The following is a 288,358-nucleotide window of genomic DNA, read 5'->3' on the forward strand; positions in this document are numbered from 1 at the left end:
CAGAGCGGTAAACTGAAGTTCTTACTGGGAAAGGATAGAGAAGTGGCCGCCAAGGGGCAAGTTTGGCATGCCCTAGGCCCTCTCCAGGCTCTGGCAGGTGCACTTGAAGCTTACTCCTTGCTTTTGTTTGTTGTGCACTGTTCCCTGTCAGGAATGGTGGGGAGGATATGCAAGAGGGGAAGCCACTGTCCACTCTATTTCAAACTCTTACATAATCCTACCTACTGCCCCTATTCTGGCTGCCAGCTCCTTTTTTCTGGGCACACTGTAATGGATGCCTCTGTGGAAAAAGAAGCCCACTACTGTGTTTGAATCTCCTAGCCCCTTTAATTTGGGGCCACTGGGCACCAAGGAACTAGAACACTTCAGAATATCAGCTCCTTAAATACAAAGAGCTGCTGTGGCCCTTCTCCAGCTTTGGGGAGTGGGACTTGGCCACTTGGAACATACACTAAATCTGGGTCATGTGAGCACAAACCTCTTTGCAGCACTCTTCCCCTAGCACTTGGGAGGTCTGACAGGTGCTGCAGGGAGTGTTCCCAGGCTAGCTCATCAGCCAAGGCAGGCAGCCAACAGGCAGCCCCATACTTGGGCTCTGGTTCCTCAGGGTCAGAGCCCAGCAGCACAGGGCCTCAGGCCCCACTTGGCCAAGACCTCACTTTAACTCAGGGGCTCCCTGCTGCTGCCAGCTGAATGAGCCTATAAGGAAGGCTTTTTTTAAAAAAAAATTACACACACACACACACACACACACACACACACACACACTTACTTCTTCTGTCAGGCTGGGTCCAGATGGGTTTTATCTTATACAAAACCAGATGGGAATCTTTGGGTTTTGTTCAGTTTACAGGTTTGTCCTCATCTTGACCCAGAACAAGGTGGGGATGGGAGTGGGTGAGGTGTTCAGAGATGGGACTGGGCTAGATCACACCAGAGGAGCTGCCAGCTGGGCTGGAGCAGGTGAGCTGGTTCTTGTCTGTGGTGCTTAGACTGAGAAGAGGTATTTCCTAAGAGAACAAATTGTAGCTGTGGTATTAGGTTCCTAGGGATGCCCTGATGAAGTGTTACAAACTGGCCCACTCAACCCCTGGTTCTGAGGCTTCCAGTGTGGGATGAAGGTGTCCACTGGGCTCCCTGCTAGAGGGAGAGCCCTCTGCCTCCTCTTAGCTTCCGCTGGTCACCCACATGGAGCTGCAGGTGCTGCAGGCTCCGCTCTGTCATTAAGGATCTCTCCTCCTGTGACTCCAGTCATGTTGGCCTCAGGACCCAACCTGCCCCACTAGGACCTCACCTTAACCACTGATGTCTGCAGTGACCCTATTTCCAAACAAGGTCACATCCCGAAATACTAGGGGTTAGGATTTTTGTTTGTTTAAATGGATGTAGGGCAGCCACTGGCCAGACAGATGCCCATCTTTGGCTGGTGTAAGCCATGAGCCTGCTGTATGCCATGAGCCTGATGTATAAAAGCATGGGTCCTGGTTCTGGAAAGTTCAGGTTCAGACCCCAGCCCTCCTTACCAGCCAGCCACTGTTTTCTCCTCTGCCAAATGGGGACAACAATATATACCCAACAAGCTGTTATAAAAATTAAAGTCAAACACAATGGCATATGCCTGTAGCCACTATTCCCCAGGAGACCAAGGCAGGAGGATGGATCACTTAGACCCTAGGAGCTCAGGGTCAGCCTGGGTAACACAGCAAGAGCCCATCTCAAAAAAAAAAAAATTATGATTAGATAATAAGTTTAAAAAGTACTCAACAGGGTACTTAATTGCTTAATAAACATAAATTGTTTAAATTGTACAAAGTAGCAGTTATAGATGAATGATTAGTCATCAGATGTATGTTCCGTTTAACGTGAGGACACATGGATGAATCCAGCATTCAGAGACTCTGGTCCCAAACCTCCTGCCACCTCAAATGGGCTGCCTTCTATCCCCCACCCCCCTTTCTCTTTCTTGGGTCACAAAGGCTTCAGGAAAGAAGTGACACCCAAGGCAAGGGGCTTGAGAAAGGCAGAGGGAGGGTGGGGCTTCCGGGAACAGCGTCTGCCCTCCAGACTGGAGTTACCTGCAGGGCTGGGGGCAGCGCAGCTGGAGAGGAGGAGGTGGGCACCAGGGTGCTGGGCGGCCCGGCTCTGTGGGAGCCTTACCTGCCTGGTGAGAGAGTCCAGACCTTGTTCCCAGAAAGCAGAGGCACTTTGGAAGGTTTTCAGCAGGGGAAAGGTCAGGACTGCACTGACCATTAGCCACCAGCCCTCCCAGTGAGGGGCAGTGGGCTCCCCCCTTAACAATTCTAGGGAGAGACGGAGTGAGCAAGTGACAAGGGCAGGACTCTCTGAAGGACTGGAGGTGGGAGATGAGAAATGACGCCCTGGGTGCCCAGCGGCTCCATCTGCATTCCGAAGGACTCACACCCTGTTCAGTGTATGACGCACAAGATGGTGGTGACACCCATCCAGTGTAGCCAGGGTGCCATAGACGGACAAAACGGGAGGAGCCCTCTGCGCCTGCCTGCCCTTGGGCCGTGGCCCCTACACCTCTGCTCATGATCAACCTTTGTCAGGAGAGGGACATGGTCCTGTCAGTGGCCAGTCAGACCTGAGGAATAACTGATAGGACTCCGAACAAAGAAGTTCTCCAGGCCTTTGGCACCTTGAGTAAATAATGACTTGTTGGAGCTATTTATTCACATTCCTTTCTCGGCCCTATTTTGGGATGAGAAGGCTTTCTCCCCCTGTTACATAAGGCAGAACATGTTCTTAGCAAACCACTGTCACTCTCGTGTTATCTTGCCTACGTGAAGAAAGGAAATATTTTTAGAGCATGAATTTCCCAAACGTTCCCAACTATTCTGGGACTGAAGCCCTAACTTCACAGAGAAGCCTGGTGGTGGGGGAGGCCCAGCCCTCTGGCTGTGCTGAGGCCTGACCCGTCCCTGCAGGCCCTGTCCATGGGAATAGGCTCCTCTCTGCTAGGCCTTTCACATTACCAGTGGCCGATTCCAGAGCCTAGAGATATTTCTGCCTTTCAAGAGATAGTCTTGAAAGATAGATGAAAACAAACAAGGAGATGGAGTCCAGCTATCTTGCCCCAGCTCCTGGCCTCAAGCAATCCTCCTGCCTCAGCCTCCCAAGAAGCTGAGGCTACAGGTATGAGCCCCTGGACCAGGCTTCACCGTCTCTCTTTACTCCTACAGTTTCTTTGGGGGTTGGGGGTGGTGACTACAAGTAATGACCTCTCAGATGCTCTCAACTCAGAGGCCAAACCCCCTGTAGGAAGCTCAAACCCCGAAGAGCAGGGCAGATGCAGGGACCATCACGCTTCTGTTCAAGTGCTCACCCAGGATGCAGCACATGGTAGCTGTGACATGGAGTCATTTGCCATCTGGCTGACTTGAGTTTAGATCATGCCTGGAGGTGGGAGTGAATCTAGCTGACCACCCATCATCTGCCTGTGGTGGGCGCTCTAGGTTCTTCATGAAAACTTGGTCTTGTAAAGAAAGCTAGAGAGGGAAAAGAAGAGATTTAATAAAGGGATGGTTTAAAATGAAAGAACGGTTTTTCCAATCTTTGGTTGGTTAGCAACATAGTTACGTACAGCAAATATCCCTAGTACTTAGTGGCAGAACTTTATGAATGACTTTAGGTATATATTTACAAAATCATTAAAGATCACACATAGCTTCCAGTTTTATAAGGAAATTATTGGTTTTAGGAAATCTTTTTTTTTTTTTTTTTTTTTTTAAACACACACACACACACCCCGGGGACTGAACCTAGGACTTTGTGCATACCAGGCAAACACTCTACCGCTGAGCTACATCCCCATTCCTTTCTGTTTTATTTTGAGAGAGTCTTGCCTTTTATGTTGCCTTAAACTTCCAATCCTCCTGCCTTATTCTCCCAAGAAGCTGGTACTGTAGGCATGAACAACCAGGCCTGGCTTAGTTGGTGACTTGATGGTGCAGAATGAAGACCCACTAGTTTGGTGAGGATTCATGGGGAGTATTGAGGGCCGTGAAAGAAAACTGTTATGGAGCCTGACTTCAAGACTTCTAGAGGCTGGAGGTGATTTGGGACTCAATCAGCTCAAGGGAACCCAAGCTCCAGGAATCCACGGGTCTCACCCCACATATGAATACAAATGTGGCTTGGCTCTAGGCCCCTAGTTTCTGTGCCAGTAGGCTTCCTCTGCTTGCTCTTGGTTTATGCCTCTACACCTGCACTGTGCTCAGGGCCCACATGGCCGCTCCTCCTGCCTCCCACATTACCACCTCCCAATACCAGCCTCTGCCGTTTGTCCAGCCCTGTTGGTTGTGAATGGTGGGCTGCTGGCGGCCAACGCGTTCACTTTCTCGGGTCACCCCACCAACTGTGGCTGGGAAATAGTCATGGATGTGACACGTTCCTGAGCAGGAAGGAATCCTTTAGAAGGTGAGGCAGCCATCTGCATGTGGTATCCATGACTTGAGTCATTCCTGAAGATTTAGCTTTTTCTTGGGAAGTTATTTCAGATTTAGAGTGAAGAAATTACAAGGAAGTTCTAAAAAGTTCTGTCCATTCCTTTCCCAGATTCAACCAGTATTGATATTTGGTTTTCTAGGCCTAGATTTTTAGTAAATCTACATCAAATAAAAACTGAATGACTCTACTTTTGCTTCCTCCCTTTTGTTTTGACAAGGAAGGGGAAGCTATTTTGGGCCAATTCTCAGGAAAAAAATTGTCAAAATGATCATAAAACTGATTTAGGAAATTTATTTTCAAATTTGAATTGACATGGTAGAGACCTACTGATACTTCATTGTCTATGTTTGTCATGCAAAGTTTTGCAGTAAAGAAAATGGCCTCCTAGATACCAAATAAAATAAAACCCATAGTAACTAAAATAGTGCATAAAATATTTAAAAGATTTATAAATGTATACTGCAGGGGCTGGGTTTGTGGCTCCGCAGTAGAGTGCTGGCCTAGCATGTGTAAAGCCCTAGGTTTGATCCTCAGCATCACATAAAAATAAAATAAAGGTATTGGGTCCAACTACAACTAAATTTTAAAAATTTAAAAAATATATATGGCATATATTTTAATTAAAAATAATTTTTAACAGCAAAACAAGTAAATTTGGCTAAAGATATGCAAGAGTCTTTAAAGGAGAAAAAAATCATAAAACTTTATTGAAAATTAAGACAAACTGAAATGTGCGCCAGTTTACCATTGTCCTTATGTAATCGAGGGATCATGAGAATGCCCATTCTCCCCACAACAATCTGCATAATCTAAACAAATCCAAAGGCTATGATGTGTTAGTTTTTCATGGGACTAGAGTAGTTGAATCTAAAATGTGTATGGAGAAGTGAAAGTTCATGAACGGTCAAGCTCTTCCTAAAGAAGAGTAAGGCAGAGGTGTTACTCTAAGTTATTAAGGCAGCACAATGCTATGCTAATTGGTAGAATGTTCTATTAGATCACTTTAAGTAGAAACAAACTCATACCAGTAAGAAAAGTTTTGAGACGGCAAGTAGAATATCCAATAGTGCTTGATAAGAGTTTATCCTTGTATCATAAGATGGAAAATAAGTGAAACTGGATCTTGATATCACTCCTACTCAAAAACCAATTTCTTAAAAGGCAAGTACGTTAACATTTAGAATACTGTGTGGGAAAGTCACTTTAAAATTTCAGAGTGGGAAAGTCTTAAATAAGACACAAAGCATGAATCATAAAGGAAATGCTGATAAGCCTGTTTGCGTCAGTGTTGAGGACTTCTGTTCACAAGCATCCTACAGAATGAAAAAAAAAAACAAGCTACAGACGGGAAAGCACATGCCTAGCCAACGCAGACCAGTGCTCAGGACAGATTTTAAAGATTCCTCCCTCGACTCAGTAAGACTAGATACCTAATAGCAAAAGGGCTGTGAATAGGTCTATCACAGAAGATGATATCGAAATGAACACTTAGATGTTCAACCTCATTCGTAACTTGATAAATGCAAATCAAAGTCACAACAAGATACCATTCCACACATACTAGGTGGGTGCCAGTGTTAAACAATATCCAGGTATTAGCAAGGATTTCAAGCAAAAGGAACACTTCACTGCTGGCAGGAGTATAAATTGGTACAACTTTGGAAAATAATTGTGCATTACCTGATAGAGTTTGAACAAACACATACACTACATCCCAGTAAATGTTCCCAGTGAGTCCTTAGGATAGTGGCATTCAAAGGGCAGTCCCTAGACCAGCAGCATTCATCACCTGGATACTTGTTAGAAACAAATTCTCCAGCCACCCAGACCCACCCTCTGAGCCACTGAGCCAGAATCTGGGGCAGGGTCCAGCAATCTGTTCAGTAAGCCTCTCAGGTGATGCATATTCAAGTTTGAGAGAAGCATTCATACCTGTGGCCACAGGAGACACCAGCATCCCTCATCACACAACACTGTACAAAAACCCACAGGCTGGAAACCTTGATGCCATTCAACAGTAGAAGAGATCATTTGGCAAATCCAGGGCACAATGAAAATAGGTGAAACAAACATGAGCGGAAGAACCTTGTCATGGGGACATATATGCCGTGTCAGTTCATTCACCTCACTGGGGACAGGCCACTCTCAACAATAGATTGTTTAGAGAGATTGAAAGTGAAAATGCCTTCAACCAATCAGGTTATCTGAGCAAAACAAAACCAAATAGCGAATCTGGCAACTTCCAGAACCAGAGCAGATTCTGGAAATCCCAACATGATGAGAAAGAATTAATAGAAGACAGGTGAGAGAATGATGTCACCGGCTATAGCCTAGTCACCCAGGCTGTCCATTGATGACAATAACAATCCCCATCCCCACCCCACCCCCTTCAGTCATGTTCTCATCTAGTGGGAGTTTGACCAAAACCCAGGGCATCAGCACCACCATCCGGGATGACGCATCATCCACGGTTACTGTGTCCTCATGACTCATTTGAGTTCTTCATTCTAGCTGGAGACACACCACTTAGCATTTAGCAGATGTCTGTGCCCTGGCTTTGAAGCCTCAGAGAATACAGCACACTTGGAAGATTGCTGTTATGGCTACTACCAAGGGTCTGGAGCATGTGCCTTAGCCAGGGTCCTCATGCACCAAGCCAACCAAAACCCAGTTGTCATAGAATGAGCTAGATGAGGAGTCTGCTTTAACTAAATAACCAGTTTTTAAAACCAACTCTCCATAGTACTTAATGTATTCACCCATGTGTAACAAAAATTACTGACAACTGCACAGAGCCCTACCTATTCAGCAAGTAAGTAATCTAGCATCCTATAACTGGGTTAAATTAAAGCCTGGAGTGAGAACGCATCTTGTTGCTAGTCTAGTCCCGTCAAGGAAAAAATAAAAACAGGTCTACAAGTCTCATTATGAGAGGCCTACTTTCAATGTCTGAGGAAAGCTGTCCACATCTTAAGATGTTATCTGCTTCTGAGGAAGTTTTTCCTGGGTGAACTTTACCTTAAATTCTCCAACAGGTGTACAGTTCCAGGAATCCAGAGAAGTTCCTTTATATTCTAAGATACTGAACCAACGTTCAAGATCACAAAGCTTGTGCAGTGTGAATAGGAAGAACTTGTTCCAGTCCCTTCCAATAGGGTAGAAGAGCCCATTCTGAGTACTGTCCATTAAACAGGCCACCATGGGCACTCTGATTTGAATCAAGCTTAAGGAATCTGATTGGCCCATTGCCCCTATTTTAGCCTTGGCTAACCCAGCACAAAACTCTGAGAATGCATTTTCCTGGTATTCAATCAATTCCTGTTCTGCCTGATGTTGGATTAGCAGTCTTATGAACAATCAATCTCCTTTAGAGTTCTAAGAATTCTTACCTACTCCAATGATATGATCTCCAAGTTATTAAAAAAACCCTCATACTTGTCAGAGTCCTTCCCATTAACCGTCTCCAAGATAACAACAACAAAAAAAATATCTTGGACTGTATCTCACTCCAAGTGCTTTTAGAAAAGAAGCTAAACTGACAAAGCTTCCTTTCCTTGCATAAGGAACTATTTCTAATCACTATATAATTATTTTAATTATTAATAACTTTATTTTGTAGGGAAAACAGTTCAAAATTGCTTGCTTTCTGACAGGACATTGTAGACAAACACCTTGTAACCTTTAGAAACATGTTTCCTCTTAATACAACTCCTTCATTTTTTGGAGACCCCGATACAACTAGCTTTCTATACTGCACGAACACAGACTTCTCTACTTGCAGAATTTATTCACTATTGAACATCAAACGGAGACCAGCACTATGTTTGGTACTAAATAAACAGTAACAACAACAACAAAAAAATGGCTGTCAGGAGTTCAAGCCAACCATCCATCTATGTGGAGACGGGGCCCAGTGTGTGGGTAAGCCTCTTGGTAGTGCTCAGAGTTAATTCCTTCTACTTTCTTATATTGTTGCTAAGTGTCTGTCTGTCCTATGACACTCCATGAGGGAGGGAACCACATCTGCATTTGATCATCATATCCTGGCTCTTTTAGAATATTCTATACAAAGATGGCCAAATATCTGCTAAGTGCCCGGCACTGTCATCAGCTTCAGTCAACCTTGTGTCATTACTCAAGGTTTTGTAACTAGTCAGGATACATTCCATATTTTCCTAAATAAAAATAATGGATAGTTTTCTTCAGAAGTTTCTAGATTTCCGTAATTTCCTAATTAACCGAATTGACAAAGGTAATCAGGAAATCCACTATTCGTCAGAATCACATAGATTCTACAAGTTTTAGCATTTTAATTCTCTTAAAAGTGATTCAGACATTTTATAAATATCTACCACTTAATTCAACATAACTTTAAAACCTCGAGTTACTGAAAAAGATGCCTGATCTACAAATATCCATCATTTACATTCACCTGACTTACTTGTTCTTAATTGTACTCTAATTGCACACGGGGCTGGGGGCATAGCTGAGGGGTAGAAGACACTCAGCACAAGCAAGGCCCTGGGTTTGATTATCAACACATGTGCACATACACGCACACTGAAGGACAAAGGGAAATATCACTTCAAAATATATTGGGTTAATTGTAATGATTACTCGAGATTAAAGGCACTTGAAAAAACACCAAAATACAAGGCTTCGAGTTCCCCTGCATTCTCTTGCAGAGGGTCTCAGGTACTGTCAATCCTCTGAAGATAAACTCCTCACAGGAATGGAGAGTCCACCACCAGACGGATCTTGTTACGAACCATCTGTTTTTTCCTTAGGGCCTGTTTTTCTTTCTCAAAAACCATTTGCTCTGAGAATATTTTCTTTACCATTGACCATTTACTCATTTCAAGAAAGGGGTTTGAGTCAAAAGTCCGTGCCTTTTCTTACCTAATTGTTACTCTAAATGAGATTTCAGGCCTGAACACCATTACCTGCCAAGACAAGAAAAGCCCAGGTAGGAAGCCTGGCTGGGACAGAAGGGTCAAAGGAGGGGCCCCTCGCACACCTGAGCCCCCGCCTCTCTCTCTCCTCCAGGTGCAGAGGGAGACCACCTGACAAAGGGAGACTTTCTCCACGGGTCAAGTTTACTTCACTAAAGACACATCTCACAATCACTAAACAGGCAGCTCCCAGCCCAGCCAATATTACCCAACATAGCGAGCTCAAGGTAGGGCTGCCAACGACAGGGCACTCGAAGCACTTCCAATGCCAGACAAAGATGCCTCTCCTTATCATTCCAAGCTTAAGATCTGAAGAGTAGAGCCAGAGGAATGAGAAGTTGTGCTTCATTTGTGTACAGTGTGTCAAGGGGCATTCCACTGTCATGTATACCCAATTAGAACAAGTTTTAAAATAAAAATTATTTTATTAAATAAATTTTAATAAAAGATCTTAACCAGGGCCTAAAGGCGGTTAAAGAAGCAAACCCAATGGCCTAAGAGCTCACCTTCTAAAAGTGATTCCTCCTCCACAGCGCTTCCCATTCTGGCTTCTAAAAGCCTGTGTGTGATCATTTGAAAATGCATCCCAGCTGTGCCCCATGCACACACCTGTAATCGCAGCTACTTGGTAGGCTGGGGCAGGAGTTTGGCAAGTTCAAGGCTAGCCTGGGCAATGTAGTGAGACCATGTTTCAAAAGAAATGAAAAGGACTAGGGGTATAGTTTAGTGGTAGAGCCTCCCTGGATTTCACCAGTACCACAAGAAAAAAAAAATGCATCCCATTATTTCTGTGAATAGCATAAAACTCAAGTGATCCTCTTGCCTCAGCCTCTCCAGTACCTGGGACTATAGGCAGAAGCCACAATGCCCAGCTTCTGTAGAATTTTTGGTCCTTCCTTTTCTAATGTACCCTTTAAAAAAATGCACTCATTGTGGCCACTGTATTTCTGAAATATTTCTAGATAGCGTGCCCAAGACCCCGAGTTTAATCCCCAGCACCAACAGAAAGAAAAGAAAATGCTCCAAATTATTTCTGGTAAGGTTTACCCATTTTTCTAAAATAGCACAACTTCTGGCAATTTTTTTTTTTTTTTTTTGTACTGGGGATTGAACCCAGGGGTGCTTAATCACCGAGTCACATTCCAGTCCTTTTTATGTTTTTATTTTGAGACAGGGCCTTGCTAAATTGCTATGGCTGGCTTTGAAATTGTGATCCTCCTGCCTCCGACTCCAGAGCTACTGGGATTACAGGCGTGTGCCATTGTGCCTGGCTCTGGGAATTCTTATGCATGTAACTGGGCAGAGTTTCAAATGGAAGCATTCGCAGGCCTAAATGAGTGCAGTTCCTGACTCTGCAACCATCATGAACCCTCAGAAGGTCACATGCCCTCTCCTCCACAAACCAATCCTTGGTGCTACCCAAGGATAGGCACTCTCACACCATAAGCTAACCCTGGGTAGAGCTCCAGAATTCAGAGTTCTAAACTCCCTGGATCCAGATGAGCCACGACTCCTGTTTTCCAGCAAACTTTCCTTCCTACTGAGCCCAGTCAGACACACAAAGCCTCTTCAAAAGACCCAGTATTGTTCCTAATGAACACAGTTCCTTTGCTATCTGACTTAGACACCTGAGACTTCCCTACAGGATTCGGCCCTGTCTCTGTCACAAATTTCCAACCCGTCCGGACCAAGAAGTTTGCTCAAACAAATCCAGACAGCTCAGGAAATGAATCCAGGAGAAAACTTACCCACCATTCCCAGATGCAGCAAGAAGACAGTACTCTGGGCCCAGAGGGATCGACTCCTGGTTCCTTGGTGCTACTGGGAGTCACTGCCACTCTGTTTTGGATCCTGCTGATTACCTACCTATTGAGGGACGATTCCTTAAACCAATCACATTTACAATTTATCCAAGCAAAACAAAAAATGACCCACGAAGCAAACCACTTCCTGAGCGATCCTGAGAACTCCAACCCACACAGTGATCAGATAGCATTTATAGAGAAAGAGAGGAGAGACTTTGATAACAACTTAATTGGCTGCAGGCTTGTCAATCAACCAGCAAGATGGTCATGGCTTAACTAGTCAGTGCTTTACAACTTAATGAGTTAATTAGCTACAGGACCTTCTACGACCAACTAAAATGCAGTTACTATGATTAAGCTACATTGGTTTTGTCTGTTGTGCCCAGTACAGGTGCTCAGTCCAAGTTCATGGCCTCCTACAAAACGTAATTTATAGGAATATGTACAAATGCAGTACTGCTCTGTGGAGAAGCAAGGGGAAACTTCGCATATAATTCAGGAGAGTGGCTGTGTTCCTGCAGAAGGAAAGAAGATGTAATTAGAATGTACAGGACTTAAAGATAGGGGGTATTCTATTTTTTAAACTAGGTAGTAGGTATATTTCTGTTGATTTTGATTTTTTTAAGTACATTTTCACACAACTAAGCCCAGCAGAAGTTTCTATCCTGGCTAAGGTAGGATGGCATCATCAAGTCATGGCCTTAACTTCAGCAAAGCTGCTCAGCAGGCCCAGCCCAGCCCAGGGCTCTGGCCATGAGATCCAACTGAGAAATGGATTGGGACAATTCTGGATCTTATGTCAGACTGGGGAAAGCAGAGGCCTACCTTCTGCCTCTCACCCTGAGAGACCACCCTGTCTACCATTTTGCCACTTGCCCTCCGTGTTTCCTCTTCTCCCACCCAGGATAAGAGCTTCCACCAGGTGTGGGTGGAGCCTAAAGTTATTGGAACTCCTGTCACAGTGCAATGCATTATAGTGAAGTCTTACTAAATACATCTTATATACACATACACATACATATGTATCCCAACAAAGACAGGATGTTTATTATTGTGAACAGTAGTTTTTAAAGACTTAGTTCACACGTGAGACATTTAGGAAAGTTATCTCTCTATATATGTTAAAAAAAAAAACTTTAAACATTTCCCTAAAATGATGAGAGAAGATGAATAGGTCATTCAGTCATAGGACAGAGGAGATTTAGCCTCTCGGCAATCAGACCCACTTAAAGGAACATCTCCCAGAAGCAAAAGGTATTACCACCCCCTCATAGTGAACATGGGGTTTCTCTCAGGAATTGATTTGAAATAGATCATCCAGCATGGAGAAAACCTGCTTTCTGAAACCACGTACTGGTTAAGTTTGGATCTTCCACACATCACGGCTTCAGGCAGAGAAGGAACACTGCCTGAATCTGTGTTTCCAGCCCCATGCACTGAAACTCAGAGCACCTGAGGGTGCTTCCCCAGAGCCAATGGATCAGGTGGTATTTCCCAAAAGTTACAAAGACTTTCATACTAAAACAAATATGGATGTAACCAGGAGCAGGGTGCAAAGTCTGAGCTGTTGAGTACTTTTTAAGAAAGGGTGGCCTTGATGAACCCCCTTTGGGATAGTCCTGTAGACATTCTGGGGGTAAACTGCCTTTATATTTCTCTGCCATGAGAGGTGCTGAACTTGGGTAGAAAATTTTGCAAAACACTTCCACTGCCCCCTGGCTACATGGCGTTATAGACCAATGGACTGCAAGTAAAAGTGACAAAGTGGTCAAAGGCCATTGTTTCCCTCCGTGACCGACCTGGAGGAACACCTTCCTTCCATGTGATATAGGTAATAGATGGAGAAGGGTTTTCCATGAATGAGAAATAAACTTATATTTTAAGGTGTGGAGAACTGGCATTTCCCCCAATGTGGCAACTGGTCTTGAGTATCCTAATGATATTAATAATGGAAGAACAGGGCCATGCTCACCTGATGTTTTATAATGACCACTCAGGTGGCTGTATGGAAGGCAGGTTAGAGGAAGGCAAGGCGGATTTGTGGCCCCTGAGAGCACATTACCTGGGGCTGCTACTGAGAGTCACTGGTAGATAAGTGCTGGGGGAAAATTCTGGCATTCATAGTTTGTTTCTCATTTGGCTGTTGAATTGCTTGTGCCTAGGTTACAACTGCACAGAGCAGGTAAGAGGGTTTCAAGGTTTCTGGAGCTAAGGAAGGTTTGCTCTGCTTTGGAGCTGTGTCTCTCCCTCAGGTACAACATTCAAGGGAGGTATTTATGCAAGGATTGGGGCGGACCACCCTGAGAAGGATTTAATGAGCCCTCCCAGCAAAAGACCTTTCCTAGCAGCCTTTTTCAATGTCAGGAGGTTGGTCAGAGACCCTGCCATCTGGGATGTTGGCAGATCTCTGTGTCTGTGACACAAGCCAGGCCTGGTGACTGGGCAGCAGGTTTCTCAGGGCAAAGCCACGCAGGCATTATTTCACAGAAGGCTCACATTTGACAGAATAGAATAGTAAGTTAGGTCCATGAACACAGATCTGAGTTCGGGGTCAGGATGAGAAGCAGGGGACCCAGAAGGGTCAAAGGGACTGAATGCTACCACCCAGGGTCCTTGCAGCCCTCAGAACATGGTCATGAAATCGACACCTGTGCCAATTGATTCATTTATCATAATGAATCAATTGGCACAGGTGTCGATTTCATGATCATGGAGTTGTTTCCAAGCCCAGCTACTTCAGAGACTAAGGCATGAAGATGGCAAGTTCAGGGCTGCATGGGCAAAATAGTGAGGCCCTATCTAAAAATAAATCTGTAATCCCAGAGACTCAGGAGACTGAGGCAGGAAGATCACAAGTTCGAAGCCAGCCACAGCAACATAGCAAGGCCCTAAGCAACCTAGTGAGATTCTGATTCAAAATTTAAAAAAAATGAGAAGGGCTGGGGATGTTGCTCAGTGGTCAAGCACCCCTGAGTTCAATCCCCAGAACCCAAAACAATAAGTAAGTCCTTTTTACTTATTATTTTTATTTATTTATTTTGGGTTCTGGGGCTTGATCCCAGGGGTAATTTTCTTTCTACTTTTTTGATTAAACTTGCTCATCTTCCTTTCCCCACCTCCAAATATGGGCATTTCTTAAAGGTGAACATTCCCTGTTTTCTCTCTCTCTTGTTAATTGTGGTAAAACATACCTTAACAAAACCTGCCATCTTAACCCCTCTTTTGCATACTGTTCAGTAAGTACTTTCATGTTGCTGTGCCATTTTCAGAACACCCTTCCTCATGCAAAACTGAAATTCTGTACCCATTACCTATCTCTCTACTTCCCCCTGCCCACCTGGCAACCACCCTTCCGTTTTCTGTCCCCATGAATTTGACAACTGTATGGACCTCACATAAGTGGATTCATACAGTGTCTCTCTGTGATTGGCTTATTTTACTCAACATAATGTGATTGTTAATTCTATGTCCATGTGCCTGGGTCACAGATATTTGGCCAAACATTATTCCAGATGTTTCTGTGAAGGTGGTTTTTTTTTTTTATGAGATTAACTGAGAATCCTGGCTAATACATATAAGGTACTCATCCTTAAGGTTCATTCACATTGTAGCATGTATCAGTCCTTCCTTTTTAAGACTAAATAAATCTTCAATTGTATGTATATGCTACAGCCATTGATGGATATCTTCTTTTTTTTTTTTTTTTTTTGGTCCTTGAGATTGAACCCTGTGGTGCTCTACCACTGAGCCACATCCCCAGTCCTTTTTGTTTTTCATTTTGAGTCACAGTCTAAAATAGGGGCTGGCTCAAGTCTGCTGCAAAACTCAGTAGCTGAACAGGTCACAGAATAGTTGAGGTACCCTGTGTTCCTTGGTCAAGACAAAGTGGGAGAAACCAGGGACCCTAAACCATTAACTGATAGAGTGAACAGGATTTGCACCAAAGTTTCAGAATGATTTTATTTTATTTTATTTTAATATTTTTAGTTATAGATGTCCATAAAACCTTTATTTTACTTCTTTTATGTGGTACTCAGGATTGAATCCAGTGTCTCACATATGCTAGGCAAGTGCTCTATCACTGAGCTACAACCCCAGCCCATCAGAATGATTTTTAAAAATATATTAGAGGGGCTGGGGATGTGGCTCAAGCAGTAGCACGCTCGCCTGGCATGCGTGCGGCCCGGGTTCGATTCTCAGCACCACATACAAACAAAGATGCTGTGTCTGCAGAAACTAAAATAAATAAATAAATAAATATTTTAAAAATTCTCTCTCTCTTTCTCTGTCTCTCTCTTTAAAATATATATATTAGAATGTGTAGACACACTTGCATAGGGGATTTCTGCCACCTTCTGTGCTGTGGGGCAAAGCTTGTTCCTCTTCTGCTCAGCTGCACAAGTTGAATTGACCAAAGCAATGGTTATAGGAAGCAGAGTCCCTTGTTGGTCAAGTGGGAATCTATGAGACAGTATTACACATGGCTGAATCCAGGCCCTAGACATGCTACATAGGTTTTATGGAAAGAACTCTTCCCATGTCCATGGGGAATTGGATTCAAATGGAAAGCCAGCAGATGCAGTCTCTGGACAGAAAGAAAGTCACAGGATGTCTCGACCCCTCGCCAGTAAGGGAAACACGAGACAGGATTCTTCTTTCAGCAGTTTACTCAGGACCTTTGAATCATGATGAGAAAACAGGAACAAGAGAGGAAAGAGAGCGAGCGGTCGGTCTGCCCTAGCTTAAGTACCCAGCCTCGCTAATGAACTAGAACCACGTGGAGGAGTCTAGTAGGTACAGCGCAGTGGAAGCAGGCCAGAGCCCAGCCCACAGCCTTACAAGGAGTTGTTTACTTCTAACAACTCTAACCGCTAAGTCATCAGAAGCAGGAAGCCAGCGCCATTTTCAGGGTGCGGTCGCCGGCTCCCAACAACAGGAAAGTGATGTCACAAAACTTTCACCAATGTCCACACCAACATTTGCCATGTTGATACCCATGCTACTCTAAATGATGGTGTGGTGGTCCAGGTGATGGGGAGGCTATCAAACAACAAGGAGGCTTTGTAGAGATTCATGCAGACGTTTGTCCTTGCTCCTAAGTGCTCTGTTGCAAATAAATTCTGTGCTCATAATACCTTAGAGACCATCATGAGTTCTTTGGTGGTATTGTCACCAAGACTTAGGAGGAATCAAGAAGAAGTAAAGGAACCTGCAGAAAGGCAGCAGACACCTGAGGTGGCATCTGATGGTTCTGGAACGTTCTACCATCAGACTGTCAGCAATGACTTGGAAGAACATTTAGAGGAGACTGTTTCTGAACCAGAGCGTCATCCTGAACCTGAACCAGAGTAATATCTGAAATCTGAAATCCAAGAGGAAAAGTCAGACGGTATTAGAAGAAGCCGCTCCTGAGGATCTCAGAGGAGTCCTTCTCCAGGACCTACAGACCAACTCAGACAGGACAGGAAGACTTGAAGACATGCTCTTGGTCATCTGTGACCAGTAAGAACCTTCTTCCTAATGGATCTATTCCTGTTACTGGGACACCACCTTCTGTTGTTAAAGGACCAGCTTCACAGCCCATCCAGAGCCTGAGCCTGAACCTCAGATTCTACCACAGAGGCCTCAGAGAGATCAAAGAGGATAAGAACAATGAATAGATGTTCCTCCTCAGAGGGAACCCAAACCAATCTGTGAGGCTGGTGAGTAAGGTGATCTTGAGCACCGAAAAACTACGAGACACCCTGATGGTCACCATCTCTTCAAATGGCAACCTGCCTCATGAGGTGAACAAATTAGAGCTTAAGGATCTCTTTCTAAATTATGGGAATGTCATGGAGCTACACATAAACTGTGGTGGAAAATTACCCAATTTTGGTTTTCTTGTGTTTGATGATCCTGAGCTTGTTCAGAGGTCCTTAGTGACAGGCCCACCACGTTCAGAGGTGAAGTCCTGCTGAATGTGGAAAAGAAGACTGGAGCTGCCAGGGAAGGGGACTGTCGAGATAATCTCCTGCCAGGTCCTGGAGGCCCTGGAGGTGGGCAGGGTGGTGGAATGAGAAGCCCTGCCCATGGAGACTTGATGAAGAAACCAGGATTTGGAGAGGGAAGGGGTTTGCTCCAAGGCAGTGAATTAATCTTCACTGATCTTCATAAAATCCCTGCCTTCTGCAGAATGGTAAATTTCTCAACCAGTCTTGTTATCTTAGAATAAGATGACCCTAGTCTTATAAACTGCTTATGTTTGTACAATTTTACTTCTTTTTGTGTTAATGGTGTGTGCTCCATCCCTTCTCCTTTCCTCTCCTGGCCTTCTAGTCCTTCACTTCCAGTTGTGTGCTATTTTAGGAATAACAAATTTTTAAAGAAGAAAAAAATGAACACTGTGTTTTTTTTTAAACAGCCATTTCCCCAAAGGAATATGTCTTGCTTATTACTGACGTTTGGTATGTTTCGTTCATTGGAATATTTCTTAAGTATTTTCTAAGTGTTTCAAAGCCTGTGAGAAATACAGTATTTGATAAACATTTTGGAGGCAGAAAAAAATCCAACTTGCTTATTCTTTGAGAGTTATGACAATCTTCTGATGTGGAAAAATTGCCATTTAGAAAATTTGACATTTGATTCTCCTTGATGTGGTTAAAAACTGAATAAAAGGTGTCAATAGAAAATAAAACAAAATACATTAGAATGGACTCAAGTTTTCTCAACAATAATGTCACTTAGTGGCAATCGAGTGACAGGGGGCTGGGTTATTGGCATTCCACTGTACATGCCCACAGCTGTCCTTTTTATGCTCCAACCTGTAATCGGAACATGCCTGTGGAATGGCATCAGGCATGGGGATTTCATCCAGTATGTGTGAAGTTACAAAAAAGATAAAATAAAAACAACCCCCCCATGTTCATTCTGTTGTCCTTGAACATTGAAGGACATGCTTCTAGAGCTGCCCGGATCACTCAGGCTTACTCCAATCTCTGAGAACTATGATGGAAGCCAGCTTGTTTTAGAATGAGAGTATACATTTTATTGACAAATGCTGATATCCAACATTCCTCTAGGGAGATAAAGGATAAGAAGCATAATGTGTCTTCCAAGACCAAAACTGGCTCCGTAAAGTTAATCCAGAGTACCCATCCTGCTGTAAGAAAGGTGGGAGGGACACCTGTGGAGAAAAGCTCAGAACTGCTGGACAAACATCTAGAAAGAGCTTTGATTTCATCTTTAAATATTCCCAGGGACTCCTAAGGCTGTATTTTAGACAGACTCAACTTCTCTAGTTGGACTTTTAGATTTGGTGTTTGTGTTTCCTCTGACCTTTTGTATAAGTTGGAGATTATAATCAGTGTTTCCCACACATTCATTGTGCCATCTGCATAAGAAACTTGGAAAACCTTGGAACCAAGTCCAGATTTTCTTTTTATGATTGTCACCATTATTGTCTTGCTGTTTGACAGTCTTAAAAATGCATTTTTTCCTCTCTGGGCTGTGATGTCAGAAGCTTTGAGGAGGTCGCTGCTCAGCCTGGAAGTACAGAAAAACCAGGGCTTCACACCTTCATCCGATTTTTCCAGTGTTAGGTCTTCAGATCTATCAGTCTACAGTATTTAGACTTGGGGTGTGGGGGAGCTGGGCTTAAGCTGTAACAGAAAAGATGGCAAAAATTTCTTTTTTTTAGTATTTATTTTTTTAGGTGTGGATGGACACAATACAATGCCTTTATTTTTATGTGGTGCTGTGGATCAAACCTGGGTCCCGCCTGTGCTAGGTGAGCGCTCTACCGCTGAGCCACAATCCCAGACCCCCAAAATTTCTTGATCATAAGAAGTTCTGGGCACTAGATATGGATGTAAGCATACCTAGGACCACGTCCTTGGGAACAGTGTCCAGCTGCCTAGGTGACATGGACAGTCATTGTAAATAGTCATAGTAAAGAGCAAACAACTGAAAATTCATTTCCAAGCTGGAGGCTTGGTGCAATAAGAAAGGCAAGGAGAAACTGAGGGATAGAGGATTTCAATCCTGAATATACTTTCCTGAGACTACTGACGGGTTGGGAAAATGAGGTTACTACACAGTGGAGACCTCATTTGAAAAAAAAAAAACAAAAAGGAGCATCAGTTGTGTGACCTGTTGGGGTCAGAACTGCAGCCAGGGTTAGAGCCAAAGGGGACAGACACTGCTTTTTAGTTATTAGAGTCCTTGACATAACACGGCTGCTCTCTGAGAGCAAACCATAAAAGAAACAAGAACTTGGCCATCCCTGGTTGTCTGCCAGGCGTTTCTTCTGAGCTATTATATCCTAAAACAGCACATCCAAAATGTCATCTCCCAGCAGGCCCCGGGGCGCTCTAGCCCCATTCAAACTAGAAAGCCAACACCCTGGGGATCAGTACTCAAACACTTAGAACAGCAAGGACAGCAAGCCTGTGACATCCACATCAGGATACTCAAATAGACACACACATTCTTAAACACAAAAGGATTTAGAAGCATTACTCATAAATGCAAACATTCTTTTAATTTTGTCTCTGAATCAAAGGAAGGAGTCTGCGACATGGAACATAGTAAAGAGCAAATCACTAAAAATTCATTTCCATTTGGTACTAGAATAGCTGGAACTGTTCCACCAACTGTCCCAAACACCCCAATGCCCACTCCTACCTCTTACGGGGCAAAGAACTGTACTCTGTTGAGCTCCCACATTCAGAGTAAAATCTGAAATCTTTACCATGGCTGGAAGACCCAGCTGATTCTGGCCCCACTGCTGTTCTCTACTCCTTGTGTCACTACATACCAAGGGTTCAAGTCAAAGGGGACAGATGCCATGGGAACAAACTATCAAATTGCAACAAAGCAAGGAAACACTAGTAATGATATCTCCAATGCACTGAGAGAAAGCCATTGTGGGTGCAGAACTGTGTCACCAGTAAAGCTATCTTTCAAGAATAGCAATCACTACTTGAAAACAAACAAAGCACAATACTTACCGATACTTAAGCACAAACAAAGCACACTATCTGTGGCGCACACCTGTAATCACAGCAACTGGAGAGGCTGAGGCAAGAGGATCCCAAGTTCAAGGCCAGCCTCAGCAATTTAGTGAGACCCTGTCTAAATATATTTATATATATTTGTACTGGAAAAAAAAGAGAAAATTTTGCCATCTTTTCTGTTACAGCTTAAGCCCAGCTCCCCCACACCCCAAGTCTAAATACTGTAGACTGATAGATCTGAAGACCTAACACTGGAAAAATCAGATGAAGGTGTGAAGCCCTGGTTTTTCTGTACTTCCAGGCTGAGCAGCAACCTCCTCAAATATATATATATAATATATATATATATATTATATTATATATATATATTTGAGGAGGTTACTAAATATATATAGTAAAACCCAGAGTGGATATACAAAGCTTAGATTCACTATCCTGTACCAGCTGCACGTCATCCTCAGGTATGTGATTCATGTTTATGTTCTTAGTTGTTAATCCTAAAAATCAGACAATTAAAATCCTTCCAGAATTCTTGAGCCTTGGGGCCATCCCTTTTCCCAGGCTCAGTAGTGAACAAGAACATTTGTAAGGCAAAGTTAGCAAGGAAAATATCTCATAGATATATATATATATGTGTGTGTGTGTGTGTGTGTGTGTGTGTGTGTGTGTATGTGTGTGTGTGTGAGAGAGAGAGAGAGAGAGAGAGAGAGAGAGAGAGAGAGAGAGACTGGGGATGTAACTCAGAGGTAGAGTTCATCTGAATTCAATTTCTAGTACAAAAACAACAACAACAACAAAAAAAAAAAAAACTAGACATTAGTATCAAAGAAACTTCAAAACTTCTAGAAGTTATGCTCCAAGTTAAAGAAAAATGGTGCTCAAAGGATGGGCAGAGAAAAAGGATTGGTAAGGAATGTGTGTAAATCTAAAGAGTTCATACACAACAACAACGACAATCATAGCATGTAGTTTCTGAGTTTAAAAAAGAGAACTAGAACAGAGGCCTATACGTTAGATGCTATAATTTAGGTCTCCACGGTCCCCAAAGGCCTATGTGTTAAAGGGTTGGTCTCCAGCCCGTGGTGCTACTGGGAGGTGGTGGAACTTAGGACAGGAGCCTAGAGGAAGAAGTCAGTTATTGGGGGCAAGCTCTTAAAGGGAACACTGGGACCCTAGCCCTTTGCCATTTCTCTCTTTGCTTCCTGACTACGGTGAGATAAGCAGGCCTTCTTCGCCATTCACTCCTGCCATAATGCAAGAGTGGGCCAGCACAGGCCCAAAGCAACAGGGCCATATGGCCATAGACTGAAACTATGAGCCAAAATGAACCCTTTCCCCCATTTTTGCAAAGACACTATATTCATGTATTTCTTTTATAAGTATAAATTATTATTGAATTATTATTATTATTTCAATGCAATGAAAAAGAACACAACGCTGAGAGTTGTGTAGGGGCAGGACTGTGTCTGCTTTGAACACTGCTACAGCACAAGCACCTGTAGCACCCAGTAAATGTTCAGTGACTGCAAAGATATGTCCCCAAAATGTTAGTGGTGTTTTTATCTTACTAGTAGGACAACAAATAATTTGTTTCTTCCTGCATTTCTGTTTTTCTTATATTAAACTTATATGGTAAAAAAAAAACTTTAAAATAATGAAACATGCCCTTAAGAAATGCCCCCATCCTCCATTTGCTCTTGCTGCAACCCCTTGTAAAACCCAGAGTGGATATACAAAGCCTAGATTCACTATCCTGTACCAGCTTCATGTCATCCTCAGGTATGTGATTCATGTTTATGTTCTTAGTTGTTAATCCTAAAAATCAGACAATTAAAATCCTTCCAGAATTCTTGAGCCTTGGGGCCATCCCTTTTCCCAGGCTCAGTAGTGAACAAGAACATTTGTAAGGCAAAGTTAGCAAGGAATATATCTAAGAGATGCCTTGCAACCTAGATGTCAGTGTCTTAATAAGAGAACAACCCTTAGAGCATCTGTGACCCAAAAAACATTGTCAGCAGGTGACAAGTCAAGCATGAACCCAGTGTATTAAACTTCATGGGGTTCCCATACCAACAGAAAGATGGACAAGGGAAACATGACAATTAAGTTTGCAAAAGTGAAATATTCATTCCCAATCAACATAGAAAAAAAATTTAACCAGGCTGGTGATTTTAAAAATATTATTAATCAAAATTATAAGAGAGAATTTTTCACATATCAAATTGGTAATGATTTTTAAAATGTTACCCAAGGTTGGCAAGTGTCTATAGAAATGATACTCACATACAGTCCTGGTGGGAGCAGAAAATGATTCAACCTTTTTAGAGAGCAATAAACATTAAAATCCTTAAAAATTTGCATACATTTTGGGTCTACTGATTCTACTTGAAATTTATCTTAATGAAATAATCATGATGGTTTAACCACTTCAAGCTTGCACAAAAGTCAACTCAAAGTGGATCAAAGACCTATGAATTAGGCCAGAAAATCTGCAATTGCTAGAAGAAAATTTAGGCCCAATACTCTAGCATATTAGCACAGGAACTGACTCCCTTAACAAGACTCCTAAATTGCAAGAAATGAAATTAAAAATCAATAAGTAGGATGGTATCAAACTCTAAAGCTCCTTCACAGCAAAGGAAACAATCAAGAACATGAAAGAGAGCCTCCAGAATGGAAGAAAATCGTCCTTACCTGCTCCTTAGACAGGGCATTAATTTCCAGGATATATAAAGAACTCAAAAAACTTAACACCAAACAAACAAACAAACAAACAAAAACAAACAACCCAATCAATAAATGGGCAAAAGAACTAAACAGACACTTCTCAAAAGAAGAAATACAACTGATCAACAAAAAATGAAAAAAATGTTCAATATTTCTAGCAATTAGGGAAATGCAAATCAAAGCTACATTGAGATTTCATCTCACTTCAGTCAGAATGGCAGTTATCAAGAATGCAAATAATAATAAGTGTTGGGGAGGATGTAGGGGGAAAGGTACACTCATATATTGTTAGTGGGACTGCAAATTAGTGCAACCACTTTGGAAAGCAGCATGGAGATTCCTCAAAAAACTAGGAATAGAACCACCATATGATCCAGCTATACCACTCCTTGGTATTTATTCAAAAGATCTAAAATCAGCATATTATCATGACACAGCCACATCGACATTTATAAGCAACACAATTCACAATAGCTAACCTATGGAACCAACCTAAGTGCCCTTCAACATGTGAATGGATAAAGAAAATGTGATACATATACACAATTGAGTATTAATCAGCCATAAAGAAGAATAACATTGTGGAATTTTCTGGTAAATGGATGAAACTGGAGATTTTCATGCTAAGTGTAATAAACCAGTCCCCAAAAGTCAAAGGTTGGATGTTTTCTCTGATATGCAGAAGCTAATCAAAATGGGTGTGGAGAGAAAGGAAAAAAAAAGAGAGGAAATTTCATCAAAATAAGATTCACAGAGTAGAGGAAGGGGATTGGGGGTGAGGGCTAAATAGGAAAAGGGAAGAACAGTGGAATGAATCTGACCAAACTTTCATATGTACATACATGAATATACAGAGTGAATCCCAATATCAAGCATATCCACAAAACACTAATTTTAAAAACCATAAATAAACTGCAGAAAGAATAGTAGAGTCAAGGAATGGGAAGCGGGGAGAGAAGGGGGGGAAGTGCTGGAATTGAATTAGAGCAAATTGTATTCCATGCTTTTATGGTTATGTCAAAATATATCCTAGTGTTATATATATAACTAAAAAGAATCAATAAAAATGACAGAGCCACAATATTGAAAAGTATGGAGTGATTAAAATAAATTATTTTGCCAGGAATAGTGGCACATGCCTGTAATCCTAGCATCTCAGGAGGTGAGGCAGGAAGAGCACAAGTTCAAAGCCAGCCTCAGCAACTGAGTGAGGTCCTAAGCAACTTAGTGAGATCCAATTTGCAGAGATGCTATCTCAAAATAAAAAATAAAAAGGGTTGAGGAGGAGGCTCAGTGGTTAAGTGTCCCTGGGTTCAATCCCTGGTATGAATGAATGAATACATGAATAAATAAATAAATGATTTCACAAATCCACCTATACAATGGAATTAATATTACACAGTCATTAAAAATAATATTAAGCTGGGTGCAGTGGCACATGGGTAATCCCAACAGTCTGGGAAGCTGAGGCAGGAGGATCGCAAGTTCAAATCCAGCCTCTGTAACTTAGAGAGGCCCTAAGCAACTTAGCAAGACCCTATCTCAAAACAAAAAATAAAAAGAACTGGGGATGTAGCTTAGTGGGAAAGCACCCTGGGTTGAATCCCCAGTACCATAATAATAATAATAATAATAATAATAAAGAATATATAATCATATGTATTTATACCACAAAAGTGAAAAACTATACAAAATTACAATTTTAGAAAGTGCTTATGTAATCATGTGTGCGTGTGTGTGCATATGTGCCTGTTTGGGTATGTAGAATATTCTTAAGAGAAAAACTCCAAATGGATGCCTGTAATTTAAAGCATGAATCTCTAATCCTAGTTGTTTGGGAGGAGGTGGGATCACAAGTTTGAGGCCAACCAGAGCAATTTAGCAAGACCCTGTCTCAAAATAAAAAATTTAAAAGGCTCAGTGGTATAGGGCCCCTGGATTCAATTCCCAGTCCCACAAAAGGGGAGAAAAACAACTCTCGAATCTTAGTAGTAGTTAAATCCAAATGGTGGAATTTGTTTTCCACCATAATGGCATTATTTGTTTTCTTCTTTTTGCTGATCTGAATTATTTAGGTTTTCTAATATTAATGAATATCACTATTGTAGTCTGAAACAAAACTAATTTGGAAAATCCATAGTTAGGTTCTAGTGGCAGCGATGTTTTCTTCTCCCTTCAAAAACGTCTATAGTCCTTCTCCCCACAAAGCAGAGCTCAGACAGCCAGGGGGACCCACTAGAGATGGGGTACAGGAACAGAGCCTCCTCTGCCTCCTCTGAGCCTTCCTCAAGCAACTAACTTCTTTAATCAGATGAAGGCCAGGAAAGGAGGCAACCAGCTCCGTCGCACCTTGGCTGTGGCTTTGCTCTTGAGCAGGTCAAGAGGGCTCCCCTGCTGAAGAGGGGAGAGGGGAATCTGCAGGGCAACTGCTTTACTTTATGAAATTGACTGACTGCTCTGAGGCAGGGCTGGGGCATCTTGGGAAGCCAAAGCTCTGGGACAGTAACTCTCCCACCAGCAGATGTCTGCCTACGCATACCTGCAGAGCCAAAGATGGGCGATGCTGACCATGAGAGGGTGGCCCTGGGACTCCTCTAGAGACCTCACAGCCATGCCTGCTCACATCATCCACAGCAGCAGCAGTGTGTCTTCAGCCAGCTTCAAGGGCTTGAACATGCAGATTCAGATGCCCCTACACTTCCCATCCCAGCAACATCACAGACTCAGTGGAGACCTCGTGTACAAGAATAGGATAAGGGAGACCCAGGTTGGGACGTTGGCGGTGACACTTGCTGGCTTCATTGTTCTTATCTGTAGGGCTGAAATACAAACCACAATCTGGGGGTGCAGCTCAGTGGTAAGCCAGTGATTAGCACAAGCAAAGCCCTGGGCTCCATTCCCAGCAGCCAGAAACAAAGCAGAAAAAATAAATGAAACCTCCCCACTCTCCCTCACAAAATTGAAGGCTTCAATGGCGTAATGGATGTCAGAGTGCTTTGTAAAATGCTGTTTTAGGATTACTTGTGGTAGCTCCTAACCAATTTGCGAAGCCCTCAATCGCTTACTTTTCAACAGGGATTCCTGATCTCTGGCCTGTGTTTGATTTTACAAGAGCCACAAGCCCTTAACATCATGATAACTGACCTAAAGTTCTGCCACCTCCTGCCCACAACTCTTCCTCCCACTCTAACCCGAAGACCTCAGTCCTGTCACCATCCAGTAACCTGGCAGGAGCTCCCAGCCTTTGAGGCAAAGACTACAAAGTTGGGAGAATCAACAACGGAGAACCAGAAACTGGCATTCCAGCCATGGCTTTTCAGAATATGCTAATGATTAACAATGAGAACCAAGGGGCTGAAGGAAGCTGTCTTCTGCCAGTTCTTTCTTCTTTGCCCACCCCCCCCCCCAAGCCTGTTGTTGAGTCCCCAATGTGAATGTCGTGACCAAGCTTCCTCAGGGACTCATTCACCAGGAAGTCTCTTCTACTTCCTGGGTGTGATCACTGAGTGTGGTATGTGGGAACACCTGTGTGACTGATGACCAGCCAATCATGACAGTCAGGGCCCCTCCATCGGCCTATGGAATGGAGAGAAGGGAATCCCAACCTCCAATCCTGTGACTCTCCAAGTAGGAAAACCATGAAGAGGGCTCCAAGTGCCTGGGCCAGCCCAGAGGGTAATGCCAAAGCGGTGGCTGCAGAATGGACAGACAAGGGTGGACTCATGAAGAGAGAGCCAAAGGAAAGGGGTCTGTGCTCTGGCAGAAAAGGGATGAATTAGGCCTGGAGGTGGCAGGACAGAGATGACCAGGACCTTCACCACCCTGATATTATCCTGAAAGCTAAGTAGCAGTGGGACTAGAAAAGTGGAAATCTCTTTTCAGATGGAGGCTCTAGCCTCACCTGGTTCCTCTCCTGCTGTGAGGCACAAAATGGAGATGAGATGGCAGTGGTTTCCTGGCCCTGCCTGGCCTACTTCCTCCCACACCTCATTCTTTATGTCCAAAGCAAGCTGATTGCATTGTGTTTATATCCTGTAAAGACAATATGAGCTGTGTGTCGCAATAATTCTCTTTAGACTCCCAGAGCTAGGAGGCCAGTTGATAAGACACAGTGCTAGGGAGACCAAGGTTATCCTTTCAGTTCTACTGTTGTGGTGTGAACTGATAAATAAAATCAAGAATGTAAGTTATAGGTTATGGATTAGTAAAAAATATAGATTATAGATATAAGATTTTGATAAGTGAGATAAGACAATTATAAAGCAAAAACTGTCATAGACAGGCCTAAGACTCCATTTTGCTGCCTTCTATTAAGAAAAAAAAAACCTGTTACATGAGCTGTTTTCTTATAATATATTGTTTTCTGAACTTTGTACCCCACAAAATGAACTCAACCAGGATATGGTGGTCTTGTTGACCCAAGACTTTGAAGTAGATTCTTGCACCCGCTAACCACCTGCTCAAACTCAGGATGCGGTTGTCTAACACCTGCTCGAACCCAAGATGCAATTGTGAGTTGCTGTGCTAATTGCTGTCTTAGCTTCTATGACTGGCTTGCTTGCATGACGTTAAGGAAAGCCTCCGAGTTGTGGTTTTCATCTTTAAGTCCCCAATCCTGGGGACAGGCCAGGAAATTGCTGTTCTCCCACAGAGCTTCAGTCTCTACAGATGGGTGACAGACCCTGGCCAGGTAAATAAAGCTCTCATTGATTTGAATTCGGACTTAAAGTGTTTTCTGAAGTGGCTCCCCATAACACTACTATGTAAGATCAACAGCTTCTAACTTTGTTTCCTTCTAAAGGTAGAGCTGAAGAAGGCCACATTTTTCAAAATACAGTTTTCCTACTTATCCTGGGAATAAAATTGTTTAGACATTCATTAGCTTGTATTAATTAATAATTATCACAAACAGCTAAGCTTTGTACACTTTTTGGAGGATATTGCATATTAGCTGAACAAATATATTTTGATCACCCACTAAGTGTTGACCACAGAGCTAAGTAATAAAGATGTGGTAGGACTGAACACAAGAGCAGACAGTTCAAAAAGTTGAATGTAGACATTATAGCTTAATAACTAATCAGAAAAATGATTCCATGTTAGTACTTTAACTTAAAAAACAGAAAAAGAATTACATGCAGAGGAACTCAAGATGGATGATTGAGCATTACTTCAGTTATCTTTTCTTGTCTGAAACACTAGAAGAAATAGTAGAGATCTACTTCTAAATTCATAATGGATTTGAAATATTAGATGGGGCTGCCCCTGAGGACTAGCATATCTTTGAAAGACAAATAGCCAGTAGAATGGGAATCAAAGTAGAAACCACAGCCCACAGTATGGGGCAGAAAGGACTACTCCAGGAGATGGCAATGGATTTGGGAACGCTCTGAGCTTGGGGCTGTGAATATAGGGAGCAGAGGGGACCCTCAGCAGCCACACAGGATTGAGCTTCTCCTTCCACCATGCTTTCCTAATATTCCCCTTTACCAAGTGACTACTTCAACAGAACAGGAAGTTTATAGACCAGACACCTTGGTGTCTGATCATATCCAGGAAGAGCAGAGGGCCCCCTGTTCAAAAGACGGAATATTGACACATTGGACTGTTCACATATTACTGTATGTTCTCCCACAATTACCGAAGTCCGGTTGTAGTAATAGATATCGTTTTCAGAGAAATCTCTAGTGTAAAAAATGCCAGAAAGCATCACCAAGAATCAACACATATCTAGGAAAGCTACCGCTAAAAATAAAGGAGCCACATTCCAGAAACAAAACAAAACAAAAAAACCTAGCATTCATGGAGACAGTTAATAATACAACCTGAACAAAACTTTAGAGAGAGTATAATTGAATCTCCAGAAAGGTTTATTAAAAAAGATATTGAGTTCATTTTTAAAGTGCTCAGAAATTCAAACTTTGATATAAAAGTAAATATAGACAAAGGAAAGGCAGGATCCCCATAAGATAAAGAAATAGCTAATGGGATCATACCATCAACCAGAAGAGAAAAATAGAGAGCACCTGTTTCATAACAAAAATAAATGAATAAGTAAAAATTCATTTGATGGATTGAATAGTAGAATAACCACAGCCAAAAAGGCACATTTGTAAGAGGAGAGTCAGCCCAGGAATTCTCCCGAAGTGGACAAAGAGATGGGAAATATAAAAGTTAAGAAACATGGAGAATAAGTTCAAAAACATTGCACGTACTGTAACAGAGAAAAGAGGACATACTAAATTTAAAAATAGAAGAAAATTTTATGGATGATAAAATTAGAGAGCTTTACTTCAGTGAGTGGCCTCAGTTCAAATGACTTGGCAAATGGTCAAGCAGTGCTGGGTGCCCAGATTTCAGAAGCTCTGCACTGCACTCTTCCCACATCACCAGGCTACCACTGTGCAGATCATGACCCTTTCATATTTTTTTAAAACCTTTATTTTACTTATTTATTTTTATGTCGTGCAGAGGATTGAACCCAGGGCCTTCCACGTGCTAGACGAGTGCTCTACCACTGAGCCACAACCGCAGCACCTCATATTTCTTGATAAGTCTTAGAATCCTGACTTCCAAGTCTAGCAATATAAAAGATAACAACCTTCCTACTATAGACGTCTTTATTTTATTTTATTTTTTTAAGGAACAAAGTTTTTTAATTAAATGCAGATTTTAGAAATACATTCATTATGTAGTACTACCATAATAAAAATGGATTTTCCTAGAATCACTTAAGTATCCAGTGAAATTAAGAGGTGAACTTTAATTTTTTCAATCATATTCAGAAAATCTAATGTGTTTACTTGCTTGTTGAGTCTTTGCCAGTCTGATCTTTTCAGCTTTGGTGATCAACTTCTCAGTGCCTCTTTTCTTTTCCCGAGGCTGGTTAAGTTTGGCCTGTCTGTCTACCAAAATCTTCTGCCAATACCTCTGTTCATGATCACCAGAAAGGACCTCGAGTTTCCAGCAGTGCTTTTTTTTAAATTTCAGTATATGCATTCATAACTGCTTGAGCATCCTCAGGAGTTTTAAATCTGACATGGCATTCTGTATCTCCTTCTAACAAATCAACATAAACAACTTCTGAGATTGCGGCCAAAGTATCCCGAACTTGTTTCCTGCCAGGTAGAGGTTCTGTGCTAATGATCTTCACAATCACTCCACTCACAAACTGTGGTCCTAGAGCATTAACCTTCTCCTAAGGGTGATTCTCTTGACTGTGAGCTTTTTCATTTCTCATTTCAGAGTTATTAGGAACTCCTCTGTCTCCATTCCTGATTCTGATTTTATTTGGGATATAGTTTTTTTTTTTTTTTAAAGAAGACATGCTGGCTTTTTGTAATGCCAAATACTCCTCTTTTAAATACATCCATTCGCTCCTGTAAGGCAAAAAAGTGAAGTAGGAAAAGGGACAACAGTTGACTTTTTTTACTTAAACATATAAATTAACGTAAACAAGTACATTCACAATGAGTCCTGAATACACTCCTCCCAGCTTTTCTCTTTGTCTACATGCCTTAGCAGCAAATTATTTCTTAGTTCCTAAATCTATCTAGCAAATCAAAGTGAGTTCTTCTTGCCCCAGCATTCAGAAGAGATGTTTTAAGTTTTCAAATTAGATTATTGTTTTTAACATTTTACGAATGTCAAATTTTATAGTTAATTCATTAATTAGTAACATTTACTAGATCAGTTATTTGGGGGGAAAAATGAGAGATTAAAATTTAAACGTTGTTAAACTTCTTCCAATTTGGAAGATAACATTCTTCTTGTACTTACTTCCTATAGATGTCTTTAAATACCACATATAGCATATCAAAAATATTTTTTTGAAATTTGTAGTTGATCTTTCAGGAAATTAAGAAGGAAAAAAAAAACCCAGAGGCCAGAAAGGAAGTGTTTGCCTCTCAGGGTGGTAGAATTACTGGTCTCAATAACCCAGAGACCTATGTGTAAGAGCCAGCAATGGTGGGCCATGGACAGAGATGCAAGAAAAGCCCTACATTTAATGCTCAAGGGGCCAAGAAGGGAATTCAAAATGTTTGAAAAAAGTGGAGAAATCCCAAATTGCTCTTTCTTTTCTCCAGACTCTAATGCAGCAGGTCTAAGCAGGCTCCCAATAGGATTGGAGGAGCCACAACTCTGAGGAAGAGAAAAATGACTGTCCATTCAGAGCAACTGTGGCACCCAAAGGACAGAGAGATTCCTTATTTCTTAGTTTTAGGTGGACACAATATTTTTATTTTACCTGTATGTGGTTCTGAGAATTGAACCCAGTGCCTAATGCATGCTAGTTGAGCACTCTACCACTGAGCCACAACCCCAGCCCTAGGATGTCTACTCTTAGCATTCCTATTCAACATTATACCAGAAGTCCTACCAATGCAGTAAGGCTTAAAGTGAAATAAAAGGTTTAAAATTAGAGAGGAAGGGCTGGGGTTGTGGCTCAGTGGTAGAATGCTTGTCTAGCATGTGTGAGGCGCTGGGTTTGATTCTCAGCACACATGAAAAATGAATAAATAAAATAATGATATTTTGTCCTTCAGCAACTGTGGTGGTGGGGATTGAACCCAGGGCCTTGTGCATGCAAGGCAAGCACTCTACCAACTGAGCTATATCCTCAGCCCACTAAATTTTTTAAAAAAATATTAGAATTAATAACAATTTTTAAAAATTATTCCTATGTGAGGGCTGGGGATGTGGCTCAAGTGGTAGCGCACTCGCCTGGCATGCATGCGGCCCGGGTTCAATCCTCAGCACCACATACCAACAAAGATGTTGTGTCCGCCGATAACTAAAAAATAAATATTGAAATTCTCTCTTCTCTCTCTTTCTCTCTCTCTCTCTCTCTCTCTCTCTCTCTCTCTCTCTGAAAAAAAATTATTCCTATGTGAAATCCCAATGAATATACACATATGTAAAAAATTCTAAAGTAACATAAGTTCAACTCACAAACTTCAATTGAATTTCTAGAGGTTAGCAATAACATCGTCCAGTAGATATCTACTACTACCTGGGAACCAGTATACTGGAGCAAAGCAGAACCTGAGAGGTGGGAAGGAACTAGTGAAGTGGCACCCCCTTTCTCCACAGAAAAGTCTTAATTGGGCTTCTCCAGAAATATTCACCATGGCTTATTTTAGGACTATCAGCAAAAGAGTCTCTGCAAAAGAGTTCAATGTAGATAAACTTCCTATTTTTGTGTCGCCCTATTTTACTTGGCCACTGGCTGGGAAGATACCAGCACTCCAGGTGCTGCACACACCCCCTTACTAGTTTTTCATAAACATGTATCCAGTATAGTAGTTTGTAGAAATGTGCAAGCAAGGTCTCCGGCCTTAAGTGGACTTCACAGAGATGTCTACATTTTTAAGATAAGTTACCAATTGGGCTCCATGGTAACAGCTGGCAGGGGGAGGAAAGAAAGGGGAGAAGAAGCTCTCCCCTTCTCAGGTGTTGTCCTTGAAGGGTTAACTTGCCCCAAACAGTGAAAGAAAAAGCTGCTTTTATATGAACTTCTGTAGACTGTGAACATCTGAGTCCCTGCCCTTACATGCTGGGTATAAAACTCTGAAACTACCTGAACTCAGGGTTCAGAGGATTGATTGATTACAGCAAAAGCTGTGCCCTCTGAACCTGGCTGCAGCCAAATAAAACTGTTTCCTGCTATCTTCGGTGCCTTGCCTCGTCTGTCCCTGCAACACTAGGAGATAAAGAAGTGAAAGCAAGACAAGATAAGGTCAAGGATCAAGAAAGGTAGAGGGATGGCACACTGTTACCTGAAGTCAGTTGAGAATGTTCCTGATTTTTGGCCTTGTAAAGCTAGAGAGACAGTTCATTGGCTTCTCTCTTATTAGATCCGATGACAATCTCCCATGTCCCCATGCACAGAGATCAAGAGGATGATAAGGCATCTTCTTTCCTTTCTCCCTCTCTTCCTTCACCCCAGTGGAACATAAAACCTTCAGGGACTTCCAGTGATTGGGCTCTGATTGACAGCATCTCTCTCACTCCCTATCATACTAGCCCCACAGTGCTTACCCCCACTTGGAGGAAAAGAAAGAGAGACTAAGGTAGGAAAAAGAAACTGAAGACCTGGATTTCTTTCCTTCAGGCCTAGCCTAGGAGCCCATAATGGTTTCCTAGGGAACCTTTCCTCTCCTCCTTCCCTTCTCCCTCCTGAGTGCTACTTGAAACAATGAAGCCTACAGTTTTTAGCTCTGGAGGGTGGTATTGCCACCAGGTTGAGGGTGTACGACCTGTCCTGGTTGGTGAGTATGGTAACATCAACTTGCAGATGGTCTGGAGCTATCTTCAGATATTGCAGGGGCATGATGCTGAGTGCCACAGCAATGCCCTACAGCAGGTACAGTGCCATAGCTTAGGGTGTGCTAAGCACCTACTGTGCTTCCCCAGGACCAGGGGATTAGAGAGAGGGAGGGAGAAGAAAGGGAAAGAAAAGAAATGGAGGAAAAACATGGTCCTCTAGGCTTGAAGTTTAAAATCCAGTTGGGGAACCAAACATCCTGGCAATACATATGTTTTTTATTTTTATTTTTGGTAGTTGTAAATGGACAGAATGCCTTTATTTGTTTATTTTTATGTGATGCTGAGGATTGATGGCTAATTAGAGGAGAGGAGATGGAGGTGGGGAAACTTACAGATGATGCCAAGAGTTCTAGTCTAGGAGAGACTGATCAAAAGATGGGAAAGGGGGCCCGTCTGGGACAGGGGAGTACAGAGTGAGCTCTGGAAGTGTGTGACTTAATGGTGAGAAAACTAAGAGAAAATGTTGGTGACTGAGGGGTCTGAGAGTTGGGACTGGGCACATGGATCCAAGAATTGACTACTCAGTGGGAGCCAGAAGTACAAAGAGCAGGGGGGGGTGTGCCTTGAGTCTTTAACTCAAGGCCCTCTGCCTCCTGCCAGGGTCTTTTGATTTGAGTGTTTATCACCCAAGCCTTTCCCTAGAGGTCACTCAACATGGATCAACGAACACAGAGCTACCAGAAGGCCCAACACAAAGTTGCAGGTGCCAGCTATCCATCAGCAAGCTAGGTTTTCTATTCTCCCTGTGGGTACAACTGCCATTAAGACTTGGAAGTAAGAGGAGGCAGAATGGAGGAGGCTGTTGGGGTTGCAGGGAATATTCACCCCAGAACTCAGATCCTCAAGAAGGGGTGAGGGGTTAGTGGGATTTGTAGACCACTGGCTTCTGTTTGGATACAGGGCAGTTCCTCTCTAGTTGGAGACCAGGAACTGGTTAGCACCTGAAGGGCTTCTCCTCAGACTCTCTTCTTAGGCCCTCCTTTAGCCACTGGCTTCCACTCATCCTGGTCATCATCAGGACACTTGCTCTGCCATACCAGCACTTGGTTTGTGCCTGCCATATGCACATTATATCGTTCTTACACTAAAGCCTTGAGGTAGATATTACCATCCTATCTTACATAGGAAAATATAAATGGCTCCCAATCCAGATGTCCAGCCCAGATGAGAGTTCTAGGTCTCCCTGGCTACTGGACATCCCCACCTGGCTGTACCAGGGGCAACGAATCCCTTCTGTTAAAAGTTGGATGTCACATCATCTTTTCCCTTTTCTCATGGATTCTATGCCTTGATGGAAAATGCTATGATCTTTCCAACTGGGCACACCATAAACCATCAGGGCATCTTTCTCCCTCTTATCTGTATTCCCTAAATCTAGTCTGTCCCTAAATGCTAGCAGAGGCTCCAGTTTGCTTCCCAGTCAAGGATCTCTGCATTCTAGTGCAACCAGACCACTGAGGGTTGTCCAGACCTGCCCCAAAGGTTTGTGCTCTTGAATCTCAGCTGGGACTATGACTGTCAAGCAGGGCTTGCTTCCCTCCTTCTACACTAGTCCCAATAGCCCAAGCACCTAGAGTCTCAGGGACCACCATGCAGCCTTTACGACATCTCCTCCGTGCAGTTGGCTGTTCTTCCTGTACAGGTCACATCTCCCCAATGATATTATCTGCAACTTGGCTCAGTAAATATCTGATAATAGCCCAGATTGTGGTGGAAGGTGTTCTGCGAACCTGGCAGGGAGGGTCACTGGAGAGGGGACCCCTGGGGGCATTAATGTTCATGCTGCCAGTAGCCAACACCTAGAGGGTGCCCAGTGGGCACTGTTCTCAGCTGTTGCACATCTTTAATCCTCAAAACCCTAGGACACACCTATCTTTAGTGCAATTCCACCCAAAATACAGAAGCTGAATCTAATTGTGAGGAAATAGGAGACAGAACAAAAAGGAAAGACATTCTACAAAATAAATGGTCTGTACTTTTTCAAAATGTTGGAACCATAAGAAATAAAGACTAAGGAACTGTTCTAGATTAAAGAAGATTAAAGAGAAATGCCAACTAAATGCCATTTTGATTCTGAATTAGATCCTGGACCAGAATAATGTTTTTTTTTTCTTTTGCTGAAAGAATATTGGTGGGACAGTTGGCAATTTTTGAAAAAGGTTTATAAGCTAGATGATGGTACTGAAACAATGCTAATTTCCTGATTTTGATCATTATACTATGGTTAGTTAAGAGAAAACCTTTAGTTTTAGGTAATATATACTGAAGTATTCAGAGGTAAATGAGCATCCTGGCTGCAATTTCCTGAAATGATTCATAAAAGAAAATAGTATTGGGGCTGGGGATGTGGCTCAAGCGGTAGCGCGCTCGCCTGGCATGCGTGCGGCCCGGGTTCGATCCTCAGCACCACATACCAACAAAGATGTTGTGTCCGCTGAAAACTAAAAAATAAATATTAAAAAATTCTCTCTCTCTCTCTCTCTCTCTCTCTCTCTCTCTCTCTCCCACTCTCTCTCTCTTATTAAAAAAAAAAGAAAATAGTATTATGTTTGTATGACTGAAGAGAGGAGTTGGGGTAAAGATAATGCAAACATGGGAAAATGTTAAGATTTGAGGAATTTGTTCTTTCTTTTAAATTTTATTTTGTGGTACTCATGTAGTGGTATTCTAACACTGACCTATGTTTTTGGTTGTTGTTGTTTTGTTTTGTTTTTGTTTTGTCTTATTGTTGCTGTTGTTTAATTTTGAGTCAGTGTCTCATTAAGTTTCCTAGCCTGCCCTCAAACTTGTCATCCTCCTGCCTCAGTATCCCAATTATTGGCATTACAGGGGTGAATCTGGGAATCTGGAAGAAGAGTATACAGAAATTCTTTGAATTGGTGTTTATTTTTCTTTTGTAATTTTTCTGTAAGTGGAAAAACATTTCAAAACAAGCCTTTCGAAAATTATCCCTTGAGGATGGGAATGGTGGCACATGCCTGTAATCTTAGTGACAGAGAAGGCTGAGGCAGGAGGAACACAAGCTCAAAGCCAGCCTCAGAAAATTAGTGAGAGCAAGACCCTCAGCAAGCAATGTAGTAAGACGCAGTCTCAAAAAAAAAAAAAAAGACTGGGAAAGTAGCTAGGTGGTAAAGCATCATGGGCTCAATCCTTAGTACTACATATATCCATATATCTATCTATCTATCTATATATCCTTTGAGGAAGGCACCATAGCCCCATTTTGCAGGAGGACAGAGAGATTCAGAAACTTACTGAAGGGCACAGAGCTTGTACATGACAGAGCTGGGATTCCAACTCAGGTGGTCTGGCTTGCCAAATATGAGCTTTTAGCTACCTGGTCATGCTGCCTCTAAAATGAAAAGTGCCCCCCACTTTTCCATCTCACCACTATCTCCTGCAATTCCCCATGGACAGTGTTCAAGACAGACAAGAGCACAATCTTCACAGGTTTGGGATTCCTTGAGGTCTTCAAGCTGAAGCCAAAGGATCCATACGGGAAAGGCCTGGGCTAGGTGGGAGGAAATCATCAGAGCTTGAAATGAGGTCAGGGTATCGGAGGGAATAGCCATGTATGGAGACTAGAACTAGAACTGCCAGCCACCACTCCCCTCCTCTGTCCTATCCTCCCCACCTGTCCTCTTGGTCCTAGGGTAAGGAGGGGGTCTGGGTAAGCCATCTGATAGGATAGGGGCTTGAGCAAGAGGAGAAGGAAAGCTGCACATCTCCTTGCTCAACCTCTTAGCATAGAGATTATTCTACCCTGAGAAACTGTCCTTGGTCCAAATATTTCCCACTTCTAGCTGCCAAACAAAAACAGTTCCTTAAATCTGTACACTGTTTAAATCAAAACTGCACAATGGAAAAGGCACATTTACATAATCTCTCCCTCCTCTGCATCTCACGATCTTTGTCCTTGCTTACTAGTGTGTGCTGGCCCCTTTGCACCTCAGGGTCTTTGCATCTCCTATTTTCTTCATTGGGTCCAATCTTCCCTGCGGCTTCAAAATGCTGTCTCACTCTCCTCTTTCAGATGATGGCTCTTGAGTTGCCCTGACCACCTAAGTTCCCCACTGGTGCCCCATCATGCCCCTTTCTTTCAGAACTTCAGAATGGTCACTAGGGATCCTGTTTATGTTTTTGTTCAGTTTACTCCTGACCAGATAAAGTTCAGGGGCACTTTCTGTCTTGCAGGTGCCCACACAGGGCCTCAACAGCTGGTATACAGACCTGCTTGCTGTTCAGTGAATGTCCTACCTGGTTTCAACTGACTGCCTGAGACCTGGCAGCATCTTCCCCTGTGACTGGCTGCAGGCTTATGTAAACAGTTTTCAACTGCAGCCTTCTCCCAGCATTCCCAGGTCAATCCAGGCCTCCCTGCTCCCCTCCCCACCATCCCTCATGCCAACTATGGAGTCTGGAGCTAAGGACAGACAGGTGAAGTGGGGGCCAAGGCAGAAAAGTCTCCTCACTGATCTACAGATAGGAAAGACTCTGCAGTGCAATTTAAATCTAGGGATCCCTCCATCCTCACTAGCTTCTGCCCTTCCCCATCCTGCTCCTTTGCTCTATTCCAAGTTCCTGAAGAGCACTCCCTCTAGAAATCACTCATAATACAATCCCCACCTCACGTGCTACATCACTTGCCCAGGACTCTCTACCCAGGCCCTGCTTCCACAGAGCCTGACCTCGGGCACCAGCTTCTTGGCTTAGCTACCAATTACTGTCATCTTCCCAGAGTCACTCACTCCTCTGTAGGGAAGCCCATCTTCCAGGTTCCCCCAAGACAGAGGCCCTTCCTGGAACTCTAAACTTTCATTTAATACAGGGACAGTCTTGAGTGAAGCAAGATGGTGAGTGGATATCCCCAGGAAAGCCTCTTTGTCCAGTCTAGCTCTGCTCTAGTTGCCATTCCCTTGCCTCCTTGCTCAAGCAGATAACAATTTCCTAGGGGGAGGGGGATGCTGTGTCTTTCCCATGAGGACTCTGAAACCAGCATGGCTCCTGTTGTCATTTGGGTACTAAGTACTGAATTTGTAAGGTAAGAATCCCTGCTTGCATCACATTGTATCTCGAAGCCACTGTCCACATCACTCTGCCCATCACTGGGGCTTTGTAAATATTTGCTAATAATTCGACTCTTAGAACCAAATTCTCTTGCCTGGGGATTCCTAAGTGCAAATAAAGTGTTGCTCAGAGACAGAAAAACAAGATTAGATATAAAAATAATAAAAAAAAAACCTGAATCCAAATGCCAATTATATCAGTAATATGCTTAAGACTCCAAATCCCCTGTATTTTGTTTCTTTATAGGGACAGTAACAGTTACTAGGTAGCTCAGCCTTTTGAGTTAACAAAAAGCACCTTCCCCAGCACCCTCTGATCCTCATCAACCCTCCTGGGAGGTAGAGGTTATTTTTTCCACTTCCCAAGTAAGGCAACCAAGATCTCACAGAGGTTAAGACAGCTGGTGTGGGGAACACTTGGAACAGCCAGGACAGGGACACCAGTCTTTGCCACCAGGAGGGAAGGTTATCCCCCTTCCTACCCACCTCTGGTTTCCCAATGTCAAGCACGGTCCTCAAGACATGCAATGTCCTTGAATATTGTTTGAATTAACTTATTTAATTCTGACTTTCAGGTCTATAATCTTTCTACTATACCCAGTTTCCAGCTTCACTCTGTTAAGGAGGAGCCAAGAGGTTCAATTAAGAACATAGAGAGCAAAACACATGATAAAACCTAAAATATTGAGCTAATATAAGATGCTATGACATTTTCGCTGCTCCTAGGTAACTGTTTTGGTTTGGATCTTAAAAGTCCCCCAAAGGTTTATATGTTGAAGGTTTAATTCCCAGCAATGATGTGCTGGGAGGTGGTAGAGCCTTTAGGTGGGGACTAGTATCCTTATACTAGGAACGAAGTTAGGTCGTGGGGGGTGTCCATCCTACATCTCAGGATTCCCTCCCCTCTGGACTCTGCCCCACCCTCCCAGCTCCATTCTTCTATTCTCCCAGCCAACCCCATACTATCCAGGATCTGGGGGCTCTCCTTCCACAGCTGGCCTACACTTGAGTTGATAACAGGATTCAGGGCATGTAAGAGCCTTAGCATGTAAGCCTTAGCTTACACCCAACTCCTGTACTCTTGGGGCTTCTGACCCATGGAAGGGAAGAGCTGAAGTTTAGACTTCCCCACTCTTTTTCTACTTGTTGAACATGTTCTCCAAAATGCCCTGTATCGTCACCTCCTCTGCTGTACCTTTCATAATTCGTGGGGGCCAAGTTAACCCACTGCTCTTCTAAGAATCCCACTGTACTTCATGTTGGTGCATTCACCATACTGAACTATGGCAGTTGGGTCACTGCCATGTGTTAGTCAGCATTATGTCACTGTGACCAAAAGACCTGATGAGAACAACTTAGAGGAGCAAAGTTTATTTTGGCTCATGGTTTCAGAGATTCGGTCCATGATTAACTAGCTCTGTAGCTCTGAGCCTAAGGTGAGGTGGAACACCATGGCTAAAGGGCATGGAAAAGGAAAGCTGCTCAGTTCATGACAGCCAGGAAGGAGGGAGGGAGGGAGGGAGAAAGAGAGGGGGGTGGAATGGGAGAGCACTAGTTGTGCTAGACAGGGACAAAATATAAACCCCAAAGACATGCCCCAGTGACCTACTTCTTCCAACCACATCCTACCTGCCTATAATCACCACCAACACAGTAGTCCTTTCAAATGAGTAATCCATCAAATGGATCAATCCACTGATCAGGTTACTGGTGTCATAATGTAATCTAATCATGTTACCTCTGAACATTTCTACATTGTCTTAAACATAAACTTTTGGGGGACATCTCTACCCAAACCATGACATTCTGACTCTGGCCCCCAAATTATCCATCTCACAATGCAAAATGCATTTAGTCCGCTTCCAAGAGTCCCCATATTCTTAACAATTCCAGTATTATCCAAAAGTCCAAGTTCAAAATCTCATCTGAGACTCAAGGCAAACTTTTAGCTGTAAGCCCCTTAAGAAACCAAAAGCAAAACATGTATTCAATATACAATGGCACGGAGTAAACATTTTCATTCCAAAGGGGAGAAATAGGGCACAGAAAGAAGGGATGGGACCAAAGAAAAACTAAAATCCATCTGGGCAAACAAATCCTATAGCTCACATCCAGCATCTGGCATAGTGATGTTCTCTCCAAAGGGCTCGGATAGGTCTGCCCCTCATCAGTAAAATGTAACAAGTCCTCATCAAAAATTACACTAAGAAGAACTTGATTACATAGAAAGCCTTCTTGACATTTGGACCTGTGTGATTTGTAATCGCTTTCACTGGAAAACATTTCAGAGGTAGAAAAAAATGCTAAAGATCAGGAGACAGAGCAGGTTGTGCAGAAGAGGGGCTGGCTGCAGCTCAGGAGGGAGTGTGAACCACAGCTGTGCTCCCTCTGACTGCCTCTGCTCAGTTGAGATCCATGTCAGCTCCTGTGAGCTTCCAGGAATCCTCAGAGGATGCTGTGGCATGCTGGGCAGATGAACTCCCCTTTTATTACAGGAGAATGCACAGCCCAGAGTGCAATTTACTCAAGATTTTACAGCTACAAGCCAGCAGGACTGAGGCTCAGACTCCAGACTCACCACCCAATGACCTTCTTTGTTCCACTGAGTTACTTTTTAGGGAGCCCCAGGCTCTAAGTAGGAACAGAAGGTGATGGAGAGGGATGAGAAAGACAGAACCAGGGGCTAGACTGAAGAAAAGGGGAAGATGAAGGGCAGACTGGGGTCAGAGTAGTGATCTGGGAACCAGTAGAGGAGGAAACAGGGGTCCCTTCTGTTCCATCAGTCCCCGATGTTTGTACCATCTGTGGTATTCTGGAGCACATTAGTCAGATGCCCTCTTTATTCTAAAGTAAGAAAAGGAAAAGTTAAAGTCTAAAACCAATGCTAGCCGAGACTTCTGGCACAAGACCTCTCCTTGTCCATTCACTGATGAGGGTGTTAGATGCCCAAGCCCCTCCCACAATGCCAGCTACTCTCTCCTCTTCTTGCCCTGCTGCTCCTAACCCTGCTTTCTCTTTCTGCCTCCCCAGAGTTTGCTCCCTGCTCTGTGCCTTCCTTCATCCCTAGCTCCTGCTCACTGAAGGGTCAGACTGGCTGAGTGAGAGGAGATGGTCAATAATGAGGTTTCTCTGGGACAAGATCAAGTAATCATGTTGGCCCAATGTCTCAAGAACTTCAGGGGGGCCATCTGCACCTGTGGGGGCAATGACCATCATATGCAAGAATGGAATGATCTCAGGGAGCCATCAAGGCCCCTCATGTTCCTGATGAGGACCCAGAGGACCACAGCATGTTAAGGGAACTCATGTCCCAACTCCAAGTCCATTGTGACTCTTCTGAACCCTGTGGCTATATAAGACCACCTGAACCTGACTACTTCTGTATTCTGACCTGAGATTCCAACCCACTTCAATTCCCATCCTCTCCTAGGAATGCTGAGCATTTTGTGTCTCCAAAGATATTAAAATTGGGGTTGGGGTTGTGGCTCAGTGGTAGAGCACTTACCTAGCATGTGTGAGGCACTGGGTTCGATTCTCAGCACCACATAAAAACAAATAAATAAATAAATATCCATCAATAACTAATAAAATATTTTTTTAAAAAATAAAACAATAAAATTGGCAGGAGTATCAAGGAAGGAAGGAATCCAGGTGAAGGGAAGGTCCTATGGTCTGGCTTTCAAAGGTAAAGCCCCGGGGTGAATCTTCCAAGTCCTGAGGGATCATTCCCATCATCCTTATGGGGATTTAGGCCATTTGTTTTTTTTTTTTTTGATGATGTCATTGTCCTCCATTTGCCACTCCAAACCACTACCCCCTTGCTCCAGTCACTGCTAGGAGTCTCTGCTGCCTCCAACCCTGGTAGCAGAGCTGGTTACAAATACATCATGTCAGATCCCATCCCACACATGATACTGGGATGGGATCTGACATGATGTATTTTTACTCTTTCCCTCAAATGTATGTTCTCAAGGGGCTGAATTAGTGTCATTCAGAGCTCTATGTCCTCTCTTGGGATACCACAGTGATGCCCACAGAAAAGATTCAGAAAAAGTCAGGCTGGAAGCACCTGCCTACTCTCAATCCCCTCTCAGGTTTTGAAGATCCTCCACTATACCCCACGGGCAGGGGTCTGAAGCCAGAACCGGTTTGCCGGTGGTCTCAACCTCTCTTTCTCATTCCCTATCATCCTTCCCCTCTCACCTCAAGGTCTCAAGAAAGCAGCTGCCCTCCCAGCACCAGTATGCAGTCTTTCCACTTACTGGTTTGTAATTCTTCTGGATCAAAACAGTGATTGAATTTATCGCCTCATTCTTCAGTTTCAACTGTCGAGAGCCCTAGGGAAAACATACATATGCAGCTGGAGGTGAAACTCCTCTTCCTCTTCCTCTGTTGCTTAGCAGACAGACAAGAGAGATGGGAAGAATGCTAGTGAAGACTAAATGGAGTATCCGGAGAGACCTCAGCATCCCTATGCCTCCCAAGCACCCTGAAATTAACCACCTAGACTTCAAAGTGGCCTACAACAATACTTGCACCCAGCTGGCAACTGAGTCCCACTCCTTCTGGGCTCCCATGACTGGCCACACAGATCCACCTCTCCAGTCAAGCAATTCTCTCCACCTTCCATCCATCTCATCCTTTAGAACTTCAACCTTCGCTCTTCTTCAATGTGAATTCCCTCTGCTGACCCGCTGTTGAAATCTTTCTCTCTGTTTCAGACCCATCTGACATGAAAGCCCATCCCAGCTACCCAAATCAGTCTCTTCTCTGCATCCCCATACGCTGCCATGCTCTGTGTTGGTAATGTGGTACGTACTGTCATGCAGTATTTCACTGTGAAAACAGCCTCATCCATAGCCAGCAGTGAGTACCTTGAGAGCAGGGACCATGGCTTAGGTACGTGTGTGTCCTCACTGCCTACCACTGTACTAAGCACACAGTGAGTTTCATGTAACACTTGGTTGGAGAGGAAACTCACTCCTGCAGGCAGCAATCAGATAAACCTCTCTAAAACTAACTGTTCTAAGCACCTCACATTTTCTCATTTAATACTCACTAAAAAGCCCTGAAGGAAGGTGGAAGGCCTGGCTAGAAGAAGCACCTGGCACTGTGCTTGGTACATGGCAAAGGCTGGACTACACTGGTTCTCTTCCTTCTGCCTTCCTCTCTCCATCATATTGAACCCTAATTTATCTACCTCCTGATGTGGTTTGCTGTGCACACAATTTGTTCCTACTTATGACCTACCCTTAAACATACCCCAGATTCCCTTGTATTCACATTCTTTTGATAGTAAGTTATATATGATCAGATGGCATTCTTTTTGGAAATTAGAATAAGAATTCTCCTCCTCCTCCTCCTGCTCCTCCTGCTCCTCCTCCTCCTCCTCCTCCTCCTCCTCCCTCTCCTTCTCTTTTCTGGTACTGGAGATAGAACTCAGGGGGCACTGTACTCCTGAGCTACATTCCCAACCTTTTTATTTTTTTATTTTGAGACAGGGTCATGCTAAGTTACCCAGGCTGACTTCCCAAGTTGCTGGGATGATAGGTGTGCTCCTCTGCACCCAGCTACTTGCAAGAACTTTGATTATTTGTCCATATAGAAAATAGGGCATCTTGTACGACAACTCCTTAGAAACTCCCTCACACAGAGAGTGGCTTTTTGAAAAGAAGGCAGGGCCGCTCTGGCCAGGCCTTTCCTGACCAGCACTGGGCCTCAAGCCAGCATGTCAAGTTCAAACCCAGGTATCCTGGCTCACCCTGCTTCATTTGATTGTGCTTTTTATTTCTTCAGAACCCTCCTCACCCAGAATCCCACTTCCCTGCAGGCATCTACTGCCCTCCTCACCATCCTGGCTTAACCTAGTTCTTAGATCCCTTTTTCATACTAAGGCATAAAGTACAACAAATTAAAGCAAAAATCTCTCTTCAACCTCATGCCTGCTAATCAAGAGCTCCACCACTGAGCTATACCCTCAATCCCAATTTTTATTATTATTATTTTAAATTTGAGATGGGATCTCATTATATTGCCCAGGCTGGCCTTAAACTCTTGGACTTAAGAGATCCTCTTGCCTTCAGCTTCCTGAGTAGCTAAGACGACAAACACTAGCCTCCATGCCTGATCCAAGCAAGAATTCTTAATCTGAGGACTAATCTGATGCTGGAGTAGAGCCTGCCCACCATCACCACATACCTGGGTGGAAGCACCCAAGTCAAAAGGCCAGCACCCCAGAAGCTTACTAACATGCTACTGAATCCTCCCTTTCCCAATTCCCAGTGTCCTGATGGGCACCCTCCATGCCATAATGCCCTGGTCTGCCTAATTTTGCCCATGTTCCACAGGGCCAAATTCAGAGTTGCTGCCATTTTACCCCCTAGTACATTTTAAGAAATTTTTTAGCAGCTAAGGAGTGGGGATAGCTCATACCTTCCCTGGTAAACATCCACACAAATACTACTCACCTGCACCAGCTGTGATGCTGGTGATGCTCCAGTACCAATCTCCCTAGTGCCAGGACTGGCCAGAGCCCCCAACCCAAGAGCTTTCTCCCTTGCCCTAGAGGGGCTGTGGGAAGGCTTCTGCCTGGCACCCACAATCTGAGCCAGCTCTCTTTTCTGGTAAGTGAATTCCAGCTGCTGGTTTGAGACTAGGGATACCTGGTAAGACCTAGGGAGAGGCTGAGAACTGGAAGCACTGTTTTGCAAGGCAGAGTCAAGGAAGGGTGTTTCCCCACCCAGGTCCCCAGATCAGAAGTGGCAATTTACAACATCCACTGCGGTCCTGACACAATACAAGTGAGCAATGCAGACCTTGGGTCACAGAGCATGAGAGCAGGGAAGTGAGCTGGTGAGCCAGACAGCAATGGGAGGGGCTCCCATCCAGTGGCCTCCTCAGTCCAGGGCCCAGTGTGTAGCTAAACCAAGACATCAGCAGCCAGTGTGTGGGTATGTGCTTGCCTACCAGACCAGATCCTTACCCCAGGAAAACACCACTCACACAGCCTCCACTCCTGCATGTGCCATCAACTGCTCCCAAAAGTCAGACACCTGCAGGCCACAACATCAAGGCTTTGTGACCTCTCAGAGATTCATGGGAGGGCCTAGCTAGGCAGGGGAGAGAGAAGTCTGGGCTGGAAGGCAGCAATCATCAAAAAAAAGCTAAAAGAAAAGGTTGAGGCAGGAGGATCATGAGTTCAAAGCTAGCCTCAGTAACAGTGAGGCACTAAGCAACTCAGTGAGAACCTGTCTCTAAATAAAATACAAAATAGGGCTGGGGATATGGCTCAGTGGTGGAGTGCCCTGAGTTCAATCCCTGGTACCAAAAAGAAAAAGAAAAAAAAGAGAAGGAAAGAAAGAAAGAAAGAAAGAAAGAAAGAAAGAAAGAAAGAAAGAAAGAAAGGAGGGAGGGAGGAGAAAGAAAGAAAAGGTTGAGGACAATTTGAAAAAGAAAGAAAGAAAGAAAGAAAGAAAGAAAGAAAGAAAGAAAGAAAGAAAGAAAGAAAGAAAGAAAGAAAGAAAGAATGAATCTCTGGGGTATTTATCTAACAAGTTGGCAAAACCCTAAAGTTTAAGCACTCTGTGAAGAAACAGAAATTCTTAGTGCTGGTAGTATACGAAATAATCACAACCCCAAGGGAAGGCCCTGAATTTGACAGTATTTAACAAGTTAGATGTAGTTTCATTTTTTTTAACCCAGAAATCCCATATCTAGGAGTCTACCATGAAGATACAGCCTGCAAATACCAATTAATAGGTGTGCAAGAATTTTCTTGGGGGCTGGGGATATGGCTCAAGCGGTAGCGCGCTCGCCTGGCATGCGTGAGGCCCGGGTTCGATCCTCAGCACCACATACCAACAAAGATGTTGTGTCCGCCGAGAACTAAAAAATAAATATTAAGAGAAAAAAAAACTGAAGGAAAGAATTTTCTTGGGAAATTATTTGTAATAGTGAGACTGTTATCAGAGAAGACTTGCTACATGAAATATACTACTCAGCAAAGTACTGGAGAGCCAGCTAGAGCACATGGGCTTTTTCTACATGCTAAGAGTGAGTGCTCTATAGGAACATACATAAGGAGAAACTAATCTCAACAATTTTGATGTCAATTTTAAAAGAAAGGGAATATATTTGCTTATATTTTTTGTAGGGGGAAATCACTGGAAAGACAGAACACAAACTATATAAAGATGATTAACTATGGGAGTGGGGCAGGCTGATAAGGGATAGGAGTGAGACTTTCCTGAATATATCTTTTTTGTATAATGATGACTTTTGAGTCACATAAATGTTTATATATTTAAAAACAGAAGAATTAAGTCAAAAAGGAAGAAAGCAAATCCTAAGGTTGAAAACAAACTGAGATCCAACATGGCGGCCGGCGAGGAAGCAGCGACTCCAACGTCTCCACTTTAACGGGATATGAAAGACTCATCGAAACAGCTGCAGCCTAGCTACGGAGGAACTTCTAGCATAACTTCCTTAAGAGGAGAGCTGCCGTGAACTGGTAGGTTTACTCGAAGTGACAGGTTGCCCCAGAGAAGTGGATCTTGGAAGGCCACGCGGGCACAGAGGTCTAGTCCCCCAACCATCAGCCGCTCCGGCAGGCGGCTCCCCCTGGAGGCCTAGCTCTCGCCCTGGGAGAAGCGGCCCCACCCGCCCGCTTCCTAACCAGGCGGCCACAGCTACTCGGCAATAAAGGTGCCCACGTGGCGGTGCAGAAGTTAAGTCCTGCAGACGCCAGCCACCTTTGCAACCCCCGGGAACCCTGAGTGGCTTGGCCCGCCCCGCCCGAACCGGCAGTCCTCCGCCATACGGGCTCCCCCGGGAGGCCTAGCTCTCGCCCTGGGAGAAGCGGCCCCACCCGCCCGGTTTCTAACCAGGTGGCCTCAGCTACCTGGAGATAAAGGTGCCCCCGTGGCGGGTGCAGAAGTTAAGTCCTGCAGACGCCAGCCACCTTTGCAACCCACGGGATCCCTGAGCGGGTTGGCCCGCCCCGCCCGAACCGGCAGTCCTCCGCCATACGGGCTCCCCCGGGAGGCCTAGCTCTCGCCCTGGGAAAAGCGGCCCCACCCGCCCGGTTCCTAACCAGGCAGCCACAGCTACTCGGCAATAAAGGTACCCACATGGCGGGTGCAGAAGTTAAGTCCTGCAGACACCAGCCGCCTTTGCAACCCGCGGGAACCCTGAGCGGCTTAGCCCGCCCCGCCCGAACCGGCGGCGGGTGCAGAAGTTAAGTCCTGCAGACGCCAACCACCTTTGCAACCCGTGGGATCCCTGGGCGGCTTGGCCCGCCCCGCCCAAACCGGCAGTCCTCCCCCATACGGGCTCCCCCGGGAGGCCTAGCTCTCGCCCAGGGAAAAGCGGCCCCACCCGCCCGGTTCCTAACCAGGCAGCCACAGCTACTCGACAATAAAGGTGCCCACGTGGCAGGTGCAGAAGTTAAGTCCTGCAGGCGCCAGCCACCTTTGCAACTCGCGGGAACCCTGAGCGGCTTGGCCCGCCCCGCCCGAACCGGCAGCGGGTGCAGAAGTTAAGTCCTGCAGACGCCAGCCACCTTTGCAACCCGCGGGATCCCGGAGCGGGTTGGCCCGCCCCGCCTGAACCGGCAGTCCTCCGCCATCCGGGCTCCCCCGGGAGGCCCAGCTCTCGCCCTGGGAGAAGCGGCCCCACCCGCCCGGTTCCCAACCACGCGACCGCAGCTACTCGGCGATAAAGGTGCCCCCGCAGCGGGTGCAGGAGTTAAGTCCTGCTGATACCAGCCGCGTTTGCAAGCCGCCGGCACCCAGTGCGGCTTGGCCCGCCCCGCCTGAACCGGCAGTCGGCCTCCACCATCCGGGCTCCCCCGGGAGGCCTAGCTCTCGCTCCGGGAGCAGCCCCCTGCAAGCTAGGCGAACCTTCGACCCATCGGGAGGTTAGGCCCAGCAACCTGCGGAGTGATAGAGGTGCCCCTCGTGCCTGCTGGGTAGGCGGACCTTTGACCGACCAGCAGAGCAGACCTAGGGCCTGCCAGCGTGGTAGACGGATCACACCAATTGGAGGAGGATCACAGCCACTACATGCCCTGCAAGGGTGATTATTCAACTATACAAGAGCAATATAAATAAATAGAGGGAAAATTTCAAAACACAACAGTTTCACCAAGCAGAAAAAAACGCCAGCAGTATGAAAAGACAAGGAAAGAAAGGACCACAGGCAATGCAGGTCAACTCAACTTTAGAAGAGGTAATAGGTGCAACAGATGGAATGTCAGATAGAGAGATCAGGATATACATGCTTCAGATGATCTGGAGTCTCAAGGAAGACATGAGACAGCAAAATCAGATAATGAAAGATCACATTGACAAACAAATCCAGGAAGTAAAAGATCAATTTCACAGGGAGATAGAGGAAATAAAAAACAAACAAATAGAAATACTAGAAATGCAGGAAAAAATAAACCAACTTAAAAACTCAATTGAGAATACTACCAGCAGAGTAGATCACTTAGAAGAGAGAACATCAGACAATGAAGACAAAGTATTTCAACTGGAAAAGAACATAGACAGCTCAGCAAGTCTGCTAAGAAACCATGAACAGAACATCCAAGAAATATGGGACAATATCAAAAGACCAAATTTAAGAGTCATGGGGATACAGGAAGGCACAGAGCTCCATACCAGAGGAATACACAGCCTATTCAATGAAATAATACGAGAAAACTTCCCAGACTTGAAGAATGAGACAGAATCCCAAATCCTAGAAGCCTACAGGACGCCGAATGTACAAAACCATAAGAGATCCACACCTAGACACATTATAGTGAAGATGTCCAACATACAGAATAAGGAAAGAATTTTAAAAGCTACAAGGGAAAGGAAGCAGATTACATTTAGGGGTAAACCAATCAGGATAACAGCTGATCTCTCAACACAGACTCTGAAAGCTAGAAGATCCTGGAATAACATATTTCAAACACTGAAAGAAAATGGGTTCCAACCAAGAATCGTGTATCCGGCAAAATTAAGCTTCAGGTTAGAAGATGAAATTAAAACCTTCCATGATAAACAAAAGTTAAAAGAATTTGCAGCTAGAAAACCATCTCTTCAAAAAATCCTTGGCAAAACATTGCAGGAAGAGGAAATGGAAAATAACATTGAAAACCAACAATGGGAGGTAGGACAGTAAAGGGGGGAAAGTAGTCAAAGAGGATAACAAATCAGGTTTAGTAACATCAACAAACAAATATGGATAGAAGTACAAACCATATCTCAATAATAACCCTAAATGTCAATGGCTTAAACTCACCAATTAAGAGACACAGGCTAGTAGAATGGATCACAAAACAAGACCCAACAATATGCTGTCTACAGGAGACGCATCTGATAGAAAAAGATATCCATAGACTGAAGGTGAAAGGTTGGGAAAAATCATACCACTCATATGGACAGCGGAAACAAGCAGGCGTGTCCATACTCATATCTAATAAAACAGATTTCAAGCCAAAGCTAATCAAAAGGGATAAAGAAGGACACTTCATACTGCTCAAGGGAACCATAAACCAACAAGACATAACAATCATAAATATATATGCCCCAAATAATGGTGCAGCGGTGTTCATCAAGCAAACTCTTCTCAAGTTCAAGAGTCTGATAGACCACCATACAATCATCATGGGAGACTTCAACACACCTCTCTCACCACTGGACAGATCTTCCAAACAAAAGTTAAACAAGGAAACTATAGAACTCAACAACACAATTAACAACCTAGACTTAATTGACATATATAGACTATACCACCCAACATCAAGTAGTTTCACTTTTTTTTCAGCAGCACATGGAACCTTCTCAAAAATAGACCATATATTATGTCACAGGGCAACTCTTAGACAATATAAAGGGGTAGAGATAATACCATGCATCTTATCTGATCATAATGGAATGAAACTGAAAATCAATGATAAAAGAAGAAAGGAAAAATCAAGCATCACTTGGAGAATGAACAACAGGTTACTGAGTGACATATGGGTTATTGAAGACATCAAGGAGGAAATTAAAAAATTCCTAGAGTTAAATGAAAACACGGACACAACATATCGGAATCTATGGGACACATTGAAAGCAGTCCTAAGAGGAAAATTCATTGCTTGGAGTTCATTCCTCAAAAAAAGAAAAAACCAACAAATAAATGATCTCATACTTCATCTCAAAATCCTAGAAAAAGAGGAGCAAAACAACAGCAAAAGAAGTAGAAGGCAAGAAATAATCAAAATCAGAGCTGAAATTAATGAAATTGAAACAAAAGAAACAATTGAAAAAATTGACAAAACTAAAAGCTGGTTCTTTGAAAAAATAAATAAAATTGACAGACCCTTAGCCATGCTAACGAAGAGAAGAAGAGAGAGAACCCAGATTACTAGCATACGGGATGAAAAAGGCAATATCACAACAGACACTTCAGAAATACAGAAGATAATCAGAGACTATTTTGAAGCCTTATACTCCAATAAAATAGAAGATAGTGAAGGCATAGATAAATTCCTTAAGTCTTACGATCTGCCCAGATTGAACCAGGAGGATATAGACAACCTAAACAGACCAATAACAATAGAAGAAATAGAAGAAACCATCAAAAGACTACCAACTAAGAAAAGCCCAGGACCGGATGGGTATACAGCAGAGTTTTACAAAACCTTTAAAGAGGAACTAACACCAATACTTTTCAAGCTATTTCAGGAAATAGAAAAAGAGGGAGAACTTCCAAATTCATTCTACGAGGCCAACATCACCCTGATTCCGAAACCAGACAAAGACACGTCAAAGAAAGAAAACTACAGACCAATATCTCTAATGAACCTTGACGCAAAAATCCTCAATAAAATTCTGGCGAACCGGATTCAAATACATATCAAAAAAATTATACACCATGATCAAGTAGGATTCATCCATGGGATGCAAGGCTGGTTCAATATACGGAAATCAATAAATGTTATCCACCACATCAATAGACTAAAAAATAAGAACCATATGATAGTCTCGATAGACGCAGAAAAAGCATTCGACAAAGTACAGCATCCCTTTATGTTCAAAACTCTAGAAAAATTAGGGATAACAGGATCATACCTCAACATTGTAAAAGCAATATATGATAAGCCACAGGCCAGCATCATTCTGAATGGAGAAAAATTGAAGGCATTCCCTCTAAGATCTGGTACAAGACAGGGATGCCCTCTCTCACCACTTCTGTTCAACATAGTCCTCGAAACACTGGCCAGAGCAATTAGACAGACGAAAGAAATTAAAGGGATAAAAATTGGAAAAGAAGAACTTAAATTATCACTATTTGCAGATGATATGATTCTATACCTAGCAGACCCAAAAGGGTCTACAGAGAAGCTATTAGAGCTAATAAATGAATTCAGCAAAGTGGCAGGATATAAGATCAACACGCATAAATCAAAGGCATTCCTGTATATCAGCGACAAATCCTCCGAAACGGAAATGAGGACAACTACTCCATTCACAATATCCCCCCAAAAAATAAAATACTTGGGAATCAACCTAACAAAAGAGGTGAAAGATTTATACAATGAAAATTACAGAACCCTAAAGAAAGACATAGAAGAAGACCTTAGAAGATGGAAAAATATACCCTGCTCATGGATAGGCAGAACTGACATCATCAAAATGGCGATATTACCAAAAGTCCTATATAAGTTCAATGCAATGCCAATCAAAATCCCAACAGCATATCTAGTAGAAATCGATAAAAGAATAATGAAATTCATATGGAATAATAAAAGACCCAGAATAGCAAAAACAATACTAAGCAGGAAGTGTGAATCAGGTGGTATAGCGATACCAGACTTCAAACTATACTACAGAGCAATAGTGACAAAAACAGCATGGTACTGGTACCAAAACAGGCGGGTGGACCAATGGTACAGAATTGAGGACACAGTAACCAATCCACAAAACTACAACTATCTTATTTTTGATAAAGGGGCTAAAAGCATGCAATGGAGGAAAGATAGCATCTTCAACAAATGGTGCTGGGAAAACTGGAAATCCATTTGCACCAAAATGAATCTGAATCCCTATCTCTCGCCGTGCACAAAAGTTAACTCAAAATGGATCAAGGAGCTTGATATTAAATCAGAGACATGGCATCTGATAGAAGAAAAAGTTGGCTACGACCTACATGCTGTGGGGTTGGGCTCCAAATTCCTCAATAGGACACCCATAGCGCTAGAGTTAACAAATAGAATCAACAAATGGGACTTACTCAAACTAAAAAGTTTTTTCTCAGCAAAAGAAACAATAAGAGAGATAAACAGGGAGCCTACATCCTGGGAACAAATCTTTACTCCACACACTTCAGATAGAGCCCTAATAACCAGAATATACAAAGAACTCAAAAAATTAGACAATAAGATAACAAATAACCCAATCAATAAATGGGCCAAGGACCTGAACAGACACTTCTCAGAGGAGGACATACAATCAATCAACAAGTACATGAAAAAATGCTCACCATCGCTAGCAGTCAGAGAAATGCAAATCAAAACTACCCTAAGATACCATCTCACTCCAGTAAGACTGGCAGCCATTAGGAAGTCAAACAACAATAAGTGCTGGAGAGGATGTGGGGAAAAGGGCACTCTTGTTCATTGCTGGTGGGACTGCAAATTGGTGCAGCCAATTTGGAAAGCAGTATGGAGATTTCTCGGAAAGCTGGGAATGGAACCACCATTCGACCCAGCTATTCCCCTTCTCGGTCTATTCCCTAAAGCCCTAACAAGAGCATGCTACAGGGACACTGCTACATCGATGTTCATAGCAGCTCAAGTCACGATAGCAAGACTGTGGAACCAGCCTAGATGCCCTTCAATAGATGAATGGATAAAAAAAATGTGGCATTTATATACTATGGAGTATTATTCTGCATTAAAAAATGACAAAATCATAGAATTTGGAGGAAAATGGATGGCATTAGAGCAGATTATGCTAAGTGAAGCTAGTCAATCTTTAAAAAACAAATACCAAATGACTCCTTTGATATAAGGGGAGTAAACAAGGACAGGGTAGGGACGAAGAGCTTGAGAAGAAGATTTACATTAAACAGGGATGAGAGGTGGGAGGGAAAGGGAGTGAGAAGGGAAATTGCATGGAAATGGAAGGCGATCCTCAGGGTTATACAAAATGTCATATAAGAGGAAAGGAGGGGCAAGACAAGATAATACAAATGGAAGAAATGATTTACAGTAGAAGGGGTAGAGAAAGAAAAGGGGAGGGGAGGGGAGGGGAGGGGGGATAGTAGAGAATAGGACAGACAGCAGAATACATCAGACACTAGAAAGGCAATATGTCAAGCAATGGAAGGGAAACTGATATGATACAGCAATTTGTATATGGGGTAAAAGGGGGAGTTCATAATCCACGTGAATCAAACTGTGTAATATGATGTATTAAGAACTATGTAATGTTATGAACGACCAATAAAAAAAAAAAAGAAAACAAACTGAAACCACAAGCAAAATCAAACAACAAAAACAAAACCCCAGCTACCTATGAACGATATAAGCACCCAGAGAAATCCCTGATTTCAGATGACTTTTATTCTTACAGGGCAAAAATAAATAAATAAATAAATAAAGGCAAAGAAATGCAATGTCAATCAGTAGACTTACTTTTAGAAATGACATTGTATTATAATTTCAAAATTATTTTAAAGTATATTGTAGGATAAAGCAAATAAATAGTTATACTAATGTTAATAAGTCAATGTTCACCCAACAGTGAAACATTATAAATGTTTTCCTTGTCAGTAAGTACACATTTGTTTATTCCACCATACTCCTACTGCACTGAGAAAAAGAGATACAATATAAGGTCAAATAAATTAATCCTTTCATTTTGATTCAGAATTAGCACTGTGGATCATGCTTTTGAAAACACATTTCCTGGATGGGACTATGAAATGCCCCATAAACAGTAACAATCTGGGAGTCCTCGGATCACTAACACCCAGATCTCAACATATTCCCCCACTGAAAGAAACCAGGGACTTGGAGAAAGGAATGTTCCAGCTCTGGAGCCAGGCAAGCACGTCAATCTGAGACATTCTGTTGTTTCAGAAAGTAATAAGGCATCAAGACTGTGGGGATCCTGTACAAAGGACCAGAGGCAGCAGTGGTGGGGATGGGAGGCAGCTCCTATGGGCCAAGTTTGGGATGATTTGAGCATCAAAAACAATAAAGACTACAAGCAACTTTAATACATTGAAAGGATAAGAATCCATGAATCTAGACACAAAATAGAAAAACAGAAATATAGGAAAGCTTCAGGGGTGATTCTAGCCAGCATCTGAAGTTGGAAACTACTGCTTTTAGGATTCCAACCTTATGTCAACCAGTGAAGACTTCAAGACATGAAGACTGAGAAAATGATCGATGGGCAGAGATTCCGTTAGATTTATCTTAGAACTCTCTAGAACAAAGAAAAACAGAGTATGGTAGAATAAATCTATACTTGTTGACAGGAGAAAAGATTTACGATATTTTGTAACTGAGCAAAAAAGCAAATTATTACTATAGCATGTAGAGATAATACCATTTTGTTTTGTTTTTTAAAATACATATGCTCATATGTAAGAATTATGTGTAGAAAGACTATTACAGTGATATATACCAACATGAATCCTCTGTTAGTGAAATTATAATCTATTTTCCCACTTTTGCTTGTCTGTACTTCCTACGATGAATATAATTCTTTTTTTTAAATACATATTACAATTTAAGATGATACAAGTGAGAGAAGGTTGATCCCTCTCTGGTTGGTGGAAGAAAGGAATGACAGGGAGTCAACTGAGAGTCTTTCTCTGGGAGAAATCGGATCCCCTAGCTGCAGAAAGACCCAAGCAGCCAGGGTGCCCATGCCCCCCACCAGCCTGAAGGTCACTGGCAGGGAGACGCACAGTGGACACTTGGTGGACACTTCTGGGCTGGCCCAAGCTGACCCTTTCCTGGTTTGGAGGCCCAAGAGACAGGAAAGAGGCCCGATAGCACTTCCTGCATCCTTCCCTTGTCCCACTGCAATAAATGGGGTATAAGAGCCTGGGACTCGTGTCCTTATTGGATGCACGGTGCCACCTGCAATGACCACTGCCTGACATTCCTTTACCACCTGGGCAAAATGCACAGCTAGATTCAGAAGCAAGAATTTGAAGCTGCTCTAATTGAAGCTGCCTGAATGAAGGGACAAACACATGGGGAAGGGGTGGGTCCAGCCTGAGCACAGGGGTCTCCAGTTGAGTCCAGGCAGAAGGAACATGAGTTTGCATTTTTTGTTTAAATCAACCCCCTTTCACCTCCAGAACAACCCTCTGAGGTAGATAGTCTTATAATTTCCCATTCCACATGAGGAAACTCAAGCACAGAGACCAAAACTGGTCCAAGTTACACAACACTTGGAACCAAACCCAAGACCACCTAACCTTGATGCTACTGTCCTCCAGTGACTGTACCTGAGATGTCCCTGCACCTATGTATCCTGTTCTCTAAGGGCCACTGCTTGCCCCAGACCCTGGAGGCCAGCCATTTCATGCTTCCTCATTTTAACCCAGGCAGGTGCAGGATGTGTAGAGAGCCCTTTCAGGCCTGGCCCCCTTGGTCCAGAAAGGGAAGTGAGCCAGGCTGGGTAAGTAGCTAATTACTTTGATGACTTAGGATGACCCTGCCATCCTGGGTGGCAGTGGTGAGAGTTAAAAGGAAGCATTCAATGTGCATAAGCAGGGGAACAGGTCACAGGGCCCTGACTTGACCCTCCTCCACGGGGGCTGCTAGAGCCATTCAGAACAGGATGGGGAGGATGCTCCCTGAGGCCAGATCCACATTCTTCCCCAGGTCCCATGGACGGGTTCTTCCTTCCCACCTTCCTGACTCACCCTTGGCCACCTGGGCTGCAGGTTCTGTAGGAAGTGCTGAAACCAAGCTCATTTGAATTGCTCCTTAGCATTCTATTAAACCAAAGAGCTAAGTCAGGAGGAGAAGGAGCAGTGGAGAGAAATAAGAAAAAACTGTGAGCAGGAGACCCCAGAGGGCCCGCAGCTACTCGCCCCAGCCCAGGGAAACAGTGAAGGCAGCAGGACAGGGTAAAGTTGGCTCCCTCCTGGGTACATTCACAGTACCACTGCACCTGCAAACCCAAGGGCAGTGACAGGCACATGTGAAAAAGAAGCAGCTATAATCTAAATTTTAGAAAAAGACAGCCACCTTCTATCACCCTGGGAGCATGGCTCACTGCTTCCTCTGGAGGAGCCCAAAGCCTCCTAGCAGGTAGCCTTGTCCACTCCTTGCCTCTGCCACCTTCCTCACAACACAGTGCTCCCCCATGGTGCAAGCCTCACAGATATGGCCTCCTTACAAATGCATCTCAAAGGCTCTGATCTCTCTAAGGTTGTGCAACAGAAGTTACATCCCCTTTGTTGTCCTTCCTCATGACAGCATCTAAACTGGGCCTTGAAGAATTAACTGCTAGATTAAAAAGAAAAAAAATCCTACAAGCAAAGGCAAAAAGGAGGTGACTGAGGTCTGGGGCTGTCTATGGGGGAGGCTGGAGTGCACTTAGTGGCTTGAACAATATGAGGAGCTCAGTGCCTGAGCTTAGCTCTGAACATTGAGACCGGAGCCTATAAAGGTTTCTACAAAGAGGACATCTTCAGTTAAGGTTCACTCACTTGTCCTTTGTAAAGGAAATTAAAAGAAAGGGAGAGAGGCAGCCAGGAAGAAGAAGGGGCGGGGGACAAAAGAAAAGATCTGCACAGAAGTTGTAGATGTGGGAGTGAAAAGCTGGGTTATTCAGGAGCTATTTTAGGCCACTGGGTCTGGCAATTGTTTGGATGTGGAGCACAAAAGGGACAAAGGTGTCAAGGATGACTCACATTTCCAGTCAGTCTAAGGGGATAATGCCAGTGACAATGACCAAAATGGGTAAGTTGGAAAAAGCTGGTTTGAGGAAATAAAGCAGGCAGGAAGGTGAGGAATCATTCGGGTTCAAACATGGGCTTTGCCATTCACCATTGGTGCACTGGTGGGTAGCTTGTTTCTGTAAGCACAAGTAATCTCCCTGAGTCTCAGTTTCCCTTGTTCTCAAATGGCACAGCACTCAGACCATAGTAAGTACTCCATCCACGTAGGCAGTTATAGTTATCAATTTAGAATTACTAGACTGTGATTCCAGTGACAGAGGCCATACCCCATCATGGGGAGTGTTGGTTACATACAACCAGGTATGCAAAGGTCTGAAGCTGCCATCCAAACCAAGGCACCAGTGGGAAGATGGCGGAGAGTTAAGCAGACCCAGCTAAGTGTTCACCCTGCTCAGCCCCAATATAGAACCTGGGTCTCAAACACAAAATCCTCTGTCCAAAAGCCCACAGGAAAGATTGTGCCAGAAGAGAGATGGAAAAGGCTGGGGAAGAACTGAGAGTATCCATTTGTGCCTGAGTTGTAAAGCTCTGTAACCCCTGTCCATAAACGGAAGATCATTTTGTTCTTGCTGATATATTGATTTAAGTAATCACATATGTATACATTTTAGATCCTCAGGCCTTGGACTGCTTGAGGGCAGAATGAATTTGCTTTTTATTCCTTCCTTAGTCTAAATGTGCTGTCTGCCCACAGGTGGTGATAAGAAGGAAACTTGATGTGTTAATATCAAAAGGTGATGGCTTCTACCTCAAACAGGTTGGTGTTATCAGCCTGGTCTAGATATTTAGAAGAATGACTATGTACCTCTGTCCTATGGCAGGCCCAGGTAGGGAGAGGCCCACCCAACTGGGACCTGCTGACCTCCATGCTTTGGATATCCCTGACAACACTGATCTGATTGTGTGCTTCCTCAGTGATGACCACCTAGCCCTGCAGTTGGATGCCTGTGCCCTGCCAGGTGGTCATGGACAACAGCATTGGGTAGGAGAGCACTACCAGCTGAAGGAGTAGTGCTGAGGCTTGTCCTGTAGCAAACTTACTCAATCCAGCTAAATCCTGATGTGAACTGATTTATTTCCTTTTGGACTGTGCATAGGACATTCAAGAGAAGAAGCTACAGCTTAATACTAGTACTTTTCTCAGGTGTTTTATGTAGGATGTTTAGTATGTGAAACACATAAAACTAGAACTGACCTAATTCCAGAAGGAACCAAGGTTGGGATAAGGGAGGAGAGTGGAATCCCTGCTGCTGAGTCTTATCTCAACACCCAAGGTAGTCTCTAAGGCCTCCATGATTCCTTTCAACAGTGAAAACCACTGATAGACTATAAGGCAGCCCTAGCTTCTGGTTGTAGAGCTGCTATTTCTCAGCTGTGTGGCTCTGAAAAAGCTGTCTGAGCTCTCTGTCCCTTGGTTTCCTTATCAGCCAAATGGATTTGATAAACTCTATCCCAAGTGAGGGTGGAGGAATGGTATTGGGGATAATAAAATAAAAAAGAACTTTGTGTGTTGTTAAAAAGATTTTCCAGTTAAAAGAATATTGATAAACATTTTCTGTAGTGCTGGCTTAGCAGTCATAAATTCTTTAAGTTTATGCTTCTCTTGGAAGATTTTTATTTTTTCTTCAATTCTGAAAGATAGCTTTGCTGGATATAGCAATCTTGGTTGAAAATTACTTTTCTGGCTTATAGAGTATCTGCTGAGAAATAAGAAGTAATTCTGATTGGCTTACTTTTAAGTGTTACCTGATGTTTTTCTCTTGAAAACATTTTCTTTTAAATTTCTATCCTTGACTAGGGGGAAGGAGGATGAGGGGGAAAGGGCAAGTACTGGGGTACAATATTGGCTAAATTACATTGTTATATCATGTGCATATATGAATATACAATAAATTCCACTGCTCTTCCTAGAAGGTGAGGCAGCTGAAAGGAGACTCAAACCAGGACTTTCCAGGTAGCTGCCACAGCCCCTCACCAGATCCTCCGCCTCCACTAAGATTTTGTCCCGGAGGATGTAGAAGAGGAAGGCAGCCTGGATCTCCTGCTCCTTCTCTTCAGCTTATCTTCCTTATCTGTGTTCTTCTCTGTTGGTAGTACAGGTGTACAGAGCAAAGACAAGAAGGGCCATGACAGTCTCTGGGCCAAAAGTGAATATGATAACATCTAGACCTGTTCCCAAGTGGCAGTGTCTATAAAACCTATTTTAGTCAGTTTTTTTTTTCAGCTGACCTGACCAGAGCAATTTTATAGGAGGGAAAGTTTATTTGGAGAATCCCTATTTCAGAGGTCCCAGGCTCCATTCCTCAGGGCTTGAGCTGAGGCAGAACCTCATCGCAGAAGAGTGTGGTAGAGGGAAACATGATGATCAGAAAGCAGAGAGAAGCTCCACTTGCCAAATACAAAATATATACCCTCAATGACCCTCCTCCTCCAGTTATACCCTACCGCTTCAGTCATCATCCAGTTAATCCCATCAGGGGATTAATTCACTGATTGGGTTAAGGCTTTCATAACCAAATTATTTCTCCTCTAAACCTTCTTGCCTTGTCTTAAACATGAGCTCTTGGGGAACACCTCATATCCAAGACTTGTCCAAGCACTGCTTACTGGGGTCTCATCAGAACATTCTGGTATTTAATATTCTCCACAAGGGGACTGTAAAACCATTTCCAAATCAGAGACTAGGACTTGACACTGGCCTAGAAAGCTGAAATACTCTTTTCCAAGGAAGGGGACTAAGGAGGGAACCAAAGCCTGCTGTCCCATTATTTCCACTGAAGATACTTATAGTATTTATCTCCGTGTCCCTGGCCTGACCTCACCATAGTGTTTCTGTCCCTTCCTCCCTGCCCCCTTTCCCTGAACTGCTCAGCCACACATGGTCCAGATGCCTACAGCGTTTGTTTCTTTGTATCTCCGTGAAGAAGTCATTGATAAGCTGCACAGAACCTGGGGTTTTCATGTGTTAGTTCACACAAAGACAGGAGAAAGAAAGATATCAACAAATTGTGCTGGTTAAATGATGGGCCTCCCCAGCCTGCCTCCTTTCCTTTGCAGAAGAAGGCCAGGGAAGGGATTGTGCTCCCATTATTCATCCTGCCTCAGAACCACTGTCCTTCTATGTCTGGATCAGAAAGACAAAGGCATGGGGACAGGAACAAGATGGCACTTGGGCCATCTTGCCTCTACGTACCTGCCAGGAGCTGAGGGAGCCAAGCAGGCTTCCCTGCCAAAGTTCCTCTTCTGTACTTTGTGCACAAATTGGGTCAGTTGGGAGTGTACCCAACTACAATAATAAATCTGGTCATAAGTAGGGAACTTCAAAGAGGGGACTTTAACATCCCAAAATATTCTCTGCACTTTGAATCTTACCATGGCCCAAGAGCCTGAGGGAACAGGGAGTGGCTGCAAATGCATACATCTGAAGCAAGGTAACATCATCCCACATGCCTCTCATCTACCAGGGGCCATGGGACTACCCAAGCCACCACAACTCTACAAGTTCAAAGGGATACCCACAGCTGCAACTCCTCCCATTAGTCAGGTTCAGCCTCTAATCCAACTCCTTTAGAGAGCTTGGTGGCCGTAAAAAAGCTATTGCCCCTGAATGCTGATCTTAGCATGGCAAAGATCACTTAGCTGGGGAGAGCATGTCAGAGGACACACATCCCCACAAAGGGAGAGACAGAGGCTAAGCCAGATATTCTCTATTGTGAGATTTAGAGAATGAGGAGAGAGAAAAAGAGAAAAATAGGAGGAAGGAAACCTACTTTCAATAGAAATCAGAAGGCTTGAATGAATTCAAGTATTTTTAAAAATATTTTTTAGTTGTCAATGGACCTTTATTTTATTTATTTATATGCAGTGCTGAGAATCAAACCCAGTGCCACACACATGCTAGGCAAGTGCTCTACCACTGAGCCACAACCCCAGCCCCAAATCCAGGTATTTTTAAATTTGAGAAGTGTCAGAGCCATATATACCTCACTGCACTCCATACAAATGAAAATATGAGCAGGAAGAAAAGAAACTGCCATAAGGGAGTCAAAGGACAGGGTGCTCTAGCTTGCCCCACCTCTATCTTCCTCCATCACAGCTTCTATGGGAATCTATGGCCCAGAACGGCTATGCCTTGGTGCTCTGGGGCAACAGGCCTCTCCAGGGGCCTGTCCCAGCCTGCAAAGATAGCAATGAGAGTTCAAGCTTTGGGCCTGGGGAGCCACAGAGTCTGTAGATTGGAAGCTCTTTATCAATAGAAAGTTGTGAAGCAGATGGAGCAACTTTTTTTTTCCATAAATGGAGCACAACTTTTCATTTCTCTGGTTGTACATGATGTAGAATGTGCAATCATACCCATACACAGGGGTAGTAATGTCCAATAATTTTACCATCTTCCCCTCCCCTCTCCCCTCCTTTCCCTCTTCTAAAGGAAGTAGCAAGGAAACAGTTAAGTTATATGTACCAAATAACAATACTTTTTTTTTCAGAGCTGGATATTGAACCCAGGGTCTCATGCTTGCTAGGCAAGTACTCTACCACTGAGCTACACCCCAATTCCCTAAGATACCAGACCCTCTGATGTCACGTACCGAAGCATATGCTTGGCTGCACACTTGGGCTGCAGAATGTGGCAGGTCTGCTGTGGGTGCTCTTCTCACTTCCTCCTCAGGCCTGCTCCTCCTAGAAGGCGAGGCAGCTGAACGAAGACTCAAACCAGGACTTTCCAAGGTTGTTGCCACAGCCCCTCGCCAGATCCTCTATCTCTTCAGGTCTGGCCTTGTTGATCAGCACAGGAAACTTGTATTCTCCCTCCCAACGATTCACTTTCCATCACAATCCCTTCCCTGGCCTTCTTACTTCTGGAAAGGAAAGGAGGCAAGCTGGGGAGGCCCATCATTTTTTTTCATTTCATTTTTCACTTTTCATTCCTTAATTGAGTTTGCAGCCCCTGAACCACATTGCCAATGGCAACAATTAGGTTCTTTTCTCAGATGAGTAAAGAATGGGAACCCAGGTGAGTAATGACTGAGGGAGCCCTGTTGACAATAGCTGTAAAAAGACAGCAAAGAGCACCATCATTCAAGAAAACTGCTGTAAGGGCTAAAGGCCATGCAAAGACAGAGAAGATGGAATACCTAAATCTTAGAATCAATCCAAAATAATCATGGAAACTGTTGCCTTGATCACTCCCATTTTTTGTCACCCCATCCCAGATCTCAACTTTTAAATTTAAATTTATTTTATTTTATACTAGGAATTGAATCCAGGAATCTTAACCACCCAGCCACATCCCCTTTTATTTTTTATTTTGAGACAGGGAATCAATAAGTTGCTGAGGCTAGCTTAGAATTTGTGATACTCCTGCCTCAGCCCCCCAAGTCACTGGGATTACAGATGTGGGCCATCACACCTATCCCAGGTCTCACCTTCTATTGCTCTACCAAGTCACTTTCTTTTTTCTTCTTCACAAATTGGGGAACCCAGTCCAGTCCTCCATCAGGCGTCAGGTATCAGGTTTAATTTTTCAGGGGCTCATTTTGGTAGGGAGAAGAGGGAAACCAGGACAGGTCTTTCCCATCACCGAAGGAGGCAGGTTCCAGGAAACAGTCTCTTCTCGATGTTTCTTCTGTTCAAGGTCATGAGCCCTACAAATGAGAGTTAAGAACTTTTCCCTCAGAAGGAAAAATGACCTTCAGAAATGGAGGCAAAAAGCAAAGCTTCCCTAATGACTCCCCCCATGTTAATAAGGGCTTCAAAAATTAGAGGATGCTCTAAGACTATGAAGAAGAGGAAAGAAAGGGAATTAGCAATATATTAGCTAATAAAAGGAGGGAAAGGAAGAAATAAAAATTGGGCTTAAGAAGCAGGAAAGAATTCCTTCTAATTATATAGCTGGCCATTCTAAAAAAAATTTAAAGTGGTTTATCAGGTTATATATAAATAGTGCAAATTAACATAATTAGACAGTGGTAAGAAATTACATAAATAGTGCCCCAAAGAATTAAGGCCTAATACTACATAGTATGAAATCCCATATACTTGCCAAGGGGGATATACTTGTCTCTAAGCTTCAATGAAACTGAAGTGCAGCTATATTTTGATCAGTCACATGACTCCTAGTGTTTAATTTTTTTTAAAGCAAACCAATTGCTCTTGAAACTGTATTATTAATTTAAAGATCAGAAATTTCCCCTGTGGATCCTTGGTATGTTTTGAATTATATCCCCTCAAAATCTCTATGCTGCAGTTCTAACCCCAGGATCTCACAATCTGACCTTATTTGGAAGTAGGATCATTATAGAAGTAATTAGTTTAATCTGTTAAGATGGACCTTAGTCCTTCTTAAAGACTAGCATCCTTGTCAAAAGGGGGAAATTTGGATGCAGACATGGACAGAAGGAAGAGAAATGATGAGACACAGGAGAAGAGGGCCATCTATACACCAAGAAGAGGGTCCTAGACAGATCCTTTTGTCAGGTCCTCAGAAGGAACCAACCCTGCTGACACCTCGATTTCAGACTTCCAGCCTCCATATTTTGCAAGGTAATAGATTCCTGTTTTTAAGCCCTCTAGTCTGTTGGACTTTGTTATGGAGCTTTGTAAACTGACACAATTTTTCTAGAGAAGAGACTGCAGTGGGTCCTATAGGCTGCTGCTCCTAAGGTCCTAGGTGGTTCAAGTAAGTATCTGGAGGACCAAGACCTTCTGCTCAGGTAGTCAGCTCTCTGAACCTGCTCAGCCCAGAGGCATCCCCAAGTATCCAGAGTAGGGTTTTGAACCTGTTCCAGGTTGGGTGCACTGTGGGTACAGCCTGTGAGCATAGTGTGGGAAAATGGACAAAATAAAGGGTAGGCATTAGATGCCATAGTCAAGCTACCTTGGTTACATCCTGGCTCCTCTGCTTGTCAGCTCTGATCCTCTGGCTATCTCTCAAGGCTCATTTCCACATATGCAAAAAAAGGAATGATAATAGTAGATCCCTTCCTCATAGAGTTGGTGCAAGCATTAACTTAGTTAATACACATAAAGGTTAATAGCTACAGCAGGATCAAAAGAATACATGAGGAGTTGGGGTTGTGGCTCAGTGGTAGAGTGCTTGCCTAGCATGTGTGAAGCACTGGGTTTGATTCTCAGCACCACATATAAATAAATAAAGGTCCATTGACAACTAAAAGAAATATTAAAAAAAAAGAATACCTGGTACATAATAAGTGAGCAATTGGAGTTAGATATTTTTTGCCATTATCAAGTAGTAGCAGTAGTAGTAATAATAATAATAATTATAATAAAATTATCATTATTTTGAGACATGGCATCTATCAGACCCCACCAAAATCTTAAAAGTTCTCATGCCAGAATGATACTTTCGATAAGTGGCTGGATCACACAGCTTTAGAAAAGGCCAAATGTACCATTTCTCTCAGCTTTGGATAGACACTTATGGCAAGCTCTGGGCAGCACTTCCCAGCAGAATCCAGGGACAACCATTCTGTGCTGCCTGTGAGATGAGGAGCCATAGGCTTTAGCTGCCACTGGACTGGGACAGGCATCAGTGACCTGGTTACAGAGCCTCTTCCCTCCTCTTGAAAGTGAACTGAGGAAGTTCCTGAGGGAATGGTTAAATTTATCTTCCAAAATCAATCCTGGATGCTCTCTTAACACAAAGACTAAAGGACAACTGAGGCCCCACAGTTCTATATCCTATAACAAGACAATAAAAATTGTAGGTGGAGGGGACTGGAAATGTATCTCAGTAGTAGAGAACTAGCCTAGTGTGTGTGAGACCGCTGGTTCAGTCCCCAGCATTGCAAAAGGATTTTTTTTTAAAAAATATAGGCTTTGAGCCTATTAAAAGACTATAAAGTGCATGCCTGTAGCACCAGTGATTTGGGAGGCTAAGGAAGGAGGATGGCAAGTTTGAGGCCAACCTCAGCAACTTAACAAGATCCTGTCTCAAAAATTTATAAAAGGGTAGGGGGTGTAACAGTAAACTGCTCCTGGGTTTAATTTCCCATACCAATTTTAAAAAATCTGTATAATGAAATGTTTACTTCAGTCATAAAATAAACTTAATATAATAGTCACAGAACATCTAGCTTTGGGCATTATTATTTCATGAAGTACCATACCATGTAGAACAGTTATGAAATTTATGCCAAGTAAATTCATTCATTCTAAATGCCTGGTTGTAGGAGTGCTGGGCTTGTGCCTGGGCACACAGAGGTGCAGAACCCCTTGATAACACCTGCAGACATAGGAATAACATACACAGTGAGGGAGGAGGAAGGCCAGACTAGAGCAGATAGAGGGGAACCAGCTCCTCAGGCCAGTTCCTGAGCACGCTCAGATACCCTGTCAGGCCTGAATTCCAAGGCAAGAGTTTTGAGGGGCCTTACCCACAGAAACCAAGTGGCTTCAGGGGAAGACCTACAGATTTATCCATATCAGGAGACTGCCACAGGCTAGCCTGTGGTGTAGACACTGTGATCAGCCTGATAGTTCCAGTCATTAAACACCAACAGGAGACCACCAAAGTTCACCCATCCCAGGAAAGTTATCACTGAGACTGAGGGAAAAAAAAAGAAAACACACAGGAATGTTATCACTGAGACTGAGGGAAAAACAGAAAACACACAAAAAGAGACAAAGCGGGGGGGGGGGAGCTTCAAAATGCCAATATAACAGAAAGATGTTTCCATGAAACATAAATAGGATACTATTTTAAGATCAGAGAATAAGGACAAGTTTTAAAAAACAAAGATATGATAGCAGATATAACCTGAATAGTAACATTGGACAATAAAATACAAAAAGAAAGGGAAAAAATATCCAGAGAATAGAATTTAAAGCAAAAACAAATCCAAACAAAAACAAATCAGGGCTGGGGTGGTGGCTCAGTGGTAGAGCATTTGCCTAGTATGTGTGAGACACTGGGTTTGATTCTCAGCACCTCATATAAATAAATAAATAACATAACATAAAGGTCCATCAACAACTAAAAGTAAAATAAAAACAAACAAACAAACAAAAATTAGGGTTCCCTAAGAAAAGGGCAATTATAAGAAATATAACTACAGGATTAACCAGGAGATCTAAAACACAATGAATGGGGGCACAATGCAAGAAGAATGTTGTCAAATATAAGAACATCTTTCAGAACTGAAAGGTAGCAACCCCCGGTTTAAAGAGACTATCAAGTTCTCAGGACCGGAACTCAAGCACACATATATCAGGTCCATCAAAATGAGATTTTAGAACACAGAGGATAAAGAAAAGATCCAGAAAACTTAGAGAAGAATAGGATCAAGTCACAAAGGACTGAGATGTTGACTGTCACTGGATTTCTCAACAGCAATCATGGAAATTATTTTCAAGCTAGAATTATATACCCAACCAAACTATCAATATCAATCAAATGAAGGGCTGGGATTGTGGCTTAGTAGTAAAGCACTTGTCTAGCATGTGTGAGGCCTGGGTTCAATCCCCAGCACCATCACAAAAAAATAAATAAATAGATAAAAATAAAAGTCAATCAATCAAATGAGAAGGCAGAATAAATATATTTTCAGACTAGCAAACCCTCAAATACTTACCTTTTATGTAACCCTTCTCAGGAATGTGCTCTACCAAAATAAGGAAATCAACCAGGAATATATGGAATCTAGGAAACACAGAATCCGACCCACACACAAATAAATAATAAGAAAAACATATGTAACAACATGGATGAATTCCCAAAATATCATGCTGGCTGAGTAAAAGGGTATCATACAAGTACACACAAAAGAATATAGACTGTATGATTCCTTTTTTATGAAGTTCTAGAAAGAAAACTAATCTATAGAGACAGAAAGTGGATTAATAACTCTCGGGGGCTGGAGGGAGGGTGCAGTATGTGCTAGGTGTTTGGAGTGGAGGAGCAGCAAGGACCAACAGCAAAGAAACTTCGGGGGGGGGCGGTGATGGAAATGTGTTGCATCTTGATTGTGGTAATGGCTGTATGAATGTTTACATCTGTCAAAACTCACAGAACCTGTGGACTTAAAAGTGGTATATTACAAGCATTTTGGGGGTTGGGGTGTAGTTCAGTGGTAGAGTGCTGAGGTTAATACCAGTACCAGTGTCACACCCCAAAAAAGTGTTACATTTTATTGTATGTCAATTATACTTAAAGTTGATTTTTTAAAAAGAGGATGGGAAATCCAGGATTTCCCCAGAAAAGCTGTGAAGTGGATCTCAGGAGCTACTAACTCAGATTAGACGAAAGGACAAAAGCTTCTAGAAGGAGTTTTCCAGGGTAAAACTGGAGCTGTGATTGCTGTGCCTGAACTATGTTCCCCCAAATTCATATCTGAAACCCAGCCCCTCATGTGACTGTATTGCAGTCTGAGTCTTCAGGGGGTGATTAAATTTAAATGAAGTTGTAAGTGTGGTGCCCTGACCCCACAAAACTGGCATCTTTGTAAAAAGAAAGAGACACCACAGATCTCCTTCTCTCACCTCTCCATGAGGACATAGGGAGAAAGCAAACATCTACAAGTCAAAAAGATAGCCCTTCTTGGAACCCAAACCCTGCCAGAACCTTGCTCTTTGACTTTCCAAACTCCAGAACTGTGAAAAATAAATCTCTGTTAAGTCATCCAGTCTATGGCATTTTGTCATGGCAGCCTAAGCAGACTAAAAGTCATTTTCTGAGAAGCCACTAAATGGTGTGGGAGAGACTGGCATAAGTATATTAAAAATGAAACACAATTTTAAAAGGCAATTATTAACTTTAGAAAATCAAAATATATTGTTTGCAGAAAAAAACACCATTATAACATACTACTTGTTATGGTTTAGATACAAGGTGTCCCCCCAAAGCTCATGTGTGAGACAATGCAAGGTTTAGAGGAGAAATGAGAGTCTTAACCCAATCAGTGAATTAATCCCCTGATAGGAATTAACTGAGTATGTAACTGAAGGTGGGTATGGTGTGGCTAGAAGAGGTGGATCATTGGGGATGTGACTTTGGGATATATATTTTGTCTAGTGGTGAAGGGAATCTCTCTCTCTGCTTCCTGGTAGCAGGTCTGAAGTCACTTCCCTCCACCATACTCTTCTTCCATGATGTACAGCCTCACCTCAAAACTCAAGGAATGAATCCTGCCTTCTATGGACTAAGACCTCTGAAACCACGAGCCTCTTCTACAATTGTTTTTTCCTCTACATAAATAAACTTTCCCTCTTCTACAGTTGTTCTAGTTGGGTCTTTCAGTCACAGCAGAGGAAAAGCTGATTAAAACACTACTTAACTTAGCAAAGACTATAAACCTGTAACTATATTGGAAGGATGGGGCCAGGGAGGGAAAAAAGAGAGTTGTCTTACCTATCATAATAGGAAGGCACCAGCAACAAAACACCATAAATCAAGATAAGGTAGCAAAAGCTCATAGCTTAGATATAGGCTATGCAAGTCTGTTTCTTAAGAAACCATTCAATGTGCACCAATAAAAAATATATATACGAAAAACAAACCATTCAATTAACTGAAAGTGCCTACCCAAGAAATTGTTTGATAAATCTGACTTCTTTAATGACATAAATTATTATTTGATTTAATTTTTTTTTAAAAAATTACTGTAAACAAAAAAGGAGGATATGTTCAACAATATCAAACATTATGAGTGGTTAAGTAATGACCTGAAATAGCCAAATCTATTAATTAGAAAGACACTACTCACTCCCCAAAATACTTCAGTGGGTTGGTAGGGGAAGAAGTCACATGGCACTGGGTTTTATTGGAAAATAAGAATGCCAGCTGGGCACAGTGGTACAAGGCCAGCAGTTTCAAGGCCAGCCTTAGCAACTTAGCAAGACCCTGTCTCAAATTTTTTTAAAAAATTAATAAACAGGCTGAGGATGTAGCTCAGTTGTGAAGCATCCCTATATTCAATCCCCCCACCAAAAAAAAAAAAAAAAGAAAAAAGCCCAAACCAAAAAAATACTATCCCCCAAAACCACACACACTATTGTCGTGATCCATTCTGCTCATTGGTAGCACTTATTCCCTCCCACTCACTGTATTTGAAGGCAAAACAGAGTTGACAATCCTATCTCAGGAGACCTGTGTGTCATCTCAAATAAAGGAGATGCATTTCCTCAGTGAGTGAGATAAAAGGGATGAATCACTGTCTTTTAATTGATTCAACATGTTAAGAGCCTGTTATGGAAGCCTGGGTGTGGTACCCACCCATACTACTTGGGAGACTGAGGTGGGAGAATCACTTGAGTCCAGGAGTTCCAGAGCCTAGGCAACTTAGGGAGACCTCATTTAGGAAAAACAAAGAAAAAGTGAAAAAGCAAGTGAAAAAGTGAAAAAGCCCCTCCTAGGGGCCAACCTTGCTATGCTCTGTTAGATGACAAGGACAGAGTAATGAGGACCACAGGTCCTTATGTTCCAGCAGGTGTGGGCCTAGTTAGGGGACCTTCATGTGTTTTTTTGTAATAGACATTATACCATCACATAGTACGAGATATAAAAGTATCATATAAAGTGCAGGAGAGAAGCTGGGAACCACTCACTGCAGCTCTATAATGTTCAACATTAGCAGCCCTCGATTGGATCCCTCTGGCACTTAGTAACCTAGTTCCTGGAGACTAAATATATTTAATCTGTGAAAAAGCCAAAGTCATTTCCGTGTTCCTCAACATCAAAGCAGTTGTGTGCCTGGAGAAATCTGGAAATTTTCAATGTTATCTGAAAGTTCAGCAATGGTTTCCACAACCATTTAAATTCTTGGTTGCCTTTACTTTAGTTTTTTTTTCCCCCCCAGACCCTGGATCTGTGTTTAATTATTTAATAGAGGAAGTGACTATTACTTACAAAGTTAAACTGAGGCACTACATGCTCAACTTCGAACCATGAAAATCTGCATAGGCAAGCAGCAAAAGCAAGTAGGGCTGCCTGCAAGTTGTCTTAATCATAGTCCCTCATTAGTCACATTTACCATGCCAGCTGGACTCTCAAATATCCCAATCTTGCCAGCCCTCCACATCTGGTATGGCTTTACTATGAAGTCTTTTTGGAAGTAATAGGGTAAAAAGGGAAATAGATGCCACCAATTTCCTGGGCTTTATAAGCCATGGTCCTAGGAGAAGAAAATAGGAAGAAGAATGGTGGATTTCTCATAAGCCAAGAAATGGCTTGGAATCTGCGGAGGAACCTAACAACCATTTCCATGCTTATCTGCTTGTCACAGAATTTCTCTTTGTGTTATACATTTTCTTTTTTGTAAGCAGAGACTATGGTCTATCATTTGTATATTCACATGATGCTGCACTAGAATCATGCAATATATCTAATGACATTTCTCAGAAATAGCAGAACACACCCAGGAAATTCCCGAACTGAATCTCCCTTGCTATTTCACTGCTGCTTGGATATCTTCCTAATGCCCATATGAAAGCCTGGGAGCTTTCCTCCTGAAGATGGTACCTCTGGGATTCAGGCTGTTGCCTGTGATCACTTTGGCAGCATTCTTTCCCTCAAGTCTCTGCAATGCAGCAGTTGCATGATGCCGAAACTGCTTCCTGTCATGAAGGCCTATAAAATCATGGCACACGGGCAGAGAATTAGAAGCACAGCTTGTTAAACAGGCACCAGTGAATATACATAGCGTTATTTTACAGATAGTTTTCATGTGCTTCTTACTTCATCCTACTCTCCATTTCTAGTACAGAGCTGCCCCCCTAATAATTTTTCTGGCCTCAAGAAATAAGGCTTCTCTAGGGGATGGGGTTGTGGCTCAGAGGTAGAGCGTTCGCCTAGTATGCATGAGGCACTGGGTTCGATCCTCAGCACTATAAAATGGAGATATTGTGTCCACCTATAACTAAAAAATAAATATTATAAAAAGAAATGAGGCCTTTCCAAAGGGAGATCAGTAGAATAGAGGAAAGGGACCAGGGAATGGGAGGTGGAGAGAGAGGGGAGAAAGTGGTAGGGAAGGATAATGTTATATTGTGTGCGTGGACTAATAAGTAACAACAAATCCCACCATTATGTACAACTATAATGCACCAATAAAAAATGTGGGGGAAAAAAGAAATAAGAACTTCCTTTAAAATTTTTTTTCTTATTATTTATACATGGAAGTAGTATGCTGATTTTAAGTCCTTTAGGAGTGGGATGACTGGGTTAAATGTTGGTTCCATTCCAAGTTTTCTGAGGAATCTCCATATTGCATTCCATAGTGGTTGCACCAATTTTCAGTCCCACCAGCAATGTATGAGTGTGCCTTTTCCCCTCACATCCTCACCAACAATATTGTTGTTTGTGTTCTTTATAACTGCCATTCTGACTGGCGTGCGATGAAATCTTAGTTTTGATTTGCATTTCTCTAATTACTAGAGATGTTGAACATATTTTTATATATTTGTTGGTCAATTGTATTTATTCTTCCATGAAGTGTCTGTACAGTTCCTTTGCCCATTATTAATTGGGTTATTTGTTTTTTTAGTGTTAAGTTTTTTGAGTTCTTTATATATCCTGGAGGTTAATGCTCTATCTGAGGTGCAGGTGGCAAAGATTTTTTTCCCATTCTGTAGACTCTCTCTTCACATTATTGATTGTTTCCTTTGCTGATAAAAATCTTTTTAGTTTGATTCCATCCCATTTATTGATTCTTAATTTTACTCCTTGTACTTTAGGAGTCTTGTTAAGGAAGTGAGTTCCTAAGCCAACATAATGGAGATTTGGGCCTATTTTTTTATCTACTAGGCACAGGGTTTCTGTTCTAGTGCCTAAGTCCTCCGTGTATTTTGAGTTAATTTTGTGCAGGAAGAGAGATAGGGGTTCAACTTTATTTTGCTACATACGGATTTCCAGTTTTCCCAGCACTGTTTGTTAAAGAGGCTATCTTTTCTCTATGCATGTTTTTGGTCTTTGTCTAGTATGAGATAAGTATATTTATGTGGGTTTGTCTCTGTCTCTTCTATTCTGTACCATTGGTCTAAGTCTCTGTTTTGGTGCTAATAGTATGCTAGTTTTGTTACTATTGCTCTGTAGTATAATTTATGATCTGGTATTGTGATGCCTCCTGACTCACTTTTCTTGCTAAGGATTGCTTTGGCTATTCTGGGTCTCTTATTTATCCAAATTAATCTTATGATTGCTTTTTCTAGTTCTATGAAGAATGTAATTGGGATTTTAATAGGAATTGCATTAAATCTATATGACAGTTTTGGGAGTATGGCCTTTTGACAATGTTAATGCTGCCTATCCAAGAACATGGGAGAGCTTTCCATCTTCATTTTAATTGTAGTGGTCTTTCACCTCTTTTTTTAGGTTGATTCCTCATTCTTTTGAAGCTATTGTGAATGGAGTAGTTTTCCTAATTTCTCTTTCAGTGGATTCATCACGATATTTAGGAACACATTTGATTCATGGTTGGTAATTTTCTATCCTGTTACATTGCTAAATTCATTTATTAGTTCTAGAAGTTTTCTGGTAGAATTTTTTGGATCGTCTATATATAAAATCATGTCATCAGCAAATATTGATAGTTTGAGTTCTTCTGTTTGTATCACTTTAATTTCTTTCTTTTGTATAATTGCTCAGCTAGTTTCTAGGACAGTGTTGAACAAAAGTGGTGAAAGAGGGCATCCTTGTCTTGTTCCAATTCTTACAGGGAATGCTTTCAATTTTTCTCCATTTAGAATGATTTGGACTTGGGTTTAGCATATATAGCTTTTACAATGTTGAGGAAGGTTCCTATTATCCCTAGTTTTTCTAGAGTTTTAAACATGAAGGGGTGTTGTATTTTGTCAAAAATTTTTCTGCATCTATTGAGATGATCGTATGATTCTTATCTTTAAGTCTATTGATGTGATGAATTATGTTTATTGATTTCCATATATTGGACCAACCTTGCATCCCTGGGATGAACCCACCTTGATCATGATGCACTATCCTTTTTTAAAAAATATTTACTTTTTTAATTATAGGTGGACACAATAATCTTTATTTTATTTTTTATGTGGGGCTGAGGATCAAACCCAGTGCCTCATGCATGTGAGACAAGCGCTCTCCCTCTGAGCTACTATCCCAGCCCCATGATGCACTTTTAAATATGTTTTTGTATGTTATTTGGCAGAATTTTATTGAGGATTTTTGCATCTATGTTTTTCAGGGATATTGGTCTAAAGTTAAGAAATGAGAGCTTTCTTGCCTAGCATGCAGGAGGCCCTGAGAGGGAAGAAGGAAACAAGTGAGGGAGGGAGGGAGGGAGGAAAAAGGAACTAAGGAAGAAGCATTTTGTTTGGTTCCAGACTGGAGAACTCTCTTCATAGTCATTGAGCTCTGGCTGTAGCAACTTCCCATTTCTCCCATTTCGCCAAGGTCTAAGAATTGTTCTCCGTGTTTATTTCACCTTTTTTTTCTCTTCAGAAACTAATTTTTACTGAGATAGTCTTTACATACCCTTTCTTCCTTTTATCACCATTTGGAGAGCTGACTCTTCTACCATTGTTCCCACACCTCTCTTTTTGGAAATTACTTCTTTAAGTTATTTGGCAGGCCCATCTCTACCAAATAAGTTCAAATAAAAATAAGTCTAAAACCCATTTTATTAATATTAATAAATCTAGAACCCATCTTTGCTACATTGGCCTCAATAAGACTAGACAGTGTCAATCCATTTATGAAGGAAAGGCCAGTTTCCAGGATGTTTACCTAGTTATATTTGAGGGGCAGATAAAATGACTACTCAGATGGAGTGATTTTTACAAGAAGGATGATGCAAAAAAAAAAAAAAATGAGGAGGGAGAGGGAGAGGAGAAGAAGAAAAAGAAGAGGAGGAAGAAGAGAAGGAACAGGAGGAGGAAGAAGAGGAGGGAAGAAAGAAAGAGAGAGAAGAGGAAAAAAACAGGACAAATTTAATACTGAGAGTGAGGCACATAATTGAAAAAATTTTAAAACACAAAGGAAAGAAAAAAAAAGGAGCCTAACAAATTTTGAGTACCTGCCACAAGTTAAATATTCGACAGGCCCTTTAATTATCTTATTTAATCTGTATAACACCATAAGGGTACAGCTATTGGATACTGATGCTTACAGAAATTGAATTATTGCTGGCAGATGTAGGTCAGTGGTAAAGTGCTTGCTTAGCATGCATGAGGCCCCATTTTCAATCTCTAACACTAGAAAAAAAGAAGATAAGAAATTAAATAATTGTTTAAAGTCACAGCTAACAAGAGAAAAATCAGGAATTCAAACCCAGGTCTCTTTGCCTCTGCTTTAGCCAAGTTTACCTGGTTGTGGGAGGTAACTAAGCATAAACAAAAGGGAGATTTAAGAAAATGATGCACATTGAGACGCTAAGAACTCAGTACATAGGGTGAAAGAGAATGACTGGGCCTGGGGTTGTGGCTCAGTGGTAGAGTGCTTGCCTAGCATGTCCAAGGCACTGGGTTCAATCCTCAGCATCACATATAAATAGATAAATTAATTAATTTTGTGAAGAACTGGGACCCAGGCTGTTGGGAGGATGGGACATGTTGCAGGCAGAACTGCAAGGTAGCTCAGACTTCAAGACAGCTCCAGGAAACTCACCAACAAGTAAACACCCTGGCTTATTATTCCCCTGCTTAGTGGGATGCCAGATGAAGCCTCAGTCCCCATGCCAGATGACCTTCCTTGGCTTACTCATTGTTCTGCTTTCCCGAAACTTTGGCCTGAACATGGCTCTTCTAGCTCCCTCTACCACTTAACATGAACTTCCACTACTAAGGAAAAATCCTTTGCATGTTTCTTAATTCTAAATTTAAAGGAAAAAAATTCTGATTAGGATCACCTTTTGTTTTAAAATAGATCACTGCTCAGCCTACAGCCTGTTTGGTCAGGCACCCAGCCTGACCTAATCAGTTTGGGCCTTGCAATTGCTGCTTTTCTTGCCTGGGAGATGACAAGTAAATATTTAGGATTCAGATCACTTCCCTTCCCTCTATATAGTCACCCTATCATGGTCAACCCCCATCTCCCATACACACTGCCTTGTTTTAAGTTACTCTTTCATCAGATGTGACTTGTAGGTGGCTGAACAGAGGATTTGAACTCTCTGCCACACTCCAAGTCCTTGTGCTTTATATTTCATGACTCTTCCTCCTACCAAAGTACATAGGGTGAAAGACTGGGCCTGGAGTTGTGGCTCAGTGGTAGAGCGCTTGCCTAGCATGTGTGAGGTACTGAGTTCAATAAATAGATTAATTAAAGGTATTGTGTCCGTTTACAACTTAAAAAAAAAGAGAGAGAAAGACTGGGTCACCAAACTTTAGAATGACAATAAGAAACAATACAGACAAATATTATTATTTCACCTTTTTGCCGGTGATAATTGTGAATCTCATTATTCCAAAAGAAGCACAAGTCAAGCAGTTAAAGGACGGTTTAGATAAATCTGAGAATGGCAGATTCACTAAGAAATACTGGGACATCTGGTATCACTTTTTTAGACTTCTTCAGGTGGGCTGTGTGAAGTACAATCATGACCTTCCCACCAAGTTCTCCTTAGAATTCCTCACCAGTGCCAAGGCAACTGCAGCACAGCAAATGTTACGCTAAGTGGGTAAGATCTGTGAAAGTATCTTCAGGTACATATTAATTCAGGTACATGTGTGTTTGCTTTCTTAGTCTTCAATTACTAATCATTATTTTCTTGTTGAGTATAAACTATTGCTATGGACTGAACTGTGTCTCCCTTCCAATTTCACGTATTGAGGTCTCCTAATCCCCAATGTGAACATACTTAGAAATAAGACTTTCAGGAGGTAATTGAGGTTAAATGAAGTCATAGGGTGGGATTCTGGTCTAGATTAATGAGAGAGGGAAGGAAAAGGTCATTCTTCACCATGCAAGGACACAGAAAGAAGGTGACCATCTGCAGGCCAGGAAGAACCCTCACCGGGAACCACCTGGCACACTGACCTTGAACATCCCAGGCTCCAGAGCTATGAGAAAATAAATGTATTGTTTAAGCCACACTGTCTATGGGATTTTATGGCAGTGGGAGACAACTGTGTATGTTCCAAGTACTGTATTATTGTTGTGCTTCTAAAATGTTTTAACGATTTATGAAAAACACTTAGCATAGCTGTGCCAAATTTGATCCTGATGTATGTTATGTATTATCATTATTCTCAGTAACTCTCAAGTTCAACTAAAGGTGCTGCTCTCAGTGGACTGCCCTTTCCTCTCACAGGTTTCCCACCTGTTAATTATACATTAGACACTGGCTCCTCTACCCTTCCACAGGCTTCTCCTGGCCCTCTACTTGCCTGATCCCATGCTTACTGAAATCCCACTCCCACCCACAACCTCCCCCGTGGGAATTTCTGCCAGAGTTCGCTCTTTCTCATCTTACTTCTGGATCTCAGCTCTATTACCACGCAGCACTGAGAACTGTGAACACCACTGGACCCCTTTGTAGAGCCCAGGCCAGTGAGGAATGAGGATAGTAGTTGCAATCAGCTCCAAAGAAGCATGCAGGGGTTACCACCTCCCCCGAACACTCTGAAGCATGTGCTTACTTACACAAGGCTGATGGGACTTGAAGGAGCATGGGTTTGTGCCCTCTGCCCCACTAAGCTTGAGCAGCGGCCCCATGGCCTGCCTTTTTTTGAGGCATTAGTAATGCTGGACATGACAGAATCGGTGGCTGTAATCAGTCCACAGCCTGTAGGCTTGGCACTTACTTTCTGAACAGTTCAGGGGTATTTGATCTTTTGCCAAATAGTGCCAAATGTATGCAGCTCTGGGCATTTGCACGAGTTGATCAAATTGTCCCTTATTTACCATATACATGAGGGATGAGGGCCTGTATCTGGTTATTTGTATTTTGATCCTGGCTCTTGTTAGGCCTTAGTATGGCTGACCTTCAGATAGTGTGCCTGCAAAATGAAGGCTACCTATCCTGCTCACTTCAACAAGGTTGTGCTGTAGCTTCGACATGGAGAGACTATGTGAAGGTGCTCTTTAGATGACAAAGTGATGGAATTATTCCCTCTCTGTGCCAGGCATGACCTGCAGGGGCTGAAGAAAACACCAGCCCTTGTCTTCAGGGACTCACCTTCCCTCCTTGGACTTGATTTATCCTTTATTTAATAGGGATTGGACTAGATGATCCTTGACAAGTTTTCTCAAAGTATGGTTCTATGAAATGATAACCGGGAGCATTTTATGCTAGCCATCACCCAGAATAACACCAATTAGTAACTGGTATGACTTCCCAGCAGGATCAGGAATGTTAGGAAGAACTGGTAGGGCCTGAAGAAAAGGCTGTTGGGGAAAGGAGCCCAAGTTATGGGCTGTGTAGAAGCTTGGAGGTGGGAATTTGAAAAAGGTGATTCTATGATCAGTTTTTGTCAGCTGCTTCCAACAACTGACTAGGAGAGTTTGGAGACAGCAAGGAACTGATACCCTTCAGGTTTTATAACTTGGCACACCAATAACTTGAAAAAGGTCTTTAGAGGTTTAATTTTATTTTTAAAAAATATTTTATTAGTTGTTGATGGGCCTTTATTTATTTTTATGTGGTGCTGAGAATCGAACCCGGTACCTCACACATGCTAGGCACGTGCTTTACCACTGAGCCACAATCCCAGCCCCAGAGGTTTAACTTTAAATTCATGTCTTTCATTTCATTTTTATGGCGTAATTGCTGTGGCTAGAACTTCAAATATAGTGTTGAATAGAAGTCTTGAAAGTGGGTGTACTTTTTTTTTTCTTTCTTTTTTTTCCCCCCAGATCCAAAAAGAAAGGCTTTCAGTCTTTAATTATTAAGTATAATATTAGCTGTGGGCTTTTCATATATGGCCTTTATTATGTTGAGGTTCTTTCTATTCATTCCCAGTTTGTTGAGTGTTGTTATCTTAAAAAGGTATTGATATGCTAAATAGATAAAATGAACAAATTCAAAGAGACACAAAATTTCAAGACCAAATCAAGAAAAATAGAAAACCTCACTTGAGCTATAACTAGGAAAGAGATTAAATCAGTAATAAAAACCTCCCAACAAAGAAAAACCTGGATCTGATGGTTTTACTTGTGAATCCTTACAAATATTTAAAGAAAAACTAGTACCAACCCTTCCCAAACTCTCTTGAAAAATCAAAAGAGAGAGATAATTTCTAACTCATTCTATGATGTCCATGTTGTCCTAATATCAAAGCTAGAAAAAGAAAATATTAATATCCCTTATGAACACTGATGTAAAAATGCACAAGAAAATACTAGTAAGCTGAGTTTAGCAGCATATTAAAGAGATTAGTTTATTCTTGGAATAAACTCAATATGTAATGATAGTTCAATATGTAAAAATTGACCAAATGAAGAACAAGAATTACATGATCATATCATTTGATGCAGAAAAGCATCTGACCAAATTCAATACCTTTTTAAGATTAACAACATTCAACAAACTGGGAATGAATAGAAAGAACCTCAATATAATAAAGGCCATATATGAAAAGCCCACAGCTAATATTATACTTAAAAATGAAAGACTGAAAGCTTTTCCTTTTGGATCAGGAAAAAAAAGAAAAGAAAAAGAAAGAAAAAAAAAGCACACCTACTTTTAAGACTTCAATTCAGCACTGTCTTAGAAGTTCTAGCCACAGCAATTAGGCAAGAAAAATGAAATAAAAGCTAAAAATTACAACACTGCTTAAAAAATTAAAGACATAAATAAATGGAAACACATCCCATGTTCATGGATTAGAAGACTTAATACTGTAAATATGTCAATATTATCAAAAATAATATACAGGTTCAATGCAATACCACTGAACTTCCAAAAAATGTTTTTTGAAGAAATAGAAAAATCCATCCTAAAATTCATATGGAATCTCAAGGGACCCTGAATAGCCAAAACAGTCATGAAAAGAAGTTGGGACTCTCATTATTTCCTGATTTTAAATTTATTACAAAGTGACAGCAACGAAAACAACATAGTACTGACTATAAAGACAGTTCATTATAATAAGACAGAGAGCCTAAAAATATATTTTTGTTAATATATTGAAGCAACTTTCAAAAATGGTGACAAGATCATTCAGTGGAGGTAAGGACCCTTTTGCCAACAAATGGTGATGGCACATGTAAAGATATGGAATAAGACCCTTAGCTAATACCATATACTTAAATTAAGATGAAATGGATCAAAAGTTGAAACATAAAAACTAAAACTATAAAACTCTTACAAGAAAACACAGACAGCTTCGTGACATTGGACTTAGCAGTGATTTCATAGGTCTGACACCAAAGGAATATGCAACAAAAGAAAAAAAACAGAATGAAGGGAAGGGAAATGGGATGAAAATAGGAAAGACAGCAGAATGAATTGGACATAAGTTTCCTATGTTCATATATGAATATAGGATCAGTGAAACTCCACCTCATATATAGTTACAAGAATGGAATCCTAATTAGAATAAGTTATACTCCACGTATGTACAATATGTCAAAAACCACTTTACTGTCACATGACAGTACTGTCACATCTAGAAAGAATGAATTTTTAAAAAAGTGAAAAAAGAAAAAAACAGAAAAATCAAACTCTATCAGTGTAATTGCTAGTTTACCTGGACCTCTGCCTCATCTTTCTTCTTTTGCACTTCAGCCTACACGTTTGCTTCTTCCTCCACTTCACTTTTGTGACACAGAGGTTTCCAAGAGATGGCACTAAGGCTCAGAGAACTCCACCTATTACTTTAAAACTGTTTTTTCCTTAAATTCTGACAATTTTTGCTTCACATTTTTATGTATATTAAATACATACATGTTTATAATTGTTATATTTTATTACTCTGTAGAATCTTTTATTAATATGTAATGTCCTTGTGTATTATAACCTTGTCTAATATAAAGTCTGTTTTGTCTGAAAATAATACAGTCACCCCACTCTCTGGATTACTGTTTGCCTTGACTTTTTCTATAAGACTTTTCTAAAAGACTGAAAACTTTTATGTGCTGTTAACAGAGTAAAAAGAATCCACAGAATGGGATTTACAAATCACCTATTTGATAAAGAATTGACATCCAGAAATACATAAACAACTCCTAAAACAACAATAGCAAATAACCCAATTCAAAATTGGACAAGGGCAGTATTCAATAGCCAAGAAGCAAATGAAATGATGCTCACCATCACTAATCATTATAGAAATGGAAATTAAAACCACCATGAGATACTACTTCAAATAGTAAGAACCCTGTCTCAGAAACAAACAAAAACGCAAACAAAACCACCATAAAACAAAAAGTATTGGTAAGGATGTGGAAAAATGAGAACTCTTTGGTGGTTTTGGTGGAAATATAAAATGCTGTAGCCACTATGGAAAACACTATGGTAGTTTCTCAAATTATTAAACATAGAATTATCATTTGTTCCAGCAATTCCATTGCTGTTCATATATCCTAAAGAATACTTGTACACTCATGTTCACATTAGACGTTAATCACAATAGTTAAAAGGTAGGAAACAATTCAAGTTAAGGAGAGAGAAATGGAAAAACAAAATGTGATACAAAAAATACAATATTAGTTAGTTTAAGAAAAGGAAGGAAGGAAATTCCTATGCATGTTATAACATGAACAGTGAAGACATGATGCTAAAGTGAAATTAGCCAGAAGCAAAAGGACAAATATTTAAATATTGCATGGTTCCACTTACAGGAGGTCCATGGAGTAGTCAAATATATAATGACAGAAAGTAGAATGGTAATTACCAAGGACTGAAAGATGGGGGTAATGAGAGGTTACTATTTAATGGGTACACCATTTCAATATAGGATGATCAAAAATTTCTGGAGCTGGATAGCGGTAGTAGTTACACAACAGTGTAAATATACTTCATGACACTGAACGGTACTCTTAGCTTATGTTTCTGTTGGATGGCACTGGTCTAGAAGCTCAACATGTTTTGTAGATAATTAATAGTCATAATTCACAAATCATCTTTAAAAACAAAACTTCAGCGGGATTTTAACAAATGCAGGTGCTTGACCTCTATTAACCTATTAATTTGAAACCACACTATAATATAGCACACCAAGTCAGAGAATCATTCTTACAAGCTGGTCCAGGCATGGGGAACCAAGTGGTCTCAGAGATGCACATTAGGCTAGATGAAGGACAAGCATGCACATTAGAGTAGACAATTGTCAGGGTAAAAGATGGCTTCTAATGTCCAGTGGGAATTTAAGAAACTACTGAATACTTCCAAGTGCTGGGGACAGAGTAACATTTGAGCTATGCTATTTAATTAGGAACTAGTTTTGTCATTGTGCTACATAGGAAAGAGGCATACAATGATGAAATATGAACTACCTTTTCCTCATATCTCAAGGGGAAACTTTTGGACTCTCTCTGTTCCCTGACTTCCTTGTCCACAGACGAGGCAGAGTGACTCATGCCATTGGTACATTTAGGAAAAGGCATGAAGAATGAAACACTTGCCATTTCTCTCTCATCAGCCTGTCTTGTCTACAGGACAGACCACCTTTATGTGCTAAGGATGCAGGCCCTAAAGTTAGGCCTGGGGAATCTTTCTCTCATTGTCCCTAAAAAGACAAGTAGCTGTGGGTCTGGGTTTTGGAGTAAGGGTACTTACTCCACGATAAAAATTTACTCCTGTTCTTTTGCAGTAGGGGGTTGCCCCAGCTAAACATAGGACACCCCAACATTAGAAAGCTTGACTGTGGCTGCTGAACCATGACATGATCTCTAATTCTACTTTATTAGCCTCAAAAAATGATATTTTAAATTTCAGATGACTCCTGTGTTTCATTTCTCAACTACTTTCCAGTTTGACATTTGCAATTATCTTCCCTAAAAATCCTAATGGCAGTTTCCAAAACAGCAGCACAGCAGTGTTTCATGTGTATCTTTTAAAGAACATCCAATTGATGAATACTAAGGCATGAAGTCACAGTTCTGAAAAGGAATATTATAGAGAAAGCAGAAGACATTTTATAGAGTGCAGAAGTGGTTCTAGAACTGAAGGGTAGCAATACGGAGTTACAACCAAGACTGAACTAAGAGTGTCACATTCACGTGTAAACTTGCTAGGTTCAGGTATCACACTGGAGCTTTCTTGAGCTCATTTTGTTCGTAGAGTCAAAACTATGTTGGTATTATTCTTATACAGACTTTAGCTATTGGGTAATGAATATCTCCCAAATGTCTGCGTTTTATAGGCTTAGTCTCCAGGGTGGTGCTATTGGGAGGCTGTGGAACTTTTGATAGGTGGGGTCTGTAGGATGTCTTAGGCACTGGAAGGATGTCCTCAAAGGGGACTGTGGGACCCCAGTCCTTTCCTCTTTGCTTTTTTGGTTGATGAGGTGAGTGCTTTTGCTCAGTTATATGCTTCTGCCATTATATGCTGCCTTGACACAGGCCCAAAAGCAATGGAGCTAACCAATCATGAACTGGAGCCTCCAAAAGCTTGTACCACAATAAACATTTTCTACTTATAAACTGATTATTTCATGCATTTTCCTATAGTGTCAGGAAGCTGACTAACATAGCTATCATGCATTTATAGATATTTAGAGATTCTGCAGTCTAATGAAGAAATTTGGTTGTAGGGAAGATAGATGTCTAAAACAGAGAGACTGTGAAATATGAACATTTTAACAAATGCAGAATAAGTAATAATATTTTAAGGTGTTTCAAAGGCCAGTTTCCAGAAAATAGTATTATCTACTATAGAAAAAATTCTATTCCATGACTTGATAAAGCTAGGCGAGAAACTGTTGAGGTAAGGCAGGTGGTTGGAACCTAGAATATTTTAGCAACAGTGACATTTCTTGATGGTAAGCAAAAACACAGCTGCAGTGGCAAAACACCCTTAACTATTGAAAACAACTAACAACAACCTTGGGGTGAGATGGAATGTTTTTCTGGTGTGGAAATTCAGATTGGTGGATGGACAAAGAGCTTGTAATTTTCCAGTTCAAAAGAATAAATGGGGAATGAGAGACAAGTGAATAATATGCAATAGAAAATGAGATATTATTCCTATAATCTATATTGGATGTTTGATTTCCATGATTCTGAACCCTGTAAGTAAAAAGAATCTTTCCATTTTAATCTCAAGAGTGTTGACTTGCATCATACTTTTATTTCTAAATAAATTATATTTTAAAAGTTTCATTTAAGGATCTGAAGAAGAGATTCAATTTATTAGCAATATAGATGTGCAGAAAATCCTTTTCACATACATAAATAAGAAAATGCAGAAGGACATTCATTTGTTACAGGAAGATCTCCACAAGAAATGTATGTTAGGCTGGGATTAACTCTGAAAGTGGGCTTCTTTGAAAATTTCTTATGAATTTCTTCTGGTCTCCGGAGGGCTATTCAAAGCAACTTTATTAGTCATCAGAGAGTATCTGGAATTTATGTGCCTCTGTGACAGGAACAGGTAGGCAGATGATACTGGGGTTCATGATTAGGGTGAATGTGCTCACTTTGCTCAAGAAGCCCCCCCAAAGCCCACAGCATCCCCACATTGGCTGTGCTTCTGAGCCAAGCAAAGGTGCAGCCTACGCATAGTCTCACATGCTTCTATATTGTAAACTGGTTCATTTCTCAGCTATGATGTCCCGGTTCTATTCCCAAGGTCCAGAGCCTTTGCTTTCTTTTCTCTGAGTGCTTTCGGAGCTGGGTCCATCCTTCTTTATACTCCCATAACCCGCCCTCAGAGTTTCATTTCATTTCCCTTTCATGTGTGGTCACAGTTGTCTTCTTCCCCAGGGGGCCCTTGTACTTCTTTCTGCAAGCAAGGTCTGCTGCTAGCCCTGACACTTTCTGCATCTATTGTCAGAACCTCCTATTTGGAATCCATAGAGCGCAGCTTCTCTTTCAGACTGTGAGGATGAAAGAACAGCCTCCCTAAGATGTGCCTTAGGTTTTGGCTATTAGATAAATTTCTGCCTTTATTTTCAGTCCCAAAGTCTTCATCTCAATGTGCCCCAAGAGTAAAGCAGATAAAATCAGGGAAGACAGGGCAGCTCTGAGATGTGTCAGGAAGAGATGGGGTGAGCCAGTCAATGTGCTGTGTAGCAAATGCTCATTGTTCCTTACAATGTTTTTAATTGATCTGAATTTTGAAATGTGGCACAGAAACCATCTTCATGGATCATTTCACCTCAAACCATCATACAGATCTTACATCTGAGAACTTTCTCCTTAGAATCACCACCTTGGTTTGATCTAAAGAGCATGCACCACGCAAATCTGACCTACTTAGACCAAACTCGCACTTGCAAACACCTCATGCTGGAGAAAAGGCAGCCTGCTGTGCTAGACTGTCAACTGAAACCTAGGTTACCTGGAAATGAGGCAGAAAACTGTAAAGAGCCTGACCAGCAAAGCAGAAAAGAGACCAAAGAAAGCCCAACCTAGTTTATAAAAGGAACAATACTATTTGATCTCATGCAATGAAACAGCCATAATCTTAAATGACAATTCAGGAAGGTAAATTCATGATTGTATATTTTTTCTAAAAACAAGTTTTAAAAGGACATCTACTAATTAAAATTGGTAAATGCTAAAATAATGATGTTTATATCCAAGTGGTATTTACAAACAGGTGCTTTTGGGGAATGTAATCCTTCCTTGAACCTGTAGTTTGTGTGGTTCTAACTTGTTCCTCTTACAATTATGATATATAGTGGGATTAGGCCCTGTGTTTGTTTCATTATCACTGTTTCTAATGTCAATTACATTTTAATATTATCATTATATTTTTAAATACATATAACCATCCAATTATGCTTTAATATAAAGTGTTTTATAATTATTCTTTTTAAAAGATGTACCAGAAATATACTTTTAATAATACAGATTTAAAAAACCAAAAATGAGAATCAAGAATCAAAGGGTATTTGACAATAAGTTTAGTTGTACATGCTAAAAATAAAAGCAACAACAACAAAAAACCTTAAAAAATTAGGCTTAAGGGGCATTTATGTTTTCAGTTGTTTATTAGTTTTAACAGTTACCCAGAATACCCAAATAATCCACAAACGTTATTAAATATGATTAGCTTATTTTTAAAAGTTATCTTTTTAATAAAGATGACTGTCTGAGAGATAAAGCAAAAATGGTAAAGCCAAAATATATTCCTTAGCCCTATTTTGGAGGCATTTAATGAATAAGTCTCTTTTGCATACTAAGTAGATTGGTCATGCTTGGCTCAGAATTCCTAAATTATGATGGTTTACCTCTGAAATTGTCTTATTGTTTTGCAGTATTCCATTTACACCTATGATAGTCCAGAACCAATAATAGTCAAGAAGAGCATTTTTCAGGTAATTAAAAGTATATTTTTAAAACACTTATCTATGTTAAATACAGTGATTAAGGCATATTGCAGGAGAAACAAAAGCTAGCAAAATCTTGGTGAAACATAATTGAGAAATAAAGTCATATAATACCATGGAAATATTTAGCATTATATTTAAGTTTCTGGTTAAGTACTTTCAAAAAGTATTTAACACTAAAAGTATTTTAGCATAAAACCGGAATTTAAATTCTTGATTTATGTTCTAAAATTTTCACTCTGAAAATATCAGACAGACATAAATTTTTTAAATTAAATTCTTCCACATGTGGAGTTGGGGATGTGGCTCAAGTGGTAGCATGCTTGCCTGGCATGAATGAGGCACTGGGTTTGATCCTCAGCACCACATAAAAATAAAGATAATTGCGTCCACCTAAAAAAACTAAAAAGTAAATATTTAAAAAAATTCTTCCACATGTAGACAATTTCTCATCCATTCATATATTTTTTCCTACTTTACTTCTTTACCAAAAATCGTGTTATATCTGATCCATGTTTTGATGCTAGAGATTGTCTTCTCATCTGGCTTCTTTCCTTGGCTTGTTTAGCAGTTTTCTAAAAGGTAACAAATGTAAGTGCACATATTAGCAAAAAAGCATTGGCTACAGAAGCTCAAAAACTGTATTTTTAGTCTAGATGAAATCTACATTGCCCCTATACCGAGTGCTTAGCCATTAGGGATTGTTCCAAACCACAAAGCAGAGTACCTCAGCAGCTCTGACTAATGCCTTAGCTTTACCAGGATCTGATAAGGAGTAGGCCTTCCCACTTCCTATTCTCAGGTCCCAGAAGCCATTCCCAACTCAACAGATAACCCAATGTAGAAAATAAAATAAGCCAGACCACAACTCAATTCTTCTACTAATCCCACAAATAAAATATTTATGAGACTCTGAAAAAATAATTACAGAACAGGTTACATTTTCTTTGGCTATTTCTTAATTCTCTTACAAGTTTTGAATTTGCTATTAATTTGTACAGCTGAGAAATCAGATGACATTTTTCCCAATTGAAGTTCATGTACCCAGATAGAAAGGATGAAAAGAAAAGAAGGTTAAAACTAAAAACAAAACCTGCCTGTGTGATATGATCCCATTTATATAAAAATTATACTTATGAAGAAATTGTGGAATCTAAAATATTAAAAGAAGGATTAAAAAGAGTTCATTTATGAACACTGGCAAAAGATCCAAATGGTTCTAAAAACCATAAATATAATTGGTTATTTTGTGGGACTGTGTGTTAAAAATTCATCCTGGTAGATAACAATATACCATCCCCTACACCGCCATTTTAAGCAACAGGTTGTACAAAGATGTACCTAGTATAATGGGTTTCATACTTAAACTAGCAGTATAATATCTTTCATGTTGAGCTGAGTTAGTCCTAGAGATAATTTATGAATTTTCTTCAATATTTTAGGACATTCTTAGTCATATGCAAACAAGCATCACTGCCCTAATTCACAAAACTTTCAGTTTTGGGGTCTGGTTCTCTTCAAGACTGTAAATAAATAAGTTGTATTCATGTTTTTCTAGATAGTGGTGACATGTCTTGGTCCTAAAATGAATTAAGAGGGAAGCTGCTTCTGTTGCATCTGTGACTGAAAACTTATATAGGCCTCAAGAAGAAGGGCAAGTGTCCAGTGATAAAAGGAAAAAAAATGCATCTTGGATCTTAGAGCAGGGGTACAGACTTATCCACATAATCACCTACACCTGTTTGCATATTTTCTTTTGGATTTCCTAGGATGGAGTCAAAGCTGCTTGTGAGCTCCACTGACCTCTTTGTGACAGACTGTGCAGAGAGTCTGCAGGTTGTTTAGGGTGCACTGTCCCCCTCCCTTGTACACTGGCTTGATGTGATCCACCTGCCAGAAATGTCCTTCCTTTGGGTTTCTTATCATTTCATTTAGCTGCAATAAAACACAAGATCAGCAATTTTGAACATACACTGCAGGAACTGTTGGTTTTTGCATTGTGTAATCATGTTTATATAGTGGAATCATGGGGAAAAATACATTAGTGTAGTTTTTTATAGCTTTTATTGTGAGTTGACAAAAACTCTCTTGGTTAACAATTTGAAAGCAATAAAATGTGTTTCTGAAAAAGTTTTTTCCTCTTATCTAATCCATTTTGAAAACTTATAAGCAAGCACAAAACACCAAGACTCCTGACAGATTTGTCTTTTCTGTACCTTTTAGTTTATATATTCACTACACCAAAAGTGAGAACAGACTGGAAATTAAAAACTCCTTAATATTACTGACTCAAATAATCTTTAATAGTTCACCTAAATGCATTAGTTACTATATCAATGGCAGTTTCATATTAATAGCTTTCACCCTTACTTTTATGTTATTCACCAGAAAACTTCCATGGACTGGAATTAAATTTTTAGAACCTCTAAACTTGCATATTTGAAATAAACAAAGATGTCCCCTTAAAACAGTCACTGTGTAGGCCAGTCCAAATATGAACACTTAATATTTAACCAGTGATGACCTACATTAAAAAATGGGATGTGTTTAACATTGTACTTGAGTTAGTAAAACCAGCTTACACTATGGCAGTGCAGTTTTTAAACATCACCATGACAAGTATGACAATTGTTTTAATTTTCTTGGTCTTGGACAAGGAAGAAAGTATAATTAACTTCATGACTGCTGGTGATGGGAACACAAGATTATTTCTAAAGCACTCTGAAGAAAGCAAGTCAGATCCTCCAATGGCACAGTGACCTGATCTATAGTGCTGACCTGTGAGGAGCCCCAAGAGGCAGCATTTGGAACAGTAAACTTTGTCCAGATGACCTTTGTTTTACTTACTTTACTTTCTCTTCTGTACAGAACTTCCCAACTTCTGTTAGAAGATACATAATGATGTTTGTTTTCACTGGTATTCTTAGAAGCAACCACAAATGGCAGTCTTGCACATGAAGCAAATGTCATATTCTTTGGGGAAAAAAAATCTCCTTTGGTTTTGCCTTTTGTAACCAATTCTTTCTGAGTAGCTTTTACTCATACAGACTTGATAATTCAAAAGGGGCCTCTTAATTTTTTTCCTAGCAACTGGGGTTACTCTTCAATATCCAAAATTCATCTTTTGAAAAAAAATCACTCCCTTTCTAACTGGTCTCCCCCAATCTGAGCACCTATGCTCCTCATCCTTACAGCACTTTTGTTAAGATGTCTACCATATTAGTTCTGCCTTTTTAGACAGGTTGCTTTCAAATGGCCTTAGCGATTTCACTGGATATCTTCTGGAAGCTTCACATTGACACAGTGGACAGTAACTAGAGCTGGCTGATATCCCTGGAATGGGTATAATATGTCCCTCATTGGTTAGACCAAAGGATCTTTCAAGAACTCTGGATGTCATTAGAGAAATACTATATTTCTCTAGCTCTCAAAGACACTAATTTATCTTTATAGAAATGATTATTAGTTCTATTATGATTTGGTAATATTAGGTAAATAAAATAAAAATAAATAATTTGTCTAGCTGTCAGGAATTCATCCAAAACTTTAGTAGGCAAACAGTGACTCAGGAGTATTCCTTTTAAATTAAGCACACTATAAAATTACACATTTTACTTCAGTCTGAAATTTAGAATTGTCAAGCAACAAGATCAGAAATCATACTGAGTTTTGAAAATCAAAATGAATATTGATGATAGTGTGCTACAAACAATATTTTGTCATAAACTGCTTTATTAAAAATACTTTATTTCTTTGGTACTAGGGATTTAACCCAGGGATGCTTTACAAATGAACCACATTCCCAGCCCTTTTTATTTTTTTTATTTTGAGACATTTTGAGACAGGCTTTCACTTAGTGGCTGATGGCTTTGCTGTTGCTGAGGCTGGCCTCAAAGTTGCAATAATTGTGTCTCAGTCTTTTGAGTAGCTGGGATTACAGGTGTGTGCCACTGCGCTTGGCTTAAAAGTACATTTCACAATGGAATGAATATACCTAAATGTATGTTACATATGTAAATGCATATATAATATGGCCTCCTCATTGTCGTTTTGTGTTATCCACTTGCCTCTTGTCATTCAATATTAACATTATGAACATGTGGAACTCCTAGACCTTAGGTGCCTCTGGATGCAATGAATCACCTGTTAAGATCTTTTCCCAAAAGTAACTGAATTAGAATCTAATCAAGTCTCTAGATCTTATAAACAACATTCAGAAAATTGGGGGGATATAAGAGCATATGAAACACCTCCATGAGAATAGAGGGAGGGAGACAAATCCAGAATGTAGGAAATCTTACAGGCAAATGATCCAGTTTCTTTTTTGTTTTTGTGTTGCAATACTGGGGGTTGAATCCAGGGGTACTCTACCACTGAGTTATATTCCAGGATCTTTTTATTTTTCATTTTGAGACAGGGCCTTGCTAAATTGCTGAGGCTGGCTTTCAATGTGGCAATCCTCCTGCCTTATTCTCTTGGGTCACTGAGATTATAGGCATGTGTCACCATGCTCAGCGAATGATCAAGTTTCTTCAATATAGGAAAAAGGATGGGATGCTCTCATAGATTAAATGGAGCATAAAAGACATAACAACAACAACAACAAAAACCAAAAACAAAACAATAGATGGGCCACATTTTGATCCTAATGTGAATAAAGCAACTATAGAAAAACATTTCTCAGGCAATCTAGGAAACCAAACATAAACTCTCTATAGTTAAGGAATTGTAATTGTGTCAGGTGTTGTAACTCATGTTGGGATTGTATTTAAAAAAAGAAGAGTGGGAGGGAGAGAGAAAAAGAGAGGGGAAAGAAAAAAGAGGGGAAGGAAAAAAGAGAAAGGGGGAAAGGAGAGAAAGGAAAGAAGGGAGGAAAGGAAAGAGGAAAGTCTGTACCTGTGAGATACACAATGAAAATAACAAACTGTTGTCTGGAATTTGCCTTAGAATATTTCAGAAAAAAAAAAAGTAGTAGTAGTAAGGTAAGAAAGGAATGGCAAATGTGGATCAAACCATTAAAGCTAGATGATGGGAACATAAGTTCATTATTCTTTCTACTTTTGTATATATACTTGAAAATGCCCATGTTAAAAAGTTAAAAAAAATAAAATTAACGAGCCAATAGTCATCACTCAGTACAAAGATACTTTCTGTTAATTGATTACAATTTACCTGTTCCAATGGGAGCTTTGAGGTCCAGGTAGCATCCAGAAGATTCTTCCTGTGGCTTAAAGGTGCATCTCTCAGACATAAAAAGAGTTCTTGTGCATTCACATTACATAGCTGACACACACCATGTTCAATTTCAAATACTTTGGCTCGCATATAACTGTTATCAGATCGAATCCAAAATTCTTCCTGACATTTCAGGGAGCAAAACCGTGAATCCCAAGCATTTGCTTTACACTCTTGCTTAGTTTGGAAAGTGGGATGCTGACAGTGAAGGCAAAGAGGATTTCCTTCATTATCCACAGCTTGCAAATAGCCTTTGGCTATACTGAGATCAGCTGGTGCTGTGGAGGGATTTGGAAGTGGGACACAGGATCCATCTTCAAGAAGGTTTCTATAATTGGACAAAACATTGAATAGGTAACCAACAAATGTATATACCAAAGTTATTGCTTCAAATAAAGGCTTTTAGTTTTTACATTGATAAGTAGTAATACAGGGTCCACACATTTTGTGATTCAGTGTGGAGATGAAATAGCTGTAGTCAGCTCTCTATATGCCATGCCAAGCAAAGAGGAGTGGTGTATTACAAAAATTGATTTGATATATGCTGCCTCTCTTGAGAATTTAGATGCTTCTATGTTAAACAACTGGACTTTGAAACATCTGGAGAAGTTGGAAAATGAGAAGTTAAGAAATGCTTCTTTAGGCTGGGAAAGAACAGGCTAATGAGAAACACCAACTAAAGTTTAGTGGTTACCCTGCTATCTAACTATGTTGGGTCACATACCTCATTAGGCCAAAGAGGTCATACTAACACTTGTCTAGTATCTGCTGGCTTACAAGATGTAGTGAATTTTTATAACCATAAAGTGATGGAGTGATGTAGCTGATAGTGCTGACAGGAATTAGAACAAAGGACTTGCTAAACATCATGTCTCCTATGGGAAAGCTTAGAGTTGATCAAATTAAAATTAGAAATGAAACATGATGGGACACATCTCAATTTATTAGAAACAAAGGAAAGGCACAGTACTCGATTGTGTTGCAGAGTCCTACACTGTGAAGTAACAATAATTGCTTTGCTTATTTTTCAGGGTTGGTTATTGGAAGGTTGTTAGGAGCCACAGCAAAAATATTGATACAGGCACCTTTGGATTTTATGACTGCCAGCCAGCAATTCACATTCATATGGTAATTGGACTCATGCTGTCTAGCTGGGCCCATTTTCAGGACTCAGGTTACTCATGTCACTCTTGTAATGGGAGAGTTCCCATTGGTTGGGAAAGGATGGTAGGAGGGTGTTCCGGGGGAAGGGGAAACCCCCCGGCTCAGGTAGAACACACACGTGGCGGACCCACCTGTTAGGGGACACACACGGCCTCTCTCTAAATAAAACTTTGTCTCAGTTTGACTGGCTTGTGTTCTTGTGCCCAACCGGGTTGCAAGATTGCAAGCCCGCGTGCACTGACAGCTCAGCAGGGAATCGCTCAGCAGGGGTGCCGCAGGCAGTGTTCGGCAGCAGGAGCGGGACTCAGCCGGCCCGGGACCGGGCAGTTTGCGGCATTTTGGTGGCCCTGTACTGGGAACGCCCAAAACTTAAAGGTGAGTAATATCGCTCGCCCCTAAGGAAAGGCGACAGAATGGGTATTTCTGTTTTGATTTATTCTGCTCTTATTTCAGGCTCTCTAGCCTTACAATTTTTTCAGACGAGTTGGGATAAATGGTTAACTCAAGGTTTGAAGTTATTCGGCCCTGAGAGAGAGAAAATTGACATAATCATTTTCCTCCTCTCCGTTTCTGTTTCATTCTGTTTTGGCTTTCTTCTATCCTATCTTATTGGGTTACGTTACCTTTATAGTAGATTAGAATCTAGTAAAAAACAAACTGAAAAACTGTTAAGTAAATTGTTAGAGGTCCAAGCCATGGCAGAAAACATATTAGGTCAAGCAAAACAAAAGGTCTCTCAAGCTAGTCAGATAGAAGAAAATTTGAACAAGGCAAGCTCAGGGAAAAAACGGTCGTCAGATAGGGAGGCTGCTACTAACTCCGTTCCACCACCAGAGGGCATAGTTCAACCAACAGCTTTACCTGCCTCCATAGATGATGAACGGAATCCTGAGGCGGGACCCCAAAAACTAGCATGCCCTGTAGTTGAGCAGGGAGAAGAAAAAGAACGAGTTTACCGTGCCTTAGATTTCAAAATAATAAAGCAATTAAAGGAAGCTGTAGCAGCCTACGGCCCGGCCGCTCCCTTCACAGTCAGTATGGTCGAATCTATTACCGGCTGGAACTTAACACCAGCAGATTGGGCTAACGTGTGTAATTCTGTGCTAAATAGAGGACAGTATTTATTATGGAAAATTGCCAATGAGGAATTTTGCAAGGAGACAGCTAGGCGAAATGCAGAAGCAGGTTACCCTGAACGAGACCTGAAGATGTTACTGGGAAAAGAGGAGTTTCAAGAACAAATGCAACAGCTCAGATATGATCCTGGCGTATACGCTCAGATCGCTATAAATGCAATTAAGGCATGGAAAACTTTGAAGGGACAAGGGGATTTTCAAGGTCAACTATCTAAGATAATACAAGGAGTTAATGAGCCCTATGCTGACTTTGTAGCTAGACTTATTGAAGCAGCCTCTGAGACATTTGAAAATACAGAACAGGCAATGCCATTTATAAAACAGCTGGCTTACGATCAAGCAAATCGTTGCTGCAAAGAGGTCATTAGACCGTGGAAACAGGAAGATTTAAACACATATATTAAATTATGTAGAGACATTAATGAACAAGGACAAGTCATGGCAGCTGAAGTAAAACAGGCTTTAAGTACCAAGCCAAAAACATGCTATAATTGCAATCAAGAAGGGCATTTTAAAAGAAATTGCCCCATAGGAGGAGGGTTTAACAAAGCTAGGTATCAAAAGAGTAGAATCCCGGGTATTTGCCCACGATGCCATAGAGGGAGACATTGGGCTAATGAATGCCATTCTCAAACCACCATAGAGGGTATTCCGTTATCAAAAAATGGACAAAGACCAAGTGTCTACCCACGATATCGTGGAGAAAGGCATCAGGCCCCGTTGTCAAAAAACGAATTGGAGGGCCCAATGCCCCGGGGCCCAAAACCACAAATATACGGGGCAATGGAGGAACCCAGCAGCACCATCAAGGTGGTGCCCAGGACGCATTATCCATCAGATCCCTCATCAGACAGACTAGAGGGAGCGCAGGGTTGGACATCTGTGCCTCTGCCAGAGCAGTATTAACTCCAGAGATGGGAGTTCAAATCATTCCCACAGGAGTAAAAGGACCTCTTCCCCAGGGAACAGTAGGCTTATTATTAGGACGCAGTTCTTCTACACTTAAAGGACTTATGATAAGTCCTGGGGTAATTGATCCCGATTATGAGGGTGAAATAAAAATCATAGCTAGTTCTCCAAGAGGTATATCAGTAATTTCATCAGGAGATAGAATAGCACAGTTATTAATAATACCAAGCCTACATGATAAATTTTCCAGTTGTAATGTAGAAAGAGGTTCCAAGGGATTAGGCTCCACAGGTGTAGATTGGGCTATGCTATCTTTAAATTTAGATTCTCGCCCTATGCTAAAATTAAATATTCAAGGGCATGATTTTAATGGACTGCTGGACATAGGCGCTGACCTCAGCATCATATCTCGCCAGGAATGGCCTAAACATTGGCCATTACAGCAAGCGACCCAAACGCTTAGAGGCCTAGGAGTGGCAACTAATCCCCATAGAAGTGCAATGGTATTAGATTGGAGGGATCCTGAAGGATGTGAAGGAACTATACAGCCCTATGTATTGGACCATCTCCCCATAAATTTATGGGGACGAGACGTCCTAGATCAATTAGGATTGACATTAACAAATAACGTCAATCCTAACGCGCCCACTACTAGGGCAAAACAAGGCTTTAGAAAAGAAAAGAGATTAAGAGATCAAGAACAAGATATAACAGCACCAATTCAAGTAGATCAAGAGATAGATAAACATGGATTGGGTTTTCAAAAAGGGCCACTGAGATAATCAAAATTACTTGGAAATCAGAAAGACCAGTGTGGGTTCCTCAGTGGCCCCTAACTAAAGAAAAGATACAAATAGCCCATGATCTGGTCAAACAGCAATTAGCGGAAGGACATATACAACCTTCCGTATCTCCCCATAATACTCCCATTTTTGTTATTAAAAAGAAATCTGGTAAATGGAGATTATTACAAGATTTAAGAGCCATCAATAATGAGATGGTTATTATGGGACCTGCTCAATCAGGGATTCCCCAATTGTCTGCTCTACCAAAAACCTGGCATGTTCTAGCTATAGATATTAAAGATTGTTTCTTCTCAATTCCAATTCATCCCGAGGATAGTCCGCATTTTGCATTTACTATCCCTGCACTGAATCATGAAGGTCCTGATCAGAGATATGAATGGAAAGTACTCCCTCAAGGGATGGCTAACAGCCCAACTTTGTGCCAAATTTATGTTGATAAAGCAATCCAGCCACTTAGAATTCAAAACCCTGAACTACAGATATTTCACTATATGGATGATGTGTTAATGGCACATAAAGATAAAAACACATTGCTAGAATGTTATGCCACGCTTACAAACTTATTAAAAAATTATAATCTAGAGATAGCAATAGATAAAGTACAATTAAATCTTCCAATTAATTATTTAGGAGTTCTATTATCCTCAACCATGGTCCGTCCACCAAAAATTCAAATACGAGTAGATCAACTCAAATCACTTAATGACTTTCAAAAGTTATTGGGAGATATAAATTGGATAAGGCCTTATCTAGGCATACCAACAGGAGAATTAGGACCTTTATTTGATATTTTAAAAGGTCCATCAGATCCAAATTCACCCCGCATGTTAACGCCTGAAGCTAGAAAGGCATTAAAAATCATTGAAACATATATGGAAAATATGCATTTGGATAGAATTGATATAAGTTTGCCTTTATTATTTATTGTACTACCGACAAAAAATATTCCTACAGGGGTATTTTGGCAAGAAGGTCCATTATTATGGATACATTTATCTTATTCTCCTAATACTATTCTTACTAGATATCCTGAGGCTGTAGGGCAATTAATACTCAAAGGAATAAAGGCAGCAAAAGGAGTGTTTGGGATTTCTCCCAATAAAATTATTACTCCATATACTATGGATCAAATTGATGAGTTAGCTAATGAGTTAAATACTTGGGCAATAATCATGTGTAAATCTAGTGTTGCATTTGATAATCACTTGCCATCTAATCCTTTGTTGTCTTTTTGGTCTAAGCATCCTATAGTTTTTCCAAAAATGACAAGAAAAACCCCTATCATAAATGCTCCAAATATATTCACTGATGGGTCAAACAATGGTACAGCAGCAGTAGTTACTCCTGATCAAACTTTTACATTTTTAGTACCCAAACAATCAGCTCAAAAGGTAGAGCTCAATGCAGTATTGCAAGCTTTTATGATGTTCAAAGATTCTACATTTAATTTATTTTCTGATAGTCAGTATGTAGTTAATGCTATCGTATCTCTTGAAGATGCTGGTAGGATTTCTCCTTCCTCTACTGTTTTCTCTTTGTTTTCTGCTATACAAAGTCTAATCTGGGATAGAAAGGATCCATTCTTTATAGGACATATCAGAGCACATACAGGATTGCCTGGAGCCCTTAGTTTGGGTAATGAACTAGCAGATAAATCTACACATGACATACATATTTTCTCCACAATAGAAGAAGCTATAAATTTTCATAAAAGGTTCCATGTCAATGCTAATACTTTACAAAAACGTTTTAAAATAACTAAAGAACAAGCCAGACATATAATAAAACAATGTCAAAATTGTGTGACATTTTTGCCACAAGTTAATCTTGGAGTCAATCCTAGAGGACTGATACCTAACCATATTTGGCAGATGGACGTCACACACTTGCCAGAATTTGGAAAATTAAAATATTTACATGTTACAGTTGATACTTCTTCTGGATTTTTGATGGGCTCCCTTCATCCCGGAGAAAAAACTAAAGATGTTATAGCTCATTGCTTACAAAATTTTGCCACTGTGGGTGTTCCTAAACAGTTAAAAACCGATAACGGTCCTGGTTACATCTCCAAGTCTTTTAAACAATTTTGCTCATCATTTGGCATTACTCATATAACAGGAATCCCATACAACCCACAGGGACAAGGCATAGTTGAAAGAGCTCATCAAACTATAAAAATGTACTTATTAAAGCAAAGGGAGGGAATTAGTAAGGGGTATATATCCCCCAAAGATAAACTTAAAATAACCCTTTTTACTCTAAACTTTCTAAATTTGGATTCATCAGGACTTAGTGCTGCGGAAAGACATATGTATCCGAAAAATGTACATAAGCCTAAGGTACTTTGGAAAGATATTCTAACAGGACAATGGAAAGGTCCGGACCCAGTAATAGTCTGGAGTCGGGGCTCCGTCTGTGTTTTTCCACAGGAGGAACAGCAACCAATTTGGATTCCAGAGAGATTAACTAAAACAATTTCTACAGAAAAAGAAGATGATTTGACTCAAATCCATAACAGCTGATATCCAGAGTTCCAGCCTGGCTATTCTTGCATCTGCGACAGTGATTTACCACGGTGCCTTTTTCAATATCTATTTTATTATTTGCATTTTTCCCACATCATAAAGTTCTATTTTATTTTATTTTATTTTACCTTATTTTTTAAGCTCATACAAACCTAGGTTAATGTTTTTCTGATCAGTTTTATTTTTTTGACTGTGTTTTATTTATTTATTTATTTTTTAACTGTAAAGTTTTTAAACATTGCAATGGAGATTTCACCTAGCTATAGCTACAAGGCCTTTATTTACTATTGTCTTATATGTTCTATGTTATGTATGCTGTTTTGTGTTGTATGTCTGTATGTGTGTATGTCCATATTTCATTTATAAGGAGCGCTCATGTATATATAGATACAAGTATTCAAAAAAAAAAAAATTTAGTCACGTGACTTATATGGTTTAATTTACTTTAGGTAAACAGCTGTTATTAAATTTTGTTTTTAAAGGTGGTTAACAGATATGTTTGTTTACTTTCACCTTTCCTTTTCATTATATTTCATAATTCTGTTCAGGATAATGTCTCTTTAGCAACATGGCCATAATTCCCATCTCCATCCCAGTGCCGGTGAAGACTAAGACCAAACTACAACTTTTATGATAGCTATCACTATAAACTGTATAAACTGATACATCAATCAAAATAACTCAATAAGACTGCTCAATCAAGGACTTAATTTACTTTGGGAGGAAATGGACATATTGATAGACTCCTCCAATTTGAACTGCTCAATCAAGGACTTAATTTACCTTGGGAGGAAATGGACATATTGATAGACTCCTCCACTTTGAACTGCTTACACAACTTGCCTGGACTATGTATCACCTGTATGCATTGTGCTCTATTTGTTGATACAGCGAACTGGTAGTGCTATATCTTAGCCGATGTGTCACCAATGTTTCCAAAGGAGCCGTCAATTGGCTTGGTGTCGTGGCAATTCTGCGTCTTTCTCCCTTCTGCTAGTGATGGTCTGATTTTGGGGGCCAACAGAGGTGAGGCAAGAACCTCACCCCCCCACTGGCACCAAGGTTAAATTTGGGGGCCAACAGAGGTGAGGCAAGAACCTCACCCCCCCACTGGTGCATAGGCCTATTACACAGGTATGGCTATATACTGGACCGGTAGTCAGTGACGGGTATGATTCGGTTACAGTGGTATCAACCTAAGCCAGGAGACTGACGCAATAAGGTCAGTTTTCCCATGACGGGTAAGAACCATATGTGAATTGGACATACCTAACAGGCACGGTCCCTAGCCACATTTGCCTGTTGTTTATTTAAACAGAAGGGGGCAGATGTTAGGAGCCACAGCAAAAATATTGATACAGGCACCTTTGGATTTTATGACTGCCAGCCAGCAATTCACATTCATATGGTAATTGGACTCATGCTGTCTAGCTGGGCCCATTTTCAGGACTCAGGTTACTCATGTCACTCTTGTAATGGGAGAGTTCCCATTGGTTGGGAAAGGATGGTAGGAGGGTGTTCCGGGGGAAGGGGAAACCCCCCGGCTCAGGTAGAACACACACGTGGCGGACCCACCTGTTAGGGGACGCACACGGCCTCTCTCTAAATAAAACTTTGTCTCAGTTTGACTGGCTTGTGTTCTTGTGCCCAACCGGGTTGCAAGATTGCAAGCCCGCGTGCACTGACAGCTCAGCAGGGAATCGCTCAGCAGGGGTGCCGCAGGCAGTGTTCGGCAGCAGGAGCGGGACTCAGCCGGCCCGGGACCGGGTAGTTTGCGGCAGAAGGTTAAAAAGATAAGCTTTTTAAGGTTGAAAGACATCAAGATTGAGGGGCAGAATCCAGTTTTGACCTCATGTCTCCTGGCATCTCCCATCCAGGTCTGAGACAGTCCACTTAGGCCAGTTGGTGTCAGAGTTCTTCCTTGTCTCTAATCCTAAGATAATGAATTCATTGCTTCACAGTGTTGTTAGAAGGACTAAAGAGCTACTAAAATGTGAAAGCTCTTTGTAACCTCTAAAGTGACCACACAAAGGTGAGGTATTATTACAAAAATTAATGTATAAATTTAAGTTACTATTCTTAGTACTTATGTCCTTACTTTGTGGAATAGACGCACGGCCCAGACTTCTTTGTGATCAGACGGACATGGCCCCCATCATTCTTCATCTTGTCCATCGAGGCTATAGCAACATCTTCTTTGGTTATATATCTAGAACAATTACATGTTAAGTAGATTTCCCATCCCTCACATAAACGTTTCTCTATTTCATGTTCATGATGCCCCTTACAAAAGCAGTAGGAGCAAAAGCAAGATACAATTCTATTTTTGTGTTAATACTAGAATTAGGAAATGTAGTGTTCACCCTTTACATTGACCATTATGTGGGAAAAACATCTCTCTTCCAGATTCATTTTCTCAAGAATCATTTTTCTAAGAAATTCAAGAGTCATTCACTACCTTTTGGATCAATTTTCAAAATTTATGGGCTGGGGATGTGGCTCAAGCGGTAGTTCGCTTGCCTGGCATGTGTGCGGCCCGGGTTTGGTCCTCAGCACCACATACAAACAAAGATGTTGTGTCCGCCGAAAACTAAAAAAAAAATAAATATTAAAATTTTCTCTCTCTCTCTCTTAAAAAAAAAAAAAAAGAAGTGGGTGTGAGGATAAGAAATGACCAAATACATGCATATCTGACAGCCTGAAGAAAACTGCTTGCCAGGCTGTGCAGAAACTTTCCAAGTGCATTTTTTTTACCTCCCTCTTGACCTTCTCTTCAAGGCTTCCCCAAATCTTACTTTATCAGTGTTTTGGGTAAAGTAATTTTTTTTTTGGTGTGTGTGTGTGTGTGTGTGTGTGTGTGTGGTGCTGGGGATTAAACCCAGTGCATTCGAGGCAAGCACTCTACCAATTGAGCTACATTCCTAGCCCCGTGTTTTTTTTTTTTTTTTTTAAAGTTAACCAAGTTTTATCACATTTCCTACAATCTCAAGGTTATTCCCATTAGTATTAGCTCATACAAGGTTTATGGAAACTTTACTGAAACAAAGCCAGTAATGTGGGATTCAGAACTTTATTATACAGCACTGTCAATACGACACAATGGTTTAGGGACTGAAAGTAAAGAGGAAAGTAATTCTAAATAAAGGTCATGGGGGAATTTAAGTAGGTGAAATACAATTACCCAATTAATTCCTCCTAATTAGCTCGGCCCAGTTTCTCTGTAGTTTGTACCTATTTTTTGTAGATTTCTAGAAAATTAAATTAAATATGAATTTCTTTATATTTGAGTAGATCTTCATTTGGCAGTTTAACAATAAAATTAAAGTTAAATCACAATGGAATTGTGCAGTTATAGGTAATATTTTAGAAATCTGTCTTTATTTTATTAAGGATGATTTAATGATAAACAGATTTCCCTTTTCCTATAAACTATTTTATTTATTTTTGATTAGGTGATACATGGGCATAGTTTCAAACTTAAAAGGCATACAGCAGTTTACATGGTAAACAGTGAATTTTCCTCTCATTTCTATCCCAGAATTCACCCTGTTGTCAGTTTTTGGTAAGTATTTTGGAAACAGTTAATTTTTTTCTATGTATATGTGTGTACCTTTTTATTTATTTTTGCATTTATATTGACCTATAATCATATACTATTAAATTTGCTCAATTTAAAGCTTACAATTTATTGCATTTTAATATATTCACAAGGTTGTGACACCATCATCACTGACTGTAGAACATTTTCATCCAGTTCCCCACTTCTGAAACTTATGTCTACGAGCACTCCCTCCCCATTACACTTTTTAGTTTTAGCAATCAATGATAGTATACTGTAGACACTAATCTTCACTTTGCTCTTTTTGCCGAAATCTACACCTCAGAGATCTTTATGTATCAGTACATACAGAGTTGCTCTATTCTTTTTTATTTTTTTTAGTTGTAGGTGGACACAATACCTTTATTTATTTTTATGTGGTGCTGAGGATGGAACCCAGTGTTTCATACATGTGAGGCAAGGGCTCCATCACTGAGCTGCAGCCCTAGCCCTGCTCTATTCTTTTTAATGGTTCCATGTTAGCCAATTATTTGGATAAACCATTATATCTAATGGGCTCTTAGTAATTTTCAGTTTTTGTTATCACAACAATGTGTGTATATGTAAGTGTGTGTATGTTTTATACACATAAAGTATATGTAAAATAAGTCTCCACAATAGAATTCCTGGGTTAAAAGTGTTGAGTATTTTTAAGGCTGTACCAGTGCACATCTCCATCAGTAACAAAAGGAAGTTTTCTCACACTTTCACTAGTGCAACCATGTCACTTAAAAAATCTCTGCTAGGGTTGGGGATGTGGCTCAAGCGGTAGCGTGCGCCTGGCATGCGTGCGGCCTGGGTTCGATCCTCAGCACCATGTACAAACAGAAATGTTGTGTCCACCGGAAAAAAACTAAAATAAATAAATAAATTCTCTCTCTCTCTCTCTCTCTCTCTCTCTCTCTCTCTCTCTCTCTCTCTCTTTCTCTCTCCACCTCTCCTCTCTCTTAAAAAAAAAATCTCTGCTAATAGTAATAGGTATCTCCTTATGACTTTAAATGTGTTTATCTTTTATAAGAGTACAGGTATCTTTTCTCAACCCTTTTATTCCCTTGACAAGAATTCTTTGCTAAAGTTTTTCTGTGGATTTTAAATGTACTCAAAACCTTCCTAGCTTTGAGGGGCAATAGGATATTAAGCCTTGCCTCAAGTATTATTCAATGTTTAAAAGATTAGAAACCTAATTCAGTAACTTTATAAGATGCTGAGAAATCTGGCCAGAGATTTAGGAACCAAAAATAACCTCTTTCTTTTGTATAAAACGTTTAAGCTTTAAGCGTAAGTTTTTGGAAACCATAAGAAACAGATCAATAGACCCAAAAGAAGGAAGCTGACAATGTTTCAAACCCAGTTGCAAGTTGCCAATATTTAATTTTCCATTAATGTTTGCTAGGAAGTCCATGTAAATATTCCAACTTGTCATTTTTTGCAAATAGGGAAGAAAGAATGTCATCAATTAAATTAATTCCTGAATAAGGATGGGAGTGGAATATGGCAATCTTTTACAAGAAAATTGTGCACTGGAAAGTGGTCCACACTAATGGATAGAGTCCTGGGTTCTGGGTTGCTGGCCTGTATTACAGATCACTTATAGGTAGAGGATAAATAGTTGGCATTCTAATAATAACTGCTCTCCTACTAAATCATACCTATCTCTGGAACAACAATGGCTGGTGGCTTTGGCTTCCATTCACATCTAAGAGTGAGTCATCCAGAAGCTACCTCAGCTTGGTTGAGGCCTGCAAATTAGTGGAATCATAGAAGAATAATCTTGGAGACCTAACCATAGCTTTTGGGGGAATTTCCAAACTCTGTACCTACCTCTTTTTTTTGTTGTTGTTTTTTTAAAGCCACTTAATATTTTAAAGAGATGAATCCTCCTCCTTGCTGCCTAGGAAGTAAAATGTGGTTGCTGGTATTCTTGAAGCTAAGTGAAGAAATGGGTCTAAGGGGTTTCATTTTTCTATTTATTTATTTATAAATGACAGCGGAATGCATTATAATTCTTATTACACATATAGAACATAATTTTTCATATTTCTGGTTATATACATAGTATGGTTTCATTTTTCAATATAATGCTTCTCTCCTTATCGCCAAGTCTGGAGGCTCTCTAGTTTGGTTTCTCTAGAAAGTAATGAGAGAGATAAGAGATCCAGGGTCTAATTGCTCCTCATACAGACTTTCTGTTGTTCAGCCCTATCTTTCATACCTGCTTTTTGAGATATATGATTATTCCAAAATACTGAGACTTACTGAGGTTCTGCTATAAGAATCAGAGTGCTCCTGATTATACCTCCCCTCTGCATGTGTATACATTCCATTGTGGGGGTAGCATTTTGTGGCTCTGCTAAGTTGATTTCCCTGGAGGCCTCCCTCTTTGCATTTCTTTATTCAGACACCAAGGGCTCTAGATACATATCCTTAATAGCTCTCTTCATTCTTTTTCCTCCATTCCCATTGTTAATGCCTTAATAGAGAGCCTCATCAGGAGTCTTTTAATTTGGGGTGGCAGATAAAATTTTGTTGTTGTCATTACTAGCTACATCCTCAGACCTTTGCATTATTAAATTTTGAGATAGGGTCTTATTAAGTTGTCCAGGCTGGCCTCAAATTTTCAATCCTCCTGTCTCAGCCTACCCAGTTGTTAGAATTACAAATATGTGTGCTGCCCATGCCTGGCTTGTAAGAGAATTTTTAAGATTTTATATTTAGGAAGTTTTTAAGATTTCTATTCTCAGGCTATTCAATAAATTCATCTAGGTAATGCTATAAAGGGATTTGGCAGATATAATTAAGGTTTCTAATCTGCTGATTTTTAAGACTGGGAGATTACTAGGTGGACTCAATATAATCACTGGAAGTCTTAAAAGCAGAAGATGAGGACAGATTCCAAGCAGAGAACAATGTGACACTCTGTTGATGGCCCTGATATGCAGAGGCTCATGTGCTAGGACCAGAGAGAGTCTTCTATGAGCTGATGGTGACAACCAGCTGACAGCCTGGATGGAACTGGAACTCAGTCCTACAAATACAGGGAACTGAGTTCTACCAACAATCTGAATAAGCTGGGAAATGGGTTCTTATCCAAGCCTAATAATTAGAGTCCATGTGGTCAATACCTTGATTTTAGCCTAAAATTCAGAGCAGAAAAATCAGCAAGAGTCAACTTGGACTGCTGACTTATTTTAGAACTGTGAGATAAAAAATATGTGTTTAAATTTTTTTTGTTTGTAGATGGACACAATACCTTTATTTTATTTATTTATTTTTATGTGGTGCTGAGGATTGAACCCAATGCCTTACACATGCTAGGTAAGCATTCTACCACTGAGCCATAACCATAGCCTCAAGTTTGTGTTGTTTTAAGATGCTGAATTTGTGGTAATTTGTTATGGTAGTAATAGAAAATAAATGTTTCTTGTCTTCTCACTTCAAGTCTTGCCCTTTTTAATCTACTCTCCTAACTGCTGCCAGAGTGAGCTCTTACAGATACAAATCTAATGATTTCAGCTGATGCTTGCTACTACAAGATACAGCTTAAACATATCATCTATATTTAATTTCATAAATGCCATTTATAAAATGTGGTGGGTCTGAGCTTGGTTTATATTGATTTTATGAGTTCATATTTCCTTTTACACATGATCAGTCATCTCTCTCAGCTAGTATTTTAAGTGGTCATCTGATAAAGAAACAATATAGCACATTTAAAAATGGTTGGAGTGGGCTGTAAATTCAGTTATGAAGGGAATTACAATCATGTAAGAAAGAGAAGATAAATAACAAAAATGAGAAAAGTGGAGAGGATTGGAAGAAATATTGAAAAAAATAAAATAGGAATGTTTTTTGACATTAAGTGTGTGTGTATATATACTTTTGTAGGTTGGCATGTATGTACATATATGTACAATGTATACACATACATTTCATTTGTATTTGTTATATAAAGTATGGGAAAATTCAACTAGTACAGAAGAGTTTAGATACAAAGCCAAAACTGACAACTTATGGATAAACCCAATCATTCAGAGGGTTTTATTTGGCTTAGAAAGTATTTTATTTTTAAATCTGAACTTAAGTGATTTTAGATGGGTTATGCACTTTCCAATTTGCCACCATCTCAGCCCCAACGTCATCCTTTTCTAGTTTTAAACCTGACCTTATTCATTCATTCAGGTTCTTGTTTTGTTTTTAGTCATGAATTTGTAATTCTGGCATAAAACATAAAGTGACTCTCACCTTCACAAACTACCTAACTTTATGTCCTAAAGAAAGATTTCTCAACAGTAGCACTATAGGCATTCTAAGACAGAAAATTCTTTAGGGATATAGACCTATTTACAGAAGGATTTTCATGAGCATCTTGGAATTGTACCCACAAGATAATCCCTAGTTGCACTCTGTAGTCATGACAATTGAAAGTGTCTCCACAAATTGCAACCCTGGTGGGGGGGGGGGCAAAATTGCCTCTAGTTGAGAACCACTGTTCTAGAGAAACCTCTAGTGAGTTTCTAAGGTGTCCTTCCAGAGAATTTCCAGGTCAAAACTGGCAAGTAGGTGTTTGTATTTCTATCATTATTTTAATACTTATTTTTATTCTTATCATAAATATCATTCCTTGTTATGACATATAGATGTACCTGATGCCATGCACTGAAACAGTTGAAGACATTTTCACTGAATGGAGCTATCTTTATTTAATCATCCACGCCCCATACCATTGATTTTTTTTTTTTTCATCTGTAAAGTGATGGAATGTAAGGATAGGAATATGTTACAGGTGTATAGAGACAGCAAGAAATGAAGGGCTTTCTCTGCTATTGCTACTGTTTGGTTTATTGTTCTGTAATCTCTTCCAAAGTGCAGAGAGCAGATAACTACTTTTCCTGATAATCCTTGCTTCATGCTAAGAAAAGAATATAAAGAATTTGGATTTCAGATCACACCAAAAGATATTTGAGTGAGACAAAAATTATTGTGATATCATGAAAGGAAAGTAGATGTACAAAGGATTAGAAAGGGTCCTGTAATGATAAAGGCAAATGATAACAAATGTGTGACAGCTAACCTTTTTATTTCAGTTCCAATCATGGTAGTTAACCTTCCGTTACTTTGAAAGTGATGGTATTTCAAATAAAACCAGCTACCCTAATGCATGGCACCTGCAATTCATGCCACATGAGTGCAAGGCAAAAGAGATGGGGCCAAGATCATGCTGATGTTCTAAGAGTGATTGTCTTCCTGTCGTTAATAGGCTTAGCAGGTCACAGGTTGCACTAACCTGTGACTCTGGCCTCTCGATTGATGAGTGGGACCCATGATGAGCTAGATCTGGACAATCTGATGTTGTTGTTTTTTTAAATATATTTTTTAGTTGTAAGTGAACACAATACCTTTATTTTATTTTTATGTAGTGCTGAGGGCTGAACCCAGTGCCTCACGCATACTAGGCAAGCACTCTACCACTGAGCTACAACCCCAGCCCCCAACCTGATCTTTTCCAGTGAATTTTAGCAAATTCATTAAATATCTAATTATGTTGCTGGATTTTATGTATAGACTTTTCTTAACTCATCAAGATTTCAATAGTGATTACATAAGATGTCACAGATCTCTTATAGAAATAACTATGAAAAATAATACAATACAAAAGAAAAAAGGAAAAGAACTCATACCGTTTGGTACTATTTAGTTTGTTTTGTTGCTTTGTGATCTCTTCCAAAGCAAGGATGGGGCTGCAAAATAACTGCCCACTTTTTCTTATTATCCTTTGCTTCATGGAAGTTAGACTACTCCATTCTCGAACAAACCGCAAAATCTGGCAGAAAAATGAAATAATTTTAAAAGAGTTAGCAGCTCACTGGTCATCTTCCTTTCAGAATAAGGCTGTTAACAACACGAGAAAATTGATGTCTTGTTATATCCCTGAAACAGGCTTTTGAGTTCCACAATTTAAGGCTTGGCTTAATACAGTTTTTATACCTTTATTGTAAATTATCTATGACTAGCACACCTGGTGTATATCATTAATATACACAGGAATCAACAATGATAATGTGCTCACTGAGAAAAATCTAGAAGCACATACCCTAGCAGCAGCCAAGGCAAAATTGGTCTTATGGACAGTAGGTCTTGCAGTGGTGGCAAGAAAATGATTCTATCTAAAAAATGCGATCATATAGCATCCGAGAATCATTTTGTATCTGATGATTGAGTTGCTATGGGGAAAAAGAAGTCATAAAATCTGGGACATTTTTATCAGCATTGCTCTTACTTATTAGTCAATCATACGTAACTAGTTATTTTTTTGTAGGGTGAATTTGAGAGTCAGGATTATATATTATCAAGAAAATAGCTTGTTGCTTCCTTTTCCTTTATAACAGGTATAGCTGACCACTGGGTAATGCTTCATTTCCATTCAAAAGGTTTAAAAAATCACTATTTTCCTGTTTAAAAAAATAGTAATAAAGGTAGATTGCATGCTGGATCAGTCTTACAACATGATGACCATTAGCAGTGAAGGCAAATCAGTCACAAACAAGCAGAAGACCTCCCTGGCAGTTACCTAGCTTGGAGCTTCATGCTGGTGCTTCTGACAATGAATCAAGAGTTGCCCCATGTGGGGGCTGGGGTTGTGGCTCAGTGGTAGAGCACTTGCCTAGCACATGTGAGGCACTGGGTTTGATTCTCAGCACCACATTAAAAAAAAAAAAATAAAACAAAAGTATCATGTTCATCTACAACTAAAAAATATTAAAAAAAGAGTTGCCCAATGTGTGATTATTCCTGCTCTCAAAATTTGTCATTGTTAGAACTTAACTTTAAAAGATAAAATGTGATTCTGACAGATACAAATAACACAGTTGCTAATCCTGTGAATGAGAAATTAAATGATGCGAGGATGATTCTATCTACAGAAACAGCAGCTCTAGGTGTGATCGCTCGCCAAGGAAACAGATTTCACATTTATTCTTAGCACAGGGCAATTAATAGACACTGCCTAGATTGATAAAAAATGCAACCAGCAATTTGATTCTGCAATAGGCCATGAAGCACTATTTTACTAAACTCAAAATGATTGCTAAAATTCCTAAAACTAATATAACTATTTTATTTAAAACTGTTCTTACCAGTGAGCGATTCTGTTTCAGTTGAAAACTTGCTGGTAAGTCTTCCCAAAGGTCTAATTTTATATCCAAAGGAATGAAATTACAGTTCATCTGTTTTCCATCCTAATTATAGATTAGGAAGACATTATTAATTCATTTTTATCATAGATGCTAGAAAATAATTAATTATGGTGTAGTATGTCTAAACTCCTAAAAGATTACTTGGTGGCACATTCAAGAGTCTACTCCACATGGCTCCTTAGAAGGATGGAAAGGTGAGAGTGTGTGTCCACGCTGCCCACACCTAGCCCAGGCCTGCTGCCTTCAGCTAGGGATGCTGTGCTTACTGCCCTGTCTTACTCTTCTCTTTTGCCTAATCTTGGAAATATATACCAAAACAATGAAATTTGTACATTGTCAATTGATTCAGAACAATATCACTTCCTTGAAGTCAACAGTAGTGCAACACTTTTTAATTCACAAATAAACTTATTTACAATCATTGGAAAATATGTCTCATATTAAAGAAGGGTACTAAGAAATAATCTAAAAAGCCTTCCCCAGATGGGTTGATATATATATATCTATTGTTACAGGAATGAGAAAGTAAATAGAGAAATTCTAGAGAAATTATTAAAACATTTGTTTCCCTAAAGCAATGTTGCAATGTTGGTTCATGAGGACTGAGTCAATGGCACTACCCAGAGAATAAGTGGACCTGAATTCAGAGTCCAATAATCAGTTGCACAATATGCTGAAATTTTAAGGGTAAAAAGTAACCATGTACAGGGCATAGTCAATTGAACATAAATAGAAGTTATTTCTTTTTTAAAGGGGAAGAAGAGTGTCTTATACAAAAATCTATTATATCAATAACATTGAGGTCATATTCTAAGTCTCTTAATCTTAGCCAAAAAGAAATGTTATAGCTCCCACAATCACTTTGGAAAAAAACAAAGTACTTACTTCTTAAAAATTTAGATACATAATTGCAATTTGTAAGGTAATTTTAATATATAAGTCTAAATTCAGATATGTAGTATACAATTCTAAATCCTAGATTTGGGATTATAAATGAAATGAACACAATGGCACAGAATGCTACATATCTGTTACCAATCTGTCTTTAAGGGGTATACTCTTAGGTAGGGAACTAGGGTTTTAAGTCAAATTTCTACTGGTAGATGTTACTTTATTTTTTTAAGGTAAAAAGGAAAGGTTTCATTTCAAACAACTGTAGCTGTGAAAAGACGTGTTAGCATTTTATTTGCACAGTGTCTCATGTTTAGAAAATTATAGCAATTTAATAACTTTAAAAATATCTTTATTTATTTTTATATGATGCGGAGGATCAAACCCAGTGCCTCACATATGCAAGGCAAGTGCCCTACCACTAAGCTACAGCCCCAGCCCTAATGATACATTTTAAGGACATGTAAGCACCTAAAAGAGTCACAAAAATATATTTGAGATTACTGACAGAAATGCCAAGAAGGTGAAGTAGGCCAAGCTACACAAGCTAGATGGCAGAGTGAAACCATCACTGCAGTTTGGTTGATAGCAGGCACAGTCTAGCCTCTACTAGGAATTTTAATTACTCTCCCTGTCTCCACTCCAAAGAGAAAAAACCAGTGATCAGATTGTCCAGGAAGCTGAGCTTTCACTGTAATAGAATAAAATGTTTAAAGAATTTAAGGGCTTCTAAATCATCATGTGTTCCTCTCACATGATGTTCTGAGAGGCACAGCTTAGAGCTCCTGATCACAAGGGATGAGGGTAGCTTAGAAACTTAAATATGTCTGAAAAGGAACAGAGGAGTCCTTGATACTCCCCTGCCAAGCTCACCACTTCTAGACGATCCACAGGGTAGGCCTGGGTCCATGCTTACATGAGGAACATTGACTACTACCTAGGTTGGTTCTTGGTGTCTCTGCCTGTCTATCTATCTGACTATCTATCTGTATTTGGTTTAGTAGAAAAACTGTAATTGAAAGTTTGGTTAAACACCAACATAAGTTATCATTTAAAAAGCTTTTTTTCAACAGAATGGACCATGGCTTAAAAAATTTATGAGTAGTATTACTTTTAAAAATATTTTTAAATTGTTGATAGACCTTTATTTAATTTATTTATTTATTGGAATAAAGATGTTTGTAATATTCATGCTATTGGAGGCTATGTATGACTCAATATAAAATACTATATTAGAGAAGTTTATAATTCATTCTGTCTTCTGCTTCATAGGCAATATGGTGTAGAAGTTATAAAAAATTTACTTTTTTTTTTAGTTGTCAACAGATCTTTATTTTATTTATTTATATGTAGTGCTGAGAATTGAACCCAGTGCCTCATACATGCCAGGCAAGTGTGCTACTGCTGAGCCCCAGCCCCAGCCCATGAATATTATTTTAATTTACAAGGATTAGAAATTTGAAATTGTAGAACTAATAAAAGTATTTAAAAACTCTGTGAATTTTTCCTCAAATATGGACAAAGATTCCTATGTGGTCTCCAAGACCCTCTCAGGGGTCCACAAAGACACAAGTGCAGTTGTAATAAAAGTAGGATATTATTTGCCTTTTAAACTCTCATTATATCTTTATCAGATGGTGAAGTTTCCCAGCAGCTACCAAGATATAGTACAACAAAACAAATGCAGAGGCAGATATAAGAATACCATTATTTTTTATTGAGACTTTAGAGAGAACTGCCAACAGTGAAAAAAGTACCTCTTTTCTCAATATTTTTCTGTTTTGGAAAATATAAATTATTTTTCATAAAACATGTTACTTATATAAATATATAAAAATATTTTAAAAAGTAATAATACTCATAACTTTTTAAAGCCATGGTCCATTCTGTTGAAAGAAAGCTTTTTAAATGATAACTTACGTTGGTGCTAACCAAACTTTCAGTTTAAGTTTTTCTGGGTTTACTGTCATTACTTTTAAATGGATTAATAAGTGAATATTTTTAAGCATCTTCATTTCAATTTTTTTTTGGAGGCAATTAGGAAGACCCTATCGCAAAATGAGAAATAAAAAGGACTGGGGATATAGTTCAGTAGTAAAGCACCATGGGTTCAATGCCAAGTACCAAAATAAATAAAAAAAAAGAATCTCCATTCAACTTCCAGAATGCAGTTACCTGCCAGCCTCCAGCTGCTTCACCTTTGGGATCCACTACAGTGTTAGAGCTAAGGCTGCCTCCCCTTTCTTTTCTAATTAGAGCATTATAATTACACCTAGTAGTTGGGTTCATTTTGACAAAATCATACATGCAAGGAATTTGATTTTCATTTTTATTTTGAATACAGTAAATATCAATGCAAACAAAAGCTCTTTGGAGTCCCTCAACAAACTTAAGGAGTACAAAGGAGTCAGAAACCAAAACGTTTGAGTGCCACTAATATAGGCTATGGCAGGAATCTGAACAATCATATACAAAAGTTTCCACCTTTATTTTGTATGGAGAAGTGAGTTAGGCTTCTGTAAAGAAGTAGTTGCTTTGGCTGCTTCAAATGATCTGTGCAGGAATAAACTTATTCAGAGTTCATGAGGATTGGACAATGGGCTAGGTTTTTGATAGGACTTAGCTCATTTTATCCTTGAAACAAATCCCCTCCAAAGTTTATAGATGAGGAAATTGAAGCACAGAGCAGTTAAGTGTCCAAGATGACAGTAAAAGATTTGAACTGAGACAGCCTTATCCTGAAGTAAATGCTCTTAGTGACTAATTTTGCCTTTGATTTGTCTTTAGATTTAACACAGGAATTTGATAACTATCTTTAAGGAGAAAAAAAAAACTAGCTGCCTACCTTATTGTAAATAAAATTAAATATCTCCATTGAAAAATTTAAAAAGGAAGCCATTTTTATGTTTCAAGCTACAGATTCTGCATGATGCTTACCTTAGTATAGAGGTGAATCCGGTCAGTATTCTTACTTGCACAAAACATTAAGGTATCATATACTGGCAGAATGTCTGAACTCTTCAACTGCTCTAATAAAGACAATGAAAGAAAATCTTAAGGCTTGTCTGCCCTCTACCTAAAATAGCTTAAAAAAAAAAAAACTTTTACAGGGTAGAATGATGAAATAGCCTATATTAAAAATATCAACATATTTTACAAAGAACATGTTTGCAGGCTTGAAGTAAAACTCCCAAGGTAAGTCATCCAAACATCAGCATCTGTGGTAACTGTTTGCTTTTCATTTTTGCTAATGACTCAACAAGAAGCAAACTCAGAATTAGCTGAAAAGATAAAAGTTAGGCATAAGGGACACTTTCTTGCCACCAGGAGTTGTTACCAGTCTTGAAGGAATTTTAAATCTATTCCTTTTGCTAGTGTATATTGAAGTTGAGACTGAATGGGCACCACTTTGATTACTGGTAGCAATACACTAGATTGAGGGCCAGCTAAATACCTGATTTCCTATGGCCTGGTGCCTCATATTCACAAGAAGAGATGAGTTATAAAAGTGTATTTTCTGATAATTATTTAATCTTTTCTCAGTCCCACTGTCCAATATTCTGCAGGAGAGAAGATTATCAGATCAGGTCTAAATAATAATTATAGTTAATACTTATCAAGAACATACAATGTACCAGGCACTGTTCTAAGTACTGTCCTCAGTACATCTCTCACAAATAAATAGTGCATTGTAGATTGTGTGTATGTGTGTATGTGTATGTTTGTGTGTTTTGGTGGTATTGGGGATTGAACCCAAGAATACTCTACCACTGAGCTACATTCCCAACCCTTCTTGCTTTTCATTTTGAGACAGGGTCTTGTTAAGTTGCCCAGGCTTGCCTTGAACTTGTGGTCCTCTTGACTCAACTTCCCGAGTTGCTGGGATTACAGGTGTGCACCACCACACCTGGCAATAGTGCATTTTAAATAGAAAGAAACCAAGGCATATTAACTTGCCCAAGGTTACATCACTAGTAAGAAGATGTAAACTCAGTAATCTCACTCTAGAGCTGGTACTCTTAACTCAGCCAGATTTCCTTAGTAACCTTTTAATTACTTTCCAGATCTGGAAGTGTATGATTTGTCTGCCATTCCACTTGGTAATGTCATGGCATTGGCCATTTCACAAATTTGGTTTATGGCTTATTCCTATACTTCATAAATTTAAAAATGTACTTTAATAACTCTGAAATTGATGTGTCTTATGAGTCTATAATAATAATATCTGCTTCTCACAATCATTGCTGGCCAGGTGGCAGTTGTGAAGTTGGTATCATTGCCTAAGCATGTATGAGCTTAGTTAGAACTATAATACTATTGTCACTTCAAAACTGCACATGAGGTACATGCATTGTTATTACTATGTATATTGATTTTAATTGACTTCAAGATGTCTTCAAAAAATTTCACTATGATTTGGTATCAAAATGAAAAGTCAGCATAGTTCAAAAAATTTGAATATAGAGCAGGAGAATGTAGGTTTGATATTTAAAAAGCAAATATGTATTGCTAGGGAAATAACCTCAATTTCTTACTTTCTTGCAAAAGAGTGACTGAATGCTTCATGGGATCTAAGAAAAAGAGATGCCTTCAAATAGAAGAAGCTGTCTTACATGTGGTTACTGAGATGTTCAAAAGGTTTGCCTCTTACAATGCCAAGCAAAGCAACTGGAGACATGAGATAATGCCACGTCCCCAAAGTAAACAAATGAACAAAAATGTCAAAATGAACAGATGATGGTATGGCCAGGTCTAGACTATCATAAACATATTTTGTCATAGTTTAATTGGCAGAGTTTTTCTTGTTCTTAATGGTCCATAAAATAAGTAATGTGTCTTAATAATTAATGTGTCTTCAACTTTGATAAACTATGCTCAAGGATCAGAAGTCATTCTTTGAGAAAAAGAATTATAAGAACCCCAAATCAGTTGATATTCATTCTTGGTAGCTGACAACTACATTACAGGAATATATTTCTCTTTTCAGTGTTCTTATGAAAGGTAATTTTATGATTCAAAAATACAGATGATGTATTCCAGACCTCAGGAATTCCAGTTAGAACAAAACTATTGTTCCAGAGTATTACTCTGGTTCTAAAACAGCAAATATCAGAAGAATAAGCATTTTAACTTAGTGTGCCTTTATTGTCTTCTTTTTATTTCTAATTCACATTAGTGGGAAGATGTGAAGCCTATGACTTATGTGGAATTATCATCCCAGTGATCTGAAAAGTCAAAAACAAAACCAAACAAAACAGGGCTAGGCAAAGGGGAAAATGCTGGCATTGTCTAGAATGGATAAGGCCGATGTAAATTTCACTGTCTGAAATGAATTTCTAAGCCTAGTGATTTTTTTTTTTTTAAGTAGGACGCTAGAGTTAACAAATAGAATCAACAAATGGGACTTACTCAAACTAAAAAGTTTTTTCTCAGCAAAAGAAACAATAAGAGAGATAAACAGGGAGCCTACATCCTGGGAACAAATCTTTACTCCACACACTTCAGATAGAGCCCTAATAACCAGAATATACAAAGAACTCAAAAAATTAGACAATAAGATAACAAATAACCCAATCAATAAATGGGCCAAGGACCTGAACAGACACTTCTCAGAGGAGGACATACAATCAATCAACAAGTACATGAAAAAATGCTCACCATCGCTAGCAGTCAGAGAAATGCAAATCAAAACTACCCTAAGATACCATCTCACTCCAGTAAGACTGGCAGCCATTAGGAAGTCAGACAACAATAAGTGCTGGCGAGGATGTGGGGAAAAGGGCACTCTTGTTCATTGCTGGTGGGACTGCAAATTGGTGCAGCCAATTTGGAAAGCAGTATGGAGATTTCTCGGAAAGCTGGGAATGGAACCACCATTTGACCCAGCTATTCCCCTTCTCGGTCTATTCCCTAAAGCCCTAACAAGAGCATGCTACAGGGACACTGCTACATCGATGTTCATAGCAGCTCAATTCACGATAGCAAGACTGTGGAACCAGCCTAGATGCCCTTCAATAGATGAATGGATAAAAAAAATGTGGCATTTATACACTATGGAGTATTACTCTGCATTAAAAAATGACAAAATCATAGAATTTGGAGGGAAATGGATGGCACTAGAGCAGATTATGCTAAGTGAAGCTAGTCAATCTTTAAAAAACAAATACCAAATGACTCCTTTGATATAAGGGGTGTAAACAAGGACAGGGTAGGGACGAAGAGCTTGAGAAGAATATTTACAGTAAACAGGGATGAGAGGTGGGAGGGAAAGGGAGTGAGAAGGGAAATTGCATGGAAATGGAAGGCGATCCTCAGGGTTATACAAAATGTCATATAAGAGGAAAGGAGGGGTAAGACAAGAGAATACAAATGGAAGAAATGATTTACAGTAGAAGGGGTAGAGAGAGAAAATGGGAGGGGAGGGGAGGGGAGGGGGGATAGTAGACAATAGGACAGACAGCAGAATACATCAGACACTAGAAAGGCAATATGTCAATCAATGGAAGGGTAACCGATGTGATACAGCAATTTGTATACGGGGTAAAAGCGGGAGTTCATAATCCACTTGAATCAAACCGTGTAATATGATGTATCAAGAACTATGTAATGTTATGAACGACCAATAAAAAAAAAAAAAGTACTGTCAGTATAAGCTAAAACATGTCTCCATCAAGAGACCAATTTATAGCTAACAAACCAATGTTTCCCTGTCAAAGATGAAGACTCTTGGCCCAGTTGATAACTGCCAGATGATGATGCTACTCTATAGTCCACTAAGCTATATGCTGTCCTACATCCAGAGCTTCATCAGCACTTAAGGTTTTATTTGCAGCAGGAACAAGGAACCTGGACATAAGAGTATATGCCACCTGAGTCTATACTGTCTATTTAAAGGCTGCTAAAATTAGACCTAAGCAGGATTCACTTCAATATATTCTTGGAAAGCCCTTGAGGAATTGAAGGAATTGAAGGAGCAAAGGAAGAAAAGAGGATGATTTGAGCTCAGAAATTCCTTAATGAACATTTCATTTTAAAGCTATGAATCTGATTCTAAATTATATCAGTGTTTAACAACCACAAAGAATAAAAATTTCAGCAGTCTCATCCCAACAATTTTGAGTTGGTTTTAATAGGAATATCAATCTGTAGGTTACTGTGGTCCCTAAATGAGTAACAAGAAAAACAACCAAAAAGTGCTCACGGATTTTTGCCAGCTGGTGCATAAAAGATAGTGATGTATGACTACAGGCTGGTATTTGCTAACTATCACAGTTATAAATAATGAATGGAATCAAGCAACAAATAAATACATCTGAAACACTAGATGGTTGGTTCCAAGTGTAGTTATGATTCATAGAGTTTTAAAAATTACATACCTTAAAAACAATTTCTCAAATAAAAAAATGCCAATTAAGTGTAGCCATTTAAAAGCCTCCATATATAAAGAATTAATGATTTATTAAGGAGTTCTTTATCTGTCAATCTTAACTATTTTTCCAAAAGCACCACCCCAAAATCAAAACAACACACTCCCAGTGTGAACAGGCTAGGTTTGGTTGAGGCAGAGCAACAGGCTTGGTGGCAGCACATGTAGCAATTTATTGGTTTTGCTCCATGTGTAGTATATGAATGCCAAAAGACACACTCTGATCTTCCAATCATCTGGTGTTTAAGAATATGGTTATGAATGGTTGGCATTTTTAATGTAAAAGGGAATAAAAGGCATTTGGAATAAGGCATCAATCACAAATCCAAAATGATACTATGTTAAAATATATGGTTATTATTTTGACACTGTAAATAGAAACAGGACTTACCATTACCTGATTGGGCCATGAGCTTGTCTTCCCTCTCAACTTCTGACATTTCTTCCTTGCTATTAGCCAACTGGTTAGGGTCAGACTGTGCAATGACTTGTTTGTCACAGTCTAAGCTAGCTTGTACTTTTTTGGAGATGTCTATTTGAGAATCATCTTCTTCATTTTTGTTTTTGTCCTGGATATGGTTGAGGCTGTCTATTTGAAGAATTATTAAGATAAAATAATTTATACTTAAAAGTGTAGTTAAAAACGTTATAGCTAGGTCTTAAACAAAGAAAAATTAGTTAGTGTTTGTTCATTCTTTCAAAATGTTTACCAGCAGTCTACTATTTCCCCAGAACTAGGCTGGAAAGACAATAAGGAATAAGAAAGATAAATCCAAAATCAAAACAACACACTCCCAGTGTGAACGGGCTAGGTTTGGTTGAGGCAGAGCAACAGGCTTGGTGGCAGCACATGTAGCAATTTATTGGTAGCTCAATCTACATAGGTTTTTAGCATATAGAGAAAACTGGGGAGAAAATTTGGGTATTTGATATGACAGTGGTGACTAGCCAGGAGTTCTATTCTGGACATGTTATGTTTGAGATTTCCATTAGACAAGTAGGTGAAGATGTTACATAGGCCATTGTGCTGGAGACGGACAATAATGTAAGCAAATAAATAGTGTATCTTCACATAAAGAGAACCAAACTGAGTCTTTGTGAGTACAGGCACTGGAGATTGGGGAAGGCAGTAAAAAAAATGTTGGAATTAAAAAGAAAAACATTAAAGAGAAATATTAAAAAATTACATAGAGCAAAAGTTGTCAGGGTCAAGTTCTCAGAGGAATTCCACTGGATCTGAGAGCTGGTTATGAACCTAGAAGCCTAGCTCAGGGCTTGCATTTTTGGATTAGATACTAAGTGTATCTAATACCATTAGATAGTTCTAGGCAAAGGAATAATAATGCATTATTTAAAGGACACTGTGGTTGCTTTATATAAAAGGATCCCAAGGGGGTGACTAGAAGGGAGATTCCTGAGGTTTGGGACAAAGATGATGGTGGGTTTTGGGTAGAATGGTGACAATAAAGAGAATGTAGCTGGAATCAAGATTTATTTTAGAGGTTACTTAATGGATCAATTATGGAAAGCTCAATCTACATAGGTTTTTAGCATATAGAGAAGACTGGGGAGAAAATTTGGGTATTTGATGTGACAGTGGTGATTAGCCAGGAGTTCTATTCTGGACATGTTAAGCTTGAGATTTCCATTAGACAAGTAGGTGAAGATGTTACATAAGCCACTGGATATATCAGTCTGAAATTCAAGTAGGAGATATAAATTTGGATGATGTGAACTGTAAATTATTAATTATAAACTACAGATGTTAAGAACAAAGCACAAGAAAAGAGCATATTGATAAATATTGGCAATCAATGTTTACTATACCACACATTCTTTAATATGGTAGAGACTGTATTAGCAACCACTACAGATTATAATATTCTAATATTACTCCTGTAATTTCTTGAATTCCACCATGTCCTTAAAGAGTTAGATGGAAGGCACTCTTTTAAAAATTAGATGAAAGATTTGAGCAATAGTTCAGAGGTGAAGAGCTGGCCTAGCATGCAGGAGGCCCAGGGATCAACCCTCAGTATTATACACACATTTTTTAAAAAGTTAGATGATTTGGAATTGATTCTCCTTTTTAATACTTTTGGGGCCCATCAAAATCAAGGTTAGAAATAATTATGCCAAATTATAGTAATTTGAATAATTTCAATTTTAAGTTATGATAATACCACTGTTACTTAGAATACTTATTTCTTTCTAAAAGACTTTCATATTCACAAAAGATAGTTCAGCCAGGCATGGTGGTGCACAACTGTATTCCCAGTGACTCAGGAGGCCAAGGTAGGAGAATTGCAAGTTTGAGACTAGTCTCAGCTATTTAGTGAGACCTTCAGCAATTTAGTGAAATTCTGTCTCAAAATAAAAAAATACAAAGGGGTAGGGATATGGCTTAGTGGTAAAGTGACCCCTGGGTTCAATCCCTAGTAAAAACCAAAACAAAACCAAACTAAACCAAAACAAAAATAACACAAAAGGTAGTTTATCTTCACAAAGGAAGTTTTCTTGAAGTTGCTTATTAAGTTTTAGGTCTAGGAATTTCATTGTTGTTCTTGGTATCACAAAGGAAAAAATCAGAACTATATTAAACTATGATTTTTCTTGCTAAATCAATTAACTTATATACTTAATGTGAACTGACATTATTTTATAGTCACAATATACTTTATTTTTATTGCCTATACCAGTTGCAAATTGCATGGAGTCATGCTAATTATGACAGGGATATTATATGGAATAAGCTTGTAGTTCCAATTTAGTTCACAGACGACAGGTGCCCACATAACAAATATAACCATCCAGATGGCAGACTTGTCAATTTTGGTAGGAACACCCATAAGTAAAAGAGGAAAGGCTTAGCCACTGATTACATCAAAACTAAGAGAGGAGAACAAGACAGGAAGGAAAAAAATGTTTTTCTTTTTTTTCTCTTGTGGTATGGGGGATTAAACTGAGTGGCGTTCTATCACGAAGCTACATCCCCAGCTCTTTTTAAATTTTTTTGAGATAGAGTCTCCCTAAGTGGTGGAGGCTGGTCTTAAACTTGCAATCCTCCTGCCTCTTCCTCCTGGGTCACTTGAGATTACAGGCATGTGTCACTGTGCCTGGCTAGGAAGAAAAGTACTGTAATATCAGAGTCTATATCTTAATTGAATCTTTGTTAATGATAATATTCCAAGAATTATCATATAATGAAAAATTAGATGTAAATAATTATTACCACTGATAAATAAAATGAGCATTTCTAGTTTCCAAAAAATGTTAACTTGGTTTTTTGGGGGGTGGGAACCCAGGGGTGCTTAACCACTGAGCCACATCCTCAGCCCTTTTATTTTTTATTTTGAGACAATGTCTTGCTAAACTGCTTAGGGCCTTGCTAAACTGCTGAGGCTGGTTTTGAACTTATGGTCCTTCCGACTCAACCTCCCAAGCCACTGTGTTTACAGGTGTGGACCACCAAGCCTAGCTCAACTTGGCATTTTTCACTGGATAAAAATGCTCTCTAAAATTGGAAAAAAAAAAAAGAATACTAATGATCTTTTTCTTATGATAATCAGGGGCATTGATAACCATATTAGAAACTAAACATCAGGAAATGACATAACATGCTATGAAAACATACTTGAGGTATGTTTATAATTTCTAACTTTAAAATAATATGTTTTACAATCCCTGCAACTTCAGAGGCTGAGGCAGGAGGATCCCAAGTCCAAGGCCAGCCTCAACAATGTTGTGAGGCCCTCGTTAACTTAATGAGACTCTATCTCAAAATAAAAAATAAAAAGAGCTGGGAAATAGCTTAGTGGTAAAGTACCCTGGGTTGAACCCTCTGTACTAAAAAGAGAGAGAAAAAAAAAACATGTTTTACCAAAGAATAAACTCATAAAACATATATCAAACACATTCTTTAAAGCTCTATGGAGGCACTGGGTTCGATCTTCAGCATCACATAAATAAATAAATATACTGTGTCCATCTACAACTAAAAATATATTAAAAAAAAAAAAAGCTGGGCTGGGATTGTGGCTCAGTGGTAGAGCGCTCGCCTAGCATGGGTGGGACCTGGGTTCTCAGCACTACATAAAAATAAAGGCATTGTGTTGCATTCATCTACAGCTAAAAAAAAAAAATATTAAAAAAAAGCTCTATGGAGGAGTTTTTAATTATCTGTCAAGCAACAAAATGGCCCAATGTATACCGAGTAGGTAAAGAACTGAATTATTTTGCTACTTAAACATAAAAATAATCTATAATTTCTTTAAAAACAAATGTATCTAAACAGGAAAGAAAGCAGAAGGTCTACAACTATAAGGCATATTTGCTACCATAGCAACAGAGCTTCTATTTCTGCCCACTGAATTCACATCCTGCTGACATTAATCAGAAATGTCCATTTGTGCCAAATTAATGTCATATCATAGATGCTTGGGAATTCTTGATAAAAATAGGAGTTTTTCACATTCTATGACAGATTCACAGTCTTCACTATGTGAAGTTCTTAATCCATTTTAAAAGCTAAAGTCAGTGCTGAGTCACACTAACCTTTGTTCACAGGAGTTTCTAAGAGCACAGGTTATCTCCAGTCCCCACCTATACAGTCACCTTCCAACATACTCACCAGCACTGCCTTGAGGATTCTCACACATTTCACAATAAGATAACAGTGAATTATTGATATAGGTGCAGAAACCACACTGCCAATCCTTTCCAGGAGGGGTTGGGGTGGTTGTCGGGGACTTGGCCTTATGGACATGTTCCATGAGTTTGGCTTTGGTTTGTCCAGGCCTAGATGGTTTCTCCTCTGGTAGGTTGTTGCAGTCATGGGTGGTGACTGATTTCAATCTTTTAGTTTCAGGTTCAAAATTATGTTCAGAATCAATGATATCCCTCGATGCCACTATGGTATTTTTCTCCTGAAATATCCTTGATTCATCACAGGAGGTCTCCAACTGTCTCTTTTTAGGTTTTGGTAAAAAGAATGATTGAATATCATGCTGTTTTTCTTTTTCAAACTAGGAAAATCAAACAGATATTAAATTAAGAAGCAATCATTAAAAAAAAACCACAATCATTTCTCCTAAATGAAAGAGCTTAACCATATTCTATTATCCTGTGAAAACCTTTTTGGAAATGAATTAAATTATACTATGATTTTTCATATATAACACCATTATGACATTCATGTACTTCTTATCTTTTTTTTAGCACTTACTATGTGTCACGCACTTTACATCTATTAACTCACTTAGTCCTCATGCCAGTTTTGTGAGGTAGCTACTATTATTATTCCCATATTTTAGATGAGGCAACTAAAATTTTAGAAAGGTTAGTTAGGTAATATGGTTAGATAAGCTATGCAATGAAAAATATACTTCATAAACTATCTTAGCCAGATGTATGTCAGAGAAAGAAAGCAATCATTTATTTAAACACTTCAAATAAATCAAGAACCTAAGGTGGGCAGTAACCCTAGCCTGTAATTCCCATGACCCAGGAAGCTGAGGCAAGAAGATCACAAATTCAAGGCCACTTGCAGCTACTTAGCAAGCAACTTATTAGTGAGACCCTGTCTGAAAACAAAAAACGAAAATGGCCGGGGATGTAGCTCAATGGCAAAGTGCTTGGGGTTCAATACCCAGTAACCTGCCCCATAAAAAAAGAACCTAGAAAAGTACTTTCATGCCCAAACTATAAACATAGTATTCATAAACAATGTTACTTAAAGTAAAATGTTACCCTGACCAGAAAACATTTGAAAATAGCAGTAAAACTATTAACTGCTTCTTTAATAGAAACATTTAAATAACTATCTTGTTTCTAAGAAATATATTTAATAATTAGCTTATTTCTAAGAAATATACTTATTTTGTCTAAGAACCCTTACAGCATTATCTATATTTTTCATCTTCTTTTTAATGCATAAATCTCAACTTCCTACTGAGAGAAAGTATAACTATCTCCATGATCAATTAGTTAGTAGTTGAGGTAAAGTGTTAATTTTAGAGAAGTCCTGCTATGGACTGAATTGGGAACTATGCTGGACACACATTGTGGCAGACTGTATTTCCAAAGATGACCACATAAATTCTTATCCCATCTCACATGCTCCACTAATGTGGCTCCACTTAGAGGCAAAGTCTATGGTCTTCTTCCCAAAACCTGTGTAGACCTCTGTAACTGTCATATCCCTTAGAATACAATTAAAGTGACACTGTATGACTTCTTAGGCCAGGTCACTGAGGGTAATATGACCTCCACCTCCATGCTGGCCCACTCTCTCACTTTCCCTTTCTCTCTTGGAATGCTTGCCTTTGGAACCTGTCACCATGTTATGGGGAAGCTCAGGCCACATGGGAAAACCATGTGCTGATATTCCAGTGGATAACCCAGAAAGGCCTACAGGTAGCAGCCAGCATCAATTGCCAAACATATGAGTGAACAAGCTTTCAGACATTCTAGTCCCTAGTTTCAAAATCTTCTAGTAAAGGCCACAGTTATCATGGAGTAGATCTATCATCCCTGTTGTACTCTAGTTGAATGTGCATTCACAGATAACCTGAGAAATAATATATGATTTTTTCAAAGACACTAAGTTGTGGAGAAATTGGTTAAAGAGGAATAGATAAAAAAGAAACTATGGGTAATAATAGCAAATAACCAAGTAACTATAAAGAGATATTTTACATAATGAATTATCTGTACTTCTTAATAGTAATGTATAACAGAGATTTGGCAAATTCATAGAGACAGAAAGATTAATGGTTACCAAGAGCTAGAGAGAAAGGAAATGGGAAGCTGTTGGTAAATGTTTATAAAGCTTCCATGAGGGGTAATGAAAAAGTTTTGGAAGTATCAGGAATGGCTGCACAACATTGTGAATATAATGCCACTAAATTGCATATCAAAAAATGGTTAAAATGGCAAATTTTGTGTTGCTACAATAAAAATATTAAACCCCACCACACACACACACCAAAAAAAAAAAAAAAAGTAAAACATGTATTATTATAGGGACAAGCATGCCGCATTCCTAATAATGTAGAACAACTACTTTTGTACATTATTAAATACTATAAAAAGTTATCTAATTAGCTATAGAAGTTATAGAATTTCGATGAAAAATATATAAAATGAAATCATTAACAAAGAAACAAGATTTTTCAAACAGTGCACTAAGGAAATTTTAAGAAAAGGGACAGAGTTTTAGGCAATAAAGACAAAATATATAATCTTGAAAATAAAATAGACCATGGAGAAAAGATGTTAAGAGACCATGAACAGAACTTCCAAGAAATATGGGATAACATTAAAAGACCAAATTTAAGATCTATCGGGATAGATGAAGGCATGAAGATACACACTAAAGGAATGTACTTTAGTGTTTTTTCAATGAAAGAAATAATATCAGAGAAGTTCTCAACCCTAAAGAATGAAATGGAAAATCCAATTCAGGAGGATTACAGGACCACAAATGTACAATATTACAACAGACCCACCCCAAGGCACATTATTATGAAAATGCCTATTCTAACAGGATAGAATTTTTAAAGGCTGCCAAAGAAAAAAAATGTCAGATACATTTAGAAGGAAACCAGTCTGAATCTCAGCTGATTTCTCAACATAGACCCTCAAAGCTGGGAGGTTCTAAAATAATACATACAAAGCTCTGAAAGAAAATGGATGCCAACCAAGCATACTATGCCCAGAAAAATTAAGTTTCAGATTTGACAATAAAATAAAAACCTTTCATGATAGGGCTGGGGTTGTGGCTCAGAGGCAGAGTGCTCGCCTTGCACATGAAAGACCCTGGGTTCGATCCTCAGCACTACATAAAAATAAATAAATTAAACAAAGGTATTGTGTCCAACTATAACTTACATATATATATATATATATATTTTTAAAAAAACCTTTCATGATAAACAAAAGTTAAAAGAATTCACAACTAGAAAACCTGCACTACAGAACAATCTTAGCAAAATATTTCATAAAAAATTAAAGTGAAAACCAGCAAAGGGAGGAACTACACAAAAGGAATAATCAATCAAAGGAGAAACTAATTCAAATTAAAAACGAGAAATAAATCAAAATGACAGGGAATAAAAATAATACATCAGTAATAACTTTGAAGAAAACTCATCAATCAAAAGACATAGACTGCCAGATTGGATTTAAAAAAAAAAGACCCAGGGCTGGGGATGTGGCTCAAGCGGTAGCGAGCTCGCCTGGCATGCGTGCGGCCCGGGTTCGATCCTCAGCACCACATACCAACAAAGATGTTGTGTCCGCCGAGAACTAAAAAATAAATATTAAAAATAAATTCTCTCTCTCTCTCTCTCTCTCTCTCTCTCTCTCTCCTCTCTCACTCTCTCTTAAAAAAAAAAAAAGACCCAACATTATACTGTCTCCAAAAGACAGAACTCATAGGCAAAGACATCCACAGACTGAAGGTAAAAGGATGGGAAAAAAACATATCATTCACATGGATCTCATAAACAAGCAGGGATTTCTATCTTCATATCAGATAAAATGGACTTCAAGCCAAAGTTCATCAGAAGGGACAAAGAAGGACATTTCATACTGCTTAAATGAATTATACATCAATAAGTATAATAATCATGAATATTTATGGCCCCACAAATGGAGCATACATACATCAAATAAACCCTTCTTAATTTCAAGAATCAAATAGACCATAACATAATAATACTGGGTGACTTTAACATACCTCTCTCACCATGGGATAGATCCTCCAAACAAAAATTAAATAAAGAAATGATAGAATTAAATAATACAATCAATAATTTAGACTTAACAGACATATTGAGTATTTCATCCATCAATGAATGAATTACTTTCTTCTTAGCAGAGAAGCAACACATGGATCCTTCTCTAAAATAGGCAATATCTTAGACCACAAAGCAACATTTAGCAAATAAAAAAATAGAGATAATACTTTGCATTCTATCAGATCATAATGGAATGAAATTGGAAATCAACAATGAAATAAAAAATAGAAGCTTTTCTAACACCTGGGGACTAAAAAACATGATACCGAGTGACCCATGGATAGCAGAAGAAATCAGTGATGAAATTAAAAAAAAATACTTAAGAGGTAAATGAGAATAGCAATACAACATATCAAACTATCTGCAACACTATGAAGACACTTCTATGAGGAAAGTTAATTGCATTGAACTCATTCATTAAAAGAATAGGAAATTGCCAAATATTTATTTAATATTATATTATAAATATATTATAAATATTTATCTAATATTACATGTTAAAGCCTTAGAAAAAAGAAGAACAAATCATCACCAAAAGCAGAAGACACAAATTAAAATCAGAGCTGAAATCAATGAAATTGAAACAAAAGAAATAATTTATAAAATTGAGAAAACAAAATGTTGGTTCTTTGAAAAAAAAAATAAATAAAATTGATAAACACATAGCCAAGCTAACAAAGAGTGAGAAAACTCAAATAAAATTTGTGATGAAAAAGGAAATATCATGACTGACACTACTGAAATGCAGATGATAATCAGAAATTATTTTGAAAAATTTTATACTCTAATAAAATAGAATATCTTGAAGACAACAAAGTTCTAGAGACATACGACCTACCCAAACTGAATGAAGAGGACATAGACAATTAAAACGGACCAATTTCAAGTAATGAAATTGAAGATGCTATCAAAACCTACCAACTAAGAAAAGCCCAGGACCAGATGGATTTTCAGCTGAGTTCTACCAGACCTTCAAAGAAGAATCAACACCAATGATCCTCAAATTATTCTATGAAATAGAAAAGGAAGGAATCCTTTCAAACTCATTCTATGAAGCTAGTTATCACCCTGGTACCAAAACCAGAAAAGACACATCAAGGAAAGAAAATTTCAGACCAATAGTCCTCATGAACATGAATGCAAAAATTCTCAATAAAATTCTGGCAAATCACATACAAAAACATTAAAAAAAGACAGTACATCATGATCAAGGTGGGTCTTCCCAGTGATGCAAGTTTGGTTCAACATACAGAAATCAATAAACATAATTCATCATCACATCAATAGACTTAAAGACAAGAATCACATGATTATCTCAACAGACACAGAAAAAGCAATTGACAAAATACAGCATGTTTAACACAACAGAAAAACTAGGGAAAATAGGAACATACCTCAACATTGTAAAAGCTACATATGCTAAACCCAAGGCCAACATCATTCTAAACGGAGAAAATTAAAAGCATTCCCTCTAAGAACTGGAACAAAACAAGGATACCCTCTTTCACCACTTCTATTCAACAACATCCTTGAAACTCTAGCCAGAGCAATTAGATGGAAGAAAGAAATTAAAGGGACACAAATAGGAAAAGAACTCAAAACATCCCTATTTGCCAATGACATGATTTTATACTTAGAAGACCAAAAACTCCACCAGAAAACTTCTAGAGCTCATAAATGAATTCAGCAATGTAGCAGGATATAGAATTAACACCCCAAAATCAATGTATCAGTGGTAAATCATCTGAAAGAGAAATTAGGAAAACTATAAAAAACTCAAAATAAAATAAAAATTTGGGAATCAATCTAGCAAAAGAGGCAAAAGACCTCTACAATGAAAACTACAGAATACTAAAGAAAGAAATTGAAGAAGACCCTAGAAGATGGAAAGATCTCCTATGTTCTTGGATAGGCAGAATTAATATTGTCAAAGTGGCCATACTACCAAAAGTGCTATACAGATTTAATAAAATTCCTATTAAAATTCCAACGTTCTTCACAGAAATAGAAAAAGAACTCATGAAATTCATTTGCTTTTGAATATTTGGAAAAGTCAAAGCAATCCTTAGCAAGAAAAGTGAAGCAGTAGGTATCACAACACCAGACCTTAAACTATACTACAGAGCCACAGTAACAAAAATGGAATTGTACTGGCACCAAAACAGACATATGTAGACCAATGATACAGAATAGAAGAGACAGAGAGAAATCCACATAAATACAGTTATGTCATACTAAACAAAGGCACCAAAAACATATATGGAGAAAAGACAGCCTCTTCAACAAAGTGCTAGGAAAACTGAAAATCCATATGTAGCAAAATTAAATTAAACACCATCTCTCACCCAGAACAAAAATTAACTCAAAGTGGATCAAGGAGCTAGGCATTAGAACAGATACCTTGTGCCTAAAAGAAGAAAAAGTAGGCCCAAATCTACATCATGTTGGCACAGGAATCAACTTTCTTAACAAGACTCTTAAAATGCAAGAAATAAAATTAGAAATCAAAAAATGGAATGGAATCAAACCAAAAATCTTTGTCACAGCAAAGGAAATAATCAAGAACATGAAGAGAGAACCTACAAAATTGGAGAAAATCTTTGCCACCTGCACTTCAGATAGAGCATTAATCTCCAGGATATATAAAGAACTCAAAAAACTTAACACCAAAAACCCCCAAATAACCCAATCAATACATGAGCAAAGGAACTGAACGGGCACTTCATAGAAGAAGAAATAAAATTCATCAACAAATGTATGAAAAAATGTTCAATATCTTTAGGGGTTAGAGAAATGCAAATTAAAAATACACTGAGTTTCATCTCACTTCAGTCAGAATGGACATTATCAAGAATACGAGTAACAATAAGTGTTGGCAGGACTGCAGATTGGTACAACCACTATGGAAAGCAGTAGGGAGATCCCTCAGAAAATTTGGAATGGAACCACCACTGACCCAGCTATCCCATTCCTTGGGATGTACTCAAAGAACTTAAAATCAGCATACTATAGTGATATAGCCACATCAATGTTTATAGCAGCTCAATTCACAAGAGCTAAACTATGGAACCAACTTAGATGCCCTTCAACAGATGAACGGAAAAGAAAATGTGATACACACACACACACACACACACACACACACACACACACACAATGAAATATTACTCAACCATAAAGAGAAATGAAATTTTGGCATTTGCCAGTAAATGGATGGAACTGGAGACTATTATGCTAAGTGAAATAAGCTAATCCCCCAAAGCAAAGGCCAAACGTTCTCTCTGATATGCATGTGCTACCTCATAATAGGGAAGAACAGAAGGAAAAATAAGTACTTTGGATTAGACAAAGGGGAATGAAGGGAAGGGAGATGGATTTGGAGGAGGAAAATTAGTAGAATGAATTGGACATTACTTCCCCTTGTTCATATATGAATACACGACTAATGAAATTCCACATCATGAACAACCAGATGAGAAATTGTATACTATATGTCAAAAGAAAAGGGTGAAGAAGACAGATTAGCAGATAGAGCTTGGCATTTCTTTTAAAAAGGTAAAAATAAAGACAGTTAAACATTTAAAGAAAATATTATATTCTATACAATAAAACTGCAAAGAGAGCTTATAGGATTTTGAAAATACTGACAAATGTTTGGCAGACATAAAGTTAAAGCATTTGACTTTATAAGGGAGGTAAACTTTCTGAGTCTATGCCTGTCTGGAAATGAATTAAGTTTGCCCTCATCATTAGTGGTCACGCTGGGCATACGAATCCCTTTTATTTTTTAGTTTTGGTCCTGGGGGTTGGATTCAGGGACATTTAACTACTGAGTCACATGCCCAGCCCTTTTTTTTTTCTACTTTGAGATGGGGTCTTATGCTTATGGTCTTACTAAGTTGCTGAGGTTGGCACTGAACTTATGATCCTCCTGCCTCAGCTGGGATTATAGGCATGCATCGTTGCTCAAAGCTGGGCATACAAATCTTTAACAATTTTTACTATTTCCTCCAGCACTGGATAATGTTGATGATATGATTCCTTTGTAAGTTATAAACTTTTTCTTCATTCTAGAGGCTTTCTGGAACTTCTATCACTAGTGTTCTAAAATTTGATAATGATCTATATGTATCTGTATCATCTATATTTACATGTGCCTATTCATTTTGAATAATATTAAGTTTAGCTATTGGAAATTTCTATGATTCTTTGATAATTTTTTTTCTTTTTCATTTACTCTTTTTTTCTGGGATTCCTGTTAGTATAGTATTGGATCTATACATTTATGTCTTATTTATTGACTCTCATATTTTCCTCTTTTGTCTTTTTACTCCATAAATACTTGGAGTTTTTCTCTCTCAACTCTTCTATAGAATTATTTTAATTTGGCCGTCATACTTTTAACATCCTTTTGTTCCTTGATTTTTTTTTTCATAGTATTCTGGTTTTATTTAAATTTGCAGTATCACCATAAATCTGAAGCTACTAATTAGAAGATTTTAGAAAGTTATCTTCAGGATCTGTTTTAGTATTTGTTTACCCTGTTCATGCTATAGATTTCCTCCTAAAATATCCAATGACCCTGGTTGCCTTTCATATTAAGAATGAGGAATAGCAGGCTGGCCTGGGCACTCAGGACTCATGAGGCTTATCACCAAGAGGATTTGATATAACACCACTGATTGAATGTGAGAGGTTGGGGATATGTTTGTGTCCTTAGTAATCCTCAGAGTCCTGAGGATTTCTGACTTGCAACATGGTAGGGATATTTTCAATTGCTGTAACAGGAAACACAGGAAGATAAGTGATTCATCAGAAAGCAAAAAAGAGAAAAAAGAGGAAATAAGAAAAAAAGTTTACTTTCAGACATGTAAGAACAGGTTGATACCATGGTGGAAAGTTTTAAGGCAGGTCTGGAGTCCAAGAGAAAGAAACAACTGGATTTTGAGATTCAGAAACCACTGCCCTATACAGTTGCATACAGTTATTGGACTGGATGTCATGACACAAATAGTTTGAGAAAAGTAAAAAAAAAAAAAAGTTAAAGAAAAGGACAGCAAACAGGGAGACAACATTCTGAGGAAGAGTAACCCAGAAGAAAACTAAAAAATAAAACTAAAAGATCAGGGGGGCTGAGGCTTTAGCACATATGGTTTTTCAGTCATCACAATAGGTGTTTGGTAGATATTTTCAATTAGAACTTGCATCCTGTGGTTTGGGGAAATTTTCTTATGTTACTTTTCCTTCCTCTGTCTTTTCTCATTTTCCATTTGTTATTTCTAGGTGATTTCCTCAGCATCTCTTTTCCTTCCTTAATGAATTATTAATTGCTGATAGTATAACTTTAATTTCTAAGAGCATGCACCTGTTTGTTGATAATTTCCTTTCTCTTACTCATTTCATGGGCAAAATATTTCCTTTTACTTCTCTGTGGTTATTAATTATAGTTTTTGTTTTACTGCCTTTCTTATCTTACACATTTGCTTTTCATGAGAGGTTTTCCTCCATGCCTGGTGATCTTTCATTGTGTACTTATTTAAGAGTAAGACCCTAAAATGCTATGCAACATTCCGTGTGGGAGACTTCCTATATAGTCATTACTGACTGTTTTCTTGGGGGATCACTTAACAGTCTCAATACATTTTTTTCTTAATCTAGTAAGGCTTTTCAAGGAGGATAAAGTGCTAGCCACCAGGGAGCTGATAAGAGAAATATGATAATGATATCACCATTAATTAAGTAGTCTTTGGCTTAATCTGCTTATTTTCCACTTAGTGCTTTACTCCCTCAACTGCCTCTCTTCCTAAACATTGTTTTAAAAACATTTTTGTAAGAAGAGCAAAATAAAACAGTATAGTTATACACATAAAATATATAATAGACTGCTGTTACATCTACTAAATAATGTTTAATTTCAGAACTTTGTTCCATTCTACATTTTAAATCATTTATTTCTTTAAAGGTTTACTTCTTCACCTTTCCACTAATAAAATAAAATTGTTTAAGACTTGCTAAAACAAAAGCAATCTTCTCAACAACATCAAACAATGAAAGAAATCTTCCCCTAAAAAGAGAATTCTCAGGGCCTTCAAATAGAGTTGAGCTCCTTAATTGAGTTATTTAATTAAGCTATTTTTTAAAAAGAACTTTTACAACTTAAGCAATGACTAATTTTGGAAAACAGCATTTGAGAAATTTTTATTATGTATTAGAAGCAGTTGGGAGGAAAGGTTAGGAATGACTTACAGAAATTACCTTTGCTACTATGAGAGTTTACTAACAGTGCATGGGAGTGATCAACATGGGTACTTTTCTAAAAATGCATGCCACTTGGATAACAATAAATTGAGCCTTCAGCATGTCAAATTCAGAAAAGAAAGGAGTGGGTAGAAATTATTCTAATAATTTCTTGACCAAAGGATACACTAAGAATATAATTTTAGCAAATGGGAAGATTTGCAATGATGTTGGCTAAGTTGGACAATAATGAATGTTGTTACAGGTAGTGAACCTATAAGTTAGTATCTTGGCCACAGAGCTACCAGAAGCTAAAAGACTTAATAGGAATAAAGATTTCCTCTGAGGAAAGCAGGGAGAAATCCAATCCATACCATTAGTTATGATTTCTGATTACAGCCTTTGGGCAATTCGGCAGGAAGTTCATTGATGAGGTTTCTTTTACATTTAGCAGCTATGATTGATAGGAAATCAAGTGAGAAAACCTCTTTGCTACATCCTAAAGATAATAATATGCGCTAGATGGAAATAAAGAAAGGGTTTTTAAAACATGGGTTTTTAACTTGTGACCCATGGGCTTCTCAAGACCTTAGAGGGCCTTCTGTGAGCCCCTGAAATTGACTATAAAATATTGTGTACATTGCACATGTGTTTTGAGAGAGCAGTTCTTTTTTTTCCATAGTCTCAAAGGGATTCAAGACCCATCTAAGATTATGAGAATAGAATAAAATATTTCAAAATGTACTTGTGGTTTTAAAGCTCCATTTCTTTCCTCATTTATTTAAGGTAAAGAGGAATTGAGAAATCACATGTCAAATATACACAAGGGTAGTAAATCTAACTTTTTTAAAGGAAAAACATGAAGTCTTTTAGATAATTCATGAAAGTCCCTCTGGCTTCTCTCATGATTATTTTTCAAAACTGATGAATACCTATAGAGAGTAACTCCTATGCAGGCATTAAACATGTTACTAAAGTGTTTGCACAGTCAAAAAGAGGAAAACTGTTGCTGAGGTGAAGAGAAGAAAGCACAGGGATTCTAATAGCTAGGAAATTACCATACTGGGGCTGGGGCTGTAGCTCATTGGTAGAGTGCTCGTCTTGCACATGTGAGGCATTGGGTTCAATCCTCAGCACCACATAAAAATAAATATACTGTGTCCATCTACAACTAAAAAATATTTTAAAAATTTATCATATTGGCAGGACTCAAAGACTTGAATATCACCTAGGTCAGCTTAAAACAAAACACACAACCCTAGATGTTTTGAGACAGAGACATATTACCACTAAATCCTCAAGCAGGTTTCAGTTGGTATTTGGGACATGGCTGATTAATAATAGAAGAAACTTTTTTTTTTTGCCTTAAAAAAATTGTTCTAATTAGTTATACATGACAGTAGAATGCATTTTGACATACTGTACACAAAAGGAGCACAACTTCTCCTTCCTCTTGCTGTAATGCACTCACACCAGTAGTATAATCATACATGTATATAGGGTAATAATTCTGTCTCATTTTATGGTCCTTCCCATTTCCATATCCTCTCCCTTCCCCTTACTCCCTTCTGCACAATCTGAAGTTCCTTCATTCTTCCCTACTTCCCCACTATGGATCAGTATCCGCTTATCAGAAAAAACACTTGGCCTTTGGTTCTTTGGGATTGGCTTATTTCACTTAGCATGATATTCTCTAGTTCCATCCATTTACCGTCAAATGCCATGATTCTATTCTTCTTTAAGGCTGAGTAATATTCCATTGTGTATATGTACTACAAATATTTATCCATTCATCTCTTGAAGGGCACCTAGGTTGCTTCCATAGTTTGGCTCTTGAATTGAGCTGCTATAAACATTGATGTTTCTGTGACACTACAGCATGCTGATATTAAGTCCTTTGGGTATAAACCAAAGAATGGGAAGACTGGGTCAAATGGTAGTTCCACTCCAAAGTTTTCTGAGGAATCTCCATACTGCTTTCCATAGTGGTTGTACCAATTTGCAGTCCCACCAACAATGTATGAGTGCATCTTTTTCTCCATATTCTCACCAACATTTATTATTGCTTATATTCTTGATAATTGCCATTCTGATTGGAGTGAGATGAAATCTTAGAATAGTTTTGATTTGCATTTCTCTAATTGTTAGAGATGATGAACATTTTTTCACATGTTTGTGGATCGACTGTATTTCTTCTTTTGTGAAGTGTTTGTTCAGTTCCTTAGCCCATTTATTGATTGGATTACTTTTGTTGTTGTGTTTTTAAGTTTTTTGAATTCTTTATGTATCCTGGAGATTAGTGCTCTATCTGATGGTCTGGTAAAGCTTGGTTACTGCATAGCAAGATTTAATTAAAAAGTCTTTTATCTTTTATAACAATATTCTTGTACTTAGAAAAGACATTACAGTAATAAGTTATAGACAAACATCCTAACTCACCATGACTATTTGTCCTTAGAAAGAAATGATTAGAGAAAATAACCCTTTAAATGTGTGATAAATAAGGAACTTAAAAATAAATATTTCTAAAATTGAGATGTGATCCGAGCCTACAGTGATTTTTATCACAAGACTCATGGAAAAATGTAGTCAAGGCAACATGCCCATGTCATGATGAATGGAGACAGAGGAACATATACTCCTCTCTTCAGTTAAATAGCTGACACTAGCCATTTTGTTCCTGTCTTTTGTTCAATATTATTTTTGAAAAACAAAAGAAAAATCTTGCCTTTGGTGAGAAGTGCTAGGAATAAAAATTGTTAAATGCTCAAGATGGCAACACACGTTTTTATCTGGAAAGCACAGGGACCTAATCTATTTGCTCTATTTTGTACCATGGTAAATTACTGGTCTTTTGAGACAAATTTCCTGGCCATATGATAGGATTAAAAGTCAGTTATTAGAATTGAAAGAGAGGAAAAGGAAATTTAGTAAAACTCATAAAAAACAATAAGGCATTTCAAAGCCTGGTGCTATTCCAGTGAAGCACAGGCCACCAATCAAAGCACTGATGTCAGGTTTAACAGACTTTGATCAAAGGGTAGCTCTGGTAGAAACCATTACTACCTCTTGTCATCTAGCTCTTGATCCTAAAAGAATTAATAAGCCTCTGTTTTACAAACAGATGATTGGGACTTCATGCTGGTCTCCTGAAGGATAGGGAACTAATGACTAGAATTGTAATTAAAGAGCTCTCATTAATATTTGTAAACAAGCCAAAAAGAATCTGTTTTCAAGGATATAGAGTGAAGAAATAGGGTTTTAATCACCTAACTTAAAAAAAAAAACAAACCTTTAAATTATCTTAAAAAAGAAATGACAGATTTTTTAAAAAAAGATATTCCAGGCCTGGGGTTGTGGTTCAGAGGTAGAGCACTCACCTAGCACATGTGAGGCCCTGAGTTTGATCCCCAGCACCACAAAAAAAAAAAAAAAAAAAAAAGAAAAGAAAAAGATCAATCAAGGTATTGTATTCAACTACAGCTAAAAATTAAATATTAAAAAAAAGATATTCTGGGGCTGGGGTTGTGGCTCAGTGGTGGAGTGCTTGCCTAGCATGCGCAAGGTGCTGGGTTCAATCCTCAGCACCCCATAAATGTCAAATAAACATACTGTGTCCACCCAAAACTTAAAATATAAATTTTAAAAAAAGATATTCCAAATTGTCCATTCCCAAGTAATTGAATAAAATTTTAACAGTGATCTGATCTACTTTAAAGTAGAACTGGTTTTTCTCTGCAGGCTAGAGAAAATAGAACAATAAACTTACTCTGGTTTAAAAAAGGCATAAAATAAAATGTTATTAATTATTTTTATCAATGACATCAAAACTAGTACATGCAAATGTCTCTGAAATGGCTGTCTATTCTAATAAGAACAATTAGAATTTACAGCAAAATATCATATAATGTACCTATCACTAGAATGTAATTCAGAAAGTGTAATTATTCAACCAATGTTTAGTGTATGTCTTTGTATCATAATTTGTATCATAATTTCTCTTTTAAACTCTAGGTCTGACCTAGGACCTCAGGTGAGGTACAGAAGCACCTCAAACTCAGGATGTTTGGAATGAATTCCTCATCTCTGTCTTTAAGCCATGCCTTTCCTACTGTCACAGTCTGCGCTCTTAACAGCTTGCTACACATTAACTATGAAATCCTCTGTGATGGACGAGTTTGACTAAACTGGATCTCTTCCCATTGCTTCAATCTGTCCTCTTCTTATCTACCTGCATGCATTTTACTGTGGCATTTCCCTTAAATGCCTGCTTCAATCCCTTCCTTCTACTCTCTCTACAAATGTTGGTATTAGAAAAGAGTCCAACTAGGCCTCATTTTGTTGATTCTAACTCTGAAACGTATGAACTGTTTCTTCTCCTCTCTTATCACTTCTATTATTAGGAGTTTAGGGTGGAACTGAGGGCTCCTGATAACCCTCTGAATCCCTGACAAAGGAACTGGCTTAACTAATAGACCTGTAAATGCCTAATAGCACCATAATTTTTTGGGGGGGTGGGTAAGAGGTACATTATAAAAACTGGTTACAATGCAAGGCCAAAATTAGATTTCCTATTTCTTACCTTAGCAGCAGAGGAGATGGGCCCTGGCATGCCCTTTAACTCTACTCAAGGCAGAAGCAGCAAGCATAAGAGGGGCATATCTCTGGGGAATCACAGCAAGCCACCCATTTTAACTGTGGTAGCCCAACCAAGAGTGCTACCACAGTTCAAAATCAAAGGTAAAAAGCCCGAAAGTGGAGGGAAAGAAAAATCTTTTCCCTATAGGCAGAAACTGGATGGGAATCTGGGCAGAAATAATCCATTTCCCAATAACACTGCCTTCAAGAACTTCTGTCTTTTTTCCCTCCAACTCTTTTCCCACATTGCTACTATGATTATTTTTTGAAAACAAAAATCCAATCATGTCATTCATCTGCTCAAGAACTTCCAATGAGGGCGGGGATATAGCTCAGTTGGTAGAGTGCTTGCTTTGCATGCACAAGCCCCGGGGTTCAATCCCCAGCACCACAAAAGAGAAAAACAAAAACAAACAAACAAAACTCTTCCAATGACAATACATTCTTCCAGGATAAAGTCAGACTTCTAGGCATGTCATGTATGGGCTCCTCTCCATCTGGTTAGTACCCAAGTTTTAGGCTTCTTCTCTCCTTTGACACTTCTTGTGTGCCTTACACTCACACATTCATATGATCTTCCCATTCCCAAAATAGTTGATATCTTTTCACATAGCTGTGCTTTGGGTATTCTTTCTGCCTGAAATGGGACCTACTCACTCCCTTTGAACTCATCCTTCTAAATCTAACTTAGATGTTTCCTTATGGAAACTTTCCCACATCCACCAAGTGGTTATTTATTCTGTCCTGTGTTCCCAGAGTCTGGTTTACGTACCTCAATTTTTCACATTTATCATCTTGCATTACATGATTTGTTTATAATTACCTCTCCCAACTAAAGAGTGGGCTCCAAAGGAGAATTAGCCATTTTCCTCATCCTTGCATCCTCAGAGACTAGCATGTCTTTTTAAAAACAATTTTATTGAGATGTAATTTTTAAAAAGTGTTTATATGCCATAAGTTCACCCTTTTAAAATGTCCAATTCAATGACTTTTAGTAAATTCATAGTTGTGCAACTATCACCATTGTTTAATTGTAGAACATTTTCATTACCCTCAGAAGAAACCCCATACTCATTAGGTAGAAATCACTTCCCATCCCTCCCTCCCACAAGCCCCCGGCAAGCCACTTTATGTTTCTGTGGATTTGCCTATTCTGGCCAATTCATATATATGGAGCCACACAACATGTAACCTTTTTGTTTGTTTTTCACTTAGTATGATATTCTCAGGACTTCATTCCTTTTTAAGGTCAAAAAGTATTTCATTGTATGGATAAACCACATTTTGTTCATCAACTCAATTTATGGACACTTGGATAGCTCTAGCTCATTGACTATAATGAATCATGCCGCTGTGATATTTATGTACAAGTGTTTGTGAGGACATATGTTTTCAATTCCCTTGAGAACAGAATTTCTGGGTCATACAGATTTTATGCTTAACATTTTAAGAAATTGTTAGGCTCTTTCTCAAAATGGCAGCAGGATTTTACAGTCTCACAAACACTGCATGAATGCGCTAATTTTTCTATATCATTACCAATACTTGTTTTCTTTTTAAATTTTAATCATCCTAGTGGGTGTGAAGTGGTATCTCATTGTGGTTTTGATTTTCATTCCATATAATCTTAATCAATGTTTATATGATGATCTTTGAATGCCTGTGCAGAGTACACATCTCATAAACACTGGCAAAACCAAACCAAAGTGTTTCAATGTTTGTATATTTCTCAAATATTTATGGAGGGCTCACAATGTGCTAACTCTAAAGCATCTACTAGAGTGTGGCAAAGGTATGAGAGATGACTTTGCAGCAAAAGGTCCAGGGTTCAAATCCCAGCTCTGCTATTTATTGTTTGTACAAACTTGGGCAGATTGCAATACCCTTCTGAACTCAGTGGGGCATGATAACTATCTGCCTCTTAGTGTTGCTGCGAAGGTTAAATAAGATCATGAATGTTAAGGGTTTAGCATAGTGGCTACATAGAATAAATTCTCCATACAGGTTAATTCTTATCACTTAAGTCACAAAGATAAACAAGACAAAAGTAACACAATATGAAAAGTTATGATTATCAGGTATTTATGTCTATATCCATAATAATGAGGCTACACTGTGATTCTTATTATTAGGCTACTGTGCAGACTAATCACATAGTATTTATAGGGTTATTTGATTTTTTAAAATGTATACTAAATAAATATTCTAATTTAAGATGTGTTGGCCCCAAGAAAACAATGTCCTAACATATTCATAAATGAGATTTTTGGACAAGACAGATTTAGACTTTATGAAAACTACTGCCCCTATGATCAACTTTTTTTCCACTATTACTATTTATTTAACTAGACAATTATACTATGGTAAAAAGGTTATTTTTTTATGTATGAGATAATTTTTTATTTGAACTTTTTAGCCTACAAGACAAACATTTCATACAATGTTTGCATTTGATAAAAAAAATGCAGTTTGTTTTTTAATTTTTGAGAGTATATTTTAAAATTTTAGTTATACTGAGGAGCTCTCCTTCCCAACTACAGTTATTTTTTTTGCAGCAGACCAGCCATCATCTTATATATTTTTAGTGTAAATATGGGTATTTGAAGTGTAATTTTGTTTTGGGTAAAAGTGTTTGAGAAGCTTATGAGGACAAAGACCAGGGAACTTGAGGACAACTGTGATGAGGCAGGCCAAAGCTCTCAGCAGACAGGGAAGGTAAAGAAGGGAGGCAACCAGGAAGAGATTCATGAAGAGAAAGGAAAACTGGGAATATTGAACTAAGAATGCATAAAATTAAAACAACTGATACGGAAAACTAGAGACTTCAGTACAGTCGAAGCAAGAAATGACTGGGAATAGCTGTTCTGGCTGATTGAGGAATTTCCTGAGATCTGTTTCACAATGGAAAGATTATTACTATATGAAGTAACAAAATGGAATCAGTTCTGGCTTACTGAACTTGGAAGAAAAGAAGCCAAGCAAGAAGGAGTCACAGCCTAAGTGGAAGTCAGATTCATTACCCACACTAAATTTGAATCCTTTTTTTTTGCTCAACCCACTTATCATTTATGCCCCATGTTTCCCTTAGGATACTTTTTAACTTATGTATAATGGATGAAAAGGAACTTAGAAACCATCTAGTAATCTAGGGCTTTAAATAGCTGGATATATTATGTTTCTGATTATCTAAAGGAGAAAAAGAATATGGAAAGGCCTTAAAGAGGTTTAAGAGAAGGAACCAAGTTCCCCACACTACAGCTAAAGAAGGAACAGCCCTTAGAAGATGATAGCCAAATGAAAACTAGAGAGAAGCAGCAGCTCCCTATCAGTCTACTTTATGTAGAAACAGCCTTTTATCACTCGGAAGTTGATAGTATACTCTAATGTTATCTATACCTTTCTTTCCATCTGGAGGTAACCAACCTTATAACTCAATGGAAACCACTGTAAGAAAATCAAAACCCCTCAGCCTGGGATGGTGCAATACAAGCAACTTGGGGGGCTAAGGCAGGAGAATCAAAGTTTGAAGCCAGCCTTGGCAACTTAGTGAGACCCTGAGCAACTTAGCAAGACCCTGTCTCAAAATAAAAAATAAAAAAGGACTGGAGATATAGCTCAGTAGAAGCACCCCTGGGTTCAATCCCTAATACCAGCACGACCCCCTCCCCCTGCCCCAATTTAAAATTTTAAATATGAAAAAAGGAAGAAGTGGAAAGAAAATTGACTCCATCTGAGACAGTACCCTGGGATGAAATGACTCCCACATAGGACTGCTTACTTAGGGACTGGCAACCACAATGTGCAGAGGCATCTTTCTTCATGGAGGTGAAATCTGTTTTCTCCATCTGAGTTGGATTTCAAGTTGGCTTTTATTTGAGCTAATAAATAATTTCTTTTAAAAACATAAACATATTGGGATGGGCAAAGAATTGTGACTCATGAATTTGTGTGGATTACTGAAATACCAATGCTTAACAATAGGTAGAGGAGAGGTATCTGCCAAGCTTGGGTTGAAATAGAGTCACAGAAGTCCAAGTGATGCTTGATTATGGCGAGAACCAGAAAGTCCTAGTGGTGAGTTGAAGGAGTAAAATGAAGGGATTGAAGAATGGCTAAAAAAATTACCAAAATATTTCAATATTTTAAAAACTTACACAAGTACATTTATACTAGTATACAGTACTGGAGTCCCAGTATTGGTTCTATGTATTTTTCTTTCAGTCTCAATAGTTAGGTGAGTTATGTGGCAGAAAGAGGACACTGATTAAAAGAGAGAGAGAGAGAAAAAAAAAAAAGATAATGTAATTTTGAAGGGCACAGTATCAAAAGAGAAAGAAGGCAGGAAACATCAAAACAAATACAAAATTTGTGTCTAGGAAAGTATTTCATTCTTCTCCTTTTCCTAATCACAGATCTCCCTGTTCCCAGGAATCATAATCAGCAATATTATGCTCTAGGTCAATTCTCAGAAAAATAATTTGCCAAAATCTCATATGCTATTTGCCCAGTAACCAACATGTTAAAAAGTAAATACACCTAAAATGTAATTCAATGAAGATCAATTTGCCAAATTCACTGGTTTTCTAGAAATTATTTACAGGGTTTGTAGCTTTTAGAATCTGATTAATTGGCAGAGGTAAGAAGACTATAGGGAACCAGGTAAGCAAGGTGCTAGACCTCTGGACTCTTTTTCTGCCCTCAGTTTACCATTTCTTTTCCTCAGGTTTACTCTCTGCTCTTGGTCTAATCTTCTTTGAGCTTCTCAGTCTTCCCATCTCTGGGTTGACAAGTTGAGCTGAGTCATGTACTAACTACATAGTCAATTTATCTTCCTATAGAAGAAGGTCACTCTTCTTTGCTCCAGCTCCCTCCAGTTGCAGCTGCAGGGAGCTGGGACAGAGATGAAATGAACATTTCTTAAAATGCTGACTGATATCACAGAACTATCCACAAGCTACTAAAAAACATCCAATTAGAACTGCTATAAATTTGTAGTTAAGGAAGTTTTTGATGACAACTGGCAAGTCTGGTTAATTTGGTGAAATTTAAACGACAAAACTGGAAGTAAGTTAAAAATGCTAATGCTGAAAAAAACTTTTAAAGGCTTTTTAGAAGGCTTAGAAAGAAATCAGCATAAATAGAAAAATTCCCATTGGAAATGCTGAAGTTCTGACAGTTATAAATATAAATATAAAGAAAGAAAATATGTTCATTGGTACACTAAATTCCTTAAGGCTTTTCAAAAACTGAACATTTCTTAAAATGCACAAGGCTGGAGCATAAAGATAGAGAGGTCATTGCCCACCTAAAGTCAACCAAAGCACATTTTGCATGTTGGCCAAACAACAAACAACTAAATACAATCAAAGCAGACCAACTCAAAACACAGGATACCTACATTTTAAGATACAATTTATATAAAACCATGTGTGTATAAACACATGCACTGGAAAATCTGTGTTAAGATAACACTAGACCAGGGAAGACATACATGTAACTCAAGAAAGTAAGATTTGGTAAATATGAATTTTTCTTTCACCTTGTATGTAGATAGTTTTTTTCAGACAAACTTTAAAAAACAATAAATATGTACACATGTGGGAAGATACATTTCAAATGCTTAGTTATCTTAGAAATAAACTTTAAAAAAAAAATGGAACGCTCCTCGAATTTGTGTGTCATCCTTGTGCAGGGGCCAAGCTAATCTTCTCTGTGTCTTTCCAATTTTAGTATATGTGCTGCCTGCTGAAGAGAGCACAGAAATGAACTCTTAAAAATAATTTGAAATTTAAGGAACTTTAGAGAAAAAAGCAGCCATGAGCATAGTTTTATTTATATATTTTGCAAAGACCTAAGATTTCTACTGATTTATTTATAAAATAAATAACATTGTTAAAAGAAAGTAGTTTCTGAAGCTAAAAAAAACTTAGAAATCATCCCTCTAATTTTTAGCAAGAATTAACAGAATGGCTTTCTAGTATTGAAGGAAAAAAACGTATTAGCTTTTCAAATAAGGTACATTTAAAAACTTGGTATGATTCCAAATAAAAATGTTTAATGGAACTAAATTTTACATTAAAATTTTAACTTTGTGTTATAAGAAAATATTTTAATTTTGTTCCTACAATTTCTGATTGATTCTTTGGAAAATTAAAAGTAAACTCTTCGGGGGCTGGGGTTGTAGCTCAGTGGCATAGTGCTTGTCTAGCATGTGTGAGGCCCTGGGTTTGATTCTCAGCACAACATATAAATAAATAAAATAAAGGCCTCTTGATAACTAAAAAAAAAAAAAAGAAAAAAGAAAAAAAGAAAAACAACAACAAAAAAATAAACTCTTCATAACTCTGCACCATATTGCCTAGGAGGCAGAAAACAGCATGAAATTATAAATTTCTCTAATACAGTATTTAGTATTGAGTCATACATGGCCTCCAATAGCATGAGTATCACAAACATCCTTACTCCTACTATACAAAATTTACAGATGCTAACATTTTCATATTTACTTCTACTCCTTTTCTTTTTTAAAAATATTTTTTTAGTAGTACATGGACCTTTATTTTATTTACTTATATGTGGTGCTAAGAATTGAACCCAATGCCTCACACATGCTAGGCAAGTACTCTGCCACTGAGCCACAACCCTGGCCCCTTATAATCCTTTTCTATAGTAAAAGAAATAAAACATTTCTTTGAAGTTGCTATCACATTTTTATTCTTTCTTAGACTTACTTTCCTCCTCTCCCAGAGGAAACCAATTTTGTAAATTTCATGTTTACATGTTTTATTATACATATACATAAATGTAAGTATTCTTGTGTGTGTGTGTGTGTGTGTGTGTGTGTGTGCTGTGCCTTTAAAAAATAACATTTTGATTTTCAGGTGTGGTAATGTTGATACATATAAATCTAATTTGATTCACATTAACTTCTAAATAGCACTTTATGACAATTTATGTATCTATTCACCTATTGAGTAAATATGTTGATGATGGTAAGAATCAGAATTTTCACTGTTGGCTAAGGAAAATATAAATATTTTTATTTGTATAGACAGATAGAAAAGATGAAGAAGAACTTGGTGATGCTGGATTCTAACTGAAGCTATTAGTAGGATTTTATGACTTAAAAATGCATGCATACATACATATCTATTTTTCCATGCAAATATGAATGTAACTCTGTATACTGAAAAGAGTCTAGAAGCAATGATACCTAGAAGGAATTTTAAAAAATCCTAATTTGTAAATATTATTTCATAGGAAAGACAACAAAGGCTCATTAAAGAAATGGTCAGCTCCAAGCCTGGGGCAAGGGAAAACTCAAGGTGAATCTGGAATATTTTGTGTGCCAGAAAAAGAGAAAGAACTTCTCAGGAATTATGGGAATGTTTACAGAAACAAAACAAAACAAAACAACAGTTTAAAGGAGCGTTCACAGGACAGATCTAAGCTTAAAGATAAAAAGGAAAAAAAAGTGAAGGATTATAATGCATTAAATATTAATAACAAAAATAAAAAAATCTTCAACTTTATAGTGATATTTTTTTAAAGGAGGAAAAATAAATTTTTTCTTTGTAGAAAAACAACAGCTAATAAATATGGAAGCAATGGTAGAATTAGAAAACTACTATTTTGAAACTGTTTCAGTCAAAAATCATCAGTGAATGCTAAAACCACTGGATGAAAGATTTTGGGGAAAGAATGGACACATGATTTGAAATTATCACACCAAATATTATTTGCTAATTGCAAAAGAAAAAAATTATTTTTAGAATTTGCCTTATTTTAGTAAGGTGGAAATTATTATATTTATTGGTTAGGAAGGTCTTCTCTTTAGTCTTTGCCTATTTTTGTGTTGATTTTCTTGTGTTGTATTGAGTTGTACAAATTTCTTATATACTTTGGATATTGTATTTTGAAAGTCTTTACTCAGACTGTAACTTATTTGTAGGACATTTTTTATAACGAAAGTTTTGATTTTGATATAGACAAATACATCTCTCATTTCCTTTATGATTTGTGCATTTTGAGGCAAATTTCATTTACTTTCCCCTATTTTCAGTCATAAAGTGTTTTAGTCAGTTTTTTTGCTGCTGTGACTAAAGGACCTGACCAGCACAATTACAGAGGAGAAGAGATTTATATGAGGGCTCAAGATTTCAGAGATCTTAGTCCAAAGAAGGCAAGTGCCATCCCTCAGGGCTCAAGGTGAAGCTGAACATCATGGTGGAGTATGTGGTAAAGAGAACTAGCTCACATCACGATGATCAGAAAGCAGAGAGAGAGTTCTTCGCTTGCTAGATACAAATATATATATCCCAAAGCCACACCCCAATTCCTATACCATACCACTTCAGTTACCATTCAGTTAACCCCCATCAGGGGATTAATTCACTGATTGGGTTAAGACTCTTACAATCCAATCATTTCTCCTCTGCACCTTCTTACATTGTCTCACATGTGAGCTTTTAGGGGATACCTCACATCCAAACCATATTTTCTTCTGAAAGTTGGATCCTATTCAGTTTATTTAATTAATGAGCTGAACTGTAAAGGCTGAAATGTTAGAAAATAAAAGCTACTGTAGCAGCCTCTGATCAATGTTAATTTTTGTTCTATGAGGTTTTCCAGCTTTAAGACCCCTTTTAAGAGCATTGAATAATTGAGTTACTACTTAAAACCATATAAGATAAAGTTATATTTTCAGGATATTAAAAAAAGTAGAAAAGAACAAGTCAAATCATCTTACATGAGTGAACAAAACTTCCTTCCTGAGCTCTTCAAAATTGTCATTTGGAGTCCATGCTTCAGCAAAATGCAGGAAATCCCATTTTTCCTTATCATCTTCTTCAGCCTGAAGCTGTTCCTTCCTACCATTTAATGTGCTCCCAGTGACCCGGACCTGTAAGATGAAAAAACATATGAATTTTACAACAGTTTATCTCGCAGATGACATTCATTAAGTAGTAACTTGATTTTGCATTTAAACCATAAGTTATCCACTAAGAGAATATTACTATTCCAACTTTAGTGATATATTCAAAATTACAACCAAATTACCATCTCAATGATTTCTATGCTTAATGAGGGAAAGATCTAACTAGAAACATTACAATATTTGCTTTTCTCATAAAAGCTTTTAATATTTATATGCTTTGAATTTTAACTTAGAGATAATAGGCCATTTTGAATATCTATACTCAATGATTGAAAAATACTACAACAGAATGAATATTTATGCTGCCTCCCAAAATCCATTAAGATGTAATTCTGGCTCCCGATGTGATGATATTAGGAGGCTGGAACTTTGGGAAGTGATAATGTGGTAAAGGTGGAGCCTTCATGAATGGGAATACTACACTTATAAAATGGACCCCAGAGAGTTCTCTTTCTATCATGTGAAGATACAAGAAGCTGGCAGACTACAACTTGGAAGAGGGCCCTCATCAGAATCCAACCATGCTGGCACCATGATCTCAAACTTCTAACCTCCCCAACTGTGAGGAATAAATTTCTATTGCCCTTGTGTCAACAGTATGTAGTATTTTGTTACAACAGCACTTATTAAGACAGAAATCCTCTAATACTTAGTCAAGCCCTTTCTATAAACATCCTTCAAGATTAGGGAGAAGAGATAGTTTAGAGAACAGAGCAAAGAATGCCATTCCTAACTTTTCTTTTTTATTTTGGGTACTGGGGATTGGATCCCAGTATACTTTTCCACTGAGCTATATCCCTCGTTCTTTTTATTTTTACTTGGATACAAGGTCTCACTAACTGGCCCAGACTAGCCTTGAATTGTGATACTCCTACCTCAATGTCCTGAGTCCCTGAGATTACAGGTGTGTGCCACCATATTCAGCTCATTCCTAACTTTTCTAGGGTCTGGGTAAGGATGTCCTTTGTCTAATATTAGATCAGAACTCAAGAATCTTTCTGGAAAGGATTTAGTCTTAGGCTACAAAAAGAACTTGGAGTTTCAAATATTAGGTTCCTTGCTAGCTGATCCTATTCTTCTAGTTCTGAAGCAGTAGAATCAGTGGTAAGCATTATGATCTCTATTATCATTACCTTGGTATACTTTGCCTGAAGACATTAAATGTCAGCTTTTTTTTTAAAGGTGGACACAATATCTTTATTTTATTTTTATGTGGTGCTGAGAATTGAACCCAGTGCCTCACACATGCTAGTTGAACGCAATACCACTTGAGCCACATCCCCAGCCCAAACCTCAGCTTCTTAACTGATTCAGGCTATAGACCATAATAAGCAAGTTAGTAACTTGGTTTAAATGCAAGTTCTACCTTTCGATTCAGCATTCCCCACATAAGGGTGTCCAGAGTCCCATTTGCAATAAGGTAGTGAATAGTCACAGAACTGCACTGCCCAATTCGGTGAGCACGGTCTTCTGCTTGTTTTATATGTCCAGGGTCCCAGTACAATTCAGCAAATACAACATGACTTGCAGCAGTAAATGTTAAACCCTAAGCAAAAGATAGTGAAGAAACTGAGATGCAAATAAATTAAAAATTGTAGCACAACAGTCATATACAATAAAGTCTTTCTGAATATGTTAAATGGAGATCATCAGAGGACTTAGAAACAAATCAGTTGTTCATTTTAAGCCAAATTAAGAAGATTCAAAAAAGTTAAAAGATTGCTTATTGTAAGGCAGCCAAGTGAACTACAAAAAATATGTTTAAAAGACATTTTGATGTTTCAAAATGTTTCAGGTTGATGGATATACATAAACAAAATCACTTCATTCTTTGATGAAGACTGGATTCACTTTATCACTGGAAAATCTAATAAAATATATAATAAAGGTGAATATAATTTTTAACACATGGTATCCATAGCAACTAGGCAGAGAGTATCGACATCCTCTTCATTTAATTCAAACTGCAGTACTATAAAGTAAGAAAATCATGTCTTCAGTGATACTTTTTTCTACCTGTGAAATTTCTCATGATACATCCTGAAGACACTGAAGTTTAGTGCTTTATGTCTCAATATATATAATGCAACAGCATTTTTTTGTAATTGCATTTTGCATGAATTTGAAATAGTGTGACATAAAAATATGAACTGTCTTATTGTATAAACAATATGAAATAATGCAAATTTCCTCAAATAAAAATTGTGTCAAAGATGCATGATGTTAAAGTTGGTAGACTGAATGAGATGTAAACAATGTTTATACTATGGCCATATAGTAGTAAACGATGTTAGGTAGTAGTCAGAAAATCTACCAACCTTTAGGAAGATGGTATAATCCATGGTGTTGTTCACATGCATTGAAAGTTCTATGAGTGAGTAGTTTTTGTGATGATATTATTTTAACTTAAAATGTTTTTGTGTCATATAACAAACTCATATTAGATTCATTTAATGGGGCACTAGGTCTCAAGCTGAAAATTTCATTGAAAACCAGTCACTTTATAAAATTGGATAGAGCCGAATAAACACAATGTTGAAATCCACTGCTATTTAGGACCAAATGTACTACCAAATATTAGAGATGATGCTGAAAAATAAGAAGCAGCATTTAGAGAGGAATACCTTTAAACTTGTAAAAAGGATCACATGACCATATAAGAATAAAGGAAAATATGCTGTCAAGATCACTGGCATCTTTTTTTTTTTTTTTTTTTTGGTGGTGCTGCGGATTGAACCCAGGGCCTTGTGCATTTGAGGCAAGCACTCCACCAACTGATCTATATCCCCAACCCCTGTATATCATCCTGAGAGCTGTTAACCTATAATGTAAGATTCTCAGTGCTAAGAACAAAGCTCTTCCTACTTTCCTTTATTCCTATGAAGATATCAGTCTTCAAAGTATAAGAGTCTTGAATTATAACAGGTCTTCAGGAGCACAGCTTTGAATAATTTGGGAGTGACTTGTACATTCTTAACTTCAAAAAGTCATTTATTTTTTATTTGTATTTTTAATTTGAAAAAGTCCCAGGCTGTCCTGCCTGGTTTTCTCCTACGTATTACCTACCTTGCTATAAATACTCCATTTCTAATTTTAAGCTTTTCTTAGTATTTCTATATCTGGAATACTATTAACAGATACTGAGCTCAGATTACTGGACATACAATGCAACATGACAGAAGTATTGAGATAACCTTCCCTTTAATTTGAATATCCTTGTGAGTTCCAGAAATGCTTCATCCTCAGAATTTATATATATACAATTTTATTTTTAAAAATATATTTATTTTTTAGTTTTAATCAACACAATATCTTTATTTTACATTTATGTGGTGCTGAGGATCGAACCCAGTGCCTCATGTATGCTACGCAAGCACTCTACCACTGAGCCACAACCCCAGCCCTATATATACAATTTTATTTAAATCATTTAGCTGAGTAGAAGCAGATCTTTGCTATATATTAGGTTGCAGGCACAGAAGTACTCTCAATCAGTTTTCCGTATGTTGAATGTACTGACTTAAAACACTTACGTAGGAATATTTTAGAATATAGGAGAAAAAAAGTACAGAAAGATCCCCTCAATATAGTGTGGCTAAGACTGTCATTGCTTTCCCTAATATTTATTCTTCTCTTATTCCTCCATAACATAACACCTGGATTTTATCAGGGGTACTGGGAATAAAGACTACTCTTTCCAGCTTCCCTTGTAAGTTTGAAGTGACCATGGGACTAACTACAAGCCAGTGAGAAGATGTAGTGGGTCTTCCTTCAGGCAATTGCCTGAATTACAGATATGATGGAGAAGTTCTAGCAGCCCTCTTAGACTACAGATACTTGTTTGGAGTGGTAAAGCAGAAAGCCAGAAGAGGCATGGGTCCTAAGGATTTTGTGGAACCACCATTCTAGGATTGGACTCTAAGAGAGAATGAAATTTTTAATGTTTAAGTCACTCTTAATCTGAGTTTTTATTTATTTACACATCAGAGCACTCTATAACAAGTTCTTGGACAAAAGAATTTCTCCCTCCCAGATCATGTTGTCTCACAGATCAATGAAACATAACCAAGTAAGATAAGTGGTATAACAAAGTTTTGAGAAAATTCAAAGGAAGGAAAAAAGGTCATAGTAAAGCACTACAATCAAATTAACTATACTCTGCTGGGTAATTCTTTACTTGAAAATTTAGGAAGATTTGAGTCAAAAATGTTGAGGCTTCTTTCTATTATACTTTTTAGCATTCTCTAAAATAGAATAAATATTAAAACTAGAATCCAGATATAAAGCTACTTATAGCAAAACCAGTGACAAACCAAAAATTACACTATAGTTTACAAACCAAAATTATGGTTAATGGCCTTTTTATTATCTCAGTGACATTTTCATATCAAATTGAGACTTGAAATTTCTTACCTGACCAGCAGCCTGAATGCTTAGAATAGCCACACGAGTATCAGGATCGTTTTGAAATTGATTAACCAGATGTATCCTTTCTGAAGATGGAACACTTCCATCTATCCTAATGTAGCGAGTCTGGCATCAACAAGATAAATGGCAAAATTAGGTCAAGCCCGTATGCATCCTTCTCATATTATAAACTGTACTGCTTATTTTATGGTCATACAAAATAATGGAAATTAGTTAAGATGACAGGTTGGCAAATGTTTTATAAAAAAACTATTACCAAGTTTCTTAATAGCTTCTTATATTATAGCTTCTTATATTATTATATTATTTTTAACTTTTTTTTTTTTAGTTGAAGATGGACACAGTACTTTTAGTTTATTTACTTATTTTTATGTGGTGCTGAGAATCAAACTCGGTGCCTTACACATGCTAGGCAAGAGTTCTACCACTGAGACACATCCCCAGGTCCAATTTCTTTTTTTTTCTTTTTCTTTTTTTATTATTTCTTTTTTTATTATTCAAAACATTACATAGCTCTTGACATATCATATTTCATACATTTGATTCAAGTGGGTTATGAACTCCCGTTTTTACCCCGTATACAGATTGCAGAATCACATCGGTTATACATCCACGTTTTTACATACTGCCATACTAGTGTATGTCTTATTTTTTAATTAAAAGCCTACTTAAAGATAGGGTCTACATCTAATTCATCTTTATATCATCACTATCAAGGAAAATGCCTTGTATACAACAGGAGCTCCACACATCTTTTTTGAATTAAGGTAATGGTTATTTTTAGTAAAATTCTATGTAAACTGGTTGGGCACGATGGCGCAAGCCTGTAATTCCAGCGGCTTGGGAGGCTGAGACAGGAGAATTGTGAGTTCAAAGCAACCCTCAGCAAAAAGGGAGGTGCTGGGCTGGGGTTATAGCTCAGGGGAAGAGTGCTTGCCTCCCACACATGAGGCACTGGGTTTGATCCTAGCACCACATAAAAAAATTAAATAAACAAAATAGAGATATTGTGTCCATGTAGAACTAAAAAAAAAAAAAAAAGCAAGGTGCTAATAAGCAACTCAGTGAGATCCTATCTCTAAATAAAATACAAAATAGGGCTGGGGTGCTCAGTGGTCGAGTGCCCCTGAGTTTAATCCCTGGTACCAAAAAAGAAAAAAAAATTCTATGTAAATTGATATGCAACCTTTAAACAATGGATCAGACTAACTTTAAAGTTATAGAATCACTGATTCCAATGTAAAAGCATAGTCAGACATGCTAGAACAAAGATGACTCTGCACACATAGCAAGGATTCAAGAAGAGTACTGAATGTAACACTGAAATACAGCTCAAATATTAACTGGGAAATATGGCCCTTGAGTTCTCTTTTTTCACAATGTTAAAATGCAAAGAAAAATATGATATGGTCATCTCCATTCAGGTGGTGAAATAAGATACCCACATATATTTTTTTAAAAGTTGAGAAATATTATTAAACTGAACAGTGCTGTCTTTAAGAATAATTTCAGTTGTGACAAAGAAGTGTTTGAAAAGCTAAAAATAACTAATAATCCACCTTCATAAAAACAACTATGAGCCTTAAATTTCAAATAGTCTCATTCAAATATGCACGTCTACAGAAAGTATGGCCTTACATAGTTGAGACATAGAAATATTCACTTTTAAAAGAGAATAATTCAAGTTAATATCAAATAGAATATCAACTATTAACTTTATCTCCAGAAAGCAAATAATAAAAAAACTAAAAATCCATTTATTATTCATTAAGAGAGATTATAAAATCTTCTAAGGGTCTTTCTAAAAAAAATACACAGTTTATAAGAAAGTTTGGGAGAAAATCACTTTCTAACCCATGAGTACCTACATTTTTAACTTTTAGTAAAATATAGTAAAGCTAAATGAGATTCTAAACATACTAGTAAAATGAATGTGGGAAAAAGAGGCAGACCGTTATACTTGGAATAGATTCTAATAATTTTCTAGAATAAGAAAATATTATGAACCTAATTTTAGTGCTCTATCACTTAAAAATTATTTCTAAGTTTAATTAACACCTCACAAGGTGTTGTATAGATACTATAGAATAATCAATGAGAAAGTACCTTTTAATGTATAACACTTTATTACATTGTTCTCTATGTGCTCTATGGAGGAAACACTAGGACTACTTCTTTGGCTAATGTTAATGAACATAATAGTTAATTCTTAAAAAACGATACAAAGGGGCTGGGGAGATAGCTCAGTTGGTAGATTGCTTGCCTCACATGCACAAGGTCTTGGGTTTAATCCCCAGCACCACAATAAATAAATAAATGACACAGGAGTAACATTTAAAAAAAATTGATATAAAGATTTTTTTTTAAAAACATGGCTTTATTCCTGATTTTAAAAAAATGACCTATAATGACAAGTGGCTTTGTTGTTGCATGTCTAGCAAGCTTACATATTTGTCAGAGAATTTCTTTAGGCCATTTCTGAACATCTCTAGAAGTTCTCATCATTTAAAGAGAATAGATGGCAGGTATAAATGTGGGAAAAAAAATGGATGATGCTGTCGCTGACAGAACCATTGGAAATTAAGGTTGACTGAAGAAAATGTGGTAGAGCCAGCTTATTTGGTGGCACTAATCTGGTAAGTCACATGGGCCATCTGTTTCAAATTCATCTATACTAAATCTTATCAATCATTTTCTATAGACTATACTGCCTGGAAGTTTAAAAGGTGTAAAAGTATTTAGTTGATAATACTGGCTGGATTCCTTTTTTCGTCTACATAACCCACATTCAAAGGACACCATGCAGATAAACAAAAATTTTAACTTTTAATTGTTAAAGAACATACTACTCTCAAATGGTATATCTAGGAAAAAAACAGAATTCACATTACTGTTTCCAAGCAACCTATGATTAATGAATTCAAATAAATTTATCAAAGGAAAATTTAAAAATTGGCATGAAAGATAAAATAGTACATCATAATAATATAGCATTTGTATAATTTGAAAAAAAATTTAATAATACATTATTTCTAAAATAATAAATTTTATAAAACATCTGAAGAAGGGGGGAATATCCTACCTAAATTATGAGACTACAAGTAATTTTTAGAATAGTACAAATTTGCTTTCTAAAAATTATTTTACATAACAAAGTCAACATACCTTGTTTTCAATGACTGCTTCTGTGCAAGCTTGGAGCATGCTTAAATGGTGAGCAAAAACCAGAAACTTAAGTGAATCATTCTGAAGTATCATCTTAATATAATCCTTTACTGCACCTGCCTAAATATTAAAAGTTAAACTATATTAATGTCATAAAAATTTTATTTAAGAATCATGTCATTTTTAAAGCAAAAAAAAAATGCCTCAAAAATCAGCAAGTCTCTGTATTAACATCAGTAGGTCTCACAACTTTTAGCTGCTTTCTTCTACTTTCTATAAGGAAGTAGAAGTCAATATGTAAGGGGCATGTGAAAAAAAGAGGGAGAAGAGGTGAGAAATGAGAGGTAAAACAAGAACAAGACAATAATTAGAAAGAAAAAGAAAATAAAGCACAACATGGAAAGGGGTTAGTCAAGCAGGGTGTGGTAGAAGGGGTAGATAGTTTTGCTTAGAAGTTGACTTTCAAAAAAGTCTTAAAGAAGACTGTGTAGAGTTAAAGAAAAAACAGAAAGTAAAATTTTTTTAAAAAAATGGTATTTTGGGGTTGTAGCTCAGTGGTAGAGCGCTTGCCTAGCACATGTGAGACACTGGGTTCAATCCTAGCAGCACATAAAAATAAATAAACAAAATAAAGGTATTGTGTTCATCTATAACTAAAAATTTTTTTTTTAAAATAATGTTTTTTTTTTTTTTAAAGGAAAGACTGCAGAAGAATAAGAAGTCTGAGACTGAAGTTAAGATTTAAGGAAAATTTGTTTGCCTGTTTATTTTTTGATAGGACTAGGGATTGAACCCAGAGGTACTCTTCTTCTGTGCTATATCTCCAACCATTTTTTACTTTTTTTTTTTTTGAGTTATTTGTTTTTATGTGATGCAGAGGATTGAACATAGAGCCTCAAACATGCTAGACAAGCGTTCTGCCACTGAGCTACAACTCCAGCCCCGCTTTTTAGAATTTTGAGATAGGATCTCATTAAGTTGTCCAGGCTGGCCTTGAACTTTTGATCTTCTTGCCTCAGCCTCTCATATAGTTGAGATTACAGGCATGTGCCACCTTGCTCAGATGGGTGGGTGGGTGGGTTTGTTTATTTATTTATTTATTTGACTCTGGGGATAGAACCCAGGGCTTTGTGCATGCAAGGCAAGCACTCTACCAACTGAGCTATATCCCCAGCCCGGGTTTATTTACTTTTTAACTTAAGGAACTTAGTAGGCTTACTAACAGGCAGTTAAAGAAGAGAACAGGCTAGGAGAAATAGAAAATAAGGGCATTTGGCTTTTTTTGAGGTAGAGAAGATTCCAGAAGAGCCTGGAGTGACAGGATCAAGAGTACAGGAGGAATGTCTGAAAGAACAGAGGGAAATATGAAGAAATTGTGTGGTAGAAGAATGAAAAATCATGAAAGCTCAGATTGAATATGCTTTTATCAGTTAACTTTAGGAAAAATTACATACTAAGAGTAAGAAGTCAACATGAAGTGACTTAAATAGGAATTGAATTTAAAGTGGATAGGATAAATTAATTTTAAACATGGATATAGTATATTCTAACTGTTAAAAGCTAGTTACTTAAATGTTTTGTATAGAGATGACAGGCGGAATGCCAGGTTGCTCATGACTAAAACTCTCAGGTGTCACTTCAGGGGAACTCGGCTAACTGGGCTGCGTGAAACAACCAAACAAGAGACAGAAATACTTTCTTTGGGGTGCTGTGACGGCTCCTTTGACCTTAAGAAGAGAGAGAGAGAGAGAGAGAGAGAGAGAGAGAGAGAGAGAGAGAGAGAGAGAGAGAAATTTGAAAAATATGTATTTAAAATTAATGCATATGACTGTAATGTGACAAGACTGATTTTGCAAGCTATATTTTGTATGCCTAAATTTTCTAAATAACAGAAGTTCTTCATACAATGAGATTAGAGGCTGGTAAGAACTTTAGCCTTGGATTTTGGTGCCTCACAAAGTGGAAATAGAGCCCTCTCAAAAACAAGAAGCTATAAATTCTGGATGTGTTGTCATGGCAACTGAATCACTTTAATAAAGTACATGTTTGCCTTAAGAGCTATATTTACTGTGATAAGGCTTTCAAAAAGTACATGTCAAGTTGAAGTGTTTTTAAGGTGCATTTACAACTATCCAGTTTGGATTCATAAACTAAGATCACTGTATCCCTAGTCTAAGATGCACTCCCTTTCTCTTCCTAAGCAAGCCATTTCTGCCATTGTTCCCTCCACTGATGTCACCCAACTTCCCATCACTACCAGAACCACTTATGCCAAAGCTCAAGTTCCTAGCTCCCCAATTCTTCGAAGTTAGTGCTTTGGAAAGGATTGTGGTTACTATTAATATTATAAAGGTAAATTACACAACTGGCTAAACAGGCTCTTGAGACTAAGATAAAAAACCATCATTATGATGTTGATTCCTAGGAGGAAAGGTGTTCAGAGTACCAAAATATCTATGTAACAGATGAACTTCTAGGATTCTTTTAGGTTCTTAAGTTAGGAATTGCATAGATTTGCATTTAAAAATGTGCTATACATGCATTTTAACTATCTTGACTTTTTTCTAATCAAAATTGTAACCACATTGTTAGATTTTAAATTATTTGAGCAGTATGTGAAATGCCAGGTCCTGGTAATAATCAGTGTCTTGGTTATGGTGGGTTCAGGTTTTCTAGAAGTTACAAAAAATGCATGTGTTCAAAATTATACTATTTACTGAAATTTATCATGTTCCTGTTAAATGAAGGTCTGATTTCCATAATTAACAAAGATTATACACTATATCTTATTTAAAGAAAACATAAATGAAGATAATATATTGTAATATTTGTTAATTTTTAAAAATAATTTTTGTAGTTATAAATGGACACAATACCTTTACTTTATTTATTTTTTTATGTGGTGCTGAGGATTGACCCAGTGCCTAACATGTGCTAGGCAAGTGCTCTACCACTAAGCTACAATCCCAGGCCAGATTTGTTTAAGTGAAGAGGTGCACATCATACTTTCTGAAGTAGAAGCAGTGGCGGGGGGGGGGGGGGGGGGGAGGACAACCTATACTGCATTGAAGAGCAGATAAAATTATTTGATTTAAACTTGTCAGCTTTTAATAAAATGCTAAAAAAAAAAGGAAAACGTTAAACCTGAGTAAAGACAGGTTTCTCTTTTGATCAAAGTTTAATCCAGGATTCTCTGAGCTCTCTTCTCAACTAAGCCTTAACCTTGTCCTTATGTGGTCTCCTGTCCATGCCAGACCTCTATTACTCAATCTTAGCAAGAATCTCCCTATCCTTGATAACTAAGCAAGTTCCTCATTCCCCACTTTTGATGTGTAAGTCTTTGACCTGTCTTTGGCAAGAATTCTGTTAGGTCAGTTTTGCAAGGATCCCTTATACTTGATATCTCTAGTTTTCCATCTATTAACCTCTTCATTGGCTATAAATCCTTACTTGTCCTTATTGTATTTGGAACCTAGCTCATCTGTCTCTATTACAACAGAGGCAACTCCTATCAGTCTCAAATAAAGTCTTCTTCCTTACTGTTCTAACAAATGTCAGAATAATTTTCCCATTAATAGCCATAACCTCCAAAGAAGCTTCCCATAAAGTGCTGAGGTCATTGGATCCCACACTACATGGCAGTTTGCTCTGATATCTGATAGCCATTGGCTTTGATTTCTTCCTGTCCTTCTTAATCAACCAGAGTTGAACTATGATTGGTCTAAGCTAGTCTTCTATTCCTCCTGACTAATAAGACATCTGGGAATTCTGCTGGAGGCTTCAACAAACATCCTCACTGACAAAGGGATTCTCAGATCACCATTTTGCTTTGAACATGATGGCCTGAACTGGAAATCTGACATCCTGTTTTATAGCAGTCATCCGGGGCCACAATGAGAGGAAGCAGCGAACTAGGATAGCTAGAGCAGAAAGACAAAAGAATTTGACTTCATTATCTTAGATTTTTAAAAAAATGGATTTACTGAGATATAATCCACATACTATAAAATCCACCCTTTTAGAACACTCCGATGGCTTTTAGTATATTCAAGAGTTTCTTTTAACTATTACCCAAAAAGGAATCCCTTTACCTTTCAGCTGTTACCATCAAGTTACCCTTCACTCCTAGCTCTGGGTAAACATTTAATCTACTTTGTGTCCCTCTGAATTTGACCATCTTGTATATTTCATATATGTTAAAGTCATCCAATGTGTTTTTGTGTGATTGGCTTTAACATAACAATGTTTTTAATCCACGTTGTAAATAAATTACTTAATTTATTTTTTTAATGCCAAATAATACTGCATTGCACAAATATGTGCATTTAATTTATCCATTCGATACCCTGTCTCTCTTGTTTTTACTCATTTATCCAGCTACCTTATACTGTTTCACATTAAATTTATATATTGATAGTGATTTGGCTTTTATCCTTTAAAATTATTTCAAATATCAAAAGAAATACCATAATAAAGGAGAATAGGTACTGTTAATACACAACCCTCCCCATGCCTGGCTTCTGCAGCCCACCACAAAAGGGAGGATAAAAATTTGTCTTCCACCATCTCTTCTCTTTGCTCATGATTCTTAAATTAGAAACTATTTCAGCAACTTCAAAAAGGATTTTTGAATCTGGTAGAACATGGGCTTCAGGGAATCTTCATAGTTCCATGCGACAATAAAAGGACTTGAGACATTTTCACAAAGCGCCATGTAAAAATTTTCTCACAGAAAAACAAAGTTTTAGTTCAAATGATGGTTCAGATAAACTATGTATTATTTTCTTATCTCCAAGCACATTTTAGTTCCTTATCAATATATCTGAAATAGTAATCTAACATCCCTAATACATTTAATCTTTTGACACTAAGTTCTACACGCAGCCCATTGACAAGTGGAGTAAGCAACTCCAATTTAATATCTTAATCAACACAATTTTATAAAAGAACCTGTAATGCGGGGTGCTGGGTTCAATCCTCAGCACCACATAGAAATAAAATAAAGGTATTGTGTCCAACTACAACTAAAACAAAATATTTTAAAAAATTACTCAAATTTTGACATCATTGGAAAGCAAAGCCAATATAGTATAATAACTTAAAAAATTAATTTCATGAAAGTTTAATTATAAAAGTCATTGATTAAAACATCTTGGGAACAAATTTTTACTCCTCACACTTCAGATAGAGCCCTAATATCCAGAGTATACAAAGAACTCAAAAAATTAAACAATAAGAAAACAAATAACCCAATCAACAAATGGGCCAAGGACCTGAACAGACACTTCTCAGAGGAGGACATACAATCAATCAACAAGTACATGAAAAAATGGTCACCATCTCTAGCAGTCAGAGAAATGCAAATCAAAACCACCCTAAGATACCATCTCACTCCAGTAAGATTGGCAGCCATTATGAAGTCAAACAACAATAAGTGCTGGCGAGGATGTGGGGAAAAGGGTAACTTGTACATTGCTGGTGGGACTGCAAATTGGAGCGGCCAATTTGGAAAGCAGTATGAAGATTCCTGGGAAAGCTGGGAATGGAACCACCATTTGACCCAGCTATTGCCCTTCTCGGACTATTCCCTGAAGACCTTAAAAGAGAATACTACAGGGATACTGCCACATCGATGTTCATAGCAACACAATTCACAATAGCTAGACTGTGGAACCAACCCAGATGCCCTTCAATAAATGAATGGATAAAAAAAATGTGGCATTTATATACAATGGAGTACTACGCAGCACTAAAAAATGACAAAATCATGGAATTTGCAGGGAAATGGATGGCACTAGAGCAGATTATGCTAAGTGAAGCTAGCCAATCCCTAAAAAACAAATGCCAAATGTCTTCTTTGATATAATGAGAGCAACTAAGAACAGAAAATGGGAGGAAGAACAGGAGGAAAAGATTAACATTAAACAGAGACATGAGGTGGGAGGGAAAGGGGGAGAAAAGGGAAACTGCATGGAAATGGAAGGAGACCCTCAATGTTATATAAAATTACATATAAGAGGTTGTGAGGGGAATGGGGAAAAAAAAAACAAGGAGAGAAATGAATTACAGTAGATGGGGTAGAGAGAGAAGATGGGAGGGGAGGGGAGGGGGGATAGTAGAGGATAGGAAAGGTAGCAGAATACAACAGTTACTAATAGGGCATCTTGTAAAAATCTGGATGTGTAACCAATGTGATTCTGCAATCTTTGTAATGTTTTGAACAACCAATAAAATAAAAAAATAAATAAAAAAACTAACATCAGTTAAAATTTTGATTTCTTTATAAACTCCATCAACTAGTCATACCAGTAAGGTAATTAACTTTTTTTAAAAAAATGTAGATGAGCATAACATCTTTATTTTCACTTCAATTAATTATGTGGTTCTGAGGATTGAATCCAGTGCCTACCACTGAGCCACAACCCCGGTCCAGGTAATCAACTTTTACTACTAAACCATAAGCATGAATAAAACTTATTTGGGTGTTAAAATTGTAATACACAGAATATATAGACTTTTAATTTTGTATCTTCTTTCTATCTATACAGAGATGCTGAAAAGTCTCTAATAAGAAAATAGGTACCACCCAAATCCACGATCATTAACAAATACTAAATTTATTCAGCTATCCTAGAGAAATTATGGCTTCTTGAGTTAGATTGTCTGGATTCAAATCCTGACTCCAACACTTAAAAGTATGAGAGAGAATAAGCAAGTCACTTAATCTCGGTGCTTCAGTTTTCACACTTATAAAAGTAGATAAAGTTCTTTAAACCTCATAGTGTTGTGGTAAGAATTTAATGAGGCCATGCATTAAATATGCTTGGAATAGTGCTTGGCACACAAGAAATATTATAAACATATTAGCTTTTAGTATTAACATATTTTTCTAGTGAACTGAAAGAACAATTTCAACCTTCTCAACTTGCTTCAAAATCAGAACTATGACTATTGGTTCTCAAATGCCCTCACTGCCTAGAGAAAATAGAATCATCATCTTAGAATTCTGTTTCTTTTCTTTATCTTCACTCATTCTAATTTCCTTTTCTTTTGGAACAAGAGAGGTATTTCTTTACTTCTCTAAGGCGAATCACTTTACCTTTGATTCTAAACTACCCACTCCTGCCATCTTAAAAACCTTAAAACCACTCTTCCATGTCAAGTGAGTATTTTCCCATTTTTAATAGTATTATTTTCTTATTTGCACTTAACTGATTATTGCTGACCATCTCTTACTAATGAACAGGAGGCAGGCTATCCCTGGTTCAGAGCGTAGAGACTCCTAAATCACAGAGAGAGCAAAAGAAGAGGGACTCTTCAGACTCACATCATTCCAGGCCCTGTACAGCAGGGATTATTGTAGTGTCCTCATTATAGTTTACTTCATTTTATAAATAGGATTCCACCCGTGTTAAGCGGCTGAGGCAATTAAAGAGGAAACACACTTTGTGCATAATGGGAACATGTTTAAAGCAATTTGCCTTCTGCAAAGTTTTTTTTCAGTACTAAGGAATGCTACCATCACCAAAGTGACAGGAAATTTTAAATTAGGGGTTGGTTTTAATCATTTTTATAAAAACTGGCATTTCTCTCAAAATGATTTTCTTTAAAAATGAGATGTAGTTGCAATATATTCCCAAATAACTGAGAATTGGCTAAAGCAAGCATACCACTTATATCTGTTTTCTCCTACCTGTATATTATGCTGAGCTTAAATCTGAAGAATCTGTCAATTTGCATCCATTGTATTCTGAACAAATATTACAAGTAATTTAAAGAAAGAAAAGAAAAAGTATAATTCTCTCAATTATCTGAAATTCTTCCACTAATTGACTTTGCACTTTTAACATTAAGTTCATTTTTTTGTTTGCTATTTATCACTAATATTTCCTGTTTATCATATTTTGTTTATTTTCATTAAGAAGTATTTGTTATGGTTTAGATATGATGTGTTCCGCAAAAGCTTAAATGTGAGACAATGCAAGAATTTTCAGACTTAAATGATTGCCTAAGAGCCTTAACCTAATTGGTGGACGATTATAAGAAACTTGACCTAATCACTGGATTAATTCATTGATATGGATTAACTGGGTGGTTACTATAGGTATGTAAGGTGTAGCTGGAGAAAGCAGGTCATTGGAGGTGTGCCTATAGGGTTTGTATTTTGACCCTGGAGAGTGGAGCGTATTCTTTCTCTCTCCGCTTCCTGGTGTCATGTCCTGAGCTGCTTTCCTTACGATTTTGTCTTGATGTTCTGCCTCATCTAGTGCTCTGAGAAATGGAGTTGACCATCTGTGAACTAATACCTCTGAAACTATAAGCCAAAATAAACTTTTCCTCCTCTACATTGTTTTTGTCAGGTCTTTTGGTCACAGTGGTAAAAAAAGCTAACAAAAATAGTTTGCAAAAGAAACAGATCTTGATAATATAATAGCAACATTAAGGAGATAATAACAAACATATTTAAAACATATTTCTGTCTTCCTAAGAAGAACAAGTAGAACAAGTAGAAAAGTACAAATATTTATAGGCATATGGATAAGATATGTCAACACCATAATATTATAATATATAGCCTTGTATACAGGAAAATTTATCATGTCCATATGACCTAATTTGAAGCACTTGGCACTGTATTCCTGTCTACCAAAAACACACTGTAGATTATGAAGAAAAGAAAGGTTATAGCAGAGAAAGAAATTTCTATTCTGCATATCTATAAAATGAGTATGAATGGAGATGAATTTTTCTGAAAGTTTTTAGGTATAACTTTGCAACAAAAGAAGAGGAAATGATCTCCTGAGATACTTTCTATTACAATTAGTGAACAGCGTTAAAATTGTCAATACATAAAAGGATAAAGTTTTTGCTTTTGCAGAATATCTAACAAGAATAAAACTTTAATATTTACATACTAATTTAATACATTTATTATGGAGTTTTAGTCTTTTTTCAATTGAATACCACAGACGAGTAATCTATTTTACTGCAAGCAATACTTACACACATGCCCTTAAAATGGTGATATCAAAAACTCATTATTTTAAGTCCTATCAACTTTTTCAAAATTTAGACAAACTATCATTAGATGGTTTTAAATATGTTTAAATTCCTCAACAGAATTGTTAGAATGAGTCAACAAAAAGAAAAGTATTTCTAAAATGATACTGTGGAGTAAAAAAAAAAAACAAAAAAACTTCTATTATCTAACAGCATGTGCCTTGCTAAGTTTGACACAGATCATACTTCATAATAACAAACATATTTCAACACAAAATGTATCTTGTATTTTTTACCCACAGTATCAGTAAATGGCACAAACATCAATCCAGCTGACCTGGCAAGAATCTAGTTTCTATCTTTTCCCTTCCTTCTACATTCTGTCAATCATTAATGTTTATTGATTGTATGTATTAATACATCTTGAAGTTTTTCTTTCTTTACAGTCAAGATGTGGCTCAGCCAAATCTTGAAAAAGCCTATTTAATCCATTATGTATGTAGGCTCAGACACATCTTGGTTTAGATTACCAACACTGTTAACCTAAATTATCAGTGATACAGCTCAAATGAATTATCTTTCTATAGATTTGTTCCTTCCAATCCATTTTCCTCATAGCTACAAATATGATCATGTTGGTCCACAACACTGTACCTGAAGGGCTAAAAATCCTTAGGATAAATTATAAACTATTATCTAGTTTATACTTTATAGAACCTTGAGAGATAAGACAGTGTACTTTCCTAGCACCTTCTCAGGCAACTAAATAATCTATTGAATTAATCAGGCAATTACTCAGATGAATACAAAATAATAACTAAATTATAATTTGTGATATTTTAAGCTCATTTACAAATTGGTTTCGGAGAACTCAGAAACACATTTTTTTAAATAGGAACAATATTAAATGTATATAACTATACAGTTGCCTCCTGAAAAGACTATTTAATCCATTATGTAGATAATTGTATTTATGGTTACTATAGACTCTAAATATTGGGTTTTGATAACATCTGGGGAAGATATATTAAGAATTCCAATTTGGTAATTCCAGTAACTAATTATTTCTGGCTGCAGCCCGGGGATAGAAAAACACAGTTACAATTTACATACATTGTTAAAGACAGATTCTAGTATGGAAAGAATGAAAAATGACTAAAATCTCTAGGGAACTAAGTGGCAGGACTTGGCCTTCTGCTGCCATTATTTTTGAGAACATTAATTTTTGAGGACAACTAACTTTTCATCTCTTTCCTTTTTCTTCAAGATTCCCAGTTCCTGTTGATTGTCAATACTTCTGATTTCAAATCAGGGTTTCTAACCACAGACAAGAAATAATGTATAAGTTTCTCTTTCTCTTTAAGGAAACATTCTGTACTCAGTATTAAGTACAAAGAAAGCTAAGCAAGCAAGCAAACAATCAAAAGGAGAAAAATGGAGGAAAAAGGTAGTTATTAACTCCAGGAAAAACAATACTTGTCAAAGAAAAGAAATGTAATTATAGCTCAAGTGTGAAATGTTTAACAGAGTCATTATATGGTGAACAATGAATGTTGATCAAACCAAAACTTAAGCTTAAACCATAAAATAATATGAGAAAACTGAGCAGGGGGAATGTATTTTCTCCCAATCTATGTGTTTTTTATATATGATTTTTTAAGATCATTATAAGTTCTAATGTTTGAATTCTGTTTTCTTTCTCTGAAGTTTTTACATTTCTATCCTAACAAATTGCTCTACCTAAAGGATAGAAATGTTTTTATGCATGTATACTACTAATAGTTTCCAAATTTTTGCTTTTGGATTTAAGTATATGAAGTATGACTGACTTCAAGTAAATTTTTATGTATAGTGGGAAATAGTAAAGACTCCCTTTTTCCCTAATAGGTATCCAGGCATCCAACACCATTTGTTGGAAAGATTATCATTTCCCCATTGAGTTTTCTTGTCCTCTTTCTTAACAAAGCAACTAGAAATCCATGTGAAGTTCTATTTATGAACTCATCTACACATCTACCTTCACAATTTGCTTAAAGGATATGTCATTTATTTCCAAATATATGACTATTATAAATAAATTTCTGTGACAGTATTTGTGTGAATCTATATTTTTCTTTCTGTAGCATAAACAACCAGGACATTGGCGTATTTGTTTTAAAAATTTTCCTTGTGGTGTTTTATTTTTTCTTTCTTTCATATTTGCTACTGGTGCATTATAATTATATTTAATAGTGGGATTTGTTGTTACATATTTGTACAAACATGATTTAATAATAACTTGTTCAATACATATTTATGTAATTTTTAAATTTATATATGACAGCAGAATGCATTACAATTCTTATTACATATATACAGCACAATTTTTCATATCTCTGGTTGTATATGTAGCATATTCACACCCATCCGTGTCTTTATACCTGTACTTTGGATAGTAATGATCATCACATTCAACCATCATTAATTAACCCCATGCCCCCTCCCTTTTCCTCCCACCACTCTGCCCTAACTAGAGTTTATCTATTCCTCCCATGCTCCCATTCCCTATTCCACTATGAATCAGCCTCCTTATGTAAGAGAAAACATTCAGCATTTGATTTTGGGGGATTGGCTAACTTCAATTAGCATTATCTTCTCTAATTCCAGCCATTTACCTGCAAATGCCACAATTTTATTCTCTTTTGTTGCTGAGTAATATACCATTGTGTATATATGCCACATTTTTAAAAATCCATTCATCTATTGAAGGTCATCTAGGTTAGTTCTACAGTTTAGGTATTGTGAATTGTGCTGCTATAATCATTGATGCATGTTTTTGGCAACTTTGTCTAATATAAGCTAATTGTAATTTTGTGAGTTAGTCTCTGTGTCCTATATTCTGTACTATTGGTCTACCAGTCTGTTTTGGTGCCAATACCATGCTGTTTTAGTTACTATTGCTCTGTAGTACAGTTTAAGGTCTGGTATAGTGATGCCACTTGCTTCACTCTTCCTGCTAAGGATTGCTTTAGCTATTCTGGGTCTCTTATTTTTTTCAGATGAATTTCATGATTGCCTTTTCTATTTCTATGAGGAACGCCATTGGGATTTTGATTGGAATTGCATTAAATCTGTATAGTGCTTTTGGTAGTATGGTCATTTTGGTAATATTAATTCTGCCTATCCAAGAGCAAGGTAGATCTATCCATCTTCTAAAGTATTCTTTCTTTAGGGTTCTGTAGTACAATGAATATAAATCTTTCACCTCTTTTGTTAAATTGATTCCCATGTATCGTATTTTTTTTTTGAGGTTATTGTAAATGGGGTAGTTTTCCTCATTTCTTTCTCAGAGGATTTGTCACTGATATACAAAAATGCCTTTGATTTATGGGTGTTGATTTTATATCCTGCTACTTTGCTGAATTCATTTACTAGTTCTAGAAGTGTTTTGGTGGAGCTTTTTGGGTCTTCTAGGTATAGCATCATGTCATAAACAAATAGTGCTAATTTAAATTCTTCTTTTCTTATACATATCCCTTCTTTTGCCTAATTGCCCTGGCCAGTGTTTCAAGAACTATGTTGAACAGAAGGGATGAAAGAGGGCATTCTGTCTTGTTCCAGTTTTTAGAGGGAATGCCTTTAATTTTTCTCCATTTAGAATGATGCTGTCCTAAGGCTTAGCATAGATAGCCTGTAAGACGTTGAAATATGTTCCTGTTATCCCTAGTTTTTTCTAGTGTTTTGTACATTAAGGGGTGCTGTATTTTGTCAAATGCTTTTTCTGCATCTATTGAGATGATCATATATATGATTCTTATCTTTGATTCTATTGATGTGAGGAATTACATTTATTGATTTCCATATGTTGAACCAACCTTGCGTCCATGGGATCAATCCCACTTGATCATGGTGCATAATCTTTTTGATATGTTTTTATATTCGATTTGCCAAAATTTTATTGAGAATTTTTGCATCTATGTTCATTAGAGATATTGGTCTGAAGTTTTCTTTCTTAGATTTGTCTTTGCCTGATTTTGGGATCAGGATGATATTGGCCTCACAGAGTGAGTTTGGAAGTGCTGCCTCTTTTTCTATTTCCTGAAATAAATTGTAGAGTATTGGTATTAGTTCTTCTTTAAAGGTCTTGTAGAACTTGGCTGTATATCCATCCAGTCCTGGGCTTTTCTTGGTTGGTAAGCTTCTGATGGTGTCTTCTATTTCATCACTTGATATTGGTCTGTTTAAATTCAATCTGGGCAAATTGTACAACTTAAGAAATTTATCAATGCCTTCATTGTCTTCTATTTTATTGGAGTATAAGTTTTCAAAATAATTTCTAGCTATTCTCTGTATTTATGTAGTGTTGGTTGTAATATTACCTTTTTCATCATCTATGGTGGTAATATGAGTTTTCTTTCTCCTTCTCTTCATTAGTGTAGCTAAGGGTCTGTCAATTTTATTTATTTTTTCAAAGAACCAACTTTTTGTTTTGTCAATTTTTTCAATTGTTTCTTTTGTTTTGATTTCATTGATTTCAGCTCTAATTTTGATTATTTCTTGCTTTTGCTGCTGATTTGTTCTTCTTTTTCTAGGGCTTTGAGATGTAGTATGAGGTCATTTATTTGTTGACTTCTTCTTTTAAGAAATGAACTTCATGCAATGAATTTTCCTCTTAGTAATGCTTTCATAGAGTCCCAGAGATTTCAATATGTTGTGTCTATGTTCTCATTTACCTCTAAGAATTTTTAAATCTCCTCTTCAATGTCTTCTGTAACCCATAGTTCATTTGGTAGTGTATTGTTTAGTCTCCAGGTGGAGAAATTTTTATTTTTTATTTTGTCGTTGATTTCCAATTTCATTCCATTATGATCTGATAAAATGCATGATAGTATCTCTACTTTTTTGTATTTGCTAAGAGTTGCTTTGTGGCATATTATATGGTCTATTTTAGAGAAAGATCTATGTGCTGCTAAGAAGAAAGTGTATCCATTTGATGCAGGTTAATATATTTTATATATGTCAGTGAAGTCTAAGTTAATGATTGTATTACTGAGTTCTATAGTTTCTTCATTCAACTTTTGTTAGAAGATATATCCAGTGGTGAGAGAGGTATGTTAAAATCACCCAAGATTATTATGTTGTGGTCAATTTGAATCTTGAACTTGAGAAAAATTTGTCTGATGAACATAGCTGCAACATTGTTTGGGGCATATATATTTATGATTGTTATGTCTTATTGTTATGTCTTATTGGTGTACCGTTCCTGTGAGCAGTATGTAATGTCCATCTTTATCCCTTTTGATCAATTTTGGCTTGAAGTCTACTTTATTTGATATGAGGATGGAAACCATGTTTGCTTTCACAGTCCATGTGAGTGGTATGATTTTCCCCAACCTTTCACCTTCAGTCTGTGTATGTCTTTTCCTATCAGATGAGTCTCCTGTAGGCAGCATAATCCAGTTTGCTAGCCTATGTATTTTGATTGGTGAGTTTAAGCCATTAACGTTCAGGGTTATTATTGAGACATAGTTTGTATTTCCAGCTATATTTGTTTATTTTTGTTATTTAACTTGATTTTCTTTAATTAGTTTTTCCTTTAGGGTGTTACCTCCCTCTGCTAATTTTCATTGTTGTTTTTCGTCTCCTCTTCACGGAATATTTTGCCAAGGATGTTTTGTAGTGCTGGTTTTCTAGCTATAAATTCTTTTAACTTTTGTTTATCATGGGAGGTTTTTATTTCATCTTCAAATCTAAAGCTTAATTTTGCTGGATACAAGATTCTTGGTTGGCACCCATTTTCTTTCAGAGCTTGATATATGTTGTTCTAGGATCTTCTAGCTTTCAGGGTCTATTTTGAAAACTTTTATCCTAATTGGTTTTCCCGTATATGTAATCTGATTCCTTTCTCTCGTGGCTTTTAAAATTCTCTCCTTATTCTGTATGTTGGGCATTTTTATTATAATGTGCCTTGGTGTGGATCTGTTGTGATTTTGTACACTTGGCGTCCTGTAGGCTTCTTGAATAGGGATTTCCAATTCATTCTTCATGTTTGGAAAGTTTTCTGATATTATTTCATTGAATAGATTGTTCATTCCTTTGGATTGGACCTCTATGCCTTCCTCTATCCAAATAACTCTTAAATTTGGTCTTTTTATGCTATCCCATATTTCTTGAATGTTCTGCTCATGGTTTCTTACCATTATTGCTGTGTGATCTATGTTCTTTTCAAGATTATATATTTTATCTTCATTGTCTGATGTCCTATCTTCCAAGTGGTCTACTCTGTTGGTGATGCTTTCATTTGAGCTTTTAATTTGGTCTATTGTTTCTTTCATTTTAAGGATTTCTGTTTGTTTGTTTTTTTAGAACCTCTAGCTCCCTGTTGAGGTGATCTTTTGCTTCTTGGATTTGTTTATGTAGCTCCTTGTTGAAGTGATCTTTCACTGTTTGTATTTGCTCTCTTATATCTTCCCCATGTATATCCTGAACTCTTTCTCTGTCATTTTTTTTTCTGCTGTGGCTGCCAATGATTCTAATGATGTGGTGTCTTGCTTGATTTGTTTGTGGTACTTTCTTCTCTTTTCATTTTGCTCATGAGTCTTCCTTTCCAGCTCTATGGGTCTTGGGTGTTATTGTTTTTACCCTATAGGTCTGTAGTGCTCTTGTAGGGTTCCGAGAGCCCTCCTTTGTGAGGAAGGACAATGTTAACAGATCCCAATATCAACAATATATCACCTATGAACAATTTGTTGTTATTAAGATGTTTACAGTTTGGTCTCAATGTACCGAAATGTTGGATTCAATTATAATCTAAAATATAATCAGTAGTTTTGTAAAAAGGTTTACAGTTTCTGACGGTGGACAATGAACTGAGGGTGGGGCATAGGACGATATGGTGAGGAGGAAGGATGTGAGGACATAGAGGTAATAAATCTTAGGAAATGTGAAAGAGAAATCTAATGAAGATAGTTAGTAGCAAGAGAATAGACAGGAAGTAATTTAGAGTAGACAAGTACATGGGAAGACCGTAGAGTACATTAAACAAACACATATATGTATTTAGAAAAATACAAGATGTTAAAATAGTAAAATTTGGAGGAGGAAAGAAAAACGAAAGAAAAAAAGAGGAAAAACAAAGGGCATATACAACACCTATATATTATATTATTCGGAGGACTCAGTCCTCAAAATCCTATTTCATGCAAAGTTCTTGGTTTCATATGTGTTGGGGATGTGAGGGCCAGAGGATAGAGGGGTAGAAAAGAGAAAAAAAAAAAAATACTCGAAAGAAGAAACCAGGGTTGTTGCTAGTTTTAGAGATCTGTATCTTTTCTGTTTCTCTTCTCATCTAATAGGTGGCTTGTCTGTTTGAAGCTAGTGTCTCTGCCCTCAGGATGGTGTAGGTAACCAGGGTGGGAAGACTGGTCCTGGTGTAGGGCATCTGGAAGTGTGGAGTGCCACCTGCCAGTCCCTGCAGAGAGATTGCACATCACGGGTCATTCTTGGGACCGCTTGTCTGACTTGAGCGCCCAGTACTGTCTCCCTCTCTTGCCTGGAGATTTCCCAGCTCCTGGTCTCTCTGTTAGACTCCAAAATTTAGTCCCATTCCCTCTCACTTATCAGTTCCCACCTGCGGGACCCTCACACCCAGGCTCATACAAGGTGGGCGGCGCCCTGGTGGCACTGCACACCTGCCAACTGGAAGCTGTTTTTGTGTTGAGTAATCACTGTGCCGAGTTTTCACCACTGGGGAGTGGGGGGTGAGAAGGGGTTGGATACCTGGCACCTGGCCAGATGGAGATCCGATCTGAGAGCTGTCCCCACCAAATATGGTGAGAAAGGTTATCCAAGATGGAGTCAGTCTACTTCCACCTCGAGGGTGTCTGGTGAGGTGGGGGGAGCTGGGTGATGGCATTGTGCTGTGGGTAGGTAGTAGCCGAGTGACCTGAGTGGGAGCAGAGCGTGGGCTTTGGGTTTTGGGAGCCAGGGGTCTGGAGTCCTGCTCAAACGCTGAGGCTCTGAGCCCTGCGTGGGAGTCACAGTGCTGGTGATTTCTGAGGAAATCAGCTGTATAGGGGTTCTCTTACACTCTCTGAGATGCAGTATTCCGACTAGGTGAGATCTGAGTCATGGAGCAATACAGGATGCTGCCTCCCTCCAGCCCTCCATCTTGGAATCCCAATATTGTTAACTAGTATTTCTCCTTTCCCTTTCCTCCTCCCTCACCCTCTACTGTTGGCTTATAAGCTGATTGAATACATTTTCTTTATCTCTGATACTGTTTTTTATTTCAAGCATTTCTCTTCTACTGAATTTATATTTTCATGCAACTTCTGTAATTCTCCATTCTTTTCCATTAGATTCTTTCTTTTTTTTTTTTCCCTTTAGGTACCGAGGATTGAATTCAGGGACACTCAATCACTGAGCCATATCCTCATCCCTGTTTAGTATTTTATTGAGAGACAGGGTCTCACTGAGTTGCTTAGCATCTTGACATTGCTGATGCTGGCTTTGAACTAGGGATCCTCCTGCCTCAGCCTTCCAAGCCACCGAGATTCACATGCGTGTGCCACTACACCTGGCTTCTATTAGATTCTTTAAAAAAAATACATATATATATTATATATATACACACATACGTGTGTGTGTGTGTGTATGTGTATGTGTGTAGACACAATACCTTCATTTATTTATTTTTAAGTGGTGCTGAGAATCACACCCAGTGCTTTGCGTGTGCTAGGCTATTGCTCTACCACTGAGCCACAACCTCAGCCTCTATTAGATTCTTTACATACCATTCATAGCTATTTTAATGTCCTTGTTTAATAGTTCTACCATTTGGATCATTTTAGCATGTGTCTTCATTGATTGTTTTATCTCTTGACAATAGATTAGGATTTTTTTAAGTGGCTTTTACATTTATTTCACATTTTCTATTGAATGCTCGAAATTATACATAGAAGAACAGTGCACACTGAGTAAACGATAGTTACATGTGGAACTGGTCATGCTTTTTGTTAGGGTGACAGTATAAGACTGTAGGGGGTTGAGTCAATGCAGTAAGTGTGGTGTCAACTGGGAGGTGTCATAAATACAGTTATTTCATACTAAATGAAAGTGGTATAAACATACATGGGAGAAAAGAAAGCCTCTTCAACAAATGGTGCTGGGAAAACTGGTAATCCATATGTAGCAGAATGAAATTAAACCCCTCTCATCTTACACAAAAGTCAACTCAAGGTGGATCAAAGACCAAGACATTAGACCAGAAATCCTACACCTAATAGAAGAAAATATAGGCCCAACATTCCATCATGTCGACTTCCTCAACAGGATTCCTAAACAGCAAGAATCAATAAATGGGATGTTATCAAACTAAAAAGCTTCTTCACAAAAAAGGAAATAAAATCATGAAGATAGAGCCCACGGAATGGGAGAAAATGTTTGCCACCTGCATCTCAGATATAGCATTAATCTCCAGAATATATAAAGAACTCAAAAAAACAAAACAATCAATAAATAAGCAAAGAAACTGAGCAGACACTTCACAGAAGAAATATGAATGGTCAACAAATACATAAAAAATGTTCAACATCTCTAGCAATTAGAGAAATGCAAATTAAAACTACACTGAGATTTCACCTCACTTCAGCCAGAATAGCAACAATCAAGAATACAATTAATGTATGAAATATGATATGTCAAGAGCTTTGTAATGTTTTGAACAACTAATAATAATAAAAAAGAATACAATTAACAATTAATGTTGGTGAGTATATAGGTAAAAGAATACATTCATACATTGCTGGTGACACTGCAAATTGGTGCAACCACTATGGGAAAGCAGTATGGAGATTCCTTAAAAACTTGGAATGGAATCACCATTTGACCCAGTTATCCCACTCCCTGGCATATATGCAAAGGACTTAAAATCAGCATACTACAGTGGTATAGCCACATCAATGTTTATAGCAGCTCAATTCACAACAGCTAAGCTATGGAACCAACCTAGGTGCCCTTCAACAGATTTAAGGAATAAAGAAAATGTGGTATGGAAACACAATGGAATAGAACTCAGCCAAAGAAAGAATGACTCTATGACATTTGCCAGAAAATGGATTGGATGGATCTGGAGACAATCATGCTAAGTGAAATAAGCCAATCCCCCCCCCCCCACAAAACCAAAAGATGAATATTCTCTTTGATATGTGGATACTAACACACAACAAGGGGTGTGGGATAGAAGTTGAGTAGATTAGACAAAATGGAATGAAGGGAAGGGAGGGAGGCAGGAATAAGAAAGACAGTTGAATCAATCTGACTTAACTTTCCTATGTACATATGTAATACCCCACAGTGACTCTCCACATCATATACAACCACAATTAGATCCTAATTAGAATAAGATATACTCCATGTTTGTATAAGTATGTTAAAATATACTCTTCTATCATGTATAACTAAAAAGAACAAATCAAAAGAAAAAAGAAAAAAAATTGGATGCTGCTTAGATTCTCTTGTTGTTACATTTACCATTAGTACATGAACTTCAAAGTCCCTAGCAATGGGATGTTTCTACTTTGTGATAGTGTGTTATAATTGCACTGTCAGTTTTTCAGCAGCCCTGCATAGAAGGCTTTCTTTCTCCTCCAGTGGTAGATTATGAAGATATTTCAGTGTTGAGTTCATGGTGGAGCACAGGAGATCTCGAACCTATTGGTACCAACTCAGCTAAGCCTTACAGGTGTTACTTTTTGGTTTTTCTGCCTCCCACCCCCACCCAAACTGTCTCGTCACTGTGGATGGTCCTGAAGAAGTTTTAGCTCCACCTCCAGCTGTAATAGATCTTTCCCACATATCATGTCAAGGTCCTGAGTTCCAATAGGGTTTGATGCCCATACCTTAGGGTAGACAGCTTTTGTTCTTGTCCCACTCCCAAAACAGTAGATCCTACTTAATAAAAACCTATCTAATAATAACATTAAAATATATTAAAAATTTATGTTTGATGGCACAACAATGAGGTACCTTGGCAATAGCAGTCTGTTTAAATATGCGAGTAATCAAGCCCAGAACAGTCTCTGTGCCACCTGGATTTGGAGATCTCATTAATTTTTTCCACTCTTCCAAACTGGTATTCAAATCCTATGTGGGATAAAATAAAAATATTTAGGAATATAGCATAAAAAAATAACAATTAATGTGATCATGAATCATGTCCTACTTCTTTCCTCTTCTGTGTAGAAAAACAAAAGGAAAATTCTTATAGATGTCAATGTGTTCATTTTAAAACATCAATGCAGGGTTAGGGCTGTGGCTCAGTGGTAGAGCGCTTGTTTTGCATGTGTGAGGCACTGGGTTCAATCCTTGGCACCACATAAAAGTAAATAAATAAATATACTGTGTCCGTCCAAAACTTTAAAAATATTTTAAAAAAAGAAAGATAAGATACAAGTGAAAACAAAGTCCTTTGCTAGCTTCATAAATCAACCAATCTTAAGGACAAATATTTTGTAAAGTGAAAATAAAAAGTTAAACACATAGGAAAGCAGGTGGTTAAAATGTATATGGTTGCAAAATATTCTTACAAAAAGATAAGATTTTATTTAAATAAGCATAAAGATTTAGAGAATAAAAATAAAATATAATCATAAGTTGATGTATCATTTTATTTTTTCTTTCTAATGCTAAAAGAGTAAAGAAAATTGGATCATTCTTACTTTAGAAATAACACATTGCTCCATATTTGCAAAATGCTTACTTTAAGTTTTCAAAAAAAGCTCCTTGCCCCAAAAGCCATGTCCAGATTTGCAAAATTTAAAGAATATATAAACATTGCACTCCTCAAAAGTAAATACACATAAGGTTTAGGTAAAACACACTTTTGGCTTTCTGCTATGTTGAATGCTACATCTTACAATACAATTACAGAGTTTGAGGATTTCAAGAGTAGGGTTACACTTACGGTATTCTCAAAGACATCTATTCACACTTTAAAAAAATTCTACAGCAAGAAAAACAGTTTTCTTTATTATTGGGTCTCACATTATAGACATTTTGAATTCTTACTGCTAAATCTTTGTTCCAGTTGAAGTACTTTTTTCTATATTCAGCATAAATATTTTTAATCACTAGGTTACTATATCTGTTCACATATTTGATAATTAAAATTAAATTCTTCCACATTCTTCCTGAAAAGATACAAAATCAATTCATATGCTCTATTAATTAAACCTATTTTAAGAAAGCAGGCTTTTCCTTCTGTGAAATATGTACAATCTTTAATAGTATAATTTAAAATGATTTTACAACGACTTTCAATCAAATGAAGGTTCTCACCTTGGCTGCTTTGTCGGGAAGATCAAATGGAATATGCTGTCTGATTTTAGGGGGCAGCTGGGTTAAAACTTCAGTCTTTAATCTTCTAATCATTATGTCATTTAATAGATGGTGAAGTTCCTTAAGATTTGATGCCCCTCTATAATCCCACTGAGGTCTTTTACCAAAATATCTGTAAATAGAAAGTAAAAACATTTTGCAAAGCTGAATGCTAGAGTAAGAAAACAATTATCTGATATGTTCTTTTTTAAAAAAACTGATATTGGGATTCAATCCAGGGGCACTTAACCACTGAGCCATATCCCCAACACTTTTTGAGTCAGGGTTGCACTAAGTTGCTTCGGCCCTTCTAAGTTGCTGAGTCTGGCTTTGAACTTGTGATTCTCCTGCCTCAGACTCCCAAGTCACTGAGATTACAGGTGTGTGCTACCCTACCTGTCTACGTTCTTCCTTTTTTAATGATAACGAGCCATGATGTTGCTTTCACTATTTCTGATGAAAATTAATTTCAAAAAGCTTAATGTAAGAAATGTTAATTAACAAGCTTACATACTACTCAAATATAGAAAAGTTACTGTCTAAACACTATTTACACTGAGTTAAAGCTGGGATGGACAGGTAATGCAGAATTGGACTAGGTCATTGTTTCTAAATGGGGGCATTATTGGCATTTGGTTGGGATTATACATGGCAGTATGTTTAGCAGATCTAGCCCTGAGTGGAAATAAACTGTCAGTACACTAGCCAGTCATTATTATTACTCAAAACATCTCAAACATTTCCCCTACTCTCTATTCATATCAACTATCTCCACTTGAACTGTTAAGCATAGCAGATTATCTGGTATTCTCTTTTTCCTTTGAAACCAATGAACTGACACCAGAGGAATTAAAAACAAACAAAAAAAAAGACACAAAACTATCATGAAAGAGAGAGTGAGAGAGAAGATATCAGAGGATATGTAACTTAAAGAAATATTTAGAAGGTACAATGTAGATGAACAAGTGGTAACTGATGCAGCAAAAGCAAGCAAGCAATAATTTAAAATGCTTGCAAAAGGCAAATTATTCTCTAGATCCCTGAGAAGATCAGGAATTGGAAGTACCAAGTAATGTGAGCAAGTGTTAAGACAAAGATTGTAATCTGGGGAAACTACTGAATTTACATCTGGACAGCTGGCCCCCTATCACTGTGACAACAATTACTACACATAAAATTCCCAATCATCTCTTAGGGGTTTATACTACCCACTATTAAAAATAGCTGTTAAAGAATAAGGAAAAATTCCTGTTAAGTTGTATTATGATTCCTAATACTGATAATTTAAGTAATTATCCATTTTCATGGGGTTTGGGCCTATTTTAGCACAAATAGATCTCAATTTGAGAAAGCTGGAGCTTACAAATATTAAAATATTTTTGTTTAATGTGTCAAACTAAACATACAGGAAAAGTACAATTTACATTAAAAATTATGCTTGCACCGTAGATTTGATTAGAAGACTGTAGTAAATGGATAGAATGTACTGTATGACAAAATGAAAATACCATTTAGTTGTCATCAACAAGAAATTCATTCGTTTAAAAAAAAATCTAAGTGCTGCCATTGCACAAAAAGTTTAATGGGTTTATGCATATTCACAATAAACTGAACTGCTGAAACTTTTCCATTAAAATATTTTTACTTCATTAATATTTTATTTCCTCATATTTATATTAAAAATTTTAATAAAAATGGAAAAATACTTGTCAATATCTAATTCCATTATCTATTTTTCCATTCATATACTTAGGAACCTTTTGAATTGCAGTTTAAAAAAATCTAACATTCCAAACTGCCAATAACAGAAAAAAGAGGTTGATAAGAGATTTGTTTGTTGGTTTTGTCTTCAGAATTAAAGATCTTCCATTAAAATGGATTCTTAAGCACACTCTTCACTTACACAACATACCCTGCAAGTATGCAATATGCTAGTTTGAGGGTTTTTTTTGGGCATAATTGCTACATGCTAGCACAGAGCACAAAGGTATCTTAAAACAGATCTACCACTAAGGCCACACCTGCTTTCTGAAGAGCACTTATGTCCTGTGCTTTATAAGTGCAGATCTCTTTTGTAGTCAGAATACAGTACACTGTTAGGTATGTAAAGATGAGGTTTCTTCACTTCTTAGTAAGCTTCACATTATGGTGAGAAGATTTAACTAGTTGCTCCCTGGGTATTTTACCCATATGTCATAAGCCATACTCTTGGTATTAAATATGGTTTAGAAAAAGTATTTCTTGCTACCTTCTACTTCCACCATTTCTCTTTCAGTGGAAACACAGAATGCTAGAGGTAGCATTTACTCTAAAGAATGCTGGCAACACCACATTTGTCGGAATCCCAGTCTCATTTTTGGAGTGTGAAGGGGAAATAAAAAGGGCAAGGGGGCTAGAGTGTCACCCCTAAATGGCTGGACTCTTCCCAACTTTTCTGTCTTGCCACCCAATCCCTAAGCAATCACTAATCTACTTTCTATCTATATTTTCCTTTTCTGAACTTTCATGAGTGAAATCATACATTATGTGGTGTTTTATGACTGCCTTCTTTCAGCTAGCATAGTGTTTTCAAAGTTCATCCATGTGATTGCATAAATCAGTATTTCATTCGTTTTGAAGATTGAATAAAATGCCACTGTATGAATATACCAAAATTTGTTTATTATTTGTCCAATGGTGGACATTTGGGTTGTTTCCCAATTTTGTATTTTATGAATAAAGCTACTACAGACATTCAGGTACAAGTTTGTATGATCATATATTTTCATTTCTCGTGGGTAATGTCTAGTAGTGGAATGACTGGGTCATATGTTAACTCTATGTCTGATCATTTGAGAAAATGCCAAGAATCATTGCAAAGCAGTTGGATTACTTTACATTCTCATTGGCAGTGTATGAGGATTCTAAAATGACTTTACCATATTATATTGCTGTCAGCAATATCTCCATACCCTTGCCATACTTACTCTGTGTCTAGCCAATTTAATGAGTGCAAAGTGGTATCTCATGCTTTTGACTTGCATTCCCTGATGACTAATGAAGTCAAGCATTTTTTGATGTGTTTGATGGTCATTTGTTTATCTTTTTTTTTTCTGAGAAATGTCTTCTCAAATCCTTTGCCCAATTTTTGAATTGTTTCTTTTTATTATTGAATTATAGGAGCAATTCACATATTCTACATATACATTCCTTATCAAATATATGATTTGCAAATATTTTTCCCAATCTGTGGGTGGTGTTTCCATTTTTTTTTATGGTATATCTTGAAGTACAAAACTTATTTTGAGCTGGGCGCAGTGGCATATGCCTGTAATCCCACCTGCTCAGGAGGCTGAGACAGGAAGATCATGAGTTCAGAGCCAGCTTCACTCACCATCTTAGCAAGGCCTTAAGCAACTCAGTGAGACTCAGTCTCTAAATAAAATATAAAAAGGCTGAGGATGTGGCTCAGTGGTTAGGTGCTCTATGGTTCAATCCTCAATACAAAAAAGTTATTAATTTGAATGAAGTGCAATTTGTCTAGTTTTTTTTTTGTTGCTAGTGCTTTTAGTGTCATATCTAAAAATGCCTTAACAAATCCAGAGTATAAAGATTCACTCCTATGTTTTCTCATGAAAACATTTAAAAATGTTTTAAAAACATTGTCTTTACATTTAGCTCTCTGTTCCATTTTGAGTTAACTTTTATATATGGTATGAGGTGAATGTTTAATTTCATTCTTTCTTTGTGGCTATCAAGTTGTCCCAGAACCATTTAAATGCTGTTGTTTTTGTTAAGAATCAGTTAACTGTAAATGAGTTTATTTCTGGACTATTAATTCTATTCCACTGATCTAGATATTTATCTTCATGTAAGGACCACACTCTCTTGATTAGCTCTGTAATCCATCCCTTTAGTCCTGTTTTTCTTTTTACGTTTAGGCTATTCTAGTTCCCTTGCAATTCAACTCAACATAAATTTTAGAATTACTTTATTGATTTGTAAAAAGGAAATTGGCCAAGATTCTGATAGGGATTGTGTTAAATCTATAAATAAGTTTGAGGAATATTATCTTCTTACCAGTCTTTCTATTCTATGGACATGGAATGTTTTCCCACTTACATCTATAATTTCTTTCAACAATATTTTATAATTTCAGAGTAAAAGTGTTACACATTTTTATTAAATGTATCTGTACATATTTTATTATTTTTGATGCTATTGTGAATAAAGTTGTTTTCTTAATTTCGTTTTTGGATTATTCATTGAAAGTTTTAGAAATCAAATTGCTTTTTGTATACTGATCTTGTATTCTGTAACTTTGCTGATATTGTTTTTCAGTTCTAAGAGTTTTTTAGTGGATTCCTTAGGATTTTTAATATATAAGACCATGTCACCTGAAAATACAAGTTACTTCTATTTTTCCAATGAACTCCTTTTATTTATTTAATTTATTTGCCTAATTGCTCTGGCTAAAACTTCTAGTACAATACTGAACAAATGATAGTGGCAATAAGACAGTCTTATCCTGATCTTAGGGGAAAATATTTGGGTTTTGACAATTAAGAATTACCATTATCTGTGGGATTTTTGTAAATGCCCTTCATCAGGTTGAGGGAGTTGGTGATTATATTGCTTGCCTAGGTGTGCACAAGGCATCAAGTTTGATCCACAGCAACACACACACAAACAAACACATGCACACACAATTAAAGTAATAGTCCACAGAACATGATAACTGCATATTGGTAGTAAGGTACAGCAGCAATTATACTTCTAAGTTTTAACTTATAGGACTGAATTTTGATCATCCCAGATTGAATCTACTGGGTTAAGAACAGCTTTCAAGGGGAAAAAGTAAGTATGATTTTCAAAATGTTGACTGTTACGTACTTATGCTATATAAGTACAATGAAGATTTCTAGCATGATAATATTGTTGTAATCGATTCGGGCTTTAGGGGAAGTGGTCTGTAGATATAGACACCATGAGTTTTAAGAGTTAAAGCCAGGAAAAAAGTTGAAACTCGTCAGTAATAAGGGAAGAATGAAAAGGAAAGAAAAGCATTTTGCTTTTGCCATCCTAGGAATAATTTCTATTATTTTCTCTACTAAAATTTCTCCCAAATCCTTGATCTCTTTAAATATAAGGAACTGATGTAAATCTACTGAAATTTCTGAGTTCCAAAGTATGATGATACAACACAGTATAAAAACAGGTATACAAAATAATTTGTATAAATTTTAATTAACATACCTATATAAAACTCCTATTTGCTTAAATTACCATTTATTTCAAATGTTAAGATATAATGTTATCTGCCAGGTATGCTGGTGCATGCGCCTGTGATCCCAGTGGCTCGGGAGTTCGAGACAGGAGGATCGTGAGTTCAAAGCCAGTTTCAGCAACTTAGTGAAGCCTAAGCAACTCAGTGAGACCCTGTCTCTAAATAAAAAATAAATACGGCTGGGGATGTGGTAGTGTGATTGAGTGCCCCTGGGTTCAATCCCCAGGACCAAAAATAAATAAAATAAAAGAAAGTATATAATGTTTAACTTGTACATTACTATAGTAGAAGTGGTTGCTTTCATATTTCATGTTAGGAAGAATGACACAAATTTTGGGAGAAAAAAGCTAAAAAATTTTTCCACTACTTTTTGTTGTAGTCACCAGAATTTACTTTTTTAAATATATATTTATTTTTAGTTGTAGTTGGATGCAATACCTTTATTTTATTTATTTATTTTGATGTGGTGCTGAGGATCGAACCCAGAGCCTTGAACATGCTAGGCAAGCACTCTACCGCTGGGTCATAACCCCAGCCCACCAGAATTTACTTTGCCCCCTTTATTTCTCTCCCACCAGAATTTACTTTTCCCTCTTTATTTCTCTCTCTCTTTTTTGGAGGGGGATGGGCTGTGGTACTGAGGACTGAACCAAGGGCCTTTTCCATGTCAGGTAAGTGCTACACCACTGAGCTACATCTCTAGCTTTTAGAACTTACTTTTTTTTTTTTTAAGTTGTTGATAGACCTTTATTTTTTATTTATTTATATGTGGTGCTGAGAAGTGAACCCAGTGCCTCACACATGCTGGGCAAGTGTACTACTGCTGAGCCATAGCCCCAGCCTCTCAGAACTTACTTTTGACTACATTGCTGCTTTTTAAATCTTAGAATTATATTTTTAAAGAATACTTTTATCAAGGATATACCTACACATAGTTTAAAAAACCAAATGAAAAGGCTTCCATACAATGTGGAGCAGTAAGTTCAGACTTTGATATATGCTCCCTGCTTAGGGATGGGTAAAATACAAAGAGAAAACAAAAATTCATGTTTGGGCACAAAGACAAGATAAACGTCTCTCTGGCCCAGAAATAGAACAAAAAATGTAAAGAGAGCAGTGGTGAAGTCATCAATCTGCTTGTTCTCTGTCTAAAAACAGACAGTGAGAGCCAAGAACTCAGGGTTGTTGCAACAAAGTAATTTTTATACAGTTTTTAATACAGAATGAATTTTCCAGGAACTACAAATGATGTTAACTCAAAGGGATATTGTGTGTTGTTGTGTTTGAAACTTAACCCTGAGTGGTTTGCCACTTTGGAAAATCTAAGCTACTGACACTTAATGGCTCTGGGGTAGCTGAACTGCAAACATACTCCTCTAATTAGTGTGCATCTGCAGAAGAGGTACTCATAATGATTCTATACATTTACCAATCTCTTCAGTTTTATGATCACATTTCTCCCATCTAATATATTTAAAATTCACAGATATTTATTAGTTTAACATAGGAGTCTTAACCTTGGTGGTTAAGTAACAGTACATTTTATAATCAATGGAGTCTTAGATTCCAAACAACCCAATATACAAACATTTATTTCATTCTTATTTTAAATTGTTGTAATGTAGTCACTCACCTATTTACATTAGTAAAGTACATATTTTATAGGTTCCTTAATTTTTATTTTTCTTCTCTGTTATGCTGGGGTCCTATTGATTTTTTTGAAATTATATGTGGTCATTGATTACTATGTCTATGAATTCTATTTCAGTATAATAAGGGGAGCATCATACATTTATTATGAAAAGTGGCCTTAGGTTCCTAGGATTGAACTCTACAATATGACTACTTTCCTTAATTGCTCATGTTTGTTTATAGCTATTATGCAGTGTATACATAAGAGTAAATTCTGAGGGTAAAGACATTTAATATGTTTGTAATTCATTCTTTTAAAACAAAGTCAATACATAAAAAGCCAAAAAGAACAATAAAGACCAATACCCTTCCCGCCACAACAAACATATTCCAGGAAGTTGAATATACAAGATATATATATATATATATATATATATATATATATATATATATATATATATTTTTTTTTTTTTTTTTACTTTAAGATAGTCTTTTTTCTTTTTAGTTGTTGATGGACCTTTATTTATGTTCTTATGTGTGGTACTGAGAATCGAACCCAGTGCCTCACACATGCTAGGCAAATGCTCTACCACTCAGCCATAACCCCAGCCCACACAAGATCTTAACTACAAGATCTTAATTTTTTTTTTTTTTGGCAAAGCTAGGGATCCAATCCAGGGCTTTGCACATGCTAGGCAAGTGTTCTACCAGAGAGCTACTTCCCTAGCCCTCTTAAAAGTGTTATATTAGGAAACAATAAACATTCTGAAGTGAATGTATAGCCACAAAGATGACATAGTTATTATTATCAATGTAAATAAAGTATAAAAAAATAAATTTCAAAAACTAACAATGATATTAAATTGAATTTCTCATAAAGTCAAATTCTCTTCAGTTGAAAGGGTATATCCTAGAGCATGGTGGTAGTTATGGACTACTCTATTTCTTACCTTCCTAATCTCTCTTGCACCATCAATCAACTAGATATAATTAACATCTAAAGACCACTTCATTTAACAACAGCAGCCTATACATTATTTTCAAGTTTACATGAACAGTAATCATGATAGATCATATTCTGGATCGTAAATACACTATAACAACTTTAAAAGAATAGAAATCATATAATGGCTCTCTCAAATCACAAAGGAATTAAACAAGAAGTCATTAATGAAAAGACAGCTGGGAAACCTCATCCACCTGAGAGATTAAATAACACACTTGTAAATAATATATGGGTCAAAAAAAGGAATCTTGAAGAGTTAAAAAATATTTTGAACTAAATTAAAGTGAAAATATACATTTTCAAATTTTTGGGGGATGCAGCAAAAGTAATGCTTAAGATGAAATTTTTAGTACTAAATCAATATATTAAAAAATGAAGTTTGAGGGTGTACCTCAGTGGTAGAGTGCATGCCTAGGATGTGCAAGGCCTAGGGTTTGATCACCAGCACCACTAAATAAATAAACACACATAAAAAAGAAAAATGATGTATAATCAATAAACTTTTCCATTTGAAACTGGAAGAAAAAGCAAATTAAGTCTTAAGTAAAAAAAAGGAGATAATAAAAATGAAAGCAGAAATCAAAGAAATTGAAAACAGGAAATAAGTATAGAAAATAAAATGAAAACCTAGTCTTTTAAAAGTTCAAAAAACTAAATAAGGTACTAGCCTAAAAAAAGAGGTGGGTTGGAGTGGAGAGAGAGAGAGGAAAAAGGAGAGATATGACAGGAATCACTAATATCAGAAATTAAAGAGGGTACCTACCACTACCCCTGGGTATTAAAAGGATAATAAGTGGATAGACTGAACAACTCTATGCTATGCCTACAAATTCAACAGTATAGGTGAAATAGATTAATTCTTTGAAAATCACAATCTCCTAAAACCCACAAGACAAAACAGATAATCCCAAGACACTGAACCATTAATTAAACAGAAAGAGCCAGTTCCAGGAACCAGAACCAGGCTTACTTTGAGTTCTGTCAACACTTAAGGAAAAAATTATACCAACTGATAATTGTTGAAGCTGGGTAATGAACGCATGGGGGAAGGAGGGTTCATTATACCATAGCATCTACTTTTGTATACATTGAATTTTTTCCCATACTAGAATCTTCGAAATGAACTAAGAAACAAAAAAACATGGAATCCAAAAATGTAGGGATCCAAAAGAACTTAACCGCAAAGGAAAATTCATGATAATAGTATTAGAGCTATAGGAGAGAAGCCACCAGGAAAAAGAAAAAAAAAAATCAATGTGTTTTTAAGACCTATTGGAAGTTGACAGGTCTGTTGAAATATTTCAGTAAAAAAAAAAAAAACCAGCAATGGCTATATAAAAGACCAAGCTGAAAGAGAAAAACAAATAGTTAATAATAAAATAAAAAGGTTTCCCAAGAAAGTAGTAATCAATTACTTGATTTATTAGAGAACAACATTAATTTATTTAGTCCATTTATTTAGTCAATAATATAAAGATATACATTGAATTTAAAAATAATCCAAATATTAGAAAAAAGAATAAAATGGTGGCAAAGGGTGACTAAATTCACTTTTTAGTTCTTTGACTTGGACATATTACTTAATTTTTCCAAAATCAGTTTCCTCATTTATCAAATACCACATATACCACTACCTTGTAGAACTGTTGGAAAAATTAAAAATAATATATATAAAACAAACAACATAGTATCTTCTATATAAAATGTAATATGTAGTAAATATAAATGATGTATTATAGTTATTGATATGGAAAGATGTCCTAAAAATATGAAATGAAACAAAGCACATTATGAAGTATGTATAATCTATATAAAATTGCTTGTCTGTCCATCTACCTACCTACCTTCCTATCATCCATCCATCTACCCACCCATAATTATATTTAAACAGAGAAGTTATCTACAGGAAAAGTCATCAAAATACATTAGTAATGGTAATATCTGGACAGAGAGATTTCAGTTGATTAAATTTTACTTATTTATAAAATCTTTTCCCTGATTTATTAAAATAGGTATGAATCATTTTCCCAAAAGCAAATCTTTTTTTTTTTTTTTTTTTAAAGAGAGAGGAGAGGGGGAGAGACAGAGACAGAGAGAGACAGAGAGAGAGAGAGAGAGAGAGAGAGAGAGAAGAGAGAATTTATTTATTTATTTTAGTTTTCCGCGGACACAACATCTTTGTTTGTATGTGGTGCTGAGGATCGAACCCGGGCCTCACGCATGCCAGGCGAGCGCGCTACCGCTTGAGCCACATCCCCAGCCCAAAAGCAATAATCTTTAAGTTAGTAAAAATAAAGAAAAAGACGACTTACAAAAGCAATGGTAAAGTTTTGGACAAGGTGATACTAAATGAAATTAGTAGCTGAGGGGATTACAGGCAGGCTAGATATAAACTGTTATACTTTTTATATATACGGACAAGGGTAGAAATTTTTAAAAAGTGAAATCAGGGCTGGGGATGTGGTTCAAGTGGTAGCGCGCTCATCTGGATGCGTGGGGCGCTGCACTCGATACTCAGCACCACATAAAAATAAAATAAAGATGTGTGTCCACCGAAAACTTTAAAAAAAAAAAAGTAAATATGGTACTTTTCCTTTTTTGATTTCATTGTTCTACTTCTTTTTCTACATCTTTTAAATGTATATTTTAAAAGTTCTTACATTAAGACAAAAATATACCTCCCTAGTAAGTTCCATTATTTGAAACTAGTTCTGCCCTTAGAGGCCACAAAGACAAAAGTCTAATTCCTTTAAAACATGACAGATCTTTAAATATTTAAGACTTATCCCCCTAAGGTCTTCTCTTTTTGAAATTTCTATAGACTTCATAAGATCAAGTGCTATGTCTTACTCATCCTTGTATCACGGGCAGCTCTGAAATAATGTCTTAAATATAGTAGGCAATCAATAATGTTAAGCATTTGTGGAGCTAAATATGAAATTCTCTCATTCTGGTCACTCTTTCTCATATATGTTTTCATTTGTTAAAATACTTCTTAAAATATGATTTTTAATTCCCTTCTAGTTCTTTGAACTTCTTGTCTTCAATGACCTTTTAAAATCTACTTCAAGCATTCACTTACACAGCTATAACTTGGTCCTGAAAAATAGCTCTATCTGGTAAACTCGGAAATACTAATCCCTATACATCCCATCCTTCTAGGGTATCTGCTCATTTATACTCATCTTTACTATCTCATAAGGACATGTCAGTCAACTGACTGCTCTAGTTTCTCTATATCATGATATCCTTCTTGTCCTCATCTGTCCTCTTCCCATACATTATTATGATATCTGAGCTCATATATTAGCTTTGTTCTTAATAAGATAGCCTAAATTTTCTTGTCACACAGTACCTATGCCAGGCTCCTGGGTGTTACTGGGGAAATCAGATATTGGAAAATACAGGATCCACTGCAAATCTAGTTACTGACCTCAAAAGTTACTTCATATTGCAAACAATCCTACTACACATGAATCTCACTATTTTGCCTCATTTGACAAAATTTCAAACCATATCAACTCTAAAAAATTTTAATGCTCCACTTTTTAATTTCTTGGTACTTATGACTGTCCTCTCCTTATTTTTTCAGGGTTGAGGGAGAGTCCTAGGGATTGAACCCAGAGGTGCTTGACCACTGAGCTACATCTCTAGTACATTTTTTTTTTTTAATTTTAAGATAGGGTCTCACTAAGTTATTTAAGACCTTACAACACTGCTGAGGCTGGCCATGAACTTTCAAACCTCCTGCCTCAGACTTGGTAACTGCTGGGATTACAAGAGTGCACCACTGCATCTCTCTTTCATAGAGAAAATAAGACTTGAGCTACAAACTGTCTCAACTCCCTACCACCCCATAAAATATGGCATATTCTAAATAATATAATACTGTGTACTCATAAAAAGGATGAAGCTATTTATGTATGTAAGAAAAAAGACAAAGGTAAAAAATACAAAACATTGATTATGTTTACAATACACTAACATCTTTGCAAAAATATGAATTTGCTTGAATATGCACACAGGTTGTATGAAGAAACATTAAACTACATATAATTGCCTATAGAGAGGAGAAGCTAAATGAACGAGATTATAGAATTTTAGAATTAGATTATAGAATTTTAGAATTTTGAACCATGTGAAATTATTGTCTTTAAACAACCCCAAAACTTATAAATCTAATCATGCACATCTCTTCCATGCTTTAAAACCTCACGTTGCAGAAACCTAATAGAAAGCACAGTATGACGAGCACAGAGTTTTAGTTTGGGATGATAAAAACGTTCTAGTAATGGAACTTTAGTAGTAGTGATGGTGGTACAATGATGTAAATGTACTTTAAGTTATTGAACTGTACATTTAAAAATGGTTAAAGAGCAAATTTTGTTCTCTTTTACTACAATAAAAACCCCAACAATAGTGACAACTAAAAACCAAAACACTGTACAATGCTTTCCTATTGTTGTTAGGATGAAGAACAAGATTCTGTATAACATGAGATCTACCTAACTCTGCCATTTTCTTGATTCTCTTTTTTTATAGCTCTAGAATATTCAGCTGAATAGGACTATTTTTAGTAGCTCAACGGTACAGCAATTTCTCTTGATCTGGGCCTGTGCCTGAGAAGCAAAAAATATTTCTAACAGGATACTTCTTCTGGCCTCTATGACTTGATTAGTTCACTCTGATATACTCTGCCATAGCATCTTTTACTTCTTTTTATGAGCCTTGTCACAACTGTAATTACCTGGATAGTATCTGACTTGAAAACTCAGTGAAGGCCGGGACCATGTGCGTCTTGTTTCCTAATGAATACTTGATGGCTATCACATGTCATAGCATATAACAGGTACCCTAAAATATTTTTTAAATGAATGATTAAATTATAAGCAAACCATAAGCAATGAGTGGAGCCATCCCTTACTCCAATTTAGTCTAGATTTATTCAAAACTGAAGTCTTTTTGAACTGAAGTACAGAAAGTTATCAAACACCTTTCACAAAAGCCAACTTTTCCAAGCATAAGTGCAGAATTTATCTTATTAACTTTTTTCTAATTATTCTTCAAACTATTTCTGCTATCCCATATATTAACTTTTCTCAGATCTGAGCCATTTGCAAGTGGAATATACATCAACTCTATTTAGACATGGGCGAGAACATTAAATGAGACAGTGTTGAGGAAAAAGTACAGCACAACTCCGTAAGAGATGGTTCCTGAAGGTGACCGTAACCCATTAATTAACACTCTTTGGGAATGGCTATAAATACCTTTAATGTATATTATCACCCAGCTTCCCTCTCATAAAAATTTAGACAACTAATTCTCCTAAGAAGAACTGGCAAAAATTTGATGTTATTATATTGGGAACAGAATGAAGGACCTTGTGCATGCTAGGTGGAGCACTTTATCACTGAGCTATATCTCCAGCTCTTCTTGGGATATGCTAATCTTTAAGCATAATATTAGAGAGGACAGGTATGTCTTCCACAGTGTACCTTTTAATGGTACCTCCTTATAACAGGGTATTTTTTCTATGTAAAGTAATATTTATTAAAGTTGCCATTTCTTAAGTCTTACTGCCAGGAAAAGTATATGTGGGTGAGGGATGGGAGTAAGAAAAAAATCAGATATAGGACAAGCAATTTAGCCTCACAAGTTGCCTATAAATTGACAGAGGGATACTGGATGAATTCTAAAGTCTTTTCTAGCTCGACCAATTGATCATTCAAAATCTTCAAGTCACATTTGTATTTATAGCTTACTCTAAATATAACTCAGTAAACTGAATGATGTAATGCATTTTGGATAGGGGATTTTCTGGTTAAGTAATCCTTTGCTCTGTGCCTCTCAAATCAAACTAGGTACACAGTTACTTAGACCCTGACTTCTCTCTAATCACATTTGCATTGGTATGCTTCTGTTTGCCATTACTTAGGTATTTAATAAACTTTATAAAGGCAATGTAACATTTTGCTTAAACCTAACTTTATTTTGAACACAGCCATGACATTTTGAATATAAAATGTGTGTAGAACAGAATAACTAACCATGATTTGCATTCTGCAAAATTATAGTGTGAAAATGACACCTTCACAGAATCAAAACATTACAGAAAAAATACAGCATGGCACAGACTAATTTAAAATGCCAGGAAATGCCTTGATCTGAGTATGAGTCTATGAAACTACAGAGCTTTCAAGGTAAAGAAGTAATGGAAAAGCAAAACTTTTGATGGAACCTGGAAGAAAATCACTTTTGAGAAGCATGATATTAATCTTAAAATGGCTTTCTCTAGAAAACAGAAAAATAGAACACAATCTATACAATCATTCAGCACTTCATAAAGATGAAACTTTCTTTGAAACAGTGTTTGCATTAATTAAAAAAAGGACAAGTATACATTTTCATTGTCAAGTCCTAAACAAAACAACAGAAAGATATGCTTGTTGAACACTTAGGTTTTTCTAGTTCTCTCAAAGCAAATCTAGTAGGTTTGTTTTACATAGGCAATTTTCTTTTTTCTTTTCTTTTTTTCTTTTTTTGGCTGGGGATTGAACCCTGGGGCTCTTTACCACTGAGCTACATCCCTAGACCTTTTCATTTTATTTATTTATTTTAAAAATATTTATTATTTAGTTATAGGTGGACACAATATCTTTATTTTATTTTTATGTGGTGCTGAGGATTGAACCCAGTGTCCCATGCTAGGCAAGTGCTCTACCTTTGAGCCACAACCTCATTTTATTTTGAGAAAAGGTCTCAGTAAGTTATCAAGGCTGGCCTTGAACTCATGCTCCTCCTGCCTCAGCTTCTTGAACTTTTCTTGTCTATAGTCAAGAATCATAACTAAGATAACCAGAATCCATCAGCAAAATTGTATACAGGGCAAATTTCCTCTGAGTAAATACCTAAGTTTATATGTATATATATATATCTAAACTAAATCAAGATTATGTTCGATAGGAAGACAGATAGTAGAACACTAACAATATTCAAAATAGATGTTACTGTTGATTTTTAAGTAGAAGAAACATTAATTTGTAGAATCAATCTACAAGTCAGCAAAACATCATTCATTTTCATTTATATGCACTGTTTAAAAAATATCTTGGGGCTGGAGTTGTGGCTCAGTGGTAGAGCACTTGTCTGGCATATTTGAGGCACTGGGTTCAATCTTTAGCACCACATAAAAATAAATAAATAAAAATAAAGGTATTGTGTTCATTTACAACTAAAAAAAAAATGGAAAAAAATAACTTATTAAGGTGGGCACGGTGGCACATGTCTGAAATCCCAGTGGTTCAGAAGGCTGAGGCAGGAGGATCAAGAGTTCAAAGTCAGTCTCAGCAAAAGTGAGACCCTGTCTCTAAATAAAATACAAAATAGGGCTGGGGATGTGGCTCAATGGTTGACCGCCCATGTTCAATACCCAGTATCCCCCCAACCCCCCCCCAAAAACTTGTTAAAGACTAAAGATTTATTTCTTTGTTCAAACTAGCATCCAAAAGGATGCATAGTTTAATCAAAACTCACTTTAGTATATGAATTAAGGCTGTAGTATAATAATTAAGCCCTTTGTGCCAATATATAACCATTCACTTCAAGTTATAAACAAAATCAATTTAGAATTCTTAACAAAAACTAGCCAAATGGTACTAGTTTTTCTATTTGTTTGCACAGAAATAATAAAGTGTTGGTGTAACCTATATAAGAACTCATTTTAGTAATTCACTGATTAAAGGAAGAATTGGTGTTTTACTCATTATTTAAAATCAATATGAAGAAAGTCAGATTTGGGACTGGGAAAGATTATCCAAATCACTTAGTCCACCCCTGTTTATTCAGGGACCTCCATATCTACATTGTGAGAAATACTTCTGTGGCTGTCTCTCCCTCTGAAGATGACCTACATTCTCCTTTGAATACGAATTTCTTGCTTTACCCCGAAAGTTGCTCCCTCTCCAGATGGCCTATATTCTCCCTTAAATGCATATTTATTGCTTTACTCCCAAAGATGTCTTTCACTTGAGATAGTCTTCATTCTCCCTTGAATGTGTATTTGTTTTCCAAAAAAAAAAAGAAAAAAAAATCTGTGGAGAAAGAAAGAAAAAGGAAGGAAGGAAGGAAGGAAGGAAGGAAGGAAGGAAGGAAGGAAGGAAGGAAGGAAGGAGGGAGGGAGGGAGGGAGGGAGGAAGGGAAGGGAAGGGAAGGAAGGGAAAGAAAGGAAGGAAGGAAGGAAGGAAGGAAGGAAGGAAGGAAGGAAGGAAGAAAGGAAGGAAGGAAGGAAGGAAGGAAAGAAATGCTTCTCCTAGAAAAATGTGTTTCTTATTTTTTTTTTAACACTTCATCAATTTTCTAAACAATTCCATCAGCTCAGATCATCTAGGAATTTAGCAGACAAATAACATTATACATGTCCAGAAGTTCCATGGGAACAAAATAACAACAAAAGATTTAGTATTCAAGGATTCAATAAAGACTAAATGTCATGCGCCAGATGCTATGTTATACAATGGGACTATAACACTGGAAAAGAAAAGTGTTCTGTCCTCATGGAGCTTCTAGTTGGTAACTCACTCCATGGAAGACCCAAGGTAGGATATATTCCCTACCACACTGATCACATACTGGCCCCTGTTATAAATCTCTAGGTAGCTCAGTACTCACACTAAGGTTGAATAGTTGAACTAACCACATGTAAAGGGACTCCATAGGGCACTGAAAAGCATCAGTGGCTGTCAGCTAGGGCAGAGGCCACGAGAGCGACATCCAGAAAAAAATCTCTGTGTGTGTGTGTGTGTGTGTGTGTGTGTGGGTGGGTGTGTGTGTGTGTGTTCACTCTTCAAAAATAAAACAGTTTTTCTGATATTTCATTTTCTTTTAATAATATGTCTTGTAAATTCTTTGTTATCAATATATATAGACTTGCATCACTATTTTCAAAAACTGCATTCTTTTCCATTTTATAGTATAAAATTGTAATTTTACGACATCCTCTACAACCTGATCATTTTCATTAATTTATTATTTAATAGTTATGCAATTTTAATTATGCATACATGTGCATATGTATGTATATATACCTATGTTTTTGTATGCCTATATATACATATATTGTGAATAACACAACACATAAAACCATAACCATGACAGTTATGTATAATAGCACTGAAGAAGTGCAGGATATGGGCTTTTAAATTTTGGGCAAATGAGGAGGTTGAGGCAGGGGAATGCTACTGCCCAGGAGTTCATGGCCCACATTAGGGAACACAGCAAGACCCTGACTGAAAAATAAATAAATAAAATGAATATAATATAAATAAATAAACTATGCTTATATTCCTGATATAAAAACTCTTCATTTATATATAATCAGCATAATAGGCCTTCTAATGAGATCCTAGATTCTCCAAGTCTATAATATTGAAGACTTCTGCATTTATAATCATAAGTAGAAATAATCCCTGTTTTTTTTTCTGTACCATCTTATCTGATGTTGGTATCAATATTAGACTGCCCTCATATAAACAATCTGGGAAGGAATCTTCACAATTTACAGATCTTTAAAAAGCATAAGAATACCATGACCATCTAGGAGTATGTGAAGGAACTATAGAAAGGAAAAAAGAAAAACAAATACATACTGAGAAAATACATGAAAGACTCATATCACATACAAGGGGATGTTTTTTATAATATGTAAAGAATTCCAACATAATAATAAGAAGAAAGCCAATACATTTAATAAGCAGAAAGGCAAAGAACATATATTAATAGAAAAAATATAAATGACTTATATATGTATAAAAAATGCTCAATTGCATTTAATAACATAATAAGACAAATGTACATTAAAATTATTATCAGATCAGGTTGGCAAGAATAAAATAAGTTATATTTCCCCTTGTTGACAAGGTATGGGAAAAGAGAGAACCTTATACACATAACTTCCATGATTAACTTCTGTGAAGAATGATTTGGGAAAATCTCAAATATTTATGCCCTTTGAACCAGCAATTTCATTTTCATAAACTTCTCTTAGATTTATTCACATGTATTTGAAGTGAAATATTAAAATAATAAGTATTGAGTGCTCACTACGTACAATCTAAATTCAAGCCCTTCATAAGTATAAGCAAATATAAGTCTAATAATTCTGAGGCAGGCCTAATCATTCTGTTTTTAGAGCTTAAGAAATTAGGTATGAGGAGATAAAGGTACTTTCCTTAAATAAAACAAGGTGTGAAAATAAAATATAGGTGGCCTAGGTCTGGATTTCCATATTCTTGAACAACTATAATATGCTACTTCTCAATGTGAACAGTGATATTTATAATTGCATTGGCTATGTATGACAAACAAATGCCTATTAAGAGTGACCTGTATAAGTAAATTCCAAACAGTAGAAAACACATAGCATTTTAAATGAATGTCAAAACATCAAAGCTCTTTCAGGAAGTGAAATGAAAGGACTGCCAATATATATAGTAAAGAAAGCAAACAGCAAAACAATAATATATATGTATATATAATGTACATACATGGAGCAATATTATATATATTATACATGCAAAATAAATGCTTGCTCAGGCATTGACTATCTCCAGAAGGTATACAAAAAACTATCAACATCAGTTATATGGAAAGGGAATTAGGGTTGGGGTCATGGCTTAGGGGTAGAGCACCTGTCTAGCATGTGTGAGGCACTGGGTTCAATTCTCAGCACCACATATAAACAAACAAACAAACAAATAAATAAAACAAAGGTCCACTGACAAAAATATTTAAATATTTAAAAAATATATATTTTTAAAAAAGGGGGAACTTATTATATGGCTGGGAGACCACGGAGGAAAAAGCACTCATTTTTTAATTTTATATATATGCATGTAGATCTAGTCAATAAAAATATTTAAAAAGATAAAAAAGTGAAATGTATAAAGCAAAAATTTTTAAAAAACTACTTTGCCATTATCTATTTATTTTAGATATAGTTCATCCACACAAGCTTTTACTTGAAGGAATTACTCCATAAGTACCACAAGTTTGGAAAACACTGGAACAAAGAATGATTAATGAAGCTTAAAGTTCACAGGAAATGTGAAGGATAAAAACTCATGAAAATAATGTCATACCTGATACGTGCATTACAGTATCTTTTGGCATAGTCAGTCCATGTTCCAAATTTTTGTGGAAAAAGAGCTTCAATCTGCATGAAAAGCTGTAACAATACAATATACTCAATAAGTTGAAATATTCTCAAGTATTATTATGGTGATAAAATAAGTTAATAAAATATTACAATGTATAAAATAAAATCTACTACTTCTTCTTCAGTACCTCTTCTCTCTTTCCACCCACCCATCCATTCTTCAGGAGCAACAGTTATGTGTTTCTTAAACATAAACATTTTTTCATACCTACATGGCATATATATATATATGTATATATATACTCTTTTATTACAAGAGGATCATATTATCCATATTGTTACTTAAATAAAATTTTGTCCCCCAAATATATCTTTATGTCCCCTAAACATGTAAAGTACATACACATTTTTATTTGGTTTGAAAAATTATATAACCAATGCAATATGATAATAAAGTACTATTTAGAGGTTAAATAGCCACCCATTATTAAGTATACATATTGTTAATATTTAAACAGATTCCTGACATTGAATATAAAAGCTATTTCTAGTTTTTATGTAATTACAAAAATTAATAACATCATAAAATTCTGTGGATGTATATGTATCAACTATCTATCTGTTATCCATCTACATTTATTTATTAATTTGTATATGTATTTTGGTCCCAGGGATTGAACCCAGGGGAACTTAACCATTGAGCCACAACCCCAAGCCATTTTTATATTTTACTTAGAGACAGAGTCTTGCTAAGTTGCTTAGGGCTTCACTAAAACTTGCTGAAGTGGGCTTTGAACTTGTAATCCTCCTGTCTCAGCCTCCCCAGTCTCTGGGATTACAGACATACGCCACCATACCTGGCCTACCTTTATTTTTATTGGATGAGTTTCGTGGAATATGTTTTTAGAAGTGGAAAAGTTGAAATTAAGCCATGTTTTTCACTTTCCAATTTTAATTTTTAATAAATTTATTTACTTACTTTGCTGCCTTATGATTTTACAAAATAGTAGAATTCATTAAGTATTTTATACACACACACACATAATATAATTTGGTCATATTCAGTGCCCATTACGTCTCCCTTTCTTCCCCTCTTCTCTCCCCCTGATTCTCATCCTCTATTCCACTGGTCCCCCTTCTTTGTTCATGAAAATCCTTTTCTTTTGTCCTTTTTTCCCCCTCTGTCTTCCACATAATATGAGAGAAAACAAATAATCTTTGACTTTCTGAGTCTTGTTTATTTTACTTAACATGAAGCTCTCCAGTTCCTTCCATTTTTCTGGAAATGACTTTAGTTTTTATTTATGGCTGTGTAAAACTCCATTGTGTATGTATACCACATTTTCTTTATCCCTTCATCTGTTTACAACACCTAGGTTTGTTCCATAACGTGGCTATTATGAATTGTGCTGCTATAAACATGGGTATGCATGTATTAGTATAGTATGCTGACTTTAGTTCTTTTGGAGAAATACTGAGGAGTGGAATAGCTGAGTAACATGGTGGTTCCATTCCTTGTCTTTTGAGAAATCTCCATACTGATTTCCATAACAAATATGCTAATTTACAATCCCACATAACTCTGTAAGTGTTCCTTTTCCCCTTGCATCCTCACCAGCTTTATTATTTGTATTCTTGATGATTATTAAAAAACAGTCTTAAAACTTGATGGATATTGGGCTGGATTGCAGCTCAGTGGTAGAGCGCTCGCCTAGCATGTGCGAGGCCATGGGTTCGAACCTCAGCACCACATAAAAATAAAGGTATTGTGTCCAACTACAACTAAAAAATAAATATTTTAAAAAAAACTTGATTGATGTTACCCTGTTGGCCCATGAAGACTATCCCAATTCATCCTCACATTAATAATGTCATTTTTTTTTCATTTTTCAACTCTGATAGGCTACACATAGTAGTTTATATTGTTATTTTAAAATAGTGTTATTGAGATATAACTCATAAATGTAAAGTTCATACTTGGTTAGTACACAATTCAATGGCTTTTAGTATATTCACAAAGTTGTGCATTAATCACCACTATCTTTTGAACTATTTTTCTCAACCTCCGAAGAAAGAAAAAGATAAAAATTGCATGATATATTAATAGATACAAAAAAGTACTAGATAAAATTTAATATCCCTTCAGAATTAAATACTCAGTAAAAAAGAATTAGAAAGGAACTCCCTCAACTTGAATCTTGGATAAACTCAAATACCATTATACTTATAGTAAAAGGCTGAATCATTGAGATTGGAAAGAAAGAAGTAAAACTATCACTCTCAATAGGTGACATGATCTTATATAGAAAACCTTAAATGATATTAAACTAATAAATAAGTTCAGCAAGTTTGCAAGGTATATGCTAAATCCACAAAATTAAATTGTTATCTCTATACCACAATAAACAATCAAAAACGAAATTGAGAAAAATTTCATTTATAGTGAAATAAAAAAAATAGGATTAAATTTAACAGAAGCATCATAAGATGTGAAAATTACAAAGTACTATTGGGGAAAAATAAATAAGACTTACAAATGAATAGAAATATATCTCATGCTCATAGATTTGAAGACTAAATATTGTTAAGATGGAAATACTCTCCAAAACAATCAATACATTCAACATGGTACTTGTAACAATTAAAGCTGAATTCTTTGCAAAAACTGACAAACCTGATAAAAAAACAAAATTTATAAGAAGATTCTAGGGACCCAGAATATCCAAAATAATCTTGAAAAAGAATAACAAGGGCTGGGGTTGTGGCTCAGTGGTGGAACACTTGCCTAGCATGTGTGAGCCACTGGGTTCAATCCTCAGCACCACATAAAGACTATTTGTCTTTATAAATAAATAAAGGTATTGTATCCATCTACAACTAAAACATTAAAAAAAAAAAAAAAAGAATAACAAAATTGGAGGATTCACACTTCCCCATATCAAAATCCCTAACTTATCATTTGAAATCTTATATTCCTTTTTTTCCCCCCTCCTTATGGCATCCACTCCTTGGAAAAAAGTGATTGTCTCTCTCAGAAGAACATAGTTCCTCCATTTTGCCACAGTCCCTTCTCACATGTATGTTACCTGTCATCTATATTCTTTTTCTTTTCCTTTTTTGGTACTGGGGATTGAACTCAGGAGCACTCAACCACTGAGCCACATCCCCAGCCTAATTTTTGTATTTTATTTAGAGACAGGGTTACATTGAGTTGTTTAGCACCTCACTTAATTGCTGAGGCGGCTTTGAACTAGCAATCCTCCTGTCTCCACCTCCCAAGCCACTGGGTTTACAGGCATGCACCACCATTCCTGGCCAATATTATTTTTCTTAGAGAGTCCTGAAAACAAACTTTACATTTATCACCCTTGCTTTAACAGTGGCTACATTGGGTAAAGGGTGAAACTATGGACACATGACCACAGTGGGACACAGGGGCACTGTTATACTGTCAATGTTCTATTTCTCATGCTAGATAATAAGTAGATGGTATTCATTATATTTTTGTTATTTTAAATAGATGTTTGTTACATATTCTCTTTCTTGTACTAATACATTTCATGATTTTTTTAAAGGTATAGTCACCATTATAATTACGATTATCATTATTATTATTTTGTGTTACTGGGGATTGAAACTAAGAGTGTTCTATCCCTGAATTGATTCTACTGTCCTCAACATCTCTTAATTTTTATTGTGAGACAGAGTCTCACTAAATTATCTGGGCTGGCTTCAAACTCATGATCCTCTTTCCTCAGCCTCCCAAGTTGTTGGGTTACAGGTATATGCCACTGTACCTTGTTTCATTCCTATTTATTCAATGGCATAATTTTGGAACATAACATAAGTAAGTTACTAGGAGTTTACTTTCCCACTGCCACTCTTGCCACTTCCAAGAGTAAATTAAATATTTTCTCCGCACTATGTATTTAGCATTATATGTATCCCAGAAGACTTCCAGGGAGAGAACTTAAAAGTAGAGCCTAGGTCATACTAGAGATACAATGATAATAGCTGTCACCCAGGTTTGGCATAATAATGAATAATAGCTACCATATGTTAAGTGCTTATAATCTACCCGGGTAAACGGCTACGGTATGTTCAAAACAATAACTCCTTTAATTATCCTAGCAACCCTATGAGACAACAAGCCATGTTTATTCTGGGGCTCAGTGTTCATTAGAAGACAGGGCTTCCTTAGGGAACATTGACCTTTAAAGAATGATGAAAATTGCATCCACTGTTTCTTCTTCCTAAACCTGTAACCCCTCCAAACCCCATCTGCCTCTTAGAGTGGTAAAATTAAATGGGGTATCAAACAGATGCCTTACTCCTCCATTTAAGTGGACAGCTTATTGGTCTACAGACAAGCTCTAGTTGCTACCTTCCCAAATGTGGATCTTAAAGTACAAAAGGAACAGAGACAAGTTCTGCAATGTAATCATAAAAGAAATGAATTAGATTCAAACCCAACCCTAAGGCACTTATGTACTTGTGTGAGGAATATTACAAATCTGTACTAAATATGGAAACCTTAAAATAAAGGTTAAAACTATTTTTTAAAGCAGTGTGCAGTGGTACACGCCTTATAATCCCAGCAGCTCGGCAGGAGGATCAGAAGTTCAAAGCCAGCCTCAGCAACTTAGTGAGGCCCTAAGCAATTTAGTAAGACCCTATCTCAAAAATAAAAAATTAAAAGGGATAGGGCTGGGGCTCAGTGGTTAAGTGCCCCTTGGCTCAATCCCAGTTTCAAAAACAAACACACATACACTATTTTTTTTAATACACAAGCATAGCTAAGGTTTACATGTAAACAGATAAAACAGCCATAATAAAAGATATATTTAATGATTAATAGCTGACTAGAAAATCCCAATGTAATCTTTGACATCTGATGCATCTAATTTTTAATGAAAAATGCAAAACAGATGACTGATTTAATTTCCCTTTTCTTTTTTTTTTAAAAAAGCCCAGCTAATAAATATTTTAATACCTCTTCAGGCCTTCCCAAAGCTGGAGTTCCTGTAAGAAGAATGGCACGTCTTGATTTCTGTACCACTGGCAATAAAATCTTGGTGCGGGTTGCTGTTCTGGACTTCATGTAGTGTGATTCATCCACTATAACTACTTTAAAGTTCTGATTATTCAGTGCATCTATCAAAGTCAATGCATCTGTGGTTAAAAGACCATAACCCAGAACTGTCACTTTGCTGGTTGATATTCTCCTAGAAAAGAAAATCCAGTGATTAATTTATCATAAACATATAACTTTTTGGAGAAAAAATCATAAGAAAAAGGAAGAAAAGAGGAGAAGCAGGAGGAGATGGTATTGTTACCAAAAGTCCTTGTCCCTGATGCCAATCCAATAAGGAGGAAAAGGTTTTGAGAAAAAGAAGTCTTAATGCTTTGCTAGCAAAGGAGAAGCACAGGGGATTCTTGTTCCAGAGGCTCTGGTTCTGACCAACAGGGAAAAGAAAGGGCTTTTAAAGAAGCTCTTCAAAGGCTACGTTCCAGGTGTGCCCTGATGGTATGTTGAAATTCACTTTTTAATTTGGGAGATAGTCACTTCCTAGATCTTCAGGTTACATCTCCTTCCTATGGAAAACAGATAACTCAAGGTAATCTTATTCCCTGATCCCAGGTTAGGGAAAGGGAGAGGGAGAAGAGGAAAAGAAAAACATGTCCATAAGCAGCAAGGGTAATATTCAAAAGGTGAAGTGGGCCACTGTTACTGCTGAAACTCAATTTCTCTTTAAGATTTTATAGTTATTAAATATGATTAAAAACCAAGATCCAATATTTAAAATTTTGGTAGGCAAAACCAAAATTCTGGTTGAGTTATCTTTGGAATACCTGAACATTCTGAAAGCCACATTTTACTAAGATAAGAAAATTATTTTCTGACAACATTTTCGTGCACCTAGGATCATACAAAAAGTGCATATTCAAATATTAATTGAATCTTCAATGAAACCTTCCTACAAATAGAACAGCACTTTTTTTTAACCTGGGCGATATTAGTATTGTGCTTATCATAATACTTAGGAAAACAGGGCTATACAATTGTACTACAGGCCATTTCATATTCCTGATGCTACCCAGTAAAGGCCAATGGAGGGGCTGGGGTTGTGGCTCAGCGATAGAGTGCTTGCCTTGCATGTGAAAGGCCCTGGGTTCGATCCTCAGCACCACATAATAAATAAAATGGAGATGTTGTGTTCAAATACAATTAAAAAAATATATTTATATATATATATATTTTTTTTAATTTATATATATATATATATATATATATATATATATATATATATATATATATATATAAATCGCCAATGGAGTCCCTCAGTCATCCTCTGGCTCAAGGGTATTTTTAGAAGAGGAGGAGCTTACTATCTTATATAGAGAATCAGTTAGCAAAAGAGAATCCTGATCTTTTGATCTCCATAATTCACATATCTATAATATTTTATTCATTTACATATTTTTACATATTTTATATTTATATATCTCCATTACTGTAGAATGAGATTGTTAAAGGTAGAACATGAGTTTTATTGATATTTGTATATACAGTGCTTTGCTACCAATAAACACTTTTGGAATGAGATAAATAAATTCGTGAACATTAAAAGATATCACTTTTGCATTTTCTATATCACCAATGAAAAAATACAGAGGGCCATTCTCTACCCTCTGATAGAACATCAGAGCTCTTAAATGGTAACTATATTTTAAGCCCTCTATAAATCTACTTTATACAGAGACCTATGCTTCTCTTACTGTATTCAAACATCAAAAGAGCTTGCAGAAAAAAGTATAAGGTTAATATTACTAACTTAGGTATACTATAATAATACTTAAGAAAAAAGCTTTGAAGACCAATGCAGGAGCCTCTGTGGCTTCTATCTTGCCATGTCTTAACCAGTGCACAGTCTAGGCATAACTGCCATAATATGCCAGGGAAAATATATGTATTTGTCATAAGCACATGTTGGCACAGTTTGGTATGTACCTAAAGGTAGTTCATTAAGAATCTGAAAGACTAGGTAGTTTTTCTGCCCTTAGTTAATATCCTCCAGAAAACATACACTGGGGTTGTAGTCCTATCTAACATATCCCAAATATTATTCAAATAAAAGTATTAGCCACTATTTAATTTCAAGAGAGTATATTTCTGAAATGATAATAAAACTAGGTGATCTAAAGTCAATAAAAGATGCAGAGGAACAGAACACAACAGACACTAGTATGGCAGTATGTAAAAAAGTGGATGTGTAACCGATGTGATTCTGCAATCTGTATACGGGGTAAAAATGGGAGTTCATAACCCACTTGAATCAAATGTATGAAATATGATATGTCAAGAACTATGTAATGTTTTGAACAACTAATAATAAAAATTATTTAAAAAAGATGCAGAGGAGACATTTTTAAGAATATTTAAATGCAGACATTTAAATAATGTATAACAAAAAGAAAATGATTTAGGAATCCTCTTAATACATTCAATATCATCTAGATTATTGTCTTTTCAATTTGATGCAGTTTTATTGGAGAACAGAAAAATTTATGCATAATGATTGCCTACATTTTAATTTATTCATGCAAACAGTGGCCAAATTTCTTTGGACCCATAAACACATATGCTAATGAATTAGGGTTCCAATGTTGAAACCTATTCTCTGTTAACTCTTTCCACATTCATGAAGGCAAAGCTTTTTACACTATATACCAAGAGTCTTATAGAAGATAGTACAATGCAATAATACCACACACACATTAAAAAGTCCAAGTATTAATAGATATTTATTTTAGGTAGATGTATTGCTTTTAAACTTTGTGTGCTGCTTTCAAAACCAATAATTTGAATCTTTGAAAATGATAATTTAAATCAGTAAATTTGATTTATGAAATTTAATTTATGAATTTTTAAATCAGTTGATTATCCCAATGGTTATAAAGAAAATGAGAAAATATCCTAGCAATTCTATGATAGATTTTTAGAATGTTGATTTCTAATATTCACTAAGCTAATGTTTTCATAATATAAATTATCAAAATTATAAAATAATATGAATAAAATTGAACTTGCTAATATTAATTTTGCATCACATAAAACTTGTGTATTAACTAACAACTTGGAAAGCAAAATTCACCATGGTTTCTGAACATAAAAGCTCATCCAGTTTCAAGTTAATCTTTGAAAAATTGTAAACTTTATTTTTGAAACCTAAAAGAGTTTTAAGCATATTTAAGGTATATGTAAAGTAAATACATATATCTTTAGAAGTATACGTATTTTATATTTACTTTTAAAATATAAGGGGTGGCTGGGCATGGTGGCGCACACCTATAGTCCCAGTGGCTCGGGAGGCTAAGACGGGGATTTGAAAGTTCAAAGCCAGACTCAGCAAAGGCAAGGCACTAAGCAACTCAGTGAGACCCCATCTCTCTAAATAAAATACAAAATAGGGCTGGGAAGGTGACTCAGTGATTCAGTGTTCCTGAGTTCAATCCCTGGTACCAAAAATAAATAAATAAATAAATAAAATAAAGTATAAGGGAACTTAGATTAAATATGTTAGTGTATTTTAGATAAATAATTCAAATTGTAAAATATAAAGTCAAATTCTTTACATTACTCTCTTACTGTTAAATGATGATCTAATTATAGGTTATATTCCATTCAAAACATAAGAATATACTAAATACACTCAAAAAGTTTTTATTTTCCTTAAAGATTAAAAAGTTGTTCTTACCCAACATCAGTTTTATTCTGAATAACATTGATTTCTTCAGGTTCTAACTCTGGAATCCACTTCTCTATTTCTTCTGTCCATGAGCACCTCAGGGATGAAGGCACCACAATTAAAAGAGGCCATTCCTCTTTATAGAAGTAAGCAATTGCAATGGCCTGGATTGTCTTTCCTAGACCCATCTAAATTAAAAAAAAAAAAAAAGTATCAAAAATAAAGTCTAAGATATTTTGAAAGAAACATTTACCAAAAACTTTTATCAAAATAACTTTTCAATGCAAAATCAGTTGGATCACACAGTTAATAAAAAGCCTAAGATTAACTATAGGGACCTTTAAAATTCATTAAACAAATTGTTATTTTTCAAACTACTTGTGATTGGACTTAGAGACAAAATGACTCCTAAATTTAAATATTGGTTATACATATTTTACAGAATTTAGTTTTATAAAATATGTGTGAAGGACTATGCAAAATAATATTCCTACAAGACAGCCCCTGAGGAAAAACACATAGTGTGGCTCAGGAGGAGAGAGGGAAATAAGCCAAACATTAAACCTCTCCCAGTATATCCTTTCTTAGTAACAATGGGCCCCAAGGGAAAAAGCAAACTTTCATTTCTTCCTAGGTTCATCCCCAGCACCTCCACCGAAAGCAAACACCCCTTCCCAACCATAGTGGGTCCTGAAGGTAGGAAGTAGATACTGAACCGCTGGGCCCTGAACTTGCCAATGAGTCCTAGAGAGAAAAGCAAATAGTGCAGCTCTAGGTAACAATGGGTTCCAGAGGAAGGAAGATATGGAGGGAACACAAGCTCTCAGCTTTTCCCAGTGACAATGAGTTTCAAACTTGTTACAACTGTCTTCCTAAGTTAAAATCTTAACCTGCACAACTAGGTCTCTGATTGTCCGAACAGCACATCTACAGTCTCCAATAATTAATTCACTCTTATTGTAAACTATAAAACTCAGACTTCTTCTGTAACCTGCAGGCCATTTCCATACCCAGAAAACGAGCCCTTCCATGCCTGATTAATTGACTACACTTGGGAATAAAGAAAAGCTGGGTGACCCATTTGAGGTTTGTTTCTGTCTCGGTTATTTGTATTTTCATTATGGTGCCAAAACCATGTTGGTTATTTTTGCTTACAGTATGATCATTTATAATTTCTCAGAAAAAACAACAATAAATGCCTTACCTATATAGCACAAAATCATGTTATTTTAAAACTAGAATAAGCCCTAAATCATACACATTTTCTTAAAAAAAAAAAAAAAGGCAAAGAGCAGTTCAACTCTCTGAATCATGGAGAACTGATATAAAATTGGTATGAGATTCCATGTTTTATGATGTCTTTCCACTCAGTCTTTTTCCATACTATCACACTGCCCAATTGATCACTCTTGGGCATCTCTAAGCAATTCCTATTTTAAAAAGTAGTTCCTAAATGAATGTTTATTGTGATTTGGTTCGTAAAAGCCAGAAACTGAAACAAACTGAAATGTTCTTCAACTGGCATATGGATATTCAAATTCTGGCATATTCATACAATGAAATACTATTTAGAAATAAAAAAGGTGCAAACTGGAATGGTGGCATAGCTCAGTGGTAGACTGCATGCTTAGAATGATGGTAGCTCTGGGTTCAATCCCAGCACTACCTTTCACCACCAAAAGGTGCAAGCTTTTGCTCTATATAATAGGATTCCATTTCAATATCATTCTGGAAAAGGCAAAACAACAGGGACAGATAGCAGATCAATGGTTGCCAAGGACTAGTGGTGGAGGAATGGAGCAACATAAGGAACTTTTGATATATAGCTGGTCTACACTTTTATTTTAGTGGCAGTGACATTATCACAGAAGAGCAGGGAGCTGAAGCTCCAAACCTCAGTCCCTCTGTTCAGAGGAAAGAAAATTTAAAGCCAGACACTGAAAGTCAAGCAAGAGAATTTTATTCAAGTTGAAGGATTCGGAAAACAAAAAACCCCAGCAAGAAAGTAGGTCAACAGGTTGGGAGAGAAGGAAAACAACAGGCTCTAAACTCTCACAATCAATGGTTCAACAACTGTTTTCCTGACTGCTCAACAACACTTTCTGCTTTAATTAAGTCTCTAATGATTAAGTCACACTAATATTCTTCTACGATTAACTCTCACTTAACCCCTATAAAAATCAGACCCCTTTTGTAACCAGTTTCCATTTTCTCTCCTGAAAATGTGCCATTCCATTACTTTAATAGAAAGCTTGCTGATCTGTTGAAGTCCTGTTCCCCATTTTGGTTATTTTTGCTTTCACAAGTGAAGGTTCAGTGGAAGCAAAATGAGAGTTGGGTGAAAAGTAGAGTCAGGCTCAAGCACAGAGCATTTTCAAGGGAGAGAGTTCGACTTCTCTGAGCAAGAATGAGAAGGAAACAATGCTGTCTCCAAGATTATTGCTGTTTGATGTTTGACCCGGGAGGTGGGGACCACCTTCTATACTCTTTGCCAATCAGGTATTCAATTCCTCTTTCCCACAAGGCATCTGAGTTTCTGACCCTGACTGATCCTTCCAGGAATTGTCTCTTGTGTCTTTTCCATTCAGTGGGGCTTCATTTACAAGTCAACACCATGTTAATGTGGGCACTGGGGTCAGTAACCTATCATAAGTTATCCTAGTGCTACTAAAGGAATTTCCCTTCCAAGACATGAAGATACCTGTAGCCCTAACTATTAGCTCACCTTAACATCAACCTCAATGAATCTTGTCAAGAGTTAGCTCCATTTTTGATGCATTTCCCCAAATTAGCTCCTTTTGTTTTCCTTTGCTTACTCTCAACATCTGTGTACCAATGTTTTTTTTTTTTGTTTTTTGTTTTTTGTTTTTTTTTTTTTAACAAGTTATCTGCTACAAGACTTAGTAGTAATTTAAGGAAAACTTTAAGAGTAACTTAGAGTAAACCTGTGATTTGCTATGTAACCAATTGCTCATCTCTACTAACTAACAACATGACTGCTTGCATTTGCAGAACTCATAGAATTGTATATTAAAAACAAGTTAACTGGGCAGGGGCTGTAGATCAGTGGTAGAGTGCTTGCCTTGCATGTGGGGCACTGGGTTTGATCCTCAGCATCACATAAAAATAAATAAAGATATTGTGTCCATCTACAACTAAAAAAATATTGTTTAAAAAAATACAAGTTAACTTACCTAGAAGGGTAAATTATATCTCAATAATCCTTAACATTTAAAAAAGTAATTGCCATAGTGAACAATTGGAAAAAAGACTAAAAGAGATTCTGCTTAATGTCTATTTAAAGTGAAAAAGAAAAAAGAAAACTAAAACAATGAGTTTTAAATGATGAGCAAGATTAAAGAAAAGAGAAAAGGGTGGTCTTGGCTTTTCAAAAAGTCCCTATTATGAAAACCTGTTTTATGTATTTTTTTTAAATTACTACTATTAAGAAAAACAAAAAAATCACAATCATTCAAGAAAAGTTACATTTTACAAATGAAACTTCAAAGATTAATAAGAAAACTGTATGGATTTGCTGTGTAAAATATTCTTTTGCTAGATAAAAGACCACCAAAAAGAAATATATTAAATGGAATTTTGGAAGTAAAAGTCTTTTGGTCCTTTCTAATACCCCTCATATTTTCTTATTTAATTCCAGATAGCACAAATGAAAAAAATTATAGAGACCTTGGATGGTATTACTTTCCTCCAAAAGAAATTAGGTTAAGCTTTCTTTTAGCAGGTAGACAGAGTACAAGTAGATATCTCACTCCCAATACTTGGTGTAAAGCTTTTTAAAGGCAGGTTTATTTCAGTTGTGCCCTTATTTCCAGGGCCTGGTATTCATTTCTAGAAAGTGGCTACTTGGGAGATCAGGAGAAGCCCAAACAGGGTACTTATCAAGAATTTGCAACCTCAGCAAGGTTCAGTTCTGATCTTGGTCTCCTTAGCACCACAATATTGCTGACATTTTATTTAGTGCTTTGTCCTTCCAATTCCAAATTCCTGAGATGTATGTATAGTTTAGGAGATGGCCAATGATTTCAGGGTAATGTGTATGAAGATTTGGGGGGATTCTTCTCCCAAGTTACCTATCCTCTGAGGTTTTATTTTCATGTGTAAATGGCACAGTAAACAGTTTGGGAATCTGAACAGTTTCTGATAGAAACAGATGAAAGCAGCCTGTTTTTAACCACAATGCTATGGTTTTAAGAAGAAAGAACTGAACATTCTCTGATAGATTCAGCAATGGAAGAAAAAAAACCAAAAGGATGCAATAAAAAGTAGGACTTTTAAGGCTGATGTCTTCAAGCCCCTTATCCAGTTTTGCCCCAATTCTGAGCAAGTTGATAACAAAGTGTGGGTGCTACTTCCTTTGGCACTGGTGGGAAATGAAAACTATGTAAATCCTGGCCCACATGGTGTGACTCTTCACTCTAACTTCTCCCTGTAAACCTAATAACAAACCAAATCAGTCTCCTTTCTTTGTTCTTTCAAGGCATTTTCATATGTGATTGGGAGCCTGATCTGCTCTCCCCAGGAAGTCTTATTACACCACTAATAAATATACTTTTTCATAACCTCCCAGCATCTGTGGCATCCTCATTCTTGACACTGGAACCAAATTTTGGGTGGAAGAGTCCTCTCTGTCTCTTCAGGGTGACCACAACGCAGGGAAAATCACTGTTCAATACTTATAACTGGCATTATGACTCTTATGAAAAGATTTCGTTGAATCTTGTTAGCTTTAGGGAAAAATCTCAGAATTTGGTTAACTTGGCATCATCAAAAAGAATTAATTTCTTAATCTGGCCATTTCTTAATCCACCTGAAGATGATATCCTTCATCATTAGAGAATTCACCTAAAATTACTTTTACATATGTTTTTATCAATCTATCTTTCTTGGTAACAACTTTAAACATTTAATTATTTCTTTAGTTAAAAGATCATATAGTTAAATGATAACAGATAATTCCTAGAAATTAGAAAGATTTTTTATCAACATAAAGTATTTAGTCACCAACTTTTATGGTATTTGTTGTTGGTAATTCATTTTTAGGATATCTTATAATAGTAGATAAAGTTTGATGGGACAAACTAAAAAGGGACATACAAGATAGAAGTATATAAGGTAAGCTCACATTCCCATTAAGGAAAGAAATTAAAAACAGTATAAACTACCATATTTTAGACAACATTTGCAAATAGGAAGATGATTGTCTAGGACTACTTTTTCCTCGGAAATAAACTTTTAACACATTTTCTTAGATTTCAATATGTTGAGAAGAATTTAAAATAGCATAACAGTCTATTATAAAAGCAATAATACACTACAAGTAATTTTAATGTACAGAAATAACTACACTCAATAGGTGGTTTAAAGCCCTTGGCTCTAACTGCAATGGAATTTGTTAAAGTGGAACCCTCCAGTGTTTCATCACAATTAAGACTAAATCACTATTAAGAGACAAAGCCTTGAATCAATAATAGCACGGATGTCTATATAAGAATTAAATAGAATATACTAACTTCAGGGGTACAATTTATCCATGTTTTGAAAATAGTAATTACCATTTTACTTAGAAGAATAATTTAATGTTTTCTGAATGTCTTATTCCATAAAATTATTAAGAGCAATAAAGTAACAATGATCTCAACACAGTTTGTTTTAATTTTATATATTGTGATTGTTTTTAAAGTAGCAATTTTTATACCTCTAGATTATAGAACATACTGCTGATTGAGAATTTTTTGAAATTGAAAATGTTTCCAGTTTTAAAGTTTAAAACTTTTCATTGTGGAAATATGAGGTGGGCTTCTCTTAAAGATAGGTGGCCCATTTGTTCTAGAAGATGCTCCTTTGGAAAACCCCTATAAATATGTGGATTTAAAATTTTAGGATTGAAATTAAGCTAGGAAATCCATATAGGGAAATGTCAAATTGAAATCCTATATTCTCTTATTTATTATTATTAAGGGGTGGTGGTGTATGTTTTAGCAGAAATATTTCCTTGTTCTTTAGGGAGCTTTAGATGGCATATGTGAACAGTATTTTTTGTTTTTAGAACATTGTGTGTCTAAGTATGTGTTTCAGTAATGTATTCCCATCTCAGGGGAAACTAAGAGAGGGAAAAGGCCACAAGTATATGCATCGAGGTCTGATCTTCTCTCTCTTTACTCGAGACTAAATTTGGAAATTTAGGAAATTTGCTGTAACACTTCCCTCATGGTTGCCTTGTTCTCATTGGCTGGAGCAGGCGTTCTCCTGTAGAAAATGCATTGGGAAAAAGTAAAGCTATAGAGGAAATGAGTTGCAGAATAGCAGGATGGGAGGAAAACATTTCTCTCTCTCTAAAGACAAGACATTGAGCTGTGCTTTGTAGTCCAAAGCTGGGCTTAGAGAGAAGCACATGTGGAGGATAGCAAATGCGAAGCAGGAAAGAGGTTCCAGATTGGACAGAAAGGCTGCATGAATCTGAATAAAGAGTATATGGATTTTTTAAATATTATTCATGTTCTTCCAACTGTCCTATAACGATAAAATAACTTCCAAATAAACAACTGAAAAGAAGAAAGTCACCATTCTACAAACTACTATCACTTGTGCTTAGAGAAAGGACAAGAAAGCTATACTAATCGTCAAAAGGAGTAGTCAAGAAGAAATGATAACCAATTTCAGACAATGCCAAAACAGAAATATTTCTAAATTTTTTTTTTTATTGGTCGTTCATACCATTACATAGTTCTTAATACATCATATTACACGGTTTGATTCAAGTGGATTATGAACTCCCGCTTTTACCCCGTATACAAATTGCTGTATCACATCAGTTACCCTTCCATTGATTGACATATTGCCTTTCTAGTGTCTGATGTATTCTGCTGTCTGTCCTATTCTCTACTATCCCCCCTCCCCTCCCCTCCCCTCCCCTTTTCTCTCTCTACCCCTTCTACTGTAAATCATTTCTTCCATTTGTATTATCTTGTCTTACCCCTCCTTTCCTCTTATATGACATTTTGTATAACCCTGAGGATCGCCTTCCATTTCCATGCAATTTCCCTTCTCACTCCCTTTCCCTCCCACCTCTCATCCCTGTTTAATGTAAATATTCTTCTCAAGCTCTTCGTCCCTACCCTGTCCTTGTTAACTCCCCTTATATCAAAGGAGTCATTTGGTATTTGTTTTTTAAAGATTGACTAGCTTCACTTAGCATAATCTGCTCTAATGCCATCCATTTCCCTCCAAATTCTATGATTTTGTCATTTTTTAATGCAGAATAATACTCCATTGTATATAAATGCCACATTTTTTTTATCCATTCATCTATTGAAGGGCATCTAGGCTGGTTCCACAGTCTTGCTATCGTGAATTGAGCTGCTATGAACATCGATGTAGCAGTGTCCCTGTAGCATGCTCTTGTTAGGGCTTTAGGGAATAGACCGAGAAGGGGAATAGCTGGGTCAAATGGTGGTTCCATTCCCAGCTTTCCGAGAAATCTCCATACTGCTTTCCAAATTGGCTGCACCATTTTGCAGTCCCACCAGCAATGAACAAGAGTGCCCTTTTCCCCGCATCCTCTCCAGCACTTATTGTTGTTTGACTTCCTAATGGCTGCCAGTCTTACTGGAGTGAGATGGTATCTTAGGGTAGTTTTGATTTGCATTTCTCTGACTGCTAGCGATGGTGAGCATTTTTTCATGTACTTGTTGATTGATTGTATGTCCTCCTCTGAGAAGTGTCTGTTCAGGTCCTTGGCCCATTTATTGATTGGGTTATTTGTTATCTTATTGTCTAATTTTTTGAGTTCTTTGTATATTCTGGTTATTAGGGCTCTATCTGAAGTGTGTGGAGTAAAGATTTGTTCCCAGGATGTAGGCTCCCTGTTTATCTCTCTTATTGTTTCTTTTGCTGAGAAAAAACTTTTTAGTTTGAGTAAGTCCCATTTGTTGATTCTATTTGTTAACTCTAGCGCTATGGGTGTCCTATTGAGGAATTTGGGGCCCGATCCCACAGCGTGTAGATCATAACCAACTTTTTCTTCTATCAGATGCCGTGTCTCTGATTTAATATCAAGCTCCTTGATCCATTTTGAGTTAACTTTTGTGCACGGCGAGAGATAGGGATTCAGATTCATTTTGGTGCAAATGGATTTCCAGTTTTCCCAGCACCATTTGTTGAAGATGCTATCCTTCCTCCATTGTATGCTTTTAGCCCCTTTATCAAATATAAGATAGTTGTAGTTTTGTGGATTGGTTACTGTGTCCTCTATTCTGTACCATTGGTCCACCCGCCTGTTTTGGTACCAGTACCATGCTGTTTTTGTTACTATTGCTCTGTAGTATAGTTTGAAGTCTGGTATCGCTATACCGCCTGATTCACACTTCCTGCTTAGTATTGTTTTTGCGATTCTGGGTCTTTTATTATTCCATATGAATTTCATGATTCTTTTATCTATTTCTACAAGATATGCTGTTGGGATTTTGATTGGCATTGGATTGAACTTATAGAGAACTTTTGGTAATATCGCCATTTTGATGATGTTAGTTCTGCCTATCCATGAGCAGGGTATATTTTTCCATCTTCTAAGGTCTTCTTCAATGTCTTTCTTTAGGGTTCTGTAATTTTCATTGTATAAATCTTTCACCTCTTTTGTTAGGTTGATTCCCAAGTATTTTATTTTTTGGGGGGATATTGTGAATGGAGTAGTTGTCCTCATTTCCGTTTCAGAGGATTTGTCGCTGATATACATGAATGCCTTTGATTTATGCGTGTTGATCTTATATCCTGCCACTTTGCTGAATTCATTTATTAGCTCTAATAGCTTCTTTGTAGACCCTTTTGGGTCTGCTAGGTATAGAATCATATCATCTGCAAATAGTGATAATTTAAGTTCTTCTTTTCCTATTTTTATGCCTTTAATTTCTTTTGTCTGTCTAATTGCTCTAGCCAGTGTTTCGAGGACTATGTTGAACAGAAGTGGTGAGAGAGGGCATCCCTGTCTTGTACCAGATCTTAGAGGGAATGCCTTCAATTTTTCTCCATTCAGAATGATGCTGGCCTGTGGCTTATCATAGATTGCTTTTACAATGTTGAGGTATGATCCTGTTATCCCTAATTTTTCTAGCGTTTTGAACATAAAGGGATGCTGTACTTTGTCGAATGCTTTTTCTGCATCTATTGAGATGATCATATGGTTCTTATTTTCAAGTCTATTGATGTGGTGAATAACATTTATTGATTTCCGTATATTAAACCAGCCTTGCATCCCAGGGATGAATCCTACTTGATCATGATGTATAATTTTTTTGATATGTATTTGAATCCGATTCGCCAGAATTTTATTGAGGATTTTTGCGTCAAGGTTCATTAGAGATATTGGTCTGTAGTTTTCCTTCTTTGAAGTGTCTTTGTCTGGTTTCGGAATCAGGGTGATGTTGGCCTCGTAGAATGAATTTGGAAGTTCTCCCTCTTTTTCTATTTCCTGAAATAGCTTGAAAAGTATTGGTGTTAGTTCCTCTTTAAAGGTTTTGTAAAACTCTGCTGTAAACCCATCCGGTCCTGGGCTTTTCTTAGTTGGTAGTCTTTTGATGGTTTCTTCTATTTCCTCTATTGTTATTGGTCTGTTTAGGTTGTCTATATCCTCCTGGCTCAATCTGGGCAGATCATAGGACTCAAGGAATTTATCTATGCCTTCACTATCTTCTATTTTATTGGAGTATAAGGATTCAAAGTAATTTCTGATTATCTTCTGTATTTCTGAAGTGTCTGTTGTGATATTGCCTTTTTCATCCCGTATGCTAGTAATTTGGGTTCTCTCTCTTCTTCTCTTCGTTAGCATGGCTAAGGGTCTGTCAATTTTATTTATTTTTTCAAAGAACCAGCTTTTAGTTTTGTCAATTTTTTCAATTGTTTCTTTTGTTTCAATTTCATTAATTTCAGCTCTGATTTTAATTATTTCTTGCCTTCTACTTCTTTTGCTGTTGTTTTGCTCTTCTTTTTCTAGGTTTTTGAAATGAAGTATGAGATCATTTATTTGTTGGTTTTTTCTTTTTTTGAGGAATGAACTCCAAGCAATGAATTTTCCTCTTAGAACTGCTTTCAATGTGTCCCATAGATTCCAATATGTTGTGTCTGTGTTTTCATTTAACTCTAGGAATTTTTTAATTTCCTCCTTGATGTCTTCTAAAACCCATTGATCACTCAGCAACCTATTGTTCATTCTCCAGGTGATGCTTGATTTTTCCTTTCTTCTTTTATCATTGATTTTCAGTTTCATTCCATTATGATCAGATAAGATGCATGGTATTATCTCTACCCCTTTGTATTGTCTAAGAGTTGCCCTGTGACATAGTATATGGTCTATTTTTGAGAAGGTTCCATGTGCTGCTGAGAAAAAAGTGTAGCTACTTGATGTTGGGTGGTATAGTCTATATATGTCAATTAAGTCTAGGTTGTTAATTGTGTTATTGAGTTCTATAGTTTCCTTATTTAACTTTTGTTTGGAAGATCTGTCCAGTGGTGAGAGAGGTGTGTTGAAGTCTCCCATGATTATTGTATGTTGGTCTATTAGACTCTTGAACTTGAGAAGAGTTTGCTTGATGAACACAGCTGCACCATTATTTGGGGCATATATATTTATGATTGTTATGTCTTGTTGGTGTATGGTTCCCTTGAGCAGTATGAAGTGTCCTTCTATATCCCTTTTGATTAGCTTTGGCTTGAAATCTATTTTATTAGATATGAGTATGGACACTCCTGCTTGTTTCTGCGATCCATATGAGTGATATGATTTTTCCCAACCTTTCACCTTCAGTCTATGTATATCTTTTCCTATCAAATGCGTCTCCTGTAGACAGCATATTGTTGGGTCTTGTTTTTTGATCCATTCTACTAGCCTGTGTCTCTTAATTGGTGAGTTTAAGCCATTAACATTTAGGGTTATTATTGAGATATGGTTTGTTCTTCTATCCATATTTGTTTATTGATGTTACTAAACCTGATTTGTTATCCTCTTTGACTACTTTCCCCCCTTTACTGTCCTACCTCCCATTGTTGGTTTTCAATATTATTTTCCATTTCCTCTTCCTGTAATGTTTTGCCAAGGATTTTTTGAAGAGATGGTTTTCTAGCTGCGAATTCTTTTAACTTTTGTTTATCGTGGAAGGTTTTAATTTCATCTTCTAATCTGAAGCTTAATTTCGCCGGATACACGATTCTTGGTTGGAACCCATTTTCTTTCAGTGTTTGAAATATGTTATTCCAGGATCTTCTAGCTTTCAGAGTCTGTGTTGAGAGATCAGCTGTTATCCTGATTGGTTTACCCCTAAATGTAATCTGCTTTCTTTCTCTTGCAGCTTTTAAAATTCTCTCCTTATTCTGTATGTTGGACATTTTCATTATAATGTGTCTAGGTGTGGATCTCTTAAGATTTTGCACATTCGGCGTCCTGTAGGCTTCTAGGATTTGGGATTCTGTCTCATTCTTCAAGTCTGGGAAGTTTTCTCGTATTATTTCACTGAAAAGACTTTTTATTCCTTTGGTTTGGAGCTCTGTGCCTTCCTGTATCCCAATGACTCTTAAATTTGGTCTTTTGATATTATCCCATAATTCTTGGATGTTCTGCTCATGGTTTCTTAGCAGACTTGCTGAGCTGTCTATGTTCTTTTCCAGTTGAAATACTTTGTCTTCATTGTCTGATGTTCTCTCTTCTAAGTGATCTACTCTGCTGGTAGTATTCTCAATTGAGTTTTTAAGTTGGTTTATAGCTTCCTGCATTTCTAGAATTTCTATTTGTTTGTTTTTTATTACCTCTATCTCCCTGTGAAATTGATCTTTTACTTCCTGGATTTGTTTGTCAATGTGATCTTTCATTGTCTGATTTTGCTGTCTCATGTCTTCCTTGAGACTCCAGATCATCTGAAGCATATAAATCCTGATGTCTTTATCTGACATTCCATCTGTTGCAGCTATTACCTCTTCTAAAGTTGAGTTGACCTGCATTGCTTGTGGTCCTTTCTTTCCTTGTCTTTTCATACTGCTGACGTTTCTTTCTGCTTGGTGCCACTGTTGTGTTTTTGAAATTTACCCCCTATTTATTTATGTTGCTCTTGTATAGTTGGGAAGTCTCCCTTGCAGGGCGGGTATTGGCTGTGCTCCTCCTCTAATTATGGTGGTCTGTCTACCCCGCTGATCGGTCGCAGGTCTGCCCCCGCTGCGGGCACGGGTGGTGGCTTTGCTCTGCCCCCACTCCAATTGTGGTAACGTAACTACCACGCCCTGGGATCGTTGGTCCTGATCTGGATGTGGGTGGCGGCTCAGCTGGGCCCCCGCTCCAATTGGTGTGACGAGTCTACCGCGCTGGCAGACCTCTAGGCCAGTGGGTCGCAGTTCTGCACAGCCCCCACTCCCAATGGGGGTACCTAACTACCTCTCCAACGGGTCGCTGAGCCCCCTCCGGACCCGGGCGGCGACCCTGCTCCACCCCCACTCCAACCAGTGTGACGCGACTGCCTCGGTGTTACGTGTCCACCCCGCTGGCAAGCTACCTGGCCTGTCTTGCCAGTTGGCGGCAGGTCTGCCTGCCCTGCTTGCTCGGATGGCAGCTCCGCACAGCCCCTACTCCAAATGAGGTTACTTGGCTACTGCGCCGCGGAATCGCTGGTCCTATTCTAGGCGTGGGCGGCTGCTCTCTTCAGCCCCAGCTGCGTTTGGGGTGTCATGGCACCACGCCGGCGGGTCACTTGGCCTGCTCTGGGCGCAGGAGGAAGATCCACTCTGTCCCTACAACACCCCGCCGGACCCTGATTGAGAAGCAGTCACCGCCGGTTCCCTAGCCTTGGGCCAAAGCAGCTTAGGTAGCCGGAACCCCGCCTCTCCGATCTGATACACTCTCCGCTGGGAGCTGGCTCCAAGGAGCGACCCCCACGGGTTCCCCAGCCCCAGGCCAAAACTGTTCCAGGAGTTAGAACCCAGTCGCCCCAAGCTCAGCGCACGCTCCACTTGGAGCTGGCCTCCGCCGGCAGTCTCCGCAGTTTCCTCAGACCTGGGCCAGGTTAGCCCCAGGAACCCGAATCCAGCTGCTCAGTGCCCGGCGCACGCCTTGCCGGGCACGAGCCTCTAGGAGTATTCTCCACAAGAACCCCCGCCCCGAGCCTGAGCAAGAAATCTGACTGCTAGACGCAGGCAAATACCAGCCTGATATCACCTGTTCGTAGTTGAATGGGCTGAGATCAGTAGAACACGGGGATGATTACATCATCTCTCCGAAATGGCGGCTGCTGTTCTCCACTGTGGTCCGACCAGTGTCTGGAGCCAAACTGGGCCTCTTCTCTCCTCTGTTTCAAAGCCGGAACTCAGCGCTAAGGGCTCCGATGTACCACTGGCGGGAGCCCCCCCGGATCCGTATCGCTGTTCCCCCGCTCCGGCACCCTGCCGCTCCCCGGTGGGCGCCACAGACTCCAGCCTCCGGGCGATCGCCTGTCAGGCTATGCGACCCTCCGTGCGGGGAAATGGAGCTCTCAGAGCCGAACTTCGCACGAAGGAAATCTGTCCACTAGATTCTGGAGCACTGGAAAAATTCTTCCTAAAAGATTCCTCTAAGGAAAATATAATTTCCTGCTTGGACTGGCAGGTGGATCCCTCACAAGCAGCCACCTCTGCAGCCAAACCGCTCTTGATAGCAGGCTCTGCCCCCACCTGTCTTCCAGCAGCTCCCAGAAGATCACACCAATCTTCAGTGCAGAGACCAAAGTCGGAGTCCACCCTCGGAAACCAGAAGTTAGAGTGCGCTCCCGATTTTCTAACGTCTACCGGTATCATTTCTAAATTCTTTACAAAATATTTTTAAAAGTCAACATAACATGGATGCCAGATATAAAGGGCAGCAAAAAGGATCAAGATCAATCTTCTGTGTGAGTACTGGTATAGACATTTTCAGTAAACTCTTAGAAAAGACAATTTAGTAGAATATTAAAAGAATACATAAATGGGGCTGAAGTTATAGCTCAGTGTGAGGCACTGGGTTCAATTCTCAGCACCACATGTAAATAAATAAATAAAATAAAGGTCCATCAACAACTAAAAAATGTTTTTTTAAAAAAATAATACATAATAACTAAGAGGAGTTTTAAGTCCAAGAACAGACAGTAACAGAAAATCTGTTACTATAATTCATGATACTAATAGATCAAAGGAAGAATGTCAAATAATAATCTTTAAATTTAACTTTCATTCCTGATTATTTTTAAAAGCTCTATATTATTAAAGGGAGATCAGGAAAGTAGAGCAAACAGAGAAGGGAAAGGGAGGGGGAAGGGAAAGGGGAAATACTGGACAATGACAATGGCCAAACTGGGTGCATACACCAATATGTAACAATTATTTCCACCATTTTGTGTAATTATAATGAATCAATAAATGTATGGAATAAAAAGACCTAGATTATGAACAATTACTAAAAAAGATAATAACTCCATATGAAAAAAGTCTATATCTTAACCCCAAAGGATATTCCATGCTTAATGGAGAAAAAAAAAAGCATTATCATTTATATTAAAAGCCAGAGAAAGAAATTAAAGATATATTTAGATACAATATTGTTTAGTTTTTTTGTTTCTTTCTTTTTTGGGGATTGAACCCAGGACTTGGCACACACTAGGCAAGTACTCTGCCACAGAGCTACATCTGCATCCCTGAAAGATAAAAATATTAAAAAAGAGTTGGCCAAAAAAAAAAAATCTATTGGTTACAAATAATGTGATCAAATACTAAGATACCTAAAGGAATCCAGAGAAAAAAATGGTATTAATATTAGTAATACCTAAGTATTAACTTAAGAATTTAAGCTGGGTGCAGTGGCACACCCCTGTAATTCCAATAACTCAGCAGACTAAGGCAGAAGGATCACGAATTCAAACCCAACCTGGGCAATTGATCCTGTCTCAAAATTAAAAATTAAAAAAAAAAAATGGCTGGGAAACTTCTCAAACTGTGAGTCAAATAAACTTTTCCTTCTCTAAGTTGTTCTTGTCATATATTTGGGTCATGATGATGAAAAACTGATAAACACAACCAGTAAATAACAATTTGAAAAATAGTATACTGAAAAGAAAAATAGTAAATCTGATCCAGTTAGTAATGACTGAAGGATATAAAAAAAGACTCAGAAAGGAAGAAAGGGTTGGAGAGAAAGTAGAGAGGGAGGGAAAAAGGGAGGGAGGGTTGGTTGGTTGGTTATTAGTCTTGCCATTACAGGCAGTAACTTCAAGGGGTTTTAGGGAAGGAAATTCAGACTTTTGAGTTTCATTAAGTCTTTCATGCTGTGTACATATCTATTTCTGAAACATTACTCTGAAACAGGGTACACTAAAGGATGGGTTGGTGAGGGAGGGGGAGCTTCTTTGAAAGAGTAGTAAATTTCTGGGGTTTTTTGTTTTGGTACTAGGGATTGAACCAAGGGGCACTAAACCAGTGAGCCATATCCTCGGTCTTTATTTATTTATTTATTTTTAAATTCTGAGATAGAATTTTGCTAAGTTGCTTAGGGCCTTATTAAGTAGCAAGGGCTGGCTTCAAACTTGCAATCCTCCTGCCTTAGCCTACCAAGCTGCTAGAATTACAGACATGCACCACCACACCAGGCTAAATTTCTGGGCCTTAAACTGGTGTTTTATGTCAACATCTAGACTGCAGCTTCTTATACAGTCTTCTAATGTTTTCCGATGCTGGAGATAAAAGAAGAGGGACATGGGAGAAGGAACGAAAAACAGAGGTGCATAAGTTAAACATACATATATTTTAGAATGAAAGAAGTAATTTAAAAATATCAGTCAAACCCACATGGGAAAATGAACAGGTAAAAACTGAAAAAGCCTAGCATTGCATGATTTTTGTCCCAACAATTTCTTTTTTATCCTGAATACTTCTACTCATTATTAGGTTAAGACTCAGAGTAAGTTACTTTTCCAACTGAGGATTTTCAATACTTGGATTTTTCATTTTACCAATGTGAAGACTATATATTACTCATTTCAAGGACGTAAGTAGGAAAATGTATAAAAATCATTTATGTGTTTCTTTTTTTTTTTTATTGATTGTTCCAAACATTACAGAGCTCTTGATAAATCATCTTTCATACAATTTATGTGTTTCTTGAGAAAAGTTTCACTCAATAAAAAATACCAATCTCAATATTGTAAATTTCAAAATTTAGAAATTACTGAACATAGCTTAATGTGTTTTCTAAAGATTAAGTTATATCTCTAACATAGGCAGCATTCTATTCTAACTCAAAATTTTTAGTGATATTCACATTTAATTTTAGTCATAAGACATGGCTAAAAAAAAAATGACATACTTAATTCAGTGGCAGAGTGCCCTCCCTGGCTTCGATCCCCAGTACCACACAGCAACAACAACAATAAATACACAGTGATTTCTATCTTGCCATACGGAATGTAGAAAAAGTTTACCAACAGCAGAATTTGGCTTCTAACTTCATAATCTATTTAGATGAACTTGCCATTTAACAGAAAATGACTAACTTTAGAAGTCTGATAAAATCTCTGAAAGAAAAACTAATTTAAAAATCCATTTGATTATTTATTATTTCAGGCAGTTAATCGATGTGCTATATTTAAGCATCAAAGATTAAACTTAACTGCTTAACAAATGCAAAATAATTTATATCAATGAAATTTTCAGATAAAGAAATGAAGTATAATGCATTTTTAAGAGAATGAAAAATACAAATTATGTTTATAATGAAACTGAATTAATTGATCACAAATATAAATAAAAGGTTCTTTCAAAAGTTTATCAATATGAGGTCTAGGAAACAAAGGCATACTGTGAGAATTTGCATTTGGCAAACCTGACTATTGTCATTGACAGATCAGTTCAGCTAGCTATTTTATAAAAGATCATGAGTAAATCTCTTGCTTAGCAAGGTACATAATTACAGTGCAATGCTTTATATCCTTTTTCTAATGTAGCAACAGTATAATTTGAAGTCACAATTAGTCTTATATTGAAATTCAGATAAGTATATTAAAATAATATTTTCAGTGGGTATATAATGACATATAACAATTACAGTTAAGTAAATAAACAAGCCACTACTTATTTGTAACAAAAGAAAAATATTTCTGCTTTCAAAACAAGCAATCAAATGCAAATCAATCCAAAGGAAATCAATCAACAGTTCCAGAGATATAATTTTTGCAAGGTTACTGGAATGCTTCAGTTGAACAATTACTTGGATTCATCTGTCAATTTATGCATTGACACATAGCAATCACTTTAGAACCATGAGAACGAACTCTACATCTCAATTCAGTATTTTTAAAAAATGTTAATTAAGCAATGTCAGAGATTCCCTACTTAGTTTCAGAAATGAGGCTATTTAAAAATGGTTATTATGTACATATCACCAAGGAAATAAAAAGGAAAGCTTGGTAAGAAACAAACAAGCAAACAAAACAAAAGTTTTTTAGAAAGATAACTAAGAATTAATTTGCTTAAATGGTTATATAAAATGAAAAAGGAAACAAGCAACAAGAAAAGAAACTGCTAGTAATTAACTACTAGTTGCCAAAATGGCACAGATAACAAAATGAAATCCTAGTGAGTTTAGTAGATACTTTTTAAAGAATAAAACAGAAAGAAAGGACCCAAAAGCCTGAGATTAGGCTGAAATGGAAACATTTCTGCAGAAATGGAAACAAGAATGTGAAGCAAATAAGGTTGTTACATCAATTTTGCTAGTCTAAGAAAAAGACTTGGAATGCTACTAAAAATAAAAGTTGCTATTTAGGTAATACAGAAAAAAAAGTAGGATTATTAAGCAATAAGAAACAGAAAATTATCGTTGCTTTTAAAGTACTTATAGTTAAGAATTAAATGTTATATGTATTTTTACAGACAATCTTTTTGTCTAAAAAGAAACTATTTCCTGGGTCCTAACTATACAATTCTCTTCTCTAGGATAGAGTTTATATAGGTTACTTCTGTATTAGACATAGTTAAGCCTAATTTTTCCTATAATGCAATGTCATCATGAACTCTAGGGTAGAATTAAAGCAAGGGAAATATATTTGTTTTCTGATATTTTTACTGGATAGGGATATCTCTTTGTTTTCCCACTATGACCAAAGATATTATTGAATAATTTCTGTGTTCTTTCTCTTCACTGTCTTCTAGTAGAATTAATAATGGTATAAAATTTCTTAATCTATGTACAGAATAGGCTCAAAATTGCAGAATCCATCAATTATTACTTAACGAGTTCAAATTTAATCTATAAAAAGAAATGAGATATGTCAAAATTATAAGTTCATTATATGCTAGTCACAGTTCTAATTTATTGAATATTAGCCATGTCAAATTAAAAAAAATTGATTCTAGTTTTATAAAACCAGATGACGAAAGAAAATGTAACACATCTGGACTTCAAGAAAATTTAATGAAAATATTATCTAATATTATTTAATGAAAATATTATTTTAAAAAGTTTCCTCAGAAATAAAATTTAAGTTGGGTTAGGAATAAAAATAAATGTTACTTGCAAATCAATAATGACTATAGTAATAAATAATAGAAATTAAATTAGGGTTTTTTTTTAACCTTTGTTTTATTTATTTACTTTTATGTGGTGCTGAGGATCGAATCCAGGGTCTTCACACGTGTGAGGTGAGTGCTCTACCACTGAGCCACAACCCTAGTCCCTTGATTTTATTTTAATGAGATAGTAGTGATATTAAAAATAGTACAAATAGTTCATTAAACTTATAGTTAACTAAGAAGTTAGAGTAAATATCATGAAAATGTTGGAATAAATTAAGTTATAAATGCTAGGATTTAATGTTGAAACAAAAAAGTAAGATAGCTAACTTAATCTCTGAGCTATTGATATATTATAAAATAACCTAAAATATAGATTTCAAACAAAAATGTATTGAAAAGTGATGAGCATATTCAGCAGATAGTATTTGTTTACTTATCTATTGTAAAACTGTTTATCATTAATAGCCTCAGGATCAATAATTGTAAAAGTAGAAAAAAAAAGAGCCATTTTATTTTGGCTGGCAACTCACTTAGGACTGGGAAGAAAAAGGCTCTGGAGTTGCAAAAATGAAGAGTAGACACATACCTTAAAACAGCTTAAAATATTAATAATATAAAGAGCCTCATTTATCTCAGTAGTTGACCTTCTCTGTTAAGGCAACAAAAAAGGTTAAATTATGCTCAGAGTATAATGTTGAAAGAAGCAGAAATATTGAAAAAATATTTCCTACAAAATCTTTATAGTTAAAAAATTTTCTTTTGAATGATTGGCTGTCCTAAAATCTTTGACTCTAGAAATATTTCATTTCTCATAGGCTTAAATACATAAAATTTCAAAATACAGTAAAATCTTATCATTATTAAAAAATAGATTCTAGTTTTAATTTTCTAAATCAGCTTTAAAGAGTTTGAAAGAAGATGAGAAGATTAGAATTTGCACAAAATGCCAAAGATTGAATCATTCTTCGGAACACTTTTAGGTCACTGATGAGTAAAATTAGATAAAGCTTAAGAAAAGTACGTGACTTACTTCACTGTAATATACAAAAAGAGAACACAAAAAAATCTAATAATCTAAAAAAGAGCAGTTCTTAAGCTTTCTCAAAGCAATATAAACATTTTTCAAATAAATTATTACGTCAGAAATAGCATTCAAGATAAAAATTTTCAGATTGAGCTGGGCACAGTGGTAAGCCTGTAAACTCAGTAACTCATGAAGCTGAGACAGGAGGATTACAAGTTTGAGTCTCTAGCTTGGGCAATTTAGCAAGACTCTGTCTCAAAATTAAAAGGGCTGGGGTTTAAAAGATTCTCAGATTAAACAAAAGAGAATAAATGGAACGGAGGGGGAATGGAAATAGGAAAGACAGTAGAATGAATCGGAAATAACTTTGCTATGTTCGTATATGAATACACCACCAGGGAAACTCCACATCATGTACAACCATAAGAATAGGATCCTAATTAGAATACATTATATTCCATATATGTATATGTCAAAATACACTCTACTGTCATATATATATATATATATATATATATATATATATATAGAGAGAGAGAGAGAGAGAGAGAGAGAGAGAGGGAGGGAGAGAGAGAGAGAGAGAGAGAGAGAGAGAGAGAGAGAGAGAGAGAACGAACATATAATAAAAAATAAATATTTAGATAATGCTTAGAAAGGGTGTGGGTTGGGGCTGGGGGATATAGCTTAGTGGTAGAGCATCCTTAGGTTCAATTCCCCGTACTGCAAAAGAAAAAAAATTATCAGATTGAAGCATAACTTGAATTTATTTAGGAAACCATGAAGATTCTATAGCAGACATTTAACATTTTTTTATATTTCTAAAGATCCCTGTCATGGATTGAATATTTTTTACCCTTAAAATTCATACATTAAAATCTTAACCCCCAGTGTGATAGTATTAAGAAGTGGAAACTCTGCAAAGTGATTGGGTCATAAAAGTGGAGACATCATAAATAAGACTAGTATCCTCTTTAAAAAGATCTCAGGCAGCTCTGTTGCTGCTTCTGACATGTAAGGACACATCAAGAATACACTGTCTATGAACCAGGTAGTGGCTCCCATCAATACTTTGTTATTAGACTTCCTAGCCTCCAGGATTATGAGAAATATTTGCTGTCCATGGTAGTTTTGTTATATCAGCCCAAAGGAACAAGAATCCCCAAACCCCCAAACCCACTTAAAGGATTCTTGTCTTCATCACCTATATGTCTGAAATAACTGGAGGTGGATGGTAGTAAGCATGGACTTGATTTAAAGTACTGGTGACCAATATACAAGACGGTTTTCTTATCCAGGTGAAAAGATCTTTCTTGATTAGTACACACGGTTTCAATTCAACAACAAAAACAACAAATCAATAAGACAAAAAGAGTCTTCTTTTTTTCTCTATCTCCCTTTCTTTTTCCTTCCTTCATTAATTTGTTCAGAAGGTATTAACTGAAAATACACTATTCCCCAGATATTTGTGCTAGTTAGACATGGCTTTACACCTAGGAATTCTGATCTGTGGAGAAAATAAGATAAAGGGTGCAGAACATGACTCAAACTGCAGCAGAAAAGAGAATAAAAGGGTACTAAGAGGCAAACAAGGATGGTGGTATAGAGGTAGTGCCAAGAGAAGGTTTTGAATGATGACTTTAAATGGGCTTGAGAAAAGGACAGAATATTCAATAAATGTGGTTCATCACATCAACAAATAATAGGAAAAAATCAAATGACTATATAAATTAACATAATAAAAGCATTTGATAAAATCCAAAAGCTATCCATGATCTATGAATAGAGAGGAACTTTCTCAATTTGATACAGAACATCTTTTAAAAATCTATAGCTATCATCACACTCAATAGTGAGATACAAGATGCTTTCCTCCTAAGACTAGGAATAAAGCAGGCACGTCTTTTCTCATCAATCCTATACAGCACTGAACTGGAAGACCTAGACAACTTTATTTTCTAGTCAAGAAATAAAAGATCTACATATTATAAAGGAAGAATTGTCCATTTGCAGATGATGATTACCTACAATAGATAATAGATGATGACTACCTACAATAGATAATCTTAAAGAATCTTTAAAATAAATCTTGGAACTACTATTATAAAGGCACAGTGAAAAAAATGTGAATCTTTCTTAATTAATACACACGGTTTCAACTCAACAACAAAAACAACAAATCAATAAGACACAAAGAGTCTTCTCTTTTTCTTTATCTCCCTTTCTTTTTCCTTCCTTCCTAGCTAAACTGCGTTACCAACCTAGGTATCCCAAAAACAAATAACCCAAATGGGCAAAGAAACGAACAGACACTTCTCAGAAGAAGAAATGCAATCGATCAACAAATATATGAAAAAAATGTTCAACATCTGTAGTAATTAGAGAAATGCAAATAAAAAATGGATGACAGGACAAATGTAAATGCCACTCAGAATGGCAGTTATCAAGAACACAAGCAACAGTAACTGTTGGCGAGGATGTGGGGGAAAAGGTACATTAATATGTTGCTGGTGGGACTGCAAATTGGTACAACCACTCTGGAAAGCAGTATGGCAATGCCTTAGAAAAATGGAACTACCATTTGATCCAGCTATCCCACTCCTTGGACTATACCCAAAGGACTTAAAATCAGCATATTATAGTTAAACAGTCATATCAATGTTTATAGCAGCTCACTTCACAATAGCTAAACTATGGAACCAACCTAGGTATCCTTCAATAGATGAATAGATAAAGAAAATGTGGTATATAAAGAAGAATGAAATTATGGCATTTGCAGGTAAATGGATAGAGTTAGAAAATATCATGCTAAGTGAAGTAAGCCAATCCCCGAAAACCAAAGGCCAAATGTTCTCTCTGATAAGTGGATGCTGATCCATAATGGGGGAAGAGGGTATGGGAAGAATGAAGGAACTTTGGATTGGGCAAAGAGGAGTGAGGGGGGGCGTACAGGGGTGGGAAAGATGGTGGAATGAGAAGGACATCATTACCCTAGGTACATGTATGATTGCACGAATGGTGTGACTCTACATCATGTACAGAGAAATGAAAAGTTTGCTCCATTTGTATACAATGAAATAAAATGCAATCTGCTGTCATAACTAATTAGAAAAAAAATTGTTTTAAATTTCAATTCTTCCCAACTTGATCTTTAGACTGAATGTAATACCCCAATGCAAATACCAATGACAAATAATTCTAAAGTTTGTAAGGAAAGTAAAAAAGGACCTAGGATACAGAATATGATATTGAAGAAGAAAGTTGGAGAATGAACACTACCCAATTTCAAGACTTACTATAAGGCTATAGTAATCAAGACAGTGTGGTATTGTCACAGAAATATGGCCACTGATCTTCAACAAAGGAAGACAACAGAGAAAAGATAATCTTTTTTACAATTGGTGCTTCAGCACTGGAAAACAGGGTATCTATCAGCAAAAAATATTAGATATAAATGTAACAATTTTCACAAATATTAACTTAAAATGGATGATAGGACTAATGTAAAATGTGAAACAAACTCTTAGAAGATAACAGGAGAAAAGCTAGAATTCTCAAAATTCAACAGCAAAAAAACCCCAAACAATCCAATAAAACATATACATACACACAAAAGGCAAAGAGCTAAAACAGAGACTTATCAAAGAAAATATACAGATGACACATAAGTATATGAAAAGATTTTAGGGAATTGTAAATTAAAACAACAATAAGATACTGCTACACATTTGTGAGAATAGCTGAAAGAAAAATGACAATATCAACTGTTTTAGTCAGCTTGTTTGCTGTTGTGACTAAAGAATCTGACCAGAACAACTATAGGGGAGAAAAGGTTTATTTGAGGGCTCATGGTTTCAGAGGTCTTAGTCCATAGAAGGCTGGCTCCATTCTTCAGGGCTCAAGGTGAGGCTGAACATCATGGTAGAAGAGTGTGGCAGAGGGAAGTGGCTCACATCACAGTGATCAGGAAGCAGAAAAAGAAACTCCACTCTCCAGGTATAAATTTATCCCAAAGCCACCCAATTCCCAACTCCTCTAGCCGCATCCTACCACTTCAGTCAGTGATTAACTCACGGACTACACTAAGGCTATACCCAATCATTTCTCCTCTGAACCTTCTTGCTTTGTTTACAGGTGAGTTTTTGGGTGGGACACCTCACATCCAAACTATAACACCAACTGCTTGTGAGGATGCAAAACAAGAGGAATTCACATTCAGTGCTAGTGGGAACACAAAATTGTATAGCCAATATGCAAGACAGTTTTGACAGTTAACTAACAAAAGTAAACAGCCATACCACAGATTTTGAGTTGAATTTGATGCTCTGTCTCAAAAGATATGTTGAAATCCTAGCCTCTAGTACCTCAGGATATGAACTTATTTGGAAATAAATTCAGTGCAGATATAAATTAATTAATCATGAGGTCATAGTAGAGGAGAGTAAGCCTTAAATTCATTTGGATTAGTTTCCTAATAAAAGACAGACACACACACACACACACAGACACACACACACACACACACACACACACACACACACACAATTACTTAGGTACTGACCTAAGTAATTCTGGAAATGAATAGTCTTTGTGGAGGTAGGGGGAATATGAATGAATATGAAGTGATGTATCTTCAAGCCAAAGACTGTCAAGGATTGTTAGCCCTCACTGAAAACTAGAAGAAAGGCGTCAGATTATTCCTCAGAATTCTTAGAAGAAACCAACCCTGCTGAACAGTTATTTCAAAATCTTAGCCTCCAGAATTGTAATAGAAACAACAACAACAAAAAAACCTTTTTAGGCCATCAATTTGTGGTTCTTAGGGTGGTTCTAGAAAACTAATATAACATATAGTACAGCAATGGTACTCCTAGATATTTACCTAACTGACTGGGAAATTTGTGTCCACACAAAAAGCTCAAGTTTTTATTCATAATGGTCAAAAACTGGGAGTCATCAAGATGTTGCTTCACCTTGGTGAACAGAAAAACAAATTGTGGTATATCCATGTAATGCAGTGTTATTCAATGATAAAAAGAATAAGTTATCAAGCTACAAAAAGACATGGAGGTCACTTTAATGAATATTACTAAATGAATAGAAACATCATGAAAAACTTTATTGTCATAAAATTAGAATCATTAATTATAATTAGGATTAATGATGCTCCAGTCACTAAATATATCAGTGGTTGCCAAGATTCAGGTCCAATGGGAATTAAGAGAAAAACATAGGATTGTGTAGGACAGTAAAACTATTCTGTATAATCATCTGGTAAAGCACTGTACTCTAGTTAATAAAATTATCTCACATAAGGACACAGGTCAACCATTTAACTACCATACATGTACACTGGAATTGAAATAATTAATGGTGGCAAATAGTGGGAGTCAAGATTCTCATTGTTTGAATGGGGAATTACAGACAAACAAGTGGAAGAGGCAAGAAAAATCAATGTGTTAATGGATTCGAGTTGGAATATCAGTATAAACTCATACTTAACTTTATTAGAGCTACAGATAGTTATGGATACAAATATTTACAAATATCTGAGTATAAATATATGAAAGTTCATATACATACATTTATCTCCTTTTCTGTCAGCTTAATAGAACCTAGAAGGAAAGATGCCTCAGTAAAAATAAGCACATGCAGTACCCAGATCCTCATTCTAGCATCATTCTTCAATAAAACAAATTAATTTTCTTGGAGAAATAACTGATTTTAGAACTGGGGTAGAATACATATGAGATGAGTCTGAAGCACAGTATAGTGCTAAAAGTAAAAAAATATGTTAAAACAAGCTGGGTGCCTGTAATCTCAGCAATCTGGGAGGCTGAAGCAGAAGGTTCCAAATTTATGGCCAGGCTTGGCAACTTAGTGGTGACTCCCTATCTGAAAACAAAAATAAAAAAGGGTTGGGGATATAGCTCAGTGGCAGAGCACCCCTGAGTTCAATCCCTACTATTGTAAAAAATAAAATTAAAATAAAAAAAGAAAAGAAAAGAAGTAAAGTCTGGTACCCTGAAATTTTATATATAACAGTAAACATGCTGGGCTGAGGCAGGAAGATGAAGTTCAAAGAGCCTCAGCAATTTATAGAGACCGTGTCTCTAAATAAAATATTAAAAAAAGGGCTGGGGATGGGGCTCAGTGGTTAAGCACTGCTGCATTCAATCCCCAATAGCAAAAAAATAAAATAAATAAGTAAAAAGTAACTGATAGACTTGGGTACTAGATTACTTCAGGTCAAATACCAAGTCCCAGGCTATTTTAGATGGATATTCTTGGGCAATCTACTTAATTTACTATCCCTCAGTTTTCGTATGTAAAAAGAGAACAAATAATAATAACACAAACCCACAGGTTGTGATGGGGATTAAATAATACATGTAAAGCACTAGGACAGATCATGCCATGTGAGATTTAAGTATAAACTATTTAATCAGTTATTTCACTTATTCATTCATTCAGAAAACGTGGGCTGAAATGAAGAGTTATGAACTGGAAATAGAAAGAGCAAAAAGAAGAGCATGTTAAATTCAACTAGGGCAGGATGAAAGAAAACTAGGAACTATAGAAGACAATAAAATAAAAATTGCAATCTTAGCTTGCTTTGTCAAACACGGGTAGGCTCATATAAAAGGAAAACTAAAACTTCATGTTAAATTTAATTTCTTAGTCCTCACAACTATAAAGTTAATATTGGGAGAGTCTAAATCACCATTTCAATTTTAAAGTTTTCTGGGCAGAAAGAACCTTCCAAAGGGGTTCTTTCAGCATTTCCAGATACCTGCAGATTTCTGTCTGCAAAGAAATCTGATAAAGTTTTTCAAACTCAACTGGATGGTGCTGGAGAAGATACTGCTAAATGAAGTTAGCCAATCCCCCCAAAACAAATGCCGAATGTTTTCTCTGATATAAGGTGACTGCCTCATAGTGGGGTAGGGATGGGGAGCATGGGAGAAATAGACAAACTCTAGCGGAGGTGTGGGAGGGAAAGAGAGGGACAGGGGGTTAGCAAGGATGGTGGAATGTGATGGACATCATTATCCAAAGTACACGTATGAAGACATGAATTGGTGTCAACATACTTTATATACAACCAGAGATGTGAAAAATTGTGCTCTATATGTGTAACAAGAATGGTAATGCATTCCGCTGTCATTTATTTTTTAAAAAATTAATTTTGAAAATATGTAGGTTTAGTACTTTTCCTCAGATACCAGCCAACTGAATTACCTGGTTTGTGTTAATGTGAAACTTTTTCATGTTTACATTATCTATTTGTGAATGAACATTTTTAATAATTCTCAAATGAAAAACAAGAACAGTGCTTAAAAATAATTATTAAAAAATAATATATAGGGCTGAGGATATAACTCAGTTGGTAGAATATTTGCCTCTCGTGTACAACGCCCTGGGTTCAATCCCCAACACCACACACACAAAAAAAAAACAACGTGAAGCTGGGCATGGGCGCACACCTATAATCCCAGCAGCTTAGGAGGCTGAGACAAGAGAGTTGCAAGTTCAAAACCACCCTCAGCAAAAGTGAAACACTAAGTGAGACCCTGTCTCTAAATAAAATATAAAATAGGGCTGGGGATGTGGCTCAGCAGTCGAGTACCCTTTAGTTCAATCCCTGGTACAAAAAAAAAAAAAATGTATAATATAATGCTGCAAAATCCTGACTATAGACTATTGTCTGAATCTATTATTTATGGAATGCAAATTCATAAGTGTTTCTGTATATTCACTATACAGTCCTTGAAACAACAATAGTGTTAAAATAAGAGAAAGGAAAAAAGAAATAATTAAGAGTTTAAGCTAAGTTTAAAAAGTTCATTTTATTAAATGTTGCAGCACTGTTGCTTATCAGAAGTAGTTTTACAACTGAAACACATGATCACACAATTAAATAAATTAAATCATTTCAATTTTAAACTAATGACATCAAGAAGGTGGATTATATAGTCCTCCAAAGACTAAACATTAAAAAAAAGATAATAGTGGAAAGATACTAAGCGGTGGGTAACACCAGTGAAGGAAGTCATGTGTTTCTAAATCTAGGGAAGAAACATCACAGCAGACAGTTAAATTACACAATACTCCAAGTGGGTATTCAAGCATCTAAAAAATAGTAGGTTCAATAACACAGATGTAAAATTGCTTTCCTAAGGCTCCCAGCTATTTGATGAGTCAAATACTCATCATTATCAAAATATATTTTTGAATTTAACGATCAAAAAGTGGTTGACCTTCAAATTACAGAATGCATTTCCTTCTTTAACTTCATACCATTTTATGATAAGAGCAAAAGGAGAACAGTATAGGAAATAAAATGAAGGTCAAACTGAAGTTCATATAATTTACATATATACACGTTCTTTCTACTTCAGCACTTTTGATTTACTTTCATCTACAGCAACTCAGTAATATTCCAAAAAAATTGCATTTCAAATCTATCACAAATAGAGAATATTAGTGGTTAAGAGTTGTGATCTTAGACTGTTAATTTCTATAGCCTGCTTTTCATACTAATGTGTAAAGGTGAGAAAGTTTTCTTAATTAATATTATTAATAGAATTTAACATCACAAACCCTGTTAAGTCCCTTAGGTGGCAAAGAATCAGTCTTTAAAATCCTAGTGAAAATCATTATGAAAAATGCAATTGTGGAACTATTAAAAGGCTGTTTTAAACTTATTAAAGTAAAAAATAAGGTTTTGAAAGATGACAAATAATTCAACATGTGAAAGATGCTATGATAAAAAGTGATGAAAAGCAATCAATATAATGAAGATATGCTGGCTAAGGATTCATCAAGAACTCTGCATGCTCAAGTATAATGTTCACTGAGGAGAAGAGGGGTTTGTTGGAGAATTATGTAAATGTTAACAGGGATTAAGGTGCTGACCAAATGTTTCTCTCAATTAATGAGAGATTCCATAGTAATCTATAAGCCTTTAATCTAAAGGCTTATTCAAATCTCTGAAAATCAAGTTAAGACCAAGGTACCAATGATGTATCAAGACCTCTAAAATTTCCTCATGACTTACTTGTGAAGATCATCAATAATGGTGTTAACTTTTATATTTTCTGTGGACATAAAAGTGGCATACACACACACATATACCACACAGCATTGGTGCATTAAAATTATAAATAATAGTGGACTTAGTTGTTATATATTCATATGTGACATAATTTGGTCAATTTCATTCCCCAGTACCTCCCCTAAAACTGGACTATTTTGAAATAATATTCACAGACACATACATATATATCACATACATATTTGACACATAGATACTATGTAAGAGAAAATGGTTAGAGTGACTAGCTTAGAGGTTTTGAAAAATGAATTTACATTCTTTCATGAAAACATATTCAAGTACTAAAAAACACAAGCCTTGTGAAGTCATTTTGGATTCTTAAAATTAATTAAGGAGAGCCTGTTGAAACTCTTGCTATTCTGAAAGAGAAATTTCTGTTAATTGCTTCTAAACGTCTGTGTCTTGTTTCTCCAATTATATTGCTCAAATCCTTCATAGGCTATGATTAACTTTCCAGTAATAACATCTAGTTTAAATAGAATGAAAAATCTAAACTAAAAAGTTAGGTAATTACAAGTCAGCATGAACAGAGAATCCCAACATCAACTTTTTTACATAGTATTCACAAATATTCTTGCTCATTTTCTTCCTGAAAAAGAGACTGTAGAGATGAAATATTGATGGGAGTTTATATTTAACTAAGATTAAAACACAATAATTAGAAGAGTTAAAAACTAGATTCCACTTCTATTTTTTATTGTTTCCTGTTCTTTCATTTCTAATGTATTTTGAAAAGTATGTTTTGCTATTTTTCTTAAAAACATCATGAAAACAGCAATACATTTCTCAAACTGGTATTAAAATTACTTTGATTTGTACTATAATATTCTCAGAAAGTACTTGAGTATCATAGTTCATGTAACAAGAGCTTCAATTTCACCAAGAAAACATTAAAATGGACATATATGAGATAAGTACATGCCATTTAATTGTATAAACGTGTTTAGTGAAAATAAAATGGATTTTAGCACTATTTAATATTCATAGGAAACCATTAACAATAACCTTTAAAACAAAATAATTAAAATTCAGGTTTTACTCAAGCAGTACTATGAAAGGAAGAGTTCAGTTTTCGAGTGGCTACATTTCAAAACACATTTGTGCATCCCAGGAAACAATATAAAATTGGGGGTGACTAATATTAACATATTTCCCAGATATATGCCTTGCAAACACACACATACACACCCAGGCACACCCCGGCACACAAACACACTAATACATACTCATTCTTTCTTCTTCTTCTACCACCCTGCATATCTTTCTCCCTCATCACTCTCTTTTTACATAAACACATATAATCATGGAAAACCAAAGGAGAATAGTGACTATGGAAAATAGAGTTCATTAAAAATTTGTTGTATAATTTTATAAAAGATGTGAAAATACTTACTTCATCAGCCACCATACACCTGAAAAAAAAATTAAAAAATTAATTTCTTGTTTTTTAAACATTTTTTAATTGTAGATGAACATAATATCTTTATTTTACTTATTTATTTTTATGTGGTGCTGAGGAGAGAACCCAGTGCCTCCAAGTGCTAGGCAAGTGCTCTACCACCGAGCTACAACCCCAGTCCCTAATTTCTTAATTATCAAATCAATCATCTTAAAACAAACATAAAATTTGCCATCTTAACCATTTTAACTGCACAGTAATGTTAATTATATGCATCTTGCAGATCTCTACAGCTCTTTTCATCTTGCAGAACAGAAATGCTCTACTCTTTGAGACACTACCATAAAATGTTGACAAATACTTAAGGACCAGGCTAGAAAGAGATGTTTATAAATGTAGAGGAAACCTGGGCCAGTTCTGATTTTATATGATTTTCCAGATGGCAAAGGCATGTGGCTATGTGGTAGTATTACAGCTTCAAATGTGCTATGCCCATGGCCTACCCATGGAGAGTGGCATATCTGCCTCTTTCCCAAGTACCTCTCATTTTCCCAACCTTTTTGGTCCTCAATCCTTTGTCATTTTCACTTCTTATCTTCCCCAAATTCCTGAGGTTATCACACATTCCCATATTTTTTAAGTACACTCATACACAAGTCTTAAATGTACATTAGGCTATTAGCATATGCTCCAGATATACCGAAAAAGCTGCTTTGGGGCATTTTCCCCCTGGATATTCATTCTGAAGTTATTATTACTGTCAATTTCATGTTGATACTTAAAATTAAAACTGAATAAACCCTAGGTTTAAAAAAAATCTAAAGAAATTATTTAAACAATGGATTTGAATCTGTAATTCTTACTCTTTGGTCATAAATTTTCATATTGAAAACTAAAAAAACAATAGAATTTACTTTGATTGCATACCAAATCAGTCTATAGCACTTCTGTAAGAGTTTAAAGCATTGCTCTTAAGTACAAGCAGATAATTATAAATGTCCTACATATTCATACAGTGTCTTAATGTCATCCATTTTATGAAAAAACCTAAACCAAGTAAATCAAGCTGTGATCATGGAAGAGTACCATAAAACCTTTATTGCCATTAGAATGGTGATAACAGTTCTATTCAATATGAACCAAATAAACTGTTCACTCTTGGAAGAAATAATCACAACAGATATGAGTGAGTAGCAGAGGATGGTAGCTTCAAATTTAGGTATTATAAATGAAGGAATAGTGGCTGACTTTTGAAACTGCTTTTACATAATGAATCTCGCTACTATATATAATTACAATGAACCAGAAACAAATGAACAAACAAACCAAAACCATGGTTTTCCATTAGGAGGCAGAGCAAGAACAAAATGACTCTTATCACAAAAGGGAATTACTATTATCACATAATTCGTAACAAGAGTGGGATGGTTCCAGGACTGAGTAATTCAGTAGCCTACTCATGTCACCTTTCTCCTTTGCCATTCTTAACAGCTTCAGACATTTATTCTTACCCACCAGTATCAGAAACACATAGAAGGTAAGTATACCCAAAGACTTCTAGAGTCCGTTAACAGGGGCAGGAGAAAGGCTTTAGCTGAAAAACCTAACATCTGTTTCAACGTTATAACCTAGAAAAACAAGTCAAAATGTGTTTTGTTTGTTTTAGCTCTTTTCACCCATTAGGAAACATCAGACATGTACAGGAAAGACATAAAAGGCTAATATAATTACAAGTTAAATAAGAGATGCAAGGTACTACAAATAAATTCTTTGTATATGCCAAAAATCTAATGAATTTTTAAAAAGAACTGCTTTTTCTGTTCATGAGTTTTAAAAAATTAAACCAGTCTCTAATGCTTGATAATATCTTGAAAATATTATGCTTCATTAGTCTGACTCCATTAGCACAAAATTGCCCTATAACTTTTTACTAATAAAGAACAAAACAGGAAATAATCTCTGCATTCTACTTGATGGTTCAGGTGGGGGAAGGTGTATTTCTGCTGTTTTGAGACAATTATTGCTTTCAGGATGCATAATGATTCCCACTGAGCCATTTTTTTCACATGTTAATTTTCACACAATTATCTATTCTTGTTTATAGAAATACAAGTTTTAAAAAAAGTTGATTATTCCTATAGCAATTAGTGGAGAGTATTTAGGGCTTAATTAGATAAAATATTAATTAGAATATTTTGGAGTTCAAAACAAAAATATAATTTATATAAAAAAGCAATAAAGAAGTAAGTTAGATCTGCTTTATCTAGTCTATAGTGATTTTATAAGCAGTAAAAATAATTTACCATATTAAATTCACTTTATTAATAAAGACATGGACATAACAATACTTAAATGTTGAAAGATAAATGAGGGAATAAGTTGAGTTGTTTTAGTACAAACTGACAGCCTCTCTCATAATATTATAGGATACTAATCTTTCTTTGGTTTACTAATTAGGCTTGTTAGTATAGTTTCATAATTTACTGAATATTAAGAAAAACTGAGCATTTCTCTTAGTCTCTATCTTGTGGAGATACGGAAATCAATTAGGGCAAGTACATATCAAAATGTGTTTTTCAATTTCAATAGCTACCAAGTACATATTATTTAATTATTCATTCACCAAACATACTTTTGAGCATCAATCATAGTACTAAGCCCTGAGCAAGAAATGAACATATAAACAAATAAGTATATGAACTGTTATTGATATTACTATTGAAGTTTGTTCTAAGGCAGAAGGGAGTAGTCACTTCTATTCAGACACATAATAAAAATTACACTGAGAAAGACATATTTGAAACATTAAAATATTGGTTGAATTCAAGATTAAACCACCATACTAGGGCAGGTCCTCATCTCTTGGTCATCATCAAACTCTTTTATTTCCTTTTTTAAAAATTTGTTTATTTACTCTAATTTGTTATACATGACAGCAGAATGCATTTCAATTCATTGTACACATATACAGCACAATTTTTCATGTCTCTTATTGTTTACTAAGTAGAGTCAAACCATTTGTGTCTTCATGTATATACTTACGGTAATGATGTTCATCTCATTTTACCATCTTTCCTAACAAATGCCCGCTTCCTTCCCCTCCTTCCCCTTTGCCCTATCTAATGTTCATCAAACTCTTTTCAAATGAAAAATATTCTCCAAAAATTCCATTTTTTAATTTATCATGTTAAATGTACAACTCAAGCTAGGTACAAATTCCTTGAACTTACAGCTTTTAAAAAATGAGAAGATATTTTAAAAATTGCATATGATGAACAAATCACAAAATACAGTTCAATTTTATACTATGAAGTTAATATGATGATGTTATTTTACAGAAAATAAATGGATGCTGAGTTTAACAACAAAAGAAATAACCTAATGTCAATTTAATATTTAAGTATTATTCATGCCTGCATTTACTTTTTAAACGATGGGAAACTGAGTTCAGCTGTACATAATAATGATTAAAAGAGACAGAACTATTTACACCCCTCCCCACAGTAGATATAGAGGTTAAGACAGTCCATGGCTAGAGCATCAAACAAGGATGTGAGGCACATACCTTTGTAACCTTGTCCTTTCCTGCCTGGTACATTATAAGATAGCTATTACTGTTAAAGATTTGGCCGCACTATTTGATGTGGGAAAAAGGAAAAGAACAAAAGAACATGTGCCAACAGAGTCAACCCTATCTTAACAAGCTTTCCCAGAGTCACTACTTTGGGACTTCTCCTAAGGCCTCCTGAGCCACACACATCATGCAATCACCCCCTCACTGAAAGGGAGACTAGAAAAGAAGAGTTTCAGCTGGTCAAATAGACTACCCCACAGGGTGTTTTAGTGAGTGAAAAGGGAACAAAGGAATATGGAAAAGTAATAGTAAATTCTGCCTCAACTTTCAAGGCCAATTTTAAGCACTATGGCCAACTCTATCACATAAAGATCAAGTCAGCTCTTGGGTATTATGGAAATTTAGATCAAATAGATATCAAACTATGTAATCAAGAAGAGAAAAATTCTGCTGGGCATGGTGGCACACACCTGTAATCCCAGGGGCTTGGGAGGCCGAGGCAGAAGGATCTCGAGTTCAAAGCCACCGTCAGAAAAAGTGAGGCACTAAGCAACTCAGTGAGACCCTGTCTCTAAAGAAAATACAGAAACAGAGCTGAGGATATGGCTCAGTGAATCCAGTGGCCCTGAGTTCAATCCTTGGTATCCACCCGCTGCGGGGGGGGGGGGGGGGAGAGAAAAATTCTTAATTTCATAGTTTATTATCACAGTTACTGATAATGAATTATGTTTAAAGTTTGGAAGCTGAAAAGGCAAATTGGTTCCCTCAGAAATATGATGTTATGAGTTCTCTAGTAATTGAAGAAATGCAAATCAAAACTACTCTAAGATTTCATCTCATGCTAGTCAGAATGGCAGTTATCAAGAACACAAACAACAATAAGTGTTGGTGAGGATATGGGTCAAAAGGCACACTCATACATGGCTGCTGGGACTGAAAATTGGTGCAACCAATCTGAAAAGCAGTATGCAGATTCCTTAGAAATCTTGGAATGGAACCAACCACCATTTGACCCAGCTATCCTACTTCTTGGTCTATACCCAAAAGAACAAGTATGACTGCACATATGGTATGACACTTCACTGTGTACAAAATCAGCATACTATAGTGATGCAGCCACATCAATGTTTATAACAGCTCAATTCACAATAGCTAAACTATGGAACCAACCTAGATGCCCTTCAATAGATGAGTAGACAAAGAAACTGTGTATAGGGCTGGGATAGCTCAGTGATATAGCTCAGTGGAGAGTGCTTGCCTCACATGCATGAGGCCCTGGGATCAATTCTCAGCACAACATAAAAATAAAATAAATACAAATAAAGACATTGTGTCTATCTACAACTAAAAAAAAATTAAGAAAAAAAGAAACTGTGGCAAATATACACAATGGAATATTACTCAGAATTAAAAGAGAAGAAAATTATGGCATTTGCAGGTAAATACATGGAGTTGGAGAATATCATGCTAAGTGAAGTAATCCAATCCCCCCAAACCAAAGGCTAAATGTTCTGTCTGATAAATGGATGCTGATCCATAATGGGGGGGGGATGGGGAACTTTGATGGGGCAAAGGGGAGTCAGAGGAGGGGAGGGGGTATGATGCAGCAAAGATGGAACATGTATGACTGCACATATGGTACGACACTTCATTGTGTACAACCAGAGAAATGAAAAGTTGTGCTGCAGTTGTGTACGATGAATCAAAATGCATTCTGCATTCATATATACCTAATTAGAATAAATAAATAAATTTTTTAAAAAATAGGAATATGGTATTATGAATTCCTGCACCCCAAAATGCCAGGTAAGTTTTCAAATTATTCTACTTTTCTCTATTCCAATTATTATAAAAATGTTTTATTCATTCAGCAACACTCAATAAGAAGTAAATAATGTGGGTGTGTGGGGAGGGATTTTTCATGCAAAAGAGACCACCTGTACCAAGATTTAAAGTAGTTGTCCAGATGAATATTTTCGTGTTAATATATTTTTAATGTTAGTTCTAAATGAACACTTAATAGAGCAAACAGAATTACAAGATCTTTAAAACAACAGTTCAAAAACTACTACCTATGGATCTAGGGATGTAACTCTTAGTGGCAGAGCACATGCTCAGCATGACCAATGCCCTGGATTTGATCCAAGCATCCCCTACAGGGGGCGTGGAACTGTGCTTAGGTCAAATCCAGCTAATTATTTCTGTAAGTAAAGGTTTAACTGAAATACAATTCTCTTCATCATTTACATATTGGCAATGACTGCTTTTGTGGTAGAATGACAGAACTGAGTAATTGTGATACAGACTATATGACCTATAAGACCTAACATATTTATTATCAGCAAATCTTTTTCAATTCTGCCCTTTAATATATCAAAACCATTTCTTAAAAATTAATGATATGAAGTTCTGTTAAAATACTTAAAGGTTATGATTGTGGTTGAATAAATAAAAACTTTCTATTTAAATTAGATGAAGAACTAAAATGAGGTTTTTATCAGAACAGTGAACATATTCAGCCCACACCAATAGGATGTAATTTATTAGGAGTAAGTTCAAATTACCATGCTTGAGTATAAAAACTGAACTAGTAGAAGGTTGGAATTGAAGAAAATAGAATATAACCATTGAAAAATAAATCAGATCCCATAAAAGAAAGTGATTCGAGATCACAGATATCACCAGTTAGAGAAAAAGTAGTCTCAAACTGATAGAATCTTGTATTACACTTTCCCTAGCCAAGTAGTGAAATAGTTTTTTATCTTTTAAAACATGTTATCACCATTCTTTAAATATAGCACTCAAATTATAACTCAATTGTAAATGAATAAGAAAAACAATAATAAATGTAATATTTCATTGTAATATCTGCAATTATCTTACAGTTTAGGTACCTAAAGAAAAATGTGCCATCCTCATTAAAAAGATCACATATCATGATTAAGTTGATTTCATTCCAGAGATACAAGGACAGTTCAACATACAAGTCAATAAATATAATACATCACATATACAGAATCAAGAAAAAAATCACATGATCATCTCAATAATTAAAAAAAAGACTTTGACAAAATTCAAGTTCCTTTCATGAAAAAAGTGATAAAGAAATATCATATCTCAATATAATAAAGGCTATATATGAAAACCCATAGCCATCATTATACTGAATGGGTGAAAATTGAAAGCATTTCCTATAAAATCAGGAAGAAGAGAAAAATGTAGACTCTTACCCTTCTTATTAACATCATCTTTGAAATTTTAGTGAGAAAAATTAGGCAAAAGATGGACATAAAGGGATACAAATAGGAAAAGAAGAAATCAAATTCTCCCTGTTTACATATGATCCCATACTTAGAAGACTCTAAAGACATTACCAGAAGACTTGTATATTAAATAAATTTAGCAAACTAGTGGAATACAAAATAAACATACAAGAATCAATATCTTTTCTATATACCAACAACAAACTCACTAAGAAAGAAATCAGGAAAACAATTATATTCATAATAGTTAAAAAATAAAATACCTAGGGATAAACCTATCTAACCAAGGCAGTGAAAGCCTCTTTAATGAAAATTATAAAACACTAAAGAAAATACTAAAATATGGAAAGGACTAAAATGACCATGTTACCAAAAATGACCTACAGATTCAACAAAATCACCATCAAAATACCAATACATTCTTTGCAGAGCTAAAAAAAATGATCCTAAAATTCATATGGAAGCACAAAAGACCTTGAACAGCCAAACAATCTTGAGCACAAAGAACAATGCTGGAGATATCCTGATAGTCAATTTCAAAATATACTATAAGGGCCTGGGGCTATGGCTCAGAAGTAGAGCGCTTGTCTCACACGCATGAAGCCCTGGGTTCAATCCTCAGCACCATATAAAAATAAATAAATAAAAATAAAGGTACTGTGTCCAACTACAACTAAAAAATATATTTAGAAAAAACAAAATATACTAGAGTTATAGTAATTTAAAAAACATGATACTAGCATGAAAACTGACATGGAGACTAATGAATTAGAATAGAGGACACAGAGACAATGCCACACAGCTACAGCCATCTGATTTTTGACAAAAGTGCCAAAAACACACCTTGGAGAAAAGACAGCCTCTTTAACAAATGGTGCTGGGAAAGGTGGATGTACATAAGGGTTGAAACTAGATCTCTATCTCTTGCCCTGTACAAAAATCAACATGAAATGGATCAAAGACCTATATATAAGATCTTCTAGATGAAACCTCTAGAAGAAAACAGGGGAAACAAAATAAAATACAAGCACAGGCAAGGACTTTCTAAACAACTCAGGAAATAATAGCAAGAATCAACAAATGGAAAAGCATAAAATTAAAAACAGCAAAGGAAACAACTGAATGACATGATAGGTTCTGGTGGGGTGGGGGGAATCTTCCAACAGAAGTTTAACAGCCAGAATATATAAAATATATAAAATTTTAAAAACTTAACACCAAAAACACAACCCAACCAATGGGCAAATGAACTGAACAGACACTTTTCAAAAGAAGAAGTACAAATGGTCAACAATTACATGAAAAAATGTTCAATGTCATTAGCTATGAAGAAATGCAAATCAAAACTATACTGAGATTTCATCTCACCCCAGTCAGAATGGTTATGATCAAGAATAAAAAAACAATAATGATTACATAGGGGGTGAAAAAAATACACACTGTTGATGGGAATGTAAATTAGTATAGCCACTAGAGAAATGAGTATGGAGATTCCTCAAAAAACTAAAAATAGAACAACCACATGATTCAACTATTCCATTATTCAGTATATATCCAAAGGAATTAAAGTTAGCATAACATAAAGATACATGCATAGCCATGTTTGTGGTGGTACAATTCATAATAGCTAAGATATGGAATCAACCGTAGGTAACAACAACACATGAACAGATAAAGAAAATACACACACACACACACACACACACACACACACACACACACACAAATACAGCATTATTTAGCCATAAAGAAAAATGAAATGATGTCAATTTAAGGAAAATGGAGGGATCTGGAGATCATCATGTTAACAAGGCTCAAAAAGACAAGTATCAAATGTTCTCTCATATGTGGAATAAAATAAAGAAAAAAGGACAACACAAAATTAGAAGGCAGACTATTAGAGATGAAGAAAAGATCAGGGGAAGGGGCTAAAGGAGGGAAAGAAGAGGTAATGGGGAAGTGGATATAATCAAAGTATGTTATATGGATGTATGAATATTCTATAATGAAACCCATTAGTCTGTACAGTTAAAATGCATTAACAAAGAGAAAGTCCACTAAACCTGTATATGTCCCTCTTTGAAGAATATAAATTGCATGCCTATAAAAAGTCAATGCAAGAATTGAGATGTGACAGTCAACCAACTCTAATTCATATGCACACACCTTCATTCCTTTCTAGGTATAGCATAGTAAATAAATATTACTCTAAACCTGGAGTTTATGATCTTATTTCCTACAAGAGTTCAGATATTTAAAACCTGTGAATTTTAATTGACAGCACACTTAATATGTCACTTGTTGAAATGTTTTAAAAACTAATTTTGTGGTTGTAACTTAAACTACTATATTTCTGATCTACATGCATATATGTTTATAAATTAATACACCTCTAGAAGGATACATAAGAATATGGCTTTTAGGTCAATACTACACTTTTTTTCATTATAAGAATGTTGGGTTAAACACTAATCAGTGCTGAGAAAATCTTGCAGAGAGATAAAACAAATGGAATAGAATAGAAGAGACAGAGACAAACCACATAAATAGTTACCTCACACTAGAAAAAGATGCCATAAACATACATTAGAGAAAAGGTAGCCTCTTCAACAAATGGTACTGGGAAAACTAGAAATCCATATGTAGTAAAATGAAATTTAACCCCTATCTCTCACCCTGCACAAAATTCAACTCAGAGTATATCAATGTAGGCATTAGATCAGAGACTCTGTGCTTACCAGAAGAACATGTAAGCCCAACTCTCCATGCAATTGACTTAGGAATCTACTTTCTCAACAAGACTCTTGAAGTCCAAGAAGTAAAATTAAGAATAAACAAATGGGATGAAATCAAACTAAAAAGCTTCTTCTCAGCAAAAGAAACAATCAATTACGTGAAGAGAGAGTCTACAGAATGGGAAAAAATCTTTGTCACCTGCATCTCTGATGCAGCATTAATCTCCAGGATATATTTAACCCCAAAAATAAAAATTAAAAAAAAAACCTCAACTAATAAATGGGCAAAAAAACTGAATGGCACTTAACAGAAGAAGAAATATGAGTGGTCAACAAATATATGAAAAAATGCTCAATTCACATTAGCTAAGCTATCAAGGCAACCTAAGTGCGCTTCAACAGATGAATGATAAAGAAAGTGTGGTATATATACACAATGGAAAATTACTCAGCCTTGAAGAAGAATGAAATTATGGCATCTGCTGGTAAATATTTGGAGCTGGAGACTATCACGATAAGTGAAATAAGCCAGGCCCCCCAAAACAAAGGCTGAATGAATGTTCTCTGATATGTGGTTGCTAACACACAATAACGATGTATGGGGCAAACAAGAATAGAAGTTCATTGGATTAGACAAACAGAAGGAAGGGAAAGGAGGTGGGATGGCAATAGGAAAGATGGATGTGCTATCCTATGTTCGTATATGAATATACTGTAGTGGCACCCCCTTTCTCCACAAAAGAGTCTTAACTGGGCTTCTCCAGAAATCTTCACCAAGGCCGATTTTAGGACTGTCAGCAAAAGAGTCTCTAAAGAGTTCAATGTAGATAAATTTCCAATTTTCGTGTTGCCCTGTTTTACTTGGCCACTGGCGGGGAAGAAATCAGCACTTCAGGTGCTGCACAGCCTCTTACTAGTTTTTCACAAATATGTATCTAGTATAGTAGTTTGTAGAAATGTGTAAACAGGCCTCTGGCCTTAAGCTAGGGCTTCACAGAGATGTCTACATTTCTAAGATACAAGAAGTTACCAATTGGGCTCCATCGTAACAGCTGGCAGGGGGAGGAAAGAAAGGAGAAAAGAAGCTTTCCCCTTCTCCCAAGTTCTTGAAGGATTAACTTGCCCAGAACAGTGAAAGAAAAAAATTGCTTTTATGTGGTCTTCTGCAGACTGTAAACTTTAGAGTCCCTCTCCTTACATGCTTACATTCTGAAACTACCTGAACTCAGGGTACAGAGGATTGATAGATTATAGCGAAAGCTGTGCCCTCTGAGCCTGGCTGCAGCCAAATAAAACTGTTTACTGCTATGTTTGGTGCCTTGTCTCGTCTGCCCCTGCAAAAATGTGATCAGTGAAACGCCACATCATATACAACAACAAAAATGGGATCCTAATTGGAATAAGTTATACGCTGCGTATGTATAATATGTAAAAATACACTCTCCTCATGTATGTCTAAGAACAACAACAACAAAAAAGCTTTCCAAAAGAATGTGGTAATGAGGGAAATACAGAGTGGGACCTGGACACTTCCCTTACCTCCAAATCTTAGAAGAATGGCCTTGGTTATAAAATAAAGGAAAGTACTCTTAAAACACCTGAAGAAATTTACCTGTGCAGCAGGCATGCAAACTATCATATATATATTTCTACAAAGTATAGGCATAGTGCTGTCCTGCACTGTATCCCAGCCCATAGCTGCCAAGTTAATAAGTAATAAATAGTCTAAAACTTCTCTGTTGAGTCCTCCAAGTTTTGTCCTTTGGGATCAGTAAACAGTTTAGATGGGGCATTTGCAATCCTGAGGTTGAACAAAGAATAATCTAAATATTAGTATTTTTTATAAAGCTATAATAATCTAAACAACACAATGTTTGCGTAAGAATAGGTAAGGAGCAATGGAGCATAATACACTTTTTTATTATTAGCTGTTCAAAACATTACAAAGCTCTTGACATATCATATTTCATACATTTGATTCAAGCAGATTATGAACTCCCATTTTTACCCCATATACATATTGCAGATTCACATCGGTTCCACATCCACTTTTTCACATACTGCCATACTAGTGTCTGTTGTATTCTGCTGCCCTTCCTATTCCCTACTATTCCCCTTCCCCTCCCCTTCCCTCTCCTCCCATCTTCTCTCTCTACCCCATCTACTGTAATTCATTTCTCTCTCTTATTTTCCCCCCTTTCCCCTCACCTCCTCTTATATGTAATTTTGTATAATAATGAGGGTCTCCTTCCTTTACCATGCAATTTCCCTTCTCTCTCTCTTTCCCTCCCCCCTCTTGACCCTGTTTAATGGTGATCTTCTTCTCATGCTCTTCCTCCCTATTCTGTTCTTAGTTGCTCTCCTTATATCAAAGATAACATTTGGCATTTGTTTTTTAGGGATTGGCTAGCTTCACTTAGCATAATCTGCTCTAGAGCCATCCATTTCCCTGCAAAGAGCATAATACACTTGAAAAATAAATCCAGTTATATAGGATCAAATGATTTTTGACAAAGGTGCCAAAGTAACTGGAGAGATGGACAGTTTTTTAAAACTTTTTAACAAATGGTAATAGAATAATTGGACTTCCGTATGGAAAAACAAAACAAAATCCTGAACCCATGCCTTATATCACATACAAAAGTTAAGTAGAAATGTATCACACAGCAAAACTATAAAACTTGTAGAAGAAAACAGGAAAAATATCTTATGACCTTTGGAAACAAAACCTATGAAAAACTGATAAATGTATCTTTTTTTTTTTAAGAGAGAGTGAGAGAGGAGAGAGAGAGAGAGAGAGAGAGAGAGAGAGAGAGAATTTTTTTTTAATATTTATTTTTTAGTTCTCGGCGGACACAACATCTTTGTTGGTATGTGGTGCTGAGGATCGAACCCGGACCGCACGCATGCCAGGCGAACGCGCTACCGCTGAGCCACATCCCCAGCCCTGATAAATGTATCTTTTAGAGACATTTTAAGGCAAGCCACAGACTTGGAGAAAATATAAAAGACTTGTACCCAGAATATATAAACAACTTTTATACTCAACAATAATAACGCAATTTTTTTAAATGAGCAAAATATTTGAGCAGATGTTTCATCAACAAAAATGTGCAAATAGCCAGTAAGCACAAAAAAATGTAGTCAATATTATTAGTCATCTGAAAATTCCATGTTAAAACTACAATGAGATACCATTACAAACCTAACAGAAGCTCTAAAATTAAAAGAACTTAAAATGCTAAATGGTGGCCGGAATACAGTGACTAGAATTCTTAAGCATTTGCTGTTGGAAATGAAAAACATATACCTAATTTAAAAATTTACACAGTAGTCTCTTATTTATGTCATAAATTTATCAGATGTCTTCATAATCCCATTCAATATTTACCTAAGAGAACTAAAAATATGTTCACAGACCTCCATGAGACTGTTTTCAATAGTTTTAATCATAATCATCAAAAACTTAAACAATCCAACTGTCCATCAACTAATAAATGTGGTATATCCATATAAACCTACTGAGTGTCAAAAGGTAATGACATATTGCAACAATACAGATCAATCATAACATTGGGAAAGCCAAACAAAAATGTTTTATACTTTATGATTTTATTTATAGGGCAGTCTGGAAAAGGAAAACTGAAGAGACAGAAATCATACCCATGACTGTATGGTGTACAAGGTAAGAAGAGTAGATGGAAGAGGAGGGGATAGTGATTGGAGGAGGCAATATTTATTTATTTCTGGATCTGGATGCTGGTTATACAGGAGTGTTCCCCTGTGAAAAATTCACAGAGCACTTTCTATACATGATATACTTTAATAAAAATTTACTTTAAAAAATCAGAAGAGACTTCCTAAAAGGAGGTTTAAGTTCATATTATTTTTTCACATAAAATAACCACATCCTAACAGTGGTTTCATATATTTTGATACTTATAAAGAATATCTTAATATTATAAAATATAAGAGAATGTCATTAATTTTGTGTCAAGTTGACTGGGCTAAGGGATATCCAGAAAACTGGTAAAACATTCTGGGTGTGTCTGTGAAGGGATGTCAGAAGAGATTAGCATTTGAATCAGAAAACTAAGTAAGGAAATATGTCTTCACCAATGTAGGCAGACATCATCCAATCCCTGCAGAGCATGAACAGAAGAATTAAAACAGTGGAGCAAGGGCTCATTTGATCTCTCCTTGAGCTGGGGTATGGGTCTTTTTGCTCTTGGACATTTGTGCTCCTGATTTTGTGGCCTTCAAACTTGGACTGGATTATAACACTGGGTTTCTTGGGCTTCCAGCTTGCTAGCAGCAGATCAGGGGAATTCTCAGCCTTCATAACTGCATGAGCCAACACTTGACAATAAATCTCTACCTACCTATCTTGCTACTTAGCTATCTATTAATGTATCTATCCTGTTGGTTCTGTTTCTCTAGAAAAACCCTGAGTAATGGAATAATACTTTCATGTCCATTAATTTTTTAAAATCAACATGGTTCATTGACTATAGTTCCCGCCACCCCCCCCCCCCGCCCACCTTTGGGTACCAGGGATTGAACTCAGGGTCGCTCAACTACTGAACCACATCCCCAGCCCTATTTTGTATTTTATTTAGAAACAGGGTCTCACTGAGTTGTTTAGCACCTCATTTTCGCTAAGGCTACCTTTGAACTCTTGATCCTCCTGCCTCAGCCTCCTGAGTAGCTGGGATTATAGGTGTATGCCACCACACCTGGCATGACCATAGTTTTAATTTTTAAAAGGCTACAGAGTAGGAGAGCTTAGAATGAAGAGTAATCACTCTACCTTTATCCTTCCTCACCTCCAGTTCCAATACTATTCCTGAAGGCAACCTTGATAATCTTCAATAATAGACTTATACTTCAACTTTGTTATTCATCAACTACAGATATTATTTATTGACTTCCATGGAAACAGAAAATCATACACACATGTTCTTTACTTTCAGCCTGAGTTAAAAAAAAAAATCTGAGGCCAGAGTACTGGGCTCCAAATGGCAGTTGTTATGAAGAACTTTTAAGAGGAGAAGATTGATTTTTCAAAGTTCCCCTGATGATTCCAATACACAATCAAAGCTGGTACAGACTGAATCAGAGAAGAAAAAGACTGAAATACATTTACTTTCCTATTATTATGAAATTTTTTTATAGTAATCCCTATAGGAATATTTTTTATTTTTTTCCTTTTTTTATTATTGGTTGTTCACAACATTACAAAGCTCTTGGCATATCATATTTCATACATTAGAATCAAGTGGGTTATGAACTCCCATTTTTACCCCAAATACAGATTGCAGAATCACCTCGATTACACATCCACATTTTTACATACTGCCATATTGGTGACTGTTGTATTCTGCTACCTTTCCTATCCTCTACTATCCTCCCTCCCCTCCCCTCCCATCTTCTCTCTCTACCCCATCTACTGTAATTCATTTCCCTCCATGTTTGTTAAAACAAATCCATAATTATTTTGCACTGTGCATTTAAAAAGTTGAGTTCTTGATTAAATTGTTTGCTAAGAAGACAAAATAATTTTACCAAAATGCTCCATGTTTTGTTTTGATAGTTCCAAAGTCTATTAACATATAAACTTGTATCTAAAATGCTTATCAAAGGAAACTACATTTACAAAAATATATTTTATAAAATACTGTATCTTTTCATAAATAAATTGTTTGCCATAGAAAGTTGATTTTAACTTTCAGATAATAATTTATTATGACCTCATAATGAACTCATTGATCTAGCTCTAATTACCTCAATAATATAGAAAAAGATGGTAGATTCTCACAAAATTAGGATCATGACTAAAGAGACATTTCCTTCTCTCAACTAAGATAAAATGACTAACAGACTAACTTTGAAACAAAATGAAAAATCTTGATTTATTACCACATCCAATTATGAAAGAAGATCTGGCTTCCTACTAAAGAACACTTGGTTCACTTCAAGTACCCTCCTACATTACCTCCTCCTTTTTCCAGTTATAATAATGATACTACCACTCATCACATTTATAATTTTAGAGGCTATATTTAAGCTTCTAATGTTAGTTCTGTGAACTTCAGATCACTGGTTCTCAAATATAACTACATACTGGAGTCACCTGGCAGTTAATATAATAAACTGATACCTTATACATACACAAACACCCCTGAGCAAGCATTACACACACACACATGCACACACACACACACACACACACACACACACTCTGATTAAAAAGGTGTGATGCAGTTTGATGAAGTCTGGGCATTAAGATTTTGAAATTTTCATATGCAACAAAGGTTGAGAACTCCTACGTAGAATGAAGATTTTCATAGTAGCAACCATTCCTGTGCCTCTCAATTTCCATCATTTCTATTTTTTAAAAAAACGTTTTTCAGGAACTGGAGCTGTAGCTTAGTAATAGAGTGCCTGCCTCGCAGGTGTGAGGCCCTGGGTTCGATCCTCAGCACCACATAAAAATAAAATAAATAAAGATACTATGTCCATCTACATCTAAAAAAAATTTTAAAAAAAACATGAGAAAAATTTTTTTTCAGGTTCACAAAATTTAGGTTATACTTCATAATAATAATACTGCCAGACTCTGAATATAAAGCAAATTCTAAAAAAAAATATTAGAATAAAACATATCATGTACAGTCTTGGGATTTACAAAAACGTTAGAACAGAACCAAGCAGCACTCTCGGGTTTTATTTCTTTCCTCCTCATTTCATGTCAAGATCAGAAGAAGTCTCTTTTACACTCAATTAACTTCTCAAAATCATATTTATTTTAGTCCACCTAATGTTTAGACCCTGATTTTCTTATCTTGTTTTTTGTTTTTCCTAAGCTTTCTAACCATCTTTTTTGAGATATGATGCATGTCTGTTTTACTAGGGCCCAATATTATCCTAACTTTAATTAATTCTAATTAAAATTTTTATCCCCGTGTTCTTGGATACAATTGAATTCATATTTTAATATGATCTAATTGCTTTTTTTTGCCTGCTGGAGAGATGTTATCTACAGATTTTACTCAATGGGCTTTTGGGTCAGTTTTGCTCTTTTCTGTATCCTAAGTCTTCCACTCTGTATTCATCTTTGTTTTTGCTTAATCCTCAACTATCCCCAAAATAAATTGCCTTTATCTCATCATTTATCTCCTCACATTTTTGTATGTGAAAAATGGCTATTTTGATATCAGTTTGTGGACAGTTTGTTTGGGTTTCAAATTCTCAGTTGAAATTTATTTTCCTTCAAAATTTTGATATAACTGCCCCCATTGGCCTGTAAGTCATATTTGCTATTTTATAGTTTTTAATTATTATTTTTCTTTAGAAGTTTTTTGGATCTTCTTTGTAATCTTAGTATTTTAACTTTTTTTTTAATGCTAGGGATTGAACCCCAGACATATTAAACCACTGAGCCACAAACCCAGGCCTTTTTATTTTTTGAGACAGGGTCTCACTAAGTTGCTTAGGTCCTCACTAAGTTGCTGAAGCTGGCTTTGAACCTGAAATCCTCCTGCCTGGACCTCCTGAACCACTGGGATTACAAATGTGCACCACTGCGCCACTGGTGATATTTTCAAATTTCATAAGAATGTGTTTCCTTCATTCTGTCTGGTATTCAGACTTTTTAACTTGGAAATTCCTGTCTTTCTGTATCTTCCACTAAAAATATTCTATATTTATTCCATGTGTATGTACTAGGCACTATTATAGATCTAAGATTATAGTAATATTCAAAATTAACAAAAATCTTGCTCTCATGGGACAAATATTTTAATGAGGGGCACAGTACACAAAATAATGTTAGTGGGAGGCGGAGGCAGGTGGATTGAAAGTTGTAAGACAGCCTGAGTTCAATTTTTTTTTTTTTTAAGTTTAAGGTATAGTACAGTAGATAATTTAAAATGGGTTAAAGTTTAAAAACAAAGCAAGAAAGCAAAATACTAAATATTGGGGAAGAAAGAGTAAAAATTTACACAGAGTGACCAAGGAAGCTCTCATAGGTGAAAGTTGGTTAAAGATCTGAAGTGAGCAAAGAAGTGAGGGGTGAGGATAAGGGTGAAGATGGGACATCATTCTAGACAAAGAAAAAAATAAGTAAAAAAAGGTTGGAGACAGATGCATGTCTGGAGGAGCAAAGGGAAATGAATAAGGGAGCACAGGAGATGAGGTCTAGTGAATCTTGGTTAGGACTCTGGCTTTCATTCTAAATGAGACAGAGAACTATCAATTGGGACATGAGATCACTAATGTTTAAAAGGATGATTCTGACTGTTCTGTTGAAAACACATTATAAGAGAAAAGAAGAGTTGGAAGAAAACATTTAGAAGCCTATTTAATAATCTAGGGTAGAGATAGTGATGGTTTTAAAATAGGTTGTAGCACTGAGGATAGTGCAAAAAGATCAAACTGTTTATATGCTGAAGGTATGATAGACAGGATATACTGTGCTGTAGACCCTCAGTATGAAAAAAAGGAATAAAAGTCAATCCAAGGTTACTAGCCTGAGGAAATGAAAGAATAAAGATCAATAACCAAAATTATAGGCAATGAGAGCAGCTAGTTTCTGGCAGAATTTGTTTTAGTTTTAAGTCTGAGCAATCTATTAGACATCTCAATGGAATATCAAATTGGCAATTGGATATACAGGTGATATAAGTCTGGCCTAGAGTTATAAATTTGGGATACATCAGTATACAGATAACATCTTCAACGTCAAGACTTGATGAAATCTCCTAGAGAAAGCATAAAAAGAAAAAAGACAGAAGGTCCAAGGACCATGCATGATCTGGGACACTGATCATTTAGGAGAAGGAATCAATAGTAAGCACTTGCAGAAGAGACTAAAGAGCAGCAAGGAAGTGATACCCCAATTGTGGTGGTATTAGTGATCTATGATTCCTCTCTACAAAAAGTAACTATTAAACTATACAGAATTTCCAAAACAACCATTTCAGAGCTATAGATTGATATAGAAAACAAACTCGGGAATGTTTATTCTTTCAGATTTTTTTCTTTTTCTTTCTTTCTTTCTTTTTTTTTTTTTTTTTTTTTTTTTTTTTTTTTTTTGTAGTGCTGAGACTTAAACCCAGGGCCTGTGCATGTAAGGCATGTACTCTACCACTGAGCTACCACCCTGCCCCCTCTCAAGAATGTTAACCCTTGAAAACCTGCTACAGCTTCAGTTACAAACAAAAGAAATCTGGCCTTTTTGCTTGAGGACTGGTCCAATCTGAACCTCACTCCCTCTCAACTTTCTGGTAAAGAAAAATAGTTTGTTTTCACTCTTTGTGGTAAAATATAAATCACAATATTTACCATCTTAACAATCTTTAAGTGTGCAGTTCAGCAGTGTTAAGTACAATCATACTGTTTAGCAAGCAATCTCCAGAACTGTTTTCTTCTTGTAAAACTCAAACTCTATATCTATTAAACAATAGTGTCCCACTTCCCAGAACCCTATCTCTAGGCAACCATCATTTAGTACTCTAAGAACAGTAGTTTTACAACCTTCAGGTTAGCAGTGAAAAGTAACAACTTGGCCACCAGAAGAATTGGCCTCATTTAGAGATGGAGGAAAAAAAGAAACACTCATGGTTTTAGTCCTTAAAAGTGGTGGACTTAAACTAGTTGCCATGGCCACCTGTAATCCCAGCAACTCAGGACTCTGAGGAAGGAAGATCACAAGTTTGAGGCTAGCCTGTGCAATTTATTGAGAGCCTGTCTCAAAATAAAAGAGGTGAGTATGTAACTTAGGTGTAGACTGCTTGCCTAACACATGTGAGGTCCTGGTTTTTTTAAGAAGTGGTAGATTTACATTAAAGTAGTTATTAAACTTTAAGCAAGTAACAGATTGGGATATAAAATTACATACCAAAAAAACAAATTTTAAAGTTTTCATTGTATAACAAATACATTGGAATAAACACTAGAGTATTAAACTAGGCAATAATTATGTGAGAATATGTTGGCATTCTACCTCGAAAGTAAATTACCCATGGGGCTGGGGATGTGGCTCAAGCGGTAGCGCGCTCGCCTAGCATGCGTGCGGCCCTGGTTCGATCCTCAGCACCACATACAAACAAAGTTGTTGTGTCCGCCGATAACTAAAAATTTTTAAAAAAAATTTAAAAAAAGAAAAAAAAGAAAGTAAATTACCCTATTATAAAATATAGGTGAAAAAATAGTAGACTTAAATAAACATAAACAGGGAACATCTACAGCTCTACTCATCCAAGGTTACAGTCTCACTAGGGGCAAGCAGCAGACCCAGAAATTTAATGGAAACTCTTGGAAATGAGAGAATCACAGAGGGCTGAAATAAGCTGTCCATACATCTCTGCCTGACTGGGAAACTAGACATGCCTCCAGGGGAAAACCTACTGAGAAGTTAATAAAAATAAAAAACAGCTTGAGAAACAACTGCAGTGTTGAATGTCTCCTCAACCCACATACATTGGTAGGCAGAAAGTGAAAGGTGTAAGGGCTCCAGGTGTTCAAACTTAATTTCTGCCCAAATCCTCAGCAGATAACTATGCTATAGAAAGGTAACACTGTAGAAACTAGGCTGAAAAGATTAAATTATGAAGAAAAACAATGAGCAGAGATATTGTTTGCTGTATACCGTGGGTTAAAAAAAAATTTTACAGATCTAATATCATAGATTATCTAAAATGTACCCTTTCCAGTCAAGTTACCAGACATGCAAATAAATAGGAAAAAGATAGTTAATAAAAACTGAATGGGACCAGATGTTGAATTCAACAAAGTAGTCAATGTAGTTATCATAAATAAGTTCAAAGAACTAAAGAAAAATATGAGTATAAGGAAATTTTAATAAAATATAAACTATTAAAAATAACTGAATAGAAATTCTAGAATTAAAAAGTACAATAAGTAAAAAATTCCTAGAGAGACTGGTAGCATGCAGAATTCCAAAATGGCCCACCAAGATACCCCCTCAACCTTCTGTACATAAGCCCCCATAATCTTTGAGGTTGTGAATATAATGGGTTTTATGCCTGTGATGTTACATGGTACAGTTGATCTTAACATGGGAGATTATCCAAGTAGGCCTGAATGTTGTTTGCTATTGTGGATTGAAGCTAGAGGGGGTCATATAGTAGAGAAATGTAGATGGCTTCTGGGATCAGACATTGACCCAGACTGACAGCCAGCAAACAAAGAGGGACTTCAATCTGATAATTGTAAGAAAATGAAATCAGCGAACAAGATGAACTTGGAAGGGCTGAAGGTATAGTTCAGTGCTATAGGGCTAGCCTAGCAAGCTCAGGGTGCTGGGTTTGATCCCAGCACTGAACACATACAAAAGAAAGAGCTTAGAAGCACATTTATCCTCAGAACCTTCAGAAGAAAATTCAAAATAACTGGTAACCTTAATTTTCAGCTTCATGATATTCTAAACAGAGAACCCAGCTACACCATGCCAGAGTACTGACCTATAGAACTGTGAATGATAAATGGTTATTGTGTTAAGCAACCAAATTTTTGGTAATTTATTAGAAAACCAAGTAGAGACCAAGAGCATATATAACAAAAAAGAACTAGTGAACTTGATGATTTATATTGGGGCTGTCTCTTCCTCAGGGGATAGCACATAGTTTCCCTTGAATTTATGTATTCCTTATTTACCCTTAAAACTTCTCACTCTTAAGAGAGTACACATTCTCCCTTGAATGTGTCTCTGCTTTAGTAAATAAACGTTTGTCTGTGTCTCTGAGAGGGAAAAAAAAGACTTATTGGTATGCAAAAAACATTAAACACAAAAGAATGAAGAAAAATAAATATCACCTCTGTGATATTCTTCCCAAAGTCCATAACTTCTGTCTAAAATGAGAAAATGAGAGGGAGACTGCATTTCCAGTGGTCTGGAGGCTCGGGATTCAAGCAGCCACCAAGATACCTTCTCAGGTAGGTAGGTAAGAGAAGAAATTCAATATTAGACAGTCAGTGTCTTAGAGACTCAGAAATTTGGGTACATTGAGCAAAGCACAAGAAAGAGTACATTAGAATTAAACCGGTTGTAGAAGCAGCAAAAACACTGGCTTACTACAAGGTGGAGGGATAACACAGAGAGAAACACAATGCATAAGTATAGCACAGAAAAACTTGGCTGATCCAGAGGCTGTACAGAAAACTGGTATTTGAAAAGTACTCTGTGTTTCTCAACTGGCAAATGGAGAGCTGAGGCCAGGAGCCATCTTGAGGATACCATGCAGCAGCTTGCTGCAGCAGGAGCCTAGGAGACCACAGCAAATATTGCCAGACTGTCCTGGCAAGCATCTACCTTGTGACCTATGGTGTACCTAGTAGAACACAGGTGAAAGAGGCACACAAAAGATTGTACCTAGAGGTATTCAAGCCAGAAATATGGAGGGAAGTACAAATCACTTTCCCTTTGAGTCTGGTGGCTCATGTGACCAGCTAAAGAGGATCCAGCAACAGAACAGGCAGATGTAAACATACTTAGGAACTAAGCCTGGGGAGGCCATATTTGTTGGCAGTACAGTGTGTGAGATCTGTGGAAGGTTGGCTCCCTTACCCCACAAGTAAATTCTTGTGAGGTTCCTGGGAACCAGACTCCCAGCAAAGATGGACATCTGCCCAACCCTAGGGGTGTATTAATCTAATCTCTCCAAAGCAGATACCACCAAACAAAGTCCCTAAGGCCTGATTAAACCTAAGTTTCAGCTGCCAGAACTCCCCTCTTAGAACTCTGTAGCAGTCCCACCTTGGGAATGGATGGATCTGGTCTGTCCAGACAAAACTCCAATTGACATTACTTTCCATTCCATCCTACTTTATATTGGTGAGAAGGAATGTTAAAAGCATTTTGATCAGCTTCAGTTTTAAGCCACTCAGGCTGACAGCTCAGTGAGTAACCCAATAAGAAAAAGGGGTTAACAATTTCCAGCCCTTGCTCACAAGCACCACCCACCCCCAGAATATAGCCCAAGAAAAAATGGAAAGGACAGTCTACTGGCATAAGCAGTGACCATCTGTCCCTGCCAATAATTTTGACTACATCAGTGGAAATAATCCTTTCCATTGTTCATTTAAAAGCATTTTTCCTTCTCCTCCTTCTCCTTCTTCGTGTGTGTGTGTGGGGGGGGGGAGAGTCTAATTGTGCTGATTGATTCATGGAGATACACACACATATATACATACACACATATTTGTTTCTATTTTTCTCATTTTTAGCATTTTTTAATAATAGTTACTTTTCCTTGTCTTTGAGGGTTACAATTTTTGGTTTGTTTAATTTGGTTTTGTTCTGTTTCTGTTTGTTTTACTTTGTTTGTTTCTCTTTCTTGCCGTTCTTCTCCCATGAATAGCCAAATTCTCTTGTTCTTGCTTTCTGTCTCTATTTACTTTGTTTTTTTCTATTTATTTTTCTTCCCTTCTTTATATCTACCACTTCTTACATCTTTTCTGCATTCTGTTCATATTTTGAATACTCTACCCTTCTTTTAACTTCCCTATCATATTTTTTCTCTCAATAAACAATATTTTTACCATCTTTTAGAACTATTTGGTTTCTATAACTCCTACCCTGACCACTTGTGTTCTTGCAGATACTGGTAATGTGGATGGCATAGTTGACGCCTGATGTTTACTTTAATACTAGATCTAGTTCATGGCTATCTATTGTTTTTGCTGTTGGCAATTGCTGACTCCATCATTCTTGTTTTTGTGGTAATTAGAGTTAGAGATGTTATAGTAGATATTGGATATTTATTTTAATGCTATTGGTTGCTTACTTTGGTTGTTGCTATTGTTTATTCCCCCTTTACTGTGAAATGCTGGTAATCTACAGAAATCTTACAAAGTGATTCTGCTGTTGAACTAAACCTGGACAAGAGACAGTGTACATTGCCCCATACACAAATTAATCCAAAACATCAGTGATACAATATGAAAAATAAAAAAGAAGAAAAAAAGCCCCAAATGACAATCAAGCCCCAAGTAGGAAAGAATAGGAAGAGACTTTAGGTCCCACTCATGGACATCCACTCTGATAGTAAGAACAGAGAATTAACACAAAGGCTTTGGATACCACACCTACAAAGGTTCTCAATATAGATCACTCTAGGATACATTGGCAAGTGAAGTTTATGCCCTAAAGAGGCCCACACATTAGAGTGGAGGAGAAATCCACCACAACAGATGCATAAAACCTAACACAGGAATATAAGAAGCATGAAAAAACATGATTAAGGAATAAAAAGAGAATATAGAAAAACAATTGAATAAATTAAAGAAGTCAGGACAGGATATGAATGAGAAATTCAATAAGAAGATAGAGATATTGAAAAAGAACCAAGCAGAAATTTTGGAAAAGAAAGACACAATGAATCCAATAAAATGTTCATTTAAAAATCTAATAAAGTAGACCAGGCTGAAGACAAAATCTCAGAGGTGGAAAACAAAGTGGCCAACCTTGAACATTCAGACAGTACTAAAGAAAGAAAATAAGTAACCATGACCAGAATATACAAGAACTCTGGGAAAATATTAAGAAACCAAATTAAAGAATTTTTGAAACTGACAAGAGCTGTAATATGCAGATTAGTGGCATGTATAACATCTTCTGGGAAATAATAACAGAAAATGCTCCAAACCCTGAGAACGAGATATCCATATACAGGAGGCATTCAGAACCTCAAATAGATAAGATCAAAAAAGGACCTCTCCATAACATATAATTAAAATCCCTAACACAGCAAACAAAGATGGAATTTTAAAAGTCTCAAAAGAAAAATATCAGGTCACCTTTAGAGGCAAGCCAAACAGAATTGCTTCCAATTTTTCAGCACACACTTTAAAAGGCAAGAGGACTTGGAATGATGTGTTTCAAGTCCCAAAAGAAAGTAACTGTCAACCAAGATTTCTAAATCCAGAGTCAAGGGAAAAATAAAAACCTCTATCAGGCATGGTGGTGCACTTATAATCCCAGCAGTCCCCCAAGGCTGGGCAGGAGGATCATAAGTTTAAAGCCAGCCTCACCAAAAGCGAGGTGCTAAGCAACTCAGTGAGACCCTGTCTCTAAATAAAATACGAAATAGGGCTGGGGATGTGACTCAGTGGCCAAGTGCCCCTGAGTTCAATTCCCAGTACCCCCCCCCCGAAAAAAAACCTTCCAAGAAAACCAGAAACTGACCCTTACAAGGATTTTTATTCTGGTGGCCACGCCCACTGCCTCTGGCAGATGGGTGAAGCTCAGTGACCAGTGCCCCCAGATCTTCAGTGATGTCAAGAAAGCCCCTCCATGGCAATCATCAAGAATCCAAGCAACAATAAACGTTGGCGAGGATGTGGGAGAAAGGCACACTCATACGTTGCTGGTAGGAATGCAAATTGGTGCAACCACTGTGGAAAGCAGTATGGAGATTGCTCAGAAGACATGGAATGGAACCTCCATTTGACCTAGTTATCCCACTTCTCAGTTTATACCCAAATGATTTAAAATCAGCATACCCCAGTGATGCAGCCACATCAGTGTTCACAGTAGCTCAATTCACATTAGCCAAGCTATGAAAACAACTTAGGTGCCCTTCAATAGATGAATGGATAAAGAAAATGTGCTACATATACACAATGGAATATTACTCAGCCACAAAGAAGAATGAAATTATGGCATTTGCTGGAAAATGGTTGGAATTGGAGAATATGATATCATGCTAATTGAAATAAGCCAATCTCTGTTCTCTCTGATATGTGGATGCTAACCCACAACAAGGGAGGGTAGAGAAGGGAAGAATAGAAGTTCATTGGATTAGACAAAGGGGAATGAAGGGAGGGGAGAGGGGATAGGAATAAAAAAAATGTTAGAATAAATTGGACATAAATTTCCTTTGTTCATATGTGAATACATGACAGGGATAACTCCCACATTATGTACACCCACAAGAATGGGATCCTAAATGGAATGGGTTGTACTCCATTTATGTATAATGTGTTAAAATACACTCTACTACCATGTATCTAAAAACAAAAAATTAAAAAAAAAAAAACAGGGCCATTCTTTTCAGTGCCCTCCGTCATGTACCCTGGTCTTCACAACAGCTACTCAAATTCTTTCTTTACCTTTCTTTCTTTCTTTCAAGACTTAGTGAAACTTTCTTTTTTGTTTTCTCAGAAAGTGTTTAGGGAGTAGCTAGTTTTTACATAGTAATGGTACTCCAATATTTTCTGTCTGTGCTTTTCTTTCTCTAAATTACACCAAGAGATTTCTAGAATTTGAACTTCACTTTGCATGGACGGCCCCTGAGACAGGCTTCAGCGAACCAGCTCACCAACCAATCAGAATCCGTCCCAGATGCTGAGTTCAGCACCCCGAGTCAAGGACTGTGGACCCTGCTTGTCACTTCCTGTCTTGGTGATTAACCTGGGGGCTTTTGTCACTACAGAATCTTTCTCAAGTGGGATGTAAGTGGTGGTTTCCTGCCTTGAAGCAGAGATCAGGAAGGAAAGCCTCTGACTTTCCCAGCTGAGTGCCTCTGGCTTGTGTGCAGCTTGTTACCTCCCCACCTCCAGGAGGCCAGGAGCAGAAAATGGAAGCCCACAGAACCCCCAGACTCCGACTGCAGCTTCTGCTTTGCCTCTGAGGGTCTTGGAAAAGTTCCTCAGTGTCTGTGGCTCCGGGTTCTCTGCTGTGCCATAGAGACTGGCTTCACTAGTCTCTGAATTCCCTCCAGTCCTTACAATACAGTCATTTAGCCTAATTCTCCTGGGCATCCGCCCTAAACCCTAACCTGCTTTCTTTCTATCCATTATTTATTTGGAGTCTAATGATTCTTTCCTGAGCCAAGTGCCTTAGCTAATTAGCCATTACTCGTCACATGGCATGGGTCTGTTGTCTAAGCAGAGGTAGATCCGAACCTCCTGTCCCCAGAGAGTCTAAGATACTCCAGAAAATAATCACTTTTCATCAGAAAGGGAAAAGAAATGATCGTAGAGCAATATGCACATTAAAATCTATGTTAATATTTCAAAAAAAAAAAAAAGAAAACCAGAAACTGAAGTCAGCACTACAGAAAATACTTAAAACAAAAAGTTCACACAGGAAAAACCAGAAACAATCCCATAACTAACAAATGGACACATCTCATTTGAAGAACTACTGAGCAAATGAGAAACAAGGCATATTTAAACATAAAAAAAATATACCAGATTGGCAGGAATTAATAAGCAATTCTCTTTAATAACCATTTAAAAACATAGGCTAGCTGAATGAATTATAAAAATAAGACCTAATTATACATTGTTTGCAAGAGACTCACCTTTCAAGCAAAGGTAGCTACATACTAAAAGTAGGAGGGGCATTTATATACCATGCAAACAGAACCTGAAAACAAGCAGAGGAAGCTACTCTTATACCCAACAAAGCAGACATCAAGTCAAAATTAATCAAAAGAGACAAAGAAAGTCGATTTATACTGGTAAACAGAACAATTCAACAAGGACATATAATGATACCACTTAATTACATAATAAAGACATGACTTGAATTAATGACTCTGACCCCAATATGATAATACTGGGTGATTTCAACATGCCTGTCTCACCAATACATAGGTCATCTAGACTCAGTAAAAACTTTCACACCCAAAAGATATTATAAATTAAATGGATTTAACAGTCATCTATAGAAAATTTCACCTAACTTCAGCTGAATACACTTTTGCTCATGGAACCTTCTCCAGAATAGACCATATTTTAGGCCAGAAAGCAACTTTTAGCAAATACAAAAAAAAAAAAAATAGATATAATTCCTTGAATCTTTTTTTTTAATGTTTATTTTTTAGGTGTAGATGGATGCAACACAATGCCTTTATTTTTATGTGGTGCTGAGAATCAAAAGCGGGTTCTGGGGGGCTGGGGATGTGGCTCAAGCGGTAGTGCGCTCGCCTGGCATGCGTGCGGCCCGGGTTCGATCCTCAGCACCACATACCAACAAAGATGTTGTGTCCGCCGAGAACTAAAAAAATAAATATTAAAAAAAATCTCTCCCACTCTCTCTTAAAAAAAAAAAATTCTCTCTCTCTCTCTCTCTCTCTCTCTCTCTCTCTCTCTCTCTCCTTTCTCACTCTCTCTTTAAAAAAAAAAAAAAAAAAAAAAAGCGGGTTCTGCCCATGCTAGGCGAGCGCTCTACCGCTGAGCCACAATCCCAGCCCAATTCCTTGTGTCTTATCTGGTTATATGGAATTAAATTAGAAATCAACACACAAAAAACTATAGAAATAATATTAATCCAAGGAGATTAAACAATACACTTCTGAAGGATGAATGGGTAATAGAAGGATCAATGAAACAAATGGTTAGTTCTTTGAATAGATCCACAAGATTGATAAGCTCAACCAAAACTTTCCAAAAGAAAACCAAAAGTAATACAGTTAGAGATGAAAAAGGAGACATTAACACAGACAGCACAGAAACTCATGAGGAATTACTTTGAAAACTTATATTCCAATAAATTGGAAAATCTAAAAGAAATGGATATATTTGAAGACACATGTGATCTGCCAAAATTGAATCAAAAGGACATAGAAAGTCTAAACAGAACAATAACTAACAATAATAAAAAGACTTCCATAAAAGAAAAGCCCAGGACTAGATGGATTCTCATTTAAATTCTACCAGACCTTTAAAGAATAACTAATGCCGATATTCTTCAAATAATTCCATGAAACAAAAAGGAATGGAATACTTCCAAATTAATTATATGAAGTCAGTATCCATATTACCCACACACACACCCCTACAGTCATTGAAACCAGGTAAGGACACATTAAGGAAAGAAAACTAAAGACCAATATCCCTGATGAACAGAGATGCAAAAATCCTTAATACAATATTTGAAAATTGTATTCAACAACATATTAAGAAGATTGTACATCTTGAGCAAGGTATTTTTATCCCAGGAACGAAAGGATGGTTTAACATAAGCAAATCAATAAATGTCACTCATTACATAAATAGAATTAAGGACAAAAATCACAGTTTTCTCATAAATGCAGAGAAAGGCTTTGACAAAATTCAGTACTCAATCATAGTAAAGACACTGAAGAAACTAAGAACAGAAGGAACTTACCTCAACATCACGAAGGCTATATATGACAAACCCAAAGCCAACATTATCCTGAACAGGGGAAAACTGAAAGCATTTTCTTTAAAATCAAGAACATGACAAGGATATCCAATGAAAACTATAGAACACTGAAGAAAGAGTAATTGTAAGACCTCAGAAGATGGAAAGACCTCCATGTTCACGGACAGAAAGCATTAATGGTTAAAATGACCATACTATCAAAGCAATACATGGATTCAACGTAGTCTTCATCAAAATATCAATGACATTCTTCATAGAATTAGAAAAAAGAGTCCTGAAACTCATTTGGAAGAATGAAATACCCAGAACAGCCAAAGCAATTCTCAGCCAAAAAAGCAATGATGGAAGGAATCTCAATATCTGACTTCAAATTATAATACAGGGCTATAGTAACAAAAACTGCATGATATTGGCATAAAAACAGTCACATAGACCAATTGTACAGAATACAGAAACAAACTCACACAGATACAGTCATCGAATCCTTGAAATAAGATAGTATTTTTAGCAAATGGTGCTGGGAAAACTGTTTATCCATATGTAGAAGAATGCATGAAAGTCAATTCAAAGTGGATCAAATAAAGGAAAAAGTGATGGAGGGATTTCAATAGAGTAGAGGAGTAGTTTAGTAGACTAGTGAGAAGTTAGAGCGAAGAAAAGGGGAAATATTGGAGAATTATACTGGCCAAATTACATTGTTACGGTGTGTGCATTACGAAAATGTAACAATGAATCCCACCATTATATATAACTAAAATGCACAGTAAAAAAGGCAGGTGGGGGGGGGGGGGCAATAAGACAATACCAGAGAAATCCAGACAGAAGGACCTTCAACAAAATACTGGCCAATAATTTTCAAATGCATCAAGGTTGTGAAGATTAAGAAAAAACTAAGAAACTGTCAGAGATTGGAAGAGAATAAGGAAACACAGCAATTAAATGTGGTATTAGATTAAGGAACTAAAACAACAAGCTCCGCACTAGGAGAAAATATTTTCAAATCTTTTTTATCTGATAAAAGATTCACGGACTGGGGACATAGCTCAGTGGTAGAGTACTTGCCTAGCATTCAAGACCTGGATTTACTTCCCAGTAACACATGTATACACAAGTGCACGCACGTGCACACGCACGTGCGCGCGCACACACACACACACACACACACACATTCACTACCAGAATGCATGAAGGATTCTTTTAATTTAATAAGACATACAATACAATTTAAAAATGGGCCAAAAGATGTGAATTGATACTTCACCAAAGAAGATATATAATGGCAAATAAGCATGTGAAAAAGTTGCTCAACAGCATTAGTTACATGACAATGCAAATTAAAACCACAGGGAAATGCCACTATACATCCATTAGAACGTTTATAATCAAAAAGACAATACCAACCACTGATGAGGATGTGGAGAAACTGAAACACACATTGACAACTATATCAATTATATAACCAAATTACAGCTATTTTAGAAAACTAATTTGACATCTTCTATTTCTTTTTGGCACTAAGGTTTAAACCCAGGGCCTCAACACTCTGTCACTAAGCTACACTTTCACCCCCTATTTGGCATTTCCTTCCTCCTCTTCTTCCTCCCTTCCTTCCCCCCCCCCTTTTTTTTTTTTTAACAGATTTTGAGATGGGATCTCACCACATTGCCCAGGTTGGTCTCAGAACTCATGAGCTCAAGTGATCCTCCCACCTCAGCCTCTGAGTAGCTAGGACTATAGGTATGTGCCCCCACACCTTGATGGCTCGCCATCCCTCCCCTCTCTTCCTCTTCTTTCTTTCTTTCCCTCTCTTTTTTTCTTACAGTGAGCTACATCCCCAGCCATTTTATTTTTCAGACAGGATTAGCTAAATTGCTGGGCAATCTCAATAAGTTGCTGAATCTGACCTCAAACTCATAATCTTCCTGCCCCAGCCTCCCTAGTCACTGGTATTACATTCACTGACCAGTCTGGCTGACATTTTTCACAAAATACTCTTAACATACAACCCAGTTATCCTACTCTTAGGTATGCCATGTAAGAAAAATGAAAATGTTATATTCCCAAAATATTTACATGTGATTATTTACAACAGCTACATGAATAATAACTCCAAGCAGGAAACAAGGCAAATGTCCATTAATCAATAAATTGTTAACAAAATGTGGTATAGCCATACAATGACATACTAAGTAAAAAAACTAATTCATACAACAACATGGATGAACCTGGAAACACAATACTAAATGAAAGTATCCAGAAACAAAAGATAACATAGTGTATGATATCATTTATATGAAATGTCTAGAAAAGGCACACTTTAAAGACAAAAAAAGCAGATCAGTGGTTGTACTGGTCTGGAGGTGAGAGCAAAGACTGATTGTAAGGGGCACAAACTTTTCGGAGAGATGGAAATTCTAAAACTGAATTCTAATAACAATTATTAAAACTCATCACACTCTGTATTTCTGTGTTGGTTTTTTCACATGTAACACCACCATAAGCTATTTTAAATAGGAGAGGCAATAAGGAGGATAAGAAGAAAACAAATGTCCTGAAGACCAAGAGAATTGTTTCCAGAAGAATAGCATCAATAACACAAAATGATGCTGATAATTCTAACAAAATAAAAAAGCAATGATTTCTGGATTTAGTCTCACTGGAGATTATTAGTAGCCTTGGTGAAGGTTATTTTGGTGCTAAGAAACTGGAGAAAGCAAATACAGGTAATTATTATATGTAGTTTTACAGTAAAGAAGTAAAAAAGAGTGGTGGTTGGTGATAAAAGGAAAGAAGGTTTGTGCTTTGCTTCTTTTTTTTTTTTAAGAAATGATAAAAATTGTGCTTACATGGTAATACAGGATGGAAAGTGACATGATACAAAATCTACAGAATTGCCAAGGCAATGTTCCTGAATGGGTAATAGAAGATTACCACTGGTAATCCAGTGATATACTGAGACAATGGCTGGAATTATAGGGAGCATGAATAGAAGGACAGTTTATCCAAGGTGACAGGAGAGAGGATAGAGCATGGGATAAAGCAGAAAAATGAGTAAATACAGAGATCTTATAGCAATTCTTATCTGACAGTTTCCTTTCTTTGGAAACAGGAAGCAAGATATCAGCTGATACAGAGATGCAAGAAGAGGTCTTAAAAACTTGAGAATGGAGGAGAAAGTAAGAAAGAGTTGTTAAGAATAATGAAAAGTGTCTGTTCAGGTCCTTGGCCCATTTATTGATTGGGTTATTTGTAATCTTATTGTCTAATTTTTTGAGTTCTTTGTATATTCTGGTTATTAGGGCTCTATCTGAAGTGTGTGGAGTAAAGATTTGTTCCCAGGATGTAGGCTCCCTGTTTATCTCTCTTATTGTTTCTTTTGCTGAGAAGAAACTTTTTAGTTTGAGTAAGTCCCATTTGTTGATTCTAGTTGTTAACTCTTGCGCTATGGGTGTCCTATTGAGGAATTTGGGGCCCGATCTCACAGTATGTAGATCATAACCAACTTTTTTTTCTATCAGATGCCGTGTCTCTGATTTAATATCAAGCTCCTTGATCCATTTTGAGTTAACTTTTGTGCATGTCGAGAGATAGGGATTCAGCTTCTTTTTGATGCAAATGGATTTCCAGTTTTCCCAGCACCATTTGTTGAAGATGCTATCCTTCCTCCATTGCATGCTTTTAGCCCCTTTATCAAATATAAGATAGTTGTAGTTTTGTGGATTGGTTACTGTGTCCTCTATTCTGTACCATTGGTCCACCCGCCTGTTTTGGTACCAGTACCATGCTGTTTTTGTAACTATTGCTCTGTAGTATAGTTTGAAGTCTGGTATCGCTATACCGCCTGATTCACACTTCCTGCTTAGCATTGTTTTTGCTATTCTGGGTCTTTTATTATTCCATATGAATTTCATGATTCTTTTATCTATTTCTACAAGAAATGCTGTTGGGATTTTGATTGGCATTGCATTGAACTTACAGAGAACTTTTGGTAATATCGCCATTTTGATGATGTTGGTTCTGCCTATCCATGAGCAGGGTATATTTTTCCATCTTCTAAGGTCTTCTTCTATATCTTTCTTTAGTGTTCTGTAATTTTCATTGTATAAATCTTTCACCTCTTTTGTTAGGTTGATTCCCAAGTATTTTATTTTTTGGGGGGATATTGTGAACGGAGTAGTTTTCCTCATTTCCGTTTCAGAGGATTTGTCGCTGATATACATGAATGCCTTTGATTTATGCGTGTTGATCTTATATCCGGCCACTTTGCTGAATTCATTTATTAGCTCTAATAGCTTCTTTGTAGACCCTTTTGGGTCTGCTAGGTATAGAATCATATCATCTGCAAATAGTGATAATTTAAGTTCTTCTTTTCCTATTTTTATGCCTTTAATTTCTTTCGTCTGTCTAATTGCTCTGGCCAGTGTTTCGAGGACTATGTTGAACAGAAGTGGTGAGAGAGGGCATCCCTGTCTTGTACCAGATCTTAGAGGGAATGCCTTCAATTTTTCTCCATTCAGAATGATGCTGGCCTGTGGCTTATCATAGATTGCTTTTACAATGTTGAGGTATGATCCTGTTATCCCTAATTTTTCTAGAGTTTTGAACATAAAGGGATGCTGTACTTTGTCGAATGCTTTTTCTGCATCTATCGAGATGATCATATGGTTTTTATTTTTAAGTCTATTGATGTGGTGAATAACATTTATTGATTTCCGTATATTGAACCAGCCTTGCATCCCAGGGATGAATCCTACTTGATCATGGTGTATAATTTTTTTGATATGTATTTGAATCCGATTCGCCAGAATTTTATTGAGGATTTTTGCGTCAAGGTTCATTAGCGATATTGGTCTGTAGTTTTCTTTCTTTGAAGTAATCAATCAATAAGTACATGAAAAAATGCTCACCATCTCTAGCAGTCAGAGAAATGCAAATCAAAACTACCCTAAGATACCATCTCACTCCAGTAAGATTGGCAGCCATTAGGAAGTCAAACAACAATAAGTGCTGGAGAGGATGTGGGGAAAAGGGCACTCTTGTTCATTGCTGGTGGGACTGCAAATTGGTGCAGCCAATTTGGAAAGCAGTATGGAGATTTCTTGGAAAGCTGGGAATGGAACCACCATTTGACCCAGCTATTCCCCTTCTCGGTCTATTCCCTAAAGACCTAATAAGAGCATGCTACAGGGACACTGCTACATCAATGTTCATAGCAGCACAATTCACGATAGCAAGATTGTGGAATCAGCCTAGATGCCCTTCAATAGATGAATGGATAAAAAAAAATGTGGCATTTATACACAATGGAGTATTACTCTGCATTAAAAAATGACAAAATCATAGAATTTGGAGGGAAATGGATGGCATTAGAGCAGATTATGCTAAGTGAAGCTAGCCAATCTTTAAAAAACAAATACCAAATGACCCCTTTGATATAAGGGGAGTAAACAAGGACAGGGTAGGGACGAAGAGCTTGAGAAGAAGATGTACATTAAACAGGGATGAGAGGTGGGAGGGAAAGGGAGTGAGAAGGGAAATCGCATGGAAATGGAAGGCGATCCTCAGGATTATACATAAGGACATATAAGAGGAAAGGAGGGGTAAGATAATACAAATCGAAGAAATGATTTACAGTAGAAGGGGTAGAGAGAGAAAAGGGGAGGGGAGGGGAGGGGAGAGGAGGGGGGATAGTAGAGAATAGGACAGACAGCAGAATACATCAGACACTAGAAAGGCAATTTGTCAATCAATGGAAGGGTAACTGATGTGATTCAGCAATCTGTATACGGGGTATAATTGGGAGTTCATAACCCACTTGAATCAAATTGTGAAATATGATGTATTAAGAACTATGTAAAGTTTTGAACGACCAACAATAAAAAAAAAATAAATCAAAAAAAAAAAAAAAAAAGAATAATGAAAAAGAATGGGCAAGGCAGTATAGTAGTACTGCCAAGTAAAGCATGAGTTTCAGATAAAAAAATAATGGGCAGGTGTTTTGGGTTTTTTTCCCCCAGCCACAATTAGCTATAAAGGTATATAGCACAGGCTTGATGAGCTGAATTTAAACAGAACTGTCCTAGCTAGATGAGTACAAGAAATGAGAGGGTATCTTTAAGGAAATGATTATAATGATTAACTATTGAAATCTAATTTAGGTTTGAAAAGAAGAGGCGATGAGAACAGTGAAAAGGTATGACATGTGACAGATCAATGGATTGTAGGTCTTGGTAGGGTTGAAGAACTGTTGAAGTCATGACAAAAGGGGTATGAGCCGAAAAGTAAGAAGTGAAAACATTTCTTATAAAATTTCTTTGATAATTTCCTCGCTTTGTTGTTTTCTCTTTATGAAGTGCCTCATAGCTATGTATTTAACCTCTTGGATTGGATGGGGTTTTTTTCCCTTTATATTTCTGCTTTTTGGCATTCCTTGAATTTATATTTCATCCCTTTATTAAGGTTTAAGGAAACATACTTTTGATTTATAAGAACTCTTCCTTATTCTCCAGCTCTTCCTTTTTCATAGCCATTTCTCATTTCATAAACACCCTCAACATTCTCTATATTTCTCTTTGTCATAGTTCCCCCACACACACCAAATTAGGGTGGGTTGGTTGTTTTTCCTTTCCTCTCTTCTTCAAGATGCTCATTTGCCTCCTATGGAATGAACACTGGTGGTTCATTTATTAAAAGAATGAAGGGGTGAATTTATGATTCAAGGTAACACATATTGCATATATCCCTCTGCTTTTGGGATATAATAAAATCACCTGCAACATCCATTAAGTCCTCTCCTGCTTTGTACTCTGTACTGGAATTTCCTCAGCTCTGTTGTCAGCAATCTTCCAGAACTTTATAGGGTTTCTTTCATCTGTAAATGACCAATTTCTTCCTTTTCACCCTCACAGGTATTTTTGTTGTTGTTGTTTTGTTTTTGTTTTAAATACCTTTAATGATGTTTAATTGAGATTTTTAAGAGGGAAGGATGGGAGATAACTATGGAAGAATCTGCCATTTTGTACCCGAAGGCATATTCTTTTTGTTGTGCTGAAAATTTATTTAACTAGAAAGCCCATTTACTTAGTTAAATCACCTTTGGAGTACCATACAAAGGTAAAGGATTACTTGTATTTGCCACCTAGAAAGGAAATAGATCTCAAACCCCAAATCTACACTAAATTACAAAGGAAAAGGACATATTTGAGTTCTTATAATGTAATTAATTTTTTAAAAGTTCTTATTCTTAACCAAATCTCCAGGTTTGCTGGCCCATAACAAGATATTAAAAGGGAGGCAAATACTCAAAAACATTTATTGGAAAAGAATTAAGCATCATGATTCTGAAACTAACACTTTCCCTTTTAAACAAAGAATCACTAGACTCCCAGGTGCATACCAATTTGAATGAAAACTATTCTTGTCAATTAATTGTTGAAATCAAGAAACATCGACATTTCTCTAAATTTCCATATATTTATTACGAAAAATCTCATAAGTAATCTCATGAAGAAATTTCAATCAAATCAATCTGGAATTCATTCTCCTTGGAAAGTTATAAAAAGTGTTTCAATTGAATGAAGGTTGGGAAACAGACATTCACTACAACATACAGTATGAGCAGTCATGCAAAATACAAACAATAAATAAAGATTTTATGCCACTTGCTAATGTCTTCCATAAACATATAGGGGTAAGCAAAGGGTTCATAAATGAATGCCTTGAAAAAAAATTAATGTCATTAGCCTCAAAAGAAAGACTTGTATTGTGATGAAGGACTGATAGTAAGGTTTAACAGGAAGCTAGAAGAATACCAACACCACCTGCTGGCCATAAAGTAATTTAGATAGGTACAAGCCTTGGCTCTAGAAGAGACTGACTAGCTGCCAAGGCGGAAGGTGAAGAAATACTGGTGGGAAGTGTCTTTTACTAATATTTCATTGACTAGAACTTAGTCGCACAGAAGAAAGGTAAGGAAAAATAACTACACACTCAACTGTAAGAAGAGACAGATTTTTGGGGTGAATAGCTAATAGTCTCATCATAGCCATTGTAAAGCACTATTTACAACAAGCTATTCTTAGGAGACATGGGAAGTACTATAGGCCAGACTGTTCATAATCTTATGGGTGAGGAAGTTCTCATTCATACTAGGAATGCTAGCCACCTGACAGCTTTGGTGATTTTCCCCAAAGTTTTCAGTAAAACCCACTCAGTGATTCAGGTGAAGTCAAACTGTTGCATTACTTAACAAGTACTCAAATAAATTTTAGGTGAATAGGAAGTTCAGGAGAGGTGTTAAACATTCTATTCCTAGAAAAACTCAAATTATTACTTCACTGATTGCTTCTGTATCTCATTCTGATTACATAATTTGCCATCTCTGACAATGAGACACCCTTCAAATGGTTCCTAACCTGAGATGAAGAAGATGGGGCGAGGGTGGGGGGAGTGGAAATAAATTACTAAGTTCAATATATTTTTAAATATCATTCACAAACCATCAAATACATATTTTTACAAATGTACAATTCAGCGGATTTAGCATACTCACAAAATTGTGGCAACCATCTAATTATATTTCACATAAATGCAATCAAAATAATATGTGGCCCTCTCTACCTAGCTTCCTTCTCTCAAAATAATATTTTAAAAGATCATTCATGTTGTAGATTTATTAACACAGGTTGAGAATCCCTAATCTTAAAACCTGAAATACCCCCAAATCTGAAGATTTCTGGGTGTCATGGTACAACTCAAAAAGTTTCAGATTTCAGATTTTAGATTTTTGGATTAGGGATGCTCAACTAATAAAATCTATGAAAATATTCCAAATTAAAAAAAAAAAAACTCCAAAATCTGACACATTTCTGATCTCAAGCATTTCAGATACTGGAACTGCACTTCCTTCCATTTTACAAATGAATAACATTCCATTATATAGATATATCACATTTTGTTTTATCAATTTATCAGTTGAAAGACATGATGTCCACTTTTTGGATATCATAAAAATTACTGATATGAACCTTTTCAATTTTCTTAGGGTAACACCTAAGGAAATGGAAGTGCTGAATCATATAATAATAGACATTTTTTAGGAAGTACCAAACTGTTTTCCAAAGTGGCTGCACCATTTTTACATTCCAACCAGCAATGTATAAAGAGTTCAATTAGTCCACATCCTTACCAACACTTACTCTTGTCTCTCTTTTAATTATAGCCATCCTAGAGAGACTAAAGTTGTGGCGCACCTTTTCATGAACTCGCTGCCAATACATATATGGTCTCTGGAGAAACATTAATTTAAGTCAATAACCCATTTTTTAAATTGTTATCTTTTTATTACTGATTTTAAGTTTTATACTCTAGATAAATCCTGTATCAGAAATATTATTTGCAAATATTTGCTCCTCCTGTTCAGTAGCTTGTTTTTTCACATTCTAATGTTATCCACTAAAGCACAAAAGTTTTTATTATGAAAAAAAATTCAGTTTATCTACTTTTAATTTGGTTGCTTGCTTTACGTGCATATGTAAGAAACCATTGCCTACTGCCAACTCATGAAGATATACACCTATGTACTCTTCTATGTTTTAGCTTTTATGCTTAAGTCTGATCCATTTTCATTTTTGTGAATTGCACATAGACTAAAATGAGTTACGGTATTACTTGTTGAAAAGACTATTCTTTATCCCCATTGAAAATTACTTTAGCACACTTGTCCAAATCAATCTATCATAGATATATATATTTATTTCTGGGATCTCAAATGTACTCCACTGATCATATACATGGCTCATCTTATGTCAGTATTATACAATCTTCATTGATTACTGTAGCTTTGTAGTCGTTTTAAAATTGGGAAGAATGAGTCCTTCCTTTTTAAAACTCTTTTGGCTATTCTACATATTTGTATTTCTACATAAATTTTGGGATCAGCTTGTCAATTCCTTTATAAAAAGGAAGATATAATCACGATGAGGATTACATTGAATCTGTAGTATTTATCAACTTTAGACATCTCACATTTATAATGTGTCTATTAGGCATGCAAAAGAGATGTTAAGAAGTCTGGAGTTCAGAAAGATGTGATTACATTTATTATACACTATGTCAATCACTTACGAATTTGATACTCAAGGATACGGAATTCTATTGATGACAGAAAAAAGTGATACCAAGGAAAGTAAAAATTATTTAGAATCAGAAAACTGTAAAATTAGGAAGTACTCAGAGATCTATCTTAATCCCTTAATTTAAAAACAAACAAAAACAAAACCACCCCTGTTCTGAACCCAATGCAACACTGATACATTTTAACTGAGTTACAGGGTGATTTATGCTAATTTTATGATTTTACTGTCCTATACTTGGATCCATAATAGCCCCCAAAGGCATATGAGTTATAGGCTTGATCCCAGGTGGTACTATTGGGACATGGTGGAATCTTTGAGAGGTGAGCCCTACTAGGAGGCCTTAAGGTCATTAGGAACCCCTGTCCTCTCTCTTTTGTTTCCTGGCCATGAACTAAGGGATTTGCTCCACCACATGTTCCTGCCAAAATGTGCTCACCACATAGGTCCAAGACAATAGGGCAAATTGATCATGAACTAAAACCTTCAAAAGTGAGCAAAAATAAGCCATTTCTCTTTATAATTGAATTAGCTCAAGTATTTCATTTTAATGATAGAAAGCTAATACATGTTTTATTAGAAACAATACTTTCAATACATTAATTTAAATGTCATTAAGTATTTTCAGATTTTAAAAAAGAGATAGAAAGGGAAAAATAAGACACTGGTCAAGGCAGGTTAAATCACTTGCTCAAGATAAGACACCTAATTAATATTCAAATGAAAACTAGAACATAGGTCTCATAAGTTCTAATCTAAAAGACATATAATCTAGGTTTCTTAACACTCTTTACCCACCCTTGATATATATAATCTTCTCTTGAGTAACTTAGAGGAAAAAAAATGAAAGTGATGATGATTATCTCATACATATGAAAGAGTCCTAGATTTTCAGGTCAGAGAGTCCTAACACTATAATGATGATATTAGTAGTTATGCAGAAAACCTATTTTATTTGGTCAACTCCTTCTGCCTCATTCTTTTCTCTGTTAAAACATAAAACTATTCTCATAAATGTGAGATATTTTGGGCTATGGTGCCATCAATATGCTAATAAAATTCACCTCTTTCATCTGGTTTTAATATATTTTCTGCTTATTCAGATAAAGCCCAATTTATCCAGTAAAGGCTGAGCCTCAAATCAACGGGAAAAGAAAGAATCATCCTGCCCAGAAAAGAATGAACACTGTATTACTATAATTTTCTTTTATTATTAATGTCCTATTATCATTCTGTCAAAGAGAGGCCCAAAGAAATCAGAATCCTTTGTTCCACCGGGGAGTAATATTTATCTCTTCTATTAAAAAAAGAAAAAAAATTATTTTGTATCTCTACCTGCCTTTTAAAATTTGAAAAAAGCAAAGATCTGAAAAAGTAAGATCTAAATAAACAACATCAATAAAAAATAATCATCCAGTTTCCAGGGTTAACATGTTGAGAAATTCTCCTTATGAAGCACATGTAGTCAACTTAAAAAGCATCTATTCAGAATGACAAGAAAATCTTTTGGAATGCCATCTCTGAAAACAACTTAGAAAAAGAAATCTTCAGGTTGATTTAATTTATACGGATTTGACAGTAACCAAAAGATTTTGTAAAATAAAAATAGAAACAATTACAACAATTCTTTTGTTTATTCATCCCAAACATTAAAATCGAAAACCCTGTTTCTCAAGGGTTTTTTCCAACCTTCTTCCTTCATGGGCACCTCATTACTATCAGTAACATTTCTCACTTGACACAGAATGGGGAAATGTTAGAATGAATATTTGGAGGGTAATAAGGTGATAAATGGGGAATGAAGAGGACCAGGGTGCATGAAATTTTTAACTGTCTCAGCTAACTTGGCTCATGATTGCTGTTACATACTGTTTTTTACATAAGTAGCCACAAAATAATTTTTAGTTTTCCTCTTTACTACTTACATAGTAAATTGACTGCGCAGCTAATACCTTAAATTTCCCACTCATAAAGAAACATTATCACTTAAATAATATCTCTAGCTTTTGTCTTGATGACATTTTTGTATGAAATAAACCAAGTAAGTTTATTCCATGCGTCTATGGTATCTAAGTAAGGTTAGTGTTCTCAATTTCTTGAAAGATATTAGGAGTTGAATTTAAATAAATTACACTTCTTTCCCCATGAAGATCCTCAGACTCAAATCCAATTAAGTGTTCTATTTATGCCTTAAAATGTAATAGCTATAACTTATAACTAATACAAGTTATTATTCTTTAGAGCTGTATTGTCCAATGTGGTAGCCACTAATCACACATGGCTAATTAATTTTAAATCTAAATTGACCAAATCATACCATTATTTTATAAGCATGTATGAATAGGTAACAATAAATCCCAATGTTATGTATAACTATAGAGCACCAATAAAATGGGAAAAAATAATGATTTAAATGCAAATAAATTGATTAAAGTGAAAATAAAAATTAAATCAGTTTTCTGATTATACTAGCCATCTCTTTAGTTCTCAATATCAACAACAGCTATTGTGTACAGTATTAAATATCTGTGGATGTAGAATATTTCTATTATCACATAAAGTTCAATTTCAGAATAGGCCTGAAAATAATCATTGAGGTTGATAAGAGGAAATTAGGGATGGTATGAAAATTTTACATGATTATTTTCAACACTCCTGGATAGCTCAATATAACATCCATTTATTAAACCATAAGAAAGGATGGCAGGTTATTCTATTGGTTTGATCTTTACAAGCAAATACCTGATAAACAACATAACTATAAGATAGGTTTGGTAACAAGTTTTGTCAGGTTTTTTTTTTGCTATAATCTGAGACTTCACACATTATTCAGGCTGGCCTTGACCTGGACTCAAATGATCCTCCCAGTTCACCCTATCAAATAGGTGGGACTATAACCATATGGCCCTGGCCCAACTTGCCATAGATTATTACACTCAATAGCTTAGTACTACAAGTATGGGTCTAACATTATGAGTTTCCAAACAGAAAATAGTGCACCTCCACTGACTAATCAGCTCTGAATAAGATCTTAAGCACAGGGTTATGAGGAAAGTACACTAGTACTAAGGTTAAAAAAAAAAATTTATTCAAATAGGGTTTCTGTCACTTGCTGGCTGAGCTCCTGTGGTGCGGCATGTGTGTTCTAAAAATAAAGTTCGTTTCTGCTTGACAAGTGGCTCGTAAATTCGGGAATTCCCTCAGAGCCCAACTGCCACCACCGGCTTCTGGTGAGCCTCTCAACCCCCCTCCTCCCACTCTTAGCTGGGTCTCGTGGGCAGAGCCAAAAGAGTCCCCCAATGAGCAGCTCCGTGGTCTGAAAGGGCAGGGAAACAGCCCAATGAGCATCACCACAGAGGAGTCAATCAGCTGGCAGCTGGAAGTTTGCTGGGGCTGCTTCGGCTGTGGCTCTCAACATCTCCGCCTCTCTGTTTAATTAAACAACAATCATGTGGCTTAGGGACCTTGCATGCCTTAGGTTGTCCAATAATACATATGGTCCTTACCCATCATCGGATGAGCTGACCTCAAGGCGTCAGCCTCCTGTCTTAGGTTGGTACCATTGCAATTGGATCTTACCCATCATTGACTACTGGTCCAGCAAACAGCCACACCTGTGGATAGGCCTTTGTACCAGTGGGGGGATGAGGTTCTTTGCCTCACCTCTGTTGGCCCCCAAATTTTAGCTGAACAACAATCACAAGCAGAAGGGAGGAGGATACACCAAACCAATTGATGGCTCCTTTTGGAAAAATTGTACCACCAATGACACCATCGGCACTACCACAAGTGGCTGCACCAACAGATAGTTCACAATGCACACAAGTGATACATAGTCCAGGCAAGTTCAGCAAGCAGTTCAGTGATAACTATTGCAGAAGCTGTAGTTTGGTTTTATCTTAGTCTTCGCTGGCACTGGGATGAAGATAGAAATTCTGGCAATAATGGTTAAAGAAAAAATTATGTAACATTCCAGCAGGCACTAAAAAAACCCAATTTTCTGAACAATTTACATTATTCTGAACAGAATTATTAAATATAATGAAAAGGAAAGGTGAAAGTAAACAAATAGATCTGTTAACCTCCTTTTTTGTTCACATATTAAAACAATCCTCAACAGCTATTTACCCAATTTTAATTAAACCATTTAAATCACGTGAATAAACAAAATATTTGGATCAGTTTTTTCATGAGCGCTCATCATATATGATATATGGACATACGCACATACAAGCATTCAACACAAAACACAAGTGTGCACACATAATATAATACATACAACAGATAACATAATAGTAAAGGCCTTGTAACTTTTTACAGGTAAAATCTCCATTGCAATGTTTAAAAACTCCATAGTCAAAAAATAGAACTGATCAGCAAAACATCAACCTAGGTCTGTATGAGCTCAAAAAAGAAAATAGAACTTCATGATGTGGGAAAGGGCAATAATAAATAAATAATAAATAAATAAATAAATAAATAAAGCATCCAGGTTTCATTAGCCTCCAGGTGTGGGAGAACCACTGTTGCAGATGTAAGGATAGCCAAACTGGAGTTCTGGGGGACTCTTTTGGCTTCGCCCAAGCGACCCAGCCAATCAGCCTCAAGAGCTGGGAGGAGGGGAGTTGAGAGGCTTGCTGGAAGCCAGTGGTGGCAGTTGGGCTCTGAGGGAATTCCTGAAGAGCTCATGTGGTGCGGCGTGTGTGTGTTCTAAAAATAAAGTTCATTTCTGCTTGACAAGTGGCTCGTGAATTGTGCCCAGCCAGACTACGGCACTGACTCAGCATACGGTGGGCGTGGATCAGTGTGCCTGGACCAGTGTGACTAAAATAGGCTCAAATAGAATTGTGCCTAGGGTATCCAGATTCCAAATACCAAGGACACAGAGCTCCCTCTGTTGCTGGAGTCCCATAAGAGCCAATAATGGCCAGAAAGGGGCATTTACACTCCAGGCCTGACACTGGGTAAATCATATCCACAGTGGTAAGTACAAAACCTGTAAAAGTTTAGACCCTGCATCCTAAAAGTGAAATTTATGGGACGCACTCAGGCCCAGACATCCAGTATAAATCCACATCTGGACCGGGCGAGGTGATGTACACCTGTAATCCCAGCGACTAAGGCAGGAAGATCAAAGCCAGCCTCAGCAAAAGCAAGGCACTAAGCAACTCAGTGAGATCCTGTCTATAAATAAAATACAAAATAGGGCTGGGGATGTGGTTCAGTGGTCAAATATCCCAATACCAAAAGAAAAGAAAAGAAATCCACATCTGGGCTGGGGATGTAGCTCAAGCGGTAGCGTGCTCGCCTGGCATGCTCGGGCACTGGGTTCGATCCTCAGCACCACATAAAAATAAAATAAGGATGTTGTGTCCACCGGAAAATAAAAAATAAATGTTAAAAAAATTTCTTTCTCTCTCTCTATTAAAAAAGAAAAAGAAATCCACATCCGCCCAGCAATAAGGGGTGTGGATCAGATCTCAAACACTTACTGAAAAATTCCAAAGGTCAGACTAAATCTCAACTGCAGGAACTTTAAATTTAGAATTCTGTATCACCTCCCCTAAATAAGTACACAGTTTGTCAGCACTCCCCAGTCTATTCCATCCTATATTAGAAGACAGGAAGCTGAGAGCTACTACAACCAGCTTTGGCTCCTAGCTACAAAGGCTGGCAGCCAGGTCAGGAACACAAATACATTGGACTTAATAAATACAAAAAAAGAAAATCCATCCTTGCCAACAGTTTTGAGCACCTAATCAGAAACAAGAATTTTTATCTTAAGGATTTTTACCTTTAGGGCTACAGTTATAGCTCATGGTAGAACACTTGCCTAGCATGTATAAGGCATTGGGTTCGATCCTCAGCACCACATAAAAATAAATAAAATAAAGGTATTGTTCTATTTACAACTAAAAAAAAAATTAAGAATTTTTATCTTTAAGATAAACTTCTCATTAAGAATTTTATCTTTTTTGGTTGCTGTTGTTTTTTAGATTCCCCCAATTTAATTTTTTTTAATTTTATTTTGTTTTATAAATTTCATGACATTATTTTTTACTATATTTTCCATTCTGTGTGATTGTGTGTTCGTATGTGTGTTCTCACTGTGTGAAAAAGTTTAAAAAATATAGACAGAGGGGCTAGAATTGTGGTTCAGTGGTAGAGTGCTTGCCTGGCACCTGTGAAGCCCTGGGTTTGATCTTCAATACCACATGTAAATAAATAAATAAAAGATCCATTGATGACTAAAAATTATTTTAAAAATACAGATATACACTCATATAATTTTACTTTCATTTTAATTGCTTTCTTCTTCACCTGTTTATTATTCTTAGACTTAGTTTGATTTAGGTGAGGTAAAATTGTATGTGGGTTTGAGTTGTTTTGATCTTACACTTGTTTATTCGTACCTGGGTTTTTGTCCTTTTATTGTCCCTTCTTTACTCTTCTTCCACTACTGGACAAATTTTCCTGTTTCCTCTCTTTTTTATTACTTTAATTTTATTTTTTATTACTTCTCCTTTATATCCACCATCTGCTATCTATGTCCTGCCTTTCCTCTGTTCGCTTTTTAAATATTTCAAACTTTCTCTTGCCTTTCTATCCTTTCTTTTCTTCACTTAAGAAACTGATTCCAAAATGACTCTACTACCAAAAGTGCTATACAGATTCAACACAATCCCCATCAAAATTCCCATGACATTTTTCACAAACTAGAAAAAGCAGTTCTGAAATTCATTTGGATAAACAAGAGACCCAAAATAGCTAAAGTAATTCTTAGCAAGAAAATCGAAGTAGGAGGCATCACAATACTGGACCTCAAATTATACTACAGAGCAACAGTAACAAAAATAAGACAGTACTGACATTAAAACAGTCATGAAGACCAATGGAAGACACACAGACAAACCCACATAAATATAGTTACCTCATACTAGACAAAGGTGCCAAATATATATATAGAGAGAGTTAAGATAGCCTTTTTAACAAATAGTGCTGGAAAAACATATGTAGAAGAATGAAGTTTTACCCCTCTCTCTCACCCTGCACAAAACTCAACTCAAAGTGAATCAAAGACCTTGGAATTACACCAGAAGCCCTGCAACTGCTAGAAGAAAATATAGGCCCAATATTCCAGCATATTAGCACAGGAACCAACATCCTTAACAAGACTTCTAAAGTGCAAGAAATAAAACAAAAAAAATCAATAAGTGGGATGGCATCAAATTAAAAAGCTTTTGCACAGCCAAGGAAACAATTAAGAGGGTGAAGAGAGACAATACAGAATGGAAGATAAATCTTTGCCACCTGTTCGTCAGATAGGGTATTAATATCCAGAAAATACAAAGAACTCAAAAAACTTAACACCTAAAATACAAACTACAAACATCCCAATCAATAAATGGGCAGAGGAACTAAACAGACATACTTCAAATAGAAGAAATAAAAATGATCAACAAAAATATGAAAAAATGTTCAACATCTCTAGCAATTAGGGAAATGTGAATCAGAACTACATTTTGATTTCATCTCATTCCAGTCAGAATGGCAATTACAAGAAAATAAATAATAAGAAATGTTGGAAAGAATATGGGGAGAAAGGTACACTCATACATTGTTGGTGGTACTGCAAATTAGCGTAACCACTCTGGAAAACAGTATAGAGTTTCCTCAAAAAACTAGGAGTGGAACACCATATGACCCAGTTATCCCACTCCTTAGTGTTTATTAAAAAGAAAAAAATCATATACTTATAGTGATACAGCCACATCAATGTTTATAGCAGCACAATTCAAATTCTGGAATCAGCAGATACTTGTCAACAGATTAAGGAAATACAGTGTGTGCGTGTGTGCGTGTGTGCGTGTGTGTGTGTGTGTGTGTGTGTGTGTGTGTGTAGTAGAGTTTTACTCAGCCATAAAGAAGAATGAAATGAAATTATGACATTTGCTAGTAAATGGATGGAAATGGAGAATATCAATTGGAGTCAAATGTTTCTCTCATATGTGGAAACAAGCAAAATAAGAATAAAGGAGGAGTCAGATATCAAAGACATATGGAAGATCAGTGGAGTAGAAGGAGGATATCAAGAGGGAAGAGAGAAGGATGAGAAAGGGGAGGAAATACAGAATGAATTTAGCAAATCCCACTATGTGCATATATAAATATACCACAGTGAGCTCCATCTTTATGTATATGAATAAAGCACCAATCATAAAAAAATAAATAAGTGAATAAAAGGAAGATCCATAGAGGAGAGGAGAGACAATGGGGAAGGAAGGAGGAGAAAGAAGGGCAGGGACTGGGAATTGAAATAGAGTAAATCAAATTCCATGCATGTATAATTTTGCCAAAATGAACCTGACTACTATGAATAATACTCTAATAAAAAGAAAGCAATTTCCATGGGGAAAAAAAGAATAAATTATATAAGGTACTCCAAAGTCACCTAGTTAGAAGCATTTATAGCTTGCACAGACAGAATAAACTAAAAACTAGCCTCAGCCTAAAGTATACACTACCTCTCAGAGAAACTAAAACTAAAGAAGGAGAAGAAATTTTACTCCAGAAGAGAGCAGTAGAAGTGAAGAAGTGTAGAACTGGAATGGTAACCCCCAGTTCCTGGTACACGGTAGGCATTCTGCAAATAATTCTTGTGCACAGATAAGCCTTTTGATTCAATCAACAAAGAATACATCCTAAGCAGACTTATCAAAGGACAACAGGCAAAGTATCTTAGATTCAGAAATTCTTAGTTCTAATCCTGTCTCTAAGTTCATGTAAACATTTCATCTTAACTGACAGTTACCTAATTCTGTCATCAGCCTACAATTGGTTCCTATGACAACTTAATGAAATCTATATCCAGCAGTGCAAGTCTGAGTTATTAAACATTTATTTTCAACTTCACAAACATATTTAGTTTCAAATTCTGAAAACTGATTCAACCCACCAAAGAAAAAACATGAATTCAGAAAAATATGAAATGTTCTTACTGCATTTGATTGCCAAATTCCCTGTGGAATAGCTAGTCTGATTACATTCTGAGAATGATAATGAAGTCACTTGACCTGAATTTTTAGACTTTAAAAGGTTTTCATGAAGACATTTATAAATGAAGAAAAATTAAAAATTTAAAAGGATGCTCTGATATAATTTTTAAATAAGATAATCAAAATGTAAGGAAATAGCATATTCATTGAGAATATTTATCCTACCACATCATAAATGTTTATTGCAATAAAATGAAGCTGACAGTTTCACCTAACAAATACTGTGCAGACTATGTTGCTGACAGTCTAAGATATCTGAAGAGAAACAGTAATAAAACGGTGAGGACTCAGAAGAGTCACTAGGATGGTAAAGAATCTGAAATCCACAATGTAAGAAGGATGGATGGCTCCATGTGCATAAATGATTACACAACCAGTATAATTCTACATCATGTACAACCAGAAGAATGAGAAGATATACTACATTTATGTATGCTGTGTCAAAATGCATTCTACTGTCATATATATCTAATTAGAAAAAATAAAACAAAATGATAATAAAAAAGAATGATGGCTGAATAAACATTATAGAGGAAAAATGTTTGGAGAGGTGAGATCAGGCATGACAGCAATCTTGTAATATACATAAAAACCTTGTAATAGTGGTTTTAATAAGTTGCTGAACTGAGAGGCAGCATGGTGTGATTAAAAGAATAGTAAAGTGGGGCTGGAGTTGTGACTTAGTGGTAGAGCACTCGCCTAGCCATGTGTGAAGCACTGGTTCAATCCTCAGCACCACATAAAAATAAAGGTATTGTGTCTATCTACAACTAAAAAAAAAAAACAGTAAACTCTGAAATAAGAACCTACAGTTCAAATTCTGTCCTTGCCACTGAAAATTGTCTTTGGGATTTTGAATAAATCAATTAACTACAGGTTCTCTCTCCTATTAAATGGTCAGTAATAGTACAAAAGATCCTTCAGTTCCAGAATTCTAAGATTCTGTAATCTGAAAAGTTACTGCACATAAAAACACTTAGAACAAATTTAGATTTTTTTCAAGCTGATGCTATTACATTCTCAAACCATCAATGGATGCCTGAAAACTTGGATAGAACCAAACCCTATCTCAATTGTTTTTCCCATATGTACATATCTATGACAAAGTTTATAAATTAGGGACAGGAAGAAATTAAAATAAAAATAACAAAATAGAACAAATAGTAAAAATTATGTGAATATGGTCTCACTCTCTCAAGTTTACTTACCAACACAAGCACTGCAATACTGTGACAGTATCTGATAATCCAGATGATTGCTAAGTGACTAACAGTGTATACAGTGTGAAAACAATGGAACAGGGATGACTCACATCCCAGGTGGGACAGTGCAAGAAGGTATAGTATTTCATCATGCTACCTTAGAAGGGCCTATAATTTAAAACTTAAGAATTATTTCTGGAATTTTCCATTTAGGATTTTTAGACCATTGTTGACTGTGGATAACTAGAACTATAGAGAGAGAAATTGGATAAAGGGGGCATTACTGCATACCAGAAATCACTTAAAAGGCAATGTACACAGCCTAATGAGCTAACACTTTAGATAAATTAACCACCTCTTAATTCCCAATATAAACCTTAGCTCTACATTTGTACTATGCTCATCTCCTTTACCCTTAGGCAGCATTCCTTCTGCCAAACTCTAAATTGGTGTTCTAGATCCCATCCCCCTCTTATATTCACAGAAACATTCAGTATTGATTATCTCTTCTTTCATTACCAACTTCCAAAACTCTCTTTGATGGGTAATTTTTATTAGCCCTAATCCTTACTTTGTCTCTCTAGCTTACAGCTACTCTTTTCTACCTCTTCAGACAAGCCACCAGCTTCAGGAACACCAGCTTAATACATATGTTGAATAAATGAATCTTGTGCATAATTTACATTTGAAAATATATGGTTAATTTTTCATTATACACCTGCAGACAACCCAAGTATTTTTTTCATTTCCCTTTTAGTACCTGCTTTTCAGTTATTGTTATTCATCAGTGCCACCATTAACACTTTAGCAATGATTGGACATGGCTGGAAACTCAGATACAAGTACAAGTAGTTGTTGATCAAAGCTCTATAACAAAGTTTTACTTAAAAAGCAAAAAGACAACTCAGGAAGCTAAGGCAGGGGATTACAAGTTTAAACCCAGCCTCGGCAACTTAGCGAAGCCCTAAGCAACTCAGCAAGACTCTGTCTCTAATAAAATATAAAAAAGGATTGAGCACCAGCACAGAGACTCATGCCTGTAATCCCAGCAGCTCCGGAGGCTGAGACAGGAGGATAGCAAGTTCAAAGCCAGCCTCAGCAATAGCAAGGTGCTAAGCAACTCAGTGAGACCCTATCTCTAAATAAAATACAAAATAGGGCTGGGGATGTGACTCAGTAGTTAAGTGCCCCTGAGTTCAACCACAGTACCAAAAAAAAAAAAGGGGGGGGGGCTGGGGATTTGGCTCAGTGGTTAGGTGCCCCAGGTTATATCCCTGATACAAAAAAAAAAAAAAAAAAGCAAAACGAAACATACAGAGCATCTTCTAGAATAATATGTGTATTCCTCTTCTACATGGTATTTCCCTAAACACTATGCTCCTTTTGCCTGAAATGATTTTACAAAATTCTCTACCCATATAACTCACCTATTTAGTTCCTAAAAGCACACTTGACCTTCAAAACCCAGTTTAGAGATTAGTCCCCTGAGAATTAGTCCCAAAGTATTTTTATCTCACACTTCCATTCTCAAACAGTATGCCTTATGTACTTTGAACATACTTCCACTGTGACATCTATTATAGTATAATAAAATACTTTTATATATGTTCTGCTACTGGGCAACAGATTTCTTAAATAAAAAACAACATGTTACTCAATTCTGCATTCCAAATGCCTCTCTATTGCTAATACATAGATAGTTATATATTATTTGAACTGGCTCCAGAAAGTAAACAAGGTATTTTTACCCTAATTCAAGAAACACTGTCCAATTATATGAAAATATCATTCTAATAAGGAATTATTATAGAAGAATCATTCCTACAGAGCTTGCGTTTTTATCATTAAAAAGATAAAGTTAAAAAAATCTGCTAGACAAATCTGACAGTCATATTTGCAATCAATAATTTAGTTGAGGGAACAAAGGGTCAGTGGGCACGAATAGCTTGATTACGGATAGCTCACACCCATAATCCATGTGACTTGGAAAGCTGAGTCAGGCAGATCACAAGTCTTGAGGTCAGCCTCAGTAATTTAGGAAAAAACTGTCTAAAAATAAAACAAAAGGGAGGGAGATGTAATTCACTGGTACAGTGGTAGAGTGCTCTTAGGTCCAATCCCTTGTACCACACCAAAAAAAAAAAAAAATGTATGTCTTAGTCAGCTTTTACGCCACTGTAACTAAAGGATCCTGACCAGAACAATTGTAGAGGAGGAAAGATTTTTTTTAGGAGCTCAAGATTTCAGAGGTCTCAATCCATAGACAGCAGGCTCTATTCCTCAGGGCTCAAGGCTCAAAGTGAGGCAGGACACCATGGCAGAAGAGTGTGGCAGAGGGAATCAGTTGATCACATGATGATCAGGAAGCAGAGAGAGAGATACTCCCCTGACCAGATACAAAATATATATACCCAAAGCCATGCCCTCAATGTCCCACTTCTCCAACCACACCCTAGCATCCTTCAGTTACCACTCAGTTAATCCTTATTGGAAATTAATTCATGAATTGGGTGAAGACTCTCATCCTGGGGATATCCTCACATCCAAAACATAACATAAAAGTTGAATTCCAATAAAACAATAACACTTAGCATAGGAGAGACTCTAAGAAACATGCTTTAAAAAACAAACACCAGGGCTAGGGGTATGGCTCAGTGGTAGCACACTTGCCTAGAATGTGTGAGGCACTGATTTCAATTCTCAGCACCACATATAAATAAATGAATAAAATAAAATAAATTTAAGAGAAAAAAACCCAAACACCAACAAAAAATCATCTATACAAACAATCTAATTTGTGATATTCATCCAAAACATTTTGAAAGATAAAACAAATATAGTTCAGAATATTTAATACTGAAAGTAAAAGTGTACCTTTATTAAAATTTAACTCTCAAACAGACTGAATCTGAGATGAGACCATCCCCATACGATATACTGCTTTTCTCAGTAAAGCAGTATTGTTTATCAAGACTTGAAATAACTACTTGCTAAAAGATTATTTAACTGTATTTTTATGATTTAACAAATATTCTAAAATACTCTAAATGTAGGTGTGTTTTATTCTCTTGATTTAAATGAATTTTAAAAACTAAAGCACAATTACTTCAAATATTGAATCAAGTCTTTTCTCCCATGAACAAAGATTTTTTTTTCAAAAAAGATGAAAATGTTATTTCATTCTTTTTAACAGGAAATATTCACCAAGACAATGAAAGAAATTTCTTTAATGAATACAGTTCCATTAAGCAGCCTCCTAGAACATTGTCTAAAAAGAATTGGCACGTATTGGCTTTTTCTAGTGTGGGTGTCCTGATATTCTTGGGATCTTTCACCCACTCATATGAGTCAGTTTTATATAACACAGTAATGTATAATTTCCTTCCTACTTACAAGCCAATACTTCAGAGATAACATCTTACCCTGAGTTATTTAAAGAACATGGTAACTTGGAACATTATAGTATTTTACAAAATGTACAAATAACCAAATTATTACTATGTCAGCAACAAGTTTCCTTGGCTTCCAAATAATTTCAGTATGTTTCAGTACTATAATCATTTTTAAAATATATAGACATATATTTTTAGTTGTAGACAGAGGCAAAACTTTATTTATTTATTTTTATGTGGTACTGAGGATGGAACTCAATGCCTCATATATGCTAGGCTAAACACTCTACCACTAAGCCACAACCCCAGGGGAAAATGTTAATAAGACATGCAGATTGTTTCACTGTGACCAAATATTCTAACTTCATTTTAAAATACAGATTTTTTATGAATACTGGTTATTTGGGTATGTAGAGAAAATCAAATAGGAGCAACTTAGTAATTACATATTTAACTGGGAAATTATTTCATAGCCACTAAATATAGTTAAACAACAGGGTTCAAGAGAAGTTGGGCTGAAGAAAAGAAAAGTAAGACTGACTTGGTTTTCTCCATAGTATATCAAATACTCCATTTCCAAAGGGTATATATAAAATCAGTTTACCACAAATATAAAGTGAATATCCAGATCTTTTCTGCTGCTTATGCTAAAGCTTTATTGCTTAAGGCATTAATGGAAATCAGTCATTCTATGACTATACTTTGGAAATTATTATTACACTGAGACATTTTCCATTTATTATTTATCATTGGAAGGGAAGTCTCCCACAGGAAGAAAGAAAAGCATACAGAAGTAAGGAATTCGATTTAAAAAAGCAAACATACAAAAGTAAAATTCATCTCTTACAGACTCTAGAGACTTGTGGCATTATGAAGAAAAGCACCAACTTTGTATCTGATGAGAAACTGATTTTAAAAATTATTGTAGTAGACAACAGCTTGGTACATTAATCAGTTTCATCTTATACATTCTACTCAAATTAGACATGACCTGTTTAAAGCCCACAGATACTGAGATTATCTCAGTGTACTCAAATGGGCACTACTACATGACTCCTCCCACACGACTCTGGTATTGAACCATGACTTGTCAGAGTCTCTGGTATAAAAGATTGCCATGTCAGTATTTCATTGTTACATGAAGCTACCATCTTCTCATAGAAAGCAGAGCAAGAGAATAGAAATAGACAAGCTGAAATAGACCCAAATCTCAGCTGTCTTTCATTAACATATAAATCATGTACCTTAAACATAATATCCTACAAGTTGAGCAAAGAGAAGGCTGTTAACAAATTTACCATACATGAACATCTTTAAGCCTTAGTTTCTTAACAGGTAAAAGAGACTTAAATACTTAGTAATATCTGTTAAGGTGTAGCCTTATACATGTAAAGCTTTAAACACACGTGTTTTTGAGGATTAAATTCACCTATCACTTATTCCTAAACCCTAACAGAGTGCAACATTCAATATTATCATATTTACAAAATATAAATAACATAAAATTTACCACTTCAACCATTTTTAACTATATAGTTCAAGGGTATTAAATACACTCACTTTGTTGTCTAACTATCACCACTATCCATCTTCTGAACTTTTTATCATCCCAAACTGAAATTCTATACTCTTATAACAAAAACTTTCATAACCCTCAGTCCATCACCCCTGGTAACAACCTTCTGTTTTCTGTTTCTATAAATGTCCGACTATTCTATATTTCACTAAGGGGAATCAAACAATATTTGTCTTCAATTACATACTGTGTCAAATAATCCAATGGCATCCTACATAGTAACAGAATTCCTTTTTTCATCAAAAACTAAAATATATAAACATATAATAATAGTATAAAATCTTTATGTATGGGCAAAGAATTGGGACTGGAAAAAGTACATTCATTTACTGATCAATTTTATGTTATAAATAGAAACTAGTACCATTTCCCACATAATATTTTTATAACTATTAAATAGCTTTATACATATAAAAGGACTCAGGCAATGTCTATTACCTTTGTTTCAAGGCAACTGGCAACATTCTTTAAAATAGGGGGAGAAAGTGGGCTGGGGTTGAAGCTGAGTGGTAGAGCACTTGCCTAGCTAGTTCCTAGTGAGGAACTGGGTTTGATCCTCAGCACCACATAAAAGTAAATAAATAAAGGTATCATGTCCATCTACAACTTAAAATATTTTTTAATAGGGGAAAAGAGAAAGATAAGAAGTAATGTGAAAACATAATTAATTTTTAAATACATTTTCATAATATTATATCATTCCACATCTTGTAAGCCAAGAGCATTCTTCTGGTTCCTACAAAAAGATAATGGTGTCTTGTTTTTGTCTTAGTAGTACCAAGGTCAATGTCAAACATTTCTGGCATGGCCTGTGACATCCCAGTAGTCTTTCTTGTTGACCCCCAGGTGGCAGTGTGGCCCAGAGCAGTAGACAAAAATTTCTACACAATTTTTAAAAACCCCTTTTATAAAGGAACCTCATAGCCTCATAGACAAATTCACTTATAAAAATTAATCTAAAATTTTACAATCATGAACAAATAATGTAGCTTCATCTCAGTTTTAACTAAAAATATGAATTCATGGAATGCTATCACGTGTTTGACAACCAGCTATGGCCCTAAATTTCTTAAAAAGATTTGACTAAATCCTGAAATAGTTTCAAGAATATCTATAATTTAGTTTAAATATAGTTCAGAAATCATAAAAAACTTATAGTTAGGGCTGGAATTGTGGCTCAGTGGCAGAGCACTTGCCTAGCATGTGTGAGGCACTGAGTTTGGTTCTTAGCTCTGCATATAAATAAATAAAATAAAGGTCAATTAACAACTAAAAATATATATTTTTAAAAAAACTTATAGCTAAATAAATGTCTAGATGTCAGAAGTTATTTGCTCTAAGTTATAGACCTCTAAAAAAAAATAGGCAAGGATTTATATACATACCAGTGAGGTACCATAGACCCAGAAAACAAGACGCAACTTTCAAGAGCATTATTCTTGTCCAGAAACACACCACTCTCACAATCCCATTCATACACTGTGGGATATTGGCCATCTGCCAATATCTCTGCCTTCATGAGCCCCTAAGAACTGTGGCATTTTTTGTTCTACAGACCAAAGGATCACTTTACCTTCATTACATTTGTTGACTTCCTCACATTCTAAGGATGCAATTAACCATTCACTCATACAGTGATTAATTTTAACTGGATTTAGAAACAGTAATATTCCTCTTGATGGACTTTGTTCTTATTCCCTAATTTTAGTTTCCCAATAGAAAAAAAAGGACAGGGGCGACATTTCTTATGCAGTTTGTCCTTATACATACAGTCCTTACTTAACATTGGGATCTCAATTACTATGTCTTCACTGTTAGAAAGAGTCCATTCTGTCCTCCATCTCTTTCACTTTCTGCAGTCATTCTGAAAGTCTGAAATTTCCAAAGTTGATTCATCTATTCATAAATATTTAAATACTAACTCATAATAATTAAATCTAATACTTTCTCAGTATCACTTCTGAACTGGGCACTATGTTGTTATACGACTTACTTACAGTTTCAAGACTATGCCCATAATTGTAATGTTAGAATAGATGAAACAGATAGATCCTGAATTCAATTTGGCCAAAGCCCATGCTCCTTTTGCTCTATCCCTATGTTATTAAGTGTTTATCTGGACACAGATAGTCTCCAGAAAGGCCAGACTTTAAAGTCTTAAGTTTATTTCATTCAGTTATTTTCAGAATTCTCTCCCTGAGTGCAAATGCTTGCCTGTTCTCTTTCTC

At 37.0% G+C, this 288,358-nt stretch overlaps 2 protein-coding genes, 1 non-coding gene and 1 pseudogene across 3 annotated transcripts; 1 reads left to right on the forward strand and 3 right to left on the reverse strand.

Annotated features, from left to right (window-relative positions):
* The first annotated feature begins 13,930 nt into the window (after positions 1-13,930).
* LOC113183249 (ras GTPase-activating protein-binding protein 1 pseudogene) lies at positions 13,931-17,441 on the forward strand (annotated as a pseudogene).
* Positions 17,442-29,593: 12,152 nt separating this feature from the next.
* On the reverse strand, positions 29,594-34,282 carry Larp7 (La ribonucleoprotein 7, transcriptional regulator). Its single transcript, XM_077794148.1, is given in 3 exon segments — positions 29,594-29,931; positions 29,933-30,329; positions 34,221-34,282. Coding segments are annotated over 3 exon segments (669 nt in total). The 3' UTR covers positions 29,594-29,721.
* A 51,773-nt stretch (positions 34,283-86,055) lies between these two features.
* On the reverse strand, positions 86,056-202,126 carry Zranb3 (zinc finger RANBP2-type containing 3). The gene is made up of 18 exons (XM_026389034.2): positions 201,948-202,126; positions 198,182-198,413; positions 193,172-193,257; positions 174,091-174,262; positions 172,780-172,896; positions 152,773-152,892; positions 149,593-149,712; positions 146,546-146,725; positions 144,991-145,143; positions 121,196-121,589; positions 116,957-117,154; positions 112,077-112,168; positions 108,189-108,290; positions 106,734-106,876; positions 99,556-99,666; positions 90,855-91,245; positions 87,486-87,617; positions 86,056-86,257 (listed from the first exon to the last, which is right to left on the reverse strand). Exons 1-18 carry the CDS (start codon positions 202,124-202,126, stop codon positions 86,159-86,161), a joined length of 3,021 nt encoding a protein of 1,006 aa, XP_026244819.2. The 3' UTR covers positions 86,056-86,158.
* LOC113183362 (U6 spliceosomal RNA) lies at positions 141,889-141,999 on the reverse strand. The gene has a single exon (XR_003300860.2). It is a non-coding gene; the product is annotated as a U6 spliceosomal RNA (small nuclear RNA).
* Positions 202,127-288,358: the final 86,232 nt, after the last annotated feature.

Source organism: Urocitellus parryii, chromosome 1, assembly GCF_045843805.1.
Source record: "Urocitellus parryii isolate mUroPar1 chromosome 1, mUroPar1.hap1, whole genome shotgun sequence".
Classification (NCBI taxonomy): domain Eukaryota; kingdom Metazoa; phylum Chordata; class Mammalia; order Rodentia; family Sciuridae; genus Urocitellus; species Urocitellus parryii.

Bases quoted from the DNA above. Each gene is read 5' to 3' on its own strand.
- Zranb3 (XM_026389034.2), bottom strand. From the start codon at position 202,126: ATGGGTCTAGGAAAGACAATCCAGGCCATTGCAATTGCTTACTTCTAT. The intron at 198,414-201,947 runs GTAAGAACAACT...TTTCTTTTCTAG, and splicing joins CAGAATAAAACTGATGTTGG to GAGAATATCAACCAGCAAAG. The intron at 112,169-116,956 runs GTAAGTCCTGTT...TGTCTTTATTAG, and splicing joins CATGGCCCAATCAGGTAATG to AGCAGTTGAAGAGTTCAGAC.